This window comes from Cricetulus griseus, chromosome 4, assembly GCF_003668045.3.
Source record: "Cricetulus griseus strain 17A/GY chromosome 4, alternate assembly CriGri-PICRH-1.0, whole genome shotgun sequence".
In the NCBI taxonomy this organism is placed as follows: Eukaryota; Metazoa; Chordata; class Mammalia; order Rodentia; family Cricetidae; genus Cricetulus; species Cricetulus griseus.
Genome location: NC_048597.1, coordinates 96,492,807 through 96,781,164, shown reverse-complemented (window position 1 = coordinate 96,781,164; position 288,358 = coordinate 96,492,807). Strand labels below are relative to the sequence as shown.

Here is a 288,358-nt window from a genome sequence, read left to right as displayed (position 1 = left end):
CTGTCCTCTCCATTATTCGGACTCTGCATCCTCGAGCGGCACCGGGCTATTGTTTTCTTCCTGATTGTTATTTAACGTGACCAAGTACTTTTTGGAATTCTGGGTAATAATGGCAGACAAATACGAGCGAAATGGAATGTGGTACCGGAGGTGCTGAATGTGGCTTTATGTAGGAGACTTTGGCGTGGTTTCAGCCTAAAATGGAGCACTTTGCGCTCGGCCTAAATTGCCTCAATTGCACTTGGCGGGCAGGGCAGACGTGGCGTGGCAGGACAGGTGCAATGATTTTAGGAGGAGGGCTGGTGTCCTTCCCTAGTCTGGGAAGAAAGGAACCAACTCCCAGGAGGTGGAGAAAGGGCAGAAACACAGCTTTGGACTCCAAACTGCATTTTGCTTTCAAATCCTGTGGATGCCAGCCAAAGGGCCTTTACTTGATAACCTCAGCCAGTCTTCTCTGAACATGAAAAGGGAATTTTCGTCATTTATAGCCTTCATTGGCCATCTTAAAACAGACCTCATTTCTTTATTATCATTGCCACAGGGTTTTGAGAGAATGCAATATTTGCAAAAATGGAACTTAAGAGACTCTTTAAGAATCCAAATAAGCCCCCCAGCAGCTCCCCTGTGGGGGGAGATGGCTTTCTAGCTGGCTTGTGTTTGCCCACCCAGAAACACCCCCCCCGCCCCCCAGCACCGTTCACCTCTTCCCATGATTACTGCGTTTAGTCAACTATCGACTTGGGAAACAATTTTGTTCCATTTGCTTTCTCTGCCTGAGAAAAAGAAAGAAAAGGAAAGCTTTGAAGTGCATTTCTGGCGGGGTGTTTGCATTCAAGTGATAATGTGATACTGAGGAAAGCGGTGGACGCTAAATGTTTACATTAAAATGGAAATATGGGATCGATTTTTTCCAACAGGGGATCCTGGTCCCTTCTTAAAAGTATACTTGGAGAGGCGGAAAACAATACAAAACCCGAATCACCGTCTTTAAGTGCTACTGGCTGAGGCAGCAACTTGTGATGAGTTACAGCTCGAGCCAGGTAGGATAATTGTTTTCAATGGCTCATCAGAACGCCCGTGTCTTTGTCACAAGAAAAAAAAAAGGGGGGGAGAATTTATTTCTCGGCCAGGCATGGGCTTATTATCATCCTTGGCACTTGTGTTTTCCCTTGCTGTGACTAATATCTGAGGAAACTACTTGAAGGGGGAGAGATTTATTTGGGCTATGATTTCAGTCCATGGTCCCACTTGCTCTCTTACTGTGGGCCTGAGGCAAGGCAGAGCATCCCACTATCACACTGGGAAGAGGGGGGAGAGAAAGAACAGCATACTCCCTGCCCCCTCTCCTCCCAGTTATGTAGTTCCTCTAGTTAGACTCAATTTTACAAAGTTTCCTGCATCTTTCACAGCACCAGTAACTGGGAATTAAACCCTCAGCACAACACATGAGCCCCTGTGGGACATTTCATAGTCAAACCTTAATAGCCATTTCTCTAATCATGATACCTTCTGGGCATTTTGTTTTCAAAGCCAGTCTTTCAAAATGACTAAGACTGAAGCTCTATGAGTCTATCTGGTCATTGCTAGACAAGCTTAGACAAAAACAGATTAGACACTAGTGATTTTGAGTTTTAGAGATGTAGCTGCCAAGCTGTGTGGTAAACATCTCTTTGAACCTGGGTTTCCTTGTCTAAAGAATGCTTCGCAAGTTAAAGGAAGGGCCGAGTTTCCAGAAAACACAGAGAAGAGAGTACACATTAGAAACTGATTCCAAATAGTGTATTGTTGGGGACCTTCCATAGCATTAATACTGATATTCACCTGTAACTCCAGCTCCATGGGAACTGTTACCCTCTTCTGGCCTCTACCAGCACTGCACACACATGTGTAGATACAGACATAAACACAGTCACAGAAATAAAAATCAAATAACCTTTAATAATAAAAGATATTCCTTGGCAGTCACTAATGCAATTTTTCATACCTCTAACTGGCTGTTTTCATTGTGTAGGCCCTATTCTTTTGCCAATGTTGTAAAGATACCAGTAACTTATCCAGCAAATATTTATCAAATGTGTTTGCCTTTCTTAGTCAAATGGGATCAGTCCACTCAGTAAAATATTTACCAGAAGTGAATGGAGACCAGGCATCAGCCCAGAACTTCAGTGAAGAATGCTAAGGATGAATACTCCTGCCAAAAAGTGTGTTGTGAGGTGGAGTCATGGCCATACCTCTCTCTCTTCTCTAGTGTCCTGGTCAATCTTTGCATGTATCCCTAGACATCTGTAAGACCTGAACCAGAGATAAGAAGGTTCCAGAATGAAGTCTGAAGGACCACGGTGACAACAGCCCAAGGGGTCATTATTGACTGGAGAAACTTGAAGGGACTTTAATTTCAATGACAGCTGCATGGCTTGGTACATAGATGACCGAGGCAGGACCACAGCAATAACAGATGCCTGGAGATTTTGTTCTATCGTTCCAGACATGGGAGAGGGGGGAGTGTCTAGACACTATAATTCCTCTGGCAGACATGAGTATGTGTATTTATTTCCAGAAGAATAAATTTCTGCCAAATGTTTTGAACCTCTGAATACAAGGCAGGGTAGAGTGTGGGATGTTTTGAATATGATGGCTTGTCACTCTGCATCTCAGGAGGTACCAGAAAGCATCCTTCCTCAGATGCCCGTGCTCTGTGGCAAGACCAGCCACCAAATTATTTCTCAGTTCCAGTTCCCTGTTTGGCCATGTTGGAAGCTAGGGGAGCCATCCTTTTGTGTGCCATTGACACTGGTCTGGCCCATGACCTTGAACTGAGAGTGAGGGCACTAGGGGCCCTTCCAGCTGTCACTAATATCAGGCTTCATGTTTTGTGATGCCTCTGATCTCTACAAACTGGACATTTTCTTTTCTTTTCTGAGGGTTCTTATATGTGGGGAATAAATACAAAAATTAGCCCCTCCCCATATCATGACATACACATGCTTAGGGTTACAGTTTTAACCAAAAACATTTTCCCTTGCAGTGGTAGAGTTTCCCTTCGGCCCACTTGGCTTTTGCTTTCGTGGGGGACATCTGTGAGCATGGATAATAGCTCCTTATCTCAAGGTTGAAGATCGAGTTTCTGTCCTGCTGGTCCAACAGCCGTTTAGTCCCACATAAACACACTGAGGTTTACATTAATTATAAACTGTTTGGCCAATGACTCAAGCTTCTCATTGACTAGCTCTCCCTTAATTATTAACCCATTTCTATTAAACTATGTATTGCCACAAAGCTGTGGCTTACCTGCAATGCTCTGGCATGTTACTCCTTTGTCGGCTACATGGCATCTCTCAGGCAACTTTTTGTGTTTCTCCTCTCAGCATTCTCCTGGTCTGGTAGCCCTACCAATACTTCCTGCCTGGCTACATCCTGCCTGCTCATTGGCTGAAAGAGCTTTATTCATCAACCAATAAGAGAAACATAAATTCACAGCCTACAGAAAGGCATCCCCCATCACAAGGTCTTGCAGCTCCTCTGCCACAGAACTTTCTTCAGCTTTGATAGGACTTTAATGAGTGAACATTGGGACAGACTAGCCCCACAAGGCAAGTGAATGTCCTCAGGGACATATCACTCTAGGTGATGGGAGTTGGTGGATAAACATCCCATGCTCCACAATACTGGCCCCCTGATAACACTGTTGATTGAAAGACTAAGCCTCCTGGCAATGTTGTAGATTGTGAGCATCTCACTTCCTAGTCATGTTAGTAAGAAAACAAAGAATATTACAATCTTTCAAGGGTAAGAAGTGATTAGGGCACAAAAGGAAGGGCATGTTCCCATTTCCTGTCTATTACCCTGATGACTAAAAGCAACACAGCAGAGAGAAAGGAGTTTATTTCAAAATGTAGTTCCGGGTCACAGTTCATAATTGAGGGGACACCAAGGCAGGAACCCAAGCAGCTGTCACATGCCATCCACAGTCAAGAGCAGAGAGAAACAAATGCACCCTTGCTCCCTGCTTGCTCTCAGCTAGATTTCTCTTGTCCTGTGCAGTTCAGAACCCCCTCCCCAGGGAATGGTGCCATTTACAATGAGCTGTGTCTTCCTCCATCAATCAGCAATCAAGACAGTCCCCCATAGATGTGGCCATGGGCAATCCTGATCTAGACAATTCTCATTTAGGTTCTTAGGGAATCCCAGGTTGTGGCAAGTTGACAGTTAAAACTAACCATCACATGGGGTGAGATCCAGCTGGGACTAGGGTATCTCAGTGGAGTTCCATACATGACAGAGGCTTCCAAGGGTCGCAGGGCTGGAACAATAGAAGACATTCTCCTAGGCTTAACGATTCTGAGACATTCTACCTCATCTCCACTGGTCAATCATCAGCTGCACATGACAACAACTGACTTATGGAGCCCCCTTCTCTGACTCCCTCCCTTTCCCTTTCTTATGAACCCTACACTCGTACCAGGATTCCAGGAGTCTCCTCACAAGTAAATCACACGAGCTTGCTCATGCACTAGAGCTAATGATCTGTTTTGGGGGACTCCATGAGGACTCCAAACAGATGGCACCTTTGTTGAGAACTCATCTAGGCTGTTGAGAAAAATTCCATTTCTCTTTGGAAACCCTGCTTTGTGCAAGACTTTTTTTGCATCCAGCTTTCCTCCTAGTAGAGAACCAAATCCCCAGCCCCTGGTATGTGTCTAAACATCTCTAGGGTTGCCCTGATCTCAGCCGAATTTCATCCCCATAACACTGAGTTCTCAGGTTGTCTCAAGTTTGGGATGTTTTTAAGTACCTTGTTGGGGGAGTGGTGCTAAGACTCATCAGTCAGTCACACTGCTGACTTGGTTTTTCATTCAACAATATGGTCCAATGTTTCTATTCCTTTGGTTTACAGGTGGGAAAGCACGGTTCTGTGACCTGCTAACTGGGGAGACAAATCTTTAACAATAAATATCTAAATGTGGATGTTAGGAAACAATACTGTTTGATGAAAATCAACCCAGGGAAAGAAAGGGAGAAACAATCAGAGGGGGCTAAGGATTGCTGTTTTTTATAGAGGGTCAAGGGGAGTAGTTACTCACCATGTGAGATTTTGAACAGAGACCTGACATCAATGGGAGAAGGCAGGGTGGTGTGGCTGTCCGTAGAAGGGGCTTTCAGACACACAGCTACTTGGGGGCACAAATGTTGGGATGAGAAAGTGTGATCGGCATGTTCTAGAAATAGCAGGATTGTAGAAGGCTGTGCTGGTTCCAAAGGGGACTTGGATTCAAATTGTGAGTTAAGCTGCAGGGCATGATCCCTCATCTCTGTTAGATGATTCCTTAGGAACCAAGGCAAAGGTTCTCAACCTTCCTAATGCTAAGACCCTTTAAAAAAGTTCCTCATGTAGTGGTGACCCCTAACCATAAAGTGACTTTCGGTGCTATTTCATATCTATAATTTTGCTACTGTTATAAATCATAATGTAAATATCTGATATGCAGGATGTCTGATATGCAACCCCTGTGAAAGGGTTTTTCAATTCCCCCAAAAATGGAGACCCACAGGTTGAGAACTATTGATTTAGAGCATCCAGGAAAGACCAGAGAGGCTGGTTAGGGGGTCTGTTGCAGTGTCCTGGATGGAGGACAATGATGTCTTGGATTAGACTAGCAACACTAAGGTTGGGAAATGACCAGATTCTGGAAGCCCTTCAGTTAACTATGGATGAATTGTGGGTCAAATTAGAGCAATGATGTCAAGCTGAGCAGTTAAATGGTTAGAGCTTCAATAGGAATATAGAAAGAATGGACTCAGGGGCAGGGGGGAGGGGAGGCATTCGTGGAAGCTTAGGATTAGACATGGTAAGCCTGACATGTTTATAGACATTTAAAGGATGATATTAATCTTGGGTTGATCATGGGATTGAGGTGGAGTCAGGAGGAGGGCAAGTCACCCACAGTCCAGTGGGAGGTGCTGGTGAATAACAGGCAGATTATTCCCAAACAACACACAAGTGCATCTACAGGGTGAGTGCTGTGGGCTGTGGAAGCACAGAGATGGGTTCATTTTGTACTTGGGAAATGATGCCCCCTGAGTGAAAGCTGAACTGTAACCCCGAGGATCTTAGAGGACAAGGAGAAGGAGAAGGAACAATGCCAAAGGGAACCACCTCAGCAAAGGCCCAAGAGCAACAGCAGAATGTTTTGTCATTTTGAAACTAAAAATAGTCCAGTCTTTGTCCAAGAGACTGGGGGGGGGTGCAGCAGGAGGAGTATGGAGTGGCCATGACTTGGAGGTCACATTAAGAAGTCCTGACTATTTTATGAACATACAAGGATGCCTCTGGGATGGTCTAAGCAGGACTCTGAGGTCAGATTGAATACATGCCTTTCCCCTGGACAGGCCTTTCCCCCAGGAATGTAGTAGGCCAGTACTGTGAGCTCATCTCCCTTGGGCCACTCTAAGCCTACCTTCTTGTCCATCCCCATTAGTGCCACTCCAGACCTCATCAGGCATGTCACATCTAAGTAGGTCACAACAGACAGAAAGGTCCCTAGGGCTTCATTTCCCAGTGTCCTAACCTAGACTCAGGCAAGAGTAATCTGCATGGACAGGCTGGCTTTGTGCATTGAGCTGGGGGCTCTGAGAAGGGAGTGTTGGTTGCTTCCTGGGGCAGCCCCCAAAGAGCCAAATAGAGAAGCTTTGCCTTCTTGCTTTCCATGAGTTTTTTGTTGGTTTGTTTAGTTTTCATAGTGCTTTGTACAGTAAGAAAGATAGCTAAGATCTAAGACTTAGCTGCTTTACCCTGAATAGCGCCTCCATTCTGTCACCAGGTTGTGCTAAACACTTCAGCACATGGGCATTTCAAATACATGCCTAAGTCATTTCTAGAAAGAGTCCAAGACACAAACGGCTTCTGGAAGTGGGCTAGATCTGGACACAGCAGATTGAGAGTACAGGTTCTGAAAACACAACTTCTTAGGCTTCATCTGTCATCTACTACACAACCTGGGACATAGCAATGACCACAGCTGAGCTTTAGCAGCTTCACTTTTCAAATAAGTAGAGTTAGGCTGAGAAGGATTCAGATGGCAAGAAATAGCAATTGATTAGTGATGTCTGTTAAGGGTGTGGCATGAGAGAAGGGAAGATAACCACCTAACTGTTCTTTAAAAACAAAACAAAACAAAAAAACCAGAAAACTTTTTTATCCTTTTTATGTTAAATTGAGAACTTAGATACAAGTCATGGATTTGTAGAAAAACATAGCTTAATATGAATAGAAGCATAAATAAAAATGTAAATGATCTTGTATTTAAATAAATTGAAATTGTAATTTAAAACTTCCCTTTACTTGCCCTTCCTCACCACTACAGCCACATTTTATCAAGTATTTAAGGACAAAATAATAGCAAAGTTGCACTATTACAGAGCAAAGAATTGCCAGAAACTCATATTATTGGATCATTATAACTCCTGTAAGTAAATGATGAAGGCGTTACAACGAAAAGTAATAGACTGATCCTTCACTACAAATTCATAAAATTATTAAATAAAATCTTGTCAAATATATTTTATCAATATAAGAAATGACAAATTTGTTGACGACAGAACAGTAATTGCCCCCCACTCTTCCACATCAAATCACTAATCTATTGCTTTGTTTTGCTACTCAATTTTTCTCCAGCTTAATTCTTCTCAGCCTAACACTGCACACATCCACCATCAATCAATTAAAATTGACAAATGAGAGGAAATCTATCTGCTATCAGTGGACCAATGGGTCCTAGCAATATAAGCCCCAATTCTATAATTCTATCATCCTGTTGAAGTCTGATGGTCATTTCACAGGCAGGCGTTTCTATCTGTGTGGAGTGAGTTACTCAAGATTAGACATGGAAGGGCAAGGATGAATTGTTTTGAGACATGCCTATGATGGAATGTTTAAGATAGCACATACCTAGGTCCTCCGTAATCTTGCTCGTGCTTATTTACACTGAATCACCAGCCCTCACAGACAATGTTGGACCTACAAACATCCAAGGCTGATGACTGAAGGGTTGGGTTCTTAGAGAAGTGTGGGTGGTTCTGTTCTCTGAGTCATAATGGTTACTAGGGGTGTGGCATGTCCTGGTGAGGCTTAACTGTCAAGTTGACAGAACCTAGGATATTCTTGGAGTAGAATCTCAGTTCTGGGGTGATCAGGCTTGCTTCTGGTCTTGTCAGTGAGTGACTGTCTGGTTAACTGATGAGGAGGGTCCAGCCTGCTGTGGGCAACACCATTGCCTGGTCAAGACTAATTCTTCCTTCCAGCCAGCAATCAGCATCTGCCATGACTTCTGCCATACTTCTTTGACTGTGAAGGGAATCCTTGGTCAGAGCTGATGCTGTGTGCAAAACAAGTAATCCCGCCTTCAAGCCCTTGCTTCGAGTTCCTGCCTTGATTTCCCTCAGTGATGGATTGTGGCCTGGAATGCAAGTCAAACATACCCTTTCCTAACCTATACTGGTTTTTGGTCAAGCTGTTTTATTATAGTAGCAGAAATGAAGCTAGAATCGGGTCCAGTCCAGTGACTCTTATGGATGGTTCTGGCATCCATATACTAGAGATCCCCTATCCCCACTCCTCCATCTCTCTCCTCTCTCTCTCTCTCCTCTCTCTCTCTCTCTCTCTCTCTCTCTCTCTCTCTCTCTCTCTCGTGTGTGTGTGTGTGTGTGTGTGTGTGTGTGTGTGTGTGTGTGTGTGTATGTGTGTGTGTGTGTGAGTGTGTGCCTGCATGTACAGAGGGCAGAGAGATAAATGTCAACCTTCAGAAATGGTCTCTTGATGAGTGAGAGTGGCAGCTGGTAAGCCCTGGTGATCCTCTTGTCTCTGTCCCTACAACATATAAACACAGCCTTGACTATTTTTTTAACACAGGTGCTGGGGATTTGAACTCAGATCCTCATACTGAATATGTCCCTGCCTTTGATTACATGTTTTACAGTGAATAGCTTTAGCTTTGTGTCTCTGGATTACAGGCATTCACACAGCAACTTTCTTGTTTTCTCATGGCTACCTCTGCTTAATTCATAGTCTAGTTCTAGTATGGAATATATTGTCTTTCTGCTCTTTTTCTTCCAGATCTGGTCCTTATGTATTTTCCACAACCCACCACCATTCCTCCTCCCAGCACCCCACACCAAGCTCCTGTCATCTTTCACTTGCAGACCTGTAACAGACTGCTAATGGTACTTCTCCAACCCTCCCACACCATTTTCCACAGTGCAGCCCGGATAATTTTTCCAAAGTACAAAAGTGGATTATTGATTCCTTGCTTAAAATATGTTGGATTCTCCATGTTTGTAAGACAAAGACCAAACAGCGCTAAGGAGTCAGGTCCCTGACCCTTGCTGTGCCATGTACCAATGACTGTTCCTGGGTGCGCACATCCCACATCCTCCCCAACCCCATGTACTCTCCTCACCTTTTTGCAATGCATCTCTCTTCCTTCCTATTTAGTTCAATCCTAGAAACCTTTCAGCATTCTCGTTCCTCTCTTGGTAAAGTCTTCCCTGGCCTTCCACCTCCTTCACCAGCATGCTGCTATAGACTCTGAGACTCTGTCCCACTCTTGCATTTATGTTTGTAATGAAATGCTCATTTGTTTGATTGCTTGCTTAATGTCTGCCTTTCCAACTAGACCATAAAGTCCATTCAGACAGGAACGTGTTTATTTTAGCTATTACACCCTCTGGGCCTTGTTCGATGCCTGGAACTCAATACACATTTGATAATCATTGATTAATGAGGAAGGAGTGGATAAATGAAGGGATCTAGCTGCCTTCGGTAATAGTTTGGGCTTTCCAGATCCTGACACTCTTGCCATTTTGGGCAGGACACTTTGCTACAGAGGGGTTAGATTGTTCCTTATAGGATGTTGCCAATACTTTTAGACTCTGCCCATTAGATTTTGGCAATATCTTCCCTGTTGTGACTGCTAAAAATGCTTCCAAACACTGCAAGTCCCCTTCTGTGGGCCTAAATGGACAACTACTGTGGTGTATTATAGTAAATATTCAAGGCATTTGTTTGAAAGTCATGGCTCTGGAACTCTGCTCTGTGCTTTTTGAAGTGGGAGGTGGCATGCTCTGGCCTCTCCAGTCTAGAGTCCTTCTCTAGTTGGCATATCCATCTGCCAATGAAGGCTCCTTTCAGGTGTCCCTGCCAGGGTATCAGTGTATTTCCTGCCCCGTGAATGTCAGAGTTCATGAACTCCATGACTTTCCTCAGCAGACTGAATTCCAGTAGACATAATTTTGATGTCGTGCCTGAGACAAATCTCTATGAGTCATAGATTCCACAGTTCTCTTTCCCCTCTGCCTCATGAGTGGGAATGAAGCTGTTTCTAACTAAATCTATAATGAAAAAGACGTGGACCAGAGTGAACCATGCTCCATATAGAGATGCAAAGTCCAGATGGAGTTAGTGCCACGTAATTATAAAGAGTAGAGGTGTCACACTATGGCCCTCTGTCTATGTAAATAAAGTTTTATTGGAGAACAACTGTATTGCTGGTTTTTCTTGGGGCTGTTTGTTGGTGACTACAGCATGACTCAACAAGAGCAGATTGTTAAAACCATGAAGTGGCCTAGTCAACAGACTCATTATGGGATGCAAACTGATCCAGCTGAGTTCTGTTTCAGGGCATACAAATGGTAGGAGAACAAAGGAATAAAAGAGCCCTTGAGTTCAAACTCTTAATGCATTGGTTTGGGTTCTTCCTGGGATTCCAGGGGTGTGGGGCCAGGGAGGCTGCAGAGATGAGTTTATTCTAGTTTCCGTATGTTCTCTTTACAATAGTCCCATTACTAAATGCACAGGCCTTTATCTTCAATTTTGTTTTCAAAGTTCATACATGAGCACTGCGTCTACATTACTCCCACCCTCTTCCTCTCCAACAACTCCCCAATTTATGATCTTTTAAATCATTGTTTCATATATATGTGTATTTTTATGTATCTACACATGTATAACTTATGGAGTCCATTCAGCTGTGCTTTTATGTTCGTGTGTCCAGGGTTGGTCACTTGGGATTGGCAACCGATTCTCCTTCTCTGAGCAGCCACTGACCTCCTCGTAGTTCTGTCATCTAGGGATGGGACCATGTGGAATGTCCTGTAAGAATATGAGCATGATATAATGGAGAAAATAAGTGTTGTTCACATAGATATCCTCAACATTCTATTCTTGTTGATTAGCTATCGATCCTCAACATTCTGTTATTATTGATTGGAAGAGGTGATCACTAAGTGTTTCTTGAGTGGCATGATGAGCACTGATGCCCACATACTCTGCCCTTCTCCCCCCTCTAGAGCTTTTGTTCTGAGAAAGTTGAGAGGGCCACACTACCCATGATGGAGGGTACAGAACTTTGATATGGTAGAATTGCAGTTAGAAGCATCTTGGGTGCTTACTGCATTGGGATGGGGATCTCTGTGGGAGAGATGGTGTCCTTATCAATTCACAAATTGTTAGTAACTTGTTCTAAACTGAGAGACTCTGTTGAAGTGATTTTGTGCTCCTCCCCCATTCTGTGTACATATGACATTGGAGTTGGTTTTTTTTTTCAATCTATGTGTGTATGTGTACATACCATGTGAGTGCAATGCCCATGGAAGCCAGAAGAGGGTGTTAGAGCTGGAGATACAGGTGATGCAAGGTCCCCAAAGTGGATTCTGGGAACCAAACTTGGGATCTCTGTAAGAGCTGTATGCTAAGTCATTGTTTTTACAGCATCCTAGGCCGTTTCTTTATGGCCAATGAATGGTTGAAATACAAGACACAACTTAGCTTCATAACTAACAAGGTCTCCATATTTTCTGTGGTGCCAGAATCCTTCAAGGAAACAATAAAGGAGTTATGAATAAATTGGATAAAATTATCCCATGAAGAGCCATCACATTTTTTCATGTGGAGACAGATGTGTGGAAGGAGGAAATGAGTGCAAATAGAGCCGAGTTTTTCATACAACCCATAGGTCCAATTCGGCCCTTTGCCTGTTTGTATAAATAAAGTTTTATTGGGGCACAATGATGGTTACTTGCTTCTGTATCATTTGTGGTTGTTTTTGCATTATTGGGATGTAGGCAAGTAACTACAACAGAGACCACAGGTCTTGCAAGGCCTACACCATTCACTACTTGGATCTTTGTAGGGACAAATTTGCTGGCTCCTGTTAAGAACCAGGCTCTGACATTCACCAAGCATACAATACTGGCCATGTCACCTCTCTGAGATTTAATAGTCTCATCAATCAAATGAAGAGGATAACAGAACCATACCCTATGATTGTTTCATAACGTAATGAGCTTAGGTGCTTTGCCCATTCCCAAGACACATAAAATATGCCTAATGGAGGACAGTTCTTATTGTTATTTAGACACTGAGTTGATCAATCATTGATTTACCCAGTTCTCAAATATGTGCAGGGCACTTCCTCTGTGCCTAACGGTCTAGGCAGTATGGATCCAAAGGCCAGAAGATACTAAATCTTGATCTTCAAATTAGTTTGAGTTTAGGAAAAGGCTAATAAAGGATGATAGCTCTTATTAAGTTAGTATTACAGATATCAGTAATAAACTATTATTATAGTAAAACATTGTTTGGGCCTCAGGTGGAAGTAGATACTTCTGTGGGGATTGGCAATGAGTTTTCTTTTTTTCATTGTTGATGCCCTGGCAGCCCACAAGGAAATGTGTTTATCTCAAAAGCACCTGGCAGAGGTGGCATGGCCGGGGCCAAGCTGGTGGAAAGACCCATTTCTCACGCCGGCTTTCTACACAGAATTATTTAGAAGGAAACTTTATCAGGCGGCCTTCCAGCACCACGTCATCCATCTTGCAGAGGTAATTCAATAGCCCTTGCAAGCTGATGATTTATGGGACCAGTGGCCTCTGGGAGGCTGCTCTTTGTATTACACCCCGTGTTTTTTATCAATGGCTGGCAACCTGCTAGCTGGGGCCATGAGCAACAGGCTGCTGGTTTAATCCTGTTGATCCAGGCCTTGGTTACAGCTAGCTCCAGGGCCAGCAGAGGGCCGCTGGCCACTTGGGCATAGGAGAGTCTCCTGTCGTTCTAAGTTAGGAGCTCTCATTAAAATGGAACGAATGTCATTTTTTTTTTTCTGGAGAAAGCTTCCATTCTCCGGCCTCCAGACCCTCTTGACCTTGCAATTCTAGGGAGGGAGACATTTTCATCTTCCTTTTACAGATGGGAAGCCCAAGCTGAGAGGGACTTACTTAATTCATGCCTAGATTAAGAAAGCTGCTGTGAATACTTGGGGTCTTATTGTGAGGAAGCTTGGGGTGTTGGGAAGTGGAGGTGTCTCTGAGCTTTTATCTCTGTTGTTCTGACCAAAGAGACATGCTGAGGCAGTTTCCAGGAAGCCAAGGCTTCACTTTCTTATCCATAATTTCATTTGCAGCACTTAGCACTTGGCCTGGCAGATAGTAGATATGGTGGTTTGAGTGAAAATGTCCCCCATAGACTCATAAGGAGTGTCTTTATTGGAGGTAATAGCAGAGGTGGCTTGTTGGAGTAGGTGTGGTATTGTTGGAGGAAGCGTGTCACAGAGGGTGGGTTTTGAGGTTTCAAAAGCTCAAGCCAGGCCCTATGTCTTCATGCTGGCTGGCTGTCCTCTCTTCCTGCTGCGTGCTGATCCAGATGTAAAACTCTGTTACTCCCCAGTATCATGTTTGGCTGCACACTGCCATGTCATGCCATGATAATGGGCTAGATATCTGAATTGTAAGCCAGCCCCAATTAAATGCTTCCACTTATAGGAGTGACCATGGTCACAGGGTCTTTTCACAGCAATAGAACCCTAACGAAGACAGTAGGTACTCAATCGGTGTTTAAGGGATGAATGTTTTCAGGACTTTGCACATGTCACTGTCTGTTTCTGAAACAGTCTTCCATATGATCATGTTGTGAGCGCCAAGTGTCCTTAAGGTTAAGGCTCAGTTGTCATCTTAAGACAGCCAGCAGCCAATCTGTAAGATGGAAATCATGCAAGCTAATTAAACAGAATTGAAAACAAGGAGTTGGTTCAGCATCTACTGGAGGGTGGGGAAGGACGAAGGGAATAGTATGCAACACATGCTACCTACAATATCTGCACAGCCAGTCACCCAGGTAGGTGGTGTGGCTTCCCTGGGTCCTCTGTCCTAGGATGTTCTACAAGGTAATCACCATATGTCAACTGAAACTGGAGTCTCTTCCAAAGTCAGTTTCCTCTGAGGGAGGGATCTGCTTCCATGATCACTCTGATGATCATTGTTAGGTTCCAGCTTCCTCATAGGCTTTTGTGGTAAAGTCTTTGGCTGTGGATAGAGGAGCTCCTTGCCTCATAGATGTTGTCTCCATGGGGGACTCCCAACATGGCTGGTAGCTTCATCAAAATGGGCAAGCAAGAGAGAACAGCCTTGGCTGAGATCAGGCTCCTCATTCGATCTCAGAGGTGGCTTCTCCTCACCTCTGCTATGAGGAATGAGGCAGGAAGCCCATCACATCTGCCACAGGAGAAGGAATTACACTCGGGTGTGAATCTTTGGACCAGAGATCACTGGGAAAACATCAGAGGCTGCCCCTGGCAGGAAGTAGCTCATCCTTCATAGGCCTGAAGGAACAATGGAAGTGAGTGGGGTTCTAGATTCTGAATTCTTGGAAGAGGGGCTGGCAGTGACACTGAGGAGGTAACCCTGGACAACTGGTGCTGGTAATGGATGGGTTCCCATAATGCTGTTTCTAGGAGTACAATGAGAACACTAGGTAGCTGTTATTTCTGGAACCATCGAGCACTGCCTGGAGTGTGGGGAGAATGTCCAGCAGCAAGGCAGACAAGATTCAGTGAGGTGAACTGTACCTCTGAAAATTTACCCCCTATATCCATAGTGAAGTCTTGTAAAATAATTTCTTTGGGGGTGGGAACTGGGTAGGGGGAGTTGTACATGGACCTCAGCACATGTTTGGAGGTCAGAGGTCAATCTCTGGGTCCTTCCTGGTCCTCCATCTTGTTTTGAGACAAGGACTCATTGCTGCCATGTGCTGGATAGCTGGCCTGTGAGTGTCTATGGATTCTCCCATTTGCACCTCCCATCTGACCATAGGGTGCTGGGATTACAGGCACATGTGCTATTGTGTCTACCTTTTATGTGGGTTCTGGGCATCTTAACTTGTGCCCTCATCCTTTAGTTTCTTTTCCTGGCAAAAGTAACTTAGGAGAAAACTGATTTATTCTGGATCACTGTTAGAGATTCAGTCCCTCATGGTGAAATCAAGGAACTGAAGGTGCTGGTCACATGCCATCCATAGTTAAGAAGCAGCAAACGTATGCTGTGCTCAATCCAGGATGCCAACCTAGGGAATGCTGCCACCCACAGTGGGTGGATCATCTTTAGGAAAGGGGGCAATTTGGATGCAAACATGCACACCAGAAGGCATGGGAACAAGACAGAACAACTGTTCCTGTAAGCCGTGGGTGCCAAAATGGCCTGAAAGCCAAGAGAAACTTTAGGCGGGGGTACTCTTGCATTCCTCTGAAATAAACTTTCCCTGACACCTTGATCCTCAACTTTGTTTGGTTCTTTGGAGCCTGTACAATGATATATTCCTATACCTCAGGTCATCTGGCTTGAGTTCCTCAAGTCACTTTTTAATCACAGTTTTCCTTTCTGCTGTTTCAGTTAACCTGTGATCAGCCACAACCCCAACATGCCAGATGTTAACAGCTAATAAGTTTCAACTACCTCTCAATGCAGTGTGCTACGATCAATTCATTTTTACTTTTGATTTTCATTAACCTCTTATTCTGCCAGTTTTGTATATTAAATTGTATCATAGATGCGTACCGGACAAATCTTTCATGTATATGTAGATTTGGGAAGGGCCTGTAGCTTTTAGGCATGCTAATGAGTCTGGAACAGATCCTTCCTGGATGAGGGTGTGTCTTATTTTGTTATAGATGGTCTGGGATGCAAACAGCCTCCCTCAGCTTGATGTCATCTCTGGTGCTGTCTCTCACGCAGACCTATCACAGATGCCCCAAGGAGGCTTCCAGTATGGCTACTGTCTGTCACTACCATACAGGCGACAGAGAGTGGGGAGAAGCTGAGCAATGGTAGCATGGGAGCTAACACTGTCTGGAGGAAGCTTTTGGTGGTCCTCCTACCATGCAAGCCCTATCTGGGTCTCTTCTCTCCTCTGTGTCCCTTTGATCTCTCGAATGTCATGTTACCAAGGTGTCTCATGCATTGTCTGCTTTCTCTTCCAGACTGTCATCCCCATGTGGGTAGGCATTCTGATCTTTTCACCTTGCTCTTTCTCTAGCACATAGTAGGTTTTTAGTTGCTAAGTGGAATTCTTGATTCCACTTGCTAAGTGAAAGTGGAGAAAGTGAGGCTTGTTGGGAGAAAGGCTGGGTTAGCTCAATTCCAACAGCTATCTTCATGCTATTGTTTAATCTTCATAACAGCCCTGTGTGCAGGTGTTTAATCTCTGTTTTACATATATGAAAATGATGAAAACAATTTACCCACAAAGAAATGACACAGCCATGGTTTGCATCTTCTTTCTACAAAATATCCCCATCCTCACATTATTCTTAGATTTGTTGTGAACCAACGATTAATTGTGCCTGGAGCCAAATGGGATATGTCTGTGTGTCACATTTGTGTTAGTGACATCATTTTTCCAATTTGTGAATGTACCTATTTGTATGTGGAAGTGTGTATTGTATGTGCTTATGTGTTTCTGTATATGTAAATATGTATATATGTGCATATGTATGTATATTTGTATGTGTGTTAGTATGTATGTGGTACGTGTGTGGTGTCTGTGTTTGTGTATGTCCAAGTATATTGGTTTATGGGAGTGTGTGTATGTGCTGTGTACGTTTGTGGTATATGTATGTTTGTATGCAGGTATGCGTGTGGTATATGTATGTTTGCATGTGTGTGGTATATGTGTATATGTGTGTGTGTCTGTGTGTATTTGTGTTGGGGGAGGGCATGTGGTATATGTGGACATGTGATAGCATTCATATCTGGGCACTGGAGTAGTTGAGAGATTCTCTACTCTCTCTCTCACTGGAGTAGTTGAGAGATTCTCTCCTCTCTCTCTCTCTCTCTCTCTCTCTCTCTCTCTCTCTCTCTCCCTCTCTCTCAGGGCTGAGAACTCTGGTTGTTAAAATGGAGCTGCTATGTCTGGGAGTGTGATGCACTCAGAGGATGTCAGGTATCCAGTTCTGTCACTCTCCACTTGATTCCTTTAAAAATATTAAATTTCACATAATGCATTTTGATTATGTTTGTTCCTGCTCCACCCCTTTCCCGTCTGACCCAACATTTTGTCCTCTTTTTAAAACACCCATCAAATCTAATTTATGCTGCCCAAATGTTCTTGGACATGTGGCCTTCCGCTGGACTGTGGTCAACTCACTACACTTAGAGAAAACTGACTTCCTCTTCCAGCAGCTAGAGCGGGACTTCTGGCTACATCCGCTTTCCATATTGGGATCTGGGCTGACTTCAGCTTGCACAGGTTTTGTGCACGTTGTCACAGATGCTGTGAGTTGACATGCAGCTGCCCTGCTGTGTCTAGAAGACAGTTTCTTTATGGTTACTCACCATCTCTGGCTCATATACTCTTTCTGCCCAGACTTCCACAAGGACCTCTGGGCCTAGGGAGAAGGGAATGTGATACGTGCCCACTTAGAGCTGAGCACTCTTCCTCGAAGTCTCTTATTCTCCACACACTGACCAGTGGTGAGCCTCTGTGTTAATCACTATCTGGAACAAATAGAAGCTTTTATGATGAGACTAGAGAGGTGCATTCATTTTTGAATTTCATAAAAGTTGTTAGGTGTCAGTTTATTACTACATCCACCTTAACCCCTTTGAGACACGGTCTGAACCTGGAGCCAGGCTAGCTTCAAGCACACCTCAGGGATCTTGTCTTCTCTTGACCCAGTACTAGGGTTGCAGGCACAGCCATACCCAGATTCTTACATGTGTGATGGGGATTTGAACTTAAGCCCTCACCCTCATACACTGAACAGTCTCTCTAGACCTGTCATCCAATCATCATTTCACAGTGTTGATGAAGGGCCTGAAGCACACTGAATATTCTACTTAGCGCCAATTCTACTGCACAGCCGGACAGTTGAAAATCCACCAACATCCCCCCATGAAGAGTGGATTAATAGTTGTTGATACATCTAATGGTTTATTTAATTGATGGCTTCTGCCATTATTAGGGGTGAGTTTAAAGGGGCTGTTATGATTAAAGACCCACAACAATTAGTCTTGGAAGCAAGAATGTAAATACAAATGCCATTTGTTCTGTTGCCAATCAAAACAAACACCTATACTTGTAGCCAAAGCTTTAAGAATTTATTCTGTAAATATTTGAGCAGCATTATGTGTCTGGCACTGTTCTTGAGCCTGTGTGTGACATGAACAAGTACAAGATGCACTCTGTCCCTGGGGTCTTATAGTGTACTTAAAGAAAAGAGACATACACAGGCATGTTAATTAGCACAAGGCCATTGAGGGTAAAGTACTAATTAGCATGAAGGAGAGTTGTGCTGTGGCTACTCACAATAATCTTAGAGAGGAACTTTGATATTACTTGAGTGTGGCTCATATCCCACTAACAGAACTGAGCGATTGATGCTCATTCTGTTTTGGAGATGAGGAAAGCAAGGGCTTAGAGATGTTGAAGGACTTGCATAAGGCTACAGAATTAACAAGTGAGATGTGATGATTAACATCAACTGTCAGCTTGACGGGGTCCAGAACCACCTAGCAGACAAGCTTCCAGTCTCCTCTTTAGGGCCTATCTAGTTTTGGTTAATTGAGATGGGTAAATCCACCTTGAAGGTGGGCAGTACCAATTGGAGTCCTGGGTTGGATAAAAAGGAGTCAGAGAACTGAACACCAGAGTCCACCATGCTTTGCCTCCTGACTGTAGATGTGATGTGATGTGACAGCGGTCTCCTGCTCCTGCTATCATGACTCCCTGCCAGGATGCACTATACCCTTGAACTGTGAGCCTACATGAACCCTTTAGCCCTTGAGCTGGTTTTGTCTGAGGATTTTCCTATTGAAACAGGAAAAGGAGCTGAGACAGAAGGATATGACCCCAAGATATATCATAGGAGAATTCAACTCTTTAAGTCTCAGCACAGAGCCTGTGCGGTGTACGGCTGTGGATAGCAGTGGCTGTGCTGGGAAACTGGGAAGACACAATGTAAAGTTTCTTACATTAATGGCATTCAAGCTGGGTTTTGGCGCACAAAGAAAGAGGTCAATAGTCAGAGAAAGGGAGACAAGATTCTAGGCAGAAGGAACAGCCCATGGAAAGCACCCATATTTGTGCCTTAATTTCCCTCCTCTTTCGTTACCATACTTACCCTGTCTGTTTCTTCTTTCCAAGTCACCATCTATCTCTTGTGCACCATCTTTCTGAGAAGGAATGGACATTGATCACACCACCATGAGGCTTAGTTCTTTGGGAGTGAGAAGCCTCTGCAATTCTCAACTAGATTTGTATTTCATCAATTATTTTGAGTGCTTCACAGAGAAGGCTGTAAGATCCCTGTGTTCCCACCACACATACCCTACTAAGAATGCTAGAAACACATGGAGGGAGCTATCTTGGGAGGTCTAAAGTGTTTATGGCTCATTTTTTTTATAAAGAATTCTGAAAGACAACCAAAGCAGTTGGGAACAAATTGAACTTCCTGCCTTAGAAGGTCCTGGGCTGTGAAATGCACATAATTGACCTCGTTGGTGTTAGATGGTGAGCGGATGCTAGAGGTGGGAGGGGTGGAGGAAGGGACAAAGAGCCTGAGGAATGTGTGCAGTGGAGGGAAGGATCACTGTGCAGAAAGAGGGATGCACCCTTGGTGTGTCTACATCTCCATCAGAGGATGGAAGAAACTTGATAAGGATGCCCCATGCCATCACCATTCAGAGCGTCTGTGGAGTGGGAACAGTGGCATGGAACCTGTGAGGTACTGTGAAAAGAGGGGTATAAAGAGCTGTCTGGTACACAGACAGCTTATAAACCTGTGTATGGTGGTATCTTGTTTGTATTATAACAAATAAAGGTTGCCTGGAGATCAAAGTGCAGAGCTAACCACTAGTTAACCATGGAAACCAGGCAGTGGTGGCACACACCTTTAATCCCGGCACTAGGAAGGAGGAAACAGGAAGTGATATGGTTGGGTGGAGACAGGAATATAAGTCAGGTGGAGCTAGCCCCCCTTTTCGGTCTGAGGATTTTGTAGAGGTCAGAACTCTAGTGGCTGGCTGCTCGGCTTCTCTGATCTTTTCAGCTTTCATCCCCTAATATCTGACCCTGGGTTTTTTATTATTAAGACCAATTAGAGTTTGTGTTACACCTGTGAACTAACTAGTATTACTGATGATATTGGATTTCAGGATATGATGCCAGGCTATGTTTCAGTTTGGGTTCCATGGGATAAGAATATGTCAGGCACTAGAATTCTCATGAACCTGATATATTGAGGCAAGAACAGAGGGGTGGGGGATGGGAGAGGGCATGAGGAGGGAGTGAATGAATCTGTATGGTTCACTGAAGACCATGGCCTGATCCCAGGAGGAGACCTGGAGTACGGATGATACAACAGTATTCTGTATTGAAATCAGACAAACCTTTCTAGCTCCAGACACTTAGTTGTTGAAAGTAGGATGTGTTGGGAAAGAGATGAGTCTCTGGGGGAGATGGGTCCAATTTGACTAAGGGCATTCTCTAGGTCATATGTGAGAGCAGCTGACATTCACAAGATCTAGTGTACAGATGTTTGGGCTACTGAAGTAGATCAAGATTGGCTGTATCAACCCAGTTCATTGCCATGGTAAGGGATGCTGAATGGGGCTACAACAAAGCGGTGATGGCATTTTCAACACAAAATCATGAGTTTGAATTTTCAACACCCACATTCACAGAAGAGTCACTCCAATGCCAATTAGGAGACCTGCAAGTTCCTGTTGGATCTCCACCTTTCAAGAATCCTGCTCGTCCAGCATAACCTACCCTAAGTTTCTGTTCCAAGACAGAACATTTAGCCGGATCCATAAATTATTCTTATATTCATTTGTGCCTTGTATACAGTTGGTATGTACAACTGCTTTACCTGAAATACTTTTAGCAATGACTGTACAGACTTCTTTCCTTGACATTTCTTATCCTCTTGATTCCCTTATAAGCAGTCACTGTTTCAAAGATGATCAGTTGGCTAAGTGCATTTCTGAATTCAGGAATGCTGCTGAATGAGTAGAGCCCTAATGCCTTTGACAAGTAGCTTGTTATTTTGAGGACAAGACTCAGCATTTACCTTGTAATACATCTATAGCCCTCTAAGAGGCAGTGGCTCCCAGGATAGAATCCACTGCTGTGGTTAATCCAGGTCTTTGCTGTTCTGAGTCTGATTGACTTTGAGGTTCTGTTCCCACCCTATACTTTTGTTCTGGCCACATCTTCCACCTGAAATGACCTCTCAAATTTACCTTGATCTCTATGTGCATAAAAGCACACCCATCTTGAAAGCTTCAATCCAAATGTCAAAACCATTGAAGTCTTTTTTCTGAGTCTACTCAAGTAGGAAGAAGATGTATGCCCCTTGCCGTGCTGGCATAGAACTTTTTTCTGCTTGTTCCTCATTTATAGCACTGGCCACCTGATCTAGACAGTTTGTGAACCAGTGACATTCACCAAGAAAAGATAAAAGGAGAGTTTCAATAGAGAACTGTTCCAATAGAGAACAGTAGTTGTCCAACTTCCAAATTAGCCAACATGTCTTTGAAAGAAACAGGTCTTGTTGATGCCATCATTTCATAAAAGAAACCTATTTAAACACACAAGAGAAAAAGAGGAAGTGTATCATTTCACAGTATGGAGACATTTTAATAATCAAATAAATTTAGTTGTATGAAAACTCCTATTTATGAATCCTAGTGAAGAGTCTATCATGGATCAGCCCTGGCCCAGAGAGGTGCCCTGGTATCTTCATCTGCTTTCATCTTTCATTTCCCTTTCCCTTCATCATTGCCTGCCTGCCTCTCGTTGCATCTGAATTAATATGGTCTCCCCTATGAAACTAGACTCCTGGTAAGCAATGCAAAGCTATTGATGAAGCACCATGAAGTGCAGATATTTTTTTTTTTAGAATAGTCTGGTTCCAAATTCTTTTTTTTTCTTTTATAAACATTTATTTATTTATTTTTATTACATATACAGTGTTCTGCCTGCATATACAGCTGCATGCCAGAAGAGGGCACCAGACCTGATTCTAGATGGTTGTGAGCCACCATGTGGTTGTTGGGAATTGTGGTTCCCAATTCTTTAAGTAGGTCTATAGCCCTGTGAAGTAGCTGTACTGGGGACAAAGCATTTGGTTTGCAATACCTGTACAGCCCTCTAGGAAGGTGGTGGCTTTCAGGTTGGACTCTGGTGCTCTGCCTGAACTGTGCCTTTGTTATTCCTGATTGTGACTGATTTGGGATTCTGTTCCCACTCTTGTACTCTCAATATCTTTAGCCTTTTGCTGAAGGAAACAGCATTGAGGAGTGGCTTAGATTTCCACCTGCTAACCGGTACTGAAGGAAATCATTTGGTCCTGCAGGAAGGCACTTTCTATCCAGTGTGGTGAGATGAGACCAGAGCATGCTCCATTAGCAACATCATGGTAGATGTCCAATAAATCCTCAACAAATATCCAAAGATCTGTCTCCAGTCCATGGTGTTGGCTCTCTCTTTTAGTTCTGAGGACTATTTTTGGTTGAGCTTGGGCCTGTTCATGGTTGGTGTTATATTCCAGACATCCCCTGTCCCTTGAAGCAGCAGAAAGGGAGAGTGGAGACCAAAGGCAGCCTGATGCAAGGTATTCCTCTGGCACTGAATACAGGGATGTCCTGTGACTCCCCTGAGTGTCATTTGACCACTACTCCTTCCAGAGCCCTGGGAGAACTGTGAGAAAATAAACATCGTCCTGGGTCAGAACATTAATCACAGACACCCCAGAACAACATGGACAGAACTGTCCTGTGTGGGCTGAATGACTGGTACCCAGGCCGTCTGTCTGTGGATAACGGATTCTTCTTGGATCATCTGCTGTGCAAATTCCTGACGGTGGCGAGTTAATCGCGCATAGGAAATGGTTCCTTTCTCTGAGTTAATGAGCACGACACTCTGGGCAGAATCTGTTTACTCACTCTATTTTCAAATCTTGGGCAGTTTGAACAATTAATTGTACCCAATAATTTCTCTTTGTTCTCAGGCAATAAGGAAAATTTCTTTCTCCCACAAGACACACATACTCAACAGAAATACTTTTTTTCTCTTGTTTTTTTTTTTATTGAGCATGTATATGTGTGTGTGTGGGGGGGGCTTGTTAGTGTGTACTGTGTGCCTTCTTACATGCCGATGCAGGCACATACCTGCTACTGCGTATGTATGGAGGTCAGAGGAAATCCTCTGGTGTTGGCCTTCACTTTTGTCTTGTTTGAGACTGTTTCTTGTCTGTTACTGTGAACACCAGACTAGCTGGCCCACCAGACTCCAGTGAAGCTCCGATGCTTGTCTCCCACATCCCTCTAGGGATACACTGGGATTGGTCAGCTATACCCAACTTTTAAGGGAATCTTAGGGATCTGAACCCACATTCTGAGGTTCACATGGCATGCACCTTACCCTACTGAACCATCGCCTCACTCCCAGAAATCCTTAGCTAGCTTTTGTTCTCACTTTAAAAAAATATAAGAATTGAAAGGGACATGTGTGAATATGTGTGTGGGGGGGCTTGAGCATGTGTGCATGTGTGTGTGTAAGAGAGAGAGAGGGGGAAGGAGGAGGAGAGAAAGAGGGAGAGAGAAATTTTGTCCTCATTTTTTCTGAGTTACTGCCTAGTAAGTCCAACAACATACCAAGTGCTTCATTGGTGAGATTTTTGTCTCATTCTTAACCACAGAGGCAACATTTCTCCCATTTGGTGTGTGTGTGTGTGTGTGTGTGTGTGTGTGTGTGTGTGTGTGTGTGTGTGGTAAGAGACTGAGAAAGACTTCCTTTGTGGAAAGTCTTCCTCTGGTGGGAAACCTCACTTACCTTCAAGCCCCATTGCTAGTAGTCCCCCCACACCCCCTGCTCTCCCTTGGACAGCTTACAGGCAAAGGATCAATGTAACCATCTCAGCTGTCACTTAACACTAAACAAGTTCTCGTCACTTCTCTGAGCCTCAGTATCCTCATCTCTCCACTGGGAACAATCATGGTGTCTTTGCATATGCTTTTACGAGAATTAAATGTGGTCATTTAAGTCATATTGTCCTCTATTGCTATTCTTTATGAAACATTTACTATGCGCCAGGCAGTTTGCTAAGTCTGGGTCCCACAAACTCCCTAGAAAGCAACTATTGATTAGTCAGGCAGCAATCGATCATTTAGCAACCATTTACTAATCTCTACTATGTTCGGGTACATCTGTTGTTAGGGCTGGACTTTAGTTGGGATGTAGTTGGTAAACAAAGTTACACAATGAAATGAGGATAAAGGTTATAAAGAAACATACATGGCACTCTAAGTGTGCATACAATGGGGAGGGGCTTAGCTTAGTCATTGACAGAGGATGTCAGAGTCTTGGAGAAAGTCTTCACCCTAGCTGAACCTTAAAAGTTGAGTGGAGGGAAGTTAAGGTGAGGAAAACCAGGGAGAACACTTTGAGCAGAGGATGAAGTCATGATGTTTTTATACAACCAGATCCTTTCCTGTTCTAGTTCAAAGGGTGCGATCAAACGTGGGCTACATTAAGCATCTGTGGCAGACTTTTAGAACTGAAGGTAGAGAGAGGAGCTGGAGTGAAGGCTAAGTCCTGTCCTGACAGTCTGGACTTTGTATTTTTATTCCCATCTGTGTATTTACTTACATGCATGCGTGTGTGTCTGTGTGTTTACAGATGCATTGGTGTAGATATGTGTTCAGGTGTGTGTTCATGCTTGTGCACAAACATGTGGAGACCTCAGGTTGATGCCAGATGTCTTCCTTGATTGCTTTCCACCTTGAACACATTGAGGCAACATATCTCATTGACCCCAGAGTTTATTGTTCAGCTAGCCTGGCCGGCTGATTCACCCTAAGGATTCCCTGTCTGTGCATTCACAGGCTGGGATTAAAGGTGGCCACCATACGTGGGTCCTGGGGATTTGAACTCTGATCCTCAGGCTTGCTTAGCAAGAGCTTTACCCCCTGAGCCATCTTTCCAGTCCCATGTGGACTTTTTCTATGCAAATGATTAATAGTGACCTCCTTAGAATTTATAAGAGATGTTAATTTTTATAATAATGTTAGTAAATCAAAATGAGGCTGAGTCTGATGTTACCAGGGGTCAGAGATTGCGAAGCGATTGTCCTCATCACAACTATTATCAATTGGGAGTTTACTTACATCTATCTGCTGGGAATGATATCCCATTTATGGCAAAGAGTGGTGTGATTGATTAGTGATGTCTGCTTCAGGCATAGAAGTAGAGATCCATGTCTGGTATATAAGTAGGGGTTCAAAAATGCTGTTAACAGTTGATATCAGAAGGCCTCTTAAAAATTGTCCTTGTCTTAGATATATTTTATGGGCTGTTTGGGGTGTTAAAATGTGGAGTCAAATAATATAACATATTTAAAAAGCTAAATAAAGTGCAAGGCAAGCTGTTCTACATAATTCATAAGAATCGAGGTTGTGGATCAGCAAGAGGAAGAAAGGGAGTTTGAGGGTTGGGGGAAGTGGAGGGGGAGATTCTTGGTGGGAGAAATGGGTAAAGAGGTCAGAGTCCAGGACACTTCACTTGTAACTTTAAGTACATTGCTTTACCGAAGGGTACAGTTTGTAGACTCACATTGACTATAAAAGTCTGTTTCACATAGTGAGATTCCCGTTGGTTGCATTTTGGGGAGTGAAGGGTGATGGGTAGGATCCTAAGTAAGAAGACACAATATGGGGGAAAAAAGAGCATACCAGCGCTGATCCGATGCTCCACAATCCAAACCATCTAACAAGTCAAATACCCCAAATTGGAGAAATAGAAGCCCCTTTCTTAGTCCCAAAGTAATGGGAAGGAGCCCAGGTCTCCTACTATTTATGTGATCAAAGTCTGCATGAATTTCCTTTTGAATTTCAAAGAACAGGGTAGCACTAAAGGATGTATGGGGAATACAGGGCACTCTGCTTCCCTGTTTAGGCTCCTGGGTTTACAGATGGGGAAACTGAGGCCCTGGAGGTAGAAGGAGGCTAGAGGATGTCTCATTGGATGGCTGCCCAATGAGCCTTCTCCCCTGAGCCTGTGGTAGGAGACATTAGGCAGGGTTAATGAGCCAGCTCCTCTATCTGCTGGCAGCCTGGGTCTGCAGCATTCAGCTCAGATTTGGGCAAAATATCACAGACTCCCAGAAGCACTTTCACTTTTAAAGGGAAATTGTCAGCATGTAAGTGAAGCCTGTCTTGCCAGAGGCATGAATGTGTTTGTTGGAGGTGTTTGAGTAGGTTGTGGGAAGGACTGGTAGTCTGTAACTGGAAAGAGGAGAGGAGGGGGTTATATTTGGCTCCCTCTCCTGCTTTTAGCTCTTGCTGGGGTAGGCGCTCTAGAATGGTGTCCTGGGACATTAAGTCTTGCATGTTAACTGTGGGTGGTCACATAGGCAAGGTAATGCAGGGCTCCAGTGGACTAGAAGAAGGAGCACAGTCCCTCCACTGACCTCCCTGCAGGGTCCACATTTCCAGGGCTCATGGCCATCCTGAGGGATGAATGATGAACTGTAGATATCTGGGCTGAGAAGGAGCAGACTCCACTGTACTCATGGATGCCAGAGGAAGGTTTCACTAGCCCACCAGTCCCCAGGACTGACTGCCATTTCTGGTTTCAAGAAAATGAATTGGAACTTTGACATCTGAGCCCTGTCACACTTTAGCCATGAAGAAGAGGAAGCTCCTAGGGTTCAGGGGTGTGTCTGCAACTTAAGAGTTGGGCAACCTGAGGAGTAGGACTAAGACCACATCACCCAGAGTGCTAGGTTCTTGGGGCTGTGGTTGTTTATTTATCTCTAAGTGGGTGCTACTTTTTTCCCTATTCAATTCTCATTATAGAACTAATGGATTATTTTTTTTGCCCCAGACAGACAAGGATATACAACTCTAGCTAAAGAAGAAAAGAAAACTTCAGTCACCATTTTATAATTCAAAAAATTATCTCATTTTCATTTAGGGGTCTATCCCTGTGTTCCTTTCTGTAAACATTATGGCTTTTTAATGAAAATGGACCAAGGATGTACAGACTTCCCTGATATAAATGGATCATTATTTCCTTAACAAGACTTATGATGACAGGCATTTGTTGAAATTATTTGTTGAACAGCAAGATGCCAAGCAAATGAAGGCTACAGTAATGGTGAGAGCACAATTCTTATAATCCAGATTAATATGTAACTGAACTAATCAGGAGCAGACAATCCATCCATTTATATAACAACCAAATTGAGTATCTACTGCACTTTAGACAGGGCTTAAAGCACAAGGGATGCAGCAGCTCAAAGGCTGCCTGAAGCCTACATGCACTGGGCAGAGACAGAGCATAAATAAATAAATAAATAAATAAATAAATAAATAAATAAATAAATAAAAGAGTTAATGGATCCATGGCTGTTGTGAAATACAAGGAGGTGTGGGTAGTGTGAAGAAGAACAAGGTGATGTCTGTAGGCAGTGAGAGCAATGGCCAGGCACTATTGTTTTCAGTTTCAGTATGTTTTAAGTTTCCTAGAGAGTGCAAAAAGAGATGGACTCTTTAGGACAGGTTACATATGCGTTATTGTGCTTTGTTCATATTTGACCTCCATCATTCTCCCCTGTCCCATTCTCCCTTCTTGGTCCTCTCTTCCATATACATATATCTACATAGGATATATGACATATACATGTATGACATGCATGATGCATATGTATCTCACATATGTACATATATGCATACACACATGAATGCACACACATATGTATATACACACATATGTGCCATATATTTAGATGTGTATGTCATATATGCATACAATTGAATACACACACACACACACACACACACACACACACACACACACACACATATGTAATTTGAGTCTATGGTCCACACATGATAGAATATGTGATATCTGTACTTTCCCTCATAGATCTCTCTCCATCCACTACTCTTTATTCTCCTTCTTCCCCTCATGTACCCTCGCATCTATCTATGGCTATGGATATAAACCTAGATTCCCAATATAAGACAAAACACACATTTTGTGTGACACTGCTATAAATGTTCTCGAGGAGGTGACACCAGAGCAAGGCTATGAAGTGGATGGACAGCAATGTTCTGTGTGAATATCTGAGTCAAAAATGGACCAGTGTCAAGTTCAACGGTAGACAGATGGTAATGATCATTGCTAATGCAGAGATCAATACCCAGTATTACTATGACCAGGGAGAACATAGGCTCAGGTGGTTAAACAGGAAGCCTGGAGTTAAATTCTATAGGATCTTGAAGGCACAATGAGGCGTTGGGATGGTAGATGATGGTGACTTTTGAAAAGGTTGCAAGTAGAAGGCTCTTTCAAAGACTCTTTTCTTCCTCAGTATAGAGACCACTGGGGAGGAGTCAAGAAGAACAGCCAGCAGTGAGGCTTGGAGGGTAGTAGAATTATGAGGTGAGAGAGATAATCGTGGCTTAGGTCACAGTAGTGATGGAGGAGTGGGTGAGCAGGGACCAGAGTTGAGAGTGGAACTTAAGGGGTGAGTCTTTTTGGATGATGAAAGATGGGCTCTGGGGGTGAGGAAGGGACTTGTCAAAGATGGCTGGACAACTGAGTAGTCCCACAGTGGGTGGGAAGATGGTGGGAGGAGAGTGGGGAGAAATAAGATATTTGATTTTAAGGTTTTTTTGTTTGTTTTGTTTTTCGAGACAGGGTTTCTTTGGAGGCTGTCCTAGCACTCGCTCTTGTAGACCAGGCTGGTCGTGAACTCACAGAGATCCACCTGCTCCTGCCTCTGCCTCCCGAGTGCTGGGATTAAAGGCATGGGCCACCACCGCCTGGCCAAGTTTAAGATCTCTATTGGAGTCTGTCTTAGGGTTTTGTTGCTGTGAAGAGAAACCCCGACCATGGCAACTCTTATAAGGGAAAACAATTAATTCAGCCTGGCTTACTGTTCAGAGATTTAGTCCAACGTTGTCATTGAGGCATGTAGACACCCGTGGAGCTGGAGAAGGAACTTGAGGGTTGTATATCTGGATTGGCAGGCAGCAGGAAGAGAGAGTGGCACTGGGCCTGACTTGAGCTTCTGAAACCTCAAAGCTCAGCCTCAGTGACACACCTCCTCCAAGTGTGAAGGCCATACATCCTAATCCTTTCAAATAATGCCACTCCCTATGAGCATATGGGGGCCATTTTCATTCACATTACCAGAGTCCAAGGTGGAGATCTGGATCATACAGTGAGATATTATACATGCTAAGGCCAGAGGGTGAGTTGAAACCGAAGATGTTTTATAATCTTTAATATGCAGATGCTCTTGAAAGCCATGGGACTACATGGGAAAAAGAGAGAGAGAGAGAGAGAGAGAGAGAGAGAGAGAGAGAGAGAGAGAGAGAGAGAGAGAGAATTTGAGCTGGGGACTGTGGCAACATCATTTAACCTTTTGTTTTAGAGGAAGATTGGCTGGAACAGTCTTTTGTGAAGGGTGTGGTGTGTGTGTGTGTGTGTGTGTGTGTGTGTGTGTGTGTGTGTGTGTACATATGTGCATGCACAGGCAAGAACTGTATGTCAATGTCTTCTTCAGTCACTGCTTACCTTATTTTTTTGAGACAGGCTCTTTCACTGAACCTGGATCTTACCAGTTCATCTAGACTGGCTAACCGGAAAGCCCCGGGAAATCTTCCTGTCTCTGTCATCCCAGTGTTGGGATTATAGGTGTCCTTGTGCTTATGTGTCAATAGTTTTTCTCACTGAGCACTGCCACTCCCCTCCCACCAAGTCAGACCTATATTCTTGATGGTGAGAGTGTGTCCGCAGATCCTATTAGAGAGGGGAGAAGGTGAGGTCAACCTTGAAAAGGATGCCCTAAGGCCCTAGGAAAAAAGATGAAGACATGAAAATAGGACAGGCCAGGAAGAAGATCAGGAGAAGAGAGCCTGGGAGACTGACATCCATGCTGATGTTCAAAATGAAGCCGGGGAGGTTGGTCTCTGTGAGCAGGTGATAACTTCCAGTTGATTTCCCGTGGCCAGGAACTTCTGCCACCTTCAGCACATTCAGCCTTCTCATCTTCCCAGACTCTGATAATGTGGTGCACACACTGGCAAGGGTTTTTATACATCGCCTGAGTAATTTGAATTGCACATTACACTGCCCACTGCTGAGAGTGCACCCATTATTTTGGAGCCATGAAATGTAAAAGAATGCTTTGGAGGCAGGCACTGAATGCAAGTATCTGGGTAAATGCCTAAATCTAAGAGCGCCTAGGCAGATCTTATCTCCCCCCTTTCCCTGAGTGTGTGCATGCATCATGCTACCATCATAGCTCAATTCATTTAGAGCCAGTAACTAGGAAGATCTTGCATTGGGGCAGAAGTTGGGCTTGGTGTCAAGAACAGAAAGATTTAAGATGGGAATAGGGAAAATTTCTCAGGTCTTCTTTGGACAGATAGTGACATTTCAGGTAGATATTCCCCGAAACCAGTCAGAACCTGAGTCTGTTACATTTCAATTATTTGAGGACCTTTTAAAAATATCCCAGCCCAATTCAGAGTTGAACTCTTCCAAGGAGCGTGTTTTGAAAAGGTCCCCAGGTAACTCTGATGTTCAGGCCAACTGGGGAATTCAGCGGTAATATTCAAGAGATTTTAGGGTATCTGGTGCCAAATGTTTAACTTTTCACAATCTCATCTTATGGTTTTTTTTAAATGAAATGAGGTCACTTGGGAGAACACTCCCAGCACGGGATGCTCCCGGGTGGATCTCCTGATATCATCTGTCAAAGAAATCCTTAACTCCACAGCCACAGCAGTGTTACTTCTAGGTGGGAAGTGCAGAGTCCTGGCTTCCCCAGAAGCAGAAGCCCTTGGGTGATTGACAGTCTCACTGACTTCAGTTGGGAGGAGGGGCATGCTGTAGGTGCAGCTGGCCCCAGGGCAGTCACACCCGTGAGAAGGCTGCCACTATTCTGAAGCATGGTGCTGCCTGGAGTTGCGGGTAACTTGAGTGTCCCTTACACAGGGCAGTGAGCCAAGTTGAGACAGCAGCTGCCATAAGAGAAATAGAGGCAGTGAGTGTGCAGGTCATTCTAGAAATGGACTTCTCCTCTTTGCTGTATGCTCCCTGCTACTTCCAGGGCAGAGGGATTCTCTGGAGACATCATGGATGCTGCAGGTCTCATATCCCTGCCTTCCATCTCTCCAGAGTGTGAGCTAGTTTGGAGGTTGGGGGAGTCCCTGTATTTCACTCCTTGAATTTGAATGTGTGCAAGACTCAATTCGGTACCTAAGGTTTATTGGATGATGGATGTTTCCTGGGGAGACTCAACACACACACACACACACACACACACACACACACAGAGAGAGAGAGAGAGAGAGAGAGAGAGAGACAAGCAGAGAAACAGGGAAAAGGAGAGGGTGTGTGTGTGTGTGTGTGTGTGTGTGTGTGTGTGTGTGTGTTACCCCAGGAAGGGAGCCCACAGCAGGCCCAAGTAATGGTTCTACCAATGGCCAATTTAGTGAACCAGTGAGTTTTTATTGGGGTTTCTTGCAGGAGTGTGGATAAAGGGTTACTCACATGGATGGGGATGATTTAAAAGCAGCTGCATCACTAGGAAGCCCAGCTCAAGTTGGGTGACTCACCAAAGTTGTAGTCCTGGAGCTCTCTGCATAATATGCAGGCAGCTCTACAGGTCCACACGCTCGCTCAGTTAACATTCCCCAAAGCCTCACATCTGTTCTTCCCTGTCCTCCATCTTGTCACTGCTCCTTGTTGTAATCTCCCTTATGTAAGAAGACCATCAACATTCTGGATTTTTCCAGTACCCCCATGAGGAGGGGAAGGAAATAGTCTCTCTTCATGGCATTTCCTCAAACTGTGAGCAGACTCTGGTTCTTAATGGGTCATAACTGTGCACATCAGTTAGTAAGACCAGGATCACAATGTGCCAACTTGATTGGCTACTCTGGGACCATCTTAGTCTTAGAACCAGAACTGGAATAGGTCCCACCTGAACCAGAAGAGAGAGGACCCAATGCTGGACAGCCTCATGAAACCCTACTGCCTGCACCCAAGGCCATCTACCAGGCCTTGTCCAATCCAGCACGCCCTCACTCATAGGGTCCTCCAGTGTCTGTTCCTTGGGTGTTGCTATGCAACAAGCCCCTGATAATGTTGCTGCCTGAGATGGAGGAAATGTAAGGAACAGGAGGAGGGTATGCATGGATGGATTCTTTCTGTTCAAGCCTAAGATTCTACAGTTCATCTTGAAAGAGAATTAGCTCACCTGCTGGGCAAGAGGTCAAAGGAGGAGGCAGAAGTGCAGAGAGCCCAATTCCTGGTGAGATTTTTCCCCTAGAATTCTAGAACCGACCTCTTCATTTTCACAGTGGTATCTTATCCACAGGCACTGAGGTGGGAAGAGGCCTTGTGATGCTTTTGAAAGGTTGTAAATTCAGATGGTATCACTTTGTGCTGCTAGCTTCCTGCCACTCCTAGGCTCAACTCTCAACTCACAGTTGGGCAATCTGACTCCTGCTTCAACCTTCCAGGCTCAGTGGCATTCTCTGCCTTCTCTTTCCTAGGCCTTCAGTCTCCCGGAGGTGTTCTTCCTCCACCCGCCCCCCGCCCCACAAGTTCTCAATGCTGTCTCGGTTTTCTGAATTTACTTTTTATTGTTACAAGGGTAAGTCAGGACCTTGTACACACTAGGTGAGCATCTTACCATTGATGTATATCTCGCTCCTCCCATTTGTGTGAATATTTGTGTGGGGTGCATTTGTCTGTGTGTGTTTACATGTTGACATGTGTGTGGGCACATGTATGTGTGGAGACCAGATGTTGACATTGGGTGCCTTCCAAAGTCTCTTGCTTGAACCCAGCACTTAACAATTCATCTAGTCTAGGTAGCCAGCTTGCTCTGGGGATCCCTGGTCTTGGGATCCCGAGTGCTAGGATTCCAGGTAGCCCACCCCACTAAACCAGCACTTATACGGTTCTGGGGATCAGAATGCCCGTCTCATGCTAGGACAGCAATCTCTTTACCCAGAGAACCATCTCCCCTGTCTCCCTTATCCCACAGCCTTTTTTTTTCCTTTTTTTAAGAAAGGGTCTCATAAAGTTGACTGGCTGGTATTAAAATTATAATCCTCTCTGCCTCAGCTTCCATTTCAGGGGATTATAAGACTGCTACAAGGCTCAGCTCTACCTGCCTCTTTCCTGTTGATTACTAAACTTCAGTCATCCCACTGCCTTCTAACTGGTGAGAGCCTTGTGGGACACCCATGGCAACCATACCACCGATTCCTATTATAGCCCTGGAGTCATTAGGTGTTATGCATTTACTGCACTACTGATACCTTTCCCATTGTCCCTGCTCCACTCTCCACCCCAGGAGGATGGGAGTGCTGTCTGCTTTGGTTCCTTGGGGCCATCAGTGTTAGTGTGATACTGGCAAAGAGTATACAAAGCTCTATACATCATTGCTGAATGAGTGGGTCCACCAACACTGTCTCCTGGAGCAAGCACTCACAAACCAACTGGGAGATAGTATGAAAAATGGAGGCTTCTAGAATCCTCTGCTTGAGTCTAAAGAGTCAAGACTCCCAGGGTGCTCCCGAAGAAACTTCTGGGAAATTTAAAGAAGGGTTGAGTCTTCAGAGAGGAACTGGGGTGGGGGAACTGGTGTTTGAGGGAGGTTTTTTGGGAATCACAAAAGACCAGACTATGAATTAAGCAGCAGAAAGAGAAGGGAGATGTTTGTTCCCAGAATGCAATGTGATGATACTGTGAACTCAGAATGGCACCAGATGCACTTGTGTAGCTATCTCTCACTGTCATTGTGTGTGCCTGCTTTTCTCTTTACTCTTGATGATAACTGGCTGGTTTCCATACACCATCAGAGAACAACTTATTCCTGTAATATTCTTTCATTAGTCCATCACAGTTTGTGCCCAGGTGCTGAGCTCAGTGTCTAGCACAGCTGCAGCCACACTGGTAAGAACATCCCCAATCCCTTTCCTCATCATCTGATGTCATAGATTAGAGGAATTCTGCCACACTGTAATTCCTTACAGAGTGTGATGGATGGCTGAAAGTCTATCAGCTATCCTTGCCAACAGAAGCTTGAATCAGTTTGTTTGTTCTGGATATGCTCTGCAACTCAGCTCTTTCTCAGGTGTCATCCATTTTAGACCCTTGAGCACATGCGCTGAGGTGCCAACAAACACTTATAATGGTCTGTCATTGGTAACAAGGATACATCAATTAATATTACCATCACCAGTGTCTTTTTAAAAACTTTATAACACTTTCACTTTCCCAAGTGTGATAGTGCTGGTTGTTAACTTGACCGAGTCTAGAACCATCTTGGCGATAGTCTTCTGTGTGTGTGTGTGTGTGTGTGTGTGTGTGTGTGTGTGTGTGTGTGTGTGTGTGTTGAGGGGAGTATCTTGATTATGTTAACTTATGGGATGGGGAAGACTCATTTTAAATGTAGCTTGGGTCATTCCATGGTTAAGAGACCCTGGACTTCATTGAAGGGGGAAGGCAAGCTGAGCACTAGCACGCATGCTTGCCTGGTTTTCTTCTAGTTGTGGATGTCATATGACCAGCTGCTTCAGGGTCCTGGTGACTTGACTTCTGGGCCATGAGAGACTGTAACCTTGAGCCATGAGCCAGGATCAGCCTTTTCTCCCTTAATTTGCTATTGTCGGGGCATTTTGTCATAGCAACAGGAGAAGAAAAGAAGACATAATCCCATTACTGTCTATTGATTTTGAGGGTTGAATTTCTCCATCAAAAATATATTATTTTTTATATATGTACGTGTGTCTAGGTCTGAGTTGTGTTATGCACATGTGTACATGTGCCCATGGAGGCCAGAAGAGGCCGTCGTTTCCAGTGGAGCTGGAGTTACCATGGTCCTCTAAAAAGAGCAGCCTGCAGAATTCACTGAGCTATAGCCCCTGCCCCTCCTTTTCATTTTGTGCAATCCAAGCACATCACTCTTGGAAAGCCACACACAATGAGGGATTACCTCTAACGAACTCTAAGCATGTACAAGCCTATGAATTTACTCTAGACTATGTCGGTGTAAAATTCAAAAGTATTTGTACAGGAGTCATTCATGATTTGTCAGAAAATGGACCCCCCACATACTTCCTGTGGTGGCAGTGAATATACACTTCACCTTGGGCCTGACCTGGAGCCAGATCACAGCTTCTGTGGTACCGGAGGCACACAGCAGAGTCCAGGTCCTCGTGTGACCCCCACCTCTAAAATACGCTGACAACAGGTATGCTGGCACACCTGTAATCCCAGAACTTGGAAGGCTGAGATGGAAGGGCTGTGGGTTCAAGATCAGTCTGAGAAGCATATCAAGGTCTTGTCTTTAAAAGGGTAGTGGTAGTTGTGAGACCAAAATCAGGAAGGTTAAAGGAAAACACACTGGTATAATATGTGCTCAATAAACAGCTACAATGATTCATTTTCCCTTGTGGCATCATATGTAATCTACACACTGTCTCATCTTCATATGACCTGTTACTACTTGTCTCCATTTCCTCAGCTATAAATTTGGGGAAATAGACACATCTACCTTCTAGGACTGTGCTATGGCAACTCTAGGGCCTCCTAGGGCCAGCTCTGGTAACTTTCACATCTACTTCATGTAAGAGCGAAGGACAGAGCCAGTGAAAGGATTCAGATGACCACAAAGTTTGCCTTAATCACCTCAACTCCAGGCTAACCAACTCCACCAAGCTCAGAGCAGACCCTACCTGAGAACTGAAGCCCAGTCCATAAATGTGCACCTCTGCTGATGTCTGAGAGGAAGAGGTCTTACTGCCCTGAGATCCTGTCGCCAGCTCCACTCCCTCCTCCATCTCATCCTGTTGCAGAGCCAGGTCCCATTATCCCTCCACCCCCAGAATAGCACTAAAAGACAGAGTGATTTGGGATTCCCATCTCATTCCCACCTGTCACCTGGACTCTAGATGGTCATCTGGACAGAGCCATCTAATTAAAGTTTATGTCAGCCCTGGCATATGGCTTCTACATTGCCAGAGTAGTGTGGGATGCCAGCGAAAGAGGCTTACTCATAAAGACTTAGGAGTAAAGAGCCTTTCCACATTCTGGAACAGTCTGGAGGCTGGAGTGAGGACCCAGGACTGGAGCTGACATGGAAGCTGCAGTTGAGGTCTTTAGCCCCACTGCCCTGTCCTCATCTGCAGAGAAGAATAACACAGCTTGTTCAGATTATGTATACATGAGGATCGCAAACCACCACCACCTCTACCTTGTGACTTTCTGACCATCTTGCTTTTTCCCCTTTTCTCTAAATCCTCCAATGATAGGGTTAGAAGGAAAGGATGCAATAATGACCAAAACCACACACTGACACGATCAGATTATCTACACACCCTGGCCCTGCCTTGCTAACTGAAGCAGTCAACTGGTCTACAAGCCCGGGACTTCCTTCCTGGCTTCAACTGGTCATTTCTTTTTTTTTTTAAACATAAATTTCCTATTTGTGTTTTCTTTTTTATGTGAATTAGAAACAAGATTGTTTACATGACAATCCCAATTCCCTTCTCCTTCCCGTTCTCTCCTACTAAACCCCCAACTAAAACCCTACCTATCACATATCCTTTCTGCTCCCCCCTGGATGATGAGGCCTTCCATAGGGTCATCAGAGTCTATCATATCCTTTGGGATAGGGCTTAGGCTCACCCCCCCTCCCCCCGTGTCTTGGCTCAGGGAGTATTCCTCTATGTGGAATGAACTCCCAAAGTTCACACCTGTGCTAGGGATAAGTACTGAACTACTGCAGGAGGTCCTGTAGATTTTCAACGTTTCCTCACTGAAACCCATGTTCCTGGGGTCTGGATCAGTCCCATGCTGGTATCCCAGATATCAGTCTGGGGAGCAAGAGTTCCCCTATGTTCAGGTCAGCTGTTTCTGTGTGTTTCACCAGCCCGGTCTGGACCCCTTTTGCTCTCCACTCATCCTCTGCATCTGGATTCCATCAACTGGTCATTTCTAAGGTCTCCATTCTTAATCTCTGTAAATCAAGGGTGATAATCCAGAGCTCTTCTTGAATGATCATTGTGATCATAAAGAATCCTGCATGTTACCAAAGAAGCAATCAGTAAGTACCTAGCTGTTGTCAAGGAGTCTTGAGTCTCAAATGTGGATCTCTTCCCCACAACACAGTTGACAGAGCATCTGTCTCTACTAAGAACCTCATTTCCAACATGGTCTAACAGTTCTGGGATTTTATCTGCAAGGTCCTTTCCTGTGAATTCTATCCTAGCAATTTGCACAGGATACCATCTTACTGTGGCTTCTTTGCTAGGCTTCCTTTCCTTGGGGACAAGGTTTGCTTGTTACCAATTGTGATTTAAGTACCATGGACAGCAACAACCTAGCTGCCACTTAGCATGTGTTTCTACTTAAAAGGGCACAAAAGTCTTAAGGCATGCAGCTGGGGAAATGACTCAGTGCCTTGCAAACTTGAGGACCCCAGTACAAATTCCCAGCACCCACGTAAAAGCAAAGTGCAGGGCATGGACCTGCAGCCCTAGAACTGGACACAAAGAATGGTGGATCCTGGGAGCCTGCTAGCTGTCTAGCTTAGCTGAAAATAGCAAGCTTCACGGGCCGTGAGAGACTGTGTCTCGGAAAAAAAAGGGGGATGGGGGTGGAAGTTATAAAGGAAGATGCCAAATTCTCTGACTTCTGCACTGCACCCCCAACACACAAACATGAATACACCATATGCACAGTCACACACACACATGCATGAGTGTAGGTGCGTACACACAAATAAACAGATAGATAGAAAGAGATCTTAAGACATTGTTTATCATAGCTTTGTAGACCATAATCAACAGCGGTAAATATATTTTACATAAAAACTGGTGATGCATGGTGTGTGTTCATGCACTGTGAGAAATAGATGTTTAATTTGATATTTGTTTTTCATCCCACTGCACACAATGCAGTCTTTTAAGGTCCCTCCCATCCCCCTCTCTCATTCTCTATCAGCTATTTTCCTTGTTTCTACAGCTCAATAATTGATAAGAAGCAAATTAAGGGAGGAAGGGTTTACTGTGACTCACAGTTCAAGGGGATCAGCCCACCATGGTGGGGAAGCCATGGTGGCAGAAGTGAGAGGCAGCTGGCCACTCTGATTGCATACCCAGGAAACAGATACAGAGAACAGGGGAGGGGGCTAAGTCAAAAAACCCCTCAAGGTGTGACATTTAACTAAGACTTTCGTACTGGAGTCATCTTCCATGATGTTAGAAAGCTCTTAGTTAGTCACTTCTGAACATTGCTAGGTTGAGGGCCAGGCCTTTAGCATCCAGATCCTTGAGACTGTTCTCATCTCTAAACCATGACATTAGGAATTTAAGAATCACACCGGAAGAGATAGGTGTGGGCCTGTTTCTGGCCTGCCTTCCAGTGCCCTGCTCATAGCCTCCTGAGGCCTGGGGACTGTGCACTGGGGAACCAGTCCTGGAAGAACAGCCCATCCAGGGTCTGCCAACATTTCAGTACTAGTCCTGCCTCCACTCACAGGAGGAGGAGAGCCATTAGAGTATTGGACCTGCTTGCACCCATTGGAAGGGAACCTTGGACCGGTACCCACCAGGAGAGGAAGAAATTCTACCTGAACCCACTGGAAGAAGGGATGGGAAGAAGACAATATAAAAGTACATTCAACAACAGAAAAAACAATATGACACCACCAGAGTCTATGGATTCAACACCTGCAAGACCTGAACATCCCAATGCAGATGAAGCAGGAGAGAATGACCCTAAAAAACAACTTCATGAAAATGATAGAGGCCCTCAAAGAGGATATGAGAAAATCCCTTAAAGAAATGGAAGAAAATAACAAACCAAAAAAATACAAGAAATCAACAAATCTCTTAAAGAAAGCAAGGAAACCAATCAAACATATGTAGGAAACAATTCAAACAGCTCAAGACCCGAAAACTGAAATAAAGACAATAAAGAAAACACAAACTGAGGGGATTCTGGAAATAGAAAAGCTGGGTAAATGATCAGGAACTATAGATGTAATCATAACCAATAGAATACAAGAGATGGAAGAGAGAATCTCAGTTGTTGAAGATACACTAGGAGAAATAGATTCATCAACCAAAGAAAATTTCAAGTCCAACAAATCCCTAACTCAAAATATCAAGAAATATGGGACACTGTGAAAGGTCCAACCTAAGAATAATAGGTATAGAAGGTGAAGAAATCCAACTCAAAGGTAAGAAAGCATATTCAACAAAATCATAGAAGTAAACGTTCCCAACCTAAGGAAAGATATGCCAATGAAAGTACAAGAAGCTTACAGAACACCAATCAGAGTGGACCACAAAAAGTCCCCTCATCACATAATAATCAAAACACCAAACATACAGAATAAAGAAAGAATATTAAGAGCAGCAAAGGAAAAAGGCCAAGTAGCATAGAAAGGCAAACCTATCAAAATTACACCTGACTTGTCCATGGAAACTCTGAAAGCCAGAAGGTCCTGAATAGATATTATACCAGCACTAAGAGACCATAGATGCCAGCCCAGACTACAATACCTAGCAAAGCTTTCAACCACTATAGATGGAGAAAACAAGATATTCCATGACAAAACCAGATTTAAACAGTACATATCCATCAATCCAGCCGTACAGAAAGTTCTGGAAGGAAAACTCCAACCCAAAGAACTACACCCACAAAAACATAGGCAATAGATAATCCCCATTTTACTGACAGCCAAAAGAAAAAGGGGGTGTAAACTCACACACAATACTACCACCACCACCAAATCCAAAACAAACAAGAATGAACAATCAATGGTCATTAATATCCCTCAATATTAATGGTCTTAACTTGCCTATAAAAAGACACAGGCTAACAGAATGGATATGAACACAGAATCCATCCTTCTGCTGCATACAAGAAACACACCTCAACTTCAAAGACAGATGGTACTTCAGAGTTAAGGGTTTGGGAAAGATTTTCCAATCAAATGGAACCAAGAAACAAGCGGGTGTAGCAATCCTGATATCTAACAAATTAGACTTTAAACTAAAAACAATCAAAAGAGATGAAGTAGGTCATTTCATATTCATCACAGGAGAAATTCATCAAGATGAAGTCTCTATTCTGATCATCTACACCCCAAATACAAAGATATCCACATTCGTAAGAGAAGCATTACTAAAACTCAAATCACACATAAAACTGCACACACTTATAGTGGGAGACGTCAACATCCCACTCTCACCACTAGACAGGACCACCAGACAGAAACTTAAAAAAAAACAAAGGAACTAATAGAAGTTATGACCCAATTGAGATTAACAGACATCTATAGAACATTCCACCCAAACACAAAAGAATATACCTTCTTCTCAGTGCCACATAGAACCTTTTCTAAAGTCGACTACATAATTGGCAACATAGAAAACCTCAACAGGTACAAAAAATTTGGAATAACCACCTGTATCTTATCAGACCACTATGCTTTAAAGTTAGAATTCAACAACAAGACAAATTGCAGAAAACCAATAAATTCATGGAAATTGAACAATGTACAATTGCACCATTCCTGGGTCAAAGAAGAAATAAAAAAGAAATTAAAGACTTCCTAGAATTCAATGAGAATGAAGAGACAACATACCCAAACTTTGAAAACAGTGCTAAGAGGAAAGTTCATAGCACTAAGTGCCCAAATGAAGAAACTGGAGAATAGTCACACTAGAGAATTAACAGCACAACTGAAGGCTCTAGAACAAAAAGAAGCAAACTCACCACGGAGGAGTAGATACTAGGAAATAATCAAATTGAGGGCTGAAATCAATAAAGCAGAAACTAGGAAAACAATACAAAGAATTAATGTACTGAAGAGTTGGTTCTTCAAGAAAATCAACAAGATAGACAAACCTTTATCCAAACTTACCAAACAGCAGAGAGTGAACATGCTAATTAACAATGAAATGAAAAGGGGAACATAACAACAGACACTGAGGAAATCCACAGAATCATCAGGTCATACTTTGAAAACCTGTACTCCACAAAATTTGAAAATCTAAAGTAAACGGACAATTTTCTGTATAGCTATCACTTACCAAAATTAAATCAAGAACAGATAAGCAATTTAAATAGACCTATAACCCCTAAATGAAATAGAAACAGTAATCAAAAGTCTCCCAACCAAAAAAAAAAAAAAAAAGCCCAGGGCCAGATGGTTGCAGTGCAGAATTCTACCACAAATTCAAATAACAACTAATACCAATTCTCCTCAAAATATTCCACACAATAGAAGCAGACGGGTCACTGCAAAACAATTTTTACAAGGCTTCAATAACCTTGGTACCCAAGCCACATGAAGACACAACTAAGAAAAAGAGTCCCTCTTGAACTATGATGCAAAAATACTCAATAAAATACTGGCAAATCGAATCCAAGAACACATCAGAAAAACCATCCACCATGATCAAGTAGGCTTCATCCCAGGGGTGCAGGGATGGTTCAACATACGAAAACCCATCAATGTAATCCACCATATAAACAACCTGAAAAAGAAAAATCACATGATCATCTTACTAGATGCTGAAAAAGCCTTTGACAAAATCCAACACCCCTTCTTGATAAAGGTCGTGGAGAGATCAGAGATAACAGGAACATACCTAAACATAATAAAAGCAATATACAGAAAACCAACAGTCACCATCAAACTAAATGGAGAGAAACTCAAGGCGATTCCTCTAAAATCAGGAATAAGACAAGGATGTCCACTTTCTCCATACCTTTTCAATATTGTACTAGAAGTTCTAGCTAGAGCAATAAGACAACAAAAGGAGATCAAGGGGATACAAATTGGAAAAGAAGTCAAACGTTCACTATTTGCAGATGATATGATAGTTTACATAAGTGACCTGAAAAACACTACCAGGGAACTCCTATAGCTGATAAACACCTTCAGCAAAGTGGCAGGATATAAGATTAACTAAAAAAATCAGTAGCCCTACTATATACAGAAGATAAATGGTCTGAGAAAGAAGTCAGAGAAACATCACCCTTTACATTTGATACCAGCAACATAAAATACCTTGGGATAACGCCAATCAAACAAATGTAAGACCTGTATAGCAAGTCTTTAAGGAAAGAAATTAAAGAAGACACTAGAACATGGAAAGATCTCCCATGCACTTGGATAGGTAGGATCAACATAGTAAAAATGGCAATCTTGCAAAAGCAGTCTACAGATTCAATGCAATCCCCATCAAAATCCCATCACAATTCTTCACAGACCTTGAGAAAACAATTCTCAACTTTATATGGAAAAACAAAAGACCCAGGATAGCCAAAACAACCCTGTACCATAAAGGAACATCTGGAAGCAACATCATCCCTGACTTCAAGTTCTATTATAGAGCTATAGTCCTGAAAACAGTTTGGTATTGGCACAAAAATAGACAGGTTGACCAATGGAATCAAACTGAAAACCCTGATATTGACTCGCACAACTAGGAACACCTGATTTTTGACAAAGAAGCTAAAATTATACAATGGAAAAAAGGAGGCATCTTCAACAAATGGTGCTGGCATAACTGGATGCTGGAATGTAGAAGACTGAAGATAGATCCATGTCTATTGTCATGCATAAAACTTAAGTCCAAAAGGATCAAAGACCTCAACATAAATCCAGCTACACTGAACCTCTTAGAAGAGAAAGTAGGTGGAACCCTGGAACAAATTGGTTCAGGAGACTACTTCCTGAGCTTAGCACCAGTAGTACAGACACTGAGATCAACAATTAGTAAATGGGACCCCCTGAAACTGAGACTCTTCTATAAGGCAAAGGACACAGTCAACAAGATAAAATGGCAGCCCAGAGAATGGGAAAAGATATTCACCAACCTCACATCTGACAGAGGCCTGATTTCCAAACTACACAAAAAACTCAAGAAGCTAGTCACCAAAAAAACCAAATAATCTAATCAAAAAGTGGGGTACAGAACTAAATAGAGAATTCTCAATATAGGAATCTAGAATGGCTGAAAGACACACAACAAAGTGCTTAACATCCTTAGTCAGCAGGGAAATGCAAATCAAAACAACTCTGAGATACCATCTTGCTCCTGTCAGAATGGCTAAAATAAAAAAAAAATGCCAATGACAGTTTATGCTGGAGAGGATGTGAAGAAAGGGGAACACTCCTCCATTGCTGATGGGAGTGCCAACTCATACAGCCACTTTGGAAGTCAGTATGGTGGTTTCTCAGGAAAATGGGAATCAGTCTACCACAAGATCTAGCAATTCCACTCTTAGGCATATACCCAAAAGATGCATATTCATACAACAAGGGCATCTGTTCAGCTGTGTTCATAGCAGCGTTATTTGTAATAGCCAGAACCTGGAAGCAACCTAGATGCCCCTCAACTGAAGAATGGATAAAGAAAATGCGGTATATTTACACAATGGAATACTACTCAGTGGGGTAAAACAAACAATGGAATCTTGAAATTCACAGGCAAATGGATGGAACTAGAAGAAATCATTATGAGTGAGGTAATACAGTCACAAAAAGATGAACATGGTATGTACTCACTCATATATTGATTTTAGACATAGAGCAAAGGATTGCCAGCCTACAATCCTCACCGCCAGAGAAGCTAGGAAATAAGGAGGATCGTAAGAGAGACATACATGGTCCCCCGGAGAAGGGGAAAGGGATAAGATCTCCTGAGCAAATTGGGAGCATGGGGGAGGGGAGAGGGAGTTAGGAGAAAGAAAAGGAGAGAAGAGAAGGGGAGAGGAGGACATGAGGGAGCAGGAAGGTTGAGTCAGGGGAAGAATAGAGGAGATCAAGAAAAGAGATACCATAATGGAGGGAGCCATTATAGGTTTAAGGAGAAATCTGGCACTAGGGAAATATCCAGAGATCTACAAGGATGACCCCGACTAACAGTCTAAGCAATAATGGAGAGGCTACCTTAAATGCCCTTCCCCGATAATGAGATTGATGACTACCTTATATGCCATCCTAGAGCCTTCATCCAATAGCTGATGGAAACAGAAGCAGACACCCACAGCTAAACACTGAACAGAACTCCTGGAATTCAGTTACAGACACGGAGGAGTGATGAGCAAAGGGGTCAAGACCAGGCTGGATAGACCCACAGAAACAGCTGACCTGAACAAGGGGGAGCTCATGGGCCCCAGACTGATAGCTGGGATACCAGCAGAGTACTGTTCTAGACCCCCTGAACGTGGATGTCAGTTTGGAGGTCTGGGCAATCTGTGGGGTCTCTGTATTTATCCCTAGTATACCAATGGACTTTAGAATCCTACTCCACATAGAAGGATACTCTCTCAGCCTAGACACACAGGGGAGGGTCTAGGTTCTGCTCCAAATAATATGACACACTTCGAAGATCCCCATTGAAGGCCTCACCCTCCCTAGGGAGCAAAAAGAAAGGAGATAAGATAGGGGGTCGGTGGGGGGCAAGGGAGGAGGGGAGGGAGAGGGAACTGGGATTGACAAGTAAAACAAGCTTGCTTGTAATTTAAGTAAAAAAAAAAAAGAAATTTAAGAATCCTAAATCAGTCCGGGTGTTCGTGGTGCATGCCTTTAATCCCAGTACTCGGGAGGCAGATGCAGGTGGATCTCTGTGAGTTCAAGGCCAGCCTGGTCTCCTGAGCGAGTGCCAGGATAGGCTCCAAAGCTACATAGAGAAACCCTGTCTCGAAAAAAAAATCCTAAATCGATTGTAAGTGATTAGATAAATAACCTTTATTATTAATTAATAAAAGTTACACATGAACTTATAGTTCCCAAAGTGGAGTACTCTTAAGAAGAAGGGTTCTTAGACTATGTTCTCACTCATTGTCTTGGCCAGGGGAGCCAGTTTGCCCCCAGGACTGTCCACCTCTGTGTATTGGACTCAGCACATGGTTGAACTAGTATCTGCCTAATTGGGCTGTGATTGAGAAAGCACTTGGAGGAAACACCACCATTTCCTCTTTCCCCTGTGGCTTCAAGCCCTCCTCTGGTCCCCACAGTTCACTGCAGTCCTAATGCCTTCCCTTACACCGTGGGTTTTATAAAGCCAGATAATAGCACTTGTTGTACCTCATGATCTAGGAGAGGAGGGTCAGCAGGTAGACATTTGTATATCTCACATGGCAATGGGACCTACTCATCAGGTACCTGTTTCTCTTCTACTTTCACTGCTCCCAACCCAAGCACATTGTATCTAACTAATTAGTGTAAATAGCAGAATGATATTTCCACCATCTCTCTCTGCCTGTATTACAGCACATTCAGAGATGTTTCCATATGCTCTCGTATCATTCTGTTGTTGGGATAAAATACCACGAGAGAATGCAAGCAATCCAGGGGAGTAAGGCATTATTTCAGTTCACAGTTCTGGGTCACCATTCATCATTGTGAAGAAACCAAGGCTGAGACTTCAAACGGATGGTCACACCACATCCATATTCAAGAACAGAGAGAAATGAATGTATACATGCTCTGTTGCTTGCTTGCTTGCTTGCTTGCTGCGCTCAGCTCTGTGACCCTCCTGCCTCGGGAATGCTGCCACCCATGCTGGGCTGAGTGCTCCCATATGGATCAGCCTAATCAAGACAACTCCCATAAACCTGTCCATAGGCCAACCCAATGTAGACAACCTCCCACAGAGACGCTCTTCCCAGAGGAGTCTAAGATGTACCAAGTTGAAAACCACCACGCTGTGTAAGTATCCAATGAACTCTTCATCCTGATCTTTGGTCTTTCTTAGTAACAATGGTTAGTAAAGAGAGGACCAGAGAGCAGAAAGAAACAGTACAGAGACAAACATCAGAGCCCAGGGAGACCACATCTCAGTGAGTCAAGGGCTTTTGTGACCTGTGTTCAATCCCCCAGCACCCATGAAAAAGCCAGTTGTGGCTGCACATACCTGAAACCACAGAGACGGTTGGACGGAACTCCAACCCTCATAGGGCTCACAGGCCATCCAGGCTAGCTGAAGCAACAAGCTTCAGGTTCAACTGGAGACTCTCAGAACACATGCCCAGCAATACAGAAAGAGACTTAACATTGACCTCTGACCCTGACAACTCCCCTCATTTCAAGAAAAGAAAGAAAACACATGGTGAAGGCCCCAGATGCTCCTTGTAGATTCCACCTCTCCCTTCCATGTGGTAAACTACCACCTTGTCTATTGTTGACATCACTTTATGGTTTTTCTTTAGAGGAGACATAGAGGCTGTTTGTATTCCTACAAATAGGGTTCAAGCTCATCTACTTTTGAACTCCCTGTGAGTAATTCTCTATTTTATTTCTGTTCTTTCCATTCTCTCTTCCGGCATTAAATTTGATTCCTGTGTTTCTGCGGGTAGTACCAGGCCATTCATTATCTTTGCCATATAATTTATTGTGTGTTTATCTGTTCTTGTGTTGATAGACACTGTCATAATTTATTGCATGTTAAGGTGGTTGCTGGCATTTCCTATTATAGATAATGATAGGATAAATATCGCTACAGATATCTGCAGCCATTTGCTCAGGACAAACTCATAGATGTAAAGTTTGGGGATTGAAGATTATGGCCATGTTTTAAGCCTCCTTCAGAATAGCTGCCCTCATTTGCACTCCCTCTGCCCTCTTGCCTGCGTCCTTGCACACTCCTCAGGGTTGGCTTATTTTCCTTTTCTAATCCTGCCAGTTTGACAGGAAGAGGTAGATGTCCTCTCCAGGTTCTGTAGTCTCCATTTCTTTGCACACAGTTGAGGCTGGGAATCCTTCTGCCATTGTGCTCATTAACTACCTGTTTGTATTCTTTTGTGTATTAGCTTTTAATGTATTTTTGCCTCTGCAAAAAAAATCACTGTGTGTGTGTGTGTGTGTGTGTGTGTGTGTGCACAGTGTATGTGTGTGTGTGTGTGTGTGTGTGTGTGTGTGTGTGTGTGCACAGTGTGTGTGTGTGTGTGTGTGTGTGTGTGTGTGTGTGTGTGTGTGTGCACAGTGTGTGTGTTAATAACAGTTCATCTTAGGGCTCAGCACAGGTGAAGTATCACTTAGTCATACTTCAAGTTGAAGCCCTTGGGAAGTACAGGGTGGATAGGGGAGGAGGGAAAATTCTTAGAGACTCATAGGCCTCAAGTCGGTCTGCCAGGCAGAGAGTAATTTGGAAGTGTATTGTTCAAAAGCTAAAGGGGATGGATGTGCATTCACTCCCCATGCTGGGGGAGAAAAAGACTCCTTCTACTGGGGTCTTTGAGAACAAGGGCTCCTACTCTAATTGAATCTTCCTTCTACTTCCTTTGTGCCCACACAGCACCCATCACACCTGAGCTGCAGGGCGGGGGATGCTGGGCTTCCTGCTCGGCCTGGGAATCATGGGCGTCCCACACTGAAGTTAGCCCTCTTCTACTTGCTCTCCCTGCCTTCATCCTTCCGTCCATAAATGTCTGTTGAGCTGCCTTCCTCCTTGTACTGGACAGTGTACTGAGCATGAGGTCTCCTGCCCTGCCCTGCAGTGCTCTCATCTCTGCATCTGGTGACTCCTCCCTCTTGGTTACTTTTTCTACAAAGTTTGGGATTTCCCCTGACACTTCTACCAAGGTATCATTAATGGTTCACCTACCTGCAAACTCTTCCAATGCCACTTTAAACACATGCACACATACTCTTTAAGACAATCCAAATGTCCATCTACAGGAAAACAGATAAACAAACCAGCACATCCATGTAGGGGAATATTCCTCAAGGACAGGTAGGGATGAACTGATGGTGCCTGGATGAACACACTGAATCTTTTTACTGAGTGAAAGACATCAGATATGAAAGATCACTTACCAGATGATGCTATTTATAGAAGATGCTGGAAAACCTATTCTAATCTATATTGCCAGAAAATCCATAACAATAGCAAAATTACAGTTATGGAGTAGCAACAAAAATAATGTTATTACCATAACATTACCACAACATGAGGAACTGAATTAAAAGGTCACAGCGTTATGAAGGTTGAGAACCACTGGTCTAGTGGCTTCCCTCATCTTCCCATCTCACTATCTTCCACATGTGTACTTCACGGATTTCTGCTCCTCCATGCTGTTTGCTTCTCATCATTGTCATAGTCCCAATGTCTAGAGTGGTATGTGTCACAGAGAGGCAGTTGAAGGTCATCTGTGAGGTGACTCAGTGAATACTGGAGTGTAACTGGAAATTTCTCTCCCACCTGCCAGTTCCTAAATAACCACTCTGAGGCTTAACGTTAATTATAAATGTTTAACTGATGGCTCAGGGTTACATTTACATTAACCCATTTTTATTAACTATGTATTGCCATGCAGCTGTGGCATTGCCTCATTTTCTACACGTCTTGCTTCTTTGGAGGCCAGCTGGCCTCCCAGACTCTGTCCTTCTTCTCCTATATCTTTGCTTGCATTTCCCACCTGGCTCTATCATGCCTTGCCATAGGCCAAAGCAACTTTATTTATCAGTTAATGAGAGCAGCACATATTCACAACATACAGAAAGACCATTCCACAGCACTGGAGCAAAGTCAAGGAGTTTCTGCACCATGGAAGGAATCATGAGTAAATGCAGCTGAATCCTAAGTCAATCATTTCTACTGTTAATGCCACTCTCCAGGTGAAATTATGGAAGCATCTCAGGGTGAAGGAAGGGTGATCACTTGGGAGACCATATATGATGTGAGGCCTAGAAGGCATGCAAGGTATCCTTGGGTAAAAGCACTTCTTGCTTTAATAGAATTTGTGGAATGAATAACAATTAGAGGTATTCATTGTACCCATGGTACAAGCTTAATGGTCATGACAGGGAGTTCAGAAGTGGAGAAGGAGGTAGGGACCCAATCTAGCCCTGGGGAGGATCCAGACACACTGACAAGGTGTCCTATACTAAACACTTCTGATGGGACACAGCCACATCCCTCACCCATTGCCAGACCTACTCTCTTGGGAGAATGTTGCCTATACACGGACAGTGGCCTTCCAAAACAAAGGGATGAAACCAAGACTTGGAGATACACGGTCATCAGATTCCTCCATTGTGCTTGCTTCTATTTACAAAATTTCTACTCTACCCACATTTGTGTAGTCTCATCATTCACCGACCTTTCTGCACAACGGAATCACTGGAGAATTTGGGAAAATGTGTTTGGGTTTTACTGTGAGGCAGGCAAGCATAGAGAAAGCTTAGCAATCTGGGGCTCCATCTGGCTTGAGGTACATACATACCTCTTTCTAGAAATTACTTAGCAACTTGGGATTTCACCTGAATGGGGTTTGCACCATTTGACCTATAGTGCCTTAAAAACTGCTGGTAACATCACTTTGAGTAATTTACTTTTTGTTTTAAGATGTTCTAGGACATACTGGGGAACTAGATGCAGGGGGCTGACCCAGCCTGAACTGGTTTTGGGTTGCAGGTGCAGAAATGCAATTGCTGCCCTCAAGATGAACTTTGAGGAACCTCTTCTATCTATACTTGTGTGTGACTGGGCAGGTATATGGTTAAATCAGATGCATCATGGGAAGAGATTGAGCAGTCACAAAGACTGATATAATCTATGCCTGTCAATCAAACTCTGAAGCCACCCATACATCACCCCCTAGTAATCAATTCCTCTTCCTTTTGGATCCATGAGGAAACTCTACAGCAACCCAGGGATCTTGAGTAAATCCCACTTAGAGCCTGCTGCTGTCTTTTCAATGTATCTGGTTTGCACTTTCTTATTGCTTCTGAATAAAATTCATGGGTCCCTTGCCAACTGCCTGTGCTTCCTCAACTCATCAAGCAAGATGACAAGAGCCTGGCTCACCTAGTCTAGACAGAGATTCTCAGTAGCAGCCCCCGGACTGACTGAACCAAACTAAACTGTTCAGTAGCCATTAAGAAGTAACTGTTGTGCCAACTACGCACTAATGAGCAGGAACTGCTCAAATATGGACCACTGGGCAATGAGTTTAAAAGTCACCGCACCTGCTCCTGAGAGCCATGGATGTGTTTCCGAGGTTGGGGACAGCTGCCTTTCTTGGAGTCCCATCAATCATTCGTTTCTTCCTTCATTCCATTACTGCCCCAGGGTCTTTGCACTCACCCTTCTCCCTGCCTGGGATGGTGTTTCTTGGCTTGGGGTTCAGGGGGTCTTTCTTATTCCTTCTCATACTTGAAATCTCACTTGAATCATTGAACTCCCCCTGATCATCTACCTCCCCCCCTTTTAAAATGGCTTCAGCTCTGTTTCTCCACTTTAGCTACTTTCCCCCATATCGCATCTCCTAATTTATTTTCTGAACACCATCTTCGTAATATTATTGTATAATTAATGATGTGTCCCTAGCACTAAAAAAAATGAATCATTTCTCCAAAGACTAAAAAGGACGCACATGAAGCCCTTGGCAGCATGCCCTCTGGTAAGGATCAGGTTGCAGTTATAATTTATTTTTTTATTTTATGCCAGAAGAGGGCATCAGAGGCCCTGGAAATAGATAAAGATGGCTGTATGAGCTGTGGGTGCTTGGAACCCAACACGGGTCCTTTGGAAGAGCAGCAAGTGCTCTTAATCACTGAGCCATCTTTCTAGCCCCGTAATTATAGTTTTTAAACATCTTAGTGTGTGTGTGTGTGTGTGTGTGTGTGTGTGTGTGTGTGTGATCTGGGTGTGATGTGTGTATGTGTGTGTGTATGTGGTATAGTGTGTTTGTGTGTGTGGTGTGTGTGTGGTGTAGTATGAGTGTAGTATGTGTGTGTGTGATGTGTGTGTATATGTGGTGTGTATGTGGTGTAGTGCATATGTATGTGTGTGGTATAGTGTGAGTGTGGTGTGTGTGTGTGTGGTATAGTGTGTGTGTGTGATGTGTATGTGTATTGTGCAGTGTGTATGTGATCTATGTGTGATGTAGTGTGTGTGTGTATGTGTGGTGTGTGCGGTGTGTATGATGGAGATTAGAGACAACTTAGGGGAAACAGCCCTCTCTTTCATCATGTGGGTCCCAGGGATAGAACTCAGCAACACTCTCCTTAGCCATCAAGGCATCTTGATAGCATCGTGATCACCAACAATTGCAGTTATGAAGAACGGGATGGTGGGGATGCTGCCTGGGGGACATGGGAGGTCTGTGATGAAGAGGTCTATCTCTGCAGTCCTGGGGCATGCTGGGAGGAGCTGAGGTTCAGTGTCATTGTTTTATGACTCAGTTCCTGATTCCTTGGGAAGATGTTGTAGTATATTTATTGGTTTTATTTGGGCGCAATAACACAATACCACTAAAGCGACTGTAAGCAGGAAAATGGAATTTATTGGAAAGATAAAATAGTCCCAGAGAACCAGAAGGTAGGAAGGGGAACCGACACAAGATGGACCGTGAACCAAAGATTAGAAAATGGCTGGGAGCCTGGCAGCTTCCCTCCCATCTCTCCACTATAGAACCTCTTCTTTCTTGTTCGAATTGGTTTTCTCTGCTCATTAGGCATTTGTATACTTTTGACAGCCTCCTACTTTCAGCAGCCTCAGGGACAGAACAAGGGCGCCATCCAACGAGGAATGCTTAACTGGTTGTAGCTCCTGTCACGTGTTCTACTCTGAGCCAATCAGCTGGGGCTAGAGTGAGGCAAATGGGATCTGAAATGAACCTCCTGTGTTAAAGGTGGGAATGGGCCCACATTTCCATGGAGGAAAACATGGAAGTCTTACTCAGTCTGCAGGCTGGCAGTCTGATTGGGACGAGAACCCAGGGAACAGAAGAGTAGGATTTGAGACGTTGAATTAGGGAGTAGAGGTCCACACACTGATGTGCAGAGTCCTCTCTCTCTCTCTCTCTCTCTCTCTCTCTCTCTCTCTCTCTCTCCTCTCTCTCTCTCTCTCTCTCTCTCTCTCTCCTCCTCTCTCCTCCCTCCTCCTCCTCTCCCTCCCTCCTCTCTCTCCTCTCTCTCTCTCTCTCTCTCTCTCTCTCTCTCTCTCTCTCTCTCTGTGTGTGTGTGTGTGTGTGTGTGTGCAGGCGTTGGTTTTCCCCTTCCTGAGAATTGAACTCATGTTGTCAGGTTTAGCAGCAAGCACTTTTTTATGAGGAAGTATCGTCAGCCCTCCCACCACCATACCCCATTCTCTTACTGAGTGAGGACTGTTGGTTTTAATGACAAGCCTGAAGCACTTGGGAGGGTAGATGGTGTTCCCTCATTTGGGGCTGAAGAACAGAAGTGGGGTGCTGAGGTCTTGACCAGATGCCCAGTGTCAACTCTCACCCATTGATAAGTTATGGGGCTTCTGGGAAACCCCAAACACAGACCTTCCCTCCGTTTGTTTCTGCTCTTTCCTCTAGGGGTGATTCGGTGCACTGGATACAGAGAGTGTTAAAATCCAAAGCAGTTTCTAATTTTGTTTCATTATAAAGGGAATGCAACCCACAGGAGCTATCCTGCAGCCTTAACTAAATTTACTCTTTCAAGCTACAGAGGGGAAAGATAAGGATCTGATGGAGACCTCCATTTGGTGGAGGGCTGGGGCTGGCTCAGACCCGATAAACCTGCAGCTGAGCAATCAATAGAGCCCTTTCAGGACCTGCCATTATCCAACCAGGAAAAAAAATCATAAAATAAACAGCACCATGCAATCAAATCAGATTAAGTAGATAACGGATTTTGCTGACTCCGGGGCCATGTTAGGGAAAGCAATGCAGGGAAAGAATTAGCCATTTAATGGGTTCTGCTCTCTCCTGCTTGTGTTTTATAAGTGCTGATATTCTGGCTGAATGGTAGTGGGAAAGGGGAGATGAATTTCCACTTGCAGCTCGAGTCTCTCCCCACACATGACCCAATGGTGCCCTGCTGTCAGCTCTTCATTGCTCAGAGGAAGGTTTGTAAAATGCTTAACTCTTCCAGCATGGATGTTTGTTTCCCAGAAGCCCCTACCAGAAACTCAAACTGATGCTGGGATAGTGTTTTCTCCTGACAGTAAACTTCAGTTTCCTTATCTGGAGTAATGCTGCCTGTTCACTGAGACCAGAGGGTCATTCTATAAGGGACATTATTGGGGTATCAGAAGATGGGGTGGGTGGTAGGCAGGAACAAGCGAGTTTAATTCTGTCATCCTGCCTTGACTCCACTGTTTCCAGGACCATCAAAAATGCTCCCTGAAGCTGAGGAGATGGCTTAGTTAGTAAAATGCTGGTTGCCCATCCTGGTTAATGTTACCTTAGCTTGATATAAACTAGAGTCATCTGAAAGAAGGGAATCTCAATTGAAAAAAATGCCCCCATAATATCCAGCTGTAGGGCATTTTCTTAATTAGTGATTGCTGGGGGAGGGCCCAGCTCATGGGCTGGTGGTCCTGGGTTCTGAAAAAAAAAAAGTATGTTGAACAAGCCAAGAGGAACAAGCCAGTAAGCACTACCCCTCCAGGGCCTCTGCATGAGCTCCTACCTCCAGGATTCTGCCCTGTTTGAGTTCCTGTTCTGACTTCCTCCAATGATGGAATATGACGTGGAAGCATAAGTTAAATAAATCCTCTCCTCCCTGAGTTACTTTGGTCATGGTGTTCATCACAGCAATAGAAAACCTGACTAGGACACTGCCCAAGCATGGGGACCTGCATTTGGTACCACCCAGGGCCCATGAGAAAAGTCAAGTGTGGTGGCTCACACTTGTAGTCCCAGTGTGCAGGAGGCACTAGGTAGGGGTCTCAGGTTTTCTGGCTGCCAGCCTAGACTAATCAGTGAGATCCAGCTCCCAGTGAGAGACCCTCCTCAGAAAATAAGGTGAATGGTCCATGAGAAATGTCCACCGAGGTTGATCTCTGGCCTTCATACTCTCCTGCCAGTGTATGTGCAAGCATGGGCAGCAACCCCCGCCATGGAAGTTAGTGCCAGTGTCTCCAGCACTACCTCCCTTGCTGAGTACAGACTGCTGGTGCTGAGGATAGCCTGGTGGAGTCCAGGGAAAGAGGAGTTTCCCACCTGTTTTGTGTTCCCCAGGACTCTGCTTCCTGTGTTATCTCTGAACTTTATCTCGTGTCTATACCACTGTGATAACCAAACCCTCTTGACTGTCCCCTCTTCACCTGGATCCCCTCCTGAGTCTTGTTAATGATGATGATATTTTAATTGTTGGCACGACCTGGCTGGTCTTTAGATCATCCCTGCCCCTCATAGGTCCTGAGGACTTGTTTCTGCTGTCACCAATCAGGGCTGTGACAGGTGGCCGTGGTTGGATTTTAAGTAGAACTATCCCAGCAGTCCCTCTCCAGGGAGTACTGTTCACATCATAAGCACTGTGAATGCAACACTCTGGAATTTTGCAGTGTAAGACTCCATTGACCATATGCCTCTCTGGTTGTCTTTGGCAGCTAAGAAAGGATAAGCCACTTATCACAATTTCTTCAATCCACAGAAAGACATTGCATGTGAGATTGGTACTGAGTTTTGACCAATTCTGATGTATTATAATGCAGAAGTCCTTCACCTACTACAGTGGTTTTATAAACTTGGGATAACTTGCAATACACTTCCCAGAATCCTCTACCCTGTCTGTTTCCAATGCCACATGGGAGATTTCTGTACTGAACTGATATGAAGCAAGAGACATTTTCTTTTCTATAGTTCGGGTGAGGCATTTTTTTTTTTTTTTGTGGTTCAAACATGCTATTTCAGGTTCATATCATCAACATGAGGCCATCTTCCCATAAACCCCTGCCCTCTTCAGCTTCTCATTCAAAGGTCAGGTGTATGTCTACCTCCCTAGTGAAAGGTGCCACCCCCACCCCAGAACACTAATATCATCAAGGTCAAAGATACGAGAACTGACCTGCTTCCAGCCTGTGACTTTGAAGCTACTAGGCCTCTCTCACTCAATGAACTTCTGACATCACCTTCCCAAGGGCTCAGTTCCTAGCAGTGGGATTGAAAGAGCAAGGTAAATGGGAGAGGATGGAGTTAACTCCATCCTCAGAAAAAGCCACTTTGAGAAAGTCCATGATGGCACAAGACTGATTCAGTTCCAGCCAAGGAGCCATAAACAGTTCCAAGGAGCACCCAAACTGTGCCCATCCCGGTCAAAGTGACCCTATCCAGGTGGTCAGGCAATGACTGATTTTGGTAAATAACATCTTCTCGAGACACAATTGTCCTTGTGGGCAACTGTTAGTAACAATTTTGAAATTCTCCTAGACCCTCATCAGTGAATCCAAAGGTCACCTGCTCTTAAAAAGCTAAGTCCTAAAAAGCTAAGGCACATGCCACCCTACTTGTGATTTTTCCTTTATAAACCCCTTGAAATTGAGGTCAGACACTCTTTTCCTGCAGCTTCTGTGCCACTTTTCTGAACAGGGTTCCTGCCAAGGCTTATAGCTTAACAATAAACCTTGTACGTTTGCATCTGTGAGTCAGCTCCTTGGTGATATTTTTGGGGTCTCATGACCACTTAATCAGCCTCACAACTGAGTAAGGTCACAGGCCTGGGACAAGTCTCCCATGTTGCATTAAAATATCCCATGGCTTCTTCACCTGAATTTTGAATGCTACACTTTCCATGGGGAATGTATTACTGATAAATGCTGTGGTTGGGGGCCTATTTTGGACTCTACCAAATCAGAACTCAATGTAAGTAATGGATGGTAGGAGTGAAACCAAATGAGGGCTACAAATAAGCCTGCTCATGCATGAATTACACAGAAAATAACACTTCGTGTACACACACACACACACACACACAGAGAGAGAGAGAGAGAGAGAGAGAGAGAGAGAGAGAGAGACAGAGACAGAGACAGAGACAGAGACAGAGGGACAGAGACAGAAAGAGGGAGAAAGAGAGAGAACTAAGAGTGTATGAACAGAGCATCTCAGTGTCTCAGGAGTAAGACTGGAATTAATGGGAAGCAATTTTTTATCTGTTCATGGGGACTTAGCGGGAACCAGATGTTTTGGCTCTTGGAGCTAGTTCCTACACTGAGCTAGCATGAACTTGACACCCCACACACACATACAGACACATACACACAGAGAGACACACCACACACACATGCAGACACACACCACACACACATACATCCATACACAGACAGACACACCCCCACACCCACACACACCACACAGACAGACAGACAGACAGGCAGACACACACACACACACACACACACACACACACACACACACACACACACACACAGCAACAATGGGCTTCACCCTTGTTTTACACTAGGACCAGTGATGAATGAAATATTCTGTTCTGGCCTCAGCTCAGAACCACGATGATAAGAACATGCTATAGAGTAGACATGCAAATTCAAGAGACAGGAGATATCCATTAAGGTAGATTCCATTTTCTGAGGTCACATTTATTTGCATATGCAAATAATGCTAGTGTGTATCACTTGATTCTCAAGACAATGAACCACCCTCCCAGTCCCCATGGGACTGACAAGATGGCTGAGGTTCTGAGAGGAAAAGTTAGTTAGTATCAATCTCAATAATGTATTCAGGTGCTCAAAAGTGGAAGAGTTTTGAGTATGACAGTGTAAAACAGAATTTAGGGGTGGTGACATGGGTGTCAAACCCTACCTCTGCATTTCAGTGGACAGGTATGACAAGGTCAATAATTTAATCTCATCATTCCTTACTATAAAATGGGGGGGGGCGATAATAGATCTTTTGTGTAGGTTGTTCAGAGGATTCAGTGGAATTGTGAGCTGTGCACAGTGTTTGACACTGATGGGGGATGTCCTTCTGCATACATGTTTCTCTTATTGGTTGATGAATAAAACACTGATTTGCCAGTAGCCAGGCAGTAGGTATAGGCGGGGCTAACAGATGAGGAGAATTCTGGGGAGAGGAGATGCCATGTAGCCGAGGAAGGAGTAACAGGTCTGGATCCTTCTCCAGTAAGATAAGACCACATGGAAATACTTAGATTAATAGGGTTAATAATTAAGAGAGAGCTAGCCAATAAGATGCCTGAGCCATTGACCAAACAGTTTGTACTTAATGCAAGTCTCTGTGTGTTTATTTGGGACTGAAGGGCGGCAGGACCTGGCAGAACAGAAACTCAACCAATATGACACAATGATGGTGATGATGGTGATGGTAAGGAGATATGACGGTGGTTGTAATGGTGGTGGTGATGATGGTGATGAGAGTTGATGGTGGTGGTGGCAATGATTGTTATAATGATGACTGAGGTGATAGTGATGATGTATGAGCTATACATGGACCTATAGGAGCATCAGTCATTCCTCAGTCATATGCCCAGTGGCAGTTCAATGGTCTCTCCATGCCTCAGCTGGTGAGCATAAACAGAGGATTTCCAATGCTGTCTTACTGGCTTGCTAACATTAATTTCTTATTCAAGCCAGAGTTTGATGCACTGTTGACCTCTGCTCAGGGACAGGAAAACAATGGGCCATGGGGGGAAAAAGCAGTCCTTTCCAGCCCAGGCATTCTGGGGGGGAGGGGCAGCTGTTACCTGCTCACATGAATGGCTGGCCTCTGCCACGTTTGAAACAATTCTTTGAAACAATTCTTCATCAGAACCAGTCTTTTCCAATGGCTCCCTCACTCCTGTGTCCCTTTATTACTTCCATCAGTCCTTCCCCCACTGGCTCCATTTGACCTTTAATAAGCACTGCTCTTATGGAGGGATGCTGGTGAATTACTGCCATCCCAGCCTCTCCCAGGGCCTGGCTACCTCCATAGTCCCTGGCCTCCCTGCAGTTTGTAAGGGAAAATTGCATTTTAATCTACGCTCAATATTTCCATCCTCTGCCCCACCTGGGTTTTGGAGACAAGGGGAGGAAAAGGTATTTTGTTTTGTTTTGTTTCTTCTCTCTCTTGCTCTGGCCTCTGCCTGTGACCTTATCTTTCATGTACTCAGTTTCCTCCACTCTGGACCATAGCTCACCTGAGGAAACCACATGACCCCATCAGCAGCCTTCACTCAGGTTATTGTCCCCTGAGCCTCGCTGTCATCAAAGCCCCAGAGGTCAGCAGAAGATGATACCTCTGACAGTACTTGAATGGAACTGTGGGAGGCCTATAGAAACGACTCAGCTTCATTTTGACTTAAGGTCAGAGAGTTCAAATCCACTATTGCTCTCTCAAGGTTAAACAACAGAATGTTTAACCTAAGGTGTGTGTTATTGTGTGTCTTGTCTAGACAACAGGATATTTGGTTTAGGGTGTGGTTACTTGATGTTTGGGGTATTGAGAAGTTATTCTTGCTTGTTCTTTGATCTTGGTAAGGAGTCTTTTTGCCTCCCCCCTCTCTTTTGATTGGGGTATATAAGGACTGTGTGTAATAAACTTGGGGCTTTTCCCCAAGAATTCACTGGAGATTCCCTCCCTATTCTATCTTGTGTCTCTATCTTTTCTTTAGTATAAATAATTTTTCTACCTGCCATTTATTAATCCACATGCTTCCCTCTAAGCACAGATGAATAACCCAGGCAGCACCCATCTGTTGTCTCCTGGATCCGGGATACTACAAATGGCCCCTCAACATGGGGAACAGACAGATGGTCCACAACAGAATTTGAAAAGCCTGAAGCCTTCTGTGGTTGCTGCAGACCAGGTAAGTCTACCCTGACATGTTGCACCTGCTGTGACTTCATGCTTCTTTTGTGTTTCTTTTCACCAAGAACAAAGTCCACTCATCTGACACCTTAAAATGTATTCAGAGATCTCCATGTTCAGAGCATTTCACTACCCCAAAGGACCCCTGTTCACACAGAGATTTTCCTTCTAGAACTCCAACCACAGCCCCCCTCAGACACCCATCTATGTTGTTTCTGCAAATTTGCCTGCTCCTGGTTCTGGGCTATTGGGGAAACACTAGGTGGCATTCATGTGTGCTAATCATACAGAAGGATGCATTTCACCATGACAATTCCATACAGCATATACAGTATCATCATCTACTTTGCTTGTATTTACTCTCAACCCTCCCTCTTCCTTGTGGGTCTCTCACTGGATGCCTTCCTTCCCCCAAAATAATCCAAATCAAATCCAGAGTATATCTGGATTTTTGTTGTTCTCGTAACAAGGTAGTTTCAAGGTTCATCTGTGTTGTACTATGTATCAACCCTTCCTACTTTTTGATGGTTGCATAGTATTCAATATCATGGAAATACAATATTTTGGGTTATCTATCCATCCATTGATGGGAATTTGGGTGGTTTATGCCTTTAGTTCCTATACAATGCTGCTGTGAATATTTGGGCACAGACTTGTCAGAAAACATTTTTCTAGTTCTCTGTGATATGTATTAGAATAGAGTGGCTATGTCTTGTAGCAGTTCTTCATTTAACTGATTGAGTGTGTCCTGGCAGCTATGTCCCCTCACGGCCTTACTAGCTAAATTTCCAGATTGCCTATGGCTTTCTTGGCATCTGACAGTTTTCAGTTTGGGGGTTCTGGCCATCCTGGTGAGTTTGAAATCTTGTGTGGTTTTGATTTGAATTTCCTTAGTGACCAACACTACACATTTTTCCACATGTGTTACTTTTGGATAAATGGCCAATTTTCCTCTATTTAAAATTGAATTATATGTTTGGTTGTTGTTGAATTATTATTATTTTTCTTTTAGAAATATTGTATTATGTCTTTGAGAGTTTTGTACAGTATTTCAGGCATTAGGCTTTTCATGTGCTAGCCTCTGGTGTCTGGTGGGGGCATGGTGGAGATACACAAGTTGAGAACCACTGTGTTAAAGGGAAAGAGTTAGGACATTTGGGAGCTGCCCCGAAGAATAAAGTTTGAGCTCCTCATTCTTTCAAGTACTTCCATAATAATGCTAACCATTTTCTTTAAGGACATGGCATTTTGTAATTATTACAGTACACAAATTGTTGAATTCCATGGCTTGGTGAGATTTGGAATGAGATAGGAGATAAATATAAAAATAAGAAAGCTCTGTGCTTTTCTGTTACCACCTTGGAATCCTGAGTGAAGGGAGTAGATCTAGATTTAACCAGTTCTACTGCAGAGCCAGAAGAATGATTCTGAACTGGGATGCCAATGTTTCTGATAAACAGCCTAAGGACCTAGGAGTGACATTTGTGCTTGGACTTGATCCCATAGACATGTAACACCCTGAAGGCTCTAACGAGCAAATGGAAGACTTTAATTTTATTATCCAGATATTTTTTCGCAGTCTTGAATAAAGAGGAGTGACATTCAGAAGTCTCCTAAATCATCAGAGAGAGATCCAATTATGTTTGCTGTCGTTCCTGTTATCTCTACTTAGAAGGATCTAATTTTATATAAATTAGTTACCTGAGTATGAGAAACAAAAATCTTTCCCCCAATCAAACAAGCGATCATTTTCCAAAAAAGTTCAGTGACAGAGAAATTCAAGCCTCTGAGGCTTAGGTTGGTGTCTGTGAAGCTGGGTTGTGTTATATAATGATGTAATGTCACAGGTGCAAGTGTGAGTGTCCTGATAATTTGTCCTCTGCATTTTCAGTGCAGCAAAGGTGACATCTAAATAAGGAAGCCACCAGGGACCTTTTGTACACATAGAATTTTCGGTAATGAGTTGTTTCTAAGCGGTCTTCATTCATCACCTTCAACTCCCCAGGAAATGTGTGAGTCCACATCAGCAGACCCCTGGGCTATTTGGTCACAATGAGTGTCACTTTTGGACAGATCCAGTCCCCATATGCTGGCCTATTGAAAGCACAGATGGGTCAAGTGGTTTCATCAGGCTTCCTGAGACATCCCAGCTGAGTCAGGCTAATTGTAGTGTTGCTGTGCCTAGCAGAAAGGTCTCATGGGAACCCAGAGAAAGAAGAAAAGTAGGGCTTAGTGAGAGCAGGGAGATGACCAGGAGCCACAGGGTTGTAATGACCCATGCAGCTTCCTCTTGCTGGCTGGGTGGTTGCAGCTAAGTGGCTTTGCTTGTCTTTATAACATTTCATCTTTGCTTTGCCCCTTCATGGATTTCATGAATCTACTGGCTTACTAAGTGTCAATGTTGGTAACTCCCATGACATCATTATTGGTAGAGCTGTAGGCAAGGAGCACATGTGTGGAGCATGCACAGAAGCATGGGCAAGGTCCCCCAACTGGGAAATACGAGGGCCTAGAATCAATACATTGAGTGGATTCTGTGTCGACAAAGGCAGGGCCTGGGTCTTCTCCCAGCTGCTCAGTTCCCAGAGCTTAGCATTTTGCTAGAGAGTGGGCACTTTGTAAATATTGCCTTTGGTATAAATTCGTGCCTGCATTGCAAGTCCATGGGTAGAATTCACTGAAATCACTTCAAACACAGATTCACCACTGAAGGTGGGCTTCAAATGAGTCCACCAGACCCAAGATAAATGATAAATAGGTGTTTTATTGGGACAACTTACATAGACAAGAGTAAATAACTGTCTCGGCCTTCCTGCTTTAGAAGATGAAGTCTCTGGCCTTCCAGTGCTATCCACAACCCAGGAGAGTGCTCGCCCAAAGTTGCTCTACCTTAAGGGGATCACATCCAAACCTGAAACCATGCCTATAGGGTGTTTCACTATACACTATTACAAGTTCACTGGCAAGACAAGATGCCACTACACCCCAATCCATGGGTGGCTATTGGAAACAGGAGTTTAGATCTTCTGGCTGTGTCAAAGTCTCCCTGATCCCCACTTCTTCTCCAGGTCCAGTCTCCCGATGAGTTAATCAAGTCCTTTGCCTATTACCACAGACTTCTGGCCCTGACTCAGAGGAGCCAAGGCCATTGCCAAACATGTGTGGTGCACACCATACATAGCAAACACTTTGGGACCTGGCTCTTTTACAAATGTTTTATTCAAGCCTCTAGCTAAGAAACAATAAGTTGTTCTAGGAAATGAGTAATAGCAACCAACTCAGCTTCTAGAATGAGAGCAAAATTTGAAGCAGTCGAGAGAATTGTGCTGAAATTGCAAAGCCAAGAGGCCAAGGGGAGGAGGGCATCGAGTTTCATATTAACAGAGAGCCCCAGCACTGGCCTTGAAGCCACAGGGGAAGAGAGAGGGGCTAAGCATGGAAGAAAAAACACACGGAGACCTTTTATTGCTTTTGTTTAAGTCTAATTACAGAAATCATAAACATATGCAAAAATCTTCCATAATTAACCACCCAGAGATAATGATGTTTAACATTTAACTGTATGCCCTTTTAGTACTCAGAAAGATGGGCTTCAGGGTGCCCTTATTATTTCCCAGCCAGCCTCCACAAACCAACAATACAGCCCAGCTATAATGAAGCTGGGAAGCCCATGACATAATTCTAGGATGTAGACTAACTATTCATTGATTCAGTAATTCTTAGCAAGGTGCTCAAGCCCTGATTCCCATATCTATAAGCTGGGGACAAAAGTGTGCTAACCCCCTCTGTCAGAAGGAGAGATGGCCCAGTGAGGAAGGTGTTTGCTGCACAAAGACTGAGTTCAAATCCCAGGACCCAGGTAAACAGCTGAGCCTGGAGGTATTTTACTGGGAGGCAGAGGCAGGCCGATCCTTAGAGCCTGGTGGCCATTCCTTAGAGTCATTAGGCCATTCCTTAATGGCCTAATGGCTGATCCTTAGAGCCATTAGGCCATTAGTCTAGCTAGCCTAATTGGTGGGCCCCAGCCCTGTTAGTGATGTTGTCTCCTCAAACAAGCTGGATGGCAGGTACCTAAATACAATGCTTGAGGCAGACCTCTGCCTTACACATACAGGCATTCACACTCACACACAGACATGGAGAATGAAAGTACATCATAAACTTGATGTATAAAAGATGATCAGGCAGAGTCATTATTGCTAGTATAAGATCTGTCATGTTGTAAATAGCAACAACAACTTCCAATGTTTGATGGCCCAGGGTCACAGTGGATGGATTTGCTTAATCCCCTACTGTTGGACATAAGGGTTAATGACAATGGTAGCGACACCCTTCCTCCTTCCCCCTTCTTTTCCCCTCTCCTCCCCATTCCACACACTTCCTCCTTCCCCTCCTCTGCTTCTGCTAACTGGGGCTGCAGGATGACTAGGCCAAGGATCCCCAGAAGAAGAAAGAAAATAGATAGCTGCCTGCAAATGAACTCAGCCACAGGGTGGGACACTCATGGCAGATGAATCCCCAGGAAGGGTGGAAGAGGAGAAGATGGAGGTGACAGCTGGAATTCTAAGGACAAACATGAGTTCATTCTGAAGTCAATCAGTTGTTTTTTGCTGGATTGAGGAGAATGATGGGAACAAAGCACAGCAACCAGAAGGATATTTTAAAATGTAGTTCAGCCCCTCCTGCTTGTCAATAATAAAATCCATTGCTCACCTCTGGCCAACACACCCCACGCCATATGTATGTGGATACTGAGGGACCAAACTCCAGTCCTTCACACTTGCACCACAAGTGTTTTACCCACTGAGCATCTCCCAGCCCCAGCAGCTCCTTTAACTTCATCCCTTCCTTGCTCTCCCCCATGCACGTGTTTATTGACCTTTTAATTTTGAAACAGAGATGAGCTGATCACAGGCAGGGCAGAGATGGCACTGATGCCCAAGCACGGTGTTGCACTGTATTGCAGAGATGGAAATCTCCAGCGTCGATTAGGGAGGCTTCGTGAGACCCTGTTCATTAATCAGAGCCTCCTGATAAAGTCTGCCGCAGCCAGTGTGGTGTGTTCTTTTTTCCTTTTTACAGATATAAAAACCATATCATTGTCTTTATCGATCTCTACTGCTGTTATTATCAGGACACGCTTTCAAAGCCACTACCCACACTTCCCCTTCACACACTCTGTCCTGCAGCCTTGAATTCAGAATGGGGAATAGAGTAAGAGAGTTTAATGTCTGAAGTTTGTGTTTGTCACCACTTGGAACCCAGAGGCTGCGTGACCTTGGACAAATCGCTTCAGTTCTCTGAGCCTCAATGTTGCTGACATATTATGGTTTGATCCAAAGTGCTGATTCATGGGCTTGTATGTTGAACACTTTGTTCCCCATATGATGGTGTATTTTGGGAAGCCGTGGAGCATTCCAGAGTTGGCATTTGACTGGTGGAAGGTCACTAGGGCTGGGTCTATGCATGGTCTACCTGGTCCCTAATTCCATCACTTTCTGCATCCTGGTTTCTCATGATGCAAGAAACATCCACCATACACTCCTACCATGGCAGCCATCATGATGGACTGCAACCCTCTGAAACCATGAGCCATGATGAGTCATCCAACCCTTAAATTGTTTCCGTCCAGTACTGTGGTCATGGTGTCACATAGGAGTTACTCATACAACAGTGATGCCCACTTCCCTGGGTGGTTGAGAACATTAAAAGACAGTGATCCAGACACTTTGGGGAAATGGTTCCCCAAAGTATCATGCCTAAGAATGACCCCAGGGAGTCTTCCAGAATGCATATGCAAATCATATGCATGTCAAATCTGGGAGGCAAGGGATGGGGCTTCCCAATAGATGCCATGCAAAGGAATCCTTAGGATGCTCCTGGGAAACCATCGTCCTGCCTTTTGGTTAAGCTCTTTCCTTTTACTGTTTTCAGCCTACATTTCCCAGTGTCACCTCTGCCTCTGCTCCAGCATCTGTGGTAAATGTTCCTTATACCACAACACTGCTCTCCTTCCCCTGGGTTTGAAAGTACTTTTCCGGTGACTGCCTGGACAAGACTTTCTCTCCTCAGTCAAGTGACCTTTTACACACTGAACATTATCCATTAGCTTCAGGAAAATGATAGCATCCCTGGTGCTGCAGGGGAAGGTCTGCTTGAGATGTGGTTGTCTGGCAGAATTTTAGGTGTTAGTCAGCAAACCATTAACTGCTCAACTGGGATTGTGCTCTGGGTCGAGTTTATAGCAGCTGGGGGTTTGTCCTTCATGTTCTAACTAATTTCTTGTGGGTTTGATTGAGAAAACATGGATTCCTCGGTGAAGTCACAGTATAATGGACCTTTCTTGCTTTCTTCCCTCCCTCCCTTCTTCCCTTCCCTTCCCTCTCTCCTTTCTCAACCCATTAATTATACAAGAGTTCATGTCACACCTATCCACAGGACAGGTACTGCATTCATTCAGCACCCCCAAATAGGCGCTCAATAAATGTCTGTGGAATTGCTGTCACATTGGTAAATATCATCTATGGCATTGAGGATTTCTGCTGTCTTGATAGGCAGTGGGTGTGTGAGTGTCATTGACCCAGCCATGTCTTTTTATGTGAGCTGATAATGCAGTGGCCAGCTCTGAGGCAAAGCCGGCAAGGACAAGAATGCCCCATTGTCTTCAATGCACCAGGGCACGCTATGTGAAACTAGAACCCTGAGGTGCCAACCTAGGAAAAAAAGGGATGCAGATTTTCACATTTGCAACAGAACTCCTGTCAATCACACTGCCAAGACTGAACTAATATCTGAGCTGTGAGAATGTATTTCTTTCCAACTTTTCTGTCAATAGAAAATACCTGTGCCTACCAAATTGCCAGCCAACACATACACTCAAAGGCAAGGGAAAAGTCAGCATAAAATTGGAAACAGAAACCTGAGTTAACCCGCTGTAAGTGTGATAATAATTTATACTTGCATCTAGCACCAGGCTCATGCAGAGTGTTTTCCAGTCAATTGACCTGGTCCAAGGACAGAGCTGGCCTCATAGATGATGCCACAGCCCATGGTCATCACAACAGACACTAGAAAGTGGCTAAGTGACCAGAAGTTAGATATATTGTTCCCTCCAATCACTTTACAGGAGAGAGAGACGTCATCACTGTCCTTGTGTCATAGCTTGAAAGAACTGAGAGACATAGAGGCTCAGTGACATCCTCAGGCAAGTTTCAGGGCTGAGCTGTGGCCTCCCTTCTATCCTTGGGTGCCTCAGGGTAGGTGATTACTGAATCACCAGAAAATTCAGACCCTGCATTGACAAGACCTAAGGTGGTAACTGGTTAATCTTGGGAATGGTGGTTTGAATAAAACTGGCGGTCATATTCTCTCACAAGTGGACTCAGTTAGAAGTTAGCATTCCCATGAGTTCTGAGAACCAACCATCACGGATATGAACAAGGCATGGCCGACAAGTTCCACGAGGCTATGATTGTGGGATGAGGAAACAGAGACATGCTCAGAGTGAGGGGCACCAGTGTAATATGGCAAGGAGTGGGTACCCCAAACCTGGGGTAAGATAAGAAAAACTGTGTCGGAAGTGTTCTTCCACAGAGTGTGTTGGAAGCATGTCTTCTAACCTGGTGTGAATTCATTGCTGCTTTGTATAAAGCAATTAGGGGAATGTGCAGAGGTCCAACAGGTAAATTCATTTGTATGGCCCATCCCCCCCCTTGCACCTGCCATTCGAAGCACCATTGATAAGCCATCAGCATCACTCCGATGGTTCCTCAGCACTGGTTCATGAGGCTCTGTCCTTTAGTGATTTCTGTGATCTAGGTGAAAGGAAGAACCCATCTTCCTTTCCCATCGTAGGTCTTGCAAAAATTGGGTAGAGCACAACCTGTTCAAGACAAGCCATAGGTGGTCGCTACTTTGCATTCCTTCACCGGGAACGATTGAGCTGCATGCAATGCAGGGTTATTGATGGTGATGGTATCCAATACAGTGTTAGCCTTTAGGTGTAGGCTTGCTTTCTCCATGCTACGATAGAAATAACTTGTAAACATGCACATATTTGTTTTACTTAAAACAAGATGAATTTTAATAGTGAAGCTGGGTGTGGTGGCAAACACCTGTAGTCCCAGTGACTTGGGAGGCTGCAGCAAGAAGGTTGGCACCAATTCAAAGCCAGTCTAGGTGGCATGGCATCTGTTAGGTCAGACAGACCTACATAATAGGACCCTGTCTCTCAAAAAGCAAAACAAAACAAAACAAAAGAGACCAGTGGTCCTGGGCCTTCCTGACACTGTGACCCTTTACTACAGTTCTTCATGGTGTGGTGACCCCCCAACCACAAAATTATCTCACTGCTACATCATAACTGTAATTTTTCTGCTGTTATGAATCATAATGCAAATATCCAGTGTGCAGGATATCTGTTATGTGATCCCGTGAGAGGGTCATGTGACCTCCCAAATGTGTTTCAGCCCACAGGTTGAGAACCGCTGGAATAGGCTCATGATTTTATTTGTCCCTTACTGAAGGTCACAGAAATTGACTCATGAGTATGGAACGTCCCACACATTGTGGTGCTGTGATCTCCAAGTGATGCCTTGCAACTCTACCTTTATCTTACACTTAGTAAAGAAAGGGACACAGCATGGCCAGCTCTGCCTGGAGGAGGCACCATCATGCAGAAACTGCCCAGGAGTGGGGCAGCAGTTCGAAGATCCCTGACTCTGATATTTGGAGATGGGGTCAAGCTGAGACCTCCAGGATCATCCGAGAAGAGGAAGGGGACTGGAATTCCCCATGGAGAGGGTCTGTTGCAACCATCCAGAGGTGGGGGCACACCCAGTAGTCATGGTAGGGGGTGCTGGCTGGAAGGGAGAATGAAGGAATGGGATGTAAGGAAATTAGGTTGTCGTGGGAGGCAAGGAGTCGGCTTTGCAGTAGAATGGAACGTTAAGAGTTGCAGAAATGGAGATTTCTGCTTTCGAGAAAGACTCTGTTTAAGAAAACCCAGGATGATTTCGTCTTGTGTATTCACATTCCTATTTTGTGGTCAGTTGATGATGTCTGCTTTCATGTTCCAGACAGTGACATCTCAGACACTCCAGTCACCTCAATATTTCCACAGGTGTGCGAACAAATGCATTTTCATCTACAATTTCATGGCTTCTGTATTGGTGCTGCTGTCTCCTCTTAACTCCCCTTCAGCGCCTGCATTTAAATCACCTCACCCCATCTGAGGTCCTCTGCAGGCTGCAAAAACTCCCTGCACAGTCGCTTCTCCATCCTGCAGTGGAGGACCAGCAAGGCTTTCCTCCACTCATGGAATTTTCCTAGAAGGTCTGTGGGTTAGAGTGGGAGTGTAGAAGGTAATAAGGGAATATCATTTAAGAGACGTAGGGAACCCTGCTATCAAGCCACCACTGATCCCTTCAAGCTCTGAAGACCAGCTGGATAACTTCCTGTGCCTGTCTCCGAACTCCAAGAGGCTGGTGAAAATGGCCCCTCCCTAAGAAAGATGAAGACTATGAAGACTAGGAAGAAAGGGAGGAAAATAAAGAGGACTAGGAGAAGGAAGTGGGGGAGGAGGAAGATGGAGAAGGGAAAAGAGAAAGGAATAGAAGGAAGAAGAGAAGCATGGAGAGGGAGGAAGGGAAGCAGGAAGTGGAAGAAAAGGAAGAAAAAGTGGAAGAGATTGCTTGTCAACCTTAGTACATATGAACCTTTGCCTCGATAATACATTCTTAGCCAGAGCCATCCAAATTAGCAGTGGGGTAGGGAATATTTCCTGAGTATGACTGAGAAAACTAACTTCTATTGTTGGTTTTTCCCCCATCAATCAACATTCCCAATCACCCTAGTAGATTATAGTCACCTGGGGAAAAAGTTCAGCAATTAGTTGGTGCCTGGAAGGATAAGAGATGCCCTGGGTACCTAATTGCAGTTGGCTTCTGTGAGGTTCTCTATCAGTCCTCAAGTGATGGAGTGGGCAGGTCTTTTTCAGGTAAAGTCGCATTAGTATGAATTCTGGGGAAAGCCTTTTCATAATAGCCAAAGATCTAACCAGACTTCATAACTCGGAAAATAAAGCAACTGCCTGTTTTAGGTTGTACTGGCAAAGTTGATTTCGAGTCTCAGAGCACATTCTAGGAAGACACACAAGACGTGAGTCACATTGCATAGCGATTGTGTAATAGTTTTATTGCATAGGAAACCCCTCACAGATAAGTGGCTTCAAGCAATAACATGATATTAACTTACCCAGAGGTCACTGGGAATTTCACCACAAGATGGCCTGATGTCAGCTGGGCTTTCTTGGTAATCTGTGGTTAGACTGGAGTAAGGAGAGGAAGGTCCCTTATCTCCTCACTTGTGTCTTGAAGTTAGTTGGCTACTGGGTGAGTAACAGGTGGTAATTGGGCTGCATGTTTCTCATCATCTAGCAGACTCACCTTTGCTCATTTGTAAGAGTGGCAGCATGCTAGACCTCAGGCTCTTAGGCTGGTACCTTGCAATGGGTACACATTCATTTCTGCTGCCTTCTCTTAATTAAAGGCAGCCATAAGACCACCTTACGCCAAGGATGTCAATTCTTAATGAAAGGTGTTTTAGGGTAGCATTGCAAGTTGGGAACACAGGAAGAGCCTAAGGGTGGTGATCTCTTTGCAACTGATCTACCACAGACCTAAAGAAAGCAAACGTGTTTTGTGAGATATAAAGGCTGTGGAGAGAATTTTATAATGTAACTGGCCCATGGATTTTTGACAGATCTATTATCTTTCTGAAAGGTATGACACTTGCCCCCCACCCACCCTTTAAGGCAAAATACTGGGAGAGCACCTGCCCTTCCTCTCTCCCTCCCTTCCTCCCTCCCTTCCTTCCTTCCTCCCTCTCTCCCTCCCCCCTTCCCTCCCTCTCTCCTTCCCTCCCTCCTTCCATCCATCCATTCTCCAAGTTTCTGGTGCCTGAGTAATGCTATGGTGATACCCCATGATGCTTCAGACACTTTCAGTGTGTGCTGAACAGAGTCAGTAAAGATGAATTCAAACAGATGGAAGGAAAATGCTAAGATATGCCCGAGGTGGCAGAGACACAAAGCCAGATTCTTTTCTGCTTCTGCCTCTGCCTCTGCCTCTGCCAGATGCTCGTGCCCCCAACTCCTCACTGATAAATCTGAGCTTTTCCAGGGGGCTCTGTTCGCTCCTGCCATTACCACACAGGTATTTAATATGGGAAAATTTTAATCACGTTTGTTTGCCCATGTTTTCATCCTCACCACAAATCATTTTTAATGGGAGATCAGGGGGTGGAAGGAAGATGTAGCAAATCTTGGCTGACGTTTTTATCACCAGGTTCAGAGCTTCCGTCTTGGGGCTGGGTTTGCCACCAACTGCAAATCACCCTGATTGAATGAGCTCCATGGGAAATGGGAAGACAGACCAATTCAGGATTCCCCCTGAGAAATAATGTGGCTCGCTGTCTCTCATTTGCCTACCATCCCCACAACAAGGATTTGGGGCAACTACTTCACCCTAGGTATCATCCATTTTAACCCTTTCTATAGACAGAGTAGAGAACCCTTCTTGGCAATGGGGAAGCTGACACTAGAAGTCTCCCAGGGTTCATCCAAGGTCAGGCAGAGTTGGGGCTGAGCCAGGTCTGCATGTGTCATGAGCCTGTGTCCTTAATCATGGCACCATGATGCCTCCTTTCCCCACCAAATTGCAAGGCATTCGCAATTTCTTGATAAACTGTATTTCCTTCATAGGAGTCTGTTTTCCTAGAGCATGTTTACATATACAGAGAGGCTCAGCTCAGCACAGACAAATATGTGGGTCAAGTCAGGAAGTCAGGATTCTTGTTTGGGAAATGCTGGGAATTAAGCACAGGAACTTTGCAGACACTAGACAATACTCTATCGCTGAGCTACATCTCTAGTCCAAGAAGGCAGGACTCTTGACAAATGTCTGGGTTTTCTTGATTACAGCATACACTCCCCCTTGGTCCTTTACCTTCCATGAATGAGGCAGAGCCCTACTGACCCTGCCTCTGGGTAACTCCTCACCTCCATCATTGACCTTTGTGGTGGAAATACAATTGGTTCTAGGACTTCAAAGATCTGAATTTCTGAGATGAAATCACGGTAGTGCCAAGCCATGTACCTTTTGCTTTATTTTTCAATTATACTTACCTTTTGTAAAATCTCAGCTACATCTGAACTATTTAAAAGCCGTTTTCCAAGACAGCATAACAGTATGAATACTTCAGGGAGTAACTCTGAAAGATGAAGACTTTCAAAGGAAACATTCAAAAATCACATAGCATATTGCACTCTTATCGTACTCACTTGTAAAACGTTATGTATTACTGAGAAAGTTCTGAAAAGGGTCCTAGACGAGAAATCACAGGCAGAGACGTAAGGAAGAGCCAGGAGATGTTGCCTGCATCAAGGGACTGAAGAGTGTCCTTCAAACAGTCGTGGTTTGAATGTGAATTGTCTCCCTTAGGCTCATGTGTTTGAATACTGGGTCTCCAGTTGTTTGGTGACTTACAGAACTTTTAGGAGGAGCAACCCTTCTGGAGGAAGTATGTCACTGGGGATGGCAAATAGATCTTGGAGGGTTTATAACCTCACTTCCCATTTGTTCTCTCTGCTTCCTGTGAGTAGAGGAACTTAACCAGCCTATTCCTGCTGCCATTTCTGCCCCATCCTTCAGGATTCTCCTCCTGGAATCTGAGGCCAGATGAAGCCCCTTCGTTAAATTGCTTTTGGTCATGGTGTTTTATTACAGCAACAGAAAATTAACTAGCACAGTGATCAGCCACATTAAATGATAATGACAAGTGGAACAAAAACCGAGACGCTGCTGCTGAGTTTGGTATTTGGAGGTCCCCAGGACTTTCATGATTGTTTTGATGGAACCCTGTGGATGAGATCTACACTTGGAGGAAGCAAAGGGTGAGAGAGTAGAATAGAGTTTTGTTTTCTAGAAGCTTCACTGAATGGGAAAAGGTTGGGGGAAGCTTCTTTTCTTGGAAGAAGCCAGGCATGGATGACATATTCAAGGTAGGGAAACATGAATGCCATGTGAAGTATGATTTAGCTGTGAGAGTGAGCCTGGGTGTGTAATGCGGGAGCTTCAGTGAATGGAATGGGATCTTGCTGAAGAAGTGAGTGGGTTCCAACAGCGTAAGGGGAATATCACTAGAAAGGGGGAAAGGTCTCAAATACCTGTTTATCGAGCTCTCGTTGATACTGTACAAGATCACAAGTACCTACTGTGTAGAGTATTGAGGGGGCATATGAGACAGGAGTGCCCATCTTATTTTCATGGTTTTTGTGCTCTAATGATGGTTGTCAAGGGCAACTATAGGCATGCCATCTAAGCTAGTTCTTCATAAATGAGCACACATGCTCTCCAAAGAAAACTCGAGGTCTTGAGAGCCAAGAAAGCACAAAGGGCATTCCTAGCAGAGGAAACCGTGTTTGTAAAGATGTAGACCCCAAACCAAATGGAAGCAGACATGGTAGGGATGGGGGAGATGCAGGAGTATTTGGGAGTGAAAAGGAGCGTTTCCAGTGCAAATGTTGAATGACTCACATTTCCTTATTCCTTGAGGGATTTGGTACTTGGAGAGCTAGTAGAGATGAAGGAGACATACCGAGGAAGGGTCATGAAGCTGGAGAAGGGAAGGATGGTTTATGTGCTCCAAGGACACACAGTGACCATGTCACAGCTCCAATGCTAATTAGTCCAAGTGATTCTCTCTCTTGCCTAGAATGATTGACACAGCTTTTGCTGCTACTCCTGATTCCATATTGACTCCATCATCCATGCAAATCCATCCATCCATGGACTTTCAGGCAGAGCATGCAGCTGCCTTGTGTATATCCCTCTACTAACTTCCTGTTGTATTTAAAGGAAAGATACCTTTTTCACATCTTACAAATCCCCATAAAATTTCTCTGTCTCAATCTCATGTTCTCTTGGTTCCATCTGGCCATCTTGCCTTGACTAACACAGCCTGTTATAACTCGATAGCTTTTCTGTCTGTGCCACCTCCACTGGTCTCCCTGCCTCATCTGCACCTTGTGGACAACATGAGAGTCATTCTTTATATCTCAGCTCAGTCATCCCTAACCCCAAGCACCTTTCCTTTACCTTAAGACATGGGTCACATCTCTCAGTCCTGGGGCGAAGTATCTCAAGTTTCTCTACTGTGGAAACTGTACAGAAGGGGAATTTTGCATTTCATGGTCTTGTTATTCGACTGGCATCCCAATCCACTACTATCATTGGTTCCATGGAAGGAGAAATTATGTCTTATTTCTCTATCACACACACACCACAGAACCCAGGACCCAGCACTTGATCTGATGCATGGCAGTCAATCAACAAGAACTTGATAAATGGATGAATGATTGCCTGGATTTGCAAGTGCTTACAAAATCCATTACACACAGGAAGGTCCAGGACAGCCTCACTGGATCACATGCAACCTTCCTCTCCCCAACATATCCACAGGAAGGTTTTCATCATTTTTGTGTAAGTAGATCAACTCCCCACAACACTGTGCACGTAAGTGTGCCCAATCCCAACACTAGTAAACACGTCGTCTAGACAAGAGAGCAGACACACTCTCATCAAATCCTGCAAACGGGAGGGAAAAAACAACCCTTGTTGCTTCAGCACACATGTTTATTGATGATACAGATTAAACTTTAATCATATTGCACAGTTTCAATTTCCAATTGAAATTGAAAGTCTGAGCCATGTACGGGTTTTTATTACCTTCCACTTACACTGCTGATGGAAGCGATCGGAGGGGAGCCATCTTCCAGAGGCCTCAGGTGGGGTGGCTGGGCCGTAAATCAAATTAATACTGTAATGTTGCTGAAGTGGTAATGCATAATAGAAGATGAGAAGGGTTAGGAGCAATTTAGAGAATGTGGCACCTCATTGTCAGGGAGGGATGGTGTATGATTCGATGGGACTCCAAGGGGAGGGCAGGTTGGTACCTCCAGTTATCTCCTTGTGAACGGAAGGCATTTTTTATAAACTATAGAAAATTGTATTCAACCACGCTTTCAAAAACAGTCCAGATAACAAAAGTTCCTCCTGAGGAGGATCAGGAGGCGTTTACATGTGAATGTTTTCAGATGATGGTAATCCCTAAGGGCCACAGACAATGTGGAAGGGGATGACAGCTGAGTTTAAAGCTGAGGGAATCTTGTAATGCTATTAATACTATTGTAATGACACCTGGTGCTAAAATGGTATACATCCGTGTCCTCACAAACTCGGGGCATCTTTTTACTTTTGTGACTCATGACTGAACAGTGAGCTTAAGCACCAGACCTGTCACTCATCTGTAGGGGAGGCAGTGTTTATGAGTTACCATGGAGATCAGGCTGGTAGATCAAGGAGTAGAACTTAAGTACCCCTCTGACAACATGTATTGTTCATTGAGCACTTACTATGTCCCAGTCTCTGCTTGAACACTTACATGTATTACAATAGGTGAAGGAAGACACATTTGTGATAAATGCAAGTGATGTTCTCTCTTAGTCCTGGTGCATGCTAGTCCCTGACGCTTATGGGCTCTTGCTTGTGGTTGGTGGCCTTGCGGTGCTGCTACACTGTGACTTTTGTTTTGCTGGCAGACTCTTGGAAGCTGCCTTTTCAGTTTGAAGGTGTTCAGAAGCAGGCTGCCATATGCAAGGACCGTGTGACAAGGTCCAAAGGGTGGCTTAGTGCCAACATCCATGTAAACACCTCAGTCCAAGAACCCTTGCAGGAAAGTGGAAGCAGCCCCATCTCCTGGCAGCCTTATTGTATGACAAAAGCTGTCATTGACACGGTGATGATGTGGGTTCAAATGAGAGGAAGTAGCTAGGTCTTCCGTGGACACAATCCTTACCCATAGAATCTGTGGAATTGTAAAATGTGTATTTTCAGCCACCAAGCTGTGGAGTTATTTGTTACATAGCCAAAGATGACTAAAACAATTAAACAGATTAATTTACTTGCCCAGAACCTAGACCTGAAGGCAGGGAATAGACGCTAAGAGTAGCTCAAGTGCTTTACATTCTACTTCTTGAAGTTGTTTACTTTTTTATTTAATTCTTTCATTTGGTCTTTTGAGATGAGGGCTCCATAGCCGACAATGATACTGAGTTTCTGATCCTCCTGCCCCACCTCTTTAGGGCTGGGTTTGCATATGGGCACCATCACACCAGGCATTTGGGGTCAAACCAGGGCATTGCGTATGCTAGGCAGGCACTCTACCTACTGAGCTACATCTCTAGACCCGTTGTTCCCAGCTTTTGTACATGGGTATGACTTGTATGTTCAATGTATCCCCACCTCTATGCCTTCCTATCTCGCTTTCCCCCATCCACTAGTCCCCTTTGTACCCATGATAGTTTTATTTTTGCTTCTACAGTGGTGTGTGTGTGTGTGTGTGTGTGAGAGAGAGAGAGAGAGAGAGAGAGAGAGAGAGAGAGAGAGCCACAGAGATTTTACTATTGAAGCTCTTATTGTAAGACCTGAAACTTTTAGAGTTAGAGTGAAAAGGAACAAAAACACTTCAAGATGTAAGCAGAGGCAAGCCCCTGACAAATGGGACCTCATGGAAGCAAAGCTTCTGCATAGCAAAATAAAGAAGCCAAGCATTGGTTACAGAACAGGAGACCATCTTTGCTGCCTACTGTAGGGGAAGCTGTAGCCACGCCTACTTAGGGGCTGGCTACAGGTGTGCCTGACCATGCTTGCGAGGGCGTGGTCAGGGTGATGTAGAGCGATACTGCGTTTTCTCTTTCAGTTTCCCTTTTGGGCTTGTGTACAGACCGCTGCCACGCCGGCTGGCTAGGTTGTTCTGTAAGTAAGGCTTTTCCCTATTAAATACCCTTATATTTCTACCTGACTCCGTATTGGTAATTTCCCACTATAGTCTACACATAGGACAGAGCCTTAATAGCTCAACTCTGCAGAGAACATAGTCTGTGTCTTTACTATGACGTAACAGTGGCACTTCTGGTACATCATTCAAAAGGTCTCCTAAAGAGTGCATGGCTATAAAATGCTTAGCAACGTACCAAGTTGAGTGTTTATTCCTGCTATTACAGTAGATGGTCTTTTGCTACCCTTAAGACATGGGTGAGGAAGAGAGAGAGAGAGAGAGAGAGAGAGAGAGAGAGAGAGAGAGACCTGTAAGCAGGGAGGCTGAGATGACACTCGTGGTGACCCTTGAGTGGCTATGTGCCCTCACTAACAACCATTCCAAGGACAGTATTTAATAAAGCATTCATGAGCCACTGCCTGGGAAGCTGAAATGGCAACCTCCTGGTGACCACTGCTGTGGCTTAGTCTCCCCATCTCTCCCAGCATTTCCCAGGGAGTCCCTGAGACACGGAGGGAAGGAATTGTCTGAACCTAAGTAGACATTACAGTATGACAGGTGTTGGTTTGAGAATTCCAAATGATACTCCCCAGCTGTTGTTGTCCTCGGGGAGAATGGAAATGGCCTGGGAGATTTAACTTGTTCTGAATCTGTTGGAAACTGCGCTGACAGTCCATGACTTGGGGACTGTCTTTGTTTTTATTTCTGTTGCTGTGACAGATCAAAAAGCAATCTGGAAAGGATAGGGTTTATTTTCATCTTACAGCTTGCAGCCCATTATCCAGGGGAAGTCATGAAAGGAACCTGGAGCCAGGAGCAGAGGCTTGCTTACTGGCTTGTATCTCGTGACTTTCACAGCCTGCTTTCTTACAGAGCCATGGGCCACCTGCTCAGAGATGACACTGACCACTGGCTGGGCCCTCCCACATTTATGAATCAGGAAATGATTGTGGCCCTCCGACAATCATTAATCAGGAAAAATGCCTCACAGACATGCCCAGAGGCCAATCTGATGGAGGTGGCAATTCCTAGTTCGGAGTCCTCCTTCCCAGGGATGTCTAGGTTTTTGTCAAGTTGGTAGAAACTATGACAGAGATCTAGAGGGAAAAGGAGGACATACCACTGTCCTCAGAGGTCTGATTTCTGTCTCCTAGTCATCAGGACTCCCATGATAAAAGAAGTATACAATTATTATCAGAAATGCCTAATATTCGGCAGAACTGGAATTTATCCTCCCAGGAGCAGACAACCCATGAAACATATTCCATCTCCCTTTGTGTCACTGATCAGCACGGAGCCCAATCACCCATGTCTACATAATGGCTTTTATTAGCTTTTTGGGGTTAATTTTTAAAGTCTACCTAGCCTTATCTGATTCCACTTGCTTTAACCTCTTCTGATGGAAACTCACTTTTCTCCTTGTTATGTGTAGACACTCAAAACACTTTAAGACCTCTGATATGCTACTGCAGGCATTTAGGGAGAGGCAGACATGTTCCCAGCATTATGAGAATCTGATAAATTCCGAGTGTTTGAAGACACCCGCAGTTGGTCTGTTTGGAGCATAGCTTGGAATGTCAAAACTTATATCCGCAGAAGTCAATGCCTGAGTCTCTCTTATTTGTTATTGCTTCTACATTTTCATTATATAGTGTGGGTTGTTATGGTGATGGGCAGCCAGAATATTGAGAGGCTCTTGGAGAAAATATATCATCTATGTGAAGTGATTGGCTTCTCAGTCAGGTTGGGGGAAGGCAAACAGCCTGGGCTCATGTTCCAATCAGTCAAGGATCACAAGGTTAATAAAATCTCTAAACTAAATGTTATTTGACTCCTTTAAAAGCTCAGGTTGTGGCAGTCGGACAGGAAGTGTCTCCTACGTACACAGGGGTGTAGTAAGGTCTTTGGCCAACTGTGACCTTCTGTCCACATTCAGGCAGCCTCTGGGTTTTTTTTTTTGTAAATAAAGTTTTATTAGAATGAACCATGCCTATTCGTTGGCTTTTTACATGAGATTGCTCTTATACATTAGCGGTAGGACTGATAGTCATAATAGAGACAGAGACTGCAATATCTGTAAAGCCAGAAGTATTTGCTGTCTGCTTTGGGAAGTAAACATTTGTCCAGTCCCTCATGGGATCATGGCTAAGGGGACTTCAGCTAATACCATGTCACTTTGGCTGACTAGCCCAATGAACTGGAACACACCTTATCAATGTTTATTCCTTGTAAAATGTCCCCATTTTATTTGTTTAATGTGCATCAGTGATTTTGCCCGCATGTATACCTGTGTGTTAGTGCATTTTTTGTTCAGTGCCCAGGAAGGCCGGAAGACTGCACTGAATACCCTGGAACTAGAGTTACAGATGGTTGATCCACTATGTGGATGCCAGGAAGTCAGCCCAGGTCTTCTGCAGGAACAGCCAGTTTTCTTAACAGCTGAGCCATCTCTCCAGCCTTCAAATGCCCATATTTCTGTCTGCAAGCTGACATCTTATTTTATAAAGGTGATCTTTCTATAATCATGTCTTTCTTCCATTTGTTCGCAGGATAATGTTATTGAAATGCATGTACTGGGAGTTGAACAAATGTTTGTTGGATGGATATGTGTCCGATATTGTTATCTCACTGAGTTTCATTAAGCTAGAAGAATCCACTAGAAACTACATTTTGAGATGGAAGCCGGAGGCTATCTTCCCAGCCTTTGCTGTAAAAGCTAGAGCTGAAGGAAACGGAACTGGTTCTCATGTGGTCCTCACCTCAGCCTTCACATGGTAGATTCTCTTTGTTTCCATTTGGCAGGTGTAAGACATTGCTTCCTTCAAGTTGGCTCCACGGTGAAGGCTTATTATTAGGGCAACTGTGAGCTGTAATTAGAATGGAATGTAGTTGGTACCTAGGGCTGTTCAAAGAACTGTGTCTCCTTTCTTCTTTCTCATCCCTTCTCTTGTTCCAATTATCTGTTCAACCCTCCTTCCTCTCCACTGGTCATGTTCCTTTTTTGCTCTGTGAGATTTGACTTATCCACACGCTGCCCCCAGTCACCAACATCCTCATCCACACTGTAGTCACAGTTTCTCACTTTGATAATGATCAATACCACAGAGCAATTTGCTTGGCTGAATATGTCTTTTCACCTCAGACCACGGAGGTTGGAAGTGATAAATGGCCCTGTCATTAAGAAAAAGTTTGGAGAGATGGGCCAGCAGTTTAGAGTCCTCACTGCTCCTGCAAAGGACCTGGGTTCAGTCCCAGAACCCACATCAGGTAGCTCACAAGTACCTGCTACTCCAGCTTCAGGGAATCTGATGTCCTCTGGCTTCTGTAGATATGCACACACATGTAATGCACATAAACTCATGCAGGCACATGTACACACACACACACACACACACACACACACACACACACACACACACACGAATGAATGAACGATTTTCCTCATACAAAAAACAAAAGAGCTGGAAGCTCAGGTTCTGCCCTTCCCTCTTTCCATCTCAAAAGTGTCAGTTAGAGATCTGGCATAGGCAGAAAACATATATATTAATGTACTAGAAGAATATAGGATCACGGGTTGATGGAAAGCCATGCTCAAAGAGTAAAGGAATTGTTTGGTATTGGTGCCATGAATTCTTGAAGCAAAACAAACAAACAAAAAAAACACCTGTCACTTGGAAAGTGACATTCCATTTGCAGAACCACCAACATTCCACCAGGAAGGGGCTGATGTCTCCAGGGTCTTTGGATCAGAAGGTAAATTGCCTTGATACTTGGTATCTGTGGGACCACACACATTGAAAGAAAAATTGCGAAGAGAAAAGTAGGTAGCTATTACTAAGCTTTAGGGGAAGGGATGCTGGACTGGCCAAGGCCAAGCAAAATCACCTTCTCTAAAACTGGGGCTGTGACCATTGAGGTCACAAGTCACAGAGCCGATGGAGACCCTGTAGGCAGGGGTTCCCCAATCCAGATCTCACTGTATCAGTCTCATACTGCTTTTTGACTGATCCTTCACACATCGAGAACTGAGTGGTATGTTCTTCGCTCCCAAGACAGTTTCTGTTCACTGAAGCCAACCCAGCATGTAATCAGAGCAGACAGGCATTTATGAGCTGCGGTTTGATGAGTTCATGGAAGTCCCCTCTCCTATTGCCACCCCTCTGGCCCTAGCCTGAGCTATCTCTTTGGATTCAGGGTTGTTATCTCCAATTTTCATATTCCAAAGACAAGTCAGAAGAATGGCCTCATACACCCCCTACATATGACATTGACCAAATACATAACTCACATTAAAGCAAAAGAACACACATTCTTCTTCTGTATTTACTGGTACATAACTATAAACAAGAGAGAGAGGGTTTCTGAACCCATGGACCTTGCAGACTAGCAGAAAGGACAGATGTATCAGAAAGCGACTGTGCCAAAATGTTAAAACCTCTGAGAGCACTAGGACTCTGGGGGAAGAGGCAGAAATAGGCAGCAAATAGGAAAAAGGAAGGTGATGTCCTGGTTGGCACCAACAAGGCCTTGCTCTGGTTCATGTTTGAACACCTTTTCCCAGCTGAGGTTTCTGGACTCCAGCTGCCTCCTGATCATGTAAGACAACAAACAACCCCACTGCATCCCTCCCCAAGCCAGGGATGGATGTCTCCCACCACTGTGCCCTTCCCAAGCCAGGGATGGACCACTCCACAATGGACTGTGTCTTTTCTGTAACACTAAGCCAAAATCCATACCTCCACCTTTAAATGGCTCATCAGGGATTTTGTTATAGTGACCAGAAAATAAAGTGCTATGGGCACTCTGCGAGCCCACCCTCTGCTGAGTGCTCTTCAAGGTATTGAGCCACCTCATCTGTTTGCATCTTCCTCTCGTGTTGGAGCCTAGTATTAGAATTCCAGCAAGGACCTCCGGGCCTGAAGCCTAAGATGAGCACTTTGGGGGAGTTGCACCGTTTGAAATGAGGAAGAAAACCCTTCTTTATCTCATCAACTGCCAATCTACCTGCAGCCCAATGGCACAGACTTCTTTGCTCAGCTGTGGGCTCAATATTTTTCAGTCAAATATTAGTTTGAATTTTTTTCTTTCTACTGGATCATTAATTCTCATTAGTTGGGTGTCTAAACATTTTTGCATGAACATCAGACAACTGACGTTTGGAGTGAGTGGCTTCAAAGACGGAATCTGTCAAGGCTGTGATACATGAGCTCAAATATTTTCTTGCCTGTAGTTTTTGTATTTTGGGGGGAGGGTCTCTCTCCCCTTCTCAAACCCCTTCAAGCACAAAGCTAATGTGGTTACAATAACAAAATTAGCTCATCATTTACTAACTGTTAATTTAATTTTTAATTGTCCATTAAATCAGGCACTGGGCTGTTTATATTTTAATTTTTAATGTTAGGGTTTTAAATTGCTTCCCAAATGAGGGTTAACAAGGGAGGGTTATTCCTAACTTTGGAAATGAGTGACATCACTAATGGGGTGCTGTGATTTTTCTGGGACCAGGCTGGGGTGTGGACAAGATGGGGGGAGGGGGCTGGGAAAGAGGCAATGTCCACATTCCGTAGTCCTCATTATGCACCAGACATTGTACTAAGTGATCTAAATGCAACATGTCACTGACTCAAAACACAAATCTGAAACATAGCTTCTGGTTACTATATTAAGATAGGGATGCAATAACATCGAGACAAGGGAAGGCAGCCGCAAGTGTAAAGTTAGGGTCTCCCCAGTTCTAGACCTGGCACTCTGAAATACACTGCCACATGGCATTGTCTGGATGTTTTTTTCAGATATTAGCATGAGAAGACAGAAGTGTGTAACAAGAAGGGTCAGACCTCAATGAGACACTGATGACCAGACACAGTCTTGGGGCCAGAACCATGCAGTAGCATTCCGAATGCTCTGTGCTGTCTGACCTGTACCTATGTTCTAGTAACAGCTGAAGCCTGTACTAGGAAGAGCGAGGAGGTGTGGGCATCGCTGCAACCAGCAACAAAGAGATGTTGAGTGGTTCTCCCTTTTGAATGATTTTTCAGATTCTTTGTATTACAATAAGTAATAGCAGAAGATGAAGGATAATCGCTTGATTGGGTGAGAAAGCTGTATTCGCTCTCTCCTCTCTCTCTCTCTCTCTCTCTCTCTCTCTCTCTCTCTCTGTGAGTGTGTGTGTGTAAGAGAGACAGAGAGAGAGAGAGAGAATGTATGTTTGAACTCATAATTATTGATATTGTTCAGCAGTAAATATGCATTCTGGTAAGCCAAAGTCAAGATATTTCAAAGGAAAATGCCAGAGAGACCACATCTCTCATCAGCTCCCAAAATTATTATTCTTTTTAGAGGGTCTCTAGGTGAGTTTTCTAGAATGTCTCTAAACATCTCTAGGAGGAATAGCATGTTGGATATTTAACAGCTATCCCCTGACTGGGGATAATGATTAGTTGAGGACTTCCCTCCCTCCCTCCCTCCCTCCCTCCCTTCCTTCCTGTCTTCTTTCCTTTTCTTCCCCTCTTCCCCTTTCCCTCCTCTTCTTTCTGTCTCCTTCTAATGAATACTCCCTGATGCCTTGGATTTGAATAACAGTCAAAGAGTGACTCCCTCTCTTTATGCTGAAGGTTCATGGACAGGAGTTTCAAAGAACATGTGTACTGGACATTCAGCCTTTATCTTGGGGTACGTTGTCTCCACCATTCACTCACAGAGGAGCCACAACTGAGAGAAAGAGTATGCCATCATCAGATAGATTCTACCAACCTCAAGATCTGAACGAGGTCTGACTCTCCCATGGTGCGTCATACTAAAGAAAGTTCACACTGGCTGCAGCTGCTGGGGTCAGGTGCCACCTAGTCTGCCTCTTGCTCTTAGACATGAGGTGGGTTCCTCAGCTTCTCAGCACTTCTGTTTCCTTGTCATGCAGGGGTGGTAATTGTTTCTAACCACATGGCTGTCAGTATCAAGAAAGTCAATATTTACTAAGTTCTTTGGAAACTGTCTGGCACATTCTAAATGTTAGACAAATGTTTCTTAAACAGAAAAAACATCTTCTGTGGATCCCTCCACAGCTTCTAGATCACTAGCTGTGCTCACTGAGCTGAATTCCGATGCTTTCTCCCACATGGTACTGATAGGTCCAACAGGAAGGTGGTGGTGCATCTCTGCTAACATCTGTTTTCTTTCCTGCCTCCTCAGGAGCAAGATCTGGCTACAACCAGCCTTACTCAGTCCCAGAAGGTGCCCAAGGACATTTGTTTTACAGAAATTCTTGGAAACATTGCTGGATGGTCAGGTTGCCTGGGAGACATGGACCATTTATTTCCTCATATGCTCGATACCCGTGGACTGTATTTTAGCTCTTGGGAATTAAATGTTTATTCTCTGGACTGTATCCCAAATGAAGAAGCTATATGTATGTAGATGTACCCGTTCAGGAACATTAACCCATGGTGGCATGTCCTCAGGGGGCCCCAGATGTCTCTGGTCCTTTCTGTCTTTACTAAGAACACCAAGACAGTTCAGAAAGAATGAAAGGATGGGTGGAGGATGCTCTGTTCCAGGCTCCTCTAAGGGCTTCCATAAAACAATCAAGTCCTAAAAGGCAACAAGAGGAGCTGTCAATAGGGCTTGGTGGTATTGGCTAAATTCCCAGTGAGATTAAATTTCATATTTTGCCCTGGACTGGGATGGTTTCCAAGGACCTGTTTGTAGGAAACAGCTATATTGAGCCAAGACTGTTTTCCTAAATAACTGGAAATCAGAGGCCTTTTCTGACTTGGCAGGGGCTCAGAGAGGAAAGGGGTCACAGGGAAAACACTCCAGTGAGAAGTCTGCTACCACTTAGCTCCCCAGCTCAGACTAGAGTAATGCACAAGAGACATCTTCTGACACTAGAATGTTGAGAATGTGGTTTGGGTTTGAAATACCCAGAGTTCAAGTTCCTAAAGAAACTAGCTTATCTTTCTAAGTCTTAGATTTCTTGTAAGTAAATTATGTGTGTTGGTTGGTTACAGATGTTTTTTTGTGACTTTTCCTGGGGATATGTGGACAGACATCCACTCATCTCTGATAAAGCACTTATGACAGACCCCAGAAACAATTCTATAAAAGTCACCAACACATTGACTATAGTTACTCACAAGAGTATGAGCAAGCAGTTACTTACAGGAACATGGATGACTCAAAGGCTGTTGCATTACAAGAGAGCCATCTCAGCATGAGTGACAACTCAAAAATTATAACCAGGAAGCTAACTGCATTATTTGCAGGCAGCACTGCTCTCCCTGGAAGTCATCACTATTTGGTTTTATTAATCACATTTATTTATTTATTTATTTATTTATTTATTCATTCATTCATTCATTCATTCATTCGTGTGTGTGTGTGTGTGTGTGTGTGTGTAGTTCAGAGGGCTACTTGAAGGAGTTAGTTTTCTACTTGCACTATGTCTTTTCCCAGGGATTAAACTCAGGTTAAAAGCCTGTGACAGCAGTTATTTCACCCACTAGGCCACCTCATTGGTCCCAGTCATTACTGTTTTATATCACCTTGGGGAGGTAGGGACCCTGTGAATCTTGTAAGTTTCAGGGACTTTCTGAGACTCATGAGTTGTTTACTTCCTGAGTTCAAGTAAAGCTTCTCCAGGATGGAAATGTTACAATTTGGAGGATGTGAGCTCCACCAACATGTGGTGGTAACATTAGCCCTCACCCCAAGGTCTTGATAGCTCACAGTAACAAATGTTGGTTTCTAGTGCATACAGTGACTGTGCTTCAGCTCTCAGCTAAGGTTCTGTGGCTCTGCTCCATGCAAACCCTTCAGTCTTGGGTCCTGAAGTATCTGCTTTACTACCTTGGCTTTTTGAAAAGGAGATCAAGAGCACTGACAGTGGTATGGTGGTCTTTTAAACTCACTTTCCATTTCTGCTATAGAAAGGGAGATTATATTTCCCCCACAGAGACAGAGCAATCTACATGGAGTAAGCAGTTTGTCTCACTCTCTTATATAGAAAACAAGAAATACTCTGAAACAATATCATAGACTGCCACTGTGGGGGTAATAATACTTCCTTCTTCACAGGGTACTTATGAAGCCCAAATGAAATCATATGCATGAAAGTTTATTATAGACTGTAAAGTACTTTCTCATGCTACTTACTCTCTGGTGCCAGGGTCTCCTTAGGTCTCGTGGAGAGTTTTGCATTTCCCCGTTTGTATGGAAATCTATTTATTTCAAATAGACTCCCACATATACTTTGAGAAAATGAATTGAGTATGAATTTCAGGCTACAGTCCTTATGATAGGATCCCAGAATCCAGACAGCTTAGTTTTGCATACAGATGAATATCCACACTCTCATTTTAAAAATATTGACTGACTTTGTGTCACTAAGAATGGCAGACTCTCCAAAAAGGAACTGGGTGTTGCATGGAGAAACGTGACACCTCACTGACTTCCCATGCCTGGATTAATGAATGCTCTGTTCTTCAAATGCTGTGTTCTTCATCCTGTTTGAAAGATGTTTACAGAATCATGTAAGAGATGGCCAATCAGCCACATTCAATCCTGTCTCAAAACCAAAAACAAAGAAAACACAAAATAAACTTCATTATTTGATCAGTTTACTCAATACTGGTTAGTTACTATGGCAGTTGTGTTGTGGGAAGTTAGTATTCAAATATCATTCACATATCTGGCAAATATTTATTGGGCATCAACTATGTGTCAGGCACTGTTTAGGCATAGAAATGTATCAAATACTCAAAATTCTTGACATTATGGAGAACATGGGATGGAGAAATCAGTAGACATGTAAATTAGATCAAATGCAGTACCTATCCCAAACATCGTCAGAGAGGCTTCCTCTGGCAGATGATGGAAGCAGATGCAGAGACCACAGCCAGACATTAGGTGGAGCTCTGGAAACCCCATGGAAGAGAGTGAGGAAGGATTGTAGGAGCCAGAGGGGCCCAAGAGAACACAGCCTACAGAATCAGCTAAGCAGAACTCATAGGGGCTCACAGAGACTGATGTGGCATCCAGGGAGCCTGCACAGGTCTGTGCTTGGTCTTCTGCATACATGCTGTAGTTGTTTAGTTTTTTTTTGGGGGGGGGATTCCTAACAGTGGGAGTATGGATGTCTCTGACTTTTCTGCCTGTGCTTGCAGGACCCTTTTTCTCCTACTGAGTTGCCTCATCCAGTCTTGATATGAGGGTTTGTTATTGCCAGTGTTCAGTTGATATCACTGGGAGGCCTCATTCAGTTTAATTATTGACAATTCCGTTCATTTACCTGCAAAATCCTTAATTTCATTTTTCTTTACGGCTGAATGGAATTTCATTATGCATATGTACCACATTTTCAACATCCACTCATCAGCTGATAAATACCTAGGCTGCTTCCGTAAACTGGCTATTCTTAGGAAAAGCAGTGGGCGTGGATGAGCATGTGTCTCTACACTGGGAAGCAGAGTCCTCTGGGTACATGCCAGGGAGTGGAATAGCTGGCTCACGTGATGGTCAATTTCAATGTTGTGAGGAATCTAAATGCTGATTTCCACAGAGACTACGCCAGTTTACACTTACACCAACAGTGAATAAATGTTGACAATTTGGAGGGTTTTATGCTAAATGGAAGAACCAGGATGCCTCTTTGCAGGTGGTTCACCTTGATTTTTAGCAATGAGTGGTCAGACTTGGGCTCCTAAAGGGATTTGGGCTCTGTAGTATGTGAGTAGACTGTCCATGGATACAAACATGGGGACACAGATGCAGGTAAAGTAAGTCTAAAAAGATGGGCAGGGATGAGGATTCACTCAAGGGAGTAGAATTGTGTTGACAGGTTTGGCGTCAAATGGGTAATGACCCTAGAAGTGGTGATGAGTCATAAAACAGGCTCCAAAGAAGGCACTCACTGGTTATTTCACTTCCTTCCATGTGATAAGGGCTTCCTACCTCTCTCAGAGCTCCCGGGATTCATGATGAAGAATGTGAACATTTTGGAGACTGTACTAGTAACACAGCCCTGCCCCTTTCTTTAAATCATTATGGGCATCTGCTTGGTTGGAACAGTGTGAAGGAGGGAGAGTTTAGTTTGATCCATTGTTTCAGGGGAATCAGCCTACTGTCATTAGGCTCCATGGGCTTCGGCAGAACAGCATTGCAGCTCGGATGGTGGGGCCTGGTCTTCACTGCTTTCTGAACAGGAGGCAGAGATAAATGCCTCTGGCTGGGTCCTAATTGGATGAGATGATGCCGCTCACATTCACAGTGGGCTTTTCTCCCTCCTGTTAGTCCTGGAAACATTAACACACACACACACACACACACACACACACACACACACACACACACACAAGTCTGTGTCAACCAAGCTTCTAGGTGACTCTAAATTCTGTCAAGTTGGCCATCAAAACCAACCATGGCAGAGAACAAGGGGGCTAGTTCAAGCCACATAGATATAGAAACATGCATGTTCAAATCTATACTTTTATCTGCTTCCCCACTGTAGGAAAAAAAAACTTTCTTGAAATACATCTCTATACTAAGTAAGGTAAGGCAACTGTGGAGACAGCATAGTTGGTAAGGTGCTTGCTGAAGTATGAAGACCCAAATCTGTCCCCAGGAACCATGTAAAAGCTGGCTACAGTGCACTTATAACCACAGCTCTAAGGGGTGGAAACAGGTAGATGGATTCCCAGGACTTACTAACCATCTAGATTACTCAGTTTCAGGCAAGTAAGAGGCCCTGTCCCAATAAATAAATAAATAAATAAATAAATAAATAAATCAAATGTAAAATATGTGTAGCATCAAAAGAATGGCATCCAAGGTGTCCTGTAGACTCTATGTTGCACACACACACACACATACATGCATATATGCAGATATACAAAAGTAAGATAAGATGCTGTTGGCTGTGTTTCTGTCAAGTGATTATCCCTGTAGCAATCACAGGAAAATATGAAATGCAGTTGGCTTAACCTTGGTCATAGGGTTATATAACAATAACTTTTTCTGCCAGCTGCCTGAGTTCCACCACCATGTTAGGGTCCCAAAATGACACACCGAGTCTTATATTAATTACAATACTGCTGGCCAATGACTAAGATTTCTATTCTGCTAGCTCAGTCTTAATTATCAACCATAACTGAAAGGTTCAGGCATTATGCTGGCCTACCCCTGTTACCTGGCGGAACAGGCAGTACCCTGGTCAGCCCAGGATTCCATGGGAACTAAGTCTGCATGCAGGTGCAAAGGACCCCTTTAAAAGACAGACCCCTGCCCATTTACTCTCTACTCTCTCTACTCTTCTCTTCTCCCACTTACACTCTCTCTGCCTCTCTATGGCAACCAGCTGTGGTGATCAGCCATTAACCCTGTTTCTCTTCTCTTTAGTCTCCCTACTATGCCAGGCCTATAATAAACTGCTTAATATGTCTAATATGTCTCTTAGTCTTACGTCTCCTCTGCCTCTCTTCCTTCTTTCTAATTTAAGCAAAAATTTAACAATAACTACCAATCTGTATATTTTATAAAGACTTATCTTTTTGAGGATGCCGACCTTATGCATCCTGTCTTCCTGGTGATCGCATGGGGACTCCGTTCTTTACTACATTTCCCAGAATCCTCCTTCTCTCCTAGTCCCGCCTATCTTGCTTCCCTATTGGCCAACAGTGCTTCATTTATCAATCAGTAAGACAAACATATACACAGAAGGACCTCCCCCATCAGGGTTACACCTGAGGGCCCAGAGGAGGAAGTGACTCCATGGTGAAAGGGAAGTTAAGGAGTTCGCAGAGTGGACAAGGAACAAAGGCTACAGGGCTTGAGGGAGACTTTCTCAGGAGTAATGAACAGACAGCCAGTTGACTGTCTTCAGAATTCCTTAGCTGTACCTTTTGGCTGAATACCAAGGGTGCATTAGGGTTGTAGCAATTATCAACCAATTCTAAATGAAGGCAGAGGCCCTCAAACTGAAGAGATAGTTGGAGGAAACTCTCCATGACTGGACACCCCAACCCATGCAGATGTGGTCTTCTCCTAAACTCAATACCAACCTCTCCAGCTGCTATAAACAACTGTTTATCCCAAGGATAAACAGTACAGGGAACATTGCCTTCTCAGCTGTGTGCTTTCTGAGATCACTGGAAGCTTCTAGAAGATCTTAGTCTTGTACATCTTTGTATCTGACTCCCATGGACAGTAATAGACACATAATAGACACTCAAAAATGATTGCTAAAAATGGTGATTGCATTCTCAAGCTTTTGAAACTGGGTTTGTACAAAATCAGCATTTCTTAAATAACTCCCATTTCTTCCCCCCAGTATGATGGAATGCTATGTAATTGGTGGGTATTCATGGTTGTTGTCACAATCTTGATGCTTCTACATCTAGCTCATTGTCACCCGGATGATCAGACCATTCTGTGCTTCGGGCCACACAAGTTGAGTCATATGTGGGTCCATGACCCAAGGTTGTTCATTGGAAAAAAATGTTGTATTTGTATCAGTTTATAATCTTAAACCTTCATGGTCAAAAGCAAAAGTTCAGTGGTGACAACAAACAGGAACCAGCTTCTGGTAGCTGAGAGGAGAGGAAGGGAGGGAGATAAAGGATAAGGTAGAGACTTGGATGGAGGAGATGGTCCCAGGAGACAGATCAGATGGTGGCATGGAAACCCCTAGACCCAGTTAACTAAGAGTACATGCAGTCCTAGAACTTAAAGTCACAGGAACCAATACGTTCTTTTTAAAGCTAAATTCTTCCATATGCAACTGAGATGTCATTATTTACAAACTATTATAACTGCCTCTTGGAGAGTCACAAATAAAAGGCTCTGACAGGTCTTTACAGTGTGGAAACTGGTTTAATTTTCATTTTTTAATCTAACAAATATCTCCCAAACATAAACACCAAGTCCTTTTTCACAGTGACAAATATTAATACCTGAAGGTCTATTGATTTTATACTTTATGAAATATTCATGGAAACTGTGCTACCTTGGGTTAAGAGAAGGCACAGTGACTAGTATACACAGGGATTGGATCCATGACCTCGGTCAGCTAAGTGGGATGGGCTGATGGCTTGAGTTAGGGAGTCCTCTGGTGCTAGGAACCATCATAACCCAATAATAGTGCTATTCCAAAATTGCTTCTACCAGCTATTCCTGCTATTTATTTTGAGTAGCAATTAAAATATTAGCATCAATTAATATTAAGATAATTCATATTAAATAATATGTGCTGGATAAGGCTAAGCACTGTGTATGCATACATGCATGCATGTGTGCATGTATGTGTGTGTGTGTGTGTGTGTGTGTGTGTGTGTGTGTGTGTGTGTGGTACATGCCTCATTTCATCCTCACCTCAGAAACAGAGTAAGATCAGAGAAGTTGAAAGTCACAATGTCAAGACACAGTATCTGAATTCAGGCCTGGATTATGTTGGAACCACGTTCTTTCCATTGCAAGTCCACATTTGGGAGCCTGTAAACAGAGTCTGAAAGAAGTGGTGGACATCGCTGTAACCACCATTGAAGGAATACAGTCTAAACCTTCCTCTTGTTTTTCTCAGCATATGTTCCGTTCTCTTTCTTCCAAAGAGTCTCACGGGGAATTATAATGCAGGCTGTCACCACTGAGTCATTGTTTGTGCCACTGAACTTTTAATAGTAGGGTCTCCAATAGAGGTGCAATGGAAAATGGAAACTTCAGGAAAACCAAACCAGCCCCTATCTGGGGCCTCTCTGCAGAGGGTGGGGCTATGGTGTGAACACAGGAAGAGACACAGCTGGATTCCTTGTGTCAGTCCTTGAGTCTTTTGCTCCCCCCATCATTGGTGCCCTGATGTGGGGATAAGGGCTGTACCGTTTAGAGGGAAGGGAACTGGGAGAGAAGGCGAGGACTTCAGATCCTAGTTGTCATCTGTGAGCTGAGTGACTTTCTTAATAAGCACTGTGTCTCTCTGGGTTTTAGTTTTCTCCTCTAGAAATGAAGAATAACAAAGCTTGCATTTCCCCATGACAAGGCACCAGTTGCCAGCGTGATTAAAGCCGTGTGCATAAAAGCACTTCTCAAACTCTCACGGAGCCTTCTCACAGAGTGGCCACGTGCCAGATTATTGAAACTGGTTATTTGGAAAGGTGGTCATTTTTTCTTCTACAAATAAAACATGGTAAGTTTTAAAAGTCAACCATAAAAGCAGCATTAAAACATACTGTTTACATAAAATATCCAAATGTGTGTTTCTGCATAGAAAATAAACATGTTTTCCAAAATGCTAGCAGTGATAGGTTGTTTTAACCTTTTCCACTTATCCTTTTTATGCTATTCAAATTTTTATAATGGACATGGATTGTTGGTATGGTATTTATTTGAAAAAGAAAAAATACACCTCTTTTCATTTGGGAGTTGTGGCCGATGAAGAAATAAATCACTCAGATTGCCCTTCAAAAGTGACCCTCTACCCTGCTGTTCGTAAGTGGGAAGCCCCATGCTCTCCCACAGTCTGCTTCTTCAGCTTTCCAGTTATTTATTTATTTATTTATTGTGAAAGGCTACTTGTGTGCACACTGATGGGGCATAATGTTTGATCTATGCACACCCTGTAAAAAGATCCCACGGAACTAATTAGCATATCCATCTCCTGATATGCAGTAGGCAGCATTTTCACTGATCCTTAAAAACCTATTCTTTATCGGTTTGTAATGTAAAGTGTACTACTGACCATTCTCACCCTGCAGACTCCCACAGCCATGGGTTGCAAGCTCTCACAGCCACACCCAATTCTTAAGTATGTGCTGGGGACATTATGCACTATTTACTTTATGCACTGGGCCACCTCCCCTATCCCAGAGCTAAAATGTCGAACTTTGAACCTATCTGTGGCCATTCAAACTCCTTACCTTGACCTTCAAAGTCACCCAGGCATCCCATTTCTGCTGTACCATTCCACTCTGCATCCAAGCAACCAAAAACTCCAGGATAGTGAACATGAGTGCTTGCCTGTGAATCAACGAAGGGACCAGGCTCCCAGGTGCACCCTTTGTGTCCAGGCTTCCTATATGTAGCTGCTTGCCCATTGTCAATTTCTTCTAACCCCTCCCTCTGCTTGGCTTGAGTGACTCTGGGGGTAAGCATAAGCTCTGTTTAGGAGTCTCTACCTGGAAGTGGGATGGAGTGGGGGTGGGGGGGATTGAATGTTAATCCGCTGTATGCTAGTCCTGACCCCTCTGAGCTTCACAATCTCCATTTATTAAATAAGAACAGCAACAGCTATTTCACAGGGCTGTTATTACAAACTACAAACGCAGGAACCAGGCAGTGTTCTTGGCATGGTACCTAGTGTTCTGTGAGCATTTAAAAGTTTGCCATCATTATTGTGATTAAGTATAAGTGTGTTCAGGGACTGGTGGTTACAATAAAGAAATCACAGATATTATTTCTATCATGTGATGCCCATGCGGTGGGCATGTCTGTGCTGTGACTGCATTCAACATCCATTGAGGAAGCCTCTACTCCAGTTGTTGAAGTGCTGTTGACAGGCAACCTTCACCAAACAGCCCACCAAGGACCGCTGTACTGCAGGATGGTGACTGCCTCACCCCAAGATGGACCTGTCAGTGGCAGCCCACGAAGAACTACCAGTCTGCATGGGAGTGGGAATATGTGGCCAAGTTCAGAGATCTCTGAGGCCATTCTAGCTCCAAAGCGTCCTGCTTGAGGGCTGCTTCATTCAGGCCTACTTCCACTCCTTCAGTGACTCACTTCCTCCCTTCCTGAAGGCAAATGCTCCCTCCACACCCTTCTGACAAATCATCGTCATACTAGGGTCCAGTTCAGAGCTAGACTCCCAGAGAACATACCTATGATGCTATCAGCATTGTCTTAGAGTCCAGAAACCAGTCGACTAGAAAGCCTTGCCTTGCCATATTCTCCATCTCATCCTCCGGTCACGAAATGAAACCCTGGTATAATTCAGTTAGGGCATGTACTGGATTGCACTGGGCTATCTGCTCTCTTTAACAAGACTGTGGACAGCTTAAAGCAAGGACACTTGTTACTTTCACTTGTACATGAGCTCAGTACCTGTGAATGGCTCAGGATGCAGCACGTGACAGCTAAACAGACAACGTTTGCCAGAGGATTCTGAACTCTCCTCTGTGCACATGTTTTAGCAGAAGTTGAGCTAGTGACGAAAACCCAGCTTGAGGTGCCGTAGTTCAGACAAAAGAGAACAGCACCTGCATTTGGAGGTCCTAATGCTGATGTCTGCCATCATTTAGTGTTTCATCCAATGTGTGGCCAAGCTTCATCTTCTGTTGCCTTCATTACTGGGTGAGCTCTCAAGGTGCCTGTTTCAAGGTTCCATCCCACCAGCCAAGCAAACCTAAGATAAAGAGGAAAGAAACTTTCTATGTCCCAATGAAATACCAGAGTCAAATCTTACTGGGCCAGTCTCGGTCATGTGCTCACATCTGAGCCAATTGTAGTATTCAGGGGAAACAGGCACACCACCTGTTGGCACTCTTCCTTAGAAAGAGAGAAGTGTCAACCTCTCAGAAGCTCACAGAGGGTAGGAAAGACTGGGATAGAGAAGGAAATAACCTGAACTCTGACTAAGAGAGTTCATAAAGGTCAGGCCAAGCAACAGACAGCCAAGGGCTGTGTGTTAGGACCATGTCCAAAGACAGGAGAGTGTCTCCATCAAAGAGAATGCTGCAGGCACATGCATGATTTCAGGAGCCAGACAGATGAGAGAACAGGCCCTTATGTTTCAAAATGAATAAGATAGTTTCTCCCTTCATTTTCTCTTCAGGAATATATTTCAGCATTTGCTCCCAAATTATCAGTCACACATCTGTCCATTGAAGTGTGTGTGTGTGTGTGTGTGTGTGTGTGTGTGTGTGTGTGTGTGAGTGTGCATGCAAATGAGGGTCAATGTCTGTATATTTGTAAATTTGTGGGCTGGTATGTGAGTCTATGCTTGTATGTCTCTTAGGGTTACTATTGCTGTGCTGAAACACCATGACCATAGTCAACTTGTGAGACAAAAGGTTTATTTTCCTTACACTTACATGTCACTGTCCACCATGGAAGGATTCAGGACAGGAACTCAAACAGGGCAGGAAACTAGAGACAGGAGCTGATGCAGAGGCCACAACGGGGTTCTGCTTACTGACTTGCTCCTCAGGCTTGCTCAGCCTTATAGCATCCAGGACCACCAACCCAGGAGTAGCACCACCCACAGTAAACTGGGCCCTCCCGTATCAATTATCAAGCAAGAAAATGAACCACAGTCTTGCCACCAGGCCAATTTCCTGCATATTCTCAGTTGAGGTTCCCTCTTCTCAAATGATTCTAGCTTGAGTCAAGTTGGAAACTAGCCTGCACATTGTGTGTATGTAGCTTTGTATGAGGGTCTGTTTTTTTTTTTTTTTTGGTGTGTGCGTGTGTGTGTGTGTGTGTGTGTGTGTGTGTGTGTGTGTGTGTGTATAGGTTTATATGTGTTGTGTGTATGTGAGTGTGAATGTATGTGTACATGTGTGTGTACATGCATAGGTTTGTGTATATTGTGTTTGTGGTGTGTGCACACTTGAACCTTGTGAATGTTGCACAAGCATTAAATTGCATTCTTTTTGAATAGTGACAGAATCTACAAATGCTTCTTGTGTTCACTGTTTCCTGTCTGGTGATAAGCTCGAGACTGCAAAGCTCCCTCACTTTGCAGGCACAAGTGAACTGCTGTACAGCAGGCAGTAATTTCAGCAGGGGTGGGGTGGGTGGTGGTGGGTGGTTATGTGATCAAAGTTGAGGAACCCTAGACTTGATGAAGTTCTGTGGATATTTTCTCAGAGCCTTTAATGTGTTTATCACTCTGAGGTTTCCAGGAAGTAGACAGAGGAGGAATTACAGAATTTCCTGGTCTTATTTTTGTTTTAATCTCCAACACCAGACCCTTCTGGGGACATGAATTCACAGGGCAAGTGTGTGAAAAAAATATTTTGGGTTGGCTCTCCAGTACCATCTTTTAAAACATTTAATAATTCTAATTTTGGAGTTTGATTGTCACATCATCAGAGCTGTCAGAAACAGATTCCTGCCTGTTTCTGTTTGGCAGACATTGTGTGGGGGGGGCATAGCTATGCAACAGCTTCTTCCCTGAAGAGTTTTCGGTAGGCTGGTAGGGGCATCAATATAAACTCAGAGGGCAGCACATCCTTCCAGGGACTTAGCTCTGGGTCCCCAACATCATTACATCCCCAACTTCCCCTCTCTTGCTTTGCATCCCTGGCCACTGCTGTCTCACTCTCTGTACCTGCTCCCACCCACATCCTTTGCTCCCTCAGCTCCCTCTGCCCATGAGACCATGAGACCACCACAGTCCACTCCTCCCCCTCCCTTGCACCCATGTCCTGTTTGTCAGATTACAGTTGGAGGAGGTGAACACCGTGCTGAAGATAGAGGAAGTGTCTAGCTGTGTGTGGATGTGTTGGGATGGTTACGCGTGGTGAATCTAATCTACCTGCAGAACTGTCAGGGATAGAGGGCTCCTGGGGCCCCTGTCTCTGCATTGCACCCTTTTCTCTAGTCCAGAGAGCTACTAGAGCTCACATTGGAAGTGATGAGCTCTATCTGACATAGCAGGGGGGCTGCAAAGGCTCCTTTTCTTCTACTCCCCGGCTACGCAGTCTGGGTGATTTGTTTTCCTCTGTGTGCCTCAGTTCCTTCTCCTGTAAGATGTCTGGATCAGCCATCCTCATATCCAGTTGTCCACGGCAGTTTTCTTGGAAAGCTAGTAAAATATACAGTTTTCTAGGCCTCTGAAGAATGCAGATAGTCTCTGAAGACAGAATTAGAACTTTGCAGAACTGGAATTAAAATTTATTTGTTTATTTGATTGTGTGTGTGTGTGTGTGTGTGTGTGTGTGTGTGTGTGCGCGCGCGTGCGAGTGTGTGTGTATGCACACACCCACATGCACAGATGCATATGATTGGCCTGGCTTGTATTTGAAGGTCAGAGGATAATTTATAGGAGCCATTTCTCTCCTTTCACTTTGAAGCAAGTTCTCTCGTGTTTCTCCTGCTCTGTGCACTCTTGAGCATGGCCAGAGAACTTCCAGTAGATTCTTTCTCTTCCTCCAGTCTCTCTGTGGGAAGTGCTGGGATTACAGATTATAGATGTGCACCACACCAAGTGGCTTTATATTAAACAGCAAAAACAAACCAAACAAAAAATTGAACAAACAAAACTCCATGTGGTCCGGAGTTCAAATTCATTGTCAGGTTTTTTAATCACACTTTTACCTGTGGAGCCATCTCACCAGCCTCAGAAACTGGACTTTCAATGAGTCCATCACACACAGTAACACTGAGCTACACTGTCTTTGCCATCATATCTCCAAACAAAATACCCACAAGTGTCCCAACACTATTGTGCTCACAGCATTCTCTGTGTATACTCTCCCTGTTTCTGTGGTGGAGCTGTCAATCACAGAATTCCACCCTCAATCCAATCTTATGCAACCACAGCTGCACCCCTTTCAGATGGTTGTGAGCTGTCACATAGTTGCTGGGCATTGAACTTAGAACCTCTGGAAGAATAGCCAGTGCTCTTAGCCACTGAGCCATCTCTCCAGCCCCCACAGTCTCACTCCCTTGGTCACCAAGAAATCACATGATGAAACCAAGCCCGTAAGAGTTCTTCTCTGAGACTTTGTGGTTGTGATGAGAGGAGATATACTCCATTCTCTAGAAATGTGGAACTTGGAGGTCCCTGACCAGAATATCCAGGTACAGTGGGCCCAGGAGAAAGCCCACTTGCAGCAGGAGAGTGTAAGTTATCTGTGTGTACAGATAAGAGGCTAAAATCTGATGAGTTATTAGCTCATCCCGGTGACCTCTGGTTTCTTATGCCCAAGAACTTCTCACTAGTCCATTCTGAGACCCACCAAGTAAGGCGTCCAATCAGATAAGTCTTATAAAATATATAGATTTATGATAATTAAGACTGAGATATCAGATGAGAATCCTAGTCATTGGCCAAGCAGCTTTGAACCTGATATAAGTCTCTCTGTGTATTAATTTGGGCCCTAACTCGGGCGGGCGGTTGGCATAAAGCGCACACGTGGCAGTGGGGCTCGGCGGCTTTTGGCAGAAAGATTTATCCTAACAACCAAGTCTCTTTTGCTTAAACCAGCTCAAAATGGTCTCTACTGCTTATAACCAAGAACCCTGTGACTACAAAGCTTGTGCTTGTATCCAGTGTTCAAATCCATCCAATATGCTGGAGCAAAGGTTCCTCCTTTCCCTCCGGAGAGGCCCCATCTTGAACCAGCCCCAGCTACTGTTAAAGCCTCAGCCTTCCTCCTTTGCTCTTGCCATTTCCCTTTCCTCTTGCTGTTTGTGCTGCTGCTTTTTGCTTTCTGATGACCATTTACTGCCATGAATCATGGCTCCTCCCATTTATAGTGTATGGGTTAATTTCCCATGGCTGATAAGACACCGTGACCAAGCCAGCTTTTAAAAGCAAGCATTTAGTTGGGCTTACAGTTTCAGAGGATCAGAGTCTACAGTGGCAAAGTGAAGGCATGGTGACAGGGACAGCTGAGAGCTCACATTCAAAGAGCAAACAGCAAACAGAAGGCACACAGGGAATGCCAGGAGTCTTTTGAAACCTCAAAGCTGGCCTCCAGTGACACATGCCCTTCAACAAGGTCACACCTCCTAATTCTTCCCCAACAGTTGCACCAACTGGGGATCAAGTAAGTATTCAAACACATAAGCCTGTGAAGCCGTTATTATTCAAAACCACCACATACCCTAAGCCTTTGTTATATGTTCTTGTCTTCAGTAATTCTGGATTTGTGCCTTCAAATTACAAATTCCTTGAGGGAAGAGAATATGAATTAGCAAGACAAAAAACAAAACACAGCAAAACCCTGATTATTTCTCACCTGGGTCACAAGAATGATCGAGAAGTTTGTTGAATATTCAGGTGGAAGGGTCTGGATTCCCATCTCAGTTTTGCTAACTTGTTTAAGTGGGAGTTGAACCCCAGAAGGTCATGAGCTCCAGAACACAGCTGTGTTTGGATGGAGTCTACATGGTCACACCCAGAGACCAGCCTGTTCAATGGAGATGATTTGAAGGAAGCACGTAGCCTCTTGCAGAAGCAGCCACATCTTCCCAGCAATGGGATCCCAGAGGGAAGAGGAGGCCTCATTTATAAGCCTGGCACAGCATCTGTAAGTGAAAGTCATTAACCTTGATTCCCTCACCTCCATTCCCTGGAACACCAAGAGTGATGGAAGCTGCCCTCCCAAGATGCAGAGCTCAAGCCTCCGAGTGATAAGATGCTCACAGCTGTCCCAAGACACTGCCTGGGGACAATCATTTTGCCTGGCTTCCTGCCCCAGCTATGAGGAGTCCTCACCCAGAGGGGCTGCAACTCATCCTGGAGAATCAGAAACAGTCCCAACACGAACCAGGGACCTGGTCCCTGCCCTCAGCAAGTCTGGATTCTGCTTGAGGACACAGCTCACATCTGTGTGTGAAAACCATTTTGGAATACTTACGAGGCTGCCTTGTGTCTCTTGCAAACAAACAGTGCATAGGGTACTGACAGAGGCAACTTGTCTCACAGCAGGTAGGGACCTTGTGTGTTAGCCAGTCTGGGGTCACTGAAGTGAGGCTCATGGGCTACATTTGACCTGGCGGTGTGTTATTTGATGCACATAATGTCTTTATTATTATTATCATCGTTATTATTAAATACATTTATTTAATCCTACATGTATGAGTACTCAGTTCAGATTCCTCATCGTCCATCACCAAACTCCCGATCCCAGGATCATTTTTTTTCATGTCTGTGTATCACTGCATGTGTGGTATTGTTCCCATCAGAGTATACAAATAACTTCATACCCATTTCTTTTTAAACATCTTATTTATTCTCTGAAAATCTCAATGCTTATACAATGTGTTTTGATCGCATTTGTTCATGACTTCCTCTCTCCCGCTCCCTCTAGTTCTCTTCACCCCCACCTCAACCCCAACATCATGTCCCCCTTGCTTTATTGTTATTAATAACTCCCTGGGCACAATTTGTGCTGCCCATATAAGCCCCAATTCAGGCCAAGGTGGAAGAAGAAGCAGAAAGAATGAGGGAGCTGGTGGGTGGCGAGGAGAGCTGTGGGCTGTTTGGCTTCTGGAAATCCTGTGCACGCACACTGCCAAGCCAGTCAGAATTCCAGCATGGAGAAGTGGGGGATGGAGTCTCCAAGTCCCCGTCCCTAACTGAGCGCCATTGGCAGCGGCTGGCTGCTGCATCTCTCACCGAAATCATTTATCTTGTGTATTAAGCTTCTGAAAACATGGTCCCTGGTGAAATTCTGTGACATTGAGGTTCAGAGAAAGGAAAAGACCAAAGCCTGGCACCCAGCCATGTTCTCAAGAGTTCAGTCCAAGTCAAGAGGAAGAGAAACCTGGGTCTGAAACCCATCATCAGCATTGTATGACTTGTCTTTGAAGGATTGTCTCAGCCCTCTGAGCTTCAGTTGGTTAGGTCTATAAAGTGGGTACAAGAATAACCAGTTTGGGGTCATGATGCAGATCAAAAGAGAAAATTCTATAACTACTTTATTTAGCATGCCTTTTAGTACAGGGCTCTGATTTTGTATTTCCTTGAGAGCCATAGCCCCTGCTGTTGGAATTTTCAGAGTTTTGTCTCCCCTGCTCTCTGTTTAACTGCTGTTCTTAGGCCTGCATTGTTTGTGTTCTGTCTTCCACTGGTGCATGTATCGGGGCATGGCTTTGGTGTGCACATCCTTCTCAGCCTTCAATCAAAGTCAAGAGAAAAAAAAACTCTTTACAGTGCAAAGTGGCAATCACAGATGATCTCTCCCATGCCATGCTGCTATGGTGTGCTAAGTACTATACAAGATATATTCTCGTGTACATTTGAACTTCATAGCCACTGTAGCAGATGTGTACGAGGTGTTATTATCGAATAATATATCACCCCCAGATTTAGCTTCTTCAAAAAGGCAATGAATATTTGCTCCCTCATGCAGAGTATCTGGTTAGGAACTTGGGAGTGACTTAGCTGAGTGGGACCAGCTCAGGCTGTCTTACTGGGTTGCAGTCATCTGAGGGTTTGGCTGGATGGGCCACTTTTGAGGTACTTCACACACCTGTTTTGCAAGGCAGTATTGGCTATGACAGGTTGCTCTGTGATTTGCCAAGTAGACCTCTGTGTGTGGCTGCTTGAGTGTGTTCTTTATATGGTGGCTGATGTAGCCAGCCCCAAGAGAGTGCCCTTTATGGAGTGTCCTTTATGGAGTTGAAGACCCACTCCATCATTTCAACAGCATGTTCTTGTTTGGGCATCTCTGTCTTAGTCACTGCCAAGGCTGACCACATAAGATCCAGAGGAGCATTTTTGAGATTTGATCTATTGTTCCCATATTCAAAACAGAGTAACTGGGATACCAAAATGACTCAGTTGGTAAACTCAGTTGCCATATGCACATAAAAACCCAAGTTTGATCCTGAAAACCCACATAGAAAAGCCAGGTGTGATGTCATGTGCCTGTAACCCCAGCACTGGGGAAACAGAAACAGGAAGATCTCCAGGGTCTATTGGCCATCTGGTCTAAATGGCTTGTGCCAGTAAGAGACTATTTCTCAAAAAAGTAAAATAAAAAAGAGACTAAGGAAGACACTAGACATCAATCTCTGTCTTCCACAAGCATGTACATACACGTGCACACTCACCCCCCATATGCACTCATATACACCAACATGTACAAACACACCAATTGCTTAAAATGGAGTAAGGCTTAGACAGATTACATAGCTTGCTCAAGGCTGGGCTTTTCAAGCTCATTTTCATCTAAATTTTCATCTGTAAACTCCCAGCCACTCAGGCTTACTTTATCTCAAGGATTCTCCAAACTGTGAAGCATTGAGAAAACAATTTCATTATTTAGCAGGTTAGGAGTGGGTGGAGTTTTGCTGATAAGCAAGACACCATTCATCTACTCATTCATTCACTTACCCATTTAATGAATACCCTCGGGACATCTTCACATATGCTGGTCTTGGAAGCAAGTGGCATGGCTGAAATCACACACCTCATCAATGGCAGGGGAGACACAAAGTCTGCACAACTCCTAGAGCACCGTGTTCCTTACCACCTCCAAGGTTGTTTTGAATGTGCTGTATAAACCCCAGAGCATCCTGATGGAGCCCAGAAAAGCAACATGACTTTTCCCTGACCAAGAGAGCAGCAGCCTGGGGTAGGTACCAGTGTCCTTCCCCAAAACAGTTCTGAGCCCCAGAGCATGCAAGCTTTCAGACCTGTAAGAAAAACTCAGCTGGAGCCATGAGTCAGATCCCACAGTGTCACCAATAATTGGTGTCAGCTCTGCAGCCAAGCATGGGCCATGCACCAGAAAAGTATGAGGCAGGCCTGAGAAAGGACGCTGAGACCCCTTAATAAGGAAAAGCAAACCAAGCCCACAACAGAATACCAACTGACATCCATTAGTTATACACACACACACACACACACACACACACACACACACACACACACACACGTATACACAGACACAAACCAGAAAATACAAGTGTCAGCAACATTGTGGAGCAACTGAGCACTCAATGCATTATGGCCATCAATGTAAAAATGGTGAAGCTCCTACAGAAAAGTATATGATGAAGGGCTGGAGGGACAGCTCAATGGTAAAGAGAGCAAGCAATGGAAAGTTGCTTAGAGCTCTTGCAGAGGACCTGAGTTTGGTTCCCAGTACCCACATTAGGTGACTCTTAACCTCCTATAACTACAGCTGTAGGGGATTTGATGCCCTCTCCTGGCCACCAGGGGCAACTGCACTCACATGCACATACACATCAGCTCTGTAGCCAAGCATGTTCTGTGTATTAGGGAGGCCTGAGAAATGATGCTGAGACCACTTTATGAATAATAAAATGCAAACCACAGACACAGACTCAAATCCACAAAGGAAAAATAAAAATCTTTTTTTAAAAAAGAAAAATTCAAAACAGGACTACTAGATAGTTGATTCAGCAATTGCACATGTGAGTACATGCATAAAAGAATTGCAAGTGGGATTCTCAAAGAGGCATCACTACACCTATATTCACAGCAACATTCTCCACTAGAGCTAGCACGTGGAAGTTGGCTGAAGGATGAAAGGGGAAACAGAACATGGCAGATGCATACAATGGGACATCAGCTTTAAGAAGCCAGGGGATTCTGTCACCATAATATGGACAAGCCTTACTGTGATCAATGGGATAAGTCAGCTGCCTACAGAACACACACTTATCTGAGGTGTTAGTTAAATTCACAGATGAAGAGTAGCCTACTTACTACAAGGGACTTGTGGAGAGGGGGAAGGGACACTTACATTCAATGAATACTGGATTTTTGGCTCTAGGAGACAAAGAATTCTGGAAATGGGCAATGTTGGTAGTGGGGCGGTAGTGGGGGTGTGTAGTTCATATCACTGAACAAATGCATGTTACAAGGACGTTACCACAGTGAAAAAGGTATTTCATTGTGTCCTTTAATTTTATGCTGGAGACATCTCTGCTTGATGAGACAGCTTACAGGGAAAGTGAGGGAGGCTAAGACACTCCATTATAGACACGGGACCATAAAGCTGGAAGAGGCAGGGCTGGGGCATCCTGTGGCAAATCCTTCCTCCTAAAAGGTGAAGCGCTCCTTGCTCCTTCCCCTGAATCTGCAGCCACTGAGGAGGCCCGGGAACCATTTCCACCGTGCCAGTACAGCAACTCATCAGTTACTGCATGCTTCAGGGAGGCACTTGACTTTTATGGTCTGAGGTCAAACTGGAAGGAGGAAAGACTGGGGCTGGGGACTCCTTGACTAGGGACATTGCAAACCAAAGCAGGCTTCTGCTGGTGAGGCAGCACTCTCACCAGCTGAGGAATGAGGCAGCAATGCAGGTGGGCTTCGGAGGCTCAGGGGGATAACTGTCTAGTCTGGGAACATGGAGAAAGATGTTTATGGGTCCAGCTCCTGCTGTCAAAGATTCCTTTGCACCAGCTAAGCCGGATACTCTAAGCTTTAAAAACACCTCCCAAGACACTGGGATTTACTTTTGTTTAATTTGTGGATGAGGGGATGATGCATATAGCAAGATTATTGCTGGGTCAGAGACAGGAGCTGGGAGCTGACTGCCCCCTTCTCCCTCCCTTGCCTTCTGAGGTCCTTGCTGGTACATGTCACCTGCAGCTTCTCACTGGGAGAAGTGACACTTTAATTCCGAGCCTGTGACTAGGAAGCCGCTTTATATTTAATGGGAAGTGACCAGGGAACACGCTGGATTAACCAAGGGAGATTGCAAAGTGCTGGGTAAATATCAGATGCGGGTCCAGCAGTGTGGGAAGGAACTTGAACCAGTGTGCAAGCAGCATCGACTCCCAGAGGCCACCAGGATCAGATACTGGCTGGATGCTGTTTTAAAAGGCCAGGATGATTCTGGAAACTTCCAGCAATTTCTGGGACAAGGAGGTCTTACAGAAGTCAACCTACAGTCATGAAAGAAAAGAAGAAAATTTGATTTGCAGAGGATTTATGAGTGAGGATCTGTGTGTGGTACTTCTACCACACTGGGCCTACTGGAGCTACTGGGGTCGCCCCTGAAGCCTGCTTCTGCCCTAACTGAACTTGAGTTTGCCACTTGGCTTCTTTGAGCTTCAAATTCTCCGTGTTTAAAAAACGAATAGCACCTACTTCATGGATCCATTGAGAGAATCACAGAGGTCTGGTCAGATGGTTTCTGTAATAACAGTTCAACTCACAACCAGCCATAGAAATACATCAGGTGACATCTTACCAGCCCACTTTCTAACCTTTAACTTATTGATTTTTATTTCATGTGTATGGTGTTTATCTTGGATATAAGTATGTGCCCTGCAGGTGTTCCGGTGCTTTAGGAAGCCAGAAAAGGGTACCAGATCCCATAGAATTAGAATCACAGGTGGTTCTGAGCCTTCTTGAGGGTACAGAAAATTGAGCTCAGGTCTTCTGGAAGAGCACAGTGCTCTGAACCACTGAGCCATCTCTCCAGCCTCTGTTTTATTTTTTTTAAACAGCTAGTGGCCAAGTTGTCTGACCTCCCTATGTCAATTCAATTTAACCTCCTTGGACTCATCATACATCCTGGAAACTCCCTTGTGTGTCCTCAACTTCCCCTAGATGGGGAACTTATCGAACCCCTCTTTTTTTTTTTTAAGCTTCACAGTCTGTTTATTTGGAGAGCACACCCAGCCCATTTAACTAACCTAATAAACTGAAAAGTGACTCCAGATATCCTAGGGGTCTGTGTGACATGCCATGACCAATCTTATTCGTGCTACTGACACTGGAATTAGAGCGGCATAGCCTTCACCCATCATCCTGCAAAACAGATGCAGTTACATAACTTGATAGCATAACTCTTGTTTCTGAAAGGCAAAGTTCTAAGAAATATTTGTACATGGATACTTGCCTCTTGATCTGAAACACAATCCCACCAAAAACTGTTGGCTCTTGGATTCATTTGTCACAGTAACATTATCAAGGGTCAGACATTTTTCTCAATATTAACTGCTATTATACATTTCTCTACTAAGTATCACAAAAATCTAAAATACAAGCAATGCAAACACTTTTTTTTTGCTAGTACACAAATTATCAAAATCCACCTTACAGTGTAAATTCACAGAGTTCTTGGTGATCTTGTGAATGAGGAAGTAAGTCTTAAGAAGCCATCATGGCATTTTCCCCAATGTTGTGCTTTATTTCAAGGGTTGATTCAACCTGGAAAGCACACTTCTCTTCTTCTCTTGATTAGAAGAACCTAATGGGACATTTAGAGCAGTAAATGATTGTGGGCACAGGGCTCAAAGTGCTAAGTACCAGCTCTTAAATCCTGGCTCCGTATCTCCAAGTCCTGATTTCCCAGCTATAAAAATGGAGATGTACAGAGCACCCATCCTATGGGTGTTAGAAGGACTGAACAAGATCTGTCCACAGATCCTTCCATGGGCCATGCATGTCCTTTACTGATGAGTTATGCCACCAAACCCTGACATGAGAAGTTTTTAGTGTCTGGCTTGGCAGGTGCGCACACTTGAGCTTTGGCAGATCTGTCCGCTCAAGTCAAATCCTTCAGATACCCCCAAAGCACCCGTGGGCTTGAAAGAAGACATCTTTCTTCCTTTTGGCTTCAAGTTCCTCATGTGCATGATGGCAACCAGATGTGTTTCCAGGCTGTTGATGCTCTGGTGAAGCCTTTGGTTAAGAACAGTAGGTCAGCCAGACTGAGCTGCTCTGAGTGTCCTGGCTCCATTTCCTGTTGCCGTGGTACAACATCCTGATAAATGCAAACCAGAGGAGAAGGATTTCATTTGGTTTACAGTTCAAGGTACAGTTCTCAGATCATGGAAGTTGGGGTAGCAGGACCTGGAAGTAGCTGCTAGCATGGTGTTCACAACCCAGTAGCCGATGCCAGAGGGTTGAATGCATGTAAGTGTTCCCCTCCATTGCCTCATTTACACAGTTACAATCCCAATCAGAGAATGTCCACACCCACAATGGGAGGGTCTTTCTTCCTGGATTAATAAATACAATCAAGATAACCTCCGACAAGCATGCCCAGAGGCCAGTCTCCAAGGTGATTCTGGACCATCACATCCATTACCTTTGGCACCTGTCTCTGTCTCCCCATTCCCAGTCCTGGGCTCTCGATGCCCTAATCTCTTTAGAGGAAGCACCATGGAGATTTTCAAAGCAGAGAGCTGTCTTAGCATCCTAGAGTATGTGAGATGCTGAGGAGCACCCAGGCCTTCTAGTACCTCCTGATCCCACCTAGTGAGACAACAACAGAATGTCTGCAGGGATTGCCAAATGTCCCTCTCCCTCCAGGAGAGCTCCAGTGTGAGCTCTCTTCCTCCAGGTTAGAACAAAAGCATGACATCAGAAGAAATCTAACATAAATAAGGGAAATGTTTGAGGAAGAGAGTTTTCAGATGTCTGGGGCAATCTGTGCAACAGACACGTGGAGAAATAATTACTTCTTCTGTGAGACTCTAGAGAGGGAAAATGTGCTCCTGGAGAAGGGCCTTTGCCTCCAGCAGCCTCAGTTTCCCCATGTGTATGTTCGGTTAAAATTCCTAACACTCTCAAGGTTATGTTGAAGTATAAATGTGGGGCTAACCTCACATAAATGCAGAAGGATCTCAAGGCTGATTCCAGAACATTGTGTTTTTGTTATGGTTACCAAGGACGGAGTAAGTGTCCCTTCTGCCTCTGGAATCTCTGATTCTTTGTGATACAGCACAGCTTCGAAACGGGAAAGAAGGCGTTGGCTCTGACCTTCTTGTGTGTTTTCTTTGGACTTCAATGATGCTTAAACAGGTTTGAATTCATAGCTTCCATTTTAACAGAAGCTTTTGTTTAGAATTCCACATCTGAACTTTTCTTGGGAAATCCTAGCAACGAGCCAGAGCTGGGGCAAGCAGCTAGCTGGAATTGGAAATGCATGCCTCTTTTAAGGATGTGTGAATACCTGTCCCCCTGAAGTTTCACCAAGCTCATTTCAGCTAAACGATGTTTTCTACCTGTCGACTAAATGTATTTGAGGTAGAAACCCTGATGACTAGAATTCTTTTTCAAGGTCCTTAGGACTAATCCCCCCCTCCCATTTGTGAGCCTCTTAATGCTGAAAGCCTTTCCAACCTCTGAGGGTGGCTCATGTCCATTTCCCCTCCACAACCTCAATGTTCCTTCACCTTCTGAAGTCTTCACAATGGTCCAGTCAGGGATGCCCCTGTACCATCAATGCAGTTTGGGTGCCATGCAGGTCTGAGGCTCTGGGAGCCCCCCAGCCCTGCTATCCATTCCCACTCCCCTGACTCATGCCCTTCCCCAATCCAATCTTCCCCAGCAAAAACAGAGTGGGCAGCTTCTCAGCAACCGTTTATCAGAAGCAAGGAAATAACAGCTTTTAACCACAGCTCTCGCACTTGAAGACAGTGATCAGATTCCTAACCGTTTCCAGAAGTGCCCCTTGGGGCCCTGGGGAGACGTGGTTTCCATGATAACCAGTCCTCGCTGTCTCCCGTCTCCAGGTTCCGAGAAGGGACAAGTATCTTGCTGCCCAATCGTGCTGTTGGAAATTTAACCACAGCCCCAGCAGGAATGACACAGAGACAACCACACCAGCACAATGGGCACCTGAAATCCAACGTGTTGACAGTGACTGCAGCTGTAATAGACAGCCACTTGGCTCCATTCCCTCCAGACACCTCTTCCAGGCCAAGCTGGTCCAGTGTAAGGCAGGGGACATGGGAGAACAAAGATGAGAGAAAGTTAATTTTTTGTTAAGGATTTTAGGTTGTTCTTCAGGTGATCTTCGTTTTAAATATTTTCTTGGGAAGAGAGGGGCCAGCATGATGGTTCAGTGGGTGAGGGAGCTTGCTGCCAAGCCTGATAATTGGAGATTGATCCCTTCCCTGGGTAACACATGGTGTGGGGGAGAGAACTGACTTCTCCAAGTTGTCCTATGACTTCCACACAAACATACACATATACTCTCACAGACAAGCGAACATACAAACAAGCAAATAAATAAAAATAACAAGATGCAACAGAAGCTTTAAAAAAACTAAAGAGAAGAAAATTCAACCAAGGAAATGCAGGGGATAGAGAAAATACTTTTTAGATGTTAAAAGGATTGTACATATAGTGTCATCTGCCTACAACCCAGCACTCAGCAGGCTGGGGCAGGAGGACTGCAAGTTCAAGACCACCCTGAGCTGCAGTGTCAGGTGTTGTCTCAGAAAGAAAAAAGAGAAAATCACATATGCAAATTACCTAGAGGTCTCTGGTATTCAAAGTGCACTTTGATCGATGATAATGCCTTTTATTAATATCCTCATTATCTAGTTGGCTCTGCCATGCAGGATGCGGGAGTAACCATAGTGAATAACTGATGGGTGTTTATATTCATGTTCAGTGTCACTTGGTTCTCACAGCTGTCTGACCTGGGGATGACCAGTGCCATTTTAGAGATCTGGGGAGGCTCTGCTGGCTAAATGACTTGTCTCCTGTCACAAAGCCAGTCTGAGCAGAACCTGAACTTATATCCAGCTTCAAACCTGAAGCAGTGACACACCCACTCCCATGATTTGATTAGTGTATACTCCATGCCTGGTCCAAACCATCACACTGTATCCTAATAACATGTATATGTTAACCAAACACTAAAAGGAGATTGAAAACCCTACGATGGCATCTTGCACATCACACCATACTCACTCATTTGATCTTGGGTAGAGTGCAGGATTAAGTTTTTTGGGAGGTGTTCAGGGTATATTAATTTTAAAAGGTAACTGGTATACCTCCCTTATGTTTCATTCTCTGGGCCTGGTAGGTGTAGCATCAGAATTATAACAAGCACTAAGTAAATACTGTTGGGTTAATGATAACCCACTGGATAGCCCTCATGGTTGTTTCTCTATTCAGGGATTTTCTGGTAAGATAAATAGATGCACTTTTCCTGTGACCATCTGGGTGATTGGCTTCCTCTGTCTATGGTTTGTGAATAGCTGAGCTGCCTCTAGGATGGTATCTGTACTAACTTGCACCAAACACAGGCTTATGGTGTCATAACTATTATTACTATGATGAAACACCATGACCAAAAGCAAGTTGGGGAGTAAAGGGCTTATTTGGCTTACACTTCCACATTCATAGTTCCTGAAGGAAGCCAGGGCAGGAACTCAGACAGGGTAGCAAACTGAAGATAGGCTAATTCAGTGGTCATGGAGGGGTGTTGCATACTCGCTTGCTCCTCATGGCTTGCTCAGCCTGCTTTCTTAGAGAACCCAGGGCAACTGACTCAGAGGTGTCACAACCCACAGTAGGCTGAGCCCTCCCACATCAGTCATTGATCAAGAAAATGCCCTACATGCTTGCCTACAACCCAACCCCATGGAGGCATTTTCTTAATTGAGGTTCCCTCCCTCCTTGTGTCAAGTTGATATAAAACTACCCAGAACATACAGTAAAGTATATAGACTCAGTGTACAGACAATTGGGTTTTCTCAAAGTTCTGTGTGCTGGAAAATCAAGGTCACTAGCCCAGTTGATTTCTCCTAGAGTCTTTCTCCAAGGCTTGCAATTGGTAACTCAAAATCATCTCTGTGTGTGGTTGTGTCTGGTGTCCCTATCTTTGTCCTAATGGGCTCCTCTTTCATAAGGATACTGATTGTGTTAGACTAAGGCATACTCTGATTAAGGCCCTATCTTCAGACATAGCCATACATTATAGTAGTAGGTATCAGGGCTTCAGCATACAATTTTTGCAGGGTAAGTTCCTTTCTTTTCTGTTGCTGTAAATGAGTGGTATGTTCTGGGAAACATCTAAAGAGGACAGGTTTATTGTAATCATGGTTCTCTCTCTCTCTCTCTCTCTCTCTCTCTCTCTCTCTCTCTGTGTGTGTGTGTGTGTGTGTGTGTGTGTGTGTGTGTGTTCATAAGTGTGCGTGTACACTTGCATATGTGTCTGTGGAGGACAGGGGACAACTCCAAGTGCCACATATCCTTCAGTCACTCTCCACCTGTTGGTTTTTGTCTTGTTTTTTGCTTTTTTTATTCTCTCCTATAAGATATCCTGACCACAGTTTCCGCTCCCTCCACCCTTCCCAGTTCTGCGCACACATCTCCATTCTCCCCCAGAACCACTGCTCATGTTTCCCTTCAGAGAAGAGCAGGCCTCCAAAGGATATCAAGCTACAATAAGACTAGACCAAAACCCCCATATCAAGGCTGGATAAGGCATCCCATTAGGAGGAAAAGTGTTCTCAAGAGCAGGCAAAAGAATCAGAGACAGCCCCATCACACTCTGTAAGGAGTCCCACAAGAACACAAGCTACACTACCATAATATATATGCAGAGGACCTATCACAGACACATGCATGCTCTGTGACTGTCAGTCTCACTGAATCTCTAAGAGCCCTGATTAGTTGATTCTGTGGGCCGTGTTCTCCTGGTGTCCTCTACCCCTGTGGCTCCTACAATCTTTCCTGTTGGGCTTCTGTAAATCTAAAAAGTTTATGTCACATGAGAATGTATATATGGTATAAATATATATATATATATATGTGTGTGTGTGTGTGTGTGTGTGTGTGTGTGTGTGTGTGTGTGTGCGCGCGCGTTTGCATGTGTGTATTTGTGTGTCTGTGTGTGCATGTGTGTGTTTTGTGCATGTGCCTGTGTTTGGGAGCCTTCTGAATTTTCAGGAAGAGCAGGAATCCCAAATCTTAGTATCATCTTACTTGCTTTTTATAATTAGCAAAGAATTTTTAAATTGTGCAAGTGACACCTGCCTACAGATGATATCCCATTTGTGGGTCACATGTGTGTGAGCTCTGCTATAGGTAGCTGCCTGGGTTCGGCTCCCCTGGGCACAGAGCACTGTGACCTTTATCCACTGAAGTATATCTTGGTGTTATTTGGGTGGCAGTGCCTGCCATGACCCTGTCTCTTAAAAGTTCCCTGAGCTTTGCACAACATTACTGGGGCTGTGCCCCCAACATGTGGACCCTTTGAGGACCAATCACATTCAAGCTACACCATCCAGTCACTCACAAACAGTTTGGCCAATCACAAAAGGTTACATGTGGCTATTTATATTTACATTAACTTAAATGAAATGAAAAAATCAATACCCTGAGTGAATCCAACTGTATCTCATGTGGCTTGTGGCTACCCATCAAATGGGACACACATGGAACATTTTGATCATCACCTTCTGAGAGCTCTTTGGAGAGTTGGATAGGGGACATGCCTCTTTCGTGTGTCCACACCCCCCCCCCAAACACCTTCTTCTCTGTGCTGTTCTAAGGAAATCTGTTAATGGCCTGACAGTTTATCAGAAGAGCTGGGGGAGAAAAGATCTTATGAGCTAATAGGAGGGAGCTAGATGTTCATGGCTGTCTCAGTAAACATGAACACACATTTTGGAGACTTTTGCCACCTTTGAGTTGTTCAGAAAAACAATCCTTGGGAAGTATTCCAGAAAAGAATAACACACTCCTGGAAGACGTTTTCAAGGAGCCATGCTGCCAAATGTCTGCAGACATCTGATACCCTTCCTCCTGGTGCTGTGACCACTGCTGCCTCTGCAAGGATTTACTGGAGTCAGTTGGTCCATGTTAGTCCTAGCTGGGTGATGGGAAAGATGATCAGGTGGGAGGGAGGTTCCCCCAGCATCAAGGAAAATAAGAATTCTTTGGCATGTAGAATTGCTAATTAGGAAAGATGGGATTGGAATGAAAGAGGGTTAAAAAAAAAGTACCAAGTATTTCTTAAAATACTCAATGAGAAAGACAATGTGTAGAGGGTGGAACATTTGCCAGACTTGAGAAGTTCTGAGAGTTGTTATCAGCCAAGAGACAATTCAAAAAGAAAAGAAAAACTTGGATGAACCTGGGTGTCTGCAGTGTCTGTGGGCTGGCAGAGGGCAAGGCACCGGGATGAAGTGAATCTGCCAAATTGCCTTGTGATTCAGGACTCAAGTGGTTGGGAGAGACAGCATCGAGGGGAGGAAAGAAGCCAACGGAGGTTCTGTCTTTGCAGAAAATTTACTTAGGGTAGGCATTTGGAACTATGACAAGAAGGCTTAATGATGACACGAACTGAGCGGCATAAGGAGAAGGCCAAAGCTTTCCAGTGTGGGAGAATGAGCTGTAAAAGACACAAACTAGAGAACAATGTCAACTTTGTGAGTCCCTGTACAATCTGGGTGCTGTTACATTCTCATGAGACCAGCCTGACATCTCAGCTCCCCAAAAGTGAGGCAGGAGAATCCTAAGTCAAAGCCTGCCTTGGCCACAGCATGAGTACAAGTTTAGTCTAGGCAATTGAGTGAGATTTTGTCTCAAATTTTTTTAAAGGAAAAATTAAAAATAAAACAGCAGTGGGAATGAGTGTGTTGTGGCTCAATGGTAGGGCACTTGCCTAACCCGTGTGAAGCCCACATATCAATCTCATAGACACATACCAAATTTGTCAACAAATGTTTGGGTAAATGAAGACTAGGTGTGTCATTCTTCTGGAAACAGCAAATTGGCTATGCCACAATTTCTGTGACTTAGGAGTGTGGGCATACTTTAGCTAAAGTATGCTTTAGCTGTATCTTCTGGTTTGGGGGTCTTTCTTAAGGCTCAGTCAAGAAGGGTCCATTTCCAAGACCACACAAGTGGGTGGTTGGCAGGAAAGGAAAGCATGGAGGACGGACCACCCTTTTGGCTTTGTGGCTATTCCAACAAAGAACCCTGATGGCATGAAGAACCTGATGAATTGAGCTATCCCTGGAAAGAAGGTGATTCCATGGAAAGGAGGATTGTTCAAACTACAGATGCTTTTCAAAGATGACTATCTGTCCTCACCACCAAAATGTAAATTTTGGTGTATCAAAAATGTATCACCCAAATGTGTGTCCTTCTGGCACAGTGTGCTGTCTATTCTGGAGGAGGACAAAGACTGGAGGCCAGCTATCACGATCAAACAGATCTTATTAGGAATACAAGAACTTCTAAATGAACCAAATATTCAAGACCCAGCTCAAGCAGAGGCCTACACAATTTACTGCCAAAACAGAGTGGAATATGAGAAAAGGGTTCAAGCACAAGCGAAGAATTTTGCACCCTCAGAAGCAGTAGCACTATGGCTCCATGACGAGGAAGGGATTGGCTTGGCAAGAACTTGTTTACAACCTTTTGCAGATCTAAGTCCCTGCGTACAGTTACTAGTCGCCTGAGTGGGCACTGTTTTCCATTTCCGCCACTGGCTTTTACAGTCTTAATTCACTGAATTGCCCCAGTTTTTCATACAGGGTCTCTTCCTTCAGTCTTTTGTATTTTTAATTGTTATGTAAAACTTGCTTTTATTTTAATATTGATGTCAGTATTTCAACTGCTGTAAAATGATAAACTTTTGTACTTGGTAAGCCCCTACGAGCTAGTTTCTTCGAGCTCGGGGGCAGGCATGCTTTCCACTGTTCTCTGGCCTCCAGCTGGCTGTATGACAAATCCATAGTGTCCCTCTCTCCCCATCCTCGTCCTTCTCAGAAACATGGGCTGTTGCTTATGAGCCTCAGATCCAAAGTTGGCCAGCGTCTCCATTCTGCACCTCTTCCTTTGTGTTTATATGGCATTTTGTCTGTGTTGCTGTTTAGAGTAAATAAATTGTGTATGTATGTATGTATGTATGTATGTATGTATGTATGTATGTATATAAGACAAGTGTCATGGTACTCCACATGGATATTGTCAACACAGGAGAAATCCATATGGGAGATGATTACCCACTGGCTTGGATCCGTCTGCAGAGGAGCTATGCAGTTCATCCATTGCCCCAGCATTTAAGATAGAGGAGAAGGTGAGCCCATTAGATCTGATGGGGAAAGGCACAACTTGAACTCAGGCTTACAACATGGGTCTGTCTGAGATGGAGACACAGAATAAAGGGGCTTGGGAGTGTGGCTCAGGAGGTAAAGTGCTTGCCACGCTAGCAAGAGACTGTGAGTTCAATCCCAGGGAAAAAAGAAGGGCATGGCGGCGATCTTCTGTCCTTCCCGTTGGAGTATGGATCTCTGATGCTTACTGGCCAGTCAGCTAGCTGAACTGGTGAGCTCTGGGGTCAGCAAGAATCCCTATCTTTAAAAATAGGGTGGAGGGTGACTGAAGGAAACACCCAGTGCCAGTCTTAGGACTCCCCACACACAGACAATACACAGAAACAAGACAACAAACAAGAGAGTAGGAAAAGGTTCAGGGTAGAAGGAAAGAAAATTCAAGACACCTGCCATGGAAGATTCCAGAAGGTCATGAGTGGGGACAGATGATGGAAGGAAAAGGGGCCAATCTTTGAGAACTTGTAAGATTAATTGAATGCAATCTGGTGGGTAGCTCAGAGATGTTAAAAGTGTCTGGGTAGGGGTAGTGTGAAGGATGACTGAACACTAATATACCCAACACACACACACACACACACACACACACACACACACACACACACACACACACACTGCCTCTACTGCCACCATGAGATCCTCAGATTGCTCCGAGCGTCAGTTGCTTTGTCTGTTATTGGGAAGACTGAGAAACCAGTGTGAGTAAATTATCTATCACAACTCATGCCACACCGCCAGCATTCAACAACAATACTGTTTAGCACACTGATATTTCTGCCATAAGGGTGGGAGACATACTTAATTTTAGATGGAGAATTTTCAAAGTCAGTCCACCTCTTGGTAACAAAATATTCTTTTGGCTCCTTCCTTTGTCTCTTCTTGGCTGCTATGGACTATGACAGCCAAGCAATGGGGACTTTAAAGTGACAGATGCATTTACATAGAGAATAGGACAAAAGTGGGGAGGGACAGAAGAGGGTGGGGCTGTGGAATGACCTCATGGACATTTGCAATGCAGGTCAAGGGTGTTGCAGAGGGCTAAGGACCCCTCTCTTCTGAGATACAGTCAGAGCAAGGTCCCCGGATTTACTTAAGGCCCTGGTCTGGCATTTTCCATTCTGAGAGAAGAGTCAGACTTTGATTCCAAAGACAGAAGGCCCTGCAGAGTTCAACGGACAGGCACCCCTCTTGTAATGTATTTTTCTCTGAACAAGGCAGTAGATCTAAGCAAGATCAGGACGGATAGCAGGTGGGGTCTGCGGGGGTCAAGCTCTGCCTTGGGTAGGTTCAGAAGTAGGAGAAGCCCATGCCCACTGTGTGTGTGTGTGTGTGTGTGTGTGTGTGTGTGTGTGTGTGTGTGTGTGTGTGTGTCCATGTGGATGCCAGAGATCAACCTCAATTCTCAGGAACTTCCTACCTTTTGAGACCGATCTCTCACTGGCCCCAGGACCACCGGTTAGGCCAAACCGCCTGGCCAGTGATTCCCAGGGATTCTCGAGGCTCTGCCTCCTCAGTATTGAGATTATAAGAGTGAATCACCAAGTCCAGCTTTTTATGTGAGTGCTGAAGACTTGAACTCAGGTCCAGATTCTTGTGCAGCAAGCACCTTGCTGACAGCTATCTTCCCAGTCTAACTTGGGGGAAAAAATCCCTTATTGCAACCACCTCTTCAACCATTTTTGTTCAGATGAAATGCATTTTCCAAGCCATTTCCCATGATGTGTCTCTCTTTCTCCACCATTTCTTAGCAACAAAACTACCAACTGTAGAAAATACTGCCTCAGCTCTCACTTTCACTCTGTGGTCTAAGGGGTGTGGTCCTGCCCCCTTAGAATTATACTACTGGTGCATTGCTCTGTAGAAAGTTCTGTGTTGAAACACAAACAGGGCCAGAGAGGTAGAGACACTGAGGTGCCTCATCACAAGGCTGCCAACTCTCCACTTGGTGAAGAAAATGCCGTTTGAAATTATTCTCTAAATGGCAATTTGAGCCCCAAATAGAGAAGAAGGGGAAATCTCAAACAAAAGGCAATCCTTTGAATGGAAAAGTTTTAGCTTTGTGGGAAATTCTCCCTTGCTGACCTTATGGTTCAGTGCCATGCATTACCATTTGAAACCACAGGAGAAGATAATTTATACTAAAGTGCTAATGGCTTGATAGCATTCTCATTTAGGAAACATCAAGATCTCTTATTTTCAAGCCCCGTGCTGACCGTGTGGGGATGAAGGATGCTTCTTTCTGATGTCAGAGCATTTATAATCTGGTTGTGAAAATATTTGTAAACAATTATGGGGTTGCTTCATCATGTTTGTCAACTTGACCAGGTTGAGAAACACCTAAGAGAATAAACGCAGCACACTCCTGTGTCGCTGAGGATTTTTTCTTAGACAATCAGATCACACAGGCTCTGACTTAGTCAGTGGATTAATTAACTACGGGATCCAAACTTTGAGTGGATTATTGGGTGCTCATGGTGCTTCCTGCCTGGAGGCAGGAAGTAGATTACTGGGGCCTGTCCTGTGGGAGGTTATCTTGTCCTGGTCCCTTCCTCTTGTCTTTCTTCTACTTCCTGTCTGCTTTGAAGTGATGAAGCTCACCTGACCCATACTTCCACTCCCATGATGTCCAGCCCAAGCCTGCAGGGCTAAGGAAGCAACCCTGGGTTGAACCTGTGACACAGTGAGCCAATGTAAGCCTTCTGCCTTTAAATTGTGCTAATTCCGTAACAGTCACCGACTCAAAGATGCTGACACCACTAGAGCGTAGACAAAAGTCTATGGGAGGACAGAAGAGAATGGTGGGAAAGATTCACAGGTGGGGAAGTGTGGAGGCAGAGATCTCCAGGCAGAAAGAAGAGTTGGTAGAGGGAACCTTAGGAAGCATTGCTGTAGGAAGCATCTCTGTTGTCCGGGTTCTAGAGCATGGTTGGTTCTAACATAGGTGGGTTGGTTTAAGATTCCTATCTTAAGCTGAGGAAATGTGGCTCAGTCAGTAAAGCTCGAGACTTGAGTTTGATCCCTAGCCCCCATGTGAAGGCCATGTGTATGGCATAAGCTTGTGATCCCAGAGCTGGGAGGTAGAGACAGCTGGGTCCCTGTCCAGCTGAATCTGTGACATCAAGATGCAGTGAGAGACTGTCTCCAAAAGGAAGGTGGATCCATGTTGGGTAGCACGTGCCTTTAATCCTAGCATTTGGGAGGTAGATGCAAGCAGATCTCTGTCAGGTGTATGCTGGCCTGGTCTACATAGTGACATCCAGACCAGGTGGGGCTACATAGAGAGACCCTGTTTAAACACTGGTTGAAAGTAATTGAAGAAGTCAGCTGACATCAGCCTCTGGAATCCACATGTACATATAACACATGCACACATACACAACACACAATACTCACATGTACACACACACACATACACACACACACACACACACACACACACACACACACACATTACCCTCCTGTTAATTTCCTGAGAAGGCATATGATTCTTTCATTTGGAGAATATGGCAATGGTTTCCAATGTCACCATGTCCCTGAAAGGTATATTAGGACACTCCAGAGTCTTGGAAGGTCTCAACTGGAAGGCTCTGTCAACTTCTGGGAGCCTTCCCAGGTTCCCCATCCTTAGTTCCAGTTTTCCCCTGTTCTGGTTGTTTGAAGTCCAGTCCTGCCTGTCTGGAGAGTCTCTTTGTGGGCAGGGAGCTGGGGAGGTTCCTTTCTTCTAGTCTTCACACTACTTGACAAACAAGAGGCTTGTTTAATCACAGAAAGACCCTAGTGGAGGTTTTTATCCTGTGCCACTCACTAAAGGGATCAAATTTAGGCCGCCTTTGAAGCAATGAAAAAGGGCGGCTTCTCCCCTTCTTTTTCTGTTCTGGTGGCGTTAACAAAAACAGTGCGGCAGTTTGAAAGGTGGAGACATGGTTTGACATGGTGGAGAAGACCCAGCTGGTCTCTCTTGGTGAAAGACCCATGGTCAAACCTCCTGGGCTAAATGAATCCCGACACCATTACACACAGTGTCTTCCTCTACTGTAAACATCCTAACTCAGAGTGTGTGGCTTTGCCCTGTATCCTGGTGAGGCTGCTAGAATTTGGAGCCTGACAATCTTGTCAATTTGAAGGTCCCTTATCAGGGCAGGTTGATGGATGGGGAGAAAGGGATATAAAGGGACACATCTCACAGAACGGCTTTAGAAATTCTGCCTGATGCTTGCTATTCTCTCCCCTCTGTGGACAAGGGGCATGAGGCTGGTGGGTGTGTAGAATGGAGGAGGTAAAGTCAAGAGTTTGTGGAGTCACAGGATTTGGGGAGAATTAGAACAAGGTGAGTACATCTGATTTGACACCCATGGGAAGAGTGAGTGAGACTCACCCCCATTGGAATACTTGCTTTCTGAATTACTCATTTTCAACTTAGATAATATTACAGCCAAAGCTGCTACTAGGGTATAGAGCTTTTTTTTCTCTTCACATGAGATCATGCAAGAAAAATGCAAATTATTTCATTTACTTGAAGTACTGGGTGAGGTCTCATTTGAAAATAGATACAAGAATCTCAACAAAAAAGAGAAAAGGAGACGGGAGAGGAAACGAATGGCATATCTGGTTAGTGATAGGATTTGTTGACTCTTTTGCAAAGGTCCTAAGATTCCAGCACATTCCATATTCATTCACTGAGTGATTAAGAACATTCCTATATTAATTACTTTTTTGCTGTGACCAAATACCCAACAATAATCAATTTGAGAAAGGTTTTATTTTGATTTTGGATTTAGATTTATTTTATGTGTATGAATGTTTTGCCTGCATGTATGTCTGTGCACCATGTGTATGCCCAGTGCCCGCTGAGGTCAGAAGCAGGCACCACATTCACTGGCACTGGACTTAAGGGTGATTTTGAGCAAGCATGTGGGTGCTGGGAACTGAACCCAGGTCCTCTGCAAGAGCAGTCCTTTCTCTTAACCATGGAGCCATCTCTCCAGCTCCTGGAAAAGTTTTATTTTGGCTTATAGTTTGAGGAGATACTGTCTGTCATGTCATGGAAGGCCTGGTCACAAGGCCATGAGTTGACTTTCATAGTGTATCTGCCATCAAGAAACAGAGGGCAGGTGAAAAGTTGGGTTGAGATAAAAGACAGGACCCACCCCCAATAGCTCGCTTTTTCCAGTGAGGTCTCCTCTCCTAAAGGATCCACAGCCTTCCCAAAACAGTGCCATCCACTGTACACTGAAGTCTGTGTATGTTAGCAATCCCCATGGGGCCACTGGGCTGGCTTTGGAATAAGCCGGTTAGGGTCAATTACCTACTACAACTGTTTCCTGTTGTGCCATGTGCAGTGATTAGATAATTCTCTGGTGTCATATACAAAATGGAGAGTTTCTTGGGTGATAGAGTCATAGTTGTGGGAAGGATAATGATCAGATAGGTGAATCCATTCATTCAAATAATCATGTGATCAACAACAATATTATTGAATTCCTACTATGTGCCTGGACCACTGGTTCAGGTGTATGAGATGCAGGCATCAGAATTTAGGACATGTCCAAGTGTTTTAAAGTATACTCAGCCGGTAGTTATTGGGACCAGAGGAGTCACGTGAACGAGTGTAAAATCAGAGATCGTAGCTATAAACAAGATGAGCTACACATGCCATGGAGGGACACTTCTTTTAGTAGCTTGGAAGACTGCAGATAGCTTTGAGGAACAAATGACATCATTATTACATCATTGGGTGATTGCAGTGCATAAAGATGGCTTGGAAGGAGTCATCGGTTATAAATGAGCAGGGCTGATGCTGTGGGTAAGCCAGGGTAGTGTTCCCCAGATGGGATGGAGATTGGAAAAAGGAGTAAGAATGAATTAGGTGATGTATGGGTGGTAGCAGAGGTAAGAGGGAAACAATGTGATGTGAAAGATTTGAAAAGGAAATAAAAAGAGTTCCAGCCTTCCACGGACCCACACCACTCCAGTGTTCGTAGCATCCCCTGGACTGGACTGTGCCCTGTGTTGAAATTGAATTCCCACTTGATTGGATTTGTCACCTAGGAGACAAACCTCTAGAGGGGTTAGCTGAGATCTCCCCTGGATATGAGTGACACCATACCATGGGCTGGGGTCGCAGTATGAATAAAAACAGAAAATGGCTGAGCAGTAGTTTCCTTTCTGTGTTTCCTGACTGCAGATGCAATGTGACCAGCTGTCTTATGATTTTGTTGCCATGGCTTCCCCTCCACAGTGTACTGTGCCATCCGACTGTGAGTCCAGATAAACCCTTCCTTCCCTAAATTGCTCTGGTCAGATATTTTATCGTAATCAGGAGATTTAACTCCCATAGCCCTAAGCAATGGGACACTCAGACACTATCCACAGCTCCCAGGGGCTTCATAATTCCTGGGAAATCTGGAATCCTTTGGAGAAATTGATGGAAACCCAATTACTTACCCCCAGAATTAATGCCTATGGACCCATAATGACAACCTTTTCAGACAGCTTCAGGGTGTCATCGACTCCATCAACCTCTGGCTTCAAAGAAAGACACCTTAGTGGGACAGTTGACAGGTCTCTAGACCTCTGCCTGCATCCTTAGCCCCAGTGTCTGAACTGAACCACCTCTAGGGAAGAGGCCCCATCCTCTCCTGTCCCTTACCTTATTTAGCCTTTGCTCCCAGCCCTCCTGGGAGCTATCATCTCCTCCCCTCTGCCATAGAACTCTTTCCTGTCTGTCAAGTCTCAGCCATCACTTCCTCTAAGAATCTTTCCACAACAGCCTGGGGCTGAGCCAGACCCCTTTCAAAATTTTCTCCCTTAGAGTGATGATGACTTTGAAATCAGAATTTCTGTTTCTTAATGTCTGGTCCAACTACATGGTAAACTCCTTAAAGCCAGGCCTGGAGCTCCCAGCTTGACCCTCAGTCTGGACTAAAAGATTGTCCTCCCTCAGATCTTTAGTAAATATTTCTTGAATAAACAAATGGACTGCCCTAACCTTGCCCTGAACATCTGCGTCTGAGTCCTGTAGCTTTGACTATCATGCAGCCCAAACCACTATGTGTGACCTGAAACATCAGCTGGCTTCCAGCAAGGGACTCCCTTTCATGGCCATCAATCCTTGGGCTGCCATTGCCCATCCTTCTAGCCTCAGGATCTCATCCATTGGAGCAGTAAAAAAGAGACATAAAGTGACAAATGTATGATCCGCATCCATGAGCAGCCAAAATGAGGACATGCAGAAAGAGGAAGTGGAAGAGTGCTCACTAAAGGCTAACTGGGTTGAAGAGCAGGAGTTACTATATAAGGGGTACAGTTTGGACTGATGAGAACATTCTGTGAATAGATTTTAATTATGCAACATAATGAACATACTGAAAGCCTCCCCCCAATCACCTAAAAATTATAAAAGTAGTCATCTCTGTCATTTTGACACATTCAAAATGGGGGAGGGGAGACTAGACGAGTGGATTTGTGAGGTTAACAGATCTGTGAGCTGACTAGCTAGCCTGGTAAAGAAGCCACTGGCTTTGCTGTTTTCAAGTGGACTCATTCAGTGCCCCTCCAGGGTCCTAGGTGAGCCAGCTGCATCCCTTGCAGGGCAGTATTCCAAAATGTAGTCCATGACCTAAGGTGTTTCTTACCATTTTCTTTGGCAAAATGAGGGGGAAAGAAACAGAAAATGCTATGAATTTTTCAGCAAGTAAGATTTAGCCAATTTGGAAGTAAATTTTTTATTCAGAGATAATGTCTCTCTCTCCTGTGCTTTACATTTAAAATGCACTTTCTCTCGTGAAATGATCATGAGCTACAACCGTCAAGTCTTTAAAAAATACCTCTGTACTTGACAGAATAAAAGGAATTAGCCTCTGTTCCATTTGTTTACATTTTAATCCTTTGCTTGGTTACTTTAATTGAGGCATGATGTTTGTGTGTCATTCTGAGGCTCCATACAGTACTCCATTCATGTTACAAAGTGTGACAGTAATAATTAGGTAATTGGCTTATCCATCACCCCCGAGATTATCGTTTCTTTCTGTGGGACTCACCTCAAATTCCCTCTTTTATCTATTCTGATATACATAGTAAGTCATTGTTAAGAACAGCCTCAGTGCTCACTGGCTACAGTTTGTACAATCTGTTAACTTCTTCATACCAAGCTTCCATAGCCATGATTTCCTCTCTCTCTCTCTCTCTCTCTCTCTCTCTCTCTCTCTCTCTTTCGTGTGTGTGTGTGTGTGTGTGTGTGTGTGTGTGTGTGTGTGCATGTAGTATGATGTGTGTATTTGGTGCATGTACATGAGTGTGTGGGTAACATGTTCATGTGCACACGGGCTCCTGATTTGGGCTCGGCTGGCAGGCCAGCAAGCCCTCTAAGCCTTTGGTGCTGGGCTCACAGTTACATACAACCATGTTTAGATTTCTTTGTGAATGCTGGGGATTTGAAATAATGTCCTTGTGCCTGCAGAGCAAGTGTTCTTAACTACCAAGCCATCCTTCCAGATCAATTGACTTTTCGCTTTGGGGAGAATAATTGCCTTGGCTCCCATGCAAGAGTGAGAACGGGCAGGATCTGTGAAGTTACACTCTTTGTGGAATCCCAACATCTAGGTGCCTTCAATACTAACTGGGATACCTCAGTATCAGAAGCAGAGTGAGTGGGCAGAGAAACCCAAAGCTGCAGGTCACCTTGAGCTGTGGGCGAGAAGTAGTGTTCCTCTGTGGTCATGAGTCCCCTTTCTCATAACTGCCTCATTTCCCCGCCACCTTCACCAAGCACCCTTCTCTATCACGCCCTACCACGGCTCATCTACTTGCTGTAGCCTGTGTGTACACCCTCACAGAGCACCTGATTCTGCCTTAGATCTTGCATGCAGCATATTGTTTGTAGGTCTTTATGGCAGGTGTTTGAGGCAAGGGGCAGAATGAATAGACTGATAGATTATCTACCACATAGATTAGCTCTCCCCCCCATTCTCTCTTCTTCAGACACTATACCTGTTCTTTCCACCTCCTTCTGCTCTGAAATGGAAGCAGTATGAGGTCCTTAGCAAGTGCTTCTGCTTAATGTTGGATTTCTCTGCCCATAAGGCCAGGAGCCATCTTTTCTTTGCAAATCACCCAGCCTCAGGTATCCTGTCATAGAAACAGGAAATGGAGCAAGCCAAGCTCCTTGCATGCCACTACTAACTTCATCTTGGGTCTTCTGTATGAGTCCCTTCCCCCTCTCCCTTCTTCGCCCTCCTCTCCTTGCTGTCCTGAGGAACAGCATCATATAAATGCATCTAGGGAGAGCTTTCTGGAAGGCCTCCCAGGTAACCTTGTTGATGGGGCAGTCCTTGCCTCTGTGGGAGTTCCATGGTGTGCGTCGTACATCCTTCACTCACTGGCTTTGGTTATCGTAGGTGCCAACTCTGTCCAGGGTAATGTGGTTAGAGGTAAGTGCACCATGTGAACGAGGCAACTGTTTTCAGCTCTTTCCGTCCTTCACAAAGCTACATTTTAGAAGATGGAGGGAGACAAACAACAAAACAAGCTGATGTTGGAGACAAGAACAGAGGGACCACTCAAAGATGACCCGAGGAAACAGCCTCCAAGAAGAGATCTAAGTAAGGAAGTGTTCATACTTTAGAAATCAAGGACTAGAATGTTCCACAAAAAAAGCAACAATGTTTCCAAATACTTAGAAGTGGGATCAGGTCAGCGGGAAATTGAAGGCACACCTAGGAAGGAACAATCCAACTGACATGCCACCATCTTTATTAGATATTTCCCACAAGCTCATGACCACAAAGATAAAGAAAGTTATGGTAGTGTGGTCCGTTCTTTCCTCTCCTCTTCCCATATGTCTGACCGTGCAACCCTGAAATTCTGAACTCTAAGTTTCTCCATTTTAAACTTGAACCACACTCACCTGAGAGCTCACCAAGCAGACTGAGGGTTCCACCCATGTCCCAGAGTGCTGAAGACAGCAAGTCTAGGGAGCTGCTGGAGCAGCAGATGCTGCTGTTGACAGTCTTGACTCCATACAGACAAACGCCACTATAGTCTAAGCAAGGAGAATTCAGCCTCAGCTCTGGGCCTTTGTATGTGGAGAACCCTCTTAAAGCCTGGATGCTGCTCTCCAGCTCTCTGCCTCATCGGCCTGGGTGACTCATGCTTCATGTCTTGTTTCTCTCCTGTTGCGCCAACAGAGAAGAACACTTTGAGCACATCCTCGCCCTCCAGTTTAGCTCATTATATCACAGATCACGTTGGGAGCTAATCTGTAGAATGTGAGTTTATTGAAGGAAGAGAGATTTTCTTTCATGTTGAAATATCAGGTTTTGCAACAGTCCCTGGCATATTGTCTATGCCAAGTAAATTTTGTAAATGTGCTGTGGTAATTAGAAAGGCCCATGACTTGAATTACTTTTCTAGCCATCAGCCATACTTTCTACAGCTCTGGGGCCAGAGGCCCTTGCATGTGGCATTCTACTTAACGTTAATCTCAGCTTCATTTAACGCATGTGCAGATCAACATAACTGGCTTTCCAGGCCACTGCCAACACCTTTTTTTTTTTTTTTTTTTTTTTTTTTTTTTTTTTTTTTTTTTTTGTCTTTCAAGACAGGGTTTCTCTGTGTAGCTTTGGAGCCTATCCTGGCACTCACTCTGGAGACCAGGCTGGCCTTGAACTCACAGAGTTCTGCCTGCCTCTGCCTCCCGAGAGCTGGGATTAAAGGTGTGTGCCACCAATGTCCGGCACCTTTTCTTATTGCTAAGTTTTCTGAAATCAGTGTCTGGCTATGACTTCTGAGTTTTCTGCCTCATCTCTCATGAGACTCCGCCCTTGCCAAGTACCACCAGCTATTGCTGATGTCTGCTCTTTACTACGTTTTTGTTTTTCTCAAACACAGGCTCTAAAAAGCGGTTGATGTACCTCTGGTTCAACATGACAATACAGATGGAGGATACCTTTCACTCAGCCAGAGACCATAGTAGTTTGAATGCTGGATGCTCATGATATAGATACTCTCCCTATACATATCAGCAAACAGCTTTTTTTTCTCTTTTTTTTTTTTCTTTTTCAAGACAGGGTTTCTCTGTGGCTTTGCCTCTGCCTCCCAAGTGCTGGGATTAAAGGCATGCGCCACCACCGCCTAGCTAGCAAACAGCTTTTTATAAGATGTGCCTGCTTCCCAGAGCTGGCCCCTGAACCTGTTCTCTTTTAGGAGCCTGACTGCCCTATACCCAGAATCCGTGTGCTTAGTCATCCCCACTCCCTGCTGGCTGTTGAAGTCTTTGAGTATCACTCTTGGATCCTGGGCTCAGAAAGGCCTAGATTCAAACCACAGTTCTCAATCCAGTACCACTGTGTGGCTTTGAGCAACACAGACCCTCTATCCAAGCCTCAACAGTGACTCACAGCAAGTGCACCCCTGCTGGGTTGGTTGGAGTTGGGGGAGATGGGAGCTGTTGAGTGTTTGGTCCCCTGTAGGTACACAGCAACTACTTGACAGATGCTCACATCTGCTTTATAACAGTGGTTATTTATTCTCCACTATTAAGGTGGTCCTTACGAAGAGACCAAGGAAAGGAAGGCATAAAGAAGCACAAGATAGCTTTCCTAAGAGGGTACTTAGAGATTCTCAAGTACTGAAGCTGCAGCAGCACTGGCAAGGGGTGAGGTATGCACATATATGAGGAAGCATGGATGAAATGGAATTAGGGGAGGGGTCTTTGGTAAATAAATATTTGCTTAATGTAGTTATTCATATTCTCTGATTTGCATTAATAATCTAAACTAAGCTGTAAGCCATCGTCACCCTGTGAGCCATCAGTCTGAAGCTTCTGAGAACCTAGCCCTCACCCTGACTCTAGACTCCACATGGCTCCAGTTGGACAAGGATAGAAAAGCTGCTCTCATTGCTTCATCCAAAGACCTCTTTGAAGGCGGAAGGCTGGAAGATGTAAGCTTATTTCTCAAATTTTCATGCAATGTAGTTGAGAGGGTTTTAACAAAATAGCATTTATCACTTTTCCAGAAACAAAATCCTGTGACACATTTATTAAAATCCTCTCCTTTGCCAAAGAAAAGTCAAAAAGAAAGGTACCCTTGACACGCTGGCTTTCTGACCTCACACCAGTCCCCTGACTTCTCACTGAGCCTGCTTCAAAGGGCACCAGCAAGAACAAACAGGAATCTGTTCTTAAAGCACTTGTTCACAGGAAAGATTAAACGGTCTGGACGTTTTTCTGAGCTGCTGGGTGGGCTGGGACCTGCAGCACATCCAGCCTGGATGTGACACAAACCAAGTTCCCAGCAGTGAAAACAATGCATTAGCAAGCATGCTCATACCACAACATGGACTATCGATTTGTTTGGTAATTACATCTGCAGTATCCAACTCAGGAAGGCGCAAGGAGGGAGGATGGGTTCTACTGCAGAGAGTGGGCCACAACACTTCCTCCTTCCTCAGAGGACAGGAAATTCAATTCTGTCCCCAAAATCTTCTGCTGTGTACCAGGGCACAGAAACAGCCATGGTTTGAGAATTCCTCATTCTTTTTCCCTTAACCAAAGGTCAGTTGCCTTTGTCTTCTACCTCAAAGCATTCTGGGAAAGAATTTTACATTCTGCCTCAAAGCATTCTGGGAGAGAATGCTACATCCTGCCTCAAAGCATTCTGGGAAAGAATTCTATATTCTATGTAGTGAAAAGGAAATAGCACACACAGGACAAAGCTGTCCACATTCAGAAACTACAGCCTATTGTAGAAGCAGAAGGTACTGAGTCCATATTAAATATCTACACATGTGACCCCACCACACATATAAACACAGAGGGGAGCCAATGACAAAAGGGGATGCTTTTAAATGCAAAAATTGGACCCTTATTTCATCTTCTATGTATAAAACTGTAGATCCATCCATCCACATTTACACATTACATAAGCAGATAGATGCCCACAGTGTGGATATGACCACTTCATATTGTTTGAAGGCAGAATGAACTGGGCTACACACCTGTGTGCACAAAGTCTGATGAGTTCCTTGCTGGGAATAGTCCTTCTAGTCTGGGATAAGGCAGTATGGACTATTCCTCACAGACAGATATGACAGTGGACCCAACTGTGCTGGTTAGCTTTAACTGCCAACACTCTAGAATCACCCACAAAGGCATCTCAGTGAAGGACTGTTTAAAGCAAGTGCCTCTTGATGTGTTTATTGGGGATTATCTTGGTTACCTTAATTGAAGTGTGTAGCCAGCCCCAGGACCCCATATGACTATCAACGTCCCATTTCAGCAGGAAGTAACTTGGAGAATGCTACGCCCCCTTTCCCCATTGTTGTCACTTAGGATAGTGTATATACCTAGTTAGGAATAGCTTATGACTTTAGGGTTTAGTTATATTTTACCTTTATACTGTTAAGTTTTAATCCTCTTTTAGACTAAAAGGGGAATTGTAGGGGAAGCTGTAGCCACGCCTTCTTAGGGGCTGGCTACAAGAGTACCTGAGGGCTTGTGAGGGCGTGGTCAGAGTGAGTAGGGGGACTGCGTTTTCGGTTTCAGTTTCTCTTTGCTTCTTGCTGTACAGACTACCACCGGCTGGCTGGTTCTCTCTGTAAGTAAGGCTTTTCCCTATTAAATACCCTTATATTTCTACCTGACTCCGTATTGGTAATTTCTTACTATAGAAGTGGGACAATCTGCCCACTGTGGGTGTCACTGTTCAGTCCATTTGATTTTTATGGGGAGTGTGTGTGTGTGTGTGTGTGTGTGTGTGTGTGTGTGTGTGTGTGTGTGTGTGTGTGTGTTGTGGTGTGTGTGTGTGTGTGTGTGTATGTGTGTGTGTGTGTGTATGTGGTGTGTGTGTGTGTGTGTGTGTGTATGTGTGTGTGTGTGTGTGTATGTGTGTGTGTGTGTGTGTGTGTGTGTGTGTGTGTGTGTGTGTGTGTGTTGTGTGTATGTGTGTGTGTGTGTGTGTGTGTGTGTGTGTGTGTGTGTGTGTGTGTGTGTGGTATGTGTTGTGGGAAAAAGGAAACTAGTAATCACATCACTAACAGTGGCTCTCTGGTATGGTATAAAGGAAGTCAACTTTAAGATTAATTCATTTAAGGGAATCCCAGCAGCCTTTATGTGGTCCAGATGATCAAGTGGAAACTCTGTATAATTTGAGGGTGTTAAAATAGGAGTTCTCAGATCTGAGTAAAGAGACACTGTGGGAGCACTGACCAGCTAACTAACCCAGAGAACAAGTCTCTGATGCTCCCCAGGAGGAACTGGAGCTGTTTGGAGAAATGGTGGATTCCAGATGTGAGTCAGGAGACAGATATGTGGAACATGAAGCATTCTGACATTTCAGAAAGCAAGGAAGCCATGGAAAGCATCCAAGGTGACTTTACAGGCCCAGGCACTCAGGGGAGAGTCTCCTGGATGAAGGGAGATAAGGATTGTCAGTGAGGAAATAGTTGAAACTCATCACATATGCTTACACTCATGAATTCCTCATGAAGATGAACAAAGTACCTTGGAAGGATGGCAATGCTTTACTTATTATTTTATAAACTAAGAAACAGGTGGAAAGGGCTAGTATCTACTCTCTGTGCTTGTATGCTATGTGTGTGCATTTTCACATGGCGGAGTGGACATGCTTGTGTGCATGTGACATGTAGAGGTCAGAGGCAATCTCAGGTGTCATTCCTTAGATTCCATTAACCTTTTTACTTTACTAATTAATTAGTTCATTATTCTTAGGTGGGGTATCTTACTGGCCTGAGACTCTCCAAACAGCCCTCTCCACTGACCAAGGACACCTAGAAATCTGTCTGTCTCCACTTTCCCTGCCTGAGATCACAAGAACACAATACCACACTTGGCTTTTCTAAAGTGGGTTCTGAGGCTCAAACTAGGGTCCCCAAGCTGACACAGCAAACACTTTACCAACTGAACCATCTCCTCAGGCCCTATTTGCCCTTTTGTAGACTGCTGCTTCTAGAGTTACCAAATCATCAATGAGGGCTATTTCTCTCTGGAAAAATTCCATCTGATACATGAAAAATAAATGATAGTTTTGAATAGCATTGGTTTGCAGACTTGGTGATAATAGCCATTGTCAGGTAGCATCACAAGAAAAGGCAAAACCCACACATTGCTCACTATCTGGGGGGATTTCTTTTGAATTTAAATTTGATTACACTCTTACCACACTTTGCAGGGTACAGAAAGTGCAGAGAGACTTGCCTGTCATGTCACAGCAGAACACAGATGATGGGAACAGCCAAATTTCTTGTTGACAATGAAGTAGAAGGGGAGGGAGCTGTGCACAGTGTGGAGGTGCCCTGGTTAGTCCTAATGGTCACTGTGACACAACCTACAGGCACCTGCAAAGAGGGAACCTCAATGGAGGAGTCACTCCGATCTGATGATCTGATTGGTCTGTGAGGTGTCTCTGGGGCAATGTCTTGATTGCTAATTGATGTAGGAGGGCCCAGCTGTCTGTGAGTTGCCATTCCCCATGCAGGTGGGTCTAGCTGAGCCTGAACTGGTGAGCTAATAAACAGCTTCCGCCATGGTTTCTGCTTCGGTTCTGTCTTGAGTTCCTGACCTGACTGACTTCCCTTGAAGATGGTGGTGACATGGACTGGTAAGCCAAACAAACCCTATCCTCCCCTTGTTGAGAGTGCTTTGCCATGGCAACAGAAATGAAACCAGAACATGGAGGGGACAGGGTGGAGTGGGGGGAGGAAACATCAAGGGAAAACTCCAGACAGAAGGATGCCTAGAGAGTATGCCATTCATCCACATCAAAAGGTTCTTATTTGACCTTGTTGGTCAGCATTCCATCGCTGTGACAAAATCCACCAGAAATTCTGTCAATGCCCACTTCTCCCAGTGTTTTCTTGGCATTTGGTTTGTTTGTTTGTTTGTTTGAACTGGTAATTTGAAGGAGCATCTCTCCAGCCTCACTTAGTGAAGACCTGGTTCCCAGTGGAACAATGTTAGAGGACTGTGAATGTGCTCTTCAAAGGACTACTGGGATTTTGACTATGCACAATGCACGTGCACACACATACACGCACATAAAATCAAGAAAGCATACTCAAGATGCCAGTATTGATAAATAAGTGTTAGGATATGGTATCATATTCAGCATTAATAAATGAGTGTCAGTTTTGTCTAATATGTTGCTAAAGTGTGTTTACACAAAGAAGACATTTTAGAAAGAAAAACTAGGATGAGTTGGGCAACCCTAATACAAAACCCCTAAATCTGGGATTTCGGTTTGGGGTTTATTTTTTCTTTTTATAGCATTTTAAACTTCAGAGTTTGGAATGAGGGATGCTCAGACTGTAACATTTATACAAACATTTAAGAATATGGAAAACTGATCTCTGAAACATGTCTAGCCCCAAGCATTTCTGATGAGGAACATCCAATTTCTTCCCCGAATTGGTAATGGAAGGTCACTATAAAAGTTAACTCAGTGCAAGCAAATGATGCCACTAAATTCTAGTTATCTAGGGAACTTTCCTACTCTTAGGGAGGAAGTGGTGAGATATTTATTCAAGCAAGACATTTTAGGAAAAAGCAAGGCCTGGAGGTGGTATCTGGGCATGAATCTGGGGCTGGGAGCACAGTGGACACCCTCATGGTGGTGCTCTCTCTGACGGGTTACCTCCAGATGCTTCTCGGGTATGCCTCTCGGGTCCCAAAGCACCTGGCTTTTGGAATCACTATATCATTGACTATTAAAACATACCATAATAGCATGGCTCTCTGATTCTTCTGCTCAAGAGTAAATGGAGACTTGTGCTCCAGTTTCATTGCAAGGAGCATGAGCTTCCGTCGCCGGCTCCTTCACTTGGCTCCATTCCTTTCCCCGCTATGTTCTCTGGGTGCACCCAGCACGTCCCCCATGTGAGTCTGAACCCTTCTCACACTAGGCAGCTTCGTCTTCCCACTTGCCACCCCAGTTTAGATGCCACTGAATGCAGAGGTTTCACCTCCTGACACCCAGCTTGGTTAAAGGCTCCAGATCTCCAGCTTCACTTTATTTTACCGTGAGACATGGTGTTTGGTGTTTGTTGATTGAACATTTAGCAACCCCCTGCCATTGGACTGTAACTCCACAAGAACAGCATTTATTTTTGTCCCCACCCAAGTGCTAGGCTCAGTGTACACCTTCACAAGGGAACATAAAAACCATATTACAGGCCATTGGGTAGGGGATGCTGGATCATACAGACTCTGCAAGTCAAACTAACTGAGTTAATGTGCCCATTGTCCTTGTCTTGCTGAGTGTCCTTACACATCTACTTCAACTCTCTGTGCATCCATTTCCTGATTAATAGTAGACTCTAATTCACAAGGGCTTTTCTATCACAAAATGAGTTACTATTCACAATCCACTTAAAGGGTACCTGATGCTGAATCTTACACATTCCTGTACTATTCTAGCTACATAGTGCTATTTGCAGTCAAACATGCACATGGAAGATAGAAAGTTTAGTTCTTTTTACTAAATTTTGGTTACAGGGATACATACCACACCAGTAAACACTTGGAGTGTTGTACTGATGTAATATGGAGGTGTGATGTAACCTCACTGCCTCAAAGCTAGTATGATATGAATCTTGTGCTGTTATCACTCCAAAATAGGATGTACTCATTAAGCCAGAATTCCTACTGTGTCCCAGCACTGTACCAGACATTGGTGACACAGAGAAGAGACAAACAGGAGACTACACAATCAGGGACAGGAGGCTCCTGGCTCATCCATGTTCATTCAAGGACATTTAGGGTCTAGAAGAGGATGGGCAGCAGAGGTGGGATTCAGATTGGACACAGTAGAATTTTCAAGAGGTGGTGATCAGGAAACTCTGGGTAGTACTGGTTTGACTTTTCATTCCCCCTAAACCCCTGTATGAGGAAATAAAGAATCTCATAATTTGAATGGTTTTAGTGAGGTCCTGGGTAATGCCACAGAGACAGATTGATCTCATTATCATATTTCCCATTATCTCTGTAATTATTTGACTCTTTCGCTGTTCACTGGACTTTTGGAAATGGATGTAGACTGTCAAGGTCTCTGAAGTCCCTCCATACACGCAGATGGTGATTGGTGCCACTGTGTTCAGAGAAGTATTGGGTACAGAGAGGTTAAGGGAGTCTCTCCAAGGTAACACAGTATTGTCAGCAAGGCTGAATTGGAACTCAGAATGTGAGCCACTACCTCCCAGAGTCGGAGATGCTGCCTAAGGGACATGGAAGCATAGCAATCCCTTCAGCTGTGGCTGTAGGGGTGCCTAGATGTACAGATTCTAGAATCTCTTCGGCCGGCTCTCCTTTTGCAAATGAAGGGATAACACCACTAGGTACAGAGGCACCCTGTAGGAGTCGGTGGAAATGGATATTTACAAGTACTGCCAGCTCTAAGTCACCAGTAAAGTCTATCTAGATATTAGTGTTGGGGAGCATTCTGAAGTCTGGTCCCAGGAGTTTGAGTCAGAATTATCAATGTGTTCCAGTGACAACACAGAGGATAAACACCAGTTGTGCCACACCTGTGTTCACTAACCAACACACTGATGCATCTCAGCTCCTTGGGTGGCTCACTGACCCCTGGGGAAATGGAGATGCCCTGTGAAGGAGACAAAGATGTGCAGGGATGGCTCTGCTGTATAAAAGTTACATTAGAGGCCCTAGCCCTACTGTTTAAGTAGGTGTGATAAATAGAGAAAAGAGACGCATGTTAGGCAATGAGGTCAGAGGATGAATTGGATTGTGATGTCGTTCAGGAATGGAATATGTCTTATCTTTGAACCCATTATATCCAGGACAATGTCCCACCAAGATGCAAGAGCAGGCCTCAGTTTACGACCTGGCAGAAGTGCCAACAGCATCAACCGTCTGATGGACAATTATAATGAACTAGACCCAGAGCTAAGTCCCTCTTGAGTCATGATTGATTTAACCCTTACAACAGTCATATGAAATATGCATTATTGTCTCCATTTCTCAGGTAGAAAAACTGAGTCAGGATTTAATTCCTCCCCCAAGGTCATGCAATTAAAAGCTGAGCTTCATGCCCAGCTCAATCTGACGCCAGAGGCTGTGCTTTTAGCCTTTAATAATAATTGATTTTCTTTACTACACTATTTTCCAGACTTCTTTGAAGCCTGTATACCGCAATGATTCTGTTAATCCTCCCAGACAGTCTATTTAAGCCCCAAATATTCAGTCTTTGTAGAATTTCACGTAAGACTGGTCTGGTAGTAGTAGGTTATCATCCAAGAGACTTCATGTGGCATATTGAAATGGAAGCTTCAGCAAGAGTTATGGTTCTGCACTGTGTACTTGACCACACTTGAAGCATGTCTCTGTCGATAAAGTGTCTCCAGAAGGCTTAATGGAAGAGGGAGAACCCCTCTTGAGTATGGATGGAATTGTCCCATGGACCTGCAGTCCCAGACTTTGGAGAAAAGATTTTAAAAATAAAAAAAAAAACAAAGATGATCTGCAGCGTTCCTCTCCCTCTGTGACTTGGATGGAATAGGACCAGCTGCCTCACACATTGCCAGGCTTTCCCCCATCATGGTGGTCGCAAACTGTGAGCCAGATAAGCCTTCCTCTCTTAGTTTGCTTCTTGCTGTGGATTTGGTCCCAGTAACAAGACAACTAATACAAACATTGAGGAGACTCCTTCAATCTTATCCAACTAGAAATGGCAGGGATGAGACTGGCAGTCTGAGTTCCAAGCCCTGTCTTGTGAGAAGAGGTGCCCAACTTGGAAACCACAGGATTTGGAAACCACTCTGTGCTTCTAAGCACAGGCTCGCTGGTATCTGGTATACTGCATAGTTCCAGCCTGGGATGCCAACTATCCCCAGAATTCCCTCCGTACCCAATCACTGTATTTTCCCCATAGTTCCACTATTCTACTAGAGGCGCATGGGGACACCGCTTGGCCATCCTACACTTCTGCTTCCTCATCCTCACACAAGTAAGAGAAGCATCTTCTCCCACCTCACCTTCCTGTTCTGAGTTTCCAAAGAAGCAAGGATGCCCTTCTAGGTGCTTTTCTGAGATACCAGGTAAGAAGAGAGGGCATAGTTGAGTTGGGGAGGTGGCTCCATAGTTTAGAGTGCTTGTTGCTTTTCCTGAGGACCAGAGTTCAAATCCCAGAACCCACATTGGGACCACCTTTAACTCTAGTCCTGAATAAATCTGGCACCCTTTTCTGAGTTATTGGCACAGTCTCACATGTGGCATACACCACACACTTCCACACTAAGGATAAAATAAATCTTTTTTATTAAAGGGCAGGCACACCTCTAAAAGGTTGATTGGTGAGGTTGGGTCCCACCTACCTCTGTTTCCCAAAAGTGAGTCATTTCATACCCAAATGTCATGACTAAGGATCTCTTTAAATATCCAAGGCTAAGAAAGGAGCCAGCTCTCTGGCATTTAAAAGTGACAGCAAACTAAGGGAGGGTAATGACTAAAGGCAGTCTAAGAATTGGGATTTTGAATGCAATGGATCAGGGAGCGAGCAGTGGAAAGTTCACTCCCCAATTTACCTTTCTGTTTCCTCATATCTCCCAATCCCAAGCCCAGCTCAACTCCTGGCCCGTCTACTCCCTTTAAAAGCCAACAAATGCACTTCTAGTTATTGACCAGAAGGGGTCACTGAGGAGCGAGCAGAGCCCTGGGCACTCCTAAACCAGTATACAGCCATCTATCGCACACAAACCCATCCAGCAGCCTTTTCCAGACCAATACTCGCTCCTTTATTCCTGTGTTCTGGCTTTTCTCGCCCTATTTTTTTCTCTCCTCTTCCCCCTTTACCCGTCTCTGTACCTCCTCTTCTTTTGCAAAGAATTTATGAAGTCCACACTCATGTTGGGGGGGGGGGTGTCTTCGGTTCATCCTGCTACTGGGTCTACGAGAATTAAAGATTTTTCTTTTCCCTCTTCAGGGTGGGACCCGGTGTCAGTGTTTGGAGGTCCTTAAGACTTAGTGAAGGCTCCTTCTAGGAGTTTCAAACTCTGGAGGTAGGCGAAAGTGGTTTCTATACCAAGTATTAAAAGGCTCCAAGAGAGAAATGGGCTGGAGGATCCATCCCAGTAGGATGTGTCCCCTAAGGAAAACCCTAAGGTAAAACATTGTTGTCTACATCTTGCGTTTTTGGAGTTTAAGATTCTGAGCCTCTGCTGGGATTGGGGGGAAGTGGGGAGGTAGAAGATGGAAAAACCTAAAAGTTACTAACTCCTTGTAATCCTCACTCCCCGCCAACACCCCCCTTCCCCAGCGCTTTCTTTGCCAAATCGGACTGCCGCTTCACACACAAGCTGCGGGTTCTCAGGGGGAGGGGGGAAGGGGTGGGGGAGGGGCATGGGCTTTGGCAGCGGGGACGCGAGGCAGGCCGGCTGCAAGGCACAAAAGAGATATCCTTTACAGCGCCGCGGGCACAGATGTGACGCTGCGCCCCTCTGCGGGTGGGGGCCGGCTCGACAGATGGCCAGAAACCGTGCTGGCGATGGATTGTCCATCAAATGGCATTTTCTGGATGGGGGACGGAGGGAGCCCACGGCCCCCAAGCATAAAGAGGAATATAGGGTCACCCCCACTTTGCAGACCTCAGCAGTCCTTCCCAGAAGTGGGGAGGGTGAAGGCAGGTTGGCGTGGGTGAATAGGTGGGGCTGTTTTTACTAGCTCCCTCAACGGAAGATGCCTCTAAGTCTTGCAAAGGGATAGGGAGGTGGCTCAGCCCCCGGGAGTGCGCAAGCAAGGGTTGAGGGGAAGGCCTACGATGACGGAGGAGGGCTGGGACGAGGTTGTCCAACTTGGTTCTGTTCCGGGTGCTGAGGTCTCTTAGAGAGGTCAGAACAGCAACTCAGCGGCCACCGAGCCTTGGAGACAAGCGCACGCCCCGCCCTTTCTCCTCCCCAGACCTGCGGGCTTTTGTTATGCAGATGGCGGCGGGAGGCTGAGCCACAGAAGGAGGGGTTGCTGGGGAAGGAGGAGACCGAGAAAGGGAGGGAGTAAAGTACAGCTCGCGCGACCAGCCTCCTCTTCCAACGTCACATTGTGCAAGAGACAAAACCCGGGCGCGCTGGAGCTCACACGCGCACGCACGGCAGACGCCCCGGTCGCCTCCTCTCTGTTCTTTGCGCGATAGAGAAAGCCGGCCCAGCTTTGCTTTGCTGAGGACGCGGAGCTCAGCCGGCTCCCAGCGCAGCTTAGAGCCAAGCCAGGAGGTGAACCCAGCCGGGGGACCACCTTCAATCTCCTCTGCCTGGCCAGCCTGAGACGTCCCATTCTATCCCATCCCCCCTGCTCCCCGCACAGAACTCTGATCGCTCCCCTCCCCACCCCACCCCTTGGGGGTTTCTCGCGGACAGCGCCCCGGAGCCCAGGGCGTGTCATCGGGTTTGGAATCCACATTTCAGCACTTCGGACAGCGCCCCGGTCTCTCGGACTCCTCCGGCTTTCAGGATGGCGAGCCTTCAGCAGGGTGAGAAACAGCTGTTTGAGAAGTTCTGGAAAGGGACCTTCAAAGCGGTGGCCACTCCACGTCCCGAGAGCATCATCGTTGCCAGTATCACAGCCCGCAAGCCACTGCCAAGGTAATGACCTCGTTCGTGGGCTGGGGACATTGGAAGGTTCCCCCTTTTATTGTCTGCGCCCCCGAATCTTGACAGGTGGACGCAGGCATCTGGGCCAGGGTGCCTGGACCATGCCCATCATACCCAGTATCTCACGCTGGAACACGGGGGATATTCGCTTGAGTAAGGAAGAGGCTGTTGAAAGGGGACAGAATTCTTTGGCAGGGAACAACACTCCCACAGACTCCGCACCTCCTATGCAAAAACCCCTTTGCTTTCTTAGGGTGGGCGGTGTGGCTCGGGTATGTACTTGACTGAAAACTTTTCCAGCTATCACCAAGCCCATAGGTTTGGGGGGCAAAGAGTGATGGATTTGAGGTGCTGGAGGATGCTGTACAAAACATGAACTCAGCTCAGACAGTGTTCAGAGAGTGTATTTTAACCCTCAGCTCAGAAACTAGTGGGCTCTGGGCTCTGGACTCTGAACGTTTGACAAAAGCCCATATGCTATTCCTTCAAATACACCCCAAACAGCACCCTCCTCCATGCTTAGCTGAGGCTGCTGCTGCTGTTGAATTATTTTTTCCTCTCCAGCATCCAAAACCAAGACTGTGAGCTCAAAGTCAGCATGAGGGTAATTGTGGAAGTTTTGTTTTATTTTTAAGAATCTGGTGGCTTAGAACTTTGGAATGAGTTGTGTTCCTGGGGTGTTGCTAAAAAAATGACGGGAGGGGGGAATAAGAGAAGAAATAAGAGGTAGGAAAACAAGAGCAGGATGTAGGGTGAAGAGGATTTGGGCGGGGGGACACACAGAAGCCTTCCATGGCAGAGGAAAACCCAGTGTTTTCTTAGACCGTTAGATTTAGAAGAGTTTGAGATGAAGGCTGTGGCCTCTGTCAGGGAAAATCAAGGCTGTATGAAAACTCATCTCTTGGTGCTGCTGGCTGAGTGGTTCTGAGAGTTAAAGGGAAGAAGTGGGTCTTGGGGGGACCACTTGCAGGATTGATTAATCCTGGCAGGCAGCATTAGGGAATAGATTGAAAACATGTCTGGGAAAGAGATGCTGACAGAATGCCTGGTCTAGCAGCAACTAAGACTGAACTTTCCGGCAAGTATGGGGTCGACAAAGGTTGATTGGAGAAAAATATCTGAAAAGAGCAAACCCACACCCAGGAACTTTTCTTTGTTACGGCTGAGGCTCAGACAGGTCTTTAGACAAATGGAGCATCCTACATGGGGAATGGATGGACAGGAAGCAGGAGAGACCAGGAGAATGTGGAGCCTGTAAGCAGAGGCCAGCTTATGCACAGGAGAGGGGGGAAGCCCACTGATAGGGGCTGGAGAAGGGTGTGTGTGACATCAAATGTCATTAAAACTGGTGCGTGTCTGCTTGCTCAGAGGTTCTTTGTAGAGAGTTTGACGTCAGCGCTTTTATTTTCCTGGTCTTCTGCCACCGGCTTCACCTTCTTGCTTCTACTGTTGGCACATCAGTGGTGTACTGGCCAGAGAAAATGGCCTTGCTGGAGGAACCAGGGGGAATTTGTCTGGTGACAGAAGTATTTGGTCCACAGTTTTCTCTCTAATTTAGGGGTACATTGGGAAGGAAAACAGGTTCTTATGCTGTTTTAATTTAGAAAAGTGTCCCTAATATTAGCACACTTAGAATCTTCATGGTTCTGCATTTCTGTCTGTCTGCCTGCCTGTCTGTCTAACTGTCTGAATCCACCAACATGCCATTTTTTCCCAAATAGCTTCAGTCATATGAATTGACTGAGAGGCATTCTAGCCCTACAGCTTTTATTAATTTCCATTTCATCTGTGTATGGCTTTTACAAGAGTTCCATATACCCTCAGTATTTTCTTCCCTTTATGTGTTTTAATGTCCTGGGTTTCTATCCTCCTTGACAACACCCTTGAAGTTTATGTCAGAGTTCTAGAAGCTCTTGATTGATATTATACAAGAATACTTCTATGATTGACAGCTCCTCTCTGTAGAACACATTATGGTCTGGAGATGTGTTATCTAATCCCAGGAAGAGATTGAAGGGAGCATTTATACCCAGGGCCCCAGAAAGACCTGGGCTTGGTTTTGTTTCAACAGACTAACTGTAAGACCGAATTATCCCCATTCTCACCCACATCAGCTGCAAGCAGCAGCAATGGGCAGTTCCAGTTCCCTTCCCATGCTCTGTATCACTGAAGGGTGCAAATGTCATGTTTCCAAAGGAAAAAGGAGAAAGATGCTGCATAGCTTCAGCGGTGACTCTTTTTGAGACAAGCTATGGACTTGTTCTCATCAGAAATGTTTAGTTATTTGAGCCAAGCCCAGTTCAGTCAGAGGATGGGCACAACCCATGCCTGTGGGACGATCCAGGAGGCGTGAGTGAACCACTAGCCAATCCTGTTGGTTACACACTTAATATTCGATTATAGATGAGGGTCCCTCCCCTGGATGAGCCTCTCCAGGATATGGTAAGTCTCTGGCTGAAGGTAATGTAGCACTAGGACTGAGGTATGCATTTTAAGTTGTTGATTCCACAGTAGCATGTGTATGACGGACAATTGCTTTCTAAGCAGAATGCCCGCTTGGCCCCTCCCCTCCCCACCCCTAGTGTGAGGCATTCTTGATGAGGCAAGAGTTTTATCACGTATCAAATTTTGAACAGATGTCTGGCTCAAATGGAATGGCAGAGCACAGTGAGATGCCGGGTACATAGTGATTGCTTAAGTCACTGACATGTCAGAGAACCTGGGGTCCTGTCCTGAATCTATACCTCACCAAACACATTTGTCAGTCTGAAAATAAGATCTGCACCTATCACTATCGAAGCCTGTGTGAGGACCGGGCCAGGTGAAACTCTGCAATGTGTGTGGCATACAGTGCTTGCTCGATAGACCTTTGTCCTATAAGGAAGCTCATGGTGGCTAAAAGGAAACACAAACTCTCTGGTTCTGTTTCATTTCTCCCTCAAATAATGCTGACAATTGACATTTTGAAAGTTCAGCTCTGGACAGGCTACTAAATTCAGGTGAAATTAATACATGTGAGGTCAAGTGGGGATAACCGCCCGTAGTTCCCTCTCTGTGTGAGTGGCTTAATTTTTCTTCCTCTTACTGTGATAAAATACCCCCAAAAGCAACTCAAGGGAGAAAGGGTTTATTTCAGCTCATAGTCCAAGGGTCTAGAACCACATGGTGGGGAACTCAAGAGGGTAGGAACTATGGGCAACTGATCACACTGACTCCATAACCAAGGACAGAGTGATAACACTCCGGCCCGGCTCCCACAGCTCCAACCTAGGGAATGGTGTCATCCACTGTGGTGGTTTTCCCACTTCCATGAATCTAATGAAGGTCATTTCCCATGGGCTTCCCAGAGGCCCCTCCCAGTGATTCTAGCTCTCATTAGATTGACAACTGAGATCAACCAGCATGGAAGGGTTACTTTTTTCCTCTCTGGTTGTTGAGTTGGGGGTTGGGCACAGTGAAATCTGGATTCTGAATTGATCCATAAACACCTTATAGAATATCCTGTGCAGCAGAGGAGTGATGGCACACACCTTTAATCCCAGCACTCAGGAGGCAGAGGCAGGCAGATCTCTGTGAGTTTGAGGCCAGCCTGGTCTACAGAGTGACTTCTGGGACAGGCTCCAAAGCTACAGAGAAACCCTGTCTTAAAAAAAAAAAAGAATAGCCTTTTGTTTTTACAGGAAACATTGGGAATTGGCAGCCTTAAACTCCCCCCTTTAAATGCCATACTCTCACCTGAGTTTTATCAAATCTATAGTAATTATATAATTTATAGTTCACATCAATAATTCCTTAAGAACAAAATAGGAAACCCAGTCTTGGTGGTGGACACCTGCAGTGCCACACTCAGGTCATTGAAGCAGGAGGATTCTAAGTTCACCATCAGTCTGGATGGCATGGTGAGACCCCGAGAGAGGGGATGGGGCAGGAAAAGTAAGAAAGAAACCAAGGGGAGAAGAAAGAAAAGAAAAGGATCATCTAGTTTGCTTCTCTGTTGCTGATCATATGTGACATTGGGGGAAAGAGTGTTTCCTCTCAAACTCCCAAGTCACACTCCATCACTGAAGGAAGTCAAGGCAGGAACTCAAACAGGGCAGGAACCTGGAGGCAGGAGGTGATGCAGAGGCCATGGAGGGAAGCTACTTACTGGCTTGCTCACCATGGCTTTTTCAGCCTGCTTTCTTATAGAACCCAGGACCGCCAGCCCAGAGATGGCCCCACCCTCAGTGGTCTATACCCTTCTTTATTAATCATTAATCAATGAAATGCCATCAGAGGTCTTGCCTACAGTCCAATATGAGGGAGGCAGTTCCTAAATTGAGACTGCCTCTTCTTCCCAGGTGACTCTGGGATGTGTCAAGTTGACAGCTGAAGCTGAGTAAAACAGAGGGACACACACACACACACACACACACACACACACACAGAGAGAGAGAGAGAGAGAGAGAAAGAGAGAGAGAGAGAGAGAGAGAGGCTGGAAGGGGGAGAGAGGGAGAAAGAGAGAAAGGCAGGAATGTGAGTAACTATTTAGAATGAAAATTCTAACAGGGATGATCCTAAGAAAAACAAAACAAGTTCAGCACAGTCAGACCTCGACATATAATACCTGGCAGGACACCCCCACACACACCCCAGGAATCAATAATGTCAAAGACATACAGGAGACCTCGCTCATAACCCCATAAAGGAGAGTTGCATTGTTAGATGTCCCCTTAATTCCTTTGTTAATCTCTCAGCCTCAAAAAGTTTGTACCTAAGAAGTCCATGATCAGCGGAAAACCCTGCCTTTGAAGCAGCTCAAACTGTAATAATCATATCGATAAATAGCCGTAGCTGGGGACTTAATGAACATGTAAAAATCATTAGGAATTAGCATATGAATTGTTTGCGGATGTGTGAGTGTTTGTTAAGGGCTAGAACAGCAGCCACCCTATTTAAATAGAGTGTGTATTCCCTTTGCTATTTGTTTGGCAAGCTATTAATTTTCTTCAAAAATCCTTTCCATGCAGAATACTCCAGAAGTCAACTGGAGCCCCTGTCCAAAGGCTCATAAATTCCAAACTATTGGAGGTTTTACTGCATGAGGGGAAAGATGGCCAAATTGTAAAGCAGGGGAAAATGCCTTTGAACCATTTAATTTGAGACTCCCCTTGGTGCCAAGCAATCGGTTAACACATTTGTGCTGACTCCATCCCTGGGATCAGGGTGAGGGACTTTGGATGGTGATTTTCTGACAACCCTTGGTTAAGAGCCAATGTCCTGAGGGTCACAGGAAATGCTTGCCCTGGCCATAAACACATGCTCTTCTGGGAGAATGGAGTGACATGACTGGGGTCAAACATTTCGCCATCTGAAAGATTGAAATTTGTTGAATGGCACACAGGGGTTAGTGGTGGGAACCCTTTGTGACATTTCTTCTGTGTTTGTTTGGCAAATGTGGATTCTTTAAAGAAGCATGGTATGAAGACGGTCAAGGGATGTGAGATGGGTTGATTGACATACACAAGACTCCAGTCTGGGGGAAGCCAAGCTCTCTCCCAGCCCCACTTGTGTCTGACACTCTCAGGGTTCTAATCAATGCCACTGAATGACACATGCTGCAAACAAACTCTCCCTGGTGTCAGGGTGAGGCTCCCCAGATAAAGATGTCTGTCTGGCTCAAGGAGTAGGCATTCTATCCAGTAGAGATCTGGAGTTTAGATCGAATGCCATCAGCCTTATGAGTCTCCGTAGACTGCTTCCAGACTCCAGCAGCCCCCAAATTCTAGTTTCTATGAGGAGGAAAGAGGCCCCATTCATGGACCTTATGCTCTTCGCAAGGACATCAGGCATGGTACAGGGTCACAATAAATTAAAAACCTGTCCCTCCTTTCTGGAAAGCTGGGCCTGTCTTCCTGCAAGATAGAATTTGCTGGGGCTTAGAAAGAGTTCTTCATTGACTTGTTATAAAGACTCTGTGGATGTATGAGAGGATGTTCATGGGGTGCCCAGACTCCCTGGCATTGCCTACCCTTCATGCCAATACTCTGGTGTGTGTGTGTGTGTGTGTGTGTGTGTGTGTGTGTGTGTGTGTATCTGTCTGTCTATCTGTGTGTGTCTGTGGTTGTCTCTGTGTGTTTGCATGTGTATGTTCAGGTGCACACACACGCATGTGTATGTGTGTGCACATGAAAGACAAAGGACAACTCTGGGTGTTATTCAGGCACAGGCTACCTTTTGTTTTGTTTTTCACATTTTCTTTTCTCTTTTTCCTTTTTGAAAACAAACCTCTCACTGTCTGGAACTTGCCCAGTCAGGTTGAGGCTAGCCTGTGCTCCCATGAGAGCTGCCTGTCTCTGCCCAGTCAAGTGGAGGGTAGCCACTGTGTCCCTGAGAGCTGCCTGTCTCTGTTCAGTCAGGGAGAGGCTAGTCAGTGCGCCCCAAGAGTTTCCTGTCTCTGCTTCCACAGTACTGGGATGACAAGTGCCAGCATCAGACCTGACGTCATTACCTCAAACGCCTCTGTTCATTTCTGCACGTGACTTTGCAGTTCTCCAAAGAGGCTGAGCTCTGCGGAACTAAGTGCAGAATATGCCCAGCAAAGGAGCAGAATCAATGGTTCTCCTTACTACCTACAAACACTCCCTGGCTGGGAGAATTCTGGCAAATGGCTCGACCTCAATCTTGATTTCCTCATCCATAAAATGGGCTAATAATAGCAACCACTTCAGAGAACAATTGAGAGGGACTGAAAGAGCTCATTTCTGGATGGCACTGCCTGGCACTCGGGAAGGACTCGGTCTGTGTTAGTTCTTGTTATCAATAATAAATCACAGTTTTTATTATTCCTTCAAGCTGGGCCCATCACGGAGGAAAAGTTGAATGAAATGGGTGTCATTTCAGGGGTGTCACAGTTTGCAGAAAGGGAGACACAAACCACAAATGCAGGACTCTGTGTGGTCTGGCTTATGTACTCCGATAGGGGTTGGCATGAAGGTACAGGGATATAGTTCCAACAGAGAAGGGAGAGACCCCCAGTCAGCACGGGGACACTTGCTCATGTCCACAGTTCTCTGTAAGTATCTGACCTGTGAAATGGATATGACTGTATCTTTTCATTAATTTAATCTACCAGTGAGGCATGATGAGGAGGAAGGAATGGGGTCTTTGTGCTCAGGAGGGTCTCAGAGACCATTTCTTCTTCCAAGAGTAAAAGCTGGCAAAACCATCCAGGGGATTGTCACTGGTGTGTGTGTGTGGGGGGGGTAATGGCATCACCTGTGGGGGGCACTGGAAAGGAACAGCCCATGTAATACAAAATTCCCAACCCTCCCCCAGTGCCGCTGGCTCAAGGGCACTGTCTCTGGCGTGGGCCATTAGGTTTCTTGTCTTTCATGGTCTAGCTAGCTAATATAAATGTATTCTGTGTTCTTTGAGCAATCAGTGATGATGGGGGGACATGGCAGAGAGCCCACAGATACCGAATGTAGCACTGCCGATAGGGGAAGGAATGTACCAAGCAAAAGCAGCTGCATCTGACTGTGGCATTGAGTTGTGTTTTCACTCATTCACATCTTCAATGGTTTTATTGAGATACTTCGCAGTGCAGTAGCAACAGGAAGTCCCTACTCTTTGGAAGAAAAAGAAATGCATAGGGAGCAAAGCACCAAATCAATAAACAAATAGATGACCAGGTGACAGCCCTGCAAAGAAGACAAGAAAGGGGTGTAGGGTGAGGGGGGAATCGCCTTGTGGAATATGGTGGTCAGGATTCTGGATGAGAAGGAGCAGGCTATGAAGACAACTGAGGGCAAAGCATTTGAGTTAGAGGGAACAGCGATGAACAGGTCCTGGGGAGGAAGCATGCATAGGACATTTGAAGAACAGTAGAGGGGGGAGAGAAGGGAGTGGCAGCTCTAGAAGACGCCTCCCGAGATGCAACAGGAGCTAGATCAAGGGGAACCATGTGAGCCTGGGCAAGAGTGCCTAGACTCTAAACTCCTAATCTTCCCCAGGGGATCCTGGCAGCCTGGGTCACCATCCCAATCTGCTCCTGTCCCCACTCCAATGCAGCCAGGGGTGACTCTGAGAAGGGCAGCTCCTTCCTGTGTTAAAATGAAGCAGTGGCATTTCTGACTGTGTCCCATCAGATCAGGACACTGAGAAGGATGCTTTTTCAACCTGACTCTCCTGGTGGTAAATTTTGTTCTCATGGTGTCAGGGGCATAAGTCTTGTCTATATCTCATGGCCTGGTGTGTAAACCTGGGCTGTTCCTTGCATTCAGAAGCAGTCGCCAGGCTCTTCACACTCAACTCTCTCTCTCTCTCTCTCTCTCTCTCTCTCTCTCTCTCTCTCTCTCTCTCTTCACCTTGAAATCTTGCAGAGGGAAATCCCACACACTATAGCCTCTACGTGGAGTTCCATTAAATACAATTTCTGAATTAGGATATCATAGAAACAAAGCCAAGTCAAGTATAGGAAGGGGCTGAAGCCTAAAAGAGTTATTAAGCAATTCATGTCCACACCTGTCTGTTGAAAACAAGCAGTAAAAGCCTCTGGACACAAATGTGTCACATGGGGAGAATCCCTTACTTGCTGGAGTCTCAGAGCTCAGATTCTGCCCGCAGCTTCACAGAGCAGAAACACCCACCAATGGGTCACTGTTCATCAGTTTCATTAAAAGTTAAGCTTAGCCAGAGATCTGGAAGCCTGAATAACAATTACAGGCCTATGGGAAGAGAGGCGTGGGACAGCGAGAAGGCTGAGTGGGTAGAGACACTTTTAGCCAAGCAGGATGGCCTGAGTTCAAGCTCATAGTATAAAGAGAAAACTGAATCAAGGTAACCTTTTTCCTTCTGTGAGTTTAATTAACTCGAATACTTGTTACAAAGATGCCAAACTGACCAGCACAGTTACCAATATTCAGAAGTGACAGTGTTCTCTATGGGGTTCAGAGGAGAATAATTTGAGCAGAGGCCAGGGACAACATCTTTCCCAGTCTTTGTGGGATCCTAGAACTCATTACAGGAATTACATGTGTGAGCAATGAGCAAGGTTAACACAGGGGAAGTATGCAGAACGGCAACAGCAGAACGGTAGGGCAGAAGAGCCTGGAGGCCCTCCAGTGTCCTCTTTTACAGGCTGAGGACCAGGGGGCACGGTTTAGAATATTTGTAACAACAGAATGCATACATAATTTATAAATACGAGTAAATATTGCCGTTTCATTATTTTCCTACTGAGAAAGGTATGTCATAAAAAAAAGAGAGAAAAAAGACAGACAGAAACAAAACCCTGAGATAGGGAAATGGCTTAGCAGTTAATGTATTGATCTTGCAGAAGACCCAAGTTCAGTTCCCCGCATGCACTTTCAGCATCTCACAATCTCCTGTAACTCCAGCTTCAGGGGATCTGATACCCTCTTCTGGCCTCCACGGGCATTACACGATCACAAGTGCATAGCCCTAAACAAACATGCACATAATTAAAGATAAAAACCTTTAAAAGGTGAAAGCAGGGTGTGACACATGCCTTTAATCCCAACGTTGGAGAGGCAGAGACAGCTGGGTTTCTGTGAGTTTGAGACCAGCCTGATCTACATCAGCTGACAGCCTGGTCAGCTGAGGCTACATAGTGAGACTGTCTCAAACAACAAACAAACAAACAAACAAACAGGCTCTGTGAACTATGAGTCCAATGCCACAGTCTCTGGTTTGAACAAGCATTTCTATTGCAGTTAGCTGAGCAAACACCAGGCCTCTCGGGCTCCTTTCTGCCCCATCAGGGTCTCCTGAGGCTGTCCACTGACTTGCCTGGGGAAACTGATGAGATGTCCATCTGCCCCCAGACTGTGGGCAGCTAGGCTATCTTGGGCATCAAGTTTCAGAGCCTCCAGAAGCAGAGGACAATGGGCTTTTGTTCGTCCAGTTCCCCTGCCCAGCCTCCCCCGTTACAGCCAGGTGGCAGGTGATTCTGGTGCCTTGTCCACTTCCAGAGATTCAGTGGGTGTCTGAGCACTGGTGCTGTGTGGACTGGAGGCCGTGTAACCGGGCATTTGGAGCAGAAACGAGAGGCCGTTATCATTCTGGTACTTTTCTACCATTCCACCCTGTTTGCACTACTGTCACCTCATCATGGTGATCAGTTCACAGGCAGGTGAAAGGGTGACCAAAGGACACATCTCATGAACTGAAACGTAGCCTCCATAATTTTGGGACAGGGAGACTGAGGCACAGAAACCAACGTGGCATTTCAGGACACATCAGAAAGAAAATCTAAGAGTTACTGCTGACATACATGCCATTTGACATCCAGTCCCAAGACATCACAAGGCTCAGAGGTCCCTGGGGAAAGAGGCAAAAATATTGATCGACTCTCCTTTCACAAATAGACAAATGAAGCTCAAAGGTGTGGAACGATTTGCCTGAAGTTAGACCATGGAACAAGGTACATCCTCATCCTACTGTTGGTCAAACTGCTACTGTGGGTGTCACTCAGTTTTTACAACAGTAAATATCAATTTTATGTCCATTTTACAGGAGAGGAAACTGAAGTCTTAACAATTTGACATAGACGCCAGATCTTTTTTTCCATATTTGTTTTTCCATCCCTCTGAGTTACAAAGTCCCTGGATCTAAGGGGGGGGGCATACCTTTAGTGTAGACCCACAGAGCCAGGGGAGAAATGACCAGATACCTTTAGCTACTGAACAGGCTGTATACCTCTATAAACATTAGGGTATCTGGTCACCTCACCATGGAGAGGCCCAGCATGTAATAAACCAATTCACCAATACCCCTCACGGTTTTAGTCCAGGAGCTGAAACTAGGGTCCCAGTGACAATGGAGGTGTTTGATGTTTCCTTGGGGTCTCAAGATGAAGTGGATGTCACAGAGATCCCAGCTGTGGCTCAGGTGACTTGCTGCTAAAGGTATCTGATGTTTGCTACCCACTCTTGGATCCAAAGAGCCACCTGCTATAGCTCTCCATGTTTTGTGCTCTGTGCCCCCAGCCCTTTGGCCATCCCACCACAGAAAAGTGTGAGCTCCCATTCACCAAGCAGATGCTCATTAAGTGCCCATGGAAGGGGCTATGCAGCTGGGAGGCTCTGGTCCTCTGTTTAAACCAGTGTGGCCACTAGCATGTCCTTAGCTGCCCCTAAGCCCTGGTGTCTGTCCTGTAAAATAGAGATGGGATGGTTATTGATTCTTGCTGGGACTTGAGTATGGATATGGTCGCTCTCAGTCACTCAAGTTCATGTCCAAAGAGAATCTGAGGGTGGAGTAGCGTGATATGTAAGACACACTGAGGCTTTACCCCTGATTGGAGTAAAACTTGAACCTGAGAATCACAGAGGTCTGTGCTTGACTATGCAGGTGGAGAAAGATAGTCTGGGCATTGCTCGAGGCACACAGTATAAGGCAACCCAGAGTTTCTCACCCCTAGAATTCATCCATCAAATGCCATAGTCATAACTAACCACTGATAATAGCTTTTGGATACTTGGTGTTTGCCCAACTCTGAGCAAAATACTTTATCTGCAGTCACTTGCCCTTTGAGGTAGCTCGTACGTACTGTGACATTTTGTAGATGAGAAGATTGGGGAGGTAGGCAGGTGGTCTAAGGTCACACAGCTAGGTAATGCAGATGTGAGAGCTAAGGTTTGAACCTACACTGGCAACACTGTTTGGAACCTGCTTGTCAGACATAGGAAGGAAACTGGGGCACCATATGGAAACATGGAAGCTCTTGACAAGCTGCTTTCTTAGCCGATATATGGCTCCATCCTGCTTCATACTGGTGCCACAATGGAGCATGGGAAAGAACATGGCTCAGGATATCCATCCATTAGCACTGCCCGCAGCTTCTGTTTGGGAATTTTTAGTTTGATGCTTACATTAATGTCACAGTCTTCCAGGAAATAGAGACAAGGAGAGGAAGTTTTGATGGAGACCGCCTACCCAAGGCCAGCTCACTTAGGCACCATCTACCCCAGGCCAGTTCACCTAGGCACAGACATTGGGCAGTTATGGTCATTTTTCGCATACATGATTCTTCATCATTGCTGAGAACTGGACCTAAGCCCTTTATTTGTTTCTTGTACATTCTTCCATGGTGCATCTTATATCCATTGATTATTTACCCACCATCTAGTTATACACCTTTCCATATGGCCTTCCACCCATCTATCCTTTATCCATTTAGTCATTCATTCATTCATTCATTCATCCAATATGTAGACACATTTATTCTCCAGATATTTGAAAATATCTGTTTTCAAACTATTCTTTTTTTATCCACTCATCCACCTATCTATACATGCAGCTTTCTATCCATCTACTCATCCACCCACCCACTGATCTACTGATCCATCTATGTATCCACCCATCCATCATCCATCCATCCATCCATCCACCCAACTATTCATCTATCTATCCATCCATCAGCGCACACACACACACACACACACACACACACACACACCAATTTATCCATTTACCCACCCCCTTATCTGTTCATCCACTTACCCATCTGTCCATCTTCCCATCCAACCAATATTTATCAAGATGTACTTTATTTATTTAAGTAATGACTAAAAAACTTAATAGTTGAGAATATTTGCTTCAATCTTGTAATCCTGATTCCTTCCTGAGAACTTCACAGCTAGGCATAGTGGGACACTATACTGTACTACACTATACTGTACTCTCAGCACTTGGGAGCCTAAGGGAGAAGATTTGGGATATAGAGCAAGACCCTGTCTCAAAACCTAAACAGCAGATAAATCAGTACCCAGAGACTTTGAGTTTTCTTTCTTGGGATTTATTTTTGCTCTGGAGATTTTCTTGACTGTGTTTACTTCATACCTGTCAGGAAAAAAAATCACAGCACTTGCCATGGTCCTTTCCTTACACCTGTGTCAAGGGATTTCATGTCTGCCTTTCGGTTGCTTGCCCATGCCTTCACCCAGCATTGATCTTCCATCCTGAGCAAAGCCTAACAATTAATAAAACGCCTCTGTTCTGAAGCTGCTTGCACTTGGGTTTGGGAGATATGTTTATAAATAATTAGCCATCAGAAAACAGAATGGAAGTTACCAGTGTCATAAATAGAACCAAGGCCATGACCTGCAGCAAAGTGACTTGAGCAAAGTCACACAAATCAGCAGTTATAGAACAGGACTGTAGACCTCTCCATTCATAAAGCAGGCTCTGTGCTAGGTGATGTACAATGATAATTTCACCACATCTTGGCCCCAACCCTCTGCATCAACATCCCTATTTCATAGAATGTGAACGTGGAACTCAAAGGAATTAAGTGTCTTGGTAAATGCCATGGCCTTGCAGGGGTCGACATGAGGTCTGCATTTCCAGTGTCACCTTTAAGGCTCTCCTGTCCTGCCACTATGCTTCTGTGTGATTCTTCAGAGCTCAGGGGCAAGAGGAAGAGCCTGTCTTGAGTTGAGGCTTACCTTCCGGGGCTGTGGAAGTGGTAGGATATTGATGGTCCCTTCTGCACCAGGAAGTAGCCCAGGAGGAGGGCCAGACAGCCCATTTGGATAAAGCTATCCTAGAAAGAGAGTTATCAAACTTCCCTTGAAGCTTTCGAGACCTTAAAGGTGATACTCAGGGGTCACACTGTCACCCAGACTAGTCTATATGTTGATCCCTGTAAGGTGTGGCCTTCACCAGGTTGCTTAAATCCTCCGTGTCCCATGCCCACACTATCAAATGGGCTAAGTACTCAGGGAGAGGAGACAGCAGGTGTTAGCTGTTATTCTTATGTGTTCTTTTTTCTTAAAGACTTATTCATTTTTATATTACATGTATGAGTGTTTCAACTGCATATACATACCAGGTGAATACGTAGTGATCATAAGAGGGCTTCAGATTCCCTGCACTTGGAGTTATAACCATAGTGAGGTGCCATGGAGCTGCTGGAAGCGGAACCCAGGTTCTTTGTAGAAACAATGAATTCTCATCACTGCTCAGTTGTCTCTAAACCCTCATATGTGTTCTTGACCAGAGCTAAACTTCAAGATGGAGCCCCAGGGAGGCCTGAACTACAGTGGGGCAGATGGGCGTTGCTTAAGCACCAGGGTTTATCATCCATTTCCACTTGCTTATACTCATGCTTGCCATCATTGAAAACAGGCTTAGTATTGCAAGAGAAGACAAGTTCAGAGAGATTATTCTATTTGCCCAAGGTTGACCAGCCTGGTAGAGCTCTAGCCATTGGTTATCAGTTGAAGCATGTTACCATGGCAATGTGCATCATCCCTGCCCAAGTGTCACCTGACTGGCCCCTACCCTCTCCCTAGAAGCAATCTCTTTGTTTAGGGGACTCTTCCTTCTTTTATGTTTCTTTGAGCCTCTCTTTAAGTCCCCTCCCCCAAGGGCCTCAGGGCTTCTGAAAAGCAAAACCTGGGACTTGCTTTTATCCTTCCCAGTCTGCAGCCTTGGCACAGCCTCCCTGGGCAGAGAAGGTAGAGTCCTTCCTGGCCTGACAATAGGGAAATAGAGAGAAGGAAATCCACAAAGGCTATGTCTCAAAGTATTGCCCTCCTGCATGTGCAGTAGTCCCAAGCGGCTCCCACCCCGCACCCCAGGCCTCTGAGACTCACTGCATCTCTTGAGAGAGGGCAGTTAACTGAAGATCAACAGTGACTTCTCCAAGTTAACCAGTAGAATGGGTACATGTTTGGTAACCACATTTAATGAGCATTTAATGCATGCACCTGACCCTGAGGCTCACATAACTCAGTGGCTGGGTTATCTCAACACCCAGGGTGAGTGCTCCAAGAGGAATGAGTGAAAGCCAGGCTACTGAACCATGTCCCTGTGCCTAACAATAGGACAGCAGAGCTCTGTAGATGGTTAACAGCTACAATCAACTAACAATGCTTGCCAGAAGCACTGTGTTGAGGTAGCTTCTGGGGCTGTATCTAAGATACATTAGTGTTGCCTGTCACTGGTGTGGGTTGAGGAGGCTGTAGTGCGTATGGTATGCATTTCTTTTTCTTGGAGAACCGTTTGTTTTTTTGAAGGCTCATATCAAGCACTAACCATTCAAGACCTACCACGCATGCCATTGGCATCGTGCAGTATCTTATGTTCATAGCAGGGTCCTTTTCCTACCACAACACACTTTGTAGAGGATCAAACAGTGTCTCAGAAGGTGCTATCATCAGCCCGAGGCTAAAGAAGCCAGTCAGCGGCTAACCAGCTCTGATAATTACTGTTAAATACATAAACCATTAGGCTAAGAAATAGAAGTGTCAATAGAGGAATCATCATGGAACATGTTAATTAGTGTATGGATGTATATGTTTGACCAAAGAGCTTTGTCTTATTTATCTCCATATTCCCATCACATCACAGGGCTGAGGACATGAGTGCTCCCCAACTCATATTTACTGAGAACTGTAGTGTGGTGCTCAGCATTCTGGGATGTGGTGATGGGGTGGTTCAGAGGATAAAGGGACTTAGCTATGCATGTACTGGGAAAGCATCTAGCTTAACATTTGGCACACGCTGGGTGGACAGTAAGTGTTTATTGAGTCATGGAGTGCTGAAGAAGCTGAATACAGAGCGGCATTCAGAAGACTTGAGAAACCATCTTGGAAGGCAGGGTGGCATTGTTTGAGTTCTCTGGTGGGATGTGAAGAGCCTGAAGAGTAGGGCACTCACTGCTGAATATGAGGATGCTAAGCTGAGAGCACACATTTCACGATTGCCTCAGGCAAGCTCGGAGGACATGTCCTGCATCCAGGCACTATTTCCGGCTTGGTGTGCTGCCAGCAGGGTGCTAGGAGGCTGCAGAAGCCAGATCCACTGCTTGGACCCCGGAACTTAGAGTCTGGGCAATGCCAGCTTTGTCTTACCTGAATCACCTGATACCATGCGGAAGGTGTGGGGGAGTGCGGACTCCTAGGACCTGGTTCTCTCTCGTTGTGTCTTTCCCCAGCTGTGTCCTGCCTGTATGAAGCTTAAGGGAGATTTATCTTATCTGCAGTGTTGTGCACTGCATTTTTAGAGTCTCAAATTATGGAGTCATTGGGAAAAGGGGAGCCTTATTTTTCGGAGATGAGAAAACTAAGAGTTATTTATGAAAATGGCAGTCACGCCAGGCATTGTTCTGAGCGTATCAATATGCATTCATTCATTTAACTCACAATACCTATAAGGCATTGCCTTCTTCTGGTTGGTTTTTGGTTTTTTGAGAGAGGGACCCACATAGCCCAGGCTGGGTTACTACAGAACCCCTCCCCCACCCCCCACACTCACATACAATAAAAGTAAATAAAGTTTTAGCTGGATGTGATGGCACATACCTACAAACCCAGCACAGGAGAGGCAGAAAAAGGTGAATCTCTGTGAGTTCGAGACCTGCCTGCTCTACATAGAGACAGCCAGGGCTGTGTAGTGAGTACTGCCTTTAAAAGGCATTTTAAAAATAATGGCAGGCATTGGGAAGGACCTCCCTACTGCGTTCTGGGCTGAGCTTTGTGTAGCACTTTGGCACGTGACACATTGCACCGTGCCCATGGAAGCTGACTGTAGCGAGGGCTCTTCTACTGTGTGATTTCACTTCCTCAAGCCTCAGTTTTATCAGCCACAGAATAGGGCATATTAATCTCCACCAAGGCTACCATGCAGACTGGAGACATCAAACTGGGAATGAGCCTGGCACATGCACACATCAGAGATCTGCACTGCACCATGGAGACGCAGCCTCACACCTTGGGCCATCTTACAGGAGAAAGCAATACTTCTCAAGCTGGCTCTCCTTAAGGTTAGGTGTGAGCAATTACCAGGCTGGATGTGAACTTGTCATCTGTAACCAAAGAGTACCATCTGCTTGTGTTTAGCATCCCCCATCCCATTACCAGCATGACAACTTCCCAGACAACCAAACACTGGAATCAGGAAACCACACATCCTCAATGAATTAATAACCGACAGCAGTAGATCCCTTGTTATCAGTGACTGCCTTGTAGTGACGATCCCAGAGTTGTTGATCTGCATTCATTAGACCAGTGCAGAGGCTACAGCTGGGTGACACTGTTTTAAGTACAACAGACATCTCCAAGAAAGGAAAGCACAAAGAAAGAAGAAGGGAGATGTGTTTGCCGTTAAAACATAGATTTTGTGATTATAAAGCAGCTAGCCATGTGTAGCCCTGTCCTTGGGCTGTAATTACATTTGTTATGAGTTTTCTCAAGAAGCAGTTAGACCCTGTCCAAAAAATTGAAAGCATTTGGGTTATGAGAGAGATTTTTTTTCCCCTGAATTCTTGGAGATTCTGAGAATGGGCTTTAGAACTGCTAGAAACCTGGGTGTGACTAGGCAACTATGTAACTGATGAGGTCTATTTTACATTTGCTGATGACATGGTGGGTATAAGGATGGTAACGTCATCATATATGACTCTATTCTAGTATGAGCTTCCTTTCCTGTATGTCATATTTTGAGTTCAAAAATGTCCCTGCTAAGGCTCATGTGCCTCACTTTGGTTTGACTGCCAGCTGAGAGGTGTCTGGGTGGTGACTGGATCAGATAGTGAGGGCTCTAACTCCATCAGCCAATACATTGATAAAGTCATAGGCCATAAACAGATGAAGTCTGGGTAGAGACAGTAGACCACAAGAAGCCAGGCTTTCTGGAAACTTCTTGCGTCTCCTCTCTTTGCTTCCTGCTTAGCATGAGGTGAACAGACATGTTCCATGAGATCTTCTCTAGGTTAATGCTTATTTCACCCCAGGCCCACAGCAACAGAATCAGGCATAGACTAATCCTTCTGAAAGACCAACCACTTGGAGACCCAGAGCTCAAATACACCTGTCTTCCTTTGAAATTGTTTATCACAGCCATCTGTCACTTGGGAATAGAAGGGTGACTGACAAACCTTGTCATGACACAGCATTGGTCTCTGTCCCATTCTGAATAACAGCCACGATGGGGATTCCTAGTCACCCAGATGCTAGGGCCTTGTGAATGACCAGCTCTGGATTCTGGGTTACTCTCAGCCCCTGCCACAGAAGGCAAACTGTTCCTAGTGGGAGAGGCCAAGCTGATAGGAATAGTAATGGTACTATACCTGGAATTTATTGAGTGTGTATTCAGTTATACAGCTTTGTCCTCACAGCCATCCTCTATAGCAGCTATGTTTCCATTGTCTTCGTTTTACTGTCCAGAGAACGGGGCCCCAGGGAGATGATGCTAGCCATTCAAGATCACATAGCTTCATGTACTCAAGCAGAGGGCTGAATCCCAGTCCTGGCTCCATAAGAACCATGTGACACTGGTATCATTTTCTCTGAGGTTATGGGTCTGAGGTCAAGGAGGAAGGGCATGGGGGAAGATGGACAGACTCCAGGTACAAATGTGGTCAAGAATCAGACAAATAAATGAAAATCAGCCCACTTGAGCCATTTTCTTCTTCTCCATGCCACCCCACAACTCATGCCATCCAATTACAGCCCACACAAAGTTAGCTCTGAACTTCCTGACTCCATCACAGCTTGAGTCCCAGCTCCCTGCGCCCCCTGTGCTCTGTGGCACCCTTAACCTTGATTCATGCAGACACACTGTGTGAAGGATTGACATCAGCAGTTGTGTAGTTCACTAGGTAAATCGAGGGCAGCTTTATATACATCTCCAGCACTGGTTTCCCTTACTCACCTCCCCTCATGGGTTGGAGATTTTTTTGGAGGTTTGTGGAGGTTATGAAGGGAGGTCACCATCTAAAAATGAGGTACCCCACAGCTAAGACCAAAGGGGTTGTCTTCACGGGCAGTAGAAAGGAAGCAGGGACACCCTGGAAAGGGGGCTTGAATCTGCCTGTCTCACCCATCCTTCTGCATCCGTTTCTCAGTACAGACCACTGCTTCCCCGTCCTTTTCAAAGTCCTCAATGTAGTGAAATGCTGAGGTAATGGTGCCTTAGCCTCCTGAGTGGCTGGGATTAGAGGCCTGTGCCACCAGCCCCTGGCTGTCATCTGCCTCCTATAGAGCATTGCTTTAGATGACACGTGACCCTAAGCATGCCCCCTTTGTGTCCAACACATTTGTGCAGCAGATGTGAGGGTTGGGCCCCACGGAGGCAAACTTTCCCCAGGCTTGTCCTTTTGAAAAAAAAAATGCAGTGGGGGGTTTGAGGCAGCTGCTCCCGACAGGGGTGTGTTCTGGGAGGCCCAGCTTTCTTTGCATTTCTCCTGTTTTCCATCCCGGGGTTCACAGATGCTGCCAGCACATCCTTTTGGTAAAAGGTAGATCAGAAACAGAGAGGGCTCCAGCTGGCTGGAGACTGTGAGTAGCCTGGTCAGGTTCAAGCCTATTTCACAAGTCAGCCCTCCTGGGAGCCAGGAGTGATATGCAAGCAAAAACTTATGTTCACACTACAAGGTCCCCCCAGGATCACTTAGCTCCCTGGGAAGCCAGGGAGCTGGAGAAGCAGAAAGGGAGAATGTATGCAATGCCTAGAAAATAGGACTCTCCCCCCCCCAATTGGCCACCGCCCCTGTCTCCCTGTCTCCCTGTCTCCCCAGACCCCAGACCACACTCTGCCTTTGTGGTCCACTCCCTTCTTCCTCAGCAGTGTGAGAAGTGGCCTCTCCATCATCACCCTACTATGTTGCATAGACACCTGAGGGCAGAGAAGATAAAACCTCATCTGTGGCTCCTGGGGCTTCAGATCTAGCCTTGCCAGTTACATTAAAACCTAGTGTGGAGTAGCCACATAAACAATAAAAGTTCTATGAGGGACAGAATGGGGGGGCTCCCCAAACCTTGGCTGTCTTAAGGGGATGGGGGATACCAGGGGCTCTGGGAAGAATACTTTCCTATGGAGAGAGCTTGGAACAGATGACCTGCAGCTGGCAGAAGTCAAGGTCCCATTTTATAGATGGGAATATTGATGGAACACATCTATTTTAGAGCTGTGTCCTCAGCCTTGGCCACTTGATCTGTAATACAGAATTGATGGTCACGTTAACCTCAGACAAGGCTGGATGGGGACTAAATGAAACACTGTACATCAGGTGCTTAAAGCAATGTTTACCACAAAGTGAGTGACACACATTGAGTTTATTAGTGTTGCCATGGCTATTTTATCACTAAATATGTCATCCGTTAAGGGTACCAGACTGGAACACAAGAGGATGGGATTCCAAATACAGGGATGGCTGGCTTTGGATTTGACCTGACTCTCTTGTTGAGCATTCTAACAACAAATGAGCTGTGTGACCTTGTGTAAGATGCTTAACCTCTCTGAGCTCGGTTGCTTCATCCTGCCAGATGGGTCTAGCAGCCGCTGGCCATCGAATGTCCAGGGAAGTCATGAGAATCCAATAAGATAATGGATTTGAACGAGCTTTGAGAACAGGAGTGCACCGGAGGAATTTGGGATATTACGATTATGGCGGCCATTTCAGCCCCCTGGTGCCTTGGCTAGCCCATCTGTTCTGGGAGCTCTTCCTACTCTGGCTCCCTCCTTTTGGCTGACAGTTCTGGGCTGCTGCTGGGCCTGACATTTGGGCGGCGTCCAAAGAGGAGTCTATCCTCTTCCATCTGCCCCTCAGTTTAACTCTTTTCTTTCCTTTCTTCTGGTCTGCAGGGATCTGATGCGGGGTACAGGTGACAGCACAAAAGGAGAGACACTAAAAGCCTGACACATTCCCCCTTCACTCACCTCATTCACCTCCCTGGGGTCAATGTCCTGTCCTGAGATTCATGGGTTCATCTGCTGCGGGGGACAGGGCAGAAGCTGATTAGGAGGTGGGGCCTAGATTCGAACCCAGTTCCGGGTTCCTTGTAACACTCCTTAGCTTCCAAGCCCCTACTGCCCTAGCTCTTGGGGATGGGAACACGGAGCCTCCTCGGGCTCCTCAAGTTATCCTGAGGGAGTATCTGCCTTCAGGGGAGTATGAAGCATAGGCTGTGTGTGTTGTGGTGAGGCTGGGTGCCTTTATCCCTCAGGAGTCTGAACCCTTTCTCAGGAGTGTGGTCCTTGGCCAGACAACCGAGCTTCTCTAAGATTAGAAGACAATCACCTTTTCTAGGGTCAAACGGGACCACAAAGTGAGGAAGCTTCGGTGACCCCTGCTGCTGCAGATGCCAACACCGCTGCTGGGGTGGGGGAGGGACGGAAGGATGTTGCCCGGGGTCCTGGCTGCAGACACAGAGGCCAAGGCCGGGGAGCCAGTGAGCTGCTGTGCGGGCTGAGGGGAGGGACCTGCAGAAGGCAGGGTCTGCCTGTGATTGGCAGCAGGCCTGCTGGCAGATGGTCGCCTAAGTGGGCCACCCCGGGTCAGCTTTATGGCTCTGTGTTTTAACCCTTACTTCCCCAACAGCCCCGGAGCCGCTTGGAGTTTCGGTTCCAGTGGGAGCCAGCAGACAGGAGTGGCTGAGTGTGTAACTAAGATGCGGACTCTAGTTCTTACTGCTTCCCTATCCTGCTGGGGTGGGACACCCCAGTATGCAAAGCCAGGCCCTGGGTCCTCACAGCATGGTCCTGAGTCCTCACAGCATGCAGCTAAACAGGACAGGGGAGAGGGGAACCCGTTAATATATTCTGCTTTTGTTAACACTTAGCTTTGTAAATGGCTGGCTGTAGAAAGAAAAAAAAAATCCTATCATCCTGTGACTCAGGATTTATGATTCCTTTCTCACAAAACTTATTTATTTCTTCCCACTCACCCCCCCCCCCATTCTGTTCCTTAGCCCGTGTGGAAGAGAATTGAGCACTTAGAGTAGTTTAACCATACAGGCTGAGGTATTGTTTTGTAGCTCTGGCCAGGTAGCAGCTGCCAGGCAGCCTAAACTGGTCTAAAATCCAAGGCAATCCTCCTGCCTCAACTTGCCAAGTGCAGGATTACAGATGTGAACTGCAATGCCTGTTCATCTCACCCACCATTTTTAGTGCCCACATAGTACTCTGGGATAAGATGCAGACATTTACCCAGCTGCCATTGCTGTGGGACTTCATCAAGATGGCAACGAAACAAATTCAGAGAGGCTGGGACACTTGTCCACGATCACACAGCTCAGTGACATCAGCCTAAGCTTAAATTTTGGTTTTAGGATTTGAAATTCACATTTCTCTCTTATAGTTGTATATTTTAGGATAAAAAAGAGAGGATTTAGGAGCATTATTCTTTTAAAACAATATGGCCCCAATCCCACACTGGGAGGGAGTCCTGAAAACTCTAGGTTTGTTTGTTTGTTTAGCTCAGTTATGAGTGGGAATCCTTATTGGCTGTGTGATGTTAGGCCACCTGATCTCCTCTCTGGGCTCCAGTTTCTTTGTAAAACAAAAGTCTTGTCTGGCCATTGAGAAGATTGGATGAGGATCATCCTTGTGCCTGGTCCATACCAAGTGTTCAGCTTCGAGATTAACAGTAGTCATTCACTGCAAAAAAAAAAAAAAAAAAATATATATATATATATATATATATATATATATATATATAATATATAATCTCAGCTGCAAGAATATAAACAAGATTAATAAAACCCAATGCCTATGAGTATTGTGTAAACCTAATGTTACTAATGCCACACAGCATCTAATAACTTCCAGCCTGAACAGAAGGATTAGCCCAGGCCAGCACCTGCAAGATGGAAGTTGGTCTTTCTCTTCTTTAGGCTTGGAGAGGAGGCAGGTGGTGCCCCAATTATCTAAGGGCGAATCTGTATTAGCCCCTGTGGGTTGTGCCCTGGAGCATCCCCTCCAACATCTAGCTCTCTGGCCCCTCCCCCACCAGCCGGAGCCAATTGGCCGCCCTTCCCCCCACCAGCGGCGGCCTTTGACACTAATTGATACGGAGTTTCCCCCTCTAATCCTATATCTGCCTCCGGGCCTCGTTCCGAGGGCATCTGCTTGGTGAGGGGAGGAGGAGGCAGGGCCGACAGCCACCCTCCTGTCTGCCATCTGGTCCTGTCCCCTTCTAGCCCTCAGCGCCACCAAGAGAAATCTGTAATGAACCCGCGGGGTGGGGTGAGGCTGAGAGCCTGGGGGGCCGATACACAGTCTAACACACACACACACACACACACACACACACACACACACACACACACACACACTTACTTGCAGACTCCCAGGTTGTAGACACAATCATTAGCGAAGCTTTTGTGCCTCACTCCAGGCCTAACAGCTGCTGCAAAGACACAGGAGTAAGACTCAAACCAGAGAAAAACTTCTAATTACCCAACCCAGCTTCAGCACCGGGGGCAGCTGGGAGTCTGTGGAAGGTGGGTGGGCAGCACATAGTGGGCGGGGCGGAAAAAGACGGATAGGAAGGTCTACAAGCTTGGAAGGGATGGGTGTGCAGACTCCTTGGGGGCAGAGCAGGGACTCCCAGGCTCCAGCCTCTCCAATGCAGGGTAAAAAAAAAAGACTTGGAATTTGCAGCGTCCTTTTTCTTCTCCTTCCCTGTGTCCTGCTGCCTGCCCCAGCTGCATTCACTAATGATTAGGGGTTTGTCACACTGCCTGTGAGTGCCTGGGTCAAACACAAGTCCTGGAACTTTACCAACTGGGCTCTGATTGGGCTGTGTCCCTTGCTTCTGTGCCCCCTGCCTCACCACTCCAAGCCTTGAGATGAGGGTGATTGGAGGTGCTAGGTCTCAGGAGTGTTGTACTAAATGGTATGTCCTATTGCAAAGGCACCCTGAGTGCCTGCTGTGTACCAGGCACTGTGGCGGAGGGAAGACAGGATAGGATAGGTGGGTGCAGATGTAGACCCGAGAATAAAGTGTGTGCAGGGCCCAGGTACAAGTTCACACAGGAATCTTTCCCAGAGTCCCCCCTTTTCCTTCTTAACTCTGGCGTTGGCATCTTCTCATGGCTGAAGTCACTGTCTTTCATAATTCCAGGAAGGAGTCTTAGCTAGTGGGAGACTGTGTGTAGAGAAAGCCTTAAGCCCTGTGCCCCGAACACAGTAGGTGCTCAGAAAATGCTTTCTGAGATGCGTTGCTTCAACCTCTTATACACATCAGGTGGTCAAGGGTGAAAGGGGCTGGCTCTTCCTGGAAAGCCCCTTGAAAGCAAAGGGTATCCTTGTCCTGCCAGGACCATTCGTATTTAACCCTCAGAATGAATAAAACTAGAAAATGTGATGCTATCCTGTTTTGATGACCATCTGGCAACATGCATACACATTCCTGGTAGGGGCATAAGTCGGAATTTTGGGGAGACGGTACTTTTAGCATTTATCAGGATTTAAAACTAAAGTCTGCTGTTTTGATGACCAGTTTTAGCATTTATCAGGATTTAAAACTAAAGTCTGCTGTTTTGATGACCAGGCCTGGATGTCAATTCCAGTGGGGAAGAAGTGACAGCAATATGTTCCTGGAGTCTGTGTTTCTTGTTAAGGCAAAACTGTAAAAAGTCCCACGTGTGGCTCCTAAGAGAAGGGCTACATAAGTAGAGAAGTACAGTGTAACAGTCTAAAGGAAAACATTGGGACAGGGTAGTAATTCAGGGGACCAAAGGCATTCTGGCTGTCTGGCAATCTGAGTCACAAAAAAGCATCATATTTGTTGTGAACACGTGTAGAAATCCTCTGGAGAGTGGTTAAGAGCACTTGCTGCCCTAGCAGAGCCTAGGTGGGGTGGGAGGGGAGGACTCAGTTCCCAGCATGACTCTAGACTGCTTGTAACTCCAGTTGCAGAGGATTCAATGCCCTCTTCTGGCTTCCATGGTCACCTGCACTCATGCAGAGTGCACACATGCAGCTTGTGCACACACACAAACATAAATACAGATAAATCTTTGAAAAAAGAAGCCATTCCATAGAACTCGAAGCCGGCTGTGGCTGCTGGTGGCAGTACTGAATGAATTGTCTCTGTGAGTTACATATTAATGAGCTTTTGCCACACACCAACTTTCTCTCTGTGTGCAGACAAACATATATATTCTAGCCTGGTGTTGGTGGTGCATGCCTTTAATCCCAGCACTTGGGAGGCAGAAACACACACACACACACACACACACACACACACACACACACACACATATATATATATATGTTTTTTAAAAAATAAAAATAAATGAAGGCCACGTAAGTAGCTAAGGTCAGAGCCCTCAGAAACCTGGACAGTAGGCTCAGTCCAGTCCCCATGTGGAGGGCTGCCCTGGCCCTGCAGGATTCTCAAGCTGTATCCAGCCTCTACTCAGGGGATGCCATTAACCCCACCCTCTTCTGGGGTATAGCAATCAAAATTCTCTCCAGACCTTGCCAGGTATCCCTGGGGTTGCAAACTCTTTAGTGTTGGCGACCACTGAACTGGGCACACATTCCTGACTATGTGGGATGCTTCGACGAGAAAAACCAAAAATGCTGACATTTTAAGAACGGTCTTTAAGACTATGTGTGCAAATGAGAAGATGGCTGAGTCACAGGAAGTCTTGTCTCTTGGCCTCCCCTGAGGTTGGAGAGGGCTGGATTGGCAGAGTGGACAGAACACAGGGCTGAAGTCTGACAGTGCTTGCTTGGAGCTTGGGTGCTCTGAACTCAGGCTTCTTATCAAATCTGGAGATGAGTACCCTTACACAGGATGCTGTCAGCTGTGCTCATCTTAGCAACTAAAGCTGGGGACTGTCCAAGGGGCACACACATGGCTTATAGTCCCTGGTGGATAGCCTTGAGTATACCCTTACCTCTTTCTTAGTAAATAATAAAAATAAAAAGATTAACTTTAATGTGTGTGTATGCATGTGTATGTGTGTGTATGTATATGTGTGTATGTGGGTGATATGTGTATGTTTATGTATGTGTGTGTTGTGATATGTGTAGGTGTGTGTGTGTGTGTGTGTGTGTGTGTGTGTGTCTAGATGGTCATTCACAGAATCCAGAAGAGGCCCTTGGGTCCTCTGGAGCTGGAGTTACATTCAGTTGTGAGCTACCCAACCTGGATGCTGGGAATTGTACCTAAGCCCTCTGAAGAACTAGCTAGTGCTCTCAGCCACTGACTATCTCTCCAGTCCCCTCCCCTTACCCATTCCATCCTTCTAAGCCCTTGGGTCCCACTTCCTAGGTCGGAATTATGATTAAATTAAATTACTTATTATAAGTGAGATAATAATACCTGCAGGCATTTGTTGCTGCTCTGATAGTGGGTGATGCACAGTGACCATGTTCTAATATAGCCAATAGGATATACATGGGAACAAGGGAAAGTCATTCATCTGCCCTTTAGGAAAACAGAGCCCATTCATTCATCCATGGCAAGTAGTTTTCCATTTGCTTGCTATGGTCACTTCCTTACCAGGGAGATGAGTCAGAGCTTGGCCCACAGGAGCTCCTCACACTCCCCTGTAACCTGGCATCAGAGCTGGCACTTGCCCATACATTTTTCTCATCCAGGTTCCCATGACGTAATTCTCAGGAGGAAGTCCCTGTCATAGCAACATCCCAGGGAGACAGAGCTTTCTTCAAATGCTTCTCTCCTGACACTTGCCCTGTCTCCACATTCTGTCTTTCTTCACGTTGTAATAATTACAATGATCACGATGTTGTTTTTCTTATTCTTTGACTTGTCTGTCTCAAACTGCCAAGATCATCTTCATTCCCTGGTGCTCCTGCTCTTCTGGGGTACCCATTTGCAGTGGGCTGACATCTTTTAGCCCCTCAGTGGCCCTACCTTTCTTTGGTAGCCCAGCTTCTTAGATAGTTCTCTGCAAAGTCACTTTGTCACTTTTCTGTGTGCATGTGTGTTTGTATGTGTGTGTAGTATAAGCACATGTGCATGCATGTGTGTTTGTGTGTGGAGTACACACGTGTGCATGCATATGTGGAGTATAAGCACCTGTGCATGCATGTGTGGAGGTCAGAGGAGGACCATGGGTGTACTTCTCTGTCACTCTCCACATTATTCCCTTGAGACAGGGTCTCTCATGGAGCCTGGAGCCAGGCTGGTAGCCATCAAGCCCGAGCCATCCTCCTGTCTCCACCCCTGACCTATGAGATTACAGGTATTCATGTTGTCACAGCCAGATTTTAACTTGGATGCTGGGGATTCAAACTTGGGTCCTCATGTTTGCACAGTGAGTGCTGTTACACACGGAGCCGGCTCCCCAGCCCTCCACTTCTTGCTCACTGCTTCTCACCTAAGCTCTTCTAGTTCTTGGTCCCTGTTGATGGTGCCTCCCCTGCTTCGAGATTTTCCTGTGTCCAAGAGAAATTCTGGAAATGAAAGGGTGTACTAACCAATGAACAACACAGTGGAAGGCACCATCCACAGACAAGACCAAGCAGAGGAGAAGATAGACACTAATATGCACAGATATCAAAGGGGAAAGAAATCAATGAACGTAACTAAAAACTCCAAAAAGTCTGGGATGCATTCAAAAGAGCAAACCAGTAAGTTCACTGACTAGAAGAGAGGGCTGAAATAAGACAAAAGGCTGAAATTCAAATACACCTTTGAATCTTACTGGAGACCTAGAAAAATTTATCTCCCTTTAAGGACGTCTCCAGAGAAGAGGCCAGGAGATGCATCACATCCATCTGGGAGGTAACACTGTCCCCAGTATGCACCAGGTCACAGGTGGGATTAACAGAGGGAACCATGGAAAATGGTCCAACAGCTTCAGATGCACTGTCATGGTGTGGGAACGCCATGCTGCCGTAACAGGCATGATGTCAAGGTGAAGTCACGTTTTAGGGCCAGTTAACTTGATTGCTTTTCTGCAGTATTTTGTCCTCCTGACAGTCACAAGGACAGCTGTGAGCCATCCTGTGGGTGCTAGGAACTGAACCGGGGTCCTCTGTGGGAGCAGCCTCTTAGCCTTCTGAGCCATCTCGCCTTTGTCTAATTCATCTTTATTTAGTAATGGGTGAAAACACACACCTTTGAGTGTTTCTTTGGGCCATGTTGTGTTTTTCTCTGGTGGCTTTCTCATGTCTTCCATTATTTTAGTACAACAGGATTAATTAATTTTTTGATTTGTAAAAGCTCTTTGCATATTAAGGGAAGTATTCCTTTTGTTGCATTTTGCTTCAGACTTCTCACAAGTTGTTTCTGACACAGTTTACGATTGAGAATGGATGGACTTCTCCTCATAGGTGCTTTTGGAGCAGGGACAGGAAGTGGGGCGTGAGATCCCATCTCCCTCCCCAACCGGCTCTCCCTTTCTGTCTCTGCACCAGTAATGACTAGTTGGACCAGATGGAGAGCGATGAGTCAGAGCAGGTATGAGGCTATAATCACTCCTCCTGCTGGATCCAGGATCAAAGGACAGATATTGCAGGACAGACAATGGTCTTCCAGGAGGACTGGGCTATTTCCAGATCTAAGCTGCACTTGGCAGTCCGGTCCCCTTCCCAAAATGTCACTCGGTGTTTTTAGAGACATGACACAAGGTGGCATATGGCTTTCAGCCTTGCTAAAAATTTAAATTTAGGAAGGCAGAGGAAGGAAAGAAGGAAGTGGGCAGGAGGCAGGAGGGGGATACTTGGGACTGTCCTGATTCAGGAAGAAAGAACAGGACTTTTCTGCTTGGCAACAGACCATTCCCAGGACCCCTGAAGCCATGGGAATGTGCAATGCAGATACGCACCACCCTTTGAGAGTAAAAGTACTCCACACTCCGATTACAGACCCTCTATCCTGGAGCGAGCCTCAGACGCATGCCTAAATTCTGTTTAAGAAACTGTCTAAATAAATGAACAGCTGGATTAATGTCTGAGTTGGTCTTTATTGACACAACTTTGAGGGTCAGAAACAACCTAAGTGCCCAGCAGTAGGGGATTCCTGCACAGTACACAGTTGTTGTAAAATGTGGGATGTAATGGAACAGCTAAACTGAATGAGGTTAAATTATAAGCGTGGACACAGACAAGAGGACTAGATTCTGTTGAATGAAAACTGGCAGCTACAGGTTGATAGATACAGGTCAGATATGATACTCGGAACCCTGAGATCATCATTTTATCTCCCCAGCATATAATTTAGTCATCTACAAGTCTCCCAGTGACAAACACAGCTTAAATCCCATCCTCTCTGACTCCACTGCTTTGGAACTGGACAGACCTGACACCATTTCTCATCTGGGCTTAAAGGGCATATCTATACTCCCCATTCCTCTCTGTACTGTTCTTTCCTATGGGGTGTGCTGCACACGGTGCTGCCAAATTATTCCATGGACTTGCTTTACCCAACACTCGAATAGCTGAATAGTGACGTCCTCTTCCTTTTCCCCAAACTTGTTACATACATCTTTATCCCAGACTTAGAGTTTTCACACTTCACCCTGGACTGTCCATCCTTCATATTTGTAGCTGACTGGGTCAACTGTGCTTTTAGATCAAGAGAAATGTCACCTCCTCAGAGAGGCCTTCTCTGATGACCTACCCTTAACTGAGGAAGTTAGCTCCACCCAGAACCTCTGAGTGGGGTGTTATCTGTGCCTAGAGTGGCTGCAGATATCATTTAAGTTAAAATGTGGTCATCTTGGAGAAAATGAGACCATAATACAATATGACTGAGACCCTTATGAGCAGAGTAGAGGGACACAAACATAAAGGGAAGCTGGCCATGGGAACACCAGGAGGAGGTTGGAGGGTATACCCACAAGCCAGGGAGTGTTAGAGCCACTAGGATCTGGAAAAGGCAGAGAAGGGTACTCCACTGGCGGCTCATTGCTGGAGGAACACAGAAGCTAATATGGAGCCTGAGTTTGCAAAAGAAATAGCTAGTTGTAGGTCAACCAGCAAGGATGTAGAGGAGTTTCACATCTATCTCTCAGTCCTGAGTACCTGGCAGTAAAGGTTGATTGTTGATTGGCTGTAGGTGGCGATCGTGAGTGTCTACACCACCCCACCCCAACACCTAGCCCCTCATAACAGCCCAGGAGGAACTTGTGGACACTTAGACATAGGGAGTTTTTAGTACTTCCTGCAACTGTTATAGGTGCCATTACTTCTGTCTAGGTCCGTCTGTGAGGAGATTCTACTCACGTCCTTTGGGTCCCAGAGGCTTTTGGTTCCACTAGGCATTCAAAGTCATTCTGAGACAGTTCCCAGGCTTCTGTGCCTGTGTCCTGAAAATTCAACATGAGATGGTTTTGGGGGAACAGAGAAACCCCTTTCTGTCTCTCCATTTTACTGCAAACACCATGATTTTAGACTTCTGGCCTCCAGGATTGAGGGAGTATATGTCTGTGGAGCTTTTAGGGCAGCAAGAGAAACTGATCCCACCCCCTCCTACCCCATCATAACATACTGACCATACTTCCTGTGTGTCACAGGTCACACACTACAGGTAGCAAGATGTGTCTTTGGCCTGTAACAGTTCAGGGGGTAATGGAGGTTTTTGTTCTGTTTAGATAGATTTAAACAGGGCCTTATGCAGTCTCAGACTTACTACTTAGAACTCCTGACTTTGAACTCCTGATCCTCCTGGCTCTGCCTTCCTCCAGAGTGCTGGAAGTGCAGGAATAGCCGCCAAACCTGGCTGTACATTCTCTCTTTAAGCAAAACCAGAATCATTGGTCACGTTTCCCAGGAGTAGCCAAGTTTTCTAACCAAGAGTTATGACTATAACACAACTTTAGATGTTTTATTCTTCTCAAGAGACTCGTGCCTAAATTTATGGTTCAATGCTAGTAAAGATAGAAAAACATATGCCTGTGGATCGCTATCCTATTTCCCCTCCGTCATTTCAGTTACTGCCATTTTCTCCCTTAATTCTTTTTCTGGCTTTTAATTTATATTTTAACATTTACTTAATTCCTGAAAATTGAAGAGCATATTTATAGCCCCCTACCCCAATGTCATATCATGCAAGTGTTTGAGAAAATGCCAGGTGATGCTGAATCCCTGCTTGCTAATTATTGGTTTATTGACCTTGATCAAGTAATTTCCTAGCACTGTACCTCAGTCTTCCCATCCACAAAATGGGGCCTATCCCTTAGGGTGGCCACAGACATCCAAGAGATATTTGTAAATACAATGTAATGATGTGAAGCATGGTAACCAATAGGCTCCTTGTTAAATTAACAGCCAAACTTAATATCCTCAAGGACCAAAATAAAATTCTCTGAAGATGGGAGCCATGTCATCAAACAACCTCGAGATTAATACATTCATCTCCTGTGACTGACAAATGCTATAGCTGTTGAGTAAATGGGTGACTGAAAACCAGTTCTTCCAACTGGCATAGTCATGGCAGCAGGAAAGCCATTTCCCTTCACCGGACCTTGCTCTCCCATCTTCACACCGGTGTCCCTCTAACAAGTTCAAGGATTTCCCAATCCCATGTTTGAAGTTGTCACCACTTCTTTTCCTGTCATTCAGCTGTGTGTCTGTACCACCAATGTTTAGTCTTTCAGCTCCCATCTTCCACTCTCAAAGGGTCTAGTACAGTGAACCACTGGGCATCTCCCCCCTGCTAGCGTGCTTCCATTTCTTCACAGATTAGAGGCTCCACTCTGTCCCAACTACACTTGTGGATAATGTCCTCACAGATCAGGACTTGAATTCCAGCCTGTGCCACTCATGGGTTTTGTAGTCTTGGGCAGGTTACCCAAACTGTTGAAACCCCAGTGTCCCCACTAGTAACAGGTTAAAAGAAACAACATCAATAAAAGACACAATACAGTGTGAGGACATACTTTGAGCTCAAAACCTCACAACCAGCACAGTTATGAAGAAGAGGAGAGCAGAGAGAAAGAGAGATTTTCTCAGACTTCTCAAGAGCGTGAGCCAGAATGAATGGGTTTAATTGCACATGCTGGGACCATGAGCTTTAGCAAAGAGTCCCATGACACTCTAAGCAATGAGAGGAATTTCTCTACTTACTTTGCATTGCTATAAGTGAGAAATATCATATCCAGGATTCATTTGAAGTTGGATATTTCTCCCGTAGAGGTTATGAAGATCCCTCTGTGAGCCTTCTATGGTTGGTGTGTCTGTGACCATAAGACCCAGCTAACACAACTTAAAGTTAAGTGCCTTGGGCTCACAACTTCAGAAGTCTGGGAGGTTTGTGATTGCTTGGCCCATACAATCGATCAAAATACCCGACAGTTCACATCATACTAGACAGGAAACAAAAAGAAGGAAGTGGGTAGGGAAAACATACCCCACAATGACTTGCTTCCCCCAGCCAGGCTCTACCTCCTAAAATTTCCCAAACTTTCCCAAGTAGCTCCACCAGCTGGGGACCAGGCAGCTAAAACATGAGCCTATGGGAGGACATTTAAGGACATTCAAGCCATAGCAGCTGATTTGTGAGAATCTCCAACTTAGTCAATGAAACTGAAGTAAAAAGTTGGAATAGGGAACATTCTAGAACCCACCTGTTTCCGTTTAAGTTCTCACTCCTCCACTACCTTCCATAGCTTTCCCCCACAGCTGGAAGACTGAATCTTCTGGCCCTCATTTCACATTTAGTACAGAGAGGATCTGATTGGCAAAGGTAGTGTGTAAATCAATGTGACATAAATCAAGTCCTAATTTAAATGCTCTAGGGACCAGCTACTTAAATATTTAATGGAGGCTTAAAAAAAAAGCTGAGTGCAAAATCCTGCGTGCAACGTGAGTGATTAAGCTCTAATCAAAGACACACGCTGACCATCTCTGAGCTGAAATAGTGAATGCTCTGAAGGTTGATGTGGGTGGAGTGGGGGAGGCTGCCTGCTAAACCCAACCTCTCCACTCCCTTCCAGGAGTCAGAATGAGCAAAACCAGAAACCGAAGTAAGATCCCGAAGTCCTGGAATTTGAATTGCTCTCCCTCCACCCACCTGCCTCAGCTGCATCTGTTGTAATTTTTGGCACTCAGCCGGAAACCTCAAATAACAGTGGCTTCTTGCCTTCCCTGTCAGCGTCTCCCTCCCACCCCTATCTCCTCCAAATAACACATTTTCCTCTTTACTCCACCCCTCCTAAGACTGTTTTCTCTGATGGCGAAAATTTGGCCTCTTTCTCCCTGGAGTGAGACTGTTTCACCAAGTGAAGAAACAAAGGCTTTGCCAGACATCCCTTTCCTGCTTATTTTATTTGAGAAGCCTGGCTTGTTGGTTATTGGTCATCTCAACATTAGAATGGGGGACAGTAAAGACAAAAGGACATATCAACTCATATATAGAGTGTCAGGTGTTGTGTGACTTTTCCTGGGGTGATGAGAACAGAAGTCTATTCATCACAGCTAGGGTACCGATGACAAAAGAAATTATTCAACCCACGTTGAGCTCAGGAAACCAGTGAGTTTATTGGGGTGGCCAACTGGGAGTATGACATGAGGGGTGTGGGAAAGGGGTTACTTGTAGGAGCATGGATGACTCAAACACAGCTGAACCTCTGAAACATTCTACACCCTAGCAGTGGGACAACTCACAAAAGCTGGAGCTCCCTGGCTGGCAGGAGGCTGGGCTGGCCAGAAAGTCTCCCCTCCCCAACAATTGTTGCTTCTTACTTAATGCTGAGGCTGGAGCATTGTGAATCTTAACTGTTTTCAAAGAGTTTCCTGAAATGTGTGGCTTTTGTTTACTTCCCGAGCCTTGTAAGTTGTGTTTCCTTTTTGAGTCTTAGTGGTCTGGCCTTCAGGAAGGAGTGATTTAATTCAAAGAGATTGATAGGCAATATTAAGGAAGTCTGGGACCTAAGAGGCTACATCAATTAATGGTCTTCAATCCTTACAGGAAATGGAGATTCTTGGGGAAGCTGGAAAACCTGACTGTATTCCCAGGGGTGAGGGATCATGTGTAATCAGTGCTGTGGTGTGAATTAGGGAAAAGTTCCTGCTTTGGGGACACAGCTTGGTAAGTGGAGGCTCTATAATCATGGTGGGAACATGTGGTGAGGAGGCCGATTCACCATGTGGGGAGAGAGAGAGAGAGAGAGAGAGAGAGAGAGAGAGAGAGAGAGAGAGAGAGAGAGAGAGAGAGAGAGCCCTCAAAGGACATGCCCCGAATGACCTAACTCCCTCCCATTGGGTTCCATCTTTTTAGATTCCACTCTCTCCCAATACCTCCTCAGTCTGAGGACCAAGGCTTTGGTAAACAAACACTCCAGATCCAAATGCTACAGCTGCCATCCTAGTGCTGGCCAGGCCTTGTACAGTTGAGGCTGGTGTCCCTGCATGAGCTCCAACAAAGTTTCCTTTCCCTCATTTGGTTTACATTCCCTTCATTTCACTAATGGGACTCTAGAACCCAGAGCCAGCAAGTGACATTCTCAAAGGTTGTACAGTGAGTCACACACCTGAACTGAGAGTCTTGCCTCTCCAGCCAGATTCTATCACCACACCCCCCAAGACACCCTCACTTAAGTCCTGATTAAATAGCCCATGGATTATGTTCATTCTACCCAGAGGTAATGTGACCAGGGTGGCAGATAAAAATCTGGTGTCCGAATTATCTAAATTAAATCCTCATTGAAGATGCTTACACTGAAGTGTTGGTAAACTCGGTGGCCCCAGGCAGGCAAGAGCTGTTCCTCCTATCAGTACCATCTGCCTTGAATGATCTATTTTCAACAGTGCAAAGAGTGAAATCATGAAAAGGTTGAGAGTCCCGATGGAGGAGGTGTGAGTTAGGCACCTTGTGGCATTGAAAGGATATAACTGGAGGGGGCAGGCGGTCCTGAAGAGGACCATTCAGTTGTGTTAAAAGACAGCCCTGGTGTGAAAGCGCAAATGAATCTCCCAGAATAGATGAGATTTCTCTAGGTGGTAATTGCAAGTGGGACTGGGAAAGGTTTTTACATCAAAAGTACAGGATGGAAAGAGCTGGGGAAATAGAGGCCTTTTATGTGGGATCCAAGAATGAGGAAGGGCTTTAAAAAGGGTGGGAGTGGCTGTCTTCCAAACAGACATGGGTCTATTGGGCATGTGGGAAAGGTGCGTGCTGATTCGCCCATAGTGGATTTGCCCATGGTGGGCACTCTAGGGGCAGTGGAGAAGTCATTCCTAGAGACAGTAGGGAAGGGCTGATGGGCTCCGATGGTCATCTAGTGACCTTGGCTTATGACTGAGCCCTCTTTCTGAGCCTTGTTTTGTTTTCTCATCTGTAACACAAAAATAAGTGGAGTACCTTTGCATGCAACAGCAGCAGAGCCCGCTAAAAGTGTTGAATCAAAACAAGCAAAAGCTCCCATTGCCTCTTATATTCATCCCCCTCCAAAGGCAAAATTCATCTTGAAATTAAAAGAGTCAGAGAAAGGAACAAGGGAATGAAGAGGAGGGACATGTAGGAGCCGTGTGGGCACTTCTAGGTGCTGAGGATATTGCTTCTCTTTCTCTTTCCTCTCCCCGATCTGACTCTTTCTCTGTGTTGAAGTGTATGTACATACGTGTGTGTGTGTGTGTGTGTGTGTGTGTGTGTGTGTGTGTGTGTGTTCATGTGTGCCCACACGCACATTTGTGTGCACATGTGTGCAGGTACATTAGAAGGCCACTTGCCATCCTCTTTATTCAAGTACTGAGCACCTGTTTATTGCCACAGGATCTCTTACCAAATCTGGAAATCACCAAGTAGGCTAGGCTGGCTGGCCAGTGAGTCCCACGAATCCTCCTGTCTCCACTCCCTGCTGCTGGGATTACAAGGACAGATCACTATAGCTTTTTTACGTGGGTTCTGGGGAATCAAACTCAGGTCCCGGTGCTTGTATGCTAAACCCTTCATCAACTGAGCTCTCTCCACAGCTCCCTCTGTTTCTCAGTCAAGTGGACATGTATTAAGTTCCTCTTTGAAACTCTGAGGACTCTCTGTAAGAATGCCACAGTATGTAAAAGCATTCCTGTGCCCTTAGTGTTCCATCACAGGTAACTTCTAGCTCAGAGGACATGGAATCTGTAGATAAATGACTGCCTACACCCAAGGAAGAAAATAGGAAAAGAAAGGGGTGGGGAGCTACAAGAAGACACCATCTGGGGAGTATGTACCTGTTTCAGGGCTGGATTTGGAGAACCAGGGCTCGTGGAACAGCTGGAGTCACCTGGCAGACTGGAGTTCCAAGGACAGAGGCTGAATGTGCATGCATCTGTGCCTGAGCATTTGCCAAATTACCTCCCAGTGCTCCCTGTGACCAGAGCACATTATGAGAAAATTCCATCTCCAGAACGGTGAGAATTCCAATCCGTGTTCCATTCCACCAGGGAACCCTGTTGTCTGAATCAAAGCCAGTAGGAAGGCATGTGTCTGTGACTTTGGCAAAGGGCAGGGATGCTGAGTTTTTTCTTCCTCCATTCAACACTCTGGTGGAGATTTTGTGCTGTATTCACTTAGGAAAGCTTTACTTAAAGGTCACTCTGCTCCAAGCAGTGATCTAGATCCAAGACCCAAAATTCCAAGTGGTAGTTTAAATCCAACCAAAAGTTTCCACAGGCCTCTGTTCATGGAGACATGGTCCCCAAAATAGCAGTAGACATGTAAGTAGACAAAATGTCAACCTTCTGACTACATTAGTCAAATGGTCTACCTGATGGCCAGGAGGAAAGCATTTCTAGATACAAATTTCACTCAGTATGGTGCTGTTGTTAGGTGTGGACTATATAATTCTTGTAGGGCAATGTACACTTTTATGAAGTGTTAACACAAATATTTCAAACTCAGGTCCAGAGAACTCAGGCAAGTTAAAATATTTTTGGCTGCAATTTCCAGAAAACACAGTGGAAAATGGCTAAAGAATAAGTGATGTGTACTCTCCCACTGCTGAGGAGCAGTTAGATAATTCAGCATCTTACGTGGAGCTCAGATTCCGAAGATGCTGATGCTGCCTCTCTCCTCACTGATTCAAAGAGGCTGTGACATCTCTTGCCTTTGCATGAAGAGGAATGAGACTACACAGCCTTCTCTGTGCTTGGTTTTGAGGTTCACCCTCCCTGGAAGCCTGCAAGAGTTGTACAGAGTGTTTGCAGTTGAGCCAATCAACTTGTGTTGGGAGTGATCTTTGCATGATCAATCAAGACTCACTACCTGGAATGGGGGAGAGCCCAATTTCTGATGAGGTATATTGCTCCCAACATAAATCCCCAAAGACAAGTGGGATCTGACTAGTGACTCCTTGCTTCTCTTGCAAAGGGCAATGTCCACTGGATATGGCTGTGGACCTTGATGTGTCCACCTCCATGACTTAGTAGAGCCCATGGGCCAAATCCCAGGTCAGAAAACACAAAGTGGTCTTCTTGGCCTTGTAGAGAATTCAAGCTGTGGGAATCACTTAGCACTGGGGAGTAGTTATTTCCATTCATCACTCCCTAGACCAGCCTTCCCCTGAAGGGAGAACCATGGAAGCCAAGAACCCAAAAGGCACACTCACTTCTCTGATGAAAAAAGGAGAGGTCGCTTATCTTGGGTCATCTGACTAAAGGCTGTGTTATGATAGGCAGTTCTCCCCATGACAGCCAACAGGCTCTGGGTTCTCAGAAGCAGCTGGTATGATCTGCTCAACATGTAAATCATATCCTGTCACAGAGATGCTTGACTCTTCCAGTGTTTTCTCATAGTTCCCAGAAGAAAAAACACCAAGGCCTCTTGCCCTCCATGGTCCTGAAAGATCCCCACCCTCCACCTTCCACTTTAATGGATCCCATTTTCCTTTTGTTTTTCTTGTTTCTGCTCCAATGAGCTCTCTTTCCTTGCTGTCCCAGACCCCAACAGATAACATATGCTCATAAATATTTGCTGAATGGATAAATATTGTTCCATAGTCAATGTCTTACCCTCCCCACATTCTAATTAACTCGTACTCATGTTTCTTCCTTTTAATACCTTCTCATCTTGCAAATGAGCCCCTCTCTATAATCCCTTCTCACAGATCTCTTGACTTTTCTGTGCGGTACTTATCACTGTTGCCCTGATTTATTTATGCGATTATTTGTTTCATGCCTATTTTCCCCACCTATTAGTGCATTTCAAGGGGACCATTTGTCTTCCTGTCTCATCCACTGTAGGCACTATACTGCCTGTGTCTAAATACAGTGTCTGGTCCATTGTGGACCTCAGAAGTAGGATCTGAAGCCCTTAGGAGGAGGTGATTTTTCCCAGCATCCTTCAGCCTGTTGAAGACACACAAGGACCAGGTCTCAGCTCTGCTATCTCTAGCTCCAAGCCTTTCTCCAGGGTCCTCCTCACCCAAGATCGTTGCTAGAGCATCTTGAACCTCTACACAGTTACCATGTCCTCTCCAGGTAGCTGATGCAGTCTCATGGCAGCAAACTCGGGATGGGATGTGGGCTTGGTTTATGCAACTGTCAACTCCACTCAGTGCCCCTCCTAAGCCCTCTGTATGCATTCTACTCCAAACATCTCTTATGTGTCCTGGCTCCCCCCCTCTCTTACAGACTGCTTGTCAGCTTTGATCTTTTAATCCCAGATTCACCAAAGCATGATTGACAAGCTTTTAAACTGAACGTCCCTGGGGCTGAGACCAGCTCATCTCTAAACCCAGGGACAGACATGCTCCAAAGGTCTCTATGCTCAATTGTGAGGCCTGAGGCGCTTTTTCAATCCCTCCACATCCAAACTAGGTCGATGTTCGGGGTGGGTACCAAGCATGTTTTATAGTGGTCTGTTGGAGTTTTTCTGTATTTCTGCAGGCATGTGCTGACGACAGAGAAAGAGAAGGGGCCATCACTACATATGCATTCAATGTATGCTGGGCCCTATTCTTCATAGTAGGCAAGTGAGAGCAATGTGATGATGTGATCTTCATGACAAAGAGCTCACATTCAGTGTTAAAATGATAGAGCCAAAACTTGTGATAGACCAATGAGTGCTTTGTTGTGGGCCTGGAAGAATATTCTGGGCTCTAATGCAGGGATATGTCATCCTAGAGTGTGTGTGTGTGTGTGTGTGTGTGTGTGTGTGTGTGTGTGTCAGGCTGGTCTCGAACTCACAGAGATCTGCTTGCCTCTGCCTCCCAAGTGCTGGGATTAAAGGCATGTGCCACCACTGCCCGGCCTGTTTTTCTTTAAAAAAAAAAGATTTATGTGTTTATTCGGTGTGTGTGTGTGTGTGTGCTCTCGTGCGTGCGTGCGCGCGTGCGCGCGTGCATGCACATGTGTATGAGAGAGAGAGAGAGAGAGAGAGAGAGAGAGAGAGAGAGAGAGAGAGAGAGAGAGAATGTCTGCTGCAATGCATTTGAACATCCCAGAGAGGTGTGAAGAGGTCATAACTCCCCTGGAACTCGAGTTCCAGACTACTATGAGCTGATTAGGGCACCAGGAAATCAATCAAACTGGAGACTTCTTCAAGAGCAACACATTCTCTTAACCTCTGAGCTATCTTCAGCCCCATAATTTGTTCCTTTTTAAAAAAAATAAAATCTGTTTTTGTAGTTCTGGTGATCAAACTCAGGGGTGGGTTGCCCTTCCACCATTGAGCTACACTCTAACCACTAACATGGTCTAATGAATGCAGAGAAACAGGAGATGTGGGAAACACATCTAGGTGTGACACAGCATAAGGACCCGAGTTCAGATTCCCAGCGCCCACATAAAAGACATGGGCACCTGTATCCCTGGAGGACGATGCCTAGGGATTGTTGGTCAGGAGGTCTAGCCAATCAGTGAGTTTCAGGTTCACCACGGAGAGCTCCTCTCTCAGAGTAAGTAAATAAATAAATAATGGAGAACAACTAAAAAAGAACCCACACCTTGGCTTCTGGCTTCCTCATACATTCTCCCCATGCCTGCACACCCACAAACATATACCACAGAGACATAAGGAAGAACAGCAAAGAAGGAAGATTAGGTGTAAAGGCGATAGCCCACTATGCAGTGTGTCAGAGGTTCAGCTGGGAAGGGCTCTTGGGGAGCCCACAATCCAAGAGCCATTGTCTGAGAGCAGCATGTGGTATTGCCTTAGTATCCATTTGCCCATCCACTACCTGGAAGGAACCTGTGGAAATTCTGACCTTCTGCAAAGTCAGTGCTCAGTATTGAAGGCTTCTGGTCCATTAATTGCTCCTTGTGGTTGAAGTTCTGGGAGATGCACTCACATACTCACCACATCTGGGTCTAATTTAATTCTATGTAGAATGAGAGAGCACTGGAGTTTTAAAAACAGTTTATGTTATAAAATGATCTCTTTGGGGGCTGTGGAGGAGATAGGTAGGAATGGATCAATAATAAAAGTTAAAAAGACATTGTGGGCAGGAACCTTTGTGAAGATGCAGGAAAGAAAATGTTGGGCTAGACTTGGAAGGTGACAGGGTCATATGGAGGGATGGACACACTGCAGTTGTATGAAGGAAGTTGATGGCAGAACATGAGAATGGAAAGAAATGACTCAAAAGACAAAAAAAGAAAGAAAGAAAGAAAGAAAGAAAGGAAGGAAGAAAGAAAGGAAGGAAGAAAGAAAGAAAGAGGAAGAAGAGAGATGGAGGGAGAGAGAAAGGAGGGAAGAAAGAAGGTTGGTGGTTGTGTCTAGAAAATTACCTGACTTAATTGCAATAATCACTCTGTCCATTTGGTTCTGAATGGTGGCATTGTATGTTGAATTCACACCAAACAGAATGATTTGACTAAATTAACCTTGGTAATCCTGGGCTCATATCTGTAGTGGTCTTTGGATGGGGAGAAATGGGCCAAATAGATTCCCCCAAGGAGATGTTAAATTATCTGTCCCCACCCTGGGTATTTTGGTGTCTCTATTTGATTCTTGGAACCTATAAACTTGTAATTTATGAAAGGGCCAACCTGAGGACACAGGCTTCCCACCATGTATGGGACAGCAAAAAGATAGAAAGAACCTGGGCTCTGATTGACAGTGCCAAGCCACTGTATAAAGAAGTAATAAAACCACCCTGAGCATGGATTTCTTGAAGTTTAAATCACACACCTTTCTAAAGATTTGAGTGAGTGTGTGTGTGTGTGTGTGTGTGTGTGTGTGTGTGTGTGTGTGTACATGCATATGGAGGGCAGAGGTTGACATTGGCTCTTTTCCTCAATTGCCTTTTACTTTGTAATTCAAGGCAGAGTCTCTCACTGAGCTTAGAGCTCACTGATACAGATAGAATAGCTGTCCATCGAGCCCCAGAGAAGATCCTCCTATCTCCATCTCCACCTCTCCAGCTTTGGGATTACAAGAATGCACCATTGCATCTTGATATATATATATATATATATATATATATATATATATATATATGAGTTCAGGAGGGTCAAACCCAGGCCCTCATGCTTCTGAGTCAACGCTTTACCCCAACAGATGACTTATGATTTACACCAACTTGAGTTGTGATTTTCTATTTATAGACTTATACAAAGTAAACACCCCTGTTTCATTGATAAAACACTTGGATCTTAAAGTCACAGGCCTGTGGATGGCAGAGTAAGGTCAATTCAAGATCATTATTTAAGACCACTGCCCTCAACTCATGCCAACTTACTTTTTTAGACTGACACAAGTTATCTGATGGTGTTGAAGTTAGAAATCTTAATGAAGGGAGGGTCCTGAGAGCCAATTTTACACATGGTAATTGTGCCTCAGCTATATGTATGGAACAATGCAAATCTCCATAAACAGTCTATTAGGGTATTGGAGAAATGGCTCAGCAAGGCACTTGCTGTGGTTAGGGCTTTAGCAGACAACCTGGGGTTTAGTTCCCAGCAAGATCAGCAACTCACAAGCACCTGCAATTCCAGCTCCAGGTGACCCGACACCCTCTTCTGGCATCCATGGGCATTGCATTCTTCATGTGCATGAACTACAGGTTGACATACAAATATGGATCTTAGAATGTGTTCTATCAGCCCTTCTTTTTAAGAGTTTAGAGAACAATGGAGGTGAAAATGAACACACAGAGACACTATAACGTTAGATAACTTGGTAGTGGGGCACTTTCTGTTCACCAGACAGTAGGTTAAATGTTCCTCTTGTCTTATCCTCTCACCACACACAGTGAAGCAGCTGTTGCTCCTACTGCTGTCTCTATCTAACAGACAAGGAGACACACAGAGGCCTCAACACGAAATCTGAGGCAATATTAGCCTGACCCCTTAGACTATACTGTTCACTTTATAAACACATTCCCTAAGAGATAAATGGATGCAGGAAAGCACCACACTTGGTGCTGTATATAGTTACAGGGATAAAAATAGCAGGTCCCCACCCTGTTGATACATGTGTGTTGTATGTATCTGTTTGGTGAATGTGTGCACATACATGCATGCACTAGTGTGTGTGTGTGTGTGTGTACAGGAGAAGTTGTTATCTGGTATCTTCCTTTATTACTCTCCACTTTTTTTTTTTGAGGCAGAATCTCTCACTGAACCTGTAAGTCATTGATTTAGATAAACTGGTGGGCTACTGAGCTTTAGGGATCTATCATTTCCACCCCCCTGGTAATGGAATTGCAGGTGAGCATTTATGTGCTTTGCATTTATACACGAGTGCTGGGAACTGAACTCAGATCCTCATGAGTGCAGAGAAAGAGCTTGACTGACTGATCCATATCCCCAGCGCTAGTAATAGCAGGTTTTGAAACAGTATGCCCAGGCACTTCGCTTGAGTTGTTCCTACTAATTAGTTTTCAGATCTAAGCATGAATTGGAAGCCCCCTAAAGAGTTTACTAGGACACATCTTTCTGTGCCCCCTCCCCCAACATTTCCAGAGATGCCAGGATTTATATTTCTACCAAGCCACAAGGTGATACTGGATGCTTGGAAGTCCTGCTTTAAGAACACTGCTTTGGAATTGTGGCTATTAGGCTTCAATGTGGGTCTTTTAACAATGGGGAAACGATTGGTTTAAGGATATAAAACTGCAGTTGGACAAGAGGCATGGACTCTGTGATGTCTTGAGGTCTACTGAGAGCATGATAAATATGGTTGATAACAATATGCTATATTTTAAAAGTTGTGAGATAGTATACTTTAAGTGTTCTCAAAACAAAAATGATGAATATGTGTGATATAACATGCTAATTGGTTTAATTTAGCCATGCCATTGTGAACATACTGTATTATGTATCATAATTGTGCATGACTCTATTTATGAGCTAAATAAATGAATGGAAAAAAAGAACACTGCTTTGATGGGGTGGGGGGTAGGTCTGGGGGGGGGAGGGGGGAGGGGAGGGAGAGGGAGAGGGAGAGGGAGAAGGGATTGACATGTAAAACAAGCTTGTTCCTAATTTGAACTAATAAAAAATACAAAAAAGAACACTGCTTTGGAATAACTGCAAAGGGAAGGGGTCCCATGTGCCCATTTGATGGATGCAGAAGTGTGGTTAGAGAGGAGAGTGAGTCTGGGAGAACAGACCACATTCTCAGGGGTGGCACATGCTCAGGGAAACTCTTTAAGAGAAATAGGAGCCATTAAGGAAACACATCTGAGGTGGCCATCCCAGATGTTTTGGTTAGTGTTCAATTAGTGTGATAAGTACCATGACCAACAGCAACTTGAGTAATAAGTTCTCTTCATCTTATAGCTCAAAGTCCGTCATAAAGGGAAGTTGGGGGCAGAAACCTAGAGGCAGGAGCTGAAGCACAGGCCATGGAGGAACACTGCTCAGCCTACTTTCTTACACCACCCACGACTACTCATCCAGGGTGACACTGCCCACAGTAGTCTGTGTTCTTTCACATTAGTCATTAATTAAGGAGACATCCCACAGACATGCCCAGGAGCCATTCTTATGGAGGCAACTTTTCAGTTGAGGTTTCCTCTTCCTGACTCTAGTTTGTGTCAAGTCACCTAAACTAACCAGCACACCGGGCTATGGGTCTGACCACAGGCTGCTGGGCTTACCAAGCTACAGGCCTGCAGATGTCCTTACCATGGTATCAGAACACTATCCCAAAATGTAGAAATGGGCTACATTTCACACGAGGAGAGACAGATCAGTGTGCTTTCTCTCACAGGCGGGAGATGAGGAGCGTGGCTTGGAGATGTTCCCACTGGAGCACACTCCCTTATTCCCTTTCTAATTTCCTTAATCAAAGCAAAGGACAAGGACACTGATTTCTCCTTTGTCACCTAGTGAAAAATGGCATTATTCTGAGAGTGATAGAAAGCCACAGCAAGGTTAAGTCTAGGGGAAGCATGTAATGAAGACATGAAGACATAAGCTTGGTGGGCAAGCATTTCAAAAACCTTGTGCAGTTGAGAGAAGGATTGTTCTATGCAGTTGTCAAGATTACAAGTTATGGGGGCTGGGGAGATGGCTCAGCAGCTGAGAGTGCTTGCTGTATTTGCAGAAGACATAAGTTCAGTTCCTAGCACCCAGAATAGGGGGTCTCACAAATGTCTGTAACTCTAACATGCATGAGAATTTATAGCCTCTCCTGGAATCTGCAGGCACTGGCACATATGCCCAGAAACACTCATACACATACAATGCATGCTCACACACACACACACACACACACACACACACACACACACACACACACACACACACGCAATTAAAGTTAAAATTTAAAGGTTACAAGTTGGCTCAACAGTTAGAAGTGCTAAAGGCCTGCCAACCATTCTTTATTTTTCCTGTTAACCAGTCAACCAACTCAACAATTACCTCACAGAAACATATTCATTGCCAAAAAAGTTCACAGGTGTTTAGTGAATTAACCAAACATCTGGGCTAACCTCATGTTATTAAAGCTTGGACTTAACTGTGAGGCTGAACATATTTAAAGGGCTTTCTGGGCGTAAGGAAATATGGAGCATTTCTAGCTATTACATCTACAACTTCCCTTCCTCCTGCAGTCACAGCATATGCCTTGATTGTAATGACATGGGCTGAGTATGCCAACATCCTGTCACTCAGCATCCTTTCTCCTCTGGGGTGTGGGAGTCTTGGATTAAACACAGGCATGACATGGCAGGGTCACAGTGAGCAGACTGCAGGAGGTACACATGATAGGCACTCATCCTGATGCAAAGGAACGCACTTTGCCATGGGGACAACCTCCCAGCTAATGGCCTATCCCTCAGGGAACCACACAGCTTTCCCAAGGTATTTTTGAGGTCTGAGGGAAAAATATTCATCAACCATTCTCAAGCTGGGGAACATTTCAGCTTTCTAATAGAGTCATTTAGCCAAGTAACAGATGAAACAGAGCAGCTACAGAGAACAGAGGTAAGTAAAGCAGGAGAGAAAAACAGTGATTTTCCACATACTCTCAGAACACACATTTTCCTCGGAATCCCCTAGACATCCCCAGCATCATAAAAAGTCAGACACCAAGAGATTTGGAGAGAGCAGCTCAAAGAAACAGGTCTTTGCTACAAAATGAGAAGAGCCTGTCCACACAGGAGGGCGATAGATTTCCAGATGGCAGAGAGCTAATCCTAACAAAGCTGCTGAAAAGGTCTAAATGCACTGTTCATGGTTCTGAAAGCCTGGGGACTTGGGAAGAGAATTTGTGAGAAACAAGTCTGGGTGTTCCAAGCAAGTTTAGTGTGGGCGAAGCAATGCGTCCCCTTGCTGGCTTGTGCTAATCAACCTTGCCTTCTGATTTCAGCTCCTGCCCCCTCCACCAATAATAATAACAATGATATAGCCTGATGTGGAAAAGTACAGAATAAGGAAAAGTCACACCAGACCTGTAATTTTAATATAAACATTATCAATACTTTTTTTCCTTTTTTTTTTTCTTTTGCAAACAAGGTCTTAGTATGTTGCTCTGGCTGACCCAGAACTCCTGTGTAGATCAGTCTGTCCTCCAACTGACAAAGATCTGCCTGCCTCTGCCTCCCGAGAGCTGGGATTAAAAGTGGGAGCCACCACACCTGCTGGCTCCATGCTTTTTTTGTAACTCTGTATCCACCCCCCATATCTTTACCCCTTTCTTAAAAAATTAAGTTGTACACTTTCGAGATTTTGCAATTTTTCTAACACAGAGTTTCAAGGCATTTTCTTTCCCAGTTCTGAGATGAATTCCAGGAGCATAGTCTTCCAGTTCATGGTGTGAATGCATTAGGATGAAATGTGAAACCGTGGTGACCTTTTTAGCCTACAACGATGGTTCCGTGGTTCACCTGTTTTATAATTGATTTCCTTAGCTTTTACCCATTGACATTTAAACTGATTTCAAATGTCCAAAATTAGGACAATTTTGCAGTGAGCATCTCAGTGTCCAGATCTCTACACACATCTATCTGTAAGTCCTTATACTATGGTTAGGCATTGCTAATAGTTCTGAAAGCTGAGGACAGAGGGTAGGTGTCATGGCTCATCAGTTAAAGGTGCATTCCCCCAAGCCAGATGATGTGAGTTTCACACTGGAATTCACATAGTGGAAGGGGAGGAGAGACTCCTGCAAGTTTCCCTATGACCTCCACACATGCATCATAAAGTCCAGTCATCACACACAAACACACACACACACAGACACATGAATGCTGGAATGTTAGTACACACACACACACACACACACACACACACACACACACACACACACACACACACACCTATTCATAAGCAAAGAGTCAGTACCTCAAATAGCTTTATCTTTATCTTTATCTGTCTTTATCTTACAGTTTGTGCAGTTTAGGTGACTGAGTCCTCGGCTCAAGGCCATAATATAGATGCAGGTCTCATCTCAGATTTGAGTTGGGGAGAACCTGCTTTTCATTTCATGCAGATGGCTGTTGGCAGGATTCAGTTCCTTGCAGGCTGTAGGGCTAAGGTCTCAGCTGGTCAGTGGCTGTTCATCTGAGACCTCCTGAAGTTCCTTGGCATGTGTGTTTCTACCAGCTTACAGAGGACAGCTGTCTTAGTGTGGGTAAGAGTTTTATCATGTGAGAACGGAAGATAACATCTCAGGTAACTATGCCACAGACATGACAGTGTTCTAGCTTCCATATTGGTAGCAAGTTCAGAGCAGGTCTGGGTCTGGCTTGCACTTGAAAGAAACAATGTCACAGTGGAGTGGACCCTAATAGGATCACCTATTATCAGAAACTCTAGGACTGAGAATAGCAGCCATCAAAGAGCTAACATTAATATTTTTTGAGACAGGGTCTATGCGGATCAAGGTGGCTTTGAACTCACTGTGTTGGTGAAGCTGACACTGAGCTTCTAATCCTCCTGTTTCCACTTCCCGAGTGCTGGAATTTGGGTTTTGCTGAGAACTTAAAATTCATTAGGTGAAAGTTATGATAATGGCACTATGATATTTGAATCTGACTCTGGTTCTGTAATGATATTCCTGATTGCATGCATTCATTTATTCATTCTTGAGCCTTGGTTAGTTGTGATGAATTGTCTGCTTTATTGTTAACTTTTTAAAGATATAATTTATTCATATATTCATACAAAATAGTCATACATTTTCTAATGAACTAATGTTTTCATTTATTGTTCTCACTTCTCTCTTTTTAGTCTAATGTAAAAGCATTCAAAATTAGGAGGAATAGTGTAATTTCCATATATGTGATCATATATCCAATATTACCCTTATATGTCAATTATTAACATTTTTGCCTTTTCTTTTTCATTTTTTCTCTTTAAAAAATACAATTCTTTATTGAATCTTGGGAAATTTCACATCATGCACCCCAATCCCACTCACCTCTCAGTCCCTCCTTGTCTGCCCTCACCCCTGAAGTATGTCCCCCCACATTAATTAAAAACTAAACAAAACAAACACAAATCCCACTACACTATTCCATCTTTCCAACACCTCTTCATTCATCCTAGTGGCATTGGGAGCTTCAAAGTTTTTCGAAGTTTATCCCTTTTGTCCAATAAGCCCAGCCCACAAAATGTCCATTGCAATGAGTTGTTGGTCTGGTCCAAGGCACACCATCACCACTGGGCCGGCATTGAAACTCCTCTTGAATATACTGTTGTTGTCCCAAGTCATGGAGATGCTGTGGTTATCATTCCACAGGACCAGTCCCTTCATGCACTCCAGCAGTTCATAGATTGGGCAGATGTTATGGTGCGTCAACCCAAGGCTGAGATGTGGGTCTGGGTGGTAGCTGATCTGGTCAGTGTAGGCCTTAGGTGAGGGGCAGAGCCAGCACTCCTAAGGCCATTGCCACCTGGGCCAGCTCTCCTGTGCCTATGGAGAGGGGTGGAGCTCTCTCTCCTGAGAAATACTTTTTAAAAAATTACTAGAAACCATCTCACTTTACACACTTATGAATGTAGTTTTTAAAAACAGTGTCATCGTCTCTTTAGCTACATTTTGTGGTCCTTTATTTTATTTGGCTGGCTCTTTTGTTTTATTCTCATGCAATAAAAAGGTATTCATAGATTGATTTGGCTTCTGAATACAGATTTGTCAGGTCGTATAATAAGTTTGATATGTGATACTCTCATTGTTTACATTTACATATCCAAGTTGGCCACAGCTTTGGTTGTCCAATCACTGTAACGAGTGAACACACATGGTCATATTTACCTTCAACACAACCTTTTTTCCCAAATTGGGGATCCCAGTGCTACCATCTGGATCAGAAGTGTCTCCCAAATGCTCATGTGTTTGGTTTGGTCCCTAGATTGTCACTACCAAGAAGTGGTGGAACTTTCAGAGCAGGGACCTTGTGGGTGGTCTTTAGGACATCATGACATGCCTTTGAGGGGGCATCATCAGTCCCTTCCTCTTCTATTGTTTTGTATCCTTGGCCATGAGTGAACAGCTTTATTCTGCTATGTTCTCCCTTCTGGGACATGCTGCCTCACCACAGGAGACAAAGGAGTGGAACCTAGTTTGGGGTCTTAAGTCCAAATGAGCCTTTTCATTTTGTTAGTTTTTGAAGTTGGGTGTCTGTCATGGTGGTGCAGGCTGTCTAGAAACCCTGGGTAGTAAGTGAGATCGAAGATGTGGGTTGGCATGCAAAGACTTTGGGGTCAAATCGCATTTGTGCAAAAGGAAGAGAAGTAGGATTGGATGGTGGGTACTGCTTCAGTAGAACCTCATTGGATGCTTTGGCACACCCCACAGATAACTCTGGAAAGTGTTTCAGAATGGGCTATTTGTGGGGGTAAGGAGATGGCCTTTATTCCCTGTCAATCACTGAAGGCAGGTAGCTTCAGGAAGGAGCCTCAGTGTTAGGTTTTGCTTGAGTCCATGACTCAGCTGCTAGCTGAGTGCTGACTGTCAGAGTAATGTAGAGGCTAAGGGTTCACCTGAGTTGGGTGCTGGTTGTGTGACTGAAATGTGAAGGATTTCCCACAGGTGCATGTATGTGTTTGAATTGGTCTCCAGCAGGTGGCACTGTGTTGAAAAGGACATGAAACACTTGGGCTGGAGGAAGTGGTCAATGTGGACAGGCCTTGGGGCTTATAACCTAGGCACATTTCTTGTGCCATGTGGCCTGTCACGTCAAATTCCTGCTTCTAAGCTTTAACCTCCACAGTGAAGTGTGGCCCTTCTAACTGTGAGCCAAAGAAAATGCTTCCTCCCTTAAGTAACTTCCTATTGGCTGTTTGGTCTCTGCAATTTAAAGAAAAAGAGTGACTGAAGCAGAAAACACAACCTTGGTTAGAGAATTTCAAAGTTTTGGAACTTTGCTGTTTGTTTCTCTCTAAAAAATGAGCCATCAATGTTAGGAAATCACATTTATCCTTCATAAAACTGAAAATCCAGTACATATTATCCAACATCTCTAATTTTCTTAAACTCACTTGGTTTGTTAGAAGATATTAACATTTATTCTAACAAAATTATGATTTGGCTATTTCTTCTGGCATCTTCCCATTTATAAAATGCCTGTTGCAGCTGTGACATTCAAGACCTAAATACAGTATTTTATCTTCATTATGATTTGAATTTTCTGCTTCTACAAAATGCTCACTTTGAATATTCTTCCCACTTTGAGTTTTATATCCATTGATATTTTTGTTTTTGTCTTATCTATCTTTAGATGTGTCCTATTTTCTATCATGTCCTATCATTTCAAGCCAAATCTGTTATTAAAGAGTGTATAACAGATTTCTAATTTTATGTTTGACCTACAACTGAGCCCACTGGCTGGTGTTCTGGTAATGGAATTTAACCCCTTCACAATCACAGCTGTAGTCAACTGTGCATCTTGTGAACATTGATCTCCACATTGTTAAATCATTTACCCCCTCCTATTTATGGTTATATGATCTATTTAGTTACTTTTTATTAATTTCATTCTTGGTCACTGTACATTGATGAGTTTTTTTCAGAATATGTAAATTTAAGAAGTTAGCCCTTGCACTGCCATTTCATTTTTATTTATGTGGATATGTATTTTTCTTTGTTGTGGGTGTGTGCATATGAGGGCAATATCTATGGAGGCCAGAAGAAGGCACCAGACAGACAAACACACACACACACACACACACACACACACACACCTGGAGCTGGAGTTGGAGGTGGCTGTGAGCTGACTGACATGGGTGCTGGGTGCTGGGAATTAAACCCTTGTCCTCTGGAAGAGCAGCAAGAGTTCTTAACAGCTGGACCATCTCTTCAGCCTTGTATCTTAAAAATGTGGACTTCTTCCTCTTCTGTTACATTATTAGCTTTTATATAACTCTCAGATCACACTTTCCCCTCAAAGCTGAATTGTTTGTGTTATTAAGGAAAGATTTGGGGTTTGTTGGGTTCTTGGTAGTAGCTTCCACCACCATTTGGTTACATTATTAGCTTTTATATAACTCTCAGATCACACTTTCCCCTCAAAGCTGAATTGTTTGTGTTATAAAGGAAAGATTTGGGGTTTGTTGGGTTCTTGGTAGTAGCTTCCACTACCATTTGGTTTACAAAGTCTCTTGTCATTGAAATTGAAAGAATTCACCAACACAACCACTTTTTCCTGAAACTTGCTGCATCTGTTTGTGAATAGATTTACCTAGACCTGCAAAGCTTTCATCAACAGCTCTTAGTGTGTACCTTCCCTGTTGCACACACGGCCCCGTATCTCTTCTTTTCCCTGTGTCATGTTTGTGTCCTGATGCATGGAGAATTTTCCAGAAGCATAAGTGCAACCTACTGTTCAGAGTCTCCATTGTCATTTTAGTTAGGATTTCTTTCACTTGCTTTGTGGGGACAAGAATTCCTGTGATGCTGGGGCTCAAACCTGAGGCATTATGCATTCCAGGCAGGGTAGGTGCTTTGCTGCAAAACTCCATGCCCAGCTCTGCAATTCTAGTTTTAGTTTGGACAACATTATTTTCATTTCCAGGACAGTATCAGGTTTCTAGATACAGTATTCTTTTTCAACTCTGTCTGTCTGCTCTCTCTCTCTCTCTCTCTCTCTCTCTCTCTCTGTGTGTGTGTGTGTGTGTGTGTGTGTGTAGGTCAGATGTTGATATCAGTTGTGTTACTCGGTTGTACTCCACTTTATTTACTGAGACAGGACTGAACCCTGAGCTCATCAATATGTTGTGCTAGCACGCTTGCCTTGGACATCCCCTGCTCCCAGCTTTTGAGCACCAGGACTACTAGCAGGCCACCATGCCTGTCTGGCTTTTATGTGGCATAAAACTCTGCTCCCCATGGCTGTGCAGCAAGTGCTTTATCCCCTGATCCATCTCTCCAGGCCCCTCTTTCACCCAATCACAAACCCTTCTAAACTTTTCTTCTCATAGTAACTCTACTGTTGAGCCTCTTTTATCTGTTCCAAGTCTTTTGGACAGTTTTATCTGCTTGCTCATGCTTACAGAGCATGCCCCATGCTTCTCATACAATGGCAGTCCATATGGCATGCCAGAAGAATTTAGTAGATCTTTGATTGGCTATTCCAGTCCAGGGAAAAGGAAACCTGATTGTATTGTAATTTTCCTTTCCCTTTTCAGGGCCTCAGCTGCATAGAGAGATAAGAAAGGTGTCCAGAGCCAAAGCTATTTTTGGTACCAAGTGGTGCCTGCATGAGATTTTCCTTTTATTATTTGTGGGAGGCCAGATGTGGCCTCTGTGTCTGGTCAGTAAGAACCCAGCACTGTCTCCACTATTTCACTCCCACAGACTCTGTGGATCACTGCCGCAGGCTCCACCTGGTGTGACTATTCGCTCCTATTTCATTTTCCAAGATACTGGTAGGGTCCAAAATTGTCACTCGGTGACTTTGTAATGTGTTTCTCTGCTGGGTGCTTCCAGAATCAGCCGGGGCCTCCTCTAAAAGCACCGAGGACTATTGTTCTGAGCATATGGCAGCTAAGCCCAGGCCTCCACCCTCACAGCCTGGAGGCTCTTTACCCTGATAATGCTCATCAGTATTTCTCTGAGAGTTAACCTTGTCCTGGATCCCAGCAGAAGCAGTGTCAGGGGTTGAATAAAGGAACAAAACAATTTCATCTTTATGTATTCCATTGATCATCTTGGCAGGAATTTGAAGACCAGAAGAAGAGGATACTGTGTGACACCCGTGGGTTGCCAAGTTCATTTTGAAGGGTGCCCAGGGGAAAACTGTTAAGGGAGGAGAAAGAAGCAGCCGGGTGCAGATGAGAGAAGGCAAAGAGGAGAGAATGCTCCTACCAATTTGTCTGTGGCATCCATGTGGGCCTCACAGTGCAAACTGTGCCCGGGGTTCCTGGGGGAAGCCACATGTCCCCAGGGAGCTGTTCTGGGTAATTTCCTTGCCAGTCTTCCTCATTCCCACTCCCCAGGCTTTTGTGAAAGGAAGGGACAAAGATTTTTGTCTCATTCTTACATTTTTGGTTGTGAGCCTAGCCTTTAATGGCTGAGCCATCTCTCCAGCCCTTGTCTCATTCTTAAGATCAGAAATGGCTTGAGATTGGGTTGACAGTGGCTATGGACTAGGTATCAAAGGCAAAGTGGAGATTCGCGCCCCCTGCTGGTCAAAACCAGCAATGCCCACCACCCCAACACACTTACTTTGTATTGGTTCGTTAGCAAGTGGTTTATCATCCCTTAATCAGCTCAGAAGGAGGTGGAAGGCGGGGAATGGAGGATGGAGCAGGTCAAGCATAGGGAGATTGGGGCGGGGGAGAGGGAGCAGGAAAGAAAGGGGGAAAAGGAAGAGGAAAGAGGGGAGAGAGAATGAATCAGAATGGAAGGATGAATTATCACCCAGAAGGCAAAATGCTAAACCACATGAGAGGAGAAATGTCATAGGAATTAGGGCCCATTATCAGAAAATAGATTTTCCTGTCCACAATGCACAACAGATAGTGAGAAGGGGCTGTGTGGGGTGCTGGAGGGGAGCCTGGTGGGCAGAAGTGAGACCAGGCTTTTCCTGCCTTTCAAATGAAGGCTGGATTTCTGCTGAATTTTTTATGGATGTCTGTATGCCTCCTCATCACATTACAGTCCAGATGAAAGATCATCTCCTTCCCACTAAGGAAAATAGATCTTTGCAAATCAAGATCGCACCGCCAAGGGCCGCCTTATCACATGGAATTTCTTTATGGGTCAGTCTGGAAGATTTATCTGTGTGTGTACACTGTGGGCGTCTGTTAGGCCTCGCAGACTGTGGTAGCCATGGGGACAGCTGACTAATAAATGTGTTGCCCAAGAATGGCAATGGGGTGGGAAACCTCTCTAACACATTCGCTACAGAGGAGAGGAAGGAAGGCTTGAGAATGGCACGCTTTGACTCAGGCATACCTGAGGCCAGAACTAAGGGCCTGAAATGCCTAGATTCTATCCCTCCTCTGTCAACTTTCAGATCCATGAACTTAGGTTGACAGTAGCACTGGGCTGGCTTTCACATTCCTCAAGTGTAAGGTGAAGGTAGCCATGTTCCCTGTTGGGACAATGAGCTCTGATGATAGCTAAAGTAAGGTAGGGATGGATGATTGATGTGGGTTGGAATTAATGATGCCATTATATCTATTTATTAACAGATAGTTACTGGACAGTTCTTACATGCCATTGTAGGTGTGGGCATTAGAAACAATCAGTATACCTGTTGGTCCCCCTGTTTTCTCAAACCATAGCAGAAAAGTCGGTCATCTCCCCGCCTTGCTAGGAGACTCATTTCTTCAGTCCTAATATTCAAAACTCTCCCTGAGAATTCTAGTCATTTATCATTCTTCATTATTCATTCCTGGAACTTGCTAACTCTATTTAACTTGCTGGAAAAAAGTTAGTTTTTAACTCAGCAAAGTTTTCTCTATTATTTCTGCGTGTTCTTTCATCTCTATCTTATCAGGCAGTAGCTGAGCATACTGAATTCACGCTCTGTGTGTCTTTATTTTTCCTCTTCGTTTTTCCTGTCTCTGTGGGACGTTATAAGGGGCTGGTATCCCCAGGCGTTTGCTAATGGTATTCTTGCTGCCCAGTTGGACCCAATTTATTATCAGCCCTTTATAGAAAGCTGTGACAATCCTTTCGCACTGTCCATATCTTCCAAAGATACAGTGTTAAGAGGGAAGTCAAGAGGGTGCAAATGAAGAGCCGAGTTGGCCATTAGACATCCAGCTGTTCTCTTGATGTGTTACGCATTGCCCCCAAGCAGCTCTTGTCATTTCAGTTCTACATCGCAACACTCTAAATCCAAGGGCAATGAATGGAAGGCTGAAGAGATGAAGGAAACAGAGGGACAGGACTGGGCTCACCCCCCCAAGCATCATTGTGCCCCTTGTTTGTTGGAGTACACTCACAGTTGAGTCATGTCAGTGCTCATGAACACCAGTAGCAGGGCACCTTGTGGCTGCCACAGAGATTCTCCTTAGAGCACAGGAGAAAAAGTCCCCTAGATGAGATAAGCAATGCTGTGGTCAGGGTGGCCCTACTGTGTGACACCAAGCAGGCGCATTCACATTATAGTCTAAGCATGCACAGCAGTGTCTCTGGGCCTGGCTGGGGTATCCCTGAGTGATGGGAGTGAAGGGTGAGATCCATTTCGTCTCCACATTTTATGTGGTTGTTGAATATTTTAACAACCATACAAACCTCCGAAGGAGGGAGGCAAGCAACAGTTTTATCCAGATATGACACCTATGAACCACAACAACCAGCATGGCAAGATAACCATGAGGGTGCGGTAGTGGCAGGCATACATGGGAAGTAACCAACAGATCTCTTACTCAACTTAAGACCAGCTCAACAAGAGGGAAACTTCCTGCTGCTGGCTCCTACACAACTTCCCAGACCTAGTCCATCAGTCACAGAATCTTCTCTCACACGTGCACCATTGTGTGTTGCTCTCTTGATGATTGTATAAAAGAGGGACAGTTGTGGCATTATTGTTCCAATTGCAAAACCTGGTGCTGAGGAGTGAAGTTACTTAGGCTGACAACTAACAAGCGCAGAATTTTGATACGAAGCCACTCCCATGTGGGTCTAATTACAGTGTAGCTCAGATCTGAGCTGGTGTCATTGTCTGGATATGGAATGTCCCCTGACTCCCACCCCAGAAGCTCACGTGTTGGACAGCTGGGTACCCACTGCAGCAGTGTTCAGAAATGAGACTTCTGAGAAGAGATTGCCTCGTGAGGATTCTGGTTTTTATCAATGGATTAATCCACTTGTGGATGTAGAACTTGGTGGTGGTAGCAATCAGAGGGTAGTCCCTGGTAGCTTGCCCTGAAAAGATAGCTCTTATATCTGGTCAAATGCCCATCCTTGCTCTAACCTTGCTGTCATGATGTGAACAGTTCTGCCCTATTCTAGCCTTGTGCCATGGTGCTATGCTTCACTATAGACCAGAGACATGACTCCAGCCCCTATCACCTCTGAATCCATGATCCAACATCTTTACTCTCCTTAGATATGTTTTATGGTGTGTGGAGCTCACTTGGCACACTTGGGTGTTTTGCCCTAGTCACAAAAGACTAACAAGGCTTGTTTGACTTTGGTTGAGTTCCTTAGTTTGTCTAACAGAGTGGAGAAATTTCAGAGGTCATAGAATTTTGTTCATGGTCTCATTTGAATTATTTTTATGTGACCCAAAACATCAGTGGCATTTCAGGTTTCAAAAGTTTTTGTTTTGTTTTGTTTTGTTTCTTAAATGGACCATGGAGGTTTAAAAGACAGCTTGTCACATGATGTCATGGATGTTTCTAAGTCACACTGTTTGTTAACAAACAGAATCAAGAGATAGGGTGGGGGAAATCTCTGATCACACACACACACACACACACACACACACTCTATGTGATGACTTTGTGTTTTAAGGGATCAGTCAGAGATTCTTGATAGACAGTTAATCTGAGATGTCCACCCGAAGAACTGAAGTGATAGGACAGAGAAGGTGAGCCAGCCTGGAAGGGGAAGAATGTGGCTTGACAATACTGCTGTCCTTGCTTGAAGGTGGCGTGAGGAAGTGCCAATACCTTCTCTGGCACTTTCAAACTCCAGGCATTGTTGATTTCATGCGACATCGGTGCTATATCTAAACATTACCTTGGAAATAACTCAGTCCCATGTTTTCACTTGGCAGATGATGAGAACCTCAGAAAGACTCTGGGCTTCCCCTGGGAGATAGTGACAGGGGCAGAAACAAGATCTTAGTTTGGTGACCCCCAGGATGTGATCTCTAACTGACTGACCATAATGAGTTGGACCCTAGGAAGACAGTGGTACAATGGGTAAATGGTCTTCAAAAAGATTTCAGCAACCCTGATGGGGGAGGGGGTGCAGGTCAGAGAGGGTGGGATGGAAGCAAAGGAAAGGGAAAACGAAGGGAGGAAGGGGAGAGGTGGGGAGGGGGTGGAGGAGGCAGAAAGAGCCAAACAAGATTTGCAGCAAATATGAGGGCTGCTACGGAAATTACTTTTTGAATGGCATTTAATTGGTTTATTAGTGTAATTCAGTTGCAGTTTGATTTGATTCAAACCTCTGATGTGGGTGATCTACCGCCCACCAAGGGCACTGTCAGCCTCTACAAACAGCAACAAATGGCAAATTTGGAGGGGTGGAGTTAAAGGAGAGAGGGGGAAGGAGGACAAGAGGATCTTGGAGGAGGAGGAGCAAAGGGAGCCAGGGAAAAAGAAAAGAGGGAGGGAAGAGAAGGATGGGCAGGAGATAAGAGCCAGGAAATAAAGATCCAGATAAGAGTAAGAAAGAGCTGGTGGAGAGGTCATAGAATGATGGAGAAGTTGTGAGGGGAGTCAGGGTGGACAGAGACTTGTGGTGGAAGGCAGGCAGGGAGAAAAATGAAGCAATATGGAAGGGGGAGCTGGGAGGCCAATGAAGTCAGGACACAGAGCAATGGATGCTGAGAGACCTGGAAGTGTGGAAAGAAGGAAAAGATGAAGACAGGAGACATGCGACAGAGGGAGGAGAGACAGCCAGAGACAGAGACAGAGATAGAGAGAGACAGACAGACAGACAGACACACACACACACACACACACAGACACACACACACACACACACACACACACACACACACACACACACACACACACACACAGAATTGAGAACACCAGGCTGGATCTTGAGCATCTCCTAAAAATTTAGTGGACTCATTGTCTAGACATAACCCTGATAGAAGGGTGGCATTAGGAGCCCACCACCTTCCAGGTTATCCTTCATTCTCCTTCCATGTCAGGGATGCTAGCCTTACTGATGCAGGGGTGCTTGGTGGAGCAGCTCCCACTGGGCATCTTGGGAGGGAGACTCAGAAGGGAGGGCTGAGGAGACATTCCCAAACTCTAAAGGTCTGAAGATTTTACTTGAAGTCAAACCATGGTCCTTGCATGGATGGATGGGAATGTAATCAGAGGCAAAGCCATGTGGGCAGCCAGAAGTGACACTACCAAATGTGCTCATCCAAACCCAGAGGTCCCACTGTAGGCTCTCCATGGATATCATGATACAGTTTTTAGGCATATGGTTTACAGGCAAATGTGCAGCCTAGGCCAAGTCTTTTCACCTGTCAAAGCCTCATTTTCTGGAAAACACTGATCGAAAGTATCCTTGTATCAAGGCTGCCACGAGGAACCCGAAAAAACAAAAGGGAAATAGCTAAAGAAAAGTCCACATACAACAGGCTTGGTAGTTATGGCATTCTGTTTTAATGAAAGATGGAAACTATGAATGTGGCTCAGTGGGAGAGTGCTTTCCTAGTGTGTGTGAGATGCTGGGTTTACACAAACAAAAAAAAAAAACAAACAAAAAAAAAAAAAAAAAAAAAAAAAAAAAAGAGGAGGCCGAGGGCTCAGGAAGTGGTTCAATGGGAAGAGTGTCTGCTATGCAAGCATGAGGACCTGGGTTCAGATCCCCAGGACCCATGTGGAAGTTAGCCACAGAGATGTGAGTTTGTAAGCCCCATCTCTGAGATGAGGAGAGACAGGCATTTCCTGGGGGCAATGTGTGACAAGCCAGACCCTGGAACTTGTGGACCGTTGTCACAGCTCCTCACAGACACAACTCCACCCCACTTCTTCCAGTCGGTTCCACGTGGAGGTGGGAATTGGCTGGGGACGTGGGCTGGGGACGCTGCTATGCTGATTCCTCAACACCACATGACTCCTTGGAACCAGAAGACAAACACGTGCAGCTAATGCACTGGAATTGTGAAAAGCTCCTGCCTTGACTTGATTAATTATTTTTTTATTTAAATTCTTTGACTATTTTTGTGAAGGAAATAATGAGCAGTCCCAACAACTCACCAATGGGGAAAGGAGGTCTACATTGGATGCCATTAATTATCCCAGAACTGGTTCTCGGGAGTGAGTGGGGTGGAGATGGGGCTGGCTTCACCTTCCTTGATGGGCTTCAGCTCCTGGAATCCCAGGCAGACAGATCAAGTGTGTCCTGTCAGCCAATGGCAGGGCATCTCGTGGTTGCTGTCCACATTGAAACCCATTTCAGGGAATCTTGGAGCTGGAAAGAACACCTGAGCTAGGAATGAAGATTGGATATCTGTTTGTGAATTCCAACTGCCTGGGCTCAAGTTACTTGATTTTTTTTAGTCCTGATCTGTTGTATTATATGTGTTCAGTGAGATTACTGGAGCTTAAGGGTCGTCTCAAGAATGAGTTTTATAAGGTTCAGCATCATTACTAAGCAGTTTAGGACCAGAGAGGGGAGGGAACCTGACCAAAGGCACACAGTCAGTTTACAACAAAAGAAGGATATGATTCAGGTCTCACTGGGTTCTTTGGATGTTGCTGATTTTGTTGCTGTTGTTTGTATATTCATTTTTAATTTCACCATGGCAACTGAACTTTCTGTTACCTAGTCTCCCTTGAAATATCTGGAATTCCAGTGATACAGTGTTTCATGTTGAATTTGATTTAGCGTGGAGTCTCTCCTGGTATCTAAGAACATGGGAGCAGGAGAAGATTTTGACTAGGGTCAAGGGTAAGGAAAGGCTGGTATTAAGGGGATTCTCAGTAACCCTTTGTACCCAGTGCTCGAAGAGAATCTCATTGGAGAAGTGTCATTCCATTAGAAAGTTTGGAAGAGAAACGGCAACAGAAGACATCTTGGTGAAAGTCAACTTATACAGGGATTTTTAAAAAAATCTTATTTTGGGCAATGCATGGGGTTTTAATTTCTACTCTGACCTGGGGAGCCCAGGTTTTGGAATAGGAATGACATGAAATGGCCTCCATTAGAATGGTGTTCTCTGGCAGTGAGATGGAGAATAGAGTGAAGGGAGTTGGAGCAAAAAAAATAAGATACTATATGTAAAGTGGTTGGTATAGGAACCTGGCATGACTTAAATGTTTTCTATGGTAGTGTTGTATATAGGTCAAATGAATATCTAATTGGATAGCTATTCTGTATATTTGTATTGTGTTGAGATAGTAAGACTGGGTATATATGCACATGTTGTATATGTGTATGTATTTATGCATATGTACATATACATACATGTGTGTGAACTTGCTAGGAAATCAGCTCACACAATCACAATTGAGATGCTAAACCAGAAAGAAGAACTTGGGCCCAAGCAACAAGAGTCTTTAGGACCAGGGACAAAGAGCACAGATGTACAATGTCAAAGACATTGGTGGCAACAATAACCAGAACAAGGTTCTGCAATCATGGATTATGTTCAGTGTAGCCAATCATGTCAACAGCCTGTCCTGAGGCATCCATGGGTGTCAATAAAGTTGTCTGCCACCCCCTGACACTCCACTAACACCTCACAAGGTGTCTTCAGGAAGCCTCTCACTCAATGGAATGTGTATTTTAAGAAGATACATCACCTTTGGGATGTGTATTATTCAGCCTTCAAATTTAAAGCCCGCATTGCTTTGTATTCTAGCTTATTTCATAATGTCTGCTAGCATGAAGAACACAGGAGCCACGTATCTGTGAGTGGCATTTTGATTAGCATATAATAAGTACTGAGTCAAAATATTTGTGTTGTGTACATCATCTTTAAAGTATATTGTGTATACTTTATATTGCATATAAAGGGTGTTTAATGCAGTAGCCACTTGCACACACACACACACACACACACACACACACACACTTCCAGTGTATAGTGCTTAAAGTTACATTATTATTTTAAAAAAGGAAGGAAGGAAGGAAGGAAGGGAAGAAAGAAAGAAAGAAAGAAAGAAAGGTAATTTCTACCACTATAGCCACTATTTCTACCACAAACAGCTGTTTGTGGCTACCATAGTGGGGAACAGAGTTAGACAGGAATGGTGCCATTACCATAGAAAGATTGATCTGGTACAATGGTTCTTGGCTAGAAACAGTTTTGTTCTCAGCCATTTGGCAGTGTTAGGGATGCTTTTGGTTCTCAGGGCTGAAGGTTTGCTACAGGCATCTGGTGGATAAAGGCTTTGAGAGGCTGTTAAATATGACTCAATATACAGGACAGAGTCCCAAAACAAAAGAGATGAGGTTGAGAATCTATGGCTTAAATTATCTGTCTCCAGGAAGCCTCGGGAGTTTTAGTGGGGACAATTTACAAGGACAAATTACAATTTACAATTAGAGGAAATTGGGATGCTAAGTGATTGGTGACAACTCACGTGTCTACAGTCCTGGGTGCTTTCCTGGACAATCCCACAAACCATAGGAGATTGCTGGGACCAGAGACTATCCATTCCCCCTGCCCCTCCCCCCCCCCCGCCCCAGGAAAAGGAGGAAGATGTGTTTTGGGAGGGCTGGAGATGGAACTGACTTGTTCGTGGAAAGATGTTTCATCTCAGTCAGGAGAAAATTGGCTACAGTTTTCTGAAAGTGGAGGGAGTGATTTCCTTCCCATTGAAGACTTCCAAGTGAGATTACTTCACAGAGCCAGGCTCCCCAAGTACCTATGGAGTGTTATCCAACCAGACCATGAGACAAAAGTTCTATGGTCATTTTTTTTTAAACCCATGAAATGCATTTCCATCCTGGGCTTCCAGACTGTACTAAACTATGAAAAACTCTGGCAAGTGCAACAATAAAAATGCCTGGTTTTATTGTTTAATATGTTATTTCTTGGTCTCCTCCAGGTGTATAGCCCCAACCTCACTGCTTGGCAGAGGGATGAGAGGAACTACTAAACAAGGCAGGGTCTGTGTTTAATGGAGTATAGTTTGGGAAATTCTACTTCACAAGGTATCTGTGTATCTAATGGTCCCTCTGTTCGTCCCCCCCCCCCAACATCTCTCAGTACTTTCAGGACATCTAAATGACCAAAATCAAAGTATGGTGCTGGGGAGGGACAGATAGGGTACCAGGCTTTGGACCAAATGGATTAGCCATACATTAGTACATCCAATTTCAGAGCCTGCCCAGCGGGTGTGCATGGTTTTCCTCTTCCTGGCTCCTGGAGAACTGTTAGGATCGGTGTGTGTCTTTCTCTTCAGGAGTCCAAATCACATGCAGTGTATGCTCAGTTCTCCTGCTCAATACCATACTCCCAAGGAGAATTACATCACCTAGCTTGTTTAGAGGCATCACCATGACAACTGTGGCTGCTCTTGTTGTGTGGCTACAGATGGCTCCTGTGAAGCAGAGAACCGGAGTTGGCTCACCCAGAAGAGAAGGACGGGGCAATGAGTTTCTAGCTTTCTAATGTGTCTGACTGGTGACAATTAAGCATCTGTGTGAGAGCGTATGTAGTTCCAGGGTTCCTAGACTCACCAGGGTACGACCCACATGCTATCTTCCTCCCTCCCTCTGTCTCCTCAACCCCCCCCCCCCGTGTGTGTGTGTGTGTGTGTGTGTGTGTGTGTGTGTGTGTGTGTGTAATCCCAACCAAGTCCCAACACAGGGGTTATCTAAGATATCAAAGGAAAGCAGAGAGAGAGAGAAAGAGACAGAGACAGAGTGAGTATAGAAAGAGAGAATCCCAAGATAATAAATACATTTGGGACTCAGTATTTTCCAAAGTTAGGGGCTCACCGTGCACACTGAGAGATTTTAGGTGGTTCCATAAATTCTAAGGGGCCATGGGGGAAGAAGAGAGTTCTGTTTTGGTTCACTCTCCTAGTTGGTGGAGTTTGCTCCTTTTTTTTTTTTTTTTTCTGTTAATGCCTCTCAACACCTGCTAGTCCTTCATTAACAAAAGGGAGAGCAGGTGTCAGGCCTGAGCCTGGGGCAGGTAGTGGCTGGAGCCGGGAATTTAATAATGTCCCTTTGTTTTTGGCCTATCTGTTTTTAAGGCTATCTCCCTCTCTGTGAATAGGACACTCACTTTCCATTTAAAATTGTGATAAGGAGTTTCCTCTTTAATTAAATCTCTTAGGTTAAAAAACAAGTCAATCTCAAGCCTAATGATAAGCAAGTGATGGGGTGGGAAAAAACACAGGCGGACTGGAACTGAGCTAGACCTGTGAGTGGCTGAGGCCAGAGAAGGAAAAAGAGGGATGGTACAGTGTGGAAACATCTGGGTTGTGTTGTCTTGAACATATCTCCTGGCCTCTGCCAGTCTCGGGTTTGTTGTCAATCAGTGGGGACAACAAATGTCTCCTTGTACACAGTGGGTATGAGTTGATCATACAAGACTCAACGCAGAGGCTAAATAAATGGCAATTCTCCTTCTGTATATTTCATAATGAGAATATCCATTTGTATACCTGGCACTTCAGAGAGCCCCAAGTTGGGATAAAATACCTTGTTTGTGAACAGGCATCACCCCTGAGTTCTTACTGCCAGCAGTTAAAGCCTTAGGTATGTATGATCTCATTTAAAGTCTCCCTTGGTCCAGTGACAGAAGGGTTGTTGTTACAGTACCACACAGAGACACAGGGAAGTAGAATAACTTACAAAGAATCTCAGACCTGGGAAAGCAACAGGCAAGCCACAAATCCAGGCCACCCGACTCCGACACCCACCTCCAAGCTGCTCTCATATTCCCTTCACCTACAGAAAGGTCTTGTTGTTAATGAAGAGGGAGATGTGTTCAGTAAGAGCCTGCTGGTTAGGGTCTGGGGAGATGTCAGCAAAGTACCTGAGTTTGGATGCTCAGCATTCAATTAAGGAGATGGGCATGGCAGCTCATGCCTGACATCCCAACATGGAGATGCAGAGATAGCATCATCTCAGTCTCTGAGTCTTCTTGGTCAGTCAGTCCAGACAAATTAGTGGCAGAGAAAAAGGTAGAGAAGTGACCAAGAAAAGCATCCAAGTTCAACCCCTGGTTTCTACATGCTCATACACACACACACACACACACACACACACACACACACACACACACTACATACACACTATATATATATACACTACACATGTACCACACACATACACAATACATACACATATACTACACACACACTACACACACACTATACACACATACAATACACACATACACTACACACACACAACCACACAAGGTGGCTTCAGTAATAAGGAGGCTTTGCTGATTCTCGTATGTGAGGAAGTCAAATGGCTTTGGCTCCAGCCTCATTAGAGTAAACCCTTGCCTATGGACCTGTCACTGTAGCCAGGACCAGACTCTGTGTTCATTTGTAGGAACTGGAGGGCAGATCCTCTTGTCTGAGCCTGATGCACAGACAATAGAAGAGACTAGATTTCATCCCTGCAGGAGAGAAGGCACGTCCAGCAGTGGGGACTCTGCCTCCCCAGGACAACATCTTCATAATCTTCACTGAGAAGACACAGAGGCTAGGGGCAGGTGTCAGGAGGGAGTAGGCACCCTCTGTCATGCCTCATCACTCTTTAGTGACAACAGAAACCCTGGGAACTGGATAATCAGTGTCTTGGGTGAAGCACAAAGCATTAGCTTCTTCCCCAGACACCTGGTGGGACCATCATAAGATCATAGTCAAGAGTGTTGCTTACAAGTGGAAATAGCATTCTAGTTCTTTGTCCCTTTCTAGGCATCTACAGACACAGAATTTTGGTCCAGGATTCTTATCCAGGTGGCTAGAGATGCTCTTAAAATTGAAATTTAGTCAGACTGCCCCAGGTAAATGTAAGGTCTGACTTTATCACGCACCTCCACTTGCTAAGAGTAAAGTCTGGCTATGCTGTGGGCTCAAGAGCAGCCTCAGAGTTACCAAGCTGGGTATTAAATACACCGCCTCCTTTGGTTGTCCCCATGGCCCTGCTCCGTCATGCATGATGTAAGAAGTAAGTGAAACACAAGGCAGATGTCCTGTGTCTTTAGAGACCCCCATTCTGACCCCCACACCTGCAGGGCGCTGGTGACCCACCTAACCTCTCCACCCATCAGCTTCCTCACTGGCCTCATCACAGCCATGATGAGATAGTGGGAAGAATTGTGTAAGGTGTTTGGGCATGTACCTGGTACCTGGAAGGCACCTACCCGGGGCCACACAGCAGGTACAGATGCTGTGTATTCTGCTTCCAGGACCTATGTGGTCACACAGCAGAGCCACCTTCTCATCTGGGGCCATCCAGGGACATCCCTTAGCTTCCAGAAACTGCAGGGTCTCTGAATCTTTTGTCTATTCAGATCTGTTCTATCCACCCAGGCTACAAATTGCTGGTCCGTATGTCCTGAAATGATTCTTCTTCCGGCCACCCCCCTCCCAACCTCCCTCCCAACCTCCCTCCCACCAGGCCCAGAATAGCCTCATATATCATGGCTCCATACAGCCTGCAGGAAGCTCCCTCCCCTTTGATAATAGCTCAGCTTTGTTGAGCGCTGGCATGACTACGGCCCACAGTGCCTGGTGCAGCCACAGCAAAGCCCAGGTATGCTACACGGTCATGCAGAGATATTGCTTGCAAGGGGATGCCACTGTCTTTAGACCTGGGAATGGGTTCCATAAATGCTGCTGTCTTATGCATGGATGGAGGAAACCAAGAGGCTGGTGACAGAGTGAGCATCATTGGCATGCCTCTGTGGTTTTACAGTTTACCAAAGGAGCCCTCTTCTGTTCTCACCTGGGGTCCTCTACTGACCGTGGTCTGCTAGTCTTGAAGGAGCTGGCCCCTGCCCACTCCATGGACCTTATTATCCTCTCCTCTCCTTTTCCTCTTCGCTTGTCCTTGGGTTTTTTTTAAATTCTCACAACCCAGCTAGGCTCTCTGCCCTGCCTTGGAGCCTTTGCACAGGCCGCTCTGCGGTGCCCTGGTGCTTCCTCTAACCCACTTCTGAATGGCTCTTCTTTCCTGCCATTTAGATCCCCAGAAAGCCCTTCTGGCTGAGTTTCCACCCCTTCTTTTTCTGCACATGCCACAGATTTTAATTCCATATCTTCCTCGCAACACTTATTTTCTTTAATGTCTGCCTCCCACACTGAATTGTGACATCCATTGTTGGCTGTGTTTACTAAGATTTATCCACAACCCACTATGGTTCCTGCTCCGTAAGAGGCACTCAGTATGCACTTCCTCAGAAAAGGTGGATCCACAGCAGTGAGCAGGAGACAGCCAGCTCACACTCGGGAACAACATCCCTCCAATTTGCCACATCTTTAGTCCCCAAATACCCAGGGATTCCCCCAGGTCACACTAGGCTCGCAACGTAACAGAACTGAAAATCCAGGTCTTGATTCCATAGCTTTCCTGTTTTGTGTCTCTTCCAACTGCTTCTAAAGCAAAGACACAAAACCTTGGTGATGCCTGGGTTGTTGTTGTTTTTTTTTTTTCCCTATGAAAATCAAACCTTTAGGCTGATTCTTGACAAGTGTGGGCAGTCACTGGGGAATAGTATGGGAAATGGTGTTGCACACAAAGGGAAGACAAGGTTCAAAGTACGTAACTGCATAGTAAACTCAGAGCATAGAGCAAATATCTCCTCAGTTTCCTATTTGTCTGCTTACATGAACCACATTTTAGTATATATGACATTTGAAGGGCCACCAGAAGTCAAGAGGTTAAACCATGCTTAAGCCACCAATAATGCTAACTTTATTTTTATTTGTTTGTTTGTTTATAGACGTGGTCTCATGTAAGCCAGGCTAGCCTTGAGTTTCCTGTGCAGCTGAGGATGGCCTTGAGCTTCTGAGCCTCCTCCTCCTCCTCCACCTCCCAGGTGTGAGGATTACAGGCATGTGCTGATACTCCAGTTTTATGCAGTTTGGGAATAATACCTGGGGGGAGGGGGAGCCAGGCAAGCACTCTTGCAGCTGAGCTACATTCCCCAGCTCTTCACAAATATTAATGACAAACTAGTTATGAACAAGTATAACACTAGTCACTCCTTGCTGAACCTGTATCGAGTCCCAGGCACTGTGTTCTGTGGAATACCCATCTCATTTTTAACCAACACGTCAGTAAGATGGACACTCCCTAAGCCTGGCATAGGATTTGTAATTCTTACAGAGGGCTAGATGGGTGTAGCACAAATTCTAATAGGTCTTAATAATAAAAGCCCAGAGGCAGATATAGGGGTAAAAGCTGAGAGATTAGAGAGACAAAGGAGCAAACCACAACCACATCTTACCTCCCCAACTTCCCAGCCAAAAAGAGACCAAGTTCCTGTCTCCTCCCACCTTATATTCCTCTTTCCACCCAGCCATATTACTTCCTGTCTGTCTGTACAGACCCCCATACCTCTGTGGTTAGCTGGTGGCCAGCTCCTTCCTCTGATCTTCAGGCAAGCTTTATGTATTAGAGCACAAATAAAATATCACCACAGATGGGGCTTAAGAAACTAAATAGCATTCCCAGGTCACTCAGTTGGTGGGTGAAAAAACTAGAATTAGAAGTGAGCCTATTCTAGCCAAAAGTCCAAGTTCACAACACTTTGGTCATCAGCTCATCTCTGGAGGAAGGGGCATCCTTTAAAAATATAAAATATTGTCAGGAATATTTCCCCCCTATGTGCTTTTTGCCCCTGGAGTTGGAGATGCCCAGGGGCACACTCGCCTACCTCACTCTTTACCACCCTCCCTCCATTCACCATCTTTATCCCTTTGCCCTTCACCTTCCCTAAGGCTATCCCTACCCACAGCAGCCACATTGGGAGTGGTCCACTCCTCCCTGAAGCTGTAATCTCTCCAGTGGAGAGGGCTTTGAGGATTCCTCCTTCCTTGGCAGAACCAGGGAAGAGCATTGCCTTCATCTCCTGCAGTGATCTCTCCTTAGACTGAAGCTACTCTCCTGCCCAGCTCTCATACTTGCATAGCCAACAGAGGCCATTGAACAACAGAGCAGACCTCTGGGGTTAGCAGGAATCTTCCACCTTGAAGCTGCTTCTGTTCTGGTCTTGGCTTCATTCAGTCACTTAAATGTCCCCTTAATTTGTCCACCCTCTTATCTCCATCTTCACACTCATCCCCTTGCCAGCTGTTGAAGGGGCTTGGAGTAGTGCTTTTTTCTTTGTGCATTCACACCTCATTCATTCATTCATTCATTCATTCATTCATTCATTCATCTCATTCTCCGCAGCAAGCACTGAGCTAGCTAGACATACCTACTAAATGTAAACTTACCTTCGCATCTCTCCCTGGGTGATGACGCACCAGCAGCTGTGACTTTACCAAAGATACAAGGAGCAGCTAACAGAGCAAATTGTGGTTATGATAAACCATGAGATAAAAGTGTAGGAGAAACGGAGAGTGTCCCCAGTACCTTTAAAGACTGAGGCAAGAAAGGAGATGTCCCATATTGGGAAATGTTACCCTGAACACACCGAAAGTGGAAGACAGGAATTGAAAGGGAGCATGGCAGACAAGAAGGCATCGATCCTCATGTGCAATGTAAAGAGGTTGTATGTTTCTCAGAGGCAATGTGGGCACGAAAGGTATCAGGTAGTCACACCGTCTCTGTGTCTTGTGTCACTGGCTCTTGATCTCTTTTGTGCATCTTCCTACTGTGCAGATCTTTATTACTATCAAGTCAGATTGTTAACCCAGGATGGCCCGTTACCAGGAGAGTCCAGATTCTATGACTGAAGTGTCCAGAATCTCTGGGAAAGGGGAGAGGATTCAGGCTCCTTCATGTCAAGTGTCAGGATATCTGTACTGACATATACCTCAAGTCAATCCACCCCCTGGGTGCTGAGTAACCAATCATGGCTAGCTGCAGAGAGAGAGTGACCTCCTAGGTAGGAACCATGAAGTCTGCTCAAGACACCATCCTGAATGCCACATGACTTTGTGAGGATTTAACTTTTGGGAGTGCTAGCTTCTCCATTTATGTCATGAAGCTGTTGGAGGCACCTCAACAGTTGGTGTCCTGTGAGTATAATGTGTATCTAAGATCAAAGTACTGCTCAGGAAGCAGAGGGCCTGAAAACAATTTGTGGATCAAAACAGCATACAAACAACTTAGAATTATCCACTTTGGTGGACAGAAATGAAAAATGGAATAAAGGAAATTTTGCTGGATGAGCCCGATCCAAAGGACAAGTGGATGTTATGTCACCCCAAACCCACACTGAAAAATGTCCATGAGCATCTTCAGTGTATCTGTACAAGCATTCTTAAATGTTTATGTGACATAACAATTTATGTCATCACATATGCATCTCTCCGTGTGTGTGTGTGTGTGTGTGTGTGTGTTCCATCCTTTAGGGACATTCTGTAGCCAGTGTTCCTACAGGAATTTGGAGACATCCTTCATTATCAATAACTTCTTTGACCAGCTTTCCTCCCAAGAATGACTCAGAGAAGCATGAGAATAATAGCAGGCACTTCAGTTTGTAGCAATCAGATACCCATTCTGCCTCCAGCCTTGGAGACTCTCTCAGTGTGCAACATCCACCACAGCCTACACTGTAAGTTCCTGAAGGACACCATGACCTCTAAAGATGGATTTCCAGCATGAGATCAGCTTGCTCCTCCTCTTATCACAATCTTATCAGCTTAACTCATTCTGTGAGCTAGGAGGGAGGAACATAATCCTCACCTGCCAATCATCTGGTCGTTGGTGATTTTGCTTTAAGGATGGGGCCCTAAAACTGGGGAGATGGATCGGTGGGTAAGAGTGCTTGCCATCCAAGCTTGAGGGCTTAAGTTCAAATCCCCAGCACCCACATTAAGGCCATGCATAGCCTCACATGCTTGTAATGTCTACACTTGGGAGGAGAAACAGGTCTTAGGTGCTTGCTGGCCAACCAGCTTGGCTGAGATGGGAAGTTTTGGGTTCAGTGAGAGACCCTGTCTCAAGAAAACAAGGTGCAGCATGGTAGAGGAAGACATCTGGCATCCTCTTCTGGCCTTTTCATGTATGCAGGGGTGCATGCACTAGCATATTCACACACATATACCCCACAAATACTATAGCACACACCACACCATGCACATGCATTAAGATGGTCAATTAAATTAAAAGAAGAATGAAGCCCCAGGCACTACCATTTTTCTTCTTCATCCTTTAAGATATCTTACATCCCAGTGTCTTCTGAGTTTGGCAATTGTCTCCTTAGCCTGGTGTGTGTGTGTGTGTGTGTGTGTGTGTGTGTGTGTGTGTGTATTTGTATGTGTATGTGTATATGTATGTGTGTGCTTGTATGTGTATATATGTGTATGTGTGTGTTTGTATGTCTGTGTGTATATATATGTATGTGTGTATGTGTGTGTTTGTATCTCTCTCTCTCTCTCTCTCTCTCTCTCTCTCTCTCTCTGTGTGTGTGTGTGTGTGTGTGTGTGTGTGTGTGTATGTGCTTATGCAGGCACCTGACACAAACTGTGCACTCAATGACAGAAAAGACCTTGAAGGTTGAGGGAATGTATAATGTAAGGAAACAACAGCCACCCTGTCAAGCCTCAGGCCACAAATCCTTTCAAGATGGACACAAAAATAGCAACACTTCCTGCATGTTAATTAGCCTGCTCCAAGGGTGGGGGCAGAGTGTCCTTGAGATGTGGAGGTTTGAGATGGGGAAAGGTATCTCACTGTGTGTACACTTGGTGTGTGAGCAAGACTTGCAAGGGAGCCCATTGGACTGTGCTGATTCCGACCAGAGATCTGGTTCAGCACCATGGACAGTGTCTCGGGCTGGTGAGACTATTGCTAGAGCAAGAAGCCATCCTTATGTGTACTTCCTGGGCTACATCAGCTTCCAAGTGTCTCTCACTTTGTGAGATGTGTGTGCTGCTGAAAATCCAAGTACACATCTCCGTTGTAAAACTTCATTATCTTGGAATGCATTACTTTATTTCTGACAGTCTCCCAGGCAAGGTGGCATGGTAGTCTTGAAGCTTTGGATTATAAAGTAAGAGCCTCACAGGCACCCACAGGGTTTAATGGTACTTCTGGATTTGGGTTGGATAATTCCTCACGTGCGGGCATCATAATGTGTGTATGTGTAAGACAATATAGAGCGCCTGGGGTCTGTAGCCACTATGTGCCTGTCATACTGCACAGGATGTCTCAAAACATTGCTCACTTCATGGAGGCAGAATCTCCATCTCTGCTACGAGCATATAAGATAGACACATCAGGGGTGAATCCAACTCAGCCACATATTAACAGCTCTGTCCTACTTCATCCATGGCTCAGGTTTCTTAATGGTTCTCAGCACTGAGACCACTCCAGAATTGCCTTAGCATCAGAAGTGAATGGAATGTTTTTTTGTTGAATTATTTAGCACAGTGCTAGGCTCACTGTGAGCCTTCTATAGATGTCAGTGTCATCAATGAGGTTACTGCTCCCACAATCATCATTGCCAAGTCAGCCACTTAACTCCAAAGGATGAGGTTTCAAATGTTTAAACAACTTTTTTGGAGAATATAATAATATTTTACACAATAATAAATATAATTATATTTTAAAAGATAAAAATAGCAAACACAATAAAGTTCTGTGGAGATGGCTCAGTTGAAAAACTGCTTGCTTACTGAGAAACCAGGAGGACTCAAGTTCCATCCCCATCAGCCTTATAGAAAGCCAGGAGCAGTGGTGCACACTCAAAATCCCTGCACTGTGGAGGCAAAGGTGGGGTATCTCTGGGGCTTGCTGGCCAGCCTGTTTAGTCTCATTAGTGAGCTCTTAGTTTAGGGGGAGACCCTGTCTCAAAAAGATAAGATGGAAAACTCCTAAGGAGTGATCCCTGGCTTCCAGATGCATACACACACACACACACACACACACACACACACACAGAGAGAGAGAGAGAGAGGAGAGAGAGAGAGAGAGAGAGAGAGAGAGAGAGAGAGAGAGGGACAGAAGATAAAAAGACATTATTAGTCTTTCACAAACATTCCTCAATCTGACAGGCAAGAGATGTTCAAAGGGGAGAAGTCACTAGCTCAGTTCCCAAAGCCAGAAGTTCCAGCCTTAACCTCTTGGTTGTTTAAAATGTGACACCTGGTATTTTATGCATAAGACTACACCCTGAGCCTGGCATTGGTGGCACATGCCTTTAATCCCAGCACTTGGGAAGCAGAGGCAGGCTGATCTCTGTGAGTTCGAGGCCAGCCTGATCTACAGAACGAGTGCCAGGATAGGCTCCAAAGCTACACAGAGAAATCCTGTCTCGAAAACAAAACAAAAAGACTACACCCTGTATTATCGTACCGATAGGCTTGGCTTGCTACAGTAACAGCCAGCTCCCAAACATCAGAGATTTAAACTAACAATACCTTAGTTGCCTGCTTGTTCTTTGTGTCCATCACAGACTGAACCCAGGCTCTGCTTTAGGTTGTCTTCTCTAAAGTGTCCAGACTTTCTGAATCTCAACCATTTATCCTCTATGCAGTTACTAGACAATGGGGGAGAGAAAATGGCTGATGGAACACTTGCCTTTAACTCTTTCATCCAGAATTTACACATTTTTGTTGCATTTCCATTTCATTCCTTGAAGAATGTCATAGTCTCTGGGTGGGTTGAAGGCAACCCTACTGTGTACCTGGAAGAAGAAGCATCATGTGGATTAATGACTCTAATATCTTCCCCACGGCCACCACAGCACCTCTATTCTGCTAAGATTTTGGGTTGCATGCTTAAAACACCAAAAGAAAGACTCAAGCCCTTCAGGAAAAAGGCAGCAGAGAAATGCCACACATCTGGTTGGTCTTATTATCTTACAAAAATAATTAGCAAGGAAATTTTAATAGGAGCAGGGTGAGACCAACTCCACTAATTTGCAACTAAAATGGTACTAATTCACATCAAGGCTCCATTGGCCATTTCATTTTGGCTTCCAAAGGCCCCATTATTAATTCATTTCTAAAGCGATCTCTCTCATTCCCAAGGGGTATATCTTAGTAACTACGTGCTTACAATACTCTATTTGATTAAAATTTAACAAGCTATGTTATTGGCAAATAAACTATTTACTTCAGTGCTGTTGCCAATGCCAAAAGGAATGTTTCAAACAAGGGGATGGATTTGACACACTAAAGAGATTGTCATTCATAATTTACAATAGCCCCAAACCTCAACATATACATATTTTTGTCAGTGGTGGCATTGAAAAGTATGAACAGCCAGAGAAGTCAGCCAAAGTTTTCTGGTTTCCTACTTATTAAAAGTGAAGAAACCAAGAAATTGAGTTTAGGCTGTCATGTAGTGTAGTGGGGGGCACAGAAAAAAAGTCACTGTGCTGCCATTTACTTGTGTGATTTCAGAGGAGTTCCTCAGCCTTCTTGGGCTTCTTTATTTCTTTTAATGAAGCTAATAAAAACTCAGTTATTTAAAGCATGGTGTTTTGTCAGGATAAAAATGAGAGGCAAGATATAAATGTGCTTTGAAAATCAGAAGGTATCTTATAGATATCTTATAAATATTATGTTGGTAAATCCTTCTCTTCCTCAATCCTCATACTGAATGCTGATCTATGTGGCGGAAAGGGGCAGCCAGTTAAAAAGTAGGGATTTTCTCTTGTCTTCTTTTAGGTGCATATTCTCAAGGAAAACACCAGCAAAGTTTGGTTTTAGCCCAACAGGATCTGAACAAATTGTCCTGTTGGCAATTCAGTTCTCTATTCCAGTAACAAGTGACAGTTATTATACCAAGAACCCTACACACACACACACGTACACACTGTGAGTGTATATATATATATATATATATATATATATATATATATATATATAGCATTATCTCACATCTACCCATTGAGGTGTCTATTATTAACATTCTCATCTTCTAAAAAGAGAAACTGACACTCATAAAAGTAGGCTACTCATCCAATGTCACCCACTAAAGCCTGGTTTAACCAGCAGTCAAGATGCTATGTCAGATCCGGCTGGTATCAGAGCCTCAACTCTTAACCACCTCTCTTCTTTGGTTGTTGTTTTGGTTCAGGATGCATGGTTCTGATTTGCCTTCTGACCACTTCTGTGAAACATGTGAATGGTTCTGAGATAATTCGATATCCTGCCTGGAAAATGGAAACAGCCAACTTGCTTGTCAGAGGATTCAAATGCTAGGTCTACTTACTTATTCCTAAGGTAGTTTAGAGTCAAGAATAAAGCTTAGAAAAAATCCTGGGTTATGTGGGTGGATTGACAGGTGTGTGGGTGAGAGGGTGGGTGGGTAGATGGGTGTGTAGGTGAAATGATGGATGGATGGGTGGGTAGATGAGTGAGTGGGTGTATAGATGGATGGATGGATGGATGGATAGATAGATAGATGGATGGATGGATGGATGGATGGGTGCATGGATGGATGTGTGGATGGGTGTATAGATGGATGGATGGATGAATGGACTTATGGATAGGTGGAAGGATAGATGGATGAATGGGTAGACATATTGTAGTGGCATCTTGCTTTGCCAGTAAACTTGTGGTGGTGGCCACACCATTTGGGCATGGTTTCAGGTGCAGACATGATCCATTGTAAGGTAGAGGAGGGGTTGGCTCATGTTCTCTTGGGTTTTGGAGAGCTTCGGAAGAGTAGAGACTGCGACAGTAGAAGGAGCAGGAAGACTGCGGCAGTTGTTTTACTCTTATCTGTGTAAGTGCTTCCCTAATAATTACCTATTTACCATTTATCTTGGGCCTGGGGGACTCATTTAAACCCCACCTTCAACATATAGATAGGTGGGAAGGTAGACAGGAATGCATGGATGGCTGGATGGGTAGGAAAAAGGATTGTGTATGTACGGATGGGTTGATGGATTTATCGGTAGGTGGGAGAGTAAATGGGGAGATGAGGAGACACTTTGAAAAACTGGATGGATGTATTATAGAAGGTATTTCCTACTTAATGGATGGATCAAAGGGACAAGCCAGTTTAGCAACTGTAAAGTAATAGCCTCCAATTCCTACTGCCTTTGATGTCTTGCTTGACAAATCTAACCCCTCCATATGTGCTACCAAACTTTGTTATTATTCAACAGTATCATCTACATGTCACTTTTGAGGCTCCAGGCAGTGAGTGCTCATTAAGATACCATTTTTAGTCTCACCCGAATGCGTTATTGGCCAAGTGCAAGTTCAGGCTTTTTGTCTGGATAATAATAACAACAACTGTTATTCACTGAGTCTTTTTTTTTTTTGTGCCAAGTACTGGAATGAGCCTGCTACCTGACTTATTATAAATACACAGCCAACTGGTAATGTTGATGTGACCATCCCATTTTGCAGAGAAAAGGATGTCAGAGAGGCCATCCCATCCTAACTAGGTTAAATAGGGATAGAAACTGGGTTCAGCTCGAGTGAGTATGGCTGCAAATGGGATGGCTTTTACTCTCTACTGTTGGCTCTGAAATGTGCTCTCCACGTCCACAGAATCAGCATCATCTGGAGGCTTGTTAGAGATGCAAATTGTTGGGTCTCAGCCCAGACATACCAAATCAGCCCCGCAATCTGTCCTACAGGCCTGGCAGGTGCATGTATGCATGCTCCAGCTTGAGTACCACCATGCTTGTCTAGAAATTCGGCTTCCTCAGGTCTTAGAGAGGCACTTACATGAAGCTATCCACTCCTTTCACTGTGTGTACTTTGGACTGGCTACTCCGGTGGGGCTGGATGTGAACTTCTACCGGAAATTCATCATCAGGTCCTCTCTATCCTTCACTCACAGAATCGATGTGAGAGTCTCCGTCTTAACCTCCTTCATGTTGGATGTGCCCTGCACTCTACAGTATTGAACACACACACACACACACACACACACACACACACACACACACACACACACTCTTGAAAGCCAGAAGAGCCATTCTAAAAGTAGTCCGGATCATGCTTTCCTCCTGTTCAATAACTATAAATGGCTCCCTGTTTCTCTCTACACTATGCCCATATATCAGGCTCTGTAAAGCCCCGTCCTTCCAATCTGCTCACTCCACTCTCATCTCCACCCGCCCTGTCTGAATTCCTTGCTACTTCTGTTGCGTAAGTCTATGCCCACCTTTCGTGTCTTCCGGGAATGGTAGCTGTCAGGAGCACAGGACCAGAAGCTTTCTTCGGTGTTTAATACCTACTTCTTAGTGTGACACATGCTTGACACATAGTAGGCATCTTAGTTTATTTTCCTGTTACCGTGATAAAAATCCTCTGACAAAAGCAGTTTCAAGGGGAAAGGCTTTCTTTTATCACACAGCTTAAGGGCACTATCCATTGTGGCAGGGAAGTCAAGACAGCAGGTGCCTGAGTGGACTGGCCACATGGCATCCACACTCAGGAAATAGAAAGGAATGGATGCTGCTATGCCATCTCCCTTTCTCTGTTTTGTTGTTGTTGTTGTTGTTGTTTGTTTTTGTTTTTTTTTTTTCTTCGAGACAGGGTTTCTCTGTATAGCTTTGGAGTCTGTCCTGGCACTCACTCTGGAGACCAGGCTGGCCTCGGACTCACAGAGATCTGCCTGTCTCTGCCTCCCAAGTGCTTGGATTAAAGGCATGCACCACCAATGCCTGGTCTTTCTCTGTTTTTATACAAACCAGGATCACCTGGCAAGGGACTAGTAGGGCCCATGGTTCAAATAGGACTTCCCACATCCACTAACAAGGCAATCCCACACAGAGTGTCTCAGAGGTTAACCTTAATCTAGATGATTCCCTGAAAGGTGTGCCTTGGAGTCCATCCAGCAAGTGATTCCAGGTTCCCTTAAGTTGGCAATTAGCACTGATGTCACAATATATGCTCAATAAACATTCATAAAAATAGTATCTGGAAGCCCAGTGCGTTTTACCATACACCTTATTTGAATAGCCCCTGTGTGGTTTTTAACCTTCTATGAGTCTATCAGATCAGAACGTGGGCTTTTGGAGATGAAAACCCTGCACAATGACTCTCACCTCCTCCGCCCACACATTTGTTTAAACTCATGCACATGATTTACTTCCTCCAGACCTTACCTACCTGTAACACAGGGGTGATGGAGTAGTTGGGAGGCTTAAGTGAGACACTGTATCAATCTGTTAGTATTCTGCTTGGCATAACAGGGTGAAGCCGTGCATTCTTATTAAACCCCATCTCCTCAGCACACTGTCAGCTCCTTGAGCTCCTGGTGGCTCACACCATATACAGCAGATGTGCATCGGGATGTTCAAGTGAGGACATGGCTTAGAATCATGGTAGAGTAACCTGGCGATTGAGCATCAGGCTTCAGGCTCAGTCTCAGAAAGGCCTGGCTCCTCCACCCTCTGGCTAGGGGTGGGAGCTTCCTCACATTTCTGACTTCCGCATGCCTCCATTCTGTCATCTGAAATTCAGCTACAGTAACAGAGGACCTGTGTCATAGACGTGATGAAGACCACACGCAGCTAGAGCATGGAAGCCACGTGTGGCTTGAGAAGGCACGTGACATTTGCTACGGACCTGTTAGTTGTCATCTTTGTCAAAACCATTGCCACTGTGGTGACCCTGTGGGAGCTGAAAATAAGCATGGGGATACCTCAGACTTTGTGCACAGTGTCTCTGCCTCAGGTGATACCTCCCTGCTACTCCTCTCTTTTCCCCTTTCTCTCCTTTCTAAGTTGGTTGCTTCTGCAAGCACAGAGGCAGGCTGGCCAGGTGCACTAAGAATGGAGGCCTCTGAACCTCTCCTTCAGGGGCCTCTTTTCCCATGGCTTTGGGAGCCCTGGGTTTTAGTTTCTCATTGGAGGAGCCCTGGGCTCCACATTCTATAATGCCACTGAACTTTTGATACAGTTGCTCAGAACTGACCCTTTGCAGTCACTCCCCCACAGAGGTGCTGGGCACTGGTGGTGGATTTCCAAAGACAGGAGATAAAGCTGCATTTGTTCCTGTTAATTGATCCGAAAATGGAGGTGAGGAAACCGAGAGGAGGGGCTTGATAGGAGATGCAAACAAGATCTGAAGTGTGGAAGGAGCTGCCAGAAATAGTCACCGGGATGGGGAGGGTGATGAGTGATGATCTCTGTGTGTGTTTGGATCATATTTAAAGCCCTTTCTCTAAGGATGCTCTTCTGGGGTGTTTGTACCTTTCTATATAACACTAGGTAACTTGGAATTTGGAGGAGTCTGTTCTAAACATAAAAGCAAAGGAAATAATTTAAGAAACCTGAGGAGCAAAATAAAGAAAAGAGCTATGGGGTTTCAGGAGATACCCTTGAGGGGAAGTTCAAGGTGACATGGAAATAGAAACAGGAGAGTCCCAAATAGCAGAGCCAACATCCAGGGGAGTACAAGGCAGGGCAGATGCTCAGCATCCCAAATTGACATCCCTTGTTTCAAACAGAAAACTCTTTTAAGTTGTTTTGGGTGGGGAGGAGTGGGCCATCATTACATCTACAAATGGGAAAAACCAAGGATCAAGAAGGTGGTATGATACATACTGGGTCACACATATGAATTGGTCCCCAAATCATGATTAATCCCATTTTCCAAATTCCTAAAAGCCAGGATGTATGGATAAGTTGTTGCTGTCATTTATACTCTTCAGTCACTTCCACTACCCAAGTGGATCAGGGTATAATGTATCTTTCTCATGCCTGGAAAGAGAACAAGTGACAAGAGGTTGAGTGGAGCATCTTGGGAATGTCTTATAGAACATCACCTTAAATTGAGATGTTTTGAAGCCCACAATATCTTCATATCAGAGGTCCCAGGTGAAACAGAAAAATAAGACAATGGAGTGAGTGAGCATAGAATGGAGCTGTGAGCTTATGTTGCAGAGTGCTTGGGTACCACTTCTCTCAAGAGGCTTATGTAAGCCTCCCCAGGACTGGGAGCCTCCAGGACCGATCATACCATGCTGTGGCGTGACTGATCAATCATATACATATTTCTTCCCCTCTAAGCATGGATCCATCGATGTACAGTCTGCAGTGTGCTTTAATAATAAGGTCCTGAAACTTGCCCATCGACTATTGTGTGACACTATTCCTGGGGAAACATTAACAAATGTCTACTCACCTGAGATAAAGGATTGACAACAGACCAAAGTAAGAACACTAATGAAGTCCAGCTGCTGAACCAATGAGGTTTTAGGGGGAGTTACTTCAGGAATATGGGTGAGAAGTTACTTATAGGAGCCAAAACTCTGACCAGCATGGGTGTCAGCTCATAAAGCCGGAAACCTGGAGCATACTACACAGCCTGCAGGCAGCTCAACAGGCTGGAAGATGTGTTTTTCAGGTAAATCAGTTGATCTCTGCCTCTTCCCGGCAGCTGACCTGGTCTTAGAGTCATTATTGTTTGTATTTCCTTGGAAAGGGAGGGGTCTAGAGAATCTTGTCAGTTTCAGGGACTTCGTGAAACCTTTGAGTTGTCTACTTCCTGAGCTTAATGATCACTCTTCTTGGATGGCATGTTTTACCTGTATCTTAAATCTTCCTGAAGGATAGGATGCTTTTACCTCCTTTTAGACTATCTTTGTCTTAGTGAGCTTCCCTCCAAAATGGAATATTTTACCTTAGAGGAGAGTGCTACACAGAATTCCAAACATTAGCAGAGAGATGGAGAGTTATGTAGAAATGGTTCCCCCATTTGAGAGTGTGAACAAATGAGATTGACTAGAGCAGTGGTTGGGGCAGAGGTTTCTCTCATTGTTGGGCATGGTCAGTCTTGGGTTGGCATCCCAGCCTTGGCTCCTCCTGGTTTTGTAATCTTGGCTTCACCTCCTCTGAGCCTCACTAACACTGTTATGAAAATTAAATTTAGCAATGTTGTAAACACAGCATACAGTATGAACACGATAAGTAGCTGCTACCAATGTCATTTCTGTTTACTTTCTCATAGTTGCCCCCAAAGTCTTCCAAAGAGATTTTCATTTGATGAGATGCACATATCTAATAGTCTCCCACAAATGAACACTCCTGAAACCCATACCCCTAAATATGTTCATCATTCCAGAAAATTCCCTGGGGTCTTTCCTCAATTTTGTGTCATTCCTTAGGGGTAATGGTTGTCCATGGTAAGCTAGATGCTCCTGTTTCAGAACTTTGTGAGAAGCACATCTTTTAATGTCTGGCCTCTTGGCATATGGTATGTGTGAGTTTCATCTATGTGGTTGCCATGGTTATTACTTTCCAGCAACAGTCTTTTCTGCATCCTCTCTGTCACTCTCAGAACTGAGGCTCAAAACCTTGCTCTCCTGGCACCTTACCAGCCCTCAGTAGACACCCATGAATCACCGAATGAGTGGATGATGAGTCTTGGTGAGAAATTAAGGGATGGATGTGTCTGACAGTCACTCCCAGTGAGAAGTGCAAGGAGTCACTTGTCCCCTTGTATAAAACCCAGCTCTTGGGGTCTACAAGGAAAGTCAAATCAGGAACCCCGGGGTGCAGGGTCAGATTCGTCAGCATTAGATCTTTGTGCCACTCACTAACTGGGAAGCCTATGACTACTGCACACCTCAGAGTTTTCATCTGTAGAATGGGTACCAACAACAGTACCTTCTTCACAGTGTTGTAAAGAGAATAGCGGTGACACTTTCATAGAAACAGTTACAAGGATTCTGTGAGAGGTAACTGCAAGCCTTGATCCTTATTGTTCTGTCTGACCATCCCCCTAACAACAACAACAAACAACCAGGGTGGCCTGGCTGTGTTGGTGCATGCCTTTAATCCCAGCACACTGGAGGCAGATGTAGGCGGATCTCTGTGAGTTCGAGGCCACCCTAGTCTACAGAGCGAGTTCTAGGACAGCCAGGGCTACACAGAGAAACCATGTCTCAGAAAAAGAAAACAAACAAACAAAAAAAAACAGGGTGCTGTCATTTCCATGCATTCACTCAAAGTCACACAGCACCCAGGCTTATAATAAGAGAGTGGCAGCTGTCACAGACTCTCAGTCTTGGCTGGCTAAAAATAGACGTGGCCCACCTTCCCTTCTTACCCGCTTCCCTTGCAGCCATTTATTTGCATAGCATCATTGGTCCAGGTCCTCCTTTGAGGGAAGGAGGATCAAAGGGGGTAGGAAAGAAAGATGTATCTCCCCCAAGCTGCCAGGGAAGGAGTGGGGGAACCGTTCTTTCTGATTTGATTGATGTTTCGCTGGGGGATCTGAATTCTCTGATGTAATTACACTGTGTGCTCCATGAGATAAGGAGATTAATCAGTCCATTACACAAGGGCTGATTTACCCACAGATGGAGGTAATTGAACAGAGGCATCGGGCACCTCCAGGATCTTGCCAGTCTGCTCCAGTTGCAGGCAGATGGCTGGCCTATGGGCAGCCAGGACATCCCCAAGCAGGATAAGAACTGTTAGTGTCATGTACTCACATGTTCTGAGAACCCTAAGGTTCCAGGTGCTTGACTTGCACTGGTCTCCTGTTGCTCCATGAAGTGACTGCCGTTTCTTGCCCTGTTACAATTGAGGCTCGGCGGCTACTTTAAGACTTCTGTCCAAAAGCCATCCTTCAAAGTTGAGATCTGAATCTAACTTAGGTAGAAGCCCACTGGCCAACACTTGTTACATATGAAAAGAACAAAGAAAAGAGAGGGGGGCAAGAGCAAGCTGCCGGTTTGGCCACTCATGGTGAGCCAACTGAGTGGATGATGAAGAAGCAGAGGCATTATCTCAGACAGACACATGGGCGAGGAGAAGATGTATACTCAAAAAGAAAAAAAAAACAACAAAAAATGAGTCTAGTTTGCAAAATGAATTTTCTGTATTTGAAAAGTAAGGGAGTTGGTCAATGTCTATGAAAGGTTTTGTTAATACTATTGAATCTGATCTTGATATTACCCCTTAATGGCTATGTGACCTTGCTCGTGCAAGGTCATTTTCTCCCCTGCAAACAGTTTTGACAGACAACTGTTTTGCCCCACCTTGTCATATGAAATATCTGATGATGATGATGCTGCTGGTGGTGTTGTAGATGGAGATTTCTTAGTGGTGGTGACAGTGGTGATGGCAATAGTGATGGGGCAGTGTTTAGATAATAATGGCTATGACAATAGCATTGATGATGGTGGTGCAATGATAGCACCCTTTTACTGTGTTGAGCACTTTGTATGAACCACTTCATTTAATCCTCTGGTAGCCCATTGGACTGGGCATAGATGAGAAAGTGAGCTTTAAGTCATTTGTGTGAGGTCACAAGAGAATGAGTGGCAGCGATCAGAATCCCAGGTATCCTAGGAAGAGCCCCGTCTCAGAGAGGTAGGATGCCTGGGCTCTGTCCTGCCACTCCCAAGCTTTGTCACTTCACCCGAATTACTCTCTCTTGTGTTTCCCCTCATTTTCATCATCTTTGATGGAAGTGTTTGAGCCTTGGTGTTCTGAAAGTTACATCCAAGCTGGAAAATACACTCAAGGTTGTGGGGGAGGGAGAGGGGACTGGCTGCCCTGGTGCAGGGTTTATTTGGGGGAGTTGTTGAAGTCTGGTGTACAGCTCTCCCCCCCAAGGAAGTGGAAGGTTACAGCTGGTGCTTTGCTGATTCATAGAAACGGCTGGCAGGAAACGAAGAGGCAAACACAGAGAATCCGTAATCAGAGAAAATGCTTCTGCGATTCGCCTTTATCGTTCTTGATAGCAAACTCCAGGACTCCAACATCAATACTAATAAGTCGTTGAAAGAGGTGGGGGATAGGACTGAATTAAGTATTTTTTTAAACTGCCTTTTGGTAAGGCACAAGGAAATGTTGCGGACTCCTAAATTTGAAGGGGGTATTTTTAGTACCTGTAATCAAACCGACTTGCGCAAATACATCTGCTGGTGTACGGGAATCAAAATGTCTTTGCTGTCTTCATTTTACAGCTCTCGAAGCCTCTGGGGACCAAGGGAGCATCTCACCCGTTCTCCTTTCTGTATGTTCTTCCAAATCAGCAGAGTGAGATAACCAAATAGGATGTTTTCCTTCCCAATTGAAAGCTGCAGGCTCCCACCTCCAAAAGTGGCAGTAATAGTCTGGAGCTTTAACAAATGCAGTAACTCCATAGAAGATACACATTCCTTAGGCATACCCTCAGATTCCAGGGCTGAGATGCACACCCACAAATTGCAGGTCCCACAAGTGTCCCGTGGAATTTGACCCAGGTGATCTGAGGACCATGAGGAGAGAGATACCAGATTAAGGATTAAGTAGACATGGGCTAAGAATCTGACTCTCCATCATGACATTACCTGCTGACTCAGTCGACTTACTTAACCTTTCCAAACGCCAATCTCTTCTCATGTAAAATTGGACATTAATGACACCTACACTGTAACTTCACTGTGAAGATTAAATTTGACATATTGTGTTAGCCTAGTGCCAAGTCCATAATAAATGACCCACAAATGTCAAGTATTCTCATTATTGGTTAATTATAACTACCCAGGCAGGCTATTTTTCCTAACTCCATGAGGATAATTATTTTTAATATTTCTGAATCAACTTAACTTTAAGGGCCAAGTATTAAATAATGAAATGCCCATAAAGCCCTTAGTTCATCACCTGGCCTGTAGTAAGTATCCCATCAATATTTGTTCATAAACAACCAGTTTGAACAATGGTTTAGTAAATTTTGTGATTCACTCAATATTCAACTTCCACAAGTATAGATGGTAAAAGTAAATTTTGGGAGAAAATTTTCCTTCCCTAAAGGTGGCAGCTTTTAGCACAGCTGCTGTGTGTAAGACATGTGGTCACTAGACCTTTTCTTAGACCAGCTTGACCTCTTGTGGATATATTCTATCTAAGATTCCACACCTCACTTAGGCCCAAAGGCACTTAAGCTGATAGAGCTAAGGGACAATTCTATTGGATCTGGACTATTTGGTGCCTCTGAAGATCTCAAGGGGAGTCAGGTGAGCTGTGTCTATTCACATATGGACTGGGTACCATCATCATGACACTGGGGAGGCCATAGCACATGTCTGTGCCTCAGTCTTCTCTTTTGTAAACAGAATTTTTAAAGACCCTTGTGCTCTAGAGTTAGGAGTGTCTGATTGCACACCTGTTGAGGAGCATGTGTGGGGCAGAGGCCTCGGCTTGGTCAGGCTTCCAGTGCTCAGGTACTTGGTTAACACCTGGCATTGCATGAATGACTGACAACTGGATCCATGGTGTTTTTTTCCAAGATCTCTGCTCACTGCTGAATGTATCCTTCAGGGGTCATAAAAGTGAGAAGACTAATCCCAAAGGTGTTCCTATTCAAAGAGGCCAGGAAGCATCTCCAGAGGAGACAGGCAGTCTTGAAAGGAGAAGGCAGACTGTCACCGGGGGGGTTGGGGGGGTCACAAGCAACAAGCATCAAGTCTACACTCACTTATTCAAAGGATTGTATTTGTTGACAGTGTGCTGGGTTCTGAGGACAGAACAAATCAACAGAGTTGGCTCCTGGCCTTCCCAGAGACCACAGGCAATGTCTACTCCAGATGATGCTTGGCAGTGCAGAAGAAAGCAGATACTCTGCAAGCAGAGAGGAGGGCCTGCAGGACCAGCCAAACAAGGAGTGGTCCGGGGGGATATAAATCAGGAGTCAGTGAGCTGTGAGTGGGAAGGATGTCTCACGTAAAAGGAACCCCTTGTACAATGATGTGAGAGCAAGAGAGATGTAAGGGGCTTGGTTGGGTTGAAAACTCAGAACAAAGGACTCGGTGAAGGGGGTGAAGGACTGGAGGAATGGATGGCTGAGACGAGATCATGTCTGGCCTCCCGAGCCATGGCAGAGTGCCTGGACGTCTCTAGTCTCAAGAGGAAGCCAAAGGGTTTTAATCAAGGAAGTGACTCACTGAGAAGTGGTTTATAACAATGAACCAAGCTGCTGAGCCGGCGAAAGATCGGAAGGGGAGAGGTGGGAGAGATGGAGGGACCAATTAGAAAGCAGCTGAAGAGCAAGACCTGGAACATTGTCTTTGAGGCATTTGGCCACTGATTGCTGGTGATCTTCCCTAGCCTTCCGTGTTGTAGTGACTCTGAGCTGTAGAGAGAAAAAGGCATTTAATCACACAGGCCTGGCACATCGCATCCATCCTCTGCCAGGAGAATTGTGGCTCGTGCAGTAGAGGAAGTGAGACCTTGGGGGCTGGCTGCTTTTCTACAGCGCTCCCATCCTCCCCCACCAAAGTGTTCCATGTTGTCACGTCCTGAGAAAGCCCTGGATATTAGGCCTGATCGTGTCTGCTAAGAAAGTGGTCAGGATCGCCTAGTCAATTACTAGTCAAGTGGGGTAATGTGATCTCATTAAGAACCCGTCCTCACAGATGCGTGAGGCTGTATATGAAATGAAATACTCCAGTTATTTTTTTCAGCCAGTGATTAGGTGCCATAATTAAGAAGGCATTGTACCTGATTTCCAATCTCCTTTCTTTATTTAAATATAATTGATTTTTCTCCTTGATTTAATCAAGCCAAATCCAGCTACCTGGAGCCCCTCTCCAACTCTGATGTGGGAACTCAAACACTGAGAGATATAGGGCCTTACCTGTGAAACACATTGCATGAACTCTGTTATCTGGGTCAGAGAGTGCTGGATACCAGGAAGCAAGGAGATGGTACTCAGGCATAGAAAGAGAGGAGGGATGAAAGACCAACTTTAGATTTTTGAAATCTAGCTCTGCTGTGTTACCTCAGGTAAATCATGTAACCACTCTGTACTTCAGTTTTCTTGTCTTCAAAAAAACCAAGGAAATATGTCCTCATAGTCAAAATCAAATAGGGCGTGCACATGTTTAGAGCAATACTGGATTCAAGATCACTAAAAGCCTCACCTGCTAGTGATCGCACACCTCTGTCTACATAGTAATCCATTTAATTCCCCAGGTGGGAGTAGGTTATTAATGTCTAGGTCCACCCATTGGTGCTGCTATAGTTGACCTTCCTTCAAGAGCCTAAACATGTAAATGATGATGATCATGCTCAACACAGACCCAGCATAAGTCCATGGTCACACAATGTGCACATTCCCACACACAACAAGCTCACTCCGCACCTTTCTTTCTGGTGGAAGAAAGCATGGTAGAATCCAACAGCGAGCAGGGGGCTGCTATAGGAGGCATCTCAAGTCTGTTGCTTGTTCGTTTAGAATGTATTAGCTGGGTCCTTATTACGGGCCAGGAACTCATCAAGGGACCAGGAAACAGTTGTGAACAAAACAGACAACACCCATGCCCTTGAGAATCTTAGATTCATCAAGGGTCACGAAGAGACACCACACAGAATGTAAATATGCCGATGTCTGGCTGGCTGGTTAAGAAACACAGTAGAGGGAAATAACCCAGAGGAAAATGCTCCGCATGGAGCATGGTTGTAAACAGTTTACACAGCATTGTTGGAATGAAATATCACTCAGAGCAGGGGTCTTGAGAACTTGAGGGGTGGAGTCAAATGGTTGCTAGGATAGCTCAGGCAGCAGGAGTAGAACGTGCAAAGGTCCTGAGGCAAGAATATAATGGGTGCATCAGTGAAGAGGCCACAATGGAGGAACAGGATTGGGAAGTCCAGTGATCGAATATGCTTCAGGAAGTCATCACAGGGGGCTATAAAGGTGGAAGTGTCACCATCCACCTTGATTTTTAGTGGGATCCCTTTGACTGCTCCTTGAGAGTGGATTGCAGGAGGGTGAAGCTAGATGTGGAGAGACCCGGCAGGAGGCTCTGGTAATAGTGTGAGTGAGAGGTGATGGGAGCTGGGACCAGGCTGGGATCTGGGTGGAATCTGGAGAGTAATTGGATTTAAAATATGTTCTGGAGAAAGCACTGAGACTGGCCGAGAGGCCAGGGCCGAGGTTAAGCAGAGAACATGAAGGTGACTGTATCTAAGGTTACCAAAAAGGGAGGCGCCATCACCTGTGAGATGGCTTGACTATTTCTGTTTATTTCTATTGGAAACCTTTCTAACTCACAGTCAGTCCTTAATAATCATTAATAGCAAACCCGTGATGGAGCTCACAGCTGATGATGGTGGACGACTGTGTCACAGCTGAGGCTGGTGACTGCTGAGTCATCCTGTTGGTGGCACTCGTCCCAAGAGGCTGTAGCATTCCTGGATCCTGGATCCGGACCATGGGTCTCAGGATCAGCCTCGTGACTTCACAGGATACTGACAAAGGGGATCTGCAGCCCCACGGGACATGAGCTGAGCCCCTCTGCCCAGAGAAAGAACACCGTGTTCTTGCGATCTCCATTCTCCATTCTGCCCTCTTCCATCAGATGTGATCCCTCCATACTGGATAATTTCACTGCCATCCCAGCCCCATGGCCTCTTCTCCAGTCTCAGCCATCTTCCTTTCTGATGGTGTAATTTGGAGAAATGTGTTCCTCCTGTAGGGGCTTTGACTGAACACATTTGATTGATTTTGCTTAAATGGGCTACTCTCTGGTGAGAGGGAGAATGTGTATGTGATTTTTCTCCCTTCTTTTAAGTGGCAACAAAAGACAAAATCCTGTTGTTGTTGGTTTTTTTTTTTTCCAGAAAGCATTCCAACACAGAAGGATGCATTTTAAACATCGAGCCGAGCCAGCTTGGCTTGGTGATTCAGCCTGGGGCCATGGTGGGTTGAAGGCTTTACTAATTGCCAGTCTTGCATCCAGCATCCAGATTGGACTTCTTCATCTTCCAGCTAGCCCCACCTTGGGATCCAGCCAGAGGGAGAAACTGGAGGAATGAGGAGAGGCAGAATTTCCAAAGGAGCCCTGAGCAGAGTGGGCTGAAGCACAGGGTGTCAGAGACCATGTTCTGTGTGTCACTCTGCTGTTTACTGTCTATGTGACCAGGAGCCAGTGACATCCTTTCTCGGTCTTAAAGGAAGAAAGGTCTTGCTTAAGTGTAATTCTCAAGTGCCTCCCCAAGGCTCATATGACAGGATTGATTTTCAAGTTTGGCAAAGCATTTAAAATATGAAGCCTAATGGGAGGCCTTTAGATCATTGGGTACACACTCTTGAGGGGGTTAATTGGCCTCTTCCTTTGCCTCTCGATCTGGCAACCTGGCTGTGCTATGAGCAGCTTTACTCTGCCACCCTCTCCTCCCTGATCAAGAAAGCCAGTGTGTCATAGATTGAAACTATGACCCCAGATAACCCCCTCTTCTTTGTAAGCTGATTGTCTCAGACATTTGTCATGATGTTGGAACTCTGCCTAACATGGATCTGGAGGGTCTTGGCCCCTTGATTGATCTTTCTAGCCTAAGAGTGCTTATCAGGGTAGAACCAAATACTAGGAGAAGGCTGAAATGAAGTTGAGGAAGTAGGAGAGGGTTGGATAAGGTATGAGAAGTTTGCATCCAGACTTTAGGATCCCTTGGTGAAAGCTCCAGGCAAGCCAGATGTTTGCCTGTGGTTATACTTCTTCTGGGGGCACACTGCAGTCTTCTCTGCAACTCTATTCTACTCTCAGATATATCTGCAGCATCCGATGTTGTCACTGTCACTATTCATATCTCCTCCACACACATTTCTGAACATGTCAGCCTGGTTTCCAATAAAGGAGACCAGTGCTTTTCCCTGAGCATTTTCTCTGGCCACTGATAGTCAGCTGCCTATCCAAAACCTGGATTAATCCCCCTTGGGAATGTCCTTCCACTCACAACTAATGTGAGCTGATAGGTCAACACCCAGCTTCTATATGCATGGGTGGAGTGGTCCACACTGCCTCCCAGTGTTCCCCTGTAGAGGCAAACTTCAGTTGTCTGTAGCGGTGACAGGCTGTTGTCCCTGTCTCTCTCTTCCACTTTCCCATCAGAGCATTTTGTCACAGATGGCCACCCACACAGGGCAGGGGGGGGCGGTGGCATAGTCTTTAACTTTAAGCCTAAATGAAAAGGATCAGCCCCATGGCTAAGATGACCAGAGACATTTTTTCCAGTTAGTTGATGGTTCTGTGATCCTGACCCACTGTGCCTTGAGCTAAGATGAAGGTGAGTTGCCTGGCATGCTCTGAGATATCCAACCTGGCTTGGGCCAGAGCTAGATAACATATTAACAGTGGAAGTATCGAGAGATACAGAAGAGCCTAACCAGTATGACATGAACCACAGAGGGACAGCAGGAAGAGGAATAACAGCACAGAGGTGTGGGGATTTCAATGGTTGTATTACAAAGGTGTTGAAGAGCATCACTGAGTCTTGCCATGCCCTGGGATGTGACATGGGTCATCTGTTAGCTCACCAAATTATCACCACAGCCATTGGCACCATCACAACTTCCATCTTACAGAGACAAACATGGAGGCAGAAAGAAACGAAATTGCCCAAGGACACATAACCAGCATATGGCATGGTTTCAAGCCTGTGAGCTCAGACTCTGCTTAGTGGAGGACACAGGAGAAGAGAGGCAGTGAGAAAGACCCTTGAACACCCAACAGGGATACTTGATTGGTTCTCTATGCCTCAAGCTGAGGAGCAATGCTTTCTCAAAAGTGGGAGGCAGGGGAATGTCTGCACACCGCAGCAAGAGAACTGAGGGAGAGTCACATTTCATCTGTGTGTGCAAGGTTCTCAGCCCCTCGGGATGGATCCATCATGTAGAAACATCTATTCCAAATGGCAGTATCCTAGGACCTTGGGGGGGGTTGTCTCAAGCTGACTCTGTGGCCATGTTGAGTAATACACTCTGTGATAACCCCATGTCATCCTCTGCCTTGTTGTCTTGATGGAAATGTCATTCTGATCAGTCCTTTTATTCTGCAAGCGCTCACTGAAGACACTCAGGGAGGCCAGCGCTTTCCTAGATATGGAGTAGAAACTTCAAAGTCTTCTCCCATGTATTCCAGTCTACTATGGGAAACAAAAAAATTAAACAGACAAACAGAATGGAAAGAGCATTATGAGCATGGAGAAGTGAGTGACCCAAGATGCCCAGCAATCAGGGAAGGTTTCCTGGAGGAGGTGTCTTCAGCAAAATGCCATAAAAGAACTAAAATTGATCTAACTTGAAAAGCATCATTTAAAATTAGTTCACACAGAACACTTGCTTTGTATCAGGAACTGTGCCCCAGAGCTTGATATATGCTCACTTACAATTGCCCATGGTCCTAGAAGGTGGACAGTCTTATCAACCCCTGAGAGCTGAAGTCAATCAATTACTCAAGAGTAGTGGCACTGGGGTTTGAGCACAGCAGTCCACTCTAGGTCATGCCCTTAAACTCCACAGAGGTCTGCATGTGAGAAGAGAAAGCCATCCTTGTGCAGGGTCTACTCAGGACTCAGTGAGCCTTCGAGATGGGCTGAGCACAGTGACTGAGAAGCAGTCGAGCCTCGATAGTGGGGTGCTAGTCCTCAAAGACTTAAGGATCCCCACTGAGAGTTTTAGGGTTGTTTCCCAGGGCTCTGCAAAAGGAAATGGTCCAGTTGCAAGGACAGCCTTGCTGTCTGCACAGAGTTTGGACTAGATGGGGTCAGAGGCGAATCCCACTGTACTAACGTCCTTTTGAGTAATGGAATGAGTGGGTAGGTAGCAGGAAGCAACAACAGATGAAAGGCAGGAGGTAGGGACTGAGTTGTTTGGAGTTAGAGTATTCTGGATTCACTGATGGATGAGAGGCAAGACTTAGAGAGACCGGATGTGAGATGGGAGCTTGCTTAGATAAACAGAACAGAAGGTTGCAAAGTAGGCTTCTGCTTCCAGTTTCAAGGCAAGGAAAGAGAAGAAGTCACCCCTGAGTATTTACTGCCAACAGCCCATCTTCTTTGGGCAATGGGTTATATCATCACCCTGGATATCGCTGCCCTGGCTCAATGGCGTATCTAGATATTAAGACCATTTAGGACTGGCTGCACTTCCCTTGTGCACACACATGTACCTCTGAGCATTCTTAGCTACATGCAAAGAACATGGCCATCGCATGCAGCTCCTAAGGAGGAAGTGGCATTTGGACTGAGAGCTGGGCAGCTGGTCTCAATGTTAGATTACCTCTTGCTGTGCCCTGACTCTTGCCTTCGTGCACCAGTCAGTTTCAACAAAGACTGCAAAGTATCCGCACAGGAAACCACAGCCCTCCCTGAACACGACCAGGCAAATAGGTAATGCAGCAATGAGGTTGGTCAGGGAGCCATATCATGGGTTCTTCTAAATGGGCCAGACTTCCTGCTATCCAAAGCACACCTTCAACAACCTATGTAGTGTGGCCATGTTTCCATTCCCCTGCAAAGGAGGCCTCACTGCACATCCACTCTGGAAATAAGAAAAAAAAAAAAAAAGACTCCACAGGGGAGGGCTTAGCTGGACTCCACACACCGTTCTGGCTGTGTCTTTCCCTCATTATCAGCACAGAGCAGAATTGCTTGATAGATGGCTGGTCTCGAAGTGCAAAATGTCACTGTCCCCAGGCAGGATCCAAACCTAGAGAAGATGTGTTTCAAACTCCTCACCTCTCCCTTGGAAGACTCTGTGCCTCTCAGTCAGAGGTGATCTTCAAGACAGAGGTCTAGAAGTAGCTTTGCCACTAACTCTAGCCTCTTCTTCTACAAACAGCAATGGAAAGAAAGGCCATGAAGATCCCTGGCCCTATTATGTGATGCACTATAAAACCCAAAGCTAGGGGTACACTAATGGGCACGAAGGAAACACAAACGTGCCCTCCCCTAGGATGCCAATCCCAAGAGGCATGGTGGTGGAAGGGTTGGTAAAAGTCCTGGAGCCAGACTGTTGGAGTTAGAACCCCATCTATTCTGCCTATTAGCAGGATCCCTCCCTTGTCTCAGTTTCTTCATTATCGAGATGAGTTTGACACTTGTGCTAACCTCTAGTCACAGTGATGAGGATAGACAAGAATAAACGCACCCCAAGCACTTGGCACAGAGGGCAACACAAGCCCCGCCAGTGTCCACTGTTGTTGCTGGTGATATTAGCATGGATAATGGTGCTGTCAGTCATATCCCAGAATAGAGGTGGGTGTGGGTGTGAGCAGGGGGGATAAACAATGAGGAAAGGAGTGAAAATAAAGCCCTTTGGTTGCTGAGTCCTTTCCTGGGAGCCCTCAGGGGGTTTATGTGATGACATTTCATCCTTTTTTAAAAAAAACCAGAATGAGAAATGTAGACTCTATGTCAGAATCATTGCAAAATTCCAAATTAGGGAGGTTTCATGGACCTCTGAAAGACGCCGGAGAGAAAATTGGTAGATGAGGTGTTTTCTAGCTGTCAGGACAAGCTAGCTGATTGATTGAATGACTTGGTCAATAGACCAAACAGACTGCAGCCAGGGAGCTTGGCACAAGCAAGAAAATGGGGTGAAGACAACAGGAACCAGCTGGAGAGGGGGAGGGGTGACCACAGAGCCAGAGGGAGAAAGGGATGTGATCACTCCAGAAACTGTGGTGACGTCCATCCAGGTCGTGGGGCCATGTCCTGTCTGGAAGTCAAATGTACCAAGCTATAGTTCTTTGAGGATTCGAGGCTTCCTCACAGCTCACTGTGGGTCCTTCAGCAACTCACTCCACCTTTCTGAGCCTCTTGCTGTACCTTGGGGATTTAAATGATAAGATGGTTTTTACAGATCTGAAGAAGTGTTTCATGAAGTGCTTGTAGGGTCTGGTTCAATACCTTTCACCCTAACACTACAGTTGGGAGTGATGACTTGAAGACTAATGATCCACTGTGTTACTCCCAAAAACAGCGAGAGAGAGGCAAAAAGATGTGGGCAATACTTAGAATCTAAGGATAATCAGACTCCCAAAAGCCCCAGCACTGGAAAGCCCTTTAGAGGTTATGATGGGGGTGTTTCAGGTTCCTTAAACTATGCCAGGCAAACAGGAAGTCACGCTGTCTCAAAACCTGATAAGGGAGGAAGCAGAGCCACAGGGCTCCCTACCTCTTTTTCATATTGGACTTAACAAGCTTCTTTAGATCATAATTGCAATTATAATTATGGTGAGACATTGTACTCAGCCCAGTAAGTGCATGTTTGCTATAACCATCTAAACACATAAAGTATTATTATTCCCATCTCTCCAAGACCAGGAAACTGAGAGTTGAATACTCCAGTGGCCTTGTCCAGCATTCAGCAGCATTTGCTGCTGTGGCCTTAGTGGCTCTAGAGCTCGGTGGAAGAAAGCCAGTGAGGAACACAAGAGAAGTCGGATGGGAAGGCTGTCCTGAGCCTTGAAGGATGAGTGAGGCTTCCCCTGGCAAAGACGGGGAGAGAAGGCAATCTAGGCAAAGGAATGGGCTTAAGCAAAGACAGGAGGACTCAAAAGCCCCCCCCCCATAGCTATTTACAATGAGTAATTGCAATCACAGTGACAGCTAACTCTGACTGAGTGCCTTCTCTGCACCAGGAAAGGTCTCACGCATCCCGCCTGTGTCTTTTCTGAGAGCCAGATACTGTAATTATCGCCATGTTGCCAGACACGAGAAAGGGCTCATGTGAGATTACAGCCTGAAAACAGCAGTACGGCTCTGAGCTTCAGTCAGCTTGATCCCAAAGCCCCCAGTGGCTCCTGACTGGTAAATGCCTTCCTGTTATCAGCTGAGAAACCATGGAGCTTTGAGAAATGGTTGTTCACACCTGTGCAGTAGGGAGCTCTCCTAAGATGTCCCAGTATACTGACACACACATACACACTCTCACATGCTCACACACACACACATACACACTCTCATACATGTGCACTCTCACACATGTACAATCTCACACATGCACACTCTCACACATGTACACACTCTCATAGTGCACACATGCATGCATGCACATGTGTGCACACATGCACTCTCACACAGGCACACACACTCTCACACATGCCCTCTCACATGCCCAGAGCCTATCAAAATCAGTAAGAGGCGATCATGAGGCTGGCTACCTAATAAAGAGAAACTTCCCTAATAAACCCACAATTCTCAGGTAATGGGTTTGACTTTTAAAAAGCTGATAAATGTCTCCACGGAGGAGCAGACCTTTGCTAACAGCTGTGTCTTCTGAGTCGCTGTGGAGGAACCATTTCCGTGAGTGAAAGGACTGGACGCCTGAGCTGGGCTTGAGAAATGGCTACTGTAGTGTAAAGCTCGACATTGCCTTTCTCCAGGGTTCCCTGTCTCCCACAGGGAGAAGAGGCTCTCTAGACAAAGGATGGGGCCTCTGGGGTAAGCCTAACAGGGGAGAAGACAAAGGGTGATTTGAGAACATGCTGGTGATTGATGCCAGAGCTTCTGAAAGCTTTCTCCTTGTCGGTGGAGTTGGTATGGAGCCCTTGTTATCACTGTAAGAATCAACATCAGAATTGTTCCCTCACCACCATCACCATCATCAGCACCATCACTGTCACCATCACCACAAGCACCCACCATGATCATCACATCACTAGGGTCACCACCATCATCATTATCTTCACCATTATCTTCTCCACCATCATCACCACCCCACCACCACCATCACCACCACACGACAAACAAACAAACCAACAAACAAAATAACATCAATCATTTACTGAGTGTCCAAGAAATGTGCTAAACTTTTTGTCATCACCTCCAGACAACATTTCCCACACTCAGAGGTGAAAATTCAGGTTTGGTGGTGTTTCATAACTTCCTGTAGCTCTCACACACACAAAGTAGCAAAGCAGAGATGGCAACCTAGACATTAACAGGCTTCACCAATGCTTTGCATTCAGTATCTTGATAGAGACTAACCTTGGGTCTGTGTCTTAGACAGAAGATGCAAGAACTAAGGACCAGAGTGTGCACAGCTAACCTATGGTGGGAGTTATCTCATGATGAAAGCATGGAGGATACAGGGAGGAGAAATCTCAGGAAAGATGGGAAATCATCTGGGGCCAGCTTCAGCATCATCTTAGGGGAGCCTTGAGTGTGACTTGTACCAGAATGTTGACAGAAATGTGCTAAGCATGTCCAATCCTGTCTTGAAACAAAGGAGTAGGTCTTTGGTACCATGGCATTAATAAGTCACAGGCTATAGGTTGCCCTGCCTCTAGAGTTGGACACAACCTCTTGGAAATGAGCATCTGTGTGTGGGGGGGAGTCTGCAGTCAGCATGTTAGTTCTCTTTACATTGTAGTGAGAACCAGGAGTCTGTCCAACCAACAGCTTATACTGCAGCTGCAGAGATGAAGGCCTCAGCTCTGCCCCTGATCCAAGTGCCCTGCCCTTGACACTTGCTCCCCCCAGACCACAGCTTACCCATGCTTGGGCTCAGCCCTCCAGGCCTGGCCCAGCTCTGACAAATGCTGACACTGGGATTCAGTAATACAGTTAACCCAGAGAGACGGACCAACAGTCCCTCCAGTGACTCCAGCAGTGTGAGACGAGGTATCTGACAGCTTCCCCCATGGAAACCCTTTATCTCAGTTCTCTGCTGTGTTATTTCAAAACTAACGAGCCCAGACCTCAGGAGCTCATCGCCTGCTCTCAGCCTGCCATCGAGATTTGTGGCTTGTCTGCTCTGTCCTCTCTGTGGATTTCTGCAGCTGCTTACTCTCTGCCTGTTAAGAATGTTGTCCCAAACTGCATGCAGCCTTGGGCAGTGTTCCTGGATGTTTGTGAGTGGGGAGGAAGATGTGTGTTGTATGTGTACATGTGTGCATTTGTATGCGTATCTCAGGACTTCCCTGCCTGCAGGAGCTCCCAGAAGAGTCCAGTGGCTGCATGTCCCTGAATGGAGAGGGACAGTTCCATCCTCGGATCACTAGGGAAGAAGCCAGGACACAGTGAGGAAGGGTGACATGCTATTGACAGGTGCTAAAGCAGCCACTCATCTTGGTGGGCACCAAAGCCAACCCCCAGGGTAGAATCTTTGCATTTGACCCTTAAGGGCACCCCAACTTTACTCCGTCTCCTCCTCTACCCAGAGTCCCTCACCTCAGACTCTCTGGGGAAAAGCCATCAGAATCAGCAATGAGTGGGTCCCCAGAGGCCAGCTTGGAAGTGCCACCAAGTACCAGCTGCTGTCTAAGCTCTAGGGACATGCCTCCTTTCTTCCCGACAACAGCTCTGCCAGGTGACTGCACTTCCAGCAGGAAGGAAGGGACTGGGCTGAGGTCAGCTGGCTGGGGAGTGATCAGGCAGATTATCAGACAGCTCCTGTCTAGCTGTTATTCATGTCTGCCCAGACCAGACTCAATCTCCTGCACCCAGTTGGCTTTGCTTGCTACAGACAGACATCTCTCCTCCCCATATCCCTCCTTTCTTGGGTGTTTTTCACTCATCTGGAATGATTTATTATATGCCTGGTCTCATCCCTTCTGCTAGACTTCAAACTTAAGGGAAGGACTCATGTAAAATGATGCTAAGCTGAAAAGGGAGGGGATGTGGAACAGATGGATGGATGGGTGGATGGATGGATGGATGGATGGATGGATGGATGGATGGATGGATGATGGATGGATGAGTGAATAAATGAACGCATCTAAATGAGAGAACTGGACCCTTCTGCACTTTGTGAGCCTGTCTGCCTGTCTTAGGAGTCAATCCATCAGGTTGGAGCATTCCTACTGAGCCACCTTAATATCCCCAAACTCCTCTGGGACAAGGACTTCAGAGCTGCCTCCTTGCCCAGTCCCCATCACAGTCTAACTAGGTGCTCCATCTTAACCCCAGATGGTACCAACCCTGGATTTTATTATACTGGATGCCAGTATCTCTCAGATGCCTTTCTTGGTTCCCGTGGGTTCCACAAAGCCCAGGGATACATATCTTACTGCCCGGTGACCATCCCTATGAGGGTATCTAGCTGGCATCTCAAATTAACATTTGAGGGACTGGCTTGTGAGACCCCACCCCTCCCTGAGGACTCATGAGCAGTTAGCAGTGGCCAGGGAAGGAAGATAGATTTTTTTGAGTGGCATAGTAACTGGCAAGGTGCCCACGTGTCTGTAAGCAACCATAATGAAACTCACTGGATTGCCAAAGTAAGTAAATAAAAAGATATGAATGTGGAGAAGCGGCTGCTTGAGAAGAGGGAAGAGTGGCTGGAGGATGAGAGATGGCGATGCAGATGAATGTGATCAAAATACATTACAGACATGTATGAAAATGCTGTGATGAAACCTGGCGTGGTTTGGAATGAATATATCCCAATGAAAAGTATTATCTCTAAGACTGAACTCCAGAGCACCGTTCTCAGACACCTCTCTACCCTCCCAACTCGGTGAAAGACAGTTCTGTCCTCCTGGCAGCCCAAGTCACACACTTTGGGGTGATCTTTGACCTCTCTCTTTCATGTGCGTATCCTGTGGTTGACTCTACCTTGGCTATCTTAGAGTCCGGTCCCTGCTAAACATGACGATAGCTCTGCACCAGCTCTGCTCACCATCCGCCCTTTTGTCACACCATGGGTCTTCCCAGCTTCCTTGCCATCTCCTCTGAACAAGTAACAAAAAGAAAAATTTTAGTATCTGAGTCAGATCATGACTCCTCATCTCAGAACCCACTAACAGCTTCTCATCTCGCTGCAGTGAGAATCCAGGTCCTTGCAATGGCTCTGCAGATCCCTGTGAGCTGGTCCCTCACCCTCCATCTGACATCGCCCCTCCTACTCACTTTTTGCTTAATCAGCTCCCACTCGCTGCTGGTCCTCAGTCGCTGCTATGTTCCTACCTCAGGACCTTTGCACTGGCTGTGCTCGTGGCCTGTTACATTCTCCCAGCCATGCTCGGGACTCATTCTCTTACCACTGTCGAGCCTTGGCTGGAATGTCACCTCCAATGACCCCATTTGAAATTGCAATGTTCTCCCAGGAGCACTTCACCTCTGTCTGGGGAGCTTTCTGCTTCTGATTTATGCTCCATTTCTTCTCTCAGTAGCTCGCATCCCCATCTGATGGTGTACATATTTACTTCTTCATTGTGTCTGTTCTCTGCACTCCTTTCCCTGCTGCCCACTACAGTCAAATGAGAGCTATAAATGGTGGGGGTACTTTGTCATTGTATCCAGCTGCCTCCCGGGTGCTGACAACATAGATGGCATACAGTATGTACTCAATAATTTTGTAGTGAATGGTGAAGAGTTAAATAATTGTTGGTAACCCCTCTCCAGAGTTTTCCCTCCCCCAGTTCTTGCACCAGGTCTCTCCCCCACCAAGCTGAACTTAGGGTTTCCTGAGGCTGATGAAGTCTCTCAAGTTGTAGCTCCCTTCATCCCTCACACCAGCAGTCATGATGATGCCTTAAAGGAACTCATCTTGCAGGTGGCAGCCTGACCTACTTGGCTAAGCTGGACAAGAAACTCTGAGCTGAGTTTTCCACATTTAATTCTTTTGGTTTTATTAACTTACACTTGAAACCCAGGTGATTATTAATATAGAAGAGTGTTGCACACACACACATAGAGGCACACACAGACACATGCATACACACACACACCATCTCTCTCTCTCTCTCTCTCTCTCTCTCTCTCTCTCTCTCTCTCTCTTTCTCTCTCTATCTCTATCGTCCATCCCGTTGTCTCAGGAAAGCATCAGGGTGGAAGACTGTCTACATAGGTCAGTCTAGAATTAAGCCCAAATCCCTGTAAAAAACTACATCCTGAGTACCCCAAGTGTGTTCCAGGGAACAGCTGCACCTGGGATGGTTTAGCATTTAGTCACCCAAGCTCTCCCAAGACCCACTGAGTCAGCTCTCACACCAACTGCAATCCAAGTGGCTCGTGTGCACATTAAGACCCAAGAAACATTTGTCTATGTGGTTCGGAAAGATTCTGTCTTCATTCTCAACTCTTACCTTCCATCCGTCACCCCTATCTGTCTGTTCTAACATGCTGTGTCCTGTGCAGTTATAAAAAGTTTTCCTGATCTGTCTGCCTTTCCTCTACTCTGACCAGTTTCCATTCTTCCTTCAGGGAACTCACCTTGGCCTCCTGCCCATGTCTCCAGGCTGTGTTAGGTCCTAGTCTGTTGCTTCAGGGCTCCTTAGACTCTTCTCTGCCAGAGAACTTAGTCTTCTGAATTTTATTTCCTAGTTTAGGGAACCCCCCTCGCCTTCCATGATGAAAAGTCTTGGCAGAGAGTGTCATTTGGTGTGGACCTTTGTATTCTTGTAATCTGCCATGAAGTCGTTTTGCAATGAACATCTGTCGGGCAATGAATGAAAGACGGGGGAAGTGTCATCTTGAGAAACTTTTCTTGGTTTTCATTCAGTTTTTTTTTTTTTTTTCTAGAATGGGCATGACTGTCCCTGCATCCAAATGACACTTCGCACAGCAGTGCGGCAAAATACCCTGTCTTCTCTCAAGCTTTGTTGGTTTTTTTTTTTTTTTCCAGCCATGATAAGAATACTCAAAGGGTCAAGCCTCCTGTAGATTACCTCCAAGAGAGCTTAATTAACTAGATTAACCTTGAAAGAGACTTGGAGTTCCAAGACTCCAGGCCAGAGTCCCAGGAGCCCAGGCACAAATTAGCCACATCCATCTTATTGCTGGACCAGGTCAGTTCCGTTTGAATTCTGGGATTTCTAGGATGCTCAGGAGCCTCGGGGCCTGGGCTTCTGTTGAGTGTAGAAAACAGAAGATTACAGGCCCATGGCAAGTACAGGGTTAAGATTGTGTCATTCACAACCTTAAGGCAGAACAAGCATGTGGGGCCTGAGCACTGCCTGAGAAGCAAGTCCATTTTCTTCACTAGGTCTCTGTCCCCAGCAGTAGGAATGAGGAAGGTTCACCATGCTGCACACTATATAGGGTTTTCAGCATCCACTAAGTCACCAGGTTAGAAACACTGTACACACAGGCACAGCTGTGGGTGGGATAGAGAAAGTCAGAGTCAGGAATGTCTCAAAGTCAGTGGCCAAAGGCCATTTCTCCTAGTAAGAAGTAAGATGCAGACCAAGCCCTAAGATGCAGACACAAGAGGAATTATCCAGCATGCGATAGTCCTCTTGCAGTTTTGAAATATTTCTCAGGGTATCTCCCCCCCTCTCTCCCTCAGCTGGTTTTTATTATAAATAACCTGTACTGCTGATATTCTGGCTGGGTATCTCCATCTCCATCCCCCAGCTTCTCCACACACACAACAGAACTGGCCACACCTGCTGCTGGGTTCCTTAGAACTTCAATGAGCTGAAGGGTGAGAGAGAAGTAGCATTCATCCCAGTATCTGGCATCCAGTAGATGCTTAAATAGATGCAAAGAGCTGTTATGACCAAGGTATTCAGAAAGAGCACTGGCCAAGCAGACAAAAGGCCACAGCTCCAGGCCTGGCTCTGACATGAGTGCTGATGCAGGCTCAGGCAACCCCTTTGTGTCTCGAGGCCTCGGTTTTCCCGCTCTCTACTGAGGTTGCCTGACTCTGAAGCTCCCACAGCCTTTTTTTTTTTTTTTTTGTCTGTTTCTAAAATCCTACTAACTCTGCCTAGGGCTAGGGTCATGAGGATTGGCCTCCAGCCCTGGACCAAATGAGTGCTTTGTTGGGAGCGGCCGGAAACTCTTGCTCCACTCATGGATATCTTGAGAAATTAGCGAGCAAGCAGCTAGGGATCCAGGCATCTTAGAGAGTTTTGTAGAAAGTTCACCCCTGACTCTTATCAGAGGCTAGGAATTGGCTGCTCGTTGCCATGACTACGGGCAGCAGCCCCATCAGTGGCAGATCTCTGAGTAGCAGGAATGCAGGGAGGAGGAAGTTCTCAAGGAACCTGAACCCGTGGCTTCCCCTTCCCTCTGTGAAGTGGAGTGTGCTGGCCCTTGACTCCCTGTCTCAGCTGTCCCCTGAAGATCTTGTCTTCTTTTAAGTATTTTTTTAAACTCAACATTGAATAACTATGAAGTGAAGAGGAGGCAGCTGTGGCCATGCTTTCTGCAGAAATAGGCCTTGAAAAGATACAGGACTGGAGACAGGGAAGATGCGTGGGTGGGGTTGGGGCGGAGGTCTGGTTCCACTGAAGGGCTGTGTGCTTCATAGTCTCTTCCTCCTGCCAACTCAGCACCTTGATTGGTAAGAGGGGGCAGAGCCCAAGCTACAGTTTCTGTATAGAATCAGTGCCCAGAATTCACCTGTTCATCATCCATTCATCCATCCATCCACCCATACATCTATACATCCATCATCATCCATCCATCTATCCATCCACCATCATCCATCCATCTATCGTCCATAATCATCCATCCGTCCATCCATCCATCATCCATCCATCCATCCATCATCATCCATCTACCCATCTATCCATCCACTGTCATCCATTTACCATCATCCACCCATCCATCTATCCATCCATTGTCATCCATCCATCAGCAAACAGAGGCACCATTATCCACTCTCTGATTACTTGATGGTAAGAAGACTGGTCCCTACCTCAAGAACTCATGTCCTTGCTCAGATTATCAGTTAAAGAACATAAATTATCAGTGAAGAAGAATGAACTCAGCAAGCCCCATGTGGTTCCTACCACTGGTAAAGAGGGGATGGAGTGAGATGGGGAAGCTGGGACAACTCTCTGGAAAGGTGACCCTTGAGAGAGAATGAGATGACCAGGCAAGCTGCATGCCAGTGCAGGGGGAGGGGCAGCAAGTGAAAAGGCTCTGAGGCAGGAAAGTTTTATCCTATTTAAGAAATGGTAAGAAGACCATATGGCTAGAATGATGGGGAAACAGGGAGGGGTGCAGGAGGTGTGACTGAAGACAGATCATATGGCATCTTTGGATTTTGTGCTTGATCTGACAAATGGCTATCTGGGATGTTTCTTTAGCATGTAGATTCCTGGGTCTATCTATTTCAGACTCTACTTCATTGAATCTACAATGGGTCCTCGGATCTCATTCAGAAACCTCATTGTGAACCTTTGATATTACACCAAACTTGGAGAATATGGGATTTTAAGCTCTTTCTTCTGGCTTTAAGAAAGCTGAGCAGAGCTGGAAGATGGCTTAGCTACTTGAGTACTTGCTGTACAAGTGTGAGGACCTGAGTTTGATCCCCAGAACCCATACAAGAAGCTGGGTGTGGTGACATACACTTGAAATCCTAGTTCTGGAAGGGTGGAGACAAGAAGATGCCCAGAACTCACTGGACATCAAGCCTAGACCTCAGCAAACCCCAAGTCCCCAGTGAGAGGCCCTGTCTCAGAATGGGACCTGAGGTTGACCTCTGACTTCCGTGTGTGTGTGTGTGTGTGTGTGTGTGTGTGTGTGTGTGTGTGTGTGTGTGCATATAGACAGGTGGAAAGAGGGAGGCAGGGAAAAGCTGAGCCACAAAAATAAAAATCTTAGGATGTCTACAATAAGGTTTTGAATGTTCTATCATGGAGGGCCCCATCCTTCCCTTCAGCGCTTCCTGTAGAATTTATTGTATTTCTGTTTGCTTTACTGTGGATTTCCCAGTGGGGTACCCGAGTCCAGAAAGCTGAAACTAGTACTGTTGGAGAAAAAGAGCAAGCTAGTGCATCCCCTGGTACACAATCACAAAAATTTCACTGCAAAGACCTCATCTCTGATCTCACCTCTTGCCATTCCTGTGTGTGCTGAGGTCTTTGAATCCCAGTCCTTCTGCTTGGCATGTACCTCCCCCTTTCTGCAGATACCGGTGCAGAAGGGATGTAGTACCGTACAAACAAAAAATTCACTCCCAATCCTCATGGCTGAAAACAAACCCAGCAAGCAACTGTGTTTCGTGGTTTCTGTAAGTTGAAAATAGTGGGCAATGATATCTATCGATCAATCTGTGAAAACATTTTAGGCCACCTCATTCTGTAAGTTCCCTTGTGCCTGTCGCTCATCACATGCCTTCCTAACTCTGCTGCCTTCCTAACCCTCTATGCTATTCTATACACATCCTAATTGGTCACATTCAATAAGTCATAGTTTTCACACTTAAGTCATAATGATCTCCTCTGCCATCTGAATATAAACTTCATGGTCACAGTATCCATCCCTGGTTGGGTCACTGCAGCCCCACACCGAGAACCGGCACTGAGGTTTAGATATAATGAATGTGGGTTAGCTTGGACCAGGCAGGAGGCAGCCTTGATTAGGATTTCCATTCCTCCTTGGCTGGCAGTGACTCCCAGCTCTGCTTCCGAAGATGCTCCAATAAGCGGTTGGCAGAGATGAATGTGTTGTTCTGCCCTTGCCTCCCTATTGACTGGGTTTGGCTCACTCCCTGGAATCCCTAAGGATCGGGAACTTATCAGATGCCTTCACTGTGAGTCATAAAACCAGCAGGAGCCTTCAATCAATGACTGACCAATCGATGCTTGACCTGTAGTCGGAACGTAGAATGAACCGAGACAGACCCTTGACCCTCAGGCTCCTGGGTCCTCTTGGTTTGGATCCAGGACTTTGAGTAACAAGAGTCACAAAGACCAAGTGACTAAGCAATTACTTGTCCCTTCCTGAGACTTAAATAGGCGAGGTACATTAATGACTCCTACACAGTTGGGCAAGAGGAAGGAACATTAAGGCTTCATGGGAATTGCTATTCCAGGTAGGTGACCTTACCTCTGCAAGAGACACCAGATTGGCTGATTTGCAAGAAAGTAAAATCAAGATAAAAGGTATTTTTTCTAGATCTTTTGGTTGGCATAAGTCATCTTTACACTCACATCAAGTCAACAGTCTAAGGGCTGGTGGGGTTCTCTGTTTTACTGCCGAGGGACTTGGAACTCAGAAGTCTGTCCCCTTTTATCTGTAGTTTGTAAATTCAAGCATCCAATCCCCCTCATCCCCTGCCTGCATATCCAATCAAAATAATATCAAAGACCACAGTGGACTCCTGGAACCTAGGGGGTTTCAGCGCTGCACACACCATGTTTCTCCCTTTACATGTGAGCATATAAAAAGATTTTATTTATAAATTAGGTATAGTGTAGGGTTAAAAATAATAACCAAGAAATAATATACTACAAATGTGATCTCTCTCTTCAAACATTGTACTGTGCTTTTACCGTCTCATAAAATGGGAACACCTATGTCTTCCCCTTGGCATATTCAAATATCCAGCATTACTCTCTCGTACCTTAGGGCCATTAGTAAGTATGAAAGGGGTGACTTGGACACCATACTCTGTCAGTTAATCTGCTGAAGATAACCACTAAGTGATTCACAGTTGAACAGCATATACAGCATGGCTATGTTGGGTAAAAGGATGGTTCATGTCCCAAGCAGGAGACAGCAGGGAAGTACAAGGTATCATTGTACTATTCAGAGAAGTACATGTTTATACTTATGATATGTTTGTGGAATTTTTCCATTTAATACTTTTGGAGCTTGGATGACTATTGGTTTGTGGGGGAAAAGTAAAATACAGATAAGAGGAGACAGACAATGCGGAGAAATAAAGTCTAAAAAAAAAGGAGGGAATCAAAGGGGGTTAAACTATTCTTTCCATGCATCAGTGTCCATCTTCTTGAGAGAGGGTGTGAATGCTGGTTTCCAAGACCATTCCATATTCTAGTAAGGACAGGATAGGGTATGCTGCTGTAATGAACTTAACTTAACCTGAGCAACTTAATCTAGCCCATTTCTCTCTTATAAAATTATTAAAGCTCAGATCTCTCTCCTCCTCCAAGTGGCTTCCACTTTCAGAGTACATAGCCTTCAAAGTCCCTGAGGCAGAAAGAGAGAAAGATGGAGAAGATGTGTGGATCTTGGCTGCCTTGAACTAGAAATGCCTCCCAACTCCACTCAGAGACAAAAGGTCATGATAATCTCATGACCTCAGTCTAGGAACAAGGCTAGTAAAACCTTTGTTCTGAATATTTAATGAAAAGACTCCAAATATTCTAACACTTTTACCTCCTTTCTTACCCTGCAGGACAGAGCCCCAAAGCAATCTCTTGGTCCCAGCCCAAGGTGGACCTTCAGAAAAGCTGAGCCACCGTCTGACCACTGAGACCTTTGGCACCAACAGCTGGGAAAGAGAGAAGCCCTGCAGGGAGTTGGATCCTGCCCGAGCACACAGGTGAGAGGCAGAGCCTCCTTCAGAGCCAACAGCTAGTGCAAGATTGGTGTGGAAAACCAAGTCCTCCTTTCTGACCCCTTCTCATTTCCAAGTTCCTCTTTGAGAGTGTGTCATATGCGAACAGATGCTTTCTGTAGCGGGCCAGTGTTATAGGCTTGTGGACCCAATGGCTGTGGTCACAACTGTTAGATCCAGGCACTAAATGTAATAAAGTACAGGAGTTCTAATGACAATGTATTTCCAAAAGCAGGAGGCAAGCTAGACTTGGCTTGTGTGAGTTACACTTCTGTTAGTGTGACAAACACTTACGAAAATGAAAGTTGCTTTTGGCTCATGGCTTCAGAGATTTTGCTCCATGGTCACTTGGTTGTTTCTGTGACTGAGTACGGTGAGACAGGATGGAGAGGGAGGGAGGGAGGAAAGGAAGAAGAGAGAAAGGGAGAAGGAGAGAGAGAGAAGGGAGGGGGAGAGGAGAGGACAGGGAGTGGGGAGGGACTCCATCTCCAGTTGGGCCTCTTCCTTTTTCTAACTTTGTTCCTTCCAAGCCCACCAAATGCATCTTATTTGATCTTCCATATGTCAATCATCTCTGGAACACCCACAGACACACCCATCTCCTGGGTATCACTCAATCCAATCAAACTGTTATTCTAGCTTAACCACCACCTGGGTCCTTGATCATGGTGAGACACTCACATTTAACGATAGTTACTTCTTGACATTTGTGAGCCCTGGACTGTCAAATGATAATTTTAACCCATATTTGTGTCAAGCTTCAGACTTGTTCCTTAACTCAGCTTACTCAGCCACTGACTTTTCTGTCCCTGATAGATGACAGGTGCTAGGCTAGACACTGATAAGTGGCATTTCACTGAGTCTCATAAAGGTGACATGATGGCCAAGATATGATAACCAGTAAGTTAAAACTGTGAAGTCTTAAACTCTAGCTGGTCCAGCAAGATAGCACAGGAGACAAAGATGTTTTCTGACTAGCCTGAGACTGATGACCAGGAGTACATCTGCAGGTCCTACATGGTAGAAGGGGCAAGCCTTATGACTGGGAATAGATCCACAGGTCCTAGATGGTAGAATGAATAAACCTGATTACTGGGAATAGATTACCCAGGTCCTACATGGTAAAAGGAAAGAACCAACATCTGCAAGTTGTCTTCTGGCCTCAGTATGTGTGCCATGATACATGTGCATGTATCCCCATGCTCAGACATGCTAATGATAAAAAACTAACTAAATGGATAAAGTCTGGTCTTTTTAACTTAACTAAACTAAGCCTACAGTTGATAATGGTGGGGCCAATGCACTCTCTACCTCCTGGATTTTGAATTCTCTCTTACATACATACAGCCCAGACCATTATTGTCTCATCTGAACGTACTCATGACACCATTACATGTGTGTGCATGCATGTGTGAGTATGTGTATATGTATTGGGAGTGTGTGTGCATTCGTGTATATACATACATATGTGTGTATGTGAATGTGTGTGTGAGGATGTGTGTGCATTTGTGTATGTGCATGAGTATGTGTGAGTGTGTGTATTGTGTGTAGGTGCATACACACTGGGATAGTGCATGGGATGTGAAGAAATCAAAGGTCAGCCTCAGGTGTTATTCCTCAGGCACAGCTCACTTTGTTTTCTATGACAGGGTCTCTCACAAGGACTCAGGGCTCACCCATTCCATTAGGCTGGCTAGCAAGCCCAAGACATCTGTTTCTTTGTCCTTTGCTTTGATGACAAGCAATACCATAAAGCTTGTGTTTGTTTGTTTAATGTGGGCAGTATGTTTGAACTCTGGTCCACACCTCAGTTAAACAGCTATAAATGGGAATATGGAAATCTCCTTTTGAAGGTGAAGTCAAGCATTGATATAAATCAGGCACTGTGTAGTTACTATGCTCTACTCACTAGAGTACCCGATAGAAACAGAGAATGGAAGGATAGGTTGGTTTTGGCTCCGGGTTTCAGGGGTATATCTCATGATCATGGTGAGAAAGATCTAAAAGAATTGTCCCTCAGTGGCAGTTAGCACATGAGGTGACGGCAAATGGCCAGGATAGAGTGCAGAGAGAGACAGCCAGATCAGAACCAGGGCAGGCATAACCTTCAAAGGCCCACCTCCAATGAGATGACCTACTTCCATCATCCAGTCTCCAATTCCTAAGCTTCACCTGGCCTCCCCAAAACAGCTGCACCTGGGAATCAGGGTTCAGACATGAGCTGGGGGGCATTTCAGGGTCAAACCTCAATCAGTACCTGTGAGTCCTGGCAGTAGATGTGGGACATAGGAGGCCTGCAAAAAGAAAAATTCTGGTTAAGAGCATCAGGGAGCCAGGGAGGAGGAAAGATTCTGGGAATGAAAATCTAAAAAAAAAAAAAAAAAAAAAAAAAAAAAAGAAAAAGAAAAAGAAAAAGAAAAAGAAAAAGAAAAAGAAAACAAACGATACTGCCATGTTATCAACAGTTTCTGGGCCTCTAGTCCTCTTCTGTCTGTGACTGATTCTCCAGGGAATTAAAAGCCACAGTCATGATGATAATTAATAACTATCATATAAGTGATAAGAAAAGTCACACTGGTTATACTTAATGATGGTGACACACTCTGCCCTCAGAAGACGTTGTTGTCCAAACACCTGAGATGGGACTTACATAAACCCAGAAAATGTATCAGTCTACACCTGAGCTTACACTACATCTACACACACATAGTGTGTCCTACAGCTCTCACCTGACCTGGGTGTCACATCTACACACACACACACACACACACACACACACACACACACACACACAGTGTCCTACAGCTCTCATCTGACTTGTTGTCACATCTACACACACACACACACACACACACACACAGTGTATCCTACAGCTCTCACCTGACCTGGGTGTCACATCTACACACACACACACACACACACACACACACACACACACACACACAGTGTGTCCTACAGCTCTCACCTGACCTGGGTGTCACATCTACACACACACACACACACACACACACACACACACACACACACACACACAGTGTATCCTACAGCTCTGAGGGCAGCACAAATTCAACCAAACACAAGAGCCAACAGTGAAATCAGGATACAGAGCAGACAAGGAAGTAGAAAGGCTTCTGCCTAAAGCCAGCATTTCTCTATACTGTTAATAAAAACAGTGACTACATAACCTGGCCCTTTGTTAGCATTATAATCTGCACACAATTGTCCACACTGTATTTTACTGGACTAAAAACACAGTGGGTTGTCCCCGCCCACATCACCACATATGCATGAGCAACACCCTGTGTTGCAAGACCATCAGTCAATTGGAGGGTTTCAGTTCCATTATCAAATTAATGGGACAACCATCTCATTGATCAGAATGACTCTAACGTCGCATGGTAGCTGTAAACATACTCAGTGCCAGGCCAAGGCATGCAGCAGCAACTTACGACCCAGGTCCCTGGTTTAATTCCCACCTCTTAGATGGTGACAATACAAGTCAGAAGGTCTCTGAGCTAGGAAGGGAACTAGAGTGCAAATCCAGGTGTGTTCGTTTCTAGAACAGTCATCTCTTTCTGCCATTGTCTTCACCTTTAACCTCTGCAGTTTCAGGTGCTGTACCGGGAGTCATGACCACCCCATCCTCAACCACCGCCCATTTTAAAACTAGACATGTAACAGGGTGCTCATCTTCATGTAACAGAGGTGCTTAGCCTCTGCCCACTTGTTTGCTGACTCTTTCACAGTGTGAACTTAAACCACTGCACACTCGGCCGCTTGAACTTTCAGTCCACCCCTGTGGCAGTTGTACTGTTGTCCACTGTAACTGACCATCATACACAGAACTCCAGTGGAGACCAGCATTGTGTACCTAACCCCTTCACATATCACTAACCACGTGTGCTTTGTTACTAGTCTGTGATGCACTTCATACAACCAGGGTAGGGAAAAGAGATGGGGAAATGTGAGTTCATGTGTGTGAAGGCTTGGGGACATTGTCACCTCGTAGACTTCAGGGTTACTGAATTTAAAGGCTTTTCAATTTACCCTATTATTTTAACCTGAGTCTAAGACACTGGTTCCCAGATGACTTGCCTCTTAGACTTTAGGGTTCGAGATGTTAGAGGTTTTGGTCGTAAGAATGGACTCTTTCCTCATTTTTAACACGCTTTTGAACTCCCTGTCCTGCCCACCAATTCCCAGCGGATGTGCCCCTATGAAACAAATTGACTCAGCAGACAGCCAGGCTTCTTCATCCGTCATGTAGTCATTTGCCAAATGCCCACTGGGTTCTTGCTGGGAGTCAAGTACTCTTTGGAGAAAGAAAGTTGCAAGTGGCTGACTGTGCCTTTAAAGGCAGCTGGTTCATTTTCTGGATGGTCTATTGTGCTTGGTGCTTTATAGCATGTAGGTGTGATTCGGTAGCTCGGGATTTGATGCTTAAACATTCTTACGATGTTTATTTTTAACTTTCTAAAAATGACTCTTAAAAAACGTGTGTGTGTGTGTGTGTGTGTGTGTGTGTGTGTGTGTGTGTGTGTGTCCATTTGTTGGTGGGGCAGAAGCCTTAACATATGTTCTAATCCCTCATCATCCCCTCCTGCCAACCCTGATGATACATATTCTTCAAATGGAATGAAATATGACAAAGTTTGATGACGTTCTAATGAGTTGGGCCATCTTCATCTGACTGGCTGTACAAATGGCTCCAGAAGGCAGCTTGGGTTTTGAGGCAGCTCTCAAAGCAGGAGTCACAGGGGTTCAGACCCCAGCATAGAAGATTCCTGGCTGTGTGGCCACCAGTAAACTCCCTGGACCTCATTCCTTCACCTGTGAAATGAAGTGACAAGCAGCATACTGGCGACCCAGAAGGGCTTTCTCAACTAAGTGCTCTGCCTTGTAACTACACAGACCTGAGTTCACTCCCAGGGGGCAGGTTAAAAAAAGAAAAAGACACTGCCTTCCAAATGTTATGTCAAAATATATAAAACTCTTGGCATTATATATATATATATACATATATATATTTATTTACATATGTATATGTATACACACATATATATATATAGATATATATATATAGATATATATATATGTATATATAAAATCAGTGCTGGTTTTGTTGCTACTAAAATAATAAATACAATAGTAGTTGTTCCAGTAAAGGCCAACTGAACTCACATGCTTCCATTCTCAAGTAGATTTCAATCCATAACTGTCTCTCTTTGCTATAGGATAGTGTTCTTTTTTTTTTAATCCCTGGAGCCTGCCCCAATTATAAAAGAAGATAACTTGACTTCATTTAACTGCAGCCTGAGTGTTTGAATTTAATTGAACGGGAAATAATTATTCCTGAAGCACGAAGGTTTTTGAGGTTCTGTGAAGTGATGTAAGATATGCATCTTGTTACATTAGACCCACACAAATACACTTTAATTCCTTCAGCTTCCACTCAGCATACCTTCTGCCTCCTGTGAAATTTACAGCAGGAGGTGTAAACAGGACGATTTGGGGAGGGAGTGGGCCGAACTGCCAATTTATTATTTTTTGAAGTGATTTATTTACCGAGGTGAGCCATTTGCAAATTCAATAATAAATCTATTAAGGGGCAGTTAACCTCTATAAACCTTGTTTTAAATAATCAATTGGCATTTGGGTAACTACAGTGCCTGTCTCATTAGGTGGGCATTAAGTCCTTATTTGAAACATTTAATCTGAGGTGTGACCGAATCAGCCATGAGGTGGCAATTAGATGTTCACCATGGGTCCTTGATTAACTAGGGAGCTGGGTCCTCTCCCTTTCTCTGGCTGTGACAGCCCTGACTAGGAAGCCAAGGGACCCTCTCATACGTGACTTTTCCTGTCCCACAGTGCCTCTCAAGACAGAGACCTGACACCACCACCTTCCTCCAGGGGGAAAAAGAAAAAGAAGAAATCAACCAGGAAGAAGAGAAGGAGGTGAGGGTCCTGAAGAGAGATGAACTTCAAAGACTCAGAGAAGGGGAAGGGACAGGAGTGGGGAAGGGGAGGAGAGGTTTAGAGTCTGGCAGTAACTTGGACTTGGATTCCTTCTTTGCCTCTTAACTACTTGTGTGGCCTTGGGTTTCACTTTTCTCTGCCTTTCATTCCCCTCTTCTGCAAATAATAATAATAATACCAACCTCTTGAGGTTTTGTGAGAATTAGAAGAGAAATAACTGGGTATGGTGGCTCATGCCTGTAATAACAGCACTTGGGGGTCTGAGGCAGGAGGATTTCTGTGAGTTTGAGGCCAGCATTCTAAGTCAGTCTGAACCATAAAGTGAGACTCTGTATCACAAAAAAAGAAACGTAAGAGGAAAATACAGAGGCAGCTGACACGGTGTTAAGCAATCGTGTATGACCAATTAATAAGAAGTCATCATTACCATGGATGTTGAACTTGAGAGGGTGAAATTTACAGAGTGCAGAGGCCTGTGCCAAAAACCTTTCTATCCACCTTCCTTTCACTCCCGGCCGCACTCTGCCAGGCAAGCATTATTATGCCTATTTCAGAGATGAGAAGATAAAGGCTCACAGGCTGGGGTGTCAGAATCTGCCTTGGACTTGATTCCCAGGATTCCTCTCCAGACCCAGAGTTAACATTTTTTATTAATAGCAGCTCGAAGTTCTTTTGAACTTCTTGAATTTCTTTCTACATGCAATTCTTTCCAGACATTTTTATACTTTAAAATATTTCCAGATTCCCTCATAAAACCTTGTCTAGTGCTCTGGCTCCAGGGGAGACAGGGATCACACCAAACCTCCCAGGCAGTGTTCACAGAAGCCTGCAAGGGGCAGCAGAGAGCAATGCCTGGACTATGCTGGCCTGGTTTGCAGGGGTTTCGCCACACCTGCTTAGCCCCTTAAGGATGGACCCAAGTAGGAGTCAGGGTCGTTCCAGTAATTGTAAAGTGGGGGGTGAACTCGGAGTGAATTGAGGTCCCAATTTTAGAAGTGTGCAGAACTTAAAGGAGGAAACAGCACACCAAGTGTCCAGGTCTGGGGACAGATGCAGTTCCTAAAGTGTTGAGTTGTCCCCCATCCGTTTCTCTTTGCTGACCTGCTTTTTAAATCTGCCAAGTTGTTTTTTTTTTTAAGAAAATAACATTGGTGTGGAATGAAAATTGAGGTATTCCAAAAGAAAATAAGGATTTCTGGAACCTTCTATAGAAGAGGCGGGGGCTGTGGAAGCCCAGGGCTGCATTCTCACACTGAACCCCAGCCCCCATATGACAGCCACTGCTTGTTCTCTGGCTCTCACAGTCCCCACCACTCCCTACTGCTTTCCAGTCAGCATGCTTCATTGACCCTCCTCATGAGGGAGGCTCCTGTTGGCCCTGAGTTTGCAGCCTCTGTTTCCAGCCCAAGTCGGCTGTCTCAGTGAGGAAATAAACAAGCCGTGATTCTCCCAGAGGGCCTGAGAGTTGGTGGTGGAGTCAAAATGGGAAATCAGGTCACCCTAGCGTCAGACTGAGTCATCACCATGGCCCTAGAAAGGGTAACTGTTTCCCAGGTGCCCCTTTGGTGGCCCCACCCATGTCACCAACTTCAGGGGCAAAGACCAGAACATGGAATGTGGGAGGGGCAGAGCTTGTGGGGAAAGTCACTGGTGAGACCAAGAAAGCCTTTTAGATTTAACCAAGGTAGTTATGCTGTTATAACAAACAAACCCAGGAACAGAGAGAACTTGGTTTGAATCTCAGACCATCCATGTCTTGGCTCTGTGTCTTTGAATAGGTCACTTTACCTTACCTCCACCCCACCCCACCCCGAAAATGGAAGGAAAGCAATTGTGTCAACCTAAGAAAGATTAAATGGGGCTGGGCACAGGACTTCTGATGCAAATGCAAACTACCATCAGTATGGGGATTGTCCCTGAATATGGTCCCTAAAATAGTGAGACCTTGTATAAAGATGGAAAGGGACCCATAGCAACAAAGGCATGTCTCCCTCCCCACAGGTCCCCATCCTACAGCCCATCGCCAGTCAAGAAGAAGAAGAAGAAAAGCTCCAAGAAGCATAAGAGACACAGGTACTGTCCTTCCTCCTCCACAGACAGGGACACCCCAGGTGCAGCAAGGGTCGCCCCCCCCCAATGTCACAGGAAGAACTTCAAATCATCTATGTAGTGTACTCACTTTATCTCCATTTTATCGTGTATTTGCATCAGTGTGAGTTGTAACTTGTGTGGGGGAGAAGCAGAGATCCATTAAATATAATTCTGACCAGAAAGGGGGGCTGATTAGAAGAAAGCAGGAGGATTTGAGGGACCTGCCACACCTAGAAGAGGAGCTGGGAATAAGGAGTGGAAAGCTGAGAGAATCCAGGCTGTTCCTCCTGCTTCCTGGTCCTTGCAGGGAAGGAGCTGTACCTACCCCATTTCTGCCACATCACAGGCCAAGCCAGAAGCAAACGATGACAGCTTCATCATTATTCCAAAGTGCCAGGAAACGGCCTGTGTGTGGTTCCAGCTATGTCATAGAGGGCAGGGTCATGTTGAAGAACATGACATCCAGGAATCCCCACTTTGGGTGGGGGACAGGAAGAGTCACAGAAAGACCTCTTATGACTTGGCCTCTCAGTCCAGGTGTTTACTATACACACACATGCATGCACACATGCATACACTCACATACATATATACACACTTTCATGCACAAATGCACAATACACATTTATAAATACACAGGCATGCACACACATATCCATGCATACACACTCATATATATACACATCCCTACACACATGCACATGCATACATATATGTACACATACATTCACACATGCAAATATATATATATATATATATATATTATATATATATATATATGCACACACACACACAAACATATACACACACATGCAGGCCCCACACACACAAACATGTACACACACATGCAGGCACACACACATATATACCACGGAGCCTGATACTAAGGCAAGGTCATGAATGTAAACAGGCACTTGTTACCTGCCTGTGCTGGGCAGGTAGTCCCAGTGTAGGGGACTTTTCCACATCTCAATCTCAAAATCCAGGTGGCTTCCCACTCAAGGCCTGTAATTCCAGCTACTTATGAGTCTGAGGCAAGAAGGTAACAAGTTCAAAGCCAGCTGGGCAATTTAGTGAGACCCTGGAGAGAGAGAGGAGGGTGGGGGAGAATGAGAACGAATACTCTGGCCCTTCCTAAAGCCTCCTCCAGGGCACCCCCTTCCCCAGCCCAGCTTCTCCAAGTCCAGTCCGTGATTATGAAATGTTTGGCTAATAACACCTGATGGGTTTGGAGGTGGCAGCTAGTGACAGAAGAAGCTTTGGGCCTTTCCTTCTCTTAATATCTGTGTTTGAGACCTTTCTAAAACCTTCATTTTCACCCTCATGATTCCAAGCCCCAGAAATAAAACAGTGAGCAAAACCCAGCTATGGCTTTCAATTTGTTCCCATCCACTGGGCCAATGGTGAATGCAGCAGGGAGAGTTCTGGGCTCCACCAAGGAGGAACTCAGTCGCTCTAGCTCACCCAGGCACCTAGGAGAGAGAAGAACCTGCTGGACCCAGAAACTGTTGCAAACTGCTGTGGGAGAGCAGTATAAGGGGAGCCTGGGGTAGGGGGAGAAGACCAGGCAATAAGTTTTGACACTCACTGCCCTCCATAGCATGCCACAGGGATGCGCAGAATGAGGTTGCATAAGCCCAGAGCTTAGTACAGAGCCTGATGCACAGCAGGGGTTCTGTACATGGAGGAACAAGGGGAGGAGAGAGACAAGCACGAGGAGGAGGGGGAGAAGCAGGAGGAGGGGGAAAAGCAGGAGGAGGGGGAAAAGCAGGAGGAGGGGGAGAAGCAGGAGGAGGGGAAAGATGAGAAAGAGGAAGAGGAGAAGTCTACAACTAAGACGAGTGATGAGAGCACTTTTCCCATGCCTCCCAGTCTACCTTCATCCCAGAGAGGCTTGCTGACAGTCTGTCATATGCATGGTGGCTTTGACCTGAAATTCAGGATGTAAGGCAGGCGGCATTTCCCATGTGGGCTTCGAGTTCTTCAAATCTGAGGCAGGAGGTTTGGTTAGGAGTCCTGAGTCCTGCGGGGCAAGAGCCCATCACCCTAGAGCATCGCCTTGGAAGAATGCTCAGACTCACCTGTGGTTATTTTCTCCCCTCCCACCCCCTTCCCCACCCCTTCCTCACCCCTTCCTTCTGTCTTCCCTCCCTCTCTCTTTCCTGCAAATCAGGTCTTTTTCCAAGAAGAGGAGACACAGGTAAGACTCTCGCTGCTTCTGGTTGCTTACTCAGCCTTCGGCTTCAGCAGGCTTGCTCTGGACAGCTGCCCGGGTGGGTTTCCATCACTGTGGTCCCTTCTGTCTCCCTGAGCCTCAGTTCCCTCCACAATGAAAGCCTGTGTTGATTTCCCAGAACCATTGGTCCCTGCTTTGGGGCCGTGCATTGCTCCTGGACCAAGCTTTTCCCAGAAACTGAAAGTCAAGGCTCTTAGGAGACACAGGTCCCATTACTTCACCATAGCCTTCTTCCATCTGGGCAAGGAATAGAGAACATGAAGCTACCACCTACAGGGACTCACACAAAGCAGGCACTACACTTAGCTCTTTCCACAACCCATCTCAAACTTCAAGAGTGGGTGTTTATGGTTCCCACTTTACAGACTGAGAAACTGAGACTAAAACAAGAGAGAACAGGGCCACAGCCAAAATTCAAAGCCAAATCTGTCAGTTAGGGGATGTCTACAGGTGACAGTGGCTTCTTCAGTAACAATAGCCACATCTAGAGCAGTTTGGAGAAGGCAAAGCCTCTGTGTGTTCATTAATGAGTAAGCTGTCATTACAAGTGCCACTGGTTACCAGTGAGTACCATCCAGTCAGCCACACAGCTTAGGCTGTGGCTTCCTCCCTGCAGAGTTGAGGCAAGTGATCTCAGAGAGAGCAGGTCACTTGTCTGATGCCATTCACCTGAGCAGCAGAGGTGGACTCAAACGTTGTGTGGTGTCATTAGATGAAGTTTATGTACCACCCCCTTCCAGGACCTCAGTAGACAGCAATGAGTTTTGGTGAACCTTGAAGTTAATCTGTCTTGAGCTAGCAGGCTCGCTTTCTCAGACTTCAGGATGTCTACACTGGGACCCTGGCTCATCGTTGCTCATTCTATCCAGGGCTCTGGTACTTGAATATTCATGGGCAGAATGTTTCATACTCTACCAAACCCAGTCTGCCTTCATCTATCTCTGTGGTTATTCTATTCCCTTCTAAACCAATGGACCAGCAGTCACAGGAGACCCTGGTCTGGGCCATATACCAGCTCAGCTGTGTGATCTTGCTCCAGTGGAGGTTTCATTTCCACGTCTCTAAAAATGGGCTCTTACAAGCTATGCCTCCGCCCAGAGGTGATGGGGACAATAGATTGTTCACATGGGGTAGGAGTATTTAGCACAGTGCCTGATGTGCACTAAGTCCTCAGCATGGCAGGTGTGGCCACTGTGACCTTCGTTATCATTGCTGTTATTAACCTTCTAGAGGGTACTTAGCCTCCTTTGCACCCTCAGCACAGGGACATGAGCCAGAATCCCCTGCCTAACTCACTGCATAAAGACACTGTCCTTAGAACAACCTGCTGATTGTGTTTAGTCTTGAACTGCGTTTGGTGCTTTGCTTTGTTTTCATCTTTCAATTAACTGGTTGTTTCTTATTTAGCTCCTGTAGCCCTAAAAGCAAAAGACGGGAAGAGAAGAAGCACAAAAAACAGTGAGTAGACAGATGCCCCTGGAGCACACTATGTAGTTTGAGGAAGTGGAGGCCTGGCCTCTCTTCATCTGGAGCGTTAGCTACCAAATACACTGGGGAGAGAAGGGACCGTGGCCGAGAGGGAGGAAGGAAGAGAGGGAGAGAGAGGGCTTTGTGTTCACTTGAAAGTGAGGGGCGGGGTATGCATGGATACACAGATCGTATATGTGATACATGGGTGTGTGCATGTGTGCTTGTGTGCTCATGATGTACAGTGTATATGCTTGTGCCTGAAGTACTCATTATATGTGCGACATGTATGTAAACCATGCATATATTTGTGGGGTAGTTTGTATAAGTGTAGTGTGCACATCACTTAGGAATGTCTATATATTTTATGTTATGCAAACATCCATGCACATGGTCCTCACAGTGCATGTAACATGGGCACATTGCATGTGTGCATGGGATCTAGCTGTGTTCACATGAATGCCCCCTGTGTGTGTATGAGCGTGGTGGCAAACAGCACTCATGCAGGTGCACCATAGACTCATGTGTTCGAATCCTGTTCACTCTTTGTGAACAGTCTACATGAACACTATATGTCTGCATTCTGTGTAGAGGCATATGTCAGTCTTTATATGTGCACATATCTGTACAGTGTGTGCATGGACTGTGGGGTGTGATCACACGTGTGTGTGTGTGTGTGTGTGTGTGTGTGTGTGTGTGTGTGTGTGTGTGTGTGTGTGTGTGGCGGAGTGGACAAGCATCTACACGTGTACTCTGGCTACTGGTTTACACACTCTGGTTTACAGCACAGTGCTCCCTGTGTGTGAGTCCCGGGTCTCGGGCCCAGCTGCTTCACAGTTTATAGCTGGTAGTAGAAATTCAAATCAGCCAGTACTGCCTGCGGAGTTCAGTTCCCGATCAAATTAAAAGTAAATTTGGTTACAACCCACCTACTTTATACTCTGTAAACGTTAGTGCAATGTGTTTTCCAATCAACTAATATTTTATCTCCCACCAAGAAGCATCTAAAGACAGGATCAAAGACAAAAGAAGGAAAGGAGGCCAGCTTCTGAGGAGGGGAAGGAAGAGGCAGGGCACAGAGGGAGGGCGCTCAGCATGGCTGCCTCAAAGGGCCCCTTTGCTCAAGGTCAGCACAGAGAAGGGCATTCCAGTCAGTACCATAAAGACATGAACCATGCTCCAGAAGGAAGGAGGAGAGACTCCAGTAAGATCAGGGAAGAACTTCCCTATTGGCCACTCAGTTTAAATGAAGCCATCAAGAGAAAAATTATTAATCGCATAACTCCCTCCATGATCCCCTAAAGTTGGTCCTGTTGTCCTCCCATTGTGAGGATGGAAAGACAGAGGCACTGGAGTACTGGCATGAATGTGTTGGAGCCAGGGAGCTCAGCTCTGGAGTTTTCACTCAGCACACACCCATATGTTCTCAGATACCAGTAGCCTTGGGCCCCGTCTGCCTCAAGAGCTCTGGGAGCAGTCATGATGGCACTGAGGTGGTCACCCCCTGCAGTGTGAAAAGCCAGACAAGCCCCAGCCATTGCCAGCAGTTCATCATCAGAATGCTGGACAAACCACATGAGGCAGGGCAGAGAGCAAGAATCCTAGGGGCTTCCAGGAATCAGTGGTTGTTCTGACCAAGCTGACCAAGAGTTAGCTTCCTTTCATCCAGTGTGTCTTCATGAGGCCCTGGCATGTAGCAGTGAACACAGGGCACGGTGTGGGCAAGTAGTAGAGGAGGAAAGTTTGGAACTCAGTGAGGACACCAGTGGGAAGAAATGGGTCTTGGCGGTGAGGGTGGCTTCCTTCAGGAGGGGACCCTAGGCTGCATGCTAGGGACATGGTTTCAACCCTCTGCTCTCAGTCCTCATTGTGCCATGGCACTAGAGAAAGGACTCAACTTTGTCGGTTGTTACAAAGAACAGCAGAATTCCTGGGAGGAACATTCTTAGAAGTCAATGGCTGGGCCTGAAGAATGTGTTAGATATGGGTGATACTTGAGGTCATTGCCGTCTGAGCCAGAACCGCAGGCCGAGTCACTGTGGTTGTGTTGCTTGTGTCTGGCAGGTCAGTGCAGAAGACACTGGACAGATAGGCCAGATGAAGAACCAGGCGGGGCTGGCTCCTGAAGGAGCTTGGGGTTCAAGACCACAGTCTGCACAGAGTGTAGAGCAGTGAGGAGGTTTGAATCAGAGAATGGATATGGCCTGATAGTAGTGTCAGAAGAATCTAATTCCTTCGCTGAGATGAACAGACAGATTCCTGAGCCACCATATTCTGAACACCCTTCGTTTTTTATTGTTTTTAGGGAGGGTCTTACTATGTTACCCAGACCAGCCTTGAACTAGTTCAAGGCAGCCTCAGACTCACGGTGATCCTCCTGCCTCAGCTTCCCAAGCACTGGGATTGGAGCATGAGCCACCACACCTGACTTTCTTTGATCATCCTCAATTGCATTGGGCCCCTTCCTTGGGAATAGCTGAAGTGAACTGGGGCGATGCTGCTGTGAACCATTGCCAGGCTTTTGACTCCATGGTAAGGACCTGGACTTCATGTCCCAGGTCCAAGTTCACAAATTGGGAACTGAAAGGCCCAGTAGACTCTACAAATAGTTTTGTGCACACCAAAGGTTACCTTTTTTGTTTTAAAGGAGTGCCTCTTTAAGACAGGCATATTTTACACTAAAGAGTCTGTGTTTTTCCATGTGCTTGACACATCGAGGGTCCAGCAGAGGGAGGGGGGCTGGAGGCACAGCAGACCCTTTCTCTTCTGCCCAGGCCACAGATCAGTATTTTGCTAGGACCTGGCTGGCCTTTGAAATGGAACAAAACACAGTTTCCTGACCTTGAGAGAGACAGGGGAGGCTTTGTGGAGGGCGACTTCCTGCCTGGGGTGTGGTTTGTGCCAGGACTGCTTCTAGCATGAGGACAAGTGTCAAGCCAGCTGTCATCCACATTCCTCACAAAGGCCCCTTTCTGCTTCCCTGTGCTCAGCCTAGTTGAGCAGAGAGCCCTGAAGATGCTGGCAGGAAGCTGGGCTGTGAGGCTGGGAGACCAGTCCCCTTGGGAGTGACCTATACTTCTCTGGGGTATGAATTCTGGGATTTGTATATCACAAGATCAAAATCAATGGCTTGCTTTTCTCTCCCTCCTTTCCCCCCTCTACTTCTCCCTCACTTTCTCCCTCCTTCTCTCCCTCCCTCTTTCCTCATCCCTGCCTCTCCTCACCTGAAGATCTCGAAGCCGGAAATCTCACCGCCATAGACACCACCGCTGCCCCTCCAGGTCTCAGAGCTCGGAACTGCGCTCCTCCAGCTGTGAGAGCAGGTAACCCCTTTGCCCCTGCTCCTCATCCAACCAGCCCCAATGATGCTTGACCTAGGTTCTGCACCACACTGAGTAACTCTGTTGCTCTCCAGGCCAGAGCTGCCCCAGCTTGCTGTCAGTAACTGCAGGCAGAAGGGGCACAATAGTAGCCCCCAGCACACAGGCTTGTTAATTGCCTTTGGTGATTCCAACTCTATGACCCTCTCTACCCTTGAGGGCAATCCTATTGTCCCATTGTGAAGATGAGGAAACTGAGACATCAGGGCTTTAAAGAACTCACTACTTAGCAACTGAGTGACACCACTAGTGTTACACAGGTCTAGACTTTCCATTCTCAAAACAGAGAAGCTGAGTCACCTGTGAAAAGACACACAGCACAAAGTACCAGGTTCTGAGGCCCTTCCAAATCAGTTTTCTCCTGACTCTGATGTCTCTTTGCTGATGCACCTCCTGTCCTGGTCTGAGAATGATGGGAGTGGCATGCTCTTGGGAACATTTGGAATTGTTGGTGTGTGTCAGGAGGACCCAAGCTGGCTCCTGGTGCCAGGGACTTCTTTTTCTTCAAATGCTCATTCACAACACCCAGGGAAGGGCAAATGACAGGGGCTCATCTTGCTTCAACGCAATCAAGATGGCTGGAGATGAAAGAGAAGGAAGTAGAGGGAAAAGAGGAACTGAGGTTGAAGAGGAGGATGAGCAAGAGAAAGGGAGGAGGAATGTTTATCTTTGTGCCAGGCTCTAGGCTGATTTCAAGCCCTTTCTCCTTGACCCCCATGGTACTGTAAGCATGATATGATTTTCTACATTGTCTGCACTTTGTTGTCACCTCAGAATTGTTTTTTAAAAATTCTAGTGTCTGACTGCCTGAGTCCAACTTTCTAGTCACCCCAGCTAGGCAGAGAGACTGCAAAGTTTCCCAGGTATATGAACACAGAGCAGGTGTGAGAAACTCTGTCACTGAGGCCCTGGCATGTCCCATCCCAAGCCAACCTCTGTGTTTCTGCTGGACTCCAGCTGCAAATAGGACTGACAGATGAAGCCACACAGCACTCTGATTGACCAAGACACAAATGAGACCCATCAATGTGCAGGGCAGACTCCAAATGAAATGAGAACTTGTCCTTAACACACAAGTACCCCCTGCAGCTAGCATGAGTAGAGGCTGCTTCCTCCATGATCACAGACTTAGCCTCAATCTAGTCTGCTCTCATTCTAGGCTATCTCAATGCCTCAACCCACTTTTGGACAATATCCATCTCAGAGCAATGCCTCTGTCACTTTGTGACACCCCCCATAGCACCTGCCTCTTGTCCTCAGTGCTGTGTGACAAGTTGATAATGACACACTATTATAGTCAGGGTCCCAGCTTTGTGTGACTGAGCTGAGCCTCTGCCTCTGCCCCTGGGTCAACCATCTTCAGGGAATTGTATAGAACCCCAGAAGGTTGCCTGCTAGGGACATGGCTGGCATTACGCGTTCCAGACCTATGCCTACAACTGTCTCATGTTGAACTGAGCTTCCTGGTGCCTCTTGAAACCTTCAGAAGGCCTGAGAGCAAACCAAGAGCTGGTTGTGATATATATATATATATATATATATATATATATATATATATATATATCACACACACACACACACACACACACACACACACACACACACACACATAATATATATATATATATATATATATATATATATATATATGATGGTCTGGAAGACTTAGAGCAGGGAGACCGTCCAGAACAAGAATCAGAGAAGACAATTCTTAAAGGTGAAAATCCCTTAACCTGGTTTGGCCACTTTTAAGCTGTGTGACCTCAGGCAAGAGCATAAACATTTCTGAATCTCAGTCCTCTGATTTGTAAACCGGAAAGTAGCACCCACTCCATCTTTGTCTTCAGGATGCAGGGAGGAGTATGAAGGATTTCCAGGTGACTCCAAATTCATATGGTGGTGTTTGTGTTCACAACTGTAACTCAGCGAGTCCACAGGTGGATATTCTGAGGGGTCAGGAATGCCTCTGGTTTCTACAACAGACAAGACAAATCTTGCTCACACAAGGAGTCTCTCTCATTTTTATCAGACATGTTTCCCTCAATATTGTAGGTGATGAACAATAGAATGGCTCCATTTCACAAATGGTAAAGTCACATGCACAAAGGCAACATGGGTATTCATGGAAACAGAGGTAGGCATGCTCAAACATGCAGAATCAAGAGACAGTCATAAGCATATGAGGAACATTAAACCAGGTGGTATAAGGGACCTCTTTTATCTTCTTGGCTACAACCATAAATATTTGATAAATGAACAAATTAGAGAATGACCAGATAGATGGGGGGGATAGATGGATGGAAGGATGGTTGGTAAATAGATGGATAGGTGGGTAAATAGATAAGTGTTAGGTGATGGATAGATGGATGGTGGGTATATGGATGAGTCATTGGATGGGTGGATGGAGAGATGGATGGTGGATGGGTAAGGGTGAGTGGTGGGTAAGTGGGCAGAGGAGTACACAAATGGATTGATGAGTAGATGGAAGAATAGAGAATAGATAGATGGATATGGATGAACTGATGGATGGATGATGAGTCAGTGGACCAGTGGATGAATGAATGAGTGGTGGGTCAGTGGGTATGTGGGTGGGCATATGGATGAATGGGTGGATGAGTGGATGAGTAATGAAGGGTGGATGGATTGCATAAGCATAATCCAGCATTCCTAGAGACAAAATCATACAAACATGTGCACAATTATACTCTGTCATTCTCAGATGACATGCTGGTTGCCCAGCCATCTCTCCACCATTCTTCCAAAGGCCTTCAGGTATCTCTTTCTTGCTCCCTAGGCACCGAGGTCGGTCTCCTGAGGAAGGGCGGAAATCCCGCCGTACACACTCCCGACGCTGCTCCAAGAACCACTGCAAGGTCAGCCCAGAGGCCCGGTCCAGCCACCTGCCCAGCCAGCCCCTCCAGAGGCTCGGCTTCCTGCCAGCCAGAGGTGTAGTAAGTATTCTGCACATTCCCTCTGCCAGCCTTGCCATGACTCTTGGGGGAGGTGGAGTTTCAAGCTCAGGGCAGTGTATGCTATCTTTTAATTCAATTTTGGGTAAATTTCCCACTTGCTTCAGATTTCATTATTGATTAACTAAATGGTCATTCACCAGCCTTGACAGCACTCTGGGGAGACAGAGGAAGAGAAACTAAAATATGTAAGCTTGTATTTCCAGGGGTGGGGATGGGACTGTTGAAACACAGATACTGGCCTCCAGATGACATGTGTGAGAGGTTTCTTAGGGATGGGCAGAAGAAAGGGGCCATTGACACAGGAAAAATCTTTGGCTTTTATATTAAGTCTGCATCTCTTATGCCAGCTGGCTGCCAACACTGGTTGACAGTTGGGATCTGATTCCTCCTATTAATTTGAGCTTGACCTGTGTCTTCTTATGTATTTATACACAAAGTCTCAGGTGTCAAGGACTGAGTTACTGTCACTCATCCTTCCCACAAATGGAGCAGAAACATCAAAATTTGGAGAGGTTAGGATCTGGGGCAAAGTCACAGAGTGAGATGACGGTGAATCCAACTTAGTAACCCAGCAATGAATAAAAGCAGAAAAACCCTCCCTTGGGTCAACAAGAAGTAATTGGTGTGTGACCTTGAACACTTTGGTGTGGGATCTGAATTTAAGACCTAACTTAACATCTTCCTAGCTAGGCAGATTATATCACCTCAGTGTTCTCACTGGGTAAACTTGAAGCACTGATTCAACCATTTGAGCTGGTTGGGATTATTCTATAAGAGGAAGTATGTGAAGACCTTTTTTTGACTCTGAGGAGACACAGAGACAAACAGGATGAGAGTCAGCCTTGACATGTTACAAGATTGTAGACAGCAGCTCTGAAGGGAGCCTGTCTTCCACAAACAGGAGAACTTGAACATGCAAGGAGATGTTCCCCTTAGTAAGGATGAGGTGGAAATAAGGAGGAGTTCATGGGTCCTGTGGGAATGTCAGGGGAGGTGACAATAAGCAGCATCATGGCCTTGTTGAGATGTTTGCCATTTCCAATATGTTCTAGAAAACTCTTCTACACATCAAGGTACCTTGTGTCACCAGGGTCTAATTTTATTCAATCTCGTGCATGTCTGACTTGTGCTCTTCCTAAGTACTTCCTTCTCAAGAATGCAGGTGTCAAGCCCCACCTGCACTCTCTCATTCCCTAAATTCCCCAAACCTTCTGTGCTGCAAAGACTACAGAGGCCAGGGTTCAAGTCTTGACTACTCAACTCATCCACCCACCTCCATAAGCCTCAACTTCCCCCGCTGGGAAATGGATGTGATGAGTTCATTTGTGGATAAAGTATAAGTAAATCTGAAAAATAACAGTAAGATCAGAAGAGCGTTCCTAAGTTAGCTATGGCTGCCCAGTCTCCCATGTACTAGTGCCTGTAGTAGACTACCTAGAAGCCCCAACTGACCTTAGCTACAATATACCAATGGCAACACCTGACTTATACTCTCTCACCTGCTTATAATGGGTTTCCTAAGGAGCTCACATGTATAAGATGTTGCTGATAACTACATCTGCCTTCCCTCACTTACCAGTAATGTTACCCGACTGGCTCTTGACAGTTTCATTTCAGAACACAGATTCTTGGTGGCAGTGATGTGTAATGTCCCATGTCCCCCCAGGAGCCTTCTTGCCCAGAGCCTCCATATCCCCTAGGAGCCCAATACCTCTTAGAAGAATGATAAGCCACTCCTTAACTTAATATGCAAGGAAGAGGCCTTAAGAGCTCACCTCCCTCCCACTACTTTGATTATTAAGAACAAAAGTAGAGATGCATAAGAGAGTAATGATGGCCTTGGCAAGGTAGGGTTGTTTAAAAAACAGAGGATTATTATTGTGTAGCCAAATCCTTTATAAGCTCAAAGTTCTTCAGCTGTAAAAAAAAAGATAGATAATACATATATGCATGCATGTATAGATGCATGCATACAGTCACACATATATACATGCATACATATAATACATGCATGCATACATACATAAGTCTCTTCCTCAAAAAATAATCATTAAGCCCAATGCTTGGTCTAGGGACAAAACTCTAATAACATTCTAGATCCCTTCTATGGAACTTTGGGCTCATCACATCACCTCTTTGTGTCTCTGTTTTCTCAAATTTTGAAAAACAAGGCAACTAGTGAGACCCAGTTCATAAGACTGTCATGAAGTCACCATGACTAGCTGTGAGTAAACATTTTAGAATGCAATTGGTGAGTGGCAAATGCTATATGATGCTTGCTGCTTGTGCTGGCAGTATTATAGGCACACCAACAGAGGAGGTAGAGGCCATAGCAGAGGTCACAGTAATAACTAAAGTGTAGTTCCCAGCTTGGCTAAGCAAATTGGTAAACAGAGACGAGAGTCAGCATCCTGCTCTCTGGGTAATTTTATTTCCATCATAAATAGTGGGTGCATTCAATATGGCTACACTCACTCTGGTTGAGGTTGTCTGGCTACTGGATTTATCAAAATACACTCTAAAATCTGATCCCAGGCTCCCTCTATTCTTGGCCTCTTTTTCATCTTCTCCATTTCTAAGGTAGAAACAAGAAAAGATTCCATGTGCACCACAGATTTCTGAAGAGTTCCAGACACAAGACTTTTTTCTCCATTTGCTAGAACAGCAGAGACATTTGCACTGAGTCACATGTCAATCATTCTTTCAAGTCTATCCACATCTACTTAGCATCTATTAAATGCTGGAATTTCACTCTGGAGATCTGATGAACAGAAAAGAAAGTCTGTGGCTGCTAAAGGGGAAGACAAATGAGGCAACAACAGGGAAAGGTCAAGTGTGACAATGGATGCTAATATGAGGCAGAAGTTTGGCTGACAGGAAAGGACCTTAGGATTAAGGCAGGTAGAGAATGTAATGAAGACCCAGAAAACTAAATATGAGCAGTATTTATCCAATGGAAAGGAAAACTGAAGGTTGGAGGTGGGGTTTGAGATGGAATTCTAGGATAAGACACAAATGTTGCAGATGAATTGAAGACTTAAGCACCAGAGGCCTCCTGTGCCCCAGGTCCCAATGGTACATACCCAGAGCCCTTTTGAAAACAGTCAAGTGCAGGTACATGACACCACAAAAGGTGCTTTGCATATATGACTATGCAAATGAAGGCCTTGCCTCTGAACTAGATCCTGGTTGGTTAAAGGTGACCAGAGGGTCTCTTGCTTGATCACTGAGAGTCTGCAGGAACTAGCAGTCAGTGTGATTAGAGCACCAGTCCTTCCATGCTTATTAAAATGATTACACACCAGTTGGTAATTAGGTTGTTTCACTTCCTTATCCTAGCCCCAGTCTACCAATTATCCCATCCATCCCCTGGCACCTTCAGGACCATTAAAGCATAATAGCTAATCACTTTTAGTGCCAAGATGCCTTCTAATAGGGTATACTTGACACTCAAGCAGTTGGTGACTGTCTAGAGTACCCCTCACAATAGTGGTGGGAGCAAGCACAATGTATCGTGGAGGCATCAGACACTTCCATCTTGATGTCTGAGCAGGCTTTATGGTAAGAGGATATTTGAGCTGGGCACTGAAGTATGAGTAGGAGTTTATCAATTTGAAATGATTCATGTATAGAAAAAATGGGATATCATTCTGTGGCTGGCATCACCACATACTTTGCATAGTTATTTTCCTCTTGTTTTTTTAGAGGTATGTGTCATTATCATTCCCATTTTGCAGATGGAGAAAGTAAGGCTCTGGGAGGCAAGATGACCTAGGAAAGTAACACAATTTGGAGGGAAGAGAGCTGGCAGGGACCAAAGATTATGCCTTAGAAACTTACTCTGATGTCAGCAGAGGGTGAAGAACGGGGCAGGGATGCTGTTGTCCCCAAGTGCTTGGTGGAAGCTTTCTTTTTCTGTTCTGTGAACATTCTCCATTGAGCCTCTCATTACTAATGGCAGAGGGGATCTAGAAAAAGGAGTGAATCAGAACCATGGAGAAGGGCAGGCCACCTCTTCCTGCCTCCTTGTACTGTCATCAGGGCCAAGGGCAGTCAGTCATATATGGCTTATGTGTCAAGTGTTGCACAGATGCCAACAGACAAAAGGAGAATGTGGAGTCTGTCAAAGATGGAAGGCGAAAAAGTGTCTGTGATTAAGACGTGGGCTTGGGAGAAGATCTCATCTCCCTGTGACATCGTGGATAACATTGAAAACTATGTTCTCTAAGTACCTACTATGTACCAGATCACTGTCTCATGTTTTTAATTATATAAGTTCAAGAGACACATCATGTCTACTATAGAATGAGTACCCTGTGGCCTAGAAAGATCAGACAAAAGGCAGCTACTTGTAGAAGCTCAAATTTTAAGCCAGAGAGCCTGATCGGGAGACCCATGTACTTAACTACATGTAAATATCATCATCTGTACCTCAGGGTAATTATCTTATCCTATTTACATGGTCAATATGATGGTGGCATGAGATAAGGCATCTATCCACTTACTTAAATATGCACTAAGAACATGAGAGGCAACTCAGTCAGCTACCCCAAACCTAGGCTTAGATCCCCAACATCCGCATAAAAGCCAAGCACAGTGGTGTGCACTGTGACCCCTGAGATTTGCTTGCCAGTCTACCTGAGCAGGTGACTTCCAGGTTCATTGAGAGACCCTATGTAAATAAATAAATAAAAGGTGGAGATTGACCATTGTGGAAGATACCTGACATCTGATACTGACCTCTGATCTCCACACACATGCCCACACACATGAGCATGAACAGGTACACAAACATACACACAACATACTTTAACATACACACAGCAATCATAATAGTAATAGTAGCAATATTAATAAGAATAACTTTGCACTCCTACCATGAACCAGGCATCTGCTTGTGAAACTCATCTCAAGGCTTGGAATCTAGAGTCATATGTACAGTAGTTGCCAATATGATTTTTTTCCTCAGAAGCTTTTTAAAGACTTACTACAAAGAAACCCAACAATGACCTCTGACCTCAGAATCCAGCAGCAAACTTGACAGCAACCTTTGGGGAAAGACAGGATGGACTTGTGCCTCTTCTTTCTAGACAGGGAAGGTGAGGCTGAGGACTAGCCATGGCAAATTCTGACCATGGACTCCTCCACCCATGCTCATTCACCCAGGTTTGCCTTGCTCTCTCACCCGGGAGACTTACCATCCAAGCTCTTCACTGGGAGAGGGAACACAGTCCAGAAGAGAGAGGCGACACTTGGAGCCTCGGGGATGAGAAATGACATAACATAGTTGACATTTCTTTTCTGTGTAAGCAAAGAAGAAACAATACCAGCAAGGAAAATCAATTTTTAAGTCTTTTTGTTTTATTTTTATTTTTATCAGCTAAGAGACATTGCACCACCAGAAGAGGTAGGAAGGACATCACCTTGGGCGGGGAGGGGGTGGGGGTGGGGGCGCTGAATGGCGTCTTTAAACTGAATGAAATTCACCTGGATGCAAAACTCATTTATTGAGCTTACTTTTTCCCTTTCAACCTGAGTTTCAGGGAAGCATCTAACAAAGTTTACAGGGAGGGTGCTGTATGCTGGTACACAGGGAGACCTCTGTGAGGCTCCAGAGAAAGGGGGAGCTAGCTGCCATTCCTTTCAGAGTCCTACAGAAAGGGAAGGTGGGAGGAGGCCAACTACACCCCCCATCACCATGTCAGCAGCAGTGCACAGCCTGGGGGTGCCCCAATCCTAGGAACTCTGACTTCTCTTTATCCCCAGAAAATCAATCTCTCTGCAGCTGCCCTCCTCTTCTCTTCCCTCGCTTCCCAGATGAACCTCCACAGGTCAACGAATCCATTCTCTTGCTGTCTTCCTAATTAGTGTCAAAGAAAGAAGGATGTCGTCAAGGAAAATAACCCTGCTGTCTTAGAGAAACAAAGGGATTGTTTTCTTAAGGAATGAGCAGGACCCTCTAGTTGCAAGCTCTGCCTTGTAGCGCGTGAGATTTCCCAGCTCCCCATATGGCAGAGAAGCAAAAAAAGGAAATTTATAGCTGCCGCTCTCCACGGGGCCATTTGAAGTCCCATAAATGGACTTGTTCAGTTTAATTGAAATTCTCTTCTTGATTGTATTTTTGTAACCTATTAGGCCGAGCTGCCTCTTGATCTCGGAATTCAGCCGAAATTAAATTTTGAAGTGTAAGTGAGAGGTTGCCTTTCCCCTTCTCTGTTCTTGATTAAATAATGATTTGAAACAAAAACAATAAATAACTGTGCCGGCTCCCCTGGAGGGCTGAGAGATTCCCAGAGAAATGCAGGGAAACTGGAGCTCCTGGTGAGGGGATTTAATTAATTATTAGAGAAGCCCAAGCATTAACACTGAGTGTGTTAAGGAACAAGGGGATGGGGTGAGCTCAAGACTGAAAGAAAGAAAAGAATTTGGAGGGTTTATGTTGTAGGGAGTGGTGGAAGAGTAAAGAGAAAGCATTTGCTAGCCTCTTCCTTCAGTGGGTATGAATTCGTGAAAAGCAATCTGTCCAATAATGATGACGAATATGGGCTGCAGAGATGGGTCAGTTGGCAAAGCACCTACTGCACAGGCATGCGGTCCTGAGTTTAGTAGCCAGTAAGCACATACAAAGCTGGCTACTAAGCCTCTCTAGGCATGGTGTGGCTAGGGCAGGACCTCCAACCACAAGGTTCCACCCACAGAACACTCTAGCTGCCCTAGTCTGCAAGGGGGGATATCCAGCCCCACTCCATCCTACAGAGTAAAAAAAGCCCAAGCTCAGGACTTGAAATCCAACCAATCCCTGGGCTCAATCCAAGCTCTGGACTTGAAATCTCACCAATCCCCAGCCTGGAAAGTTCTGCCCTGCACCCAAGAAGCTCTATATAAACCCTGTCTTCTGCTTGGTTCTCTGTTGCATCTCACCCAAGCAGAGGCAGCCACCCTCCTGGGTTTTTCCCTCCCAATGAATCTCTTGTGTGAGGTTTGTTGGGCCACCAGTGACTTTGTGTTATTTCTTAGCTCTCAACTGCCAGGATACCTTTCCCTCTCAGGGCTGTAACAATAACACCTGCCTGTAAACCCCAGCACTGGGAAAGCAGAGACAAGAGGATCCTTGAAGCTTGCTGGTCAGTCAATGTAACTGAACTGGTGAGCTTAAAGTCCAGGAAGAGACCCCGCCTCACAAAATAAGGTGGAAAAATAAGATTGAGGAAAACCCCCAATGTTGGCCTCTGAGTTCTACAAGCGTGTTCATATACATAAATAGGAGCAATAAATGAATAGCTGGGGGTACCTTTTGTGACCCAGAAGGGAAGCATTTGTCATCACTGTAGAGTCTGTGGTTTATGGGCGCTAGTCTCCTGGTTCCTTTTATTAATAATAGTCCAACAAGGATTTTAAGAGATGGGAAAGAAGTGTGTTGCATTTCATAGTTCTAAAAGGGAGAAACAAAACAGAACAGGGATACCGCGTTCATGTTGCTTCTTGAGGGATCGGGGTAGCATTTGACTTTTAGGGGAAAAGGTTTCAAATATCTCAAGAGCCCCATAGCTAGTAGGCATGAATAGTAGGAATTCCAATGGACCCAGAAATGGGCATTTCCAGTGAATATGAGTCCAGATCTAGTTGTTCAATAGGAACCACAAGTGGGGTTGTTGTGTGAACCCTCACTGATCATCATACATTGGAAATTCATTCACATTTATTTTTAAACACACTAAATGGGTTAGAGAAAGCCTAGCTGTGAGACAGTGCAAGTTGGCTCAACACTTCTCCATGATCAACTTGATATACTGAAGCACTTTCCATACATCCCCCATTGTCCCTAACTCAGTGCACACAGCTGACTGCCAGCTTCCAGATGGTATCCTCTTGTGGCCAAGGCCCACTTTGCCTGCCCTATTTGGCAGTCTGAGCACAAAAGGGAATTGGCATCCCTTGAGACAGTCTTTCTCATGAGTATTAAATGTCTGGTTCATAAGTACCCAGCTTCCCTCTCTCTTGGGTTCATGTTAAATCTGAGATACATGTTCTACACAAATTCCCAAAGTTCTCTTTGGGGTTAAGCTTCACTGCCCCTTTGAACATTTTACAGGCTCCTCTCATTTGCCTCTTATTCTCTCTTCTCTACAAGTAATTCCTTTGTCTCTCAAAATTATCCATCAACCCTCAAATTCTTGTCTCAGTTTCTGGGGGTTTGGGTTAGAGATGACTGGCTTCCCTGGTAATTGACCAACTCCTAAGCTCAATTTTCTTGCCACCAGAGATCAGATTTGTTAAGGACGGAATAGGAAGGATTAAGGTTGAGCTGGAGGAAAAGGTGATAGCAAACCAAAGAAGAAGATCATACATAGTATGAGAGTTCTGGGGGTCCTTGGCATTGTGGGGCCATTATTACCATATGGTGATGGGTCTGTGGTAATTTCTGCTTGTGAGAGACTTGGGGGCCATTTTACAGCCAGTTATACATGATCAGAAGACACTGAACACATAGACATCCCTACCAGAGGAAGAGCTCTTCAAATACGGATTTTGAGAGGGCTGTTGGTTCAAACATGTGTCACCAAGGAACAAATAGGAACCTCCAATCGTGATGATGTTGAGTGGGGACTTCTTGTGTCTTGTGTGCCATGGGGAATATCTGTTATGAAGGAGATGTTCCAAGATGAGAGGACACAGGCAAGAAGACAGGTGCCTCCATTGTCACAGCATTCAGTCTCCTGATTCCACCTGCCCTCTCCCCTAGGACTCATTCTGACTTTGGCTATGCCACTGTGACTTCACCCCTCTTCTTTTAGAGTGAACTGAACCCTCTGAAGAAGGTGGAGTCTAGGGCTAGGAGATTATTAAAGGACACATGCCTCCAAAGACACCTAAAAGTATAAACAGAGTCCATCAAGACTTAAAGCAGTGTTCACATGAATAAAAAATTGAAATATCTCCAGATGACTCTTTTCCCCTGCCAGAATATCCTCTAAATGGGGCAGATAAAGGGGGCATGTACTAAATGGGGGCAGTAGGTGATGCTAACCATGTCATAGGAAGCAAGCCAGAAGTGAAAGCCCGCCAAGCTTCCATTGATCAAGCACTCAATCCTTATGTCTGCCGGACTGCTCCAGAGACTGGTGTAGATAGTTTCTGATTTATCTGGTTCTTAAGAGATGACTTTAAAGAGAAATTCATGAGCCTGAGGGACATAGCCAGAATTGAAGCTAACAGCCCTTTGTATACCAATTTCCAGACTCTTGGTACCTCTTTCAACCTGACCTTCCAAAGTAGCAGAGCAAACAAAAGAAAGTGAGCCGGGCCATTGTAGCTTGTCTCCTTCAGGAGGCTCTAAGGGTCTCAAAATCTTCCCCTGAGATCTGGAGCACCTGCTGGTGGGAATGTGTGGGCAGAGCCTCTGGGTCAGAGAGAACCCAGACGGAGAGAGAAACCAAGGGGGAACACCTCTTCTCATCATGGCCCAGACGAAATCCTTGGCCTTAAGTTTGCTTCAAACCCAGGACTTTTATGGACCTGTTTTGATAATGATCTAAATTAGTCCTCTCTCCAAAGATGGTTCTTCTGAGCAGACTCCACCATTTACTGGTCACATGGGGACCTCTACCAAAGATTGAGTCCCCGTAGCTCCTGAGGGACCATGGAAGAGCTTGGGTTATTAAGCAACATTTGCTGAGCAGCTACCCTGAGGCAGGCACTAGAGGGTCCTGTGCATAACACCGCACCAGCCACGGCCCCTGCCCTCAGCAAGTGGGCAAAGAGATAGGCAGTCAAATAAGCCTGCCCCTGCTGAGTAACAAGGCATTTAATCTGGAGCAAGTGGTTGGTGGAATTAATTAATTAATTACACAGTGTTGTGCTAGCCTGGTCTGGGTGACCAGAGGTGATAGATGGGAGGGAAAGAAAGAGTATTATGTTTTCCAGGGGAACAGGTTGTGTAAATGACCTGGACATGGGAGTGTGGTATGTGTGAGCAAATCCAAGAACACATGCTGGTCAGCATGGAGTGTGGAAGGCAACTTGGGAAAGCACAGAAGAGTGGTGTGTGAGGTTCTAGGGGTTGGTTTAATGAAGTAGGCCCTACAGGCTTGTAAAGAATTGTAAAAAACAAACACTGTAATTCATGTCAGTGAGCTTAAATTCCACCAAAGGAATGGGACTTTTAAACAAGTGGGGGGAGCAGTAGGTCTGTGCACCCTGGTGTTCTCGCCCAGTGAGAGCATTCCAGCAGGGCTTTCTCTCTATTTCCTGATGATGAAAATTATCATTCTATGCAGCGCCATATGTGCATAAGTTATAGCCAGGTGGAGACACTCTGCAAAAAATCCCTACGGGCTCAGCATGTGGGGCAGAGTGTGTTCAGAAGGCAAGGTCCCCCATATATATATATATATATATATATATATATATATCATCCTAGAGACTTCATACTCAAAATCTTTGCTCACAGGGAACCATCACACATCAGGAAAACAAATGTTTGTAAGTTCATTGTCAGTGCCAGGAGAAAGTCCTTGGAAGAAAAAAAACCCAGTCAAGATGCCTCAGGGAGCAAGCTATAAGATACCATATTAAACTCCCAGTCACTTGCCCTTGAAGTCTCTAAGATTGGCTTACTTTCTGATACACTGGCCACCCCATCATGCACTCCAGATCAAAAATCCCTTGATCCTTTCCCTGAACCAAACCCCAGTCTGGAAGCTCAGATATAGCTCTCCCATCATGGTGTTTCTCACTCCTGATAGAGGTGATCAAGGAAATGTTCATGGGACCATCGGACATCAGGGGTGGAAAAGAAACGTCATCCAATTTATAAGGAGCCCAATGGGAATGGAGTCTGTAGATATATGAAAAGAGGTCTCTAGAAAATTCTGCCTGGCCACCTATTTTGAGGTGCCACCTTCAAAGCAAAGGTAGCCAGCTAATCATTCAAGGCAGAAGCTACACTGGACAGGATTTGCTCAGGCTAGACCATTACCTTGCCCATGTGCAAAGCCTCCTGGGAGAAACCAGAAAGAAAGCCCTGCCTCCTAGCCCCAGGATTTGGCATTTCAAGCCATCAGGGTTCGCAGTACCAGATGTCCACATCTCTCCCTCAACGCAGACATGTTTTCTTAAGAAAGCTCATGTGTCACCTCTCTAGCAAGTCTACAAAGTAGGGGATAAAGTTGGGGAAAAGTAGATTTCTTTTTAATATGGGAAAACCTTTTCTAGTATGTGTAAAACCCAGGGCCAGACTATAGGACTTAGCCAAGATGTCTAAATGCTCACAAGTAAAGTCAAAAAGTCATAAAGTATGTCCTCTTTTGAGAGGCTGAGGCAAGCATGCCTTCATGGTGGTAGAAAAGTTTCCTTTGAATTCAGAATGCTAGGCCCTTCCCGACACTAGAACACAATATGGCAGTGAGCAAGAATGGTCTCAGGCTTCCTACCTCTGTCACCAATAAGTATGATGGATCTCATACACACAGACACTTGGAAACCTGAGCCTGATCATGCAGATTCTGTCCAGATGGCCCATTTGAGACATAGTTTGCTTAGGGAAAAACAGATCTACAGAGGAAGCGTATACTCCAGAGGAGGCTCGGGAACCATTGAAATAGAGAATTTGGAGAAACCATGTACCCTGGAGTGAGTGGTCTGGAGGTGTGGTTTCCAGATAGTGACCTCTTGATCACACCGATTTCTCCTCCCCATAGAGATGTATTGCTGGAAAAAGTCCAGGGCAAGGATCCCTCTTGCCCAAGACTGAACATGGTACAACATCAGGAGCCAGAAGCAAATTTACTGTGACTTCTCAGCCATAGCCGGACCTGAATGTTGAAGAAAAACATATTCTCAGCATAGAATCCCCTTCCCAAGGGCTAATTCTCCACATCCCCCTAAATCCCTCCATTTTCCTAGGCCAGTCCCCCAAACAGGACTCTGAGGCATGTCTTCATGCCCTGATGTCCAAGGTCCTTCTAAATCTCAGTCATAACCACATATTCCCTCCCCAGTGTCCCTGGAAGTGCACGGTTAGGTCTCTACTGTTCCGTCCATAGCGCCAGGTACCAATGCAGTGAAGGTTTTAGCGACCCAACCTGGGCAGGAAGGGACTGGTGAGGTGAATGAAGTTAGGTATCCCCGAGTGAGATACATCCTCGCTCAAAGCCCTGAGTACCCCAAAGCCAAATGTTCAGGGCAAAGGTTAAGGTTGTGCAGGAAGGTGTGTGTTTTTTCTTGTCATTTACGACTCTGATGATGGACTCACGTTGCCCGCTCTTCCCTTTCTCTTACACCTTTCCTAACTAAAGGAGGAGTCCTTGCTTGGTAAGTGACGTAATCCGCAAAGACATGAGAGAATTTATTAGAAGCCACTCAGGATGCTTAGCTACCTCCTTCGAGGGAGAAGGACGCGCACAAATGCCTGTAGAGACTCGTTTTGTTGTTTCGTTTTGTTTGTTTGTTTGTTTGTTTGTTTTTCAGCCAGACTATTTGACTTTACATTTATTTTGGCCCCTCCCTCTCTTGACTCCTTTAGTTGGAAATTACTCAAATGTCAGTTTTCGACCTTGACTATTTTTTTTAAGAAAGAAAGAAAAAAAGAAAGAAAGAAACCAATTCTCATCTTTGGTTCTTTGACCCACATGACATTTGTTCAAGGTTTTACTCAGGCAACTTTTTCTTTAAAAAAAAAAAAAAAAGTTAGTTGAGGATTTGGGTTGAAATTTAAAATTTGCCTTTATCCCCTCTTGTGTTTTTAATTTCCAAGATATAATTTTTGAGGCCTGTAGCCCGTTTTCTTTTTTATTCTTCTTCCCGTTCCTTTATTTTTATTATTGTTTGAAGTTAAGGGTGTCTACAGCCCTCCCCGTTTCTATTGATTTGTCTCTTTTGTTTGAGTTCATTAGAGATTACATTCTGTATAATTTCCTTTTACTTTTGTTTAATCTGGATCGCATGCCTTTTCCCTGCATGACTCCTAAATCTTCCAGTTATTCTAGCAGGGGGTAAAAAAAAAAATCTAGAGGTTTCCTATTTCTGTGGAATTCTTTCAGGAATTTGTGCTTTTGTTTTTTGGCGTCTCCTCTCTCCCCTCTCTCTTTGCTTTCGTTACAGTGACTCATGATGGTTAACATTCTTGGTTACTTACACACAGCCCGGAGCTCAGCAGTGTCCGACGGGTCTTTTTGTTTTCAGATCTCTGGGTCGGGGTCTGCTGCTGACCTCTTTAGCAAATCAACCAGCCCGCTCACCGCCTCCCGAGGGCGCTCGCAGGAGTACGACTCAGGCAATGACACATCCTCACCGCCTTCCACGCAAACCAGCTCAGCCAGGTCGCGGGGCCAAGAGAAGGGGAGCCCCGGTGGGGGTCTGAGCAAGAGTCGGGACCTCAACTGCGGCAACACTTCCGATTCAGGGAACTCCTTCACCACCTCCTCCCCCCAGAACAAGGGGGCTGTTTTGGAAAATGTCTCTCCCACCTGCAGGAGCAGTGAGTCAAGGTCAGTGTATTTGGATGTGGGAGGGTCCCACACTTTAGCGTCACTTTCTTACTCTCTCATCACAGTGCCCTACCTTCCCAGGCGTCTTTATTCTCACAAGAAAGGACATGCCATTAAAATTAGCTTGATTAAAAAGAATATATCTAGCCCGGAGGTGGTGTCGCATGCTTTAAATCCCAGCGCTCAGCAGGCAGAGGCAGGCAGATCTCTGTGAGTTGGAGACCAACCTGGTCTATAGAGTGAGTTCCAGGACAGCCAAGGCTACACAGAGAAAACATGGTCTGGAAAAAACAAAACAAATTACACACACACACACACACACACACACACACACACACACACACACACTTCAGGTACAGCTGGACCCAGGCATTCAAAATGCGCTACTTCATCTTTATCTTTTGAATTTGACCTCTCAGTTCTGCTCCCACACTGTTGGCTTCTGTAGGGAGCCGTCCCTGCATTCTCCATTACAAGATGGCGCCTGCATCCGGCAGGCACGCTCTCTGTATTTCTCGCCAGCAAGAAATCATACACGGGACACTCGGATCCTTCTGCAGGAAAGCTTTAATGCGTCTTGAGAGGAGAGCATAAGCTTACCAGAGCGGAGACCCTGAGCTAAGAATCCCGTCCCCTAATAAAGGCTGGCAGCCGCCGCCTGGGACGTGTTACCCTATGATTGGCTGTAGCTCATCCGGCCATATGACGCCACGGAATAGGCAGAGATCAAGGAATGGAAAATTACCCAGCGCCTGCGCAATAATCTTGTTTACATTCGGTGCCTGCCGGATGCAGGCGCCATCTTGTAATGGAGAATGCAGGGACGGCTCCCTACATATCCCCCTTTTTTTATTAATTAATGAAAAGGCTTTATATTATTACAAGCAAATAGGTCACCCAAATGTTGAGGGATAGAGGCAGAGGTTGAACCTTCCCAAAATCAAATATTAAGACTGTGTACAAGAGTCGCCATCAGGCTGTTAGCTTGACCCGAAGCGCTCTCGACCTGTCCTCTGCCGTTTTTCTGGGAAAGGGAGTCTCAGGGCAGGTAACCCTTATGCAGGTCAACGTACCTCCCAGAGAAGCCTGTATAATAGGCAACTCTGTGCGATGCCTTTGCTCAGCATCCCTCATTGGGCTGCCCAGACCAGACACTCTACCCTGTGCAATGAGCCTAGGCTCCGGGTGTGCAAGAGCTGTCTGGCCAGCGGCCTATTGCTTAAGCATAGTTAGCCAAATATCAGTGGAAGCCCCTTGTTCCAAAGCTACAAGCGCTTGGGCGATAACCACCTTGTCTCTCTTAGTTTGAGCCCTGAGCCTACAGACCAGCCAGAGAAGCAACATCAATCCGCAGCAAACGGCTGCACCAAACAATCCCACCTCCACCCATTTCCTTAAAATAGGAGACAGCTGAAGCTATCTATGATGACAATCTCTCCGTCAAGGACAGGAGTTAATCTGGATAATAGCGGCTCTCAACTCCCGGGGAGAGGGTGGAGTTCCGACTTTTGAGGGTCCAAAGGGGCTCTTCGGGTGAGTCTTTCCGGGATCCACAGGGGATTCTCTTCATCCTGTGGAAAAACACATATCGCTCCCCTGGATCTTATGAGAATAGGATCCGGGCCTCTCCAAAGACCAGTTAAGACATCTTTCCATTTTACCATCTCCTTAGACCTTTTAGGTTCTGAGGTATGACGCTTGGCCGCTGTATGGCCCTGAGCGTCGGTGTTTAGAAAATTAAGGGTAAAGAGTGCCATGGATATTGCAACTCTTGGCACCGAGGGTAAGGATGCTCCCATTCCCTCCTTTTGTTTGATTAAATAAGACTTAAGTGTGCGATGGGCACGTTCCATAATGCCTTGTATAAGGTAGGCCAGTTAGATGGGTAATTTCCATCTGTCTGTAGAAGTGCTGGAACTTTTGAGAGGTATAAGCCGGCCCATTATCTGTTTTTAAGAAGCATACAGGTGGCTAGGTAAAGTCTTATTTCTGTAATACAGCTGAACTTTCTTAAACAGTAGCTTAACTTCTTTCTGAGGCAGGTCTTTTTTGTGACTTTGGAGCCTGTCCTGGAATTCGATCTGCCGGACCAGGCAGGCCTTGAACTCATAAAGATCCATCTGTCTCTTACTCCCGAGTGTTGGGATTAAAGGCGTATGCCGCCAACGCCCAAAACTTAAAGGTGTGTGTCACCAACACCCTGAGCTTAAAGGTGTGTGCTACCAACATAATAGCATCTTTTACAAAACAAGAACTTTACATTGTCAGGCTTTGCTTAAAAATAATTCTAAATTGAAGCTCTTTAAGTAAAAACATTAATAAAATTAAACATTTGAAAACTGGTTTTAAAAAGAAATTTAAATTCCCTTAAGGTCTTTCTGTAATATATAGAAGCATTAACATTTTAAATCTTAACTGAAAAACTTGTTTCTAAGATGGTACTTCTAATTTCCATGCGGTCACCTTTAGTTAAGATGGCGGTCTAAGTATCCTTTTTTTAACTTTAGCAAAATGGCTACCGTCAGTCATGTGACCAGCTACAAAATGGCCGTACCAGGAAATAGAACATTTTAAAACAAGCATACATAAATTACTTGAGCATCTTTAGGATATGAGGCTTTTCCCAGGCACCCCAGGCCTCTAAGAAGTTTTGAATAACATGTGCGGCCTTTTCCCCTGTCAAAGACTGGGAAAGCCATCTGCAATTTTCTCCGCTCCTCTGATGGTAAGAAGGAGTCGGTTCCAAATAGTGGGGGTGCTGATGGAAGCACACCCGCTGGCATTTTTGGCAGCCGATATCTATCGGGGTGGTATCGTGCTGCTTCTTTCTCTAGCTCTGTTTTCTTGCTAGAGTCTAAAATCTCAGAGTCTGAGCTGCTCAGCTCCAAGGCTTCCAGTTTCGTTGCAGGGCAGAGGCTAGGTTTTGAGTCCTCATCTCTCCTAAATTTACCGGGGTGTGATCGGTTATCTCCTATTTTCTCTCCCTCCATTTTTGTTTCTTTTTCATCTAGCTGAGCTGTTTCCTCTAAAACTTTATCTCTTGAGCTTTTAGAGTCATTAGAGCTATCAAGATTTAAAGCTTTAAACTTATTTATAGAATCATCTAACAAATTATTCACTCCCTTGTCAGTAGACATCCCAGGAGGTCCTTTTTTCTTATTTGTTGCTGTTTTTCTTAACAAATTATTCACTCCCTTGTCACTAGACATCCCGGGAGGTCCTTTTTTCTTATATTTTATTGTTAGGCGCGCCCCATCTCTCACCACATTCGGTTTCTGATATGTAATTCTGGACTTCTTTAAGATTGCTACAACAGTGAGAAAAGTCAAAATAGCTCCTAGTAAAAGCATAGAAGCCTCTATATTAACCTCCCACAATAGCAACATTCCCAAGCCAAAGTCCAGAAAAATCATACCTCTCCGAATTTACCACCCTGCAGTTCTGAATCCGCCTCGTTAGAGGGGTCTCCGAGGTGCTGGAAATGTTCACATGTTCCCGGGTTTCGGCACCATATGTCCCGCGCCCGCTCTGTATTCCTCGCCAGCAAGAAATCATACACGGGACACTCGGATCCTTCTGCAGGAAAGCTTTAATGCGTCTTGAGAGGAGAGCATAAGCTTACCAGAGCGGAGACCCTGAGCTAAGAATCCCGTCCCCTAATAAAGGCTGGCAGCCGCCGCCTGGGACGTGTTACCCTATGATTGGCTGTAGCTCATCCGGCCATATGACGCCACGGAATAGGCAGAGATCAAGGAATGGAAAATTACCCAGCGCCTGCGCAATAATCTTGTTTACATTCGGTGCCTGCCGGATGCAGGCGCCATCTTGTAATGGAGAATGCAGGGACGGCTCCCTACAGGCTTCATTCTCAAGCAGACCCTCCCAGACTTTCAGATAGGCTCAACACCTGTGTCTCCAACCAGCCAGCAGACTGCCCCCACTCCTCCCCCATAAAAATCTTAACAAAACTACCAAAACCAGAGCTTACTGGCTCTGCTTGGCTCAGCTTAGGTCATTTGTCTCCTCAGACCAGTCTCTCTGGCCCAGAAGGTGCCAAGTTACAGGCTAGAGCCAGATGTCTGCAGGAAAAGCTAGAGTATTGCTATCAAGAGGGAGGGATGGAGGGAGGGGACAAAAATAGATGCCAATTCACCTACCAAGAGTCTCAGGGATAGTCTACCATGAACCTCATTTAAGTCACTGTTGCTCAAAAGCATACCATAGTCCTGACCAAAATAAATTGAAACATATTCACAAACCCCCCAAAAATCTGTTTATATATGATTGTAGGAGGTTTGTCCATATTTTTTAGAACTTGGAGGCAGCCATGTCTTTTAGGTGAATAAACTGTGGTGTATCTCTATTCTAGAATACTATTTGTCTCTAAATTATAATAATAATTAGTTGAGGCAGGGTTCTTTTCATTTGGTGCCATGCTTGCTGCCTGCATTTTTCCTTCTGAAAATATATCGCCACATTTGTTTACAAGTCAATGACAAATCCATCATTTCATCGCCAACTATTCTGTCACTCAAGGGATCACAACAAATCGAAACTGGGGAGATAGTTCAGCGGTTAAAATGCTTGCCAAGCAAGCAATGTAAATGTCAGGTGGGCATGATGGCCTGCCTGGAATTCTACCCTCTGGAGGCAGAGACCAGGGATCCCCAGAGCAATCTGGTTAGCTAGACTAGGCTTATCAGTAAGCTTTGGATTTAACCAAGAGACCCCACCTCAAAGAAGAAAGAGAGTGATGGAGGAAGATTTCTGGCATCAGCCTGTACCTCCCCCAAAACATACATCCACTTCTATACACACATGACAGGGCCCCTTTTCATGAGTTTATAATTCACTAGGCACATAGGTGGGGGGAGTTGGCTAGCATACTCTACCCAGAGAAACACTGGGGTTTTCCTCCTGCTGGGGATTCAAAGGTACCTTTGTTCTATGTGGCCAAGGTTTCCAAATGATGGCCACACAGCTCAAACATGGAAGCAGCTGACAACTGCTTCAAGGACAGAGTGTCCCTTATCTCCAACACAAGGCCTAGCCAGGCTTCAGAGCAGGACAAACAGCTTGGGTCTGCATGTAGTCAGGCCGCTGGTTTGCCTGCTCTGGGATATCCCTATCCTCAGCTCACACCCACACTTGCTGGGAGCCAGAGTTGGGTCAGTGCAAATGTCAGTATCTCCAAGGGCAGACAGTTAAGTTCCCACATGGGAGAGGAAGGCTGCCACATATCTAAAGTGCTGTGGTTTAGGAGGATCGAGAGAAAAGGCAGGAATAATTATAATGAAGCCAGGCCGTGGTAGTGCATGCCTTTAGTCCAAGCACTCGGGAGGCAGAGGCAGGTGGATCTCTGTGAGTCTGAGGCCAGCCTGGTCTACAAGAGCTATTTCCAGGATAGCCTCCAAAGCCACAGAGAAATCCTGTCTTAAAAAACCAATAATAATAATAATAATAATAATAATAATAATAATAATAATGAAAAGGTATTAGTTTTAATTATTTAAAAAGGCAGATAGCATGCTAGACACAGTGAAAAAAATGCTTCCCATGCATAGCTTTCCTCGGGTCCTATTAGTGTCTTTTTGTAACAGGCATTATTATAACTGATAGGAAACTGAGGTACAGACTCAGACAAATTCAGTTAATACACAGCAATAGCAGCATTCCAATTCGGACCTCTCTCTAAAACATGCCCCAAACTCTAAAAGATATAGCTGTTACTTGCTTCATTTGATATACATAGACAGCCAAATTAAATAATTTAGAACCAGCCTTTCACATTGGAATGTAAATGATGGTGAAATCATGGGTATTTATGTCCTGCCAGCTATGGACAAAGGGCTCAATAAATATGGGCTTAGTGAAGAGATATGAGTTGGAAGTCAAGGGCACCACAGACACAGAGGGTTATGAATTGGAGAGGTGACAGGGGTGTGTGTGTGTGTGTGTGTGTGTGTGTGTGTGTGTGTGTGTACAGCTAGACAGATCCAAGTTTGGAACTCTGAGTGACCTTGAGCAAGTCAGTAGTCCTTCCAAGCCTTCTCCATAATTTGATCATAAAAGTAGGGCCAGATACATAATGTTACATAGAAGATTAAATGAAATGATGCTTGTGAAGAGCCCCAGACACAGACTCGATGACTTACAGATGACACGTGACAAGCCATGTGTAGAGGATATAGAGTCCGGGGTGGGAGGGCACTTGTCCTTTCCCAGTGAGCTCAATATCCAGGGCAGAAAACACATGGAATCAAAAGACCCAGGGAGTCATGTATGGATAGAGTAGGGCTAGGCAGAAGGGGCCATGGCAACTCACAAAAGACCATTGACCCAGAATGGGGAAGAGAGACTGTCCTAACAGGCTTTTCAGAGAAGATGGGGTCAATTACAGCCAGAGCCATGTGTAGAGCAATGGCTAGGTGACAAGAAGAGAGAAGACGAGTTCAGAGGCTAACATATTCTAAGGTCTAGAGACAAAGGACAGAATAGGATGTTTTGTTTGGGAGGAGACACCTGTTAGGGTCAAGAGCCAAGACTAAAGAGGTGAGCAGATTCCAGGTCTATCCTGAATCTTTCAAGATTCGTGATAGTTTTCAAACTACATCAATGTGATTGGAAGTCGACTCTTGGCCTAATCAATTGAACTTGTCTTCACAAGGACCTCAGAAGAAATTCAGAATGGCAATAGAAAAGAGAGATTGTGAAACAAAGACTACCTACCCTTTGTCTAATCATGAAGAAGCCTCCATCCACCTGTTTTGGGATCTCACAATCTCTCCATCTGCAAAGTGGGTGGCTACATCAAAGTTGCCCAAACTTAGCTAACCAAGGGTCACCTTCTTGATTCTTTTAAACTATACTCTCCCTGGTTCGATTATTGTGGTCATATGCCTGTTTCTGCATGGAAGTGTGTTTACCTTTCTGAAACATAATAGGTCCTAAACAGAAAGTACCTGTAATAATATGATTAAGACAGTTTATCTAACTATGGTCAGTTACAGTTCCCTACTCAAGGTTCTGACTCCAAGGCCTGTTCCTTTATCTTGGGGAGATTACATAGTGTTTGGGGTGTTAAAAACCCACTAGCACCCAGCCAGGGCTTTCTCATCCATGCAATCAGAAGGACTGAACAAGGACAAGAAAGGGGATGGAAGGAATCTCTCACCACATGATTTGATCATCACATGATTTGATGTTGTTTAGCCTTGTGCCCACAAGGACCTCCTGGAATACTCTGAAGTAGCCCCCAGTGTGGTATGTGTCCCCTACCTGGGGGATGCTGAATTGAATTAAATACTATTCTTGATTAGATATCATTCATCTTTTCTATCTCTGCCCTTCTAAATTCTGTCACCTGGCAGTTCTTCCCAGAAAGAGGGGAGGTGAAAAAAGGAATTGAGGATACTGACTCTATCCTAGTCAAAGGTGGTAGAGGAAGCATCAGGTTAAGATACCTCCAGAGCAAGGGCAGCTGGGTAATGACAGATGTTCTCCCTCCTGCAGAGGATTTCAGTCTCCATGTCTACAGTGTGCTGAGGTGAAGAAGTCTAGTTTGGTCCCATCCACAGCCCGGAGCTCCCCCATCAAAGAGTGCTCCCGTAGCTCCTCCTACACCAGCACTCGATCCTCCAGTCCCTCTTCCCGGTCCCCAAACCACAGAGCTTCCCCCAGGTATACCCGGAGCCGGTCCACCTCCTCTGAAAAAAGGTGAGTATGTCTTTGCAACGTTTGACCTGCTGTATGTCAAGTCAGGCTTGACATTGAATATCTGCTCCAGCCATTGCTACTGACAATCTTGGGAAAGACAGTCAACATCTCTGAGCTCCTGTTTTCTTCTGTGAAAAATAAAAATAATAGGAATGCAGTGGCTCAGTGGCCCAGTGGCTCATTCCTAGGGTGCAAGCACTTAGAACACAAGGAGCATTGACTGTTATTGCTTGTGTTGGCATGAGGATGAGGTATCAATTAACTTCTTCTGCATAAAAAGTAACCAACATCATCATTCACATAAAATGCATTTACTTGGTCTCTGTAACTCTGTGGATTAACAATTTATGCTGGGCTCAGCTGGCTGGTTCTGTCCTCAGCCCCCTCATGTGTTTTTGACCAGATGGTGAGTAGGCTGGGGGCTGGGAATTGAAAGCCATCCAATGATTAGTTGTCTCTGCTCTGTGTTGTCTCTCATCAGCTAGCAGGCCTATCTGCTTGTACACAAGGTAATGACAAGGAAAGAAAAGGAGGGAGGGATATATATATACAAGGTACAAGGCTTCCTTACTTCTCAGCGTTAAGTAACATTCCATCCCTCCTGCTATTTTATTAGCCACAGTAAGTCATAAGACCCAGAAAATTCTCCCTTAGTGAGAGGAGTTACAGAGTTACATTTCAGGGGTTATGCAAGATAGAGAGAAGAAGTGCAACTGTTTTTGTATTTTATCTCCCAATCTCAATAGCCATTGGTATTGTTTGGTTACCTTGTATAGTAACCTGGTAAAGCTCCTTTTTTAAAACATACAGACAGGAGATCTCAGGAACTGGAATAGCCCATCTAACCCAACCCTCACGGTCTCCTTGAGCCCAGCTTCCCTCTTTAAACAAAAAATTCAAACAGCAAGTTGATTGTTCCTCTTCCTCAACCATATAATAAAAATTCAGTTGCTTCCTTGCTTGGTAATTTCAAAACCAGCACTTACTTATGTTTTTTTTTTTCTATAAGATTTCTCAGTGCTAATGCAAAGAGCAAACTGGCAGGACACTTGGTGGGGGAACAACTGCACTCAATAAGAATGAGTTATTCCTTCCCCCATAATATTCTCCAAGAGCTGGATGGATCATCAGTAGTGAAAGAGGGAGAGTAAGTGTGAACAACAGGGCTAGTAATTGAGATGCATCCCCAAGAGGTGCTCTCTCCCTCTTGTCCAATGGAGGTATGGTTCTTGATCCCCAGTGGATGCCTGTAGCCAAACCCTTGGATACGTACCAAACCCTATAACAACACTGTCCATCTCCCTTTGTGACTAGAGCACGCATCATGCACTATGATGCAAGTATTTTCAATGTGAGTGAGGTGTTGTAGCAAAATTAACATGAGCTCTGCTCTCCTTCTGTTTCCTGGAGATCTCTGTTCTTGCCACATATCTTAGTACACTCTGCCTCTGGGTTTTTTTTTTTTTTTTTTTTCCTTTCTTTCTTATTGAATGGAGAATGCATACACTCACTTAGTGTAAGCATGTCACTGCTTCTTTCTGACATGTATGAGTTAGTAGAATCACTACTCTCTTGTGGACCATTTTTAAGTAAATAAGGATTGCTTACACATATTTACTATGATCCTGTGATCACAAGAAGGCTACTTAGTAACAGGCAAGTAGCCTATGCAGCATGGAAACTCTGCACAAAGAAACAATCCACTTCCTAGGTAGGGTAAAACAGGACAACAGCACTTTTCCCATGCTACTCTGGATGGTTTGAAATGTTAAACTTATGAATTACTTGTTTATAGAATTTTCCACGTCTTAATGTTTTTAATCCATTCACGAAGCCATATAAAGACAAAATCATGGGTGGGGGGATGGGACTGTCATAATCTGAAGAAGTCAAAAGTTCTTTGCAGCCAGACACTCTTGGATTCATGTGTCCACTAGCTGTGTGACACTGATAAAATTCCATTGTCTGTCTGTGTCTTTGAAATTAGTAACAGTTCCAACCCTAGGATATGTTGAAGATTAAGTAAGACACATGCACTTTCAAAAAAGTTCAATGCCTGGCACATAATAAAACGTATAATAGTCATAGCTAATGTCTCCAGTGTAGCGGCTAATTGGCACTTAGTATATATACCAGTATTATCAGTGGTTTGCTCTAATTTGGATTCACAGCCAACTTTGTAAGGTTGGTACTACTACCCCATTTTGCAGATCAGAAAACAGAAGCCAAGAGTAATGGAATCATGTGTCCAAGACATCACAAAGAAAAAGTGGCCAGGACAATAAGCATTCAGTAAATAACAGGGGGTTGTTCGTATTATTATTAATTAATATTAATCAAAAAGGAGAGGATTTCATTCTCTGGTTCCCGGCCAGGGTCCTTTACGAAAAGGAAAGGAGCGCCACCTGGGGGCCAGGTGCATAGAGGCTTAGCCGTCTGCACAACCCTAACGCAGGTCTTCAGGGCCTCTTCCCTCTTCCCCAGGTCCTACTCTCGCTCTCCCAGCTATTCTTCCAAATCTGGCAAAAGGAGCCCGCCCAGCAGAAGTTCTAGGTCTCGTCGCAGTCCCAGCTATTCTCGCTACAGCCCCAGCAGGTATCGTATCTTCCCACCCGCCACCCCACCCCCAGGATGGATCCTGCCTCCTGGGCCACACTGCTTTACTCAGACCCTAAATTCTGGCCTTGCCTCTTTGTACCAGTCTCCCAAACCCTGCCCAATTCCTGGCGTTGGAGAGGTGGGGACGGGAATTCTTGCAGTCCTTTTTGTCCAATCGAGAGTGACAACAAGGCCCAATACACGCTTTGACCTACTGCCCTTTCACACCCACAGGCTCCATCTCCCTGCACACTGTTTCCTCTCGCCCCTGCACTCACAGCCCCAATTCTTGCCCACCCCAGAGCCTCTGATATGGTCCTCCTCACCCACCAACCTTTGTGCCTACACACACACACACACACACACACACACACACACACACACACACACACACACACACAACACACGACAATACCACTCTTGTGCATGCCCCTCTTGGCCCATGGTGCTCATCTAATAATATTCTTCCCAAAGTGGGTGAGATTCCCTGTCGTCTTTGGAGCCCCTGGCAAAGGCCAGTCTCAGTAGGGTGGCGGGGGACAGCTAAGAGTCTTACACATCTGCAGAAAAGCCAACCCTAGTTACCTAGCAACCCCCATCCTGCTGCTGCGCCCCTTCAGGGACCCCAAGTATGGTGAGAAGGAATTGCAGCCCCGAGAACGTGCACGCAGGAGACGACGGTCCTACTCGCCCATGAGGAAGCGCCGGAGAGACTCCCCAAGCCACCTGGAGGCTCGAAGGATAACCAGGTGAGACTCTGAAGCAGGGATTGCCTGCTTCCAACCTTCACCCCACTGTCACATCCTCCCATGCAGACCTTGGAGCTGAGAATGGGATTTAAGGATTGTGGGAGCTCCAGGATGTCCATTCTACCCCCTAAAATGATGGGGTTTGTTTTTTGTTTTTTGTTTTTGTTTTTCAAAGCCTACCCTAGTATGGAATTTTATCAAGCTCTCAATCTGCTAGGCTTTGGTGGGGAAGGGACCCAGACAGTAATTGGACTGAGCTTACCCTGGAGTCTCAGGGAAAGACAATGGATCAATCTGAGGAGTAATGTATAGCCTGGGAGGTGTCCTGGAGGCTAGGAACCCAACTGGTACTGATAAGCCAAAAGGAGAAGGCTAGGAAAAGGGGGGAGGGGAGGGACTAAACAGAGACTAGAAACCCAGACAACCTGAGTCAAGGTAGCCCTTCACCCTAGCACACTTAGATGCCAGGTTACAATTAAACTATTCATGATTATGTCTTGAACCAAGTTCAGATAGCACAAATAATATTGCTGGGATTTCCAAGGACTGAAATAGAGCCATGGCGAATGGAGGAGACTTCATCCGATTTTAAGTTAAGACCTGGTTTCCTAGGGAACCTAGAGACTTCCCCCTCCTATGGGTTGTTTTCTCACCAGAAAAACATGGCATAACTCCCAGGAATGTCATGTGGAGATGAAAGGGGACAAAAAGATGTGACCTTGCCTTGTAAATGTAAACATGAGACACACTGTGTTCTCTCATTATTGACTTAATGGTCAGAATGGGTGGAAGATGTGACCCGTGACAACTAAGATCTCTGAGGAGAAAAGCTGTTGGGAGAGAGAGTAAAGGCTGTGAGAGAAATTGAATTTCTCAGGCCTTGAAAGCTGGGAGAATGGCTGGATGTTGCCCCCAGGCTAGGTTATCTTTCCAGACACCTCCACTCATCCTAGAGACCCACAGGGAAGGGATCCTGGAAGCCCATTGTATTCCCCCTGGCCAGGACCAGGAGGCAGGACAAGAACTGGGGACCCCTGGGTAATGGATAGAGTTGCCTGCTCAAATGGTCCACCGTGCTCTTTATCCAGCATCTGGGCATCCATGAGAATCTGTTACTGGTTATGCATGCTGCTGGTTAGCTGGTCATGGACGTATTTCATTTTCTTAAATTCAATATGTCCCTTTTCACACACACACACACAGCCACACCCAATGCACTTATTTTTTAAAAAGAAACAATATACTACAGTAAATGGAAAAAACAGCCTTTCCCTCCTAGAAATAGAATCTACTAGAAATAGAATTTTCTAGTAAAAGTAAAAATAGCAAAATAAAACTTCAATTAAAGTGTCAATGCAGACGCTGTTGCCAACTGGAAACTATGAGCTGGAGGCCTGATTTGTTGATTTCTTTCCCTTTTTTTTGTGACATTATTGCCTTTTCAGGATAGAATAGTACTAAGGCACGCTTTTTCTTTAATCTAAGAACTATGAGAGGAGAAGAGATGGAGGAATTTGGTGTTGGTTTTTGTTTTGTTTTGTTTTGTTCTGGTTTTCTTTTTCTTCCCAAGAGACCGGGGGATGGGAGGACATTGCATTCCCTGGGAAGCTTGAGCTTTCACCGCTTCCTATCTCTGATCTCTGCAGTGCCCGCAAACGCCCCATCCCTTACTACCGACCCAGCCCCTCCTCATCCAGCAGCCTCAGCAGCGCCTCCTCCTGGTACAGCAGCAGCAGCAGCCGCTCCGCCAGCCGCAGCTACTCCCGAAGCCGGAGTCCCAGCCGGAGCCGGAGCCGCAGCAGGAGCCAGACCCGGAGCAGGACGCGGACCAGCCGCAGCTCTAGCTCCCGCAGTCTCAGCCTCGGCTCCCGGAGCCGCAGTCGGAGTCGGAGCCTGAGCTACAGCTCAGCAGAAAGCTATGCCAGCACGAGGCGCTAAGCAAGGGCCCTCCCTCGAGCCAGCTGCCCACCAGGAAGACCCCTCAGTACTCTGTCAGTTTCCTTTACTACCTGCTCTTCATGCCGGCTCCCTGGCGACAGAGGCCTCCTGGCTCCTGTCTTCTATGCTTTCCTGGGAAGGTGGAATGGGATACAGGGACTCCTATTCCAAGCTGCTAGGAACCTCTACCAGCGCCATCCTGAGAGTCCTGCTGGGCCATTGGAGAGGGTCACCTGTGGAAAGCTATCACCCATGATTCAAAAGTTTGGGCCTGGCCAAGACACGTGGCGACATCTCTGTTCCACTCATCCACTGCTAACAGGAGGCCAGGGTCAATCCCCCCCCCCCCCGCTTCAGTCTCATGGCTGCACATTTGGACCTCAGTATTGGGAATAGAGGAGAGCAAGGGTGAAGTCCAAGATAAGAGCTCAGATCTTTTTTACCTTCCAACATAGGAGCTGGGAGCCCCCGGGTCCTGCTGGGAGAAAACAAATATCAGCAGGGGAGGTAGATGCTAGTGCTGGTGGTGGATGCCGGGAGTATTGGAGATGGGTTCTCTTGGTTATAACAGCAAAGAGTCAGGCCATTTGCCCTCCAAATATGCCAGCCTGGTCAGAGAAGGGACCCCAGCAGGTTTTAGCTTAGTGGAGACCCTTACACAGGGCCTTGTGACCCCACAGGGATAAGGAGCAGGTGAAACAGTCAGCGTACCTTGGGCTATAGCCCTACTTCCCAAATTTGCCTCATCCCCAGTAGCTGGCACCAACCTGATTTCACGGGACCATCTGCTGAGCATTCCCAGTGCTGTGGCTAGCAGCCAGCCCCCAGCGCCAGCCAGTCTGCCCTTGCCCTCCAGTTGGCGCCTGCCAGGCCCCTCCACGTTGTCCAGACTGCCACACCCTGGATTCTACCCAGGGCAGGCTGGCACCTGCCGTCTCACACGAAGACCACTCTCCTTGCCTCTCAGGAATTTTGCCAAGATGGGACATTGCGCAGAGCTCAGTGTTATGGGGAAAGGCCCAAAAACAGAGAGCCTGGGGCAGAGAGGCTAGAGTGGTCCCTGGCTCAGCCCCTGCTAGCTTCTGAGCTTACTGTCATCTTAGGAAAGTTCAGTGGTTGCTGCTGCCCTCATTCTACCTTCCTCCTCCCCAGGGCTGAGCAGCAAGGGCAAGCTGCCCTCTGACACACAAATGCCATCAGCTGCTTTGTCTGCAGAAGGCAAGCAAGAGAGATGGCCCTTAAAATAAACCCATGGGCATCCCCCCTCACCAGCTGCCTGGCTTTCCGGAGCCTTGTGGGTGTCAAGTTTGTGGTGACAACAGCTGAGGGCACACAGAGAAAGAAGTTCTTTCCCCAAGCTTTGAACACTGAAGCATGATGGTGCAAGGACACATTATTCATCCCTCTTGCTCCAAGGAAAACATTCGAGGGAGAGAAAATTATCATCTTGAAAGCAATGATCTCTCCATGCCAGTCTTTCCCACCCTATCAGCCTGGGGGTCCAGGGAGCGCCAGGGAAGCTCCTCGTCTGGCAGGCAAGGAGGAGCACCAGTGGCCATGCTGGCTTCCCCACCGTGGCTTCCAGCCCAGACCAAAATTTCCTCCCACCAAGACTCAAGGATGCTTATTCTGACATCACAAAAGTCCGGATGGCAGGTGCCTGGCACAGGAGTAGGTGCCCTAGGAGGGCATGTACAGCAACTGTAAATAACCCTCATCCCTGCCCAGGTTGCCAACCCCCCTGCCTCATCTCCGTCATGGAGACAAAGGTTTCCAGGAGCCACCAAACCTCCTCAGCAGGACAGCTTGTAAAAGCAGGAGAGCCTCCCTCAAAGACAGACTATCTTCATTCAAACTACTCTAGGGGACCATTTTTTGCCTGGAGCTCCTAGCAAACTTTTTTATTTATTCGATTTATTTATTATTTTTATTTATTTATTATTTATGTGATGAGCTCTTATTTCTCATGGTTAGCAGTATTTAATTATTTATTTATTTATTCAGAGAGATCGTGTATCAGCATATGTGATCATGTGTGTATTTGGTGGTACGGTCTTCTAAATTATTTGTGCTTTTTTTTTTTTTTTTATCCTGTTGCTTTGGCTGCAGTTGGAGAGACCAGAGGCATCTTGGTCTTTTCCATGAATGCTTTAAGCCCTGTACACCCCGAAACTGACCCAAAAGCATATGAGTCCCAGGGTTCATTATTCAGCTTGATGCCAGTGAGGGTCAGACCTGTGCCTCACCTCCTTGTACACACATTGCACCATGACTGTATCAGAATGATGAAGTCAGACACAGAGTCCATGAGCCTAAATCCAAGGCCTGGCATTAGCATGTAGCTATACAAATGTAAAAGAGTCATGAAGGACTCTTGGTCTAACTGCTTAGCATCAGAGTGCCATGTCTTTCTTGGCCAGTCTTCAGTGGCACCACTTGTATGCATGATAGAGCAGTTACCTCAGGATTGGGGAACCCTGTGGGTAAGAAAGGTTCCATACTAGCATGGTTCTTGGAGACAAGGTGTCAATAAGGTTTGACTGATGCTCACATCGGGAAAGAAAGGCGGAACTAACCCAGGGAAGACACTGTGCACTTCTTGACATCAGCAGAAGGCACCAGCTCCTTCCCCTGAGCAAAACTGATTGGATTAGTATACATCACACCCACCTGTGCCTCCTCCATGTGTCTAATTCCTCTCCCACCAGCTTTTAAGGTTGGAAAGCTTGCCTGTTTCCGACAGCAGCAGACAAACACTGTTCTGTGAAGAGGGCAGGGGCCATCCTAGGAGAGATCCACACACCCAAAGCAAATGTCCTTTACTGTGATATTTAGCTGGTCCTCGCAGGGTAGCACAAAGCTACTTCTAAAATTAGACAATAAAATACAGATGGAGGGGACAGCAGATATCCCCCACAAAAGGTCATTTCTAAGCTCATTCTAGGATCTAGGACCTTGAGACTTTTATTAGTCCTGCCTTCCTAACAAGCTGGTGGTGACTTCTGGTTGCTGGCTACAGAAAGTTCTTGCCCTTTCTGAAGTCATCCTCCATGGACTTTCGAAGCCAGCCTTCTTGGTCCAGTTGTGGATTTACTAAAACTTTCGCCATATCCCTGGCTCTTCCCTTCACCATGGCTGTCATATTCTAACTCAAGCAAAGTGTTATTCTTTCCTTGGAAACAGTTTTCAGAAGGTGTTTAGATACTGATGAGGTTAAGGTGCACCCTCCTCCTCTTCCTCTTCTTCCTCCTCCATCTCTCTCCCTCATTCCGTTTCTCCTCTATTGCATTCCTGGCCAAACAAACGTGTAGAACTCTCTCCAGGACAACTAACCATGGCTAACTAGAACCATTAAACCCATTACTTTCCACTTCTAAGGAATAACACCACTTGAAAGCGGTCCACAGCCATGCTTGCATAGTGGTTAGTGCACTGGTTGTGAAGGCTGTTCATGGTGAGGATTTAGTTCAACCACCAACATCCAAAATTGGTGAGAGTGTAGACTGAGATTAAGCAACATGTTGCCAAAGTCCCTTGACCTTTTTTGCTGTGGGCATGTCTACATGAATGAAATGGGACTATGGGCCAGGCTTCCCACTTAGTAAGGTGGGGTAGTTGACAAGTAGTTATGAACATTGGCTTGAGAGTCAACAA

At 45.1% G+C, this 288,358-nt stretch overlaps 1 protein-coding gene and 1 pseudogene across 1 annotated transcript; both read left to right on the top strand.

Annotated features, from left to right (window-relative positions):
- The first annotated feature begins 96,580 nt into the window (after positions 1 to 96,580).
- Positions 96,581 to 112,690, top strand: LOC107979325 (annotated as a pseudogene).
- Positions 112,691 to 135,815: 23,125 nt separating this feature from the next.
- On the top strand, positions 135,816 to 284,916 carry Srrm4 (serine/arginine repetitive matrix 4). The gene is made up of 13 exons (XM_035443262.1): positions 135,816 to 135,946; positions 239,930 to 240,076; positions 245,963 to 246,049; positions 248,072 to 248,143; positions 250,335 to 250,361; positions 251,805 to 251,855; positions 255,095 to 255,187; positions 258,039 to 258,195; positions 271,399 to 271,703; positions 279,216 to 279,419; positions 281,904 to 282,014; positions 282,638 to 282,766; positions 284,413 to 284,916. The coding sequence occupies exons 1-13, from the start codon at positions 135,816 to 135,818 to the stop codon at positions 284,702 to 284,704; spliced, it is 1,806 nt and encodes a 601-aa protein (XP_035299153.1). The 3' UTR covers positions 284,705 to 284,916.
- Positions 284,917 to 288,358: the final 3,442 nt, after the last annotated feature.

What these genes read in the sequence shown, in the direction of transcription:
- Srrm4 (XM_035443262.1), top strand. Translation starts at nt 135,816, where the DNA reads ATGGCGAGCCTTCAGCAGGGTGAGAAACAGCTGTTTGAGAAGTTCTGG. An exon ending in GCCCGCAAGCCACTGCCAAG is followed by an intron (nt 135,947 to 239,929) that starts GTAATGACCTCG and finishes CTTACCCTGCAG; the next exon opens with GACAGAGCCCCAAAGCAATC. An exon ending in TGCAGGAGCAGTGAGTCAAG is followed by an intron (nt 271,704 to 279,215) that starts GTCAGTGTATTT and finishes TCCCTCCTGCAG; the next exon opens with AGGATTTCAGTCTCCATGTC.